Source organism: Ornithorhynchus anatinus, chromosome 2 (genome assembly GCF_004115215.2).
Source record: "Ornithorhynchus anatinus isolate Pmale09 chromosome 2, mOrnAna1.pri.v4, whole genome shotgun sequence".
Lineage (NCBI taxonomy): Eukaryota > Metazoa > Chordata > Mammalia > Monotremata > Ornithorhynchidae > Ornithorhynchus > Ornithorhynchus anatinus.
Window position 1 is genome coordinate 165,991,097 of NC_041729.1, and position 288,358 is coordinate 166,279,454.

Below are 288,358 nucleotides of genomic sequence, written 5' to 3' on the forward strand. Positions count from 1 at the left end.
CTCTCCCCACTCCAGTCCATGTTTCACTCCGCTGCCCGCATCATTTTTCCACAAAAACGTTGAGGGCAGGTCACCCTCCTCCTCAAGAACCTCCGGCGGTTGCCCGTCCACCTCCGCATCAAACAGAAACTCATCACCGTCGGCTTTAAAGCCGTCCATCCGCTGGCCCCCTCCTACCTCACCTCCCTTCTCTCCTCCTCCCTCCCGGCCCGCGCGCTCCGCTCCTCTAACTCCAACTTCCTCACCGGGCCCCGATCTCGTCTATCTCACCGCCAACCCCTTTCCCTCGTCCAGATCCACCAGACCACCACCCATTCATCCATTCAATCGTATTTATTGAGCGCTTACTGTGTGCAGAGCCCTGGACTAAGCGCTTGGAAAGTCCAATACGGCAATAAATAGAGACAATTCCTGCCCACAGTGGGCTCAGATAGAGACCATCCCTACCCGACAATGGGCTCACGGTCTAGAAAGGGGAGACAGACAACAGAACAAAACAAGTAGGCATCGATAGCATTAAAATAGATAAATAGAATCGGAGATATGTACACATCATTAATAAAATAAGTAGAATAATAAATATGTACAAATAGACACCAGTGCTGTGGGGAGGGGAAGGGGGTACAGCGGAGGGAGGGAGTCGGGGCGACGGGGAGGGGAGGAGGGGCGGAGGGAAAGGGAGGGCCGAGGGCGGGAAGGCCTCCCGGAGGAGGTGACCTCTCGGGAGGGCTCGGAAGGGGGGAAGAGAGGGAGTTTGGCGGAGGGGAGGAGGGAGGACGTTCCGGGACGGAGGTGGGACGTGGGCCGGGGGTCGACGGCGGGACGGGCGAGAACGGGGGATGGTGAGGAGGTGAGCGGCAGCAGAGGAGCCGAGCGTGTGGGCTGCGAGGGAGAAGGAGAGAAGGGACGGGAGGTAGGAGGGGGCCGGGGATGGACGCCTTTCAAACCAACGGTGATGAGTTTTTGCTTGAGATTTTAAAAGGTCGACAGGCAACCGACTTCAAGGCATTACTAAGGTCGCTTCTCCAAAAGGCCTCTTTCCCCTGGCTCGTTCTCATTCATTCAACCATATCTACCGAGCGCTTACGGTGTGCAGAGCACTGTACGAAGCGCTTGGGAGCTTGCAACACAACGATAGGCAGACACGTTCCTTTCCCACACCAAGCTACTTCTCCCTTCTGAGCGGTTTATGCACTTGGATCTGTGAACTTTGGACGTTTGATATTCTCCCCACGGCACTGATCGAGTGCCGTGGAGACGTTGCCGATTCACGGCTGCTCTGTCGATCTATTTTCTCCAGAACGTCCTGTCTTCGGCCATAACCCTTAGCCTCGCTGACGGTTTTTCCGTTATCGTCGTTGCGGTCTCTATCCATCTAGCTGCCGGTCTATCTCCGCCACCTTCTCCCCGGACTTTTCCAAGCATCGGTGTCTTCTCCGGAGAATCCGTCCTCCTGCCGATGTGCCCAAAATACGCTCGTCTAAGTCGACTCGTTTGGCCTTCCAAAGAAAAAGACCACTTGGGCCTAATTTGCTCCAAAATCCATTTGTTCGATTCTTCGGGCGGTCTGTGGGATTCGGAAAAGTCTGCTCCAACACCACATTGCAAAAGAATCGATGGCCTTTCTATCCTGTTTCTTTCACTGTCCAGCTTTCGGATCCGGACATCGTCCCTGGAAACACCATGATAATAATGTTGGTATTCGTTAAGCGCTTACTATTGGCAGAGCGCTGGTCTAAGCGCTGGGGTAGATACAGGGTAATCAAGTTGTCCCACGTGAGGCTCACAGTCTTCAACCCCATTTTACAGATGAGGTAACTGAGGCACAGAGAAGTTAAGTGACTCACCCGCAGTCACCCAGCTGACAGGTTGCAGAGCCGGAACTCGAACCCATGACCTCTGACTCCCAAGGCCGGGCTCTTTCCACTGAGCCACGTATCTTTCAATTATTTATCGTAAATTGCTTATTCATATTTATGTCTGTCTCCCCCCCCCCCAAGACTGTAAGGGAATGTATCTGCTAATTCTGTTATACCGTACCCTCCCAACCGCTTAGTAATATGTTAAGCACTTACTATGTGCAAAGCACTGTTCTAAGCCCTGGGGCGGATACAAGGTGATCAGCTTGTCCCCCATGGGGCTCCCAGTCTTCATCCCCATTTTCCAGATGAGGTAACTGAGGCACAGAGAAGTGAAGGGACTTGCCCAAAGTCACACAGCTGACAAGCGGCTGAGCCGGGATTTGAACCCAAGACCTCTGACTCCCAAGCCCGGCCTCTTTCCACTGAGCCGCGCTGCTTCTCTCATGAATGTTGCTTCTTCAGGACTGTGAGCCCCATGCGGGACAGGGACCGTGTCCAACCTGACAGTGCTCGGCGCATAGTAAACACTTAACGAATACCATAATAATAATTATTATCCTTATTACTGAGAAGCAGCGTGGCTCAGTGGCAAGAGCCCGGGCTTGGGAGTCAGAGGTCCTGGGTTCTAATCCCGGCTCCCCCACTTGTCAGCTGGGTGACTTTGGGCAAGTCACTTCACTTCTCTGGGCCTCAGTTACCTCATCTGCAAAATGGGGATGAAGACCGAGCGCCCACGTGGGACAACCTGATCACCTTGTATCCCCCTCCAGCGCTTAGAACAGTGCTCGGCACATAGTAAGCGCTTAACGAATCCCACCATTATTATTACTGTCTGAGTGAGAGAAAGGCAAAATTTACGGAGATCTTTTCGCAGAGATCCCATCGCCGCTGACTCTTGGTTGAAATCAACGCTAGAGGGCAGAAATGTCATGACACTAGAAATATTGTTTTTTATATTTTTATTCTCTGTATCGTTGTCCTTCGGAGCCAAAGAAAACTCCGCGGTCACTGAGGTTATAGCAGAGAAGCCGCTTGGCCTACTTTCTCCCTTTATTCTGCCTGCCTCCCACAGGGGTTGTCTCTAGCAGTTGCCCATTTGTACACTCCAAGCGCCTAGTACAGTGCCCTGCACAGAGTAAGCGGCTTGGGAGTCCGCGGTCGGGGGTTCTAATCCCGACTCTGTCGCTTGTCAGCTGTGTGACTTTGGGCGAGTCACGTCCCTTCTCTGGGCCTCAGTGACCTCATCTGAAAAATGGGGATGAAGACCGGGAGCCCCAGGCGGGACAATCTGATTACCTTTTATCAAACCCAGTGATTAGAACAGTGCTTTGCACATAGTAAGCCGTTGTTATTATTATTATTAATACGATTGAATGAATGAACCCCACAGCACTTATGTTCCTAACTGTCATTTACTTCTTTCTGTTCATGTCTGTGTCCCCTCCTCTAGATTGTCAGCTCCTTGTGGGCAGGGAATGTGACCATTATATTGTTCTATCGTACTCTCCCAAGCACTTAGTCCAGTGTTTTGCACACAGTAAATGCTCAGTAAATATGACTTCTGCTCTACCTCCCTCCCCGCCCCACAGCACCCGTGTATATAATAATAATAATGATAATAATAATGATTATATTTGTTAGCACTTACTATGTGCCAAGCACGATTCTAAGCGCTGGGGGGGGGGGGGGGATACAAGGTCGTCAGGTTGTCCCATGTGGGGCTCACAGTCTTCATCTCCAGTTTGCAGATGAGGGAACTGAGGCCCGGAGAAGTGAAGTGACTCACCCGAAGTCACCCAGCTGATAAGTGGCGGAGCCGAGATTAGAACCCACGACCTCTGACTCCCAAGCCAGGGCTCTTTCCACTAAGCCACGCTGCTTCTCATATATGTACACATTTATTATATTATTGATGAGTATATATCTATAATTTTATTCATTTATACTGATGCTACTGATGCCTTTCTACTTGTTTTGCTGCCTATCTCCCCCCTTTTCTAGACCGTGAGCCTGTCGTGGGGAGGGATTGTCTCCATTTGTTTCGAAATTGTACTTTCCAAGCGCTTAGTACAGTGTTCTTCACACAGTAAGCGCTCGATAAATTCCATTGAATGAATGATTAAATGAATGAATAGTGGTTGGCCTGGGAGTCGGAAGGACCTGTGTTCTAATCCCAGCTCCTCCACATGTCTGCTGTGTGACCCTCAGCAAGTCACTTCACAACTCTCAGTTTCCTCATCTGTAAAAGGAGGATGAAGACTGGGAGCCCCACGTGGGACGTGGACTGTTCCAACCTGATTAGCTCGTATCTACCCCAGCGCTTAGTACAGTGCTTGGAACACAGTAAGTGCTTAACAAATACGGTAAAAAAAAGGCCAGTGCGAGACCCGCGAAACCGGCCACATCGGGTACACAAAAGGTCATTCTCGGTCTCCTTCGCTGGAGCCTCCTCCCCCTCCCATCCTTTAACTGTTGGAGTTCCTCCAGGGTCAGTTCTCGGCCCTCTTCTGTTCTCCATTTACACTCGTTCCCTCGGCGAACTCATCCGCTCTCACGGCTTCGACGACCATCTCTACGCAGATGACACGCAGATCTACATCTCCGCCCCCATCCTCTCCCCCCTCCCTTCGGGCTCGCGTCTCCTCCCGCCTCCGGGACGTCTCCGCCCGGATGTCGGCCCGCCGCCTAAAACTCGACGTGAGCGAGACCGAGCTCCTCATTTTCCCTTCCGAACCCGGTCCTCTCCCAGACTTCTCTATCACCGTCGATGGCACGACCATCCTTCCCGTCTCTCGGGCCCGCGATCTCGGTGTCGTCCTCGACTTGTCTTTCTCGTTCACCCCACGTGTCCTATCCGTTACCGAGACCTGCCGATTTCACCTCTACGATATCGCCAAGATCCGCCCTTTCCTCTCCACCCAAACGGCTACCTTACCGTTACGGGCTCTCGTTATATCCCGGCTAGACTACCGTGTCGGCCTTCTCTCCGACCTCCCTTGCTCCTCTCTCGCCCCGCTCCGGTCTATTCTTCACTCCGCTGCCCGGCTCATCTTCCCGCAGAAACGATCTGGGCATGTCACTCCCCTTCTTAAACAACTCCAGCGGTTGCCCGTCGACCTCCGCTCCCAACAAAAACTCCTCACTCTAGGCTTCGAGGCTCTCCGTCACCTCGCCCCTTCCTACCTCTCCTCCCTTCTCTCTCTCTGCCGCCCACCCCGCACGCTCCGCTCCTCCGCCGCCCGCCTCCTCGCCGTCCCCCGGTCTCGCCCGTCCCGCCGTCGACCCCCGGGTCGCGTCCTCCCGCGGTCCCGGAACGCTCTCCCTCCTCACCTCCGCCAAACTGATTCTCTTTCCCTCTTCAAAACCCTACTTCAAACTCACCTCCTCCGAGAGGCCTTCCCAGACTGAGCTCCTCTTCTCCCTCTACTCCCTCTGCCATCCCCCCTTTACCTCTCCGCAGCTAAACCCTCATTTCCCCCTTTTCCTTCCGCTCCTCCACCTCTCCCTTCCCATCCCCACGGCGCCGTACTCGTCCGCTCGACTGTATATATTTTCGTCACCCTATTTATTTTGTTAATGAATTGTACATCACCTCGATTCTATTTAGTCGCCATCGGTGTTTACGAGATGTTCTTCCCCTCGACTCTGTTTATTGCCATCGTTCTCGTCCGTCCGTCTCCCCCGATTAGACCGTAAGCCCGTCAAACGGCAGGGACCGTCTCTATCTGTTGCCGACTTGTTCATCCCAAGAGCTTAGTACAGTGCTCTGCACATAGTAAGCGCTCAATAAATACTATTGAATGAATGAATGAATGAAAGGTTGTCCCTGGTTGCGTTGGGTTACACGTTTGAGGCTCCGAGCGCCGTTTTCCTCTCTGACTTTCACGTCTGACGGCGTTTTCGCTTATGCGGATTGTCTTTCCTTCCCAAAGGAGATTCCCCTCGTGGGGAAATTCCAACCGAGACTGCCCGAGTGAAGGTGCAGTTCAAATCGGCCCGGGTCCGACTCGGGAATCCCAGGTTTAGGATCCGTGATGTCTCTCTGAGAATTGAATGTGTTTGTTTGGGCCGGAAATGTGTCTAGGAACTCTGTCTTATTGTAATCTCCCAAGGGGTTAGTGACAGAAAATAAATAAATGATGGTATTAAGCGCTTCCTACGTGCCAAGAACTGTTCTGGTACGTTGCTCTGCACACAGTAGGCAGTTAATAAATGTCATTGATCGATTGCCCCCCTTTTCCTCTGCTCTTCCTCCCCTCCCCATCGTCCCGACTCTCTCCCTTTGCTTTACCCCTCCCCCCCGCCCCACAGCACTCGTGTATATATGTGTAAATTTATTATTCTATTTATTTTATTAATGATGAGTATAGATCTATAATTCGATTTATTGATATTGATGCTACTGATGCCTGTTTACTTGTTTGTTTCCCCCTTCTAGACTGTGAGCCCGTTGTGGGCAGGGATGGTCTCTATCTGTTGCCGAATTGTACTTCCCCAGCGCTTAGTACAGTCCTCTGCACACGATAAGCGCTCAATTGCTACGATTGAATGAATGGATGAATAAATGACTGATCGATTGAGGGGTATGAGGATACCAAGATGAGAACAGAGACCGCTCCGTTTTTGTCCCAAGATTCTCCCAGAATTGGAACTGCCGATCCACACGTTGGGAGAGGCAGAGGGATCTGCGGGTCGGTTGGGGGAGGCCGAAGGATCTGGGGTGAGTCTGGGGGAGGCCGAAGGATCTGGGGTGAGTTGGGGGAGGATGAAGGATCTGGGGGGAGTTGGAGGCTGAAGGACTGTGGGTGAGTTGGGGGAGGCTGAAGGATCTGGGGTGAGTTGGGGGAGGATGAAGGACTGTGGGGGAGTTGAGGGAGGCTGAAGGATCTGGGCTGAGTTTGTAGAGGCTGAAGGATTATGGATGAGTTGGGGGAGGCAAAGGATCTGGGGTGAGTTTGTAGAGGCTGAAAGACTGTGGGTGTGTTGGGGGAGGCTGAAGGATCTGCGGTGAGTTGGTAGAGGCTGAAGGACTGTGGGTGGTTGGGGGAGACTGAAGGATTGGGGGTGAGTTGGGGGAAGCTGAAGGATCTAGGGTGAGTTGGTGGAGGCTGAAGGACTGTGGGCCACTTGGGGGAGGCTGAAGATTCCGGGGTGAGTTTGTAGAGGCTGAAGGACTGTGGGTGTATTGGCGGAGACTGAAGGATCTGGGGTGAGTTGGGGGAGGCTGAAAGACTTTGGGTGTGTTGGAGGAGGCTGAAGGATCTGCGGTGAGTTGGTAGAGGCTGAAGGACCGTGGGTTGCTGGGGGAGGCTGAAGGATCGGGGGTGAGTTGGGGGAGGCTAAAAGACTGTGGGTGTGTTGGGGGAGACTGAAGGATCTGGGGTGAGTTGGGGGAGGCTGAAGGATTGGGGGTGAGTTGGGGGAGGCTGAAGGATGTGGGTGAGTTGGGGGAGGCTGAAGGACTATGGGTGAGTTGGGGGAGGCTGAGGAATCTGAGGTGAGTTGGGAGAGGCTGAGGAATTTGGGACAAGCTGGGAGAAGCTGAGGGATCTGGAGTGAGTTGGCGAGCCTGGGGGATTCGGGCTGAGATGGGAGAGGCTGAGGGATCGGGGGAGAAGTGGGGGAGGCTGAAGGATTGTGGGTGAGTTGGTAATAATAATGACGGTATTTGTTAAGCACTTACTAGGCACCAGGCCCTGTTCTAAGCACTAGAGGCTGAGGGAACTGGGGTGAGTCGGGGGAGGCTGCGGGATCCGGAGTAAACCGGGAGAGGAGCAGGGTGTCCGGGGCGAATGGGGAGAGGCGGCGGGATCGGGATCCGACGTCTACGAGGACGAGCGTTTGCCTCATCTGTGAAAAGGGGATTAAGACTGTGAGTCCCACGAGCTTAGGCCAGCGTCCCCCCCCCAGTGCTTAGAAGAGTGCTTGGCGTAATAATGTTAATAATGTTGCCATCTGTTAAGCGCTTACTATGTGCCGAGCACTGTTCTAAGCGCTGGGGGAGACACCGGGGAATCAGGTCGTCCCACGTGGGGCTCTCAGTCTTAATCCTCATTTTACAGATGAGGTCACTGAGGCACCGAGAGGTTGAGTGACTCGCCCAAAGTCACGCAGCTGACAAGCGGCCGAGCCGGCATTCGAACCCATGACCTCTGACTCCAAAGCCCATGCCCTTTCCACTGAGCCACGCTGCTTCTTGGCACATAGTAAGCGCTTAACAAATACCATCATTTATTTATTTACTGGAAAGATCATGAGCCTGGGAGTCAAGGGATGTGGGTCCGGAAGTTACCTGTCGGGTGACCTTGGACAAGTCATTCAACTTCCCTGTACCTCATTTTACTCCTCTGTAAAATGGGGGTGAATTACCTGTTCTCCCACCCCCATGGACTGTGAGCCCCACGTGGTATTTGGTATTTAAGCCCTTACTAAGTGCCAAACCCTGGGGTTGATACAGGTGGGGTTTTTTTTAATGGATTTTGTTAGATGCTTACGATGTGCCAGGCTCTGTACTATAATAATAATAATAATGTTGGTATTTGTTAAGCGCTTACTATGTGCAGAGCACTGTTCTAAGCGCTGGGGTAGACACAGGGGAATCAGGTCGTCCCACGTGGGGCTCACAGTCTTAATCCCCATTTTACAGATGAGGTAACTGAGGCACCGAGAAGTCAAGTGACTTGCCCAAAGTCACACAGCTGACACGTGGCCGAGCCGGGATTCGAACCCACGACCTCCGACTCCAAAGCCCGGGCTCTTTCCACTGAGCCACGCTGCAACAATAATAATAATGTTGGTATTTGTTAAGCGCTTACTATGTGCCGAGCACCGTTCTAAGCGCTGGGGTAGACACAGGGGAATCGGGTCGCCCCACGTGGGGCTCACAGTCTTAATCCCCATTTTACAGACGAGGGAACTGAGGCACAGAGAAGTGAAGTGACTCGCCCACAGTCACACAGCTGACAAGTGGCAGAGCCGGGATTTGAACCCACGACCTCCGACTCCAAAGCCCGGGCTCTTTCCACTGAGCCACGCTGCTTCTCCGGCGCTGTACTAAGCGCTGGGGTAGATACAAGTTATTCGGGTTGGACGCAGTCCCTGTCCGACACAGGGCTCACAGTCTCCATTTTACAGATGAGGTAACTGAAGCCCAGAGAAGTGAAGTTCCAAGTGCTTGGTACAGTGCTCTGCACATAGTAAACGCTCAGTAAACGCTACTGAATCAATGAACTCCGTTGTTGGGCAGGGATTGTCCCTTTCTGTTGCCGAACTGTCCATTCCAAGTGCTTAGTACAGTGCTCTGCACAGAGTGAGCGCTCAATAAATACGATTGAATGACTGAATGAATGAAGTGACTTGCCCAAGGTCACACAGCAGACAAGTGGCGGAGCCGGGATTAGAACCCAGGTCCTTCGGACTTCCAGACCCGGGCTCTGTCCATTAGGCCACGTTAGGCAGGTTGGACACAGTCCCTGTCCCACATGGGGCTCACGGTCTTCGTCCCCATTTTACAGCTGAGGTCACTGAGGCCCAGAGACCTGCCCAAGGTCACACAGCAGAAAAGCAACAGAGCCAGGATTAGAACCCATGACCTCCTGCCTCCCGGACCTCTGCTCCGTCCACTGGGCCACGCTGCTTCTCACCTGATTGTCTCCTTTCCACCCCAGTGCTTGAAACATACTGAGTGTTTAACACATTCATTCAATCGTATTTATTGAGCGCTCACTATGTGCAGAGCACTGGACTAAGCGCTTGGAATGGACAATTCGGCAACAGAGAGAGACGATCCCTGCGCACTGACGGGCTCACGGTCTAATCGATGCCATCATCGTGATTATTATCGGCCGCTCCTTCGGGGTAGGGATGGTGTTTCGATGACATTTGATTCGGCACCTAATAAATGCTAAATACCGAACTAAACTTTGTACCCGCTCGGTAAATATCGTGATTAAGTTGTCTTGTTTCTGTCCGTCCGTCTCCCCCGATTAGACCGTGAGCCCGTCACTGGGCAGGGATCGTCTCTCTCTGTTGCCGAATTGTCCATTCCAAGCGCTTAGTCCAGTGCTCTGCACATAGCGAGCGCTCAATAAATGCGATTGAATGAATGAATAAATAGCATTGATTATTGATGGATGAATCTGTCATCTCCCCGGGTTGCCAGTCTATCATCTGTCACTTCAGCGGCACGAGGTAGGGACCGACTCGAAGCCACGTGGCGCCTTGATTATGGATCGCGCTCGTCCTGTTTCTTCAGCACTGAATCAGGTTCATATGCCCTTTACCACTTTATGACTTATTTATTATATATTTGTTATTTATTATTACGTATTATATACTATATTCCCTCTCAAGGTCTCACCCGGACACTTTCCAGTCCTCTCCCAGCGTGGCTCAGTGGCAAGAGCCCGGGCTTGGGAGTCAGAGGCCGTGGGTTCCAATCCCGCCTCCGCCACTTGTCAGCTGTGGGACTTTGGGCAAGTCACTTCACTTCTCTGGGCCTCAGTTCCCTCAACTGTAAAATGGGGATGAAGACTGGGAGCCCCACGGGGGACGACCTGATTCGCCTGTGTCTACCCCAGCGCTTAGAACGGTGCTCTGCACATAGTAAGCGCTTAACGGATACCAACACTGTTATTCTCTCGGCCCCGGATCCCTCATCTGGAAAATGGGGATGAAGACCGTGAGCCCCACGGGGGACACTCTGATGACCTTGTATCCAGCCCAGCGCTTAGAACAGTGCTTGGCACGTAGTAAGCGCTTAACAAATACGATCATTACTATTACCAGTCTCGGCTCCGGGAGGGAGAGCGAAGCCGAGGCCTGTCCGTTCCAGTCCTAGCTCGGGTAGTGGCTAGCGAGCGGCCGGCCGTCGGCTACAAGTCGAAACTCCCCCGTGCCGGGCAGCGGCGGTCCGGGAGAGAATCCGGGGCGGAGACTCGAGTTGACCCCCCGCGGAAGGAGGCCGTGGTCGACCGCTTCCCGATTTTTCCCAAGAAAACTCCGTGGATCCACTAGCGGAACGATGGCGGATGGAGAGCGGGGCCTTCCGGGAGCGATGTGTCCGTGGCGTCGCTGTGGGTTGGAGACGACTCGACGGCATAAGGTAAGAAATCTATATTATGATATCATTATATTTTACAGTATATACTTTATTCTATTAGTAATTATATAATATAGTATTCGGCTATATTATGTTACGTTATATTATGTAATAATGATAATGATGTTGGTATTTAAGCGCTTACTCTGTGCAGAGCACCGTTCTAAGAGCTGGGGAGGATACAAGGTGATCAGGTCGTCCCACGTGAGGCTCCCGGTCTTCATCCCCATCTTCCGGATGAGGTCACTGAGGCCCAGAGAAGGGAAGCGACTCGCCCACAGTCACCCAGCCGACAAGTGGCAGAGCCGGGATTCGAATCCATGATCTCTGACTCCCCGGCCCGGGCTCTTGCCACGGAGCCACGCTGCTTCTCGTATCATATTATGTATCGTAATATTATTGTGTATTATATAATACTATAATCCTACTTTATTACTACTTTCCCTTTTCCCTCATTTCCATAATTTTAGCATCTGCCTCTCCCTTTTAGGTTGTAACCGAGATGTCTACCGACTCCATCATTTACTCCCCGGTGCTCAGTACAGTGTCCCGCACCCAGTAGACTGTTCTTGAAGGGAGGGGTTCATTCGTTCCTTCGCTCAGTCATGGCACGGTGAAAAGAGCCCGGGTTTGGGAGTCAGAGTTCATGGGTTCGAATCCCGGCTCCACCGCTCGCCAGCTGTGTGACTTTGGGCAAGTCGCTTCACTTCTCTGTGCCTCAGTTCCCTCGTCTGTAAAATGGGGATTCAAACTGTGAGCCCCACGTGGGACAACCTGATCCCCTTGTATCCCCCAGCGCTTAGAACGGTGCTTTGCACATAGTAAGCGCTTAACAGATACCACCATTTATTTTTATTTTTATTTATTGAGCGCTTACTTCGTGCAAAGCCCTGTACTAAGCACTTGGGGGAGTACACCATGACAATAAACAGAGACATTCCCTGCTCACAACGAGCTTAGAGTTGAGATGATCGCGTCTGGTAACTCTGTCGTCCTCTTGCAAGCGCTCAGTACAGTGCTCTGCACGCAGGAGACCGTAAGCCCCTCGAGGGCGGAAATCATGCCCGTTTGCTGTATCGTACTTTCCCAACTTTTAGCACGGTGCTCTGCACACAGTAGACTGTAAGCTCCCTGAAGGCAGGGATCATTCGTATTTATCGAGCACTCACTGCGTGCAGAGAACTGTACTAAGCGCCTGGAAAGTACAATACGGCAACGAAGAGAGACTATCCTGTCCACCGACTCTATCACACTCTCCCAAGCGCTCAGTACAGTGCTCTGCACACAGTAGACTAGAAGCTCCTCGAAGGCAGGGCTCATTCATTCGTTCACTCGTATTTATCGAGCGCTCACTGTGTGCAGAGAACTGTACTAAGCGCCTGGAAAGTAGCGTGGCTCAGTGGAAAGAGCACGGGCTTTGGAGTCAGAGGTCGTGGGTTCGAATTCCGGCTCGGTCACTTGTCAGCTGTGTGACTTTGGGCGAGTCACTTCTCGGTGCCTCAGTGACCTCATCTGTAAAACGGGGATGAGGACCGTGAGCCCCACGTGGGACAACCGGATTCCCCCGTGTCTCCCCCAGCGCTTAGAACAGTGCTCGGCACATAGTAAGCGCTTAACAAATACCAACATTATTATTATTATTAAAGTACAATACAGCAACGAAGACAGACGATCCTGTCTACTGACTCTGTCACACTCTCCCAAGCGCTCAGTACAGTGCTCTGCACACAGTTGACCATCAGCTTCCCGAAGGCAGGGATCGGGTCTACTGACTCTATCACACTCTTCCGAGCGCTCAGCACGGTGCTCTGCACTCAGTAGACTCCTTGAAGGCAGGGATCGGGTCTACTGACTCTATCACACTCTCCCAAGCGCTCAGCACGGTGCTCTGCACACAGTAGACTAGAAGCTCCTGGAAGGCAGGGATCGGGTCTACTGACTCTATCATCCTCTCCCAAGCGCTCAGTACATATCATGGCTTCAATCGGTGGGTGTCCACACCGAGGGACTCTGGTCTATCGGGAAAGCGGGAGGGTGTTCGGGTAAAGGAGCCCGGTCAGGGAGCGGGAAGACCCGATCGTTATTTCTGTGCCATCTGTTAAGCGCTTACTACCTGCCAAGCGCTGTACTAAACGCTGGGGCAGGGAGAAGCAGCGTGGCTCAGTGGAAAGAGCCCGGGCTTGGGAGTCGGAGGTCACGGGTTCGAATCCCAGCTCTGCCACTTGGCAGCTGTGTGACTGTGGGCGAGTCACTTCACTTCTCTGGGCCTCAGTGACCTCATCTGGAAAATGGGGATGAAGACTGGGAGCCTCCCGTGGGACAACCCGATGACCCCGGATCTCCCCCAGCGCTTAGAACAGTGCTTGGCACATAGTAAGAGCTTAACAAATACCAACATTATTATTATTATTATTATTGCAAGCTGACCAGGTTGGATATGGTCCCTGTTCCACATGGGGCTCACCGTCTTAATCCCTATTTTCCAGTTGAGGGAACTGAGGCCCAGACACGTGAAGGGGCGGGGTTCAGTGGAAAGAGCCCGGGCTTGGGAGTCAGAGGTCGTGGGTTCAAATCCCACCTCATCCACTTGTCAACTGCGTGACTGTGGCCAAGTCACTTCACTTCTCTGGGCCTCAGTGACCTCATCGGTAAAATGGGGATTAAAACCGTGAGCCCCACGTGGGACAACCTGATCTCCTTGTATCCCCCCAGCACTTAAAACGGTGCTTTGCACATAGGAAGCGCTTAACAAATACCAACATTATTGTTATTATTATTTGACACGTGAAGCGACACTTGCCCGAGGTCACCGGCAGGCAAGTGGTTCATTCGTTCAGTGGTATTTATTGAGCGGTTGCTGGGTGCAGAACACCGTACTAAGCGCTTGGAAAGTAGAATTCGGTGACAGATAGAGACCATCCCTACCCGACGACGGGCTCACGGTCTAGACGACGGAGCCGGGATTAGAACTCGGGCCCTTCTGACTCCCAGGAATGTGCTCTACCCATTCGGCCACACTGTTTCCCTGTCCCACATGGGACCCTCAACCTGGGTTCTTCATCCAATGTCTTCCGTCCGGTGAGAAGAACAAGATCCGCCTCTCCCTACCTCACAGGGAGTTGGAAGGAAAAAAAAAATAATGTTGGTATTTGTTAAGCGCTTACTATGTGCCGAGCGCTCTTCTAAGCGCTGGGGTAGACATAGGGGAATCAGGTTGTCCCACGTGGGGCTCACGGTCTTCAACCCCATTTTACAGATGAGGTCACTGAGGCCCAGAGAAATGAAGTGACTTGCCCACAGTCACACAGCTGAATTTGTTAAGCACTTACTACGTACTACTAATAATAATCATAATGTTGGTATCTGTTAAGCGCTTACTATGTGCCGAGCACTGTTCTAAGCGCTGGGGGAGATACAGGGTCATCAGGTTGGCCCACGTGAGGCTCACAGTCTTCTAAGCACTGGGATAGGGGACTCCCCCGCTTGCCAACTGTGTGACCATGGGCAAGTCACTTTGCATCTCTGTGCCTTAATGACTTCATCTGCAAAATGGGGATTAATACCGTGAGCCCCACGTGGGACAACCTGATGACCTTGTATCTCCCCCAGCGCTTAGAACAGTGCTTGGCACGTAGTAAGCGCTTAACAAATACCAACATTATTATTACAAGATCATCAGGTTGGACACGATCCCTGTCCCAGAGGGGAATCACAGTCTTAATTCCCATTTGCTCATTGTGGACAGGGAACGTGTCTGTTTACTGTTGGATCGTACTCGGCCGTGCGCTCAGTAGAGTGCTCTGCGCAGGTAAACGCTCAATAAATACGACTGAATGAATTTTACAGATGAGGTCACCGAGGCCCAGAGAAGTGAAATGTCTTGACCGAGGTCACGCAGCAGAGAAGTGGCAGAGCTGGCCGTAAGCTGATGAATGATGATGATGATGATGATGATGATGATGGCATTTGTTAAGCGCTTACAATGTGCAAAGCGCTGTTCTGAGCACTGGGGGGGGATACGAGGTGATCAGGATGTCCCACGAGGGGCTCGCAGTCTTCATCCCCATTTGACGGGTGAGAGAACGGAGGCCCAGAGAAGTGAAGTGACTCGCCCAAGGTCACACAGATGACAAGTGGCAGAGCGGGGATTAGTAATAATAATAATAATAATGTTGGTATTTGTTAAGCGCTTACTAGGTGCAGAGCACCGTTCTAAGCACTGGGGGAGATACAGGGTCATCAGGTTGGCCCACGGGAGGCTCACGGTCTTCAGCCCCATTTTACAGACGAGGTCACTGAGGCCCTGAGAAGTGAAGTGACTCGCCCACAGTCACCCAGCTGACGAGTGGCCGAGCCGGGTTTAGAACCCATGACCTCTGACTCCCGAGCCCGGGCTCTTGCCACTGAGCCCCACTGCTTCTCAGAGCGTTAGAGCCCACGTCCTTTTGACTCCCAGGCCCAGGATCTATCCACTAACAGATTGTCAATTCTACGTGGTTCCGGTGACAGCGTACGGATCCGAAAGCTGGACGGGGAAAAGAACGGGATGGAAAGCGCATCGATTCTTTGGCAATGTGGTGTTGGAGAAGACTTTTGCCAGTACAGTGAGCCGCCCAAAAGGCAAACAAATGGATTTTAGAGCAAATTAAACCCAAATGGTCTTTGGAAGGCCAAATGACCCGACTCAGATGACCCGATTTTGGACAACATCATCGGGAGGACGGATTCTCCGGAAAAAACATCATCCTAGGAAAAGTCCAGGAAAAAGGTGGCAGAGATAGACCGGCGGCTAGATGGACAGAGACCGGAACGACGAGGACGGAAGAACCGTTGGAAAGGTTACGGATTACGGCGGGAGACGGGACGTTTCGGAGAAGATAGATCCATAGAGTCGCTGTGAATCGGAATTAACTCCACGCACTTAATAATAATAATAATAATAATAGTAATAATTACCGTGTGTTAAGCACTGTTCTAGGCTGGGGAACCTACAAATTAATTAGGTTGAACACAGTCCTTGTCCCACATGAGGCTCATGGGAAGCTTATTGTAGGCAGAGAATGATAGGGAGCACGGCCTGGTGGATAGAGCACTGAGCATTTAGGAAAGTAGGAAACAGCAGAGCGGGTAGACACATTCGTTTATTCATTCATTCGATCGTATTTATTGAGCGCTGACTGTGTGCAGGGTACTGTACTAAGCGCTTGGGAAGTGCAATCTGGCAACAGATAGAGACAATCCCTACCCGAAGACGGGCTCACAGTCTAGAAGGGGGGACAACAAGATCAGTTGTCCCTGTTCCCAAGAAGCTCCCAAGAAGACCCTCCAATTCTAAGTATATCGAGAAGCAGCGCGGCTCAGTGGAAAGAGCCCGGGCTTGGGAGTTGGACGTCGTGGGTTCTAATCCCGGCTCCGCCACCTGTCAGCCGGGTGACCTTGGGCCGTTCGCTTCACTTCTCTGGGCCTCAGTTCCCTCATCTGTAAAAAGGGGATGAAGACTGTGAGCCCCACGTGGGACGACCTGATTCCCCTGTGTCTACCCGGGCGCTCAGAACAGGGCTCGGCACCTAGTAAGCGCTTAACAAATACCAACATTATTATTATTATTATTATTAAGTTCTGTGTCTCACAATCTTAATCCCCATTTTCCAGATGAAGTAACAGAGGCCCAGAGAGGTAGTGTGACTTGCCCAAGATCACCCAGTAAACAAGTGGCGGGGTTGGGATTAGAACTCACACCCTCTGACTCACAGGCCTGTGCTCTTTCCACTAGGCTACACTGTATTAGAACCAAGCTGGTTTGTATTCTTTTTTAAATATAGTTTGCTAAGTTTTTACTCTTCCTATGTGCCAGGCACCGTTCTAAGCGCCGGGTTGGATACAAGCAATTCAGATTGAACACTGTGCCTGTCCCATGTGGAGCTCCCAGTCTCAATTCCCATTTTACAGATGAGGGAACTGAGGCACCGAGGAGTGAAGTGATTTGCCCAAGGTCACCCAGCAGACAAGTGGCCGAGCCGGGATTAGAACCCAAGTCCTCTGATTCCCAGGCCCCTGGCTTTACCCACTAGGCTACACTGCATTTACTCTGAGTTGGTTTGTTTCGTATAATAATAATGATAATTGTGGTATTGGTTGAGTGCTTACTCTGTGCCGGGCACTGTACTAAGTGCTGGGTTGGATACAGGCAATTTAGATTGGCCAGAGTGCCTGTCGTTCATTCATTCAATCGCATTTATTGAGCGCTCACTGTGCGCAGAGCACCGGTCTAAGCGCTTGGAAAGTAGAATTCGGCAACAGATAGAGACAATCCTTGCCCAACGACGTGCTCGCGGTCGAAGAGGGGGAGAAAGACAACAAAACAAAAGAAGCAGTGAGGCATCAATATCATCAAAATAGATAAATAGAATCATAGATAGACATGCATCATTAATAAAATTAATAGAGCAATAAATAGCACATACAAAGAGACACAAGTGCTGTGGGGAGGGGAAGGGGGTAGAGCGGAGGGAGGGAGTCGGGGAGATGGGGAGGGGAGGGAGAGCGGAGGGAAAGGGGGGCCGAGTGTGGGCAGGCCTCCCGGAGGAGGTGACCTCTCGGGAGGGCTCGGAAGAGGGGAAGAGAGGGAGTTTGGCGGAGGTGAGGAGGGAGGGCGTTCCGGGACGGTGGGAGGACGTGGCCCGGGGGTCGACGGCGGGACGGGCGAGAATGGGGGACGGCGAGGAGGTGGGCGGCGGAGGAGCGGAGCGTGCGGGGTGGGTGGCAGAAAGAGATAAGGGAGGAGAGGTAGGAGGGGGCGAGGGGATGGACGGCCTCGAAGCCTAGAGTGAGAAGTTTTTGTTTCGTGCCGAGGTCGACGGGCGACCACTGGAGGTTTTTAAGAAGGGGAGTGACAGGCCCACAGCGTTTCTGTGGGAAGATGAGCCGGGCGGCGGAATGAAGGATAGACTGGAGCGGAGAGAGGCGGGAGGATGGGAGATCAGAGAGGAGGCTGATGGAGTCATCCAGCGGGGAGAGGATGAGCGACTGGACTAACGTGGGAGCCATTCGGATGGAGAGGAAAGGGCGGATCTTGGCGATGTCGCGAAGGTGAGAGCGGCAGGCGTCGGTGACGGATCGGATGTCTGGGGGGAAGGAGAGAGCAGAGTCGAGGATGACGCCGAGGTCGGGGGCCTGGGAGACGGGAAGGACGGTGGTGGGAAGTCAGGGAGAGGACACGGTTTGGGAGAGAAGACGAGGAGCTCGATCTTGCACATGTTGAGTTTGAGGTGGCGGGCGGACATGCTCACGGTCTCGATTCCCGTTTCACAGATGAGGCCACTGAGGCACGGAGGAGTGAAGTGCTTTGCCCGAGGTCACAAGGCAGGCAAGTGACAGAGTCGGGATTAGAACCCATGACCCTCTGACTCCCAGGCCTGCGCTCTAGCCACGAGGCCACGCTGCTTATTCTGACTGGAGAGAAAAACCTCATTTCCCGGTTAACTGGATAAGAAAAGAACAGACATTTTAAATGGAACACATTTGAAAAACAGAAAACAGTTAATACACCATGAAGCCAACGCGATCTTTAGCGCTTATCCGACCTTATCAGATATTTCAGGAATTGCTTCCCAGATTAGATTTCACGCTTGGCTGTTCCAGGAGAAGCTCACATTTTCCTTCTCTCTTTGACTCCCAAACCAAACGCTTTACGAAAAATCTCCTATATAAGGAGAACCAGATCGACACAGAGAGTCTTGAATGTGGTGTTCGATGAATTTATTCGTTCACCCGAGAGTATCGTATGCACACATCTACATACTCTGTTGCTTCCCTTTTATTTTATCGTGGTATTTCTTAAGCGCTTCCTATGTGCCAAGCACCGTTCTAAGCGCTGGGGTGAACACAAGTTAATCAGGTTGTCCCCCGTGGGGCTCACGGTCTTCATCCCCATTTTCCAGATGAGGTAACTGAGGCACAGAGAAGTTAAGTGCCTTGCCCTAGGTCACACAGCAGACAAGGGGAGGAGCCGGGATTGGAATCCACGTCTTCTGCCTCCCAGGCCCGGGCTTTTTTCACAAAGCCACGCTGCTTCTCTGTAATAATGATTTATTATTTAGAGTGTCAGCTCCTTGAGGGCAGGGATAATAATGATGGTATTTGTTAAGCGCTTACTATGTGCCAAGCCCTATTCTAAGCACTGGAGGAGATACAAGGTCATCAGGTTGTCCTATGTGGGGCTCACAGTCTCCATCCCCATTTTCCAGATGAGGTCACTGAGGCCCAGAGAAGTGATGTGACTCGCCCAAGGTCACACTGCTGACGCGCGGCGGAGCCGGGATTAGAACCCATGACCTCTGACTCCCAAGCCCGTTAGCAGTGCTCTGAACACGGTAAGCCCGCAAGAAATATTATTCGTTCATTCAGGCGTATTTATCGAGCGCTTACTGTGTGCAGGGCACTATTCAATGTTCCCAGTGTGTATGGAGAAGTGTGGCCTAGTGGAAAGAGCTTGGGCCAGCTCACCTCCTCCTCCTCCTCCTCCTCCTCCTCCTCCAAGAGGCCTTCCCAGACTGAGCCCCCCTTTCCCTCTCCTCCCCCTCCCCTCCCCTCCGCACTATGCTCATTTCTATAAATTATTTATTACCCGATTTATTCTGTGAATGAGGTGTCCATCCCCTTCATTCTATTTATCTTCATAATGTTGCCTTGTTTTTGTTTCGTTCTGTTTTGCTTTGCCGTCCGTCTCCCCCGGTTAGATGGCGAGTCCGTCATTGGGCAGGGATCGTCTCTATCTGTTGCCCAATTGTCCATTCCAAGCGCTTAGTACAGTGCCCCGCCCATAGTAAGCGCTCAATAAATACTATTGAATGAATGAATGACTCAGGGGACCTGGGTTCTAATCTCAGCACTACCAATTGCCTGCTGTACCGTTTGAGCCCATTATTGGGCAGGGACGGTCCCTATCTGTTGCCGAATTGTCCATTCCAAGCGCTTAGTACAGTGCTCCACACATAGTAAGCGCTCAATAAATACTATTGAATGAATGAATTTATTGAATAATAATAATAATGTTGGTATTTGTTAAGCGCTTACTATGTGCCGAGCACTGTTCTAAGCGCTGGGGTAGACATAGGGGAATCAGGTCGTCCCACGTGGGGCTCACAGTCTTAATCCCCATTTTACAGATGAGGGAACTGAGGCACAGAGAAGTTAAGTGACTTGCCCACAGTCACACACATGATCAGGTTGTCCCCCGTGGGGCTCCCAGTCTTCATCCCCATTTTCCAGATGAGGTCCCTGAGGCCCAGAGAAGTGAAGCGACTCGCCCAGAGTCACCCAGCTGACAAGCGGCTGAGCCGGGATTTGAACCCATGACCTCTGACTCCCAAGTCCGGGCTCTTTCCGCTGAGCCACGCTGCTTCTCTAATAGATACAATAATAATGGTCATAATAATAATTGTGGTATTTGTTAAGCGCTTACTATGTGCGAAGCACTGTTCTAAGCGCTGGGGGAGATACTAGGTGATCAGGTTGTCCCACGTGGGGCTCACAGTTTTTTTAATCCCCATTTGACAGATGAGGTAACTGAGGCCCAGAGAAGTGAAGTGACTTGCCCAAGGTCACACAGCTGACTAGCGGCGGAGCCGGGATTAGAACCCATGACCTCTGACTCCCAAGCCCGCGCTCTTTCCACTGAGCCACGTAATAATGATGATGATGATAATAGGACCTTGGAAGAGAAGAATCAAAGTAAAAGACTTTGAGAAGTAGAGAAGCAGTGTGGCTCAGTAGAGAGAGCCCAGGCTTGGGAGTCAGAGGTCGTGGGTTCTAATCCTGGCTCGGCCGCTTCATTTATTCATTCAGTAGTATTTATTGAGGGTTTACTATGTGCAGAGCACTGTACTAAGCGCTTGGAATGGACAATACGGCAACAGATAGGGACAATTCCTGCCCAGTGACGGGCTCACAGTCACTTGTCTGCTGCGTCACCTTGGGCAAGTCACGTTACATCTCTGGGCCTCGGTTCCCTCATTTGTAAAAATGGGGATTAAAAAATGTGAGCCCCACATGGGACAACCTGATGACCCTGTATCTACCCCGGCGCTTAGAACAGTGCTCTGCACATAGTAAGTGCTTAACAAATACCATAATTATCATTATTATTATTATTAAGACGCATTCCCCGCCCTCAAGGAGCTTGTGGGCTAATGGATACTATTCATTCATTCATTCATTCAATCATATTTATTGAGCGCTTACTACGTGCAGACCACTGTACTAAGCGCTTGGAATGCACAATATGGCGACAGATAGAGACAATCCCTGCCCAACAATGGACTCACGGTCTAAACGGGAGAGACGGACAACAAAACGAAACAAAACAAGTAGTCTGGTGCCAGAACAAGTAGTCTAGTGCAAGGCAGAACACTCATTCATTCAACTGTACTTATCGAGCGCTTACTGTGTGCAGAGCACTGTTCTGAGCGCTTGGAAAGTACAACTGGGCAACAGATAGAGACAGTCCCCGCCCAACAACGGGTTCCATCCCGTCGCCCCCTCCTACCTCACCTCCCTACTCTCCTACTCCAACCCAGCCCGCAAACTTTGCTCCTCTAATGCCAACCTTCTCCCCGTCCCTCCATCTCGTCTATCTCACTGCCAACCCCTGGCCCCCGTCCTGCCTCCGGCCCAGAACGCCCTCTTCCCTCATATCCGACGCGCAACCTCTCCCCCTTTCAAAGCCTTATGGAAAGCCCACCTCCTCCAAGAAGCCTTCCCTGACTGCACCCTCCTCTCCTCTTCTCCCGCTCCCTTCCGCGTCTCCCCGGCTGGCTCCCTTTCTTCATCCCCCGTCCCGGCCCCGCACCGCTTCTGTCCAAATCGGTCGTCCATTTATTTATCCTAACGTCTGTCTCTCCCTCTGCGGGCAGGGAAAGTGTCCGTTTATTGCATCGTACGCTCTCAAGCGCTTAGTCCAGTGTTCTGCACACAGTAAATGCTCAGTAAATACCATTGAACGAACGAATGAAAGGAAGCGTTTTAAGGCCGCAGTCAACAAAACCTCAGACAGTGCTGTGTCCAGCTGAACGCAGGGAGTCGGCGGCTGAGAATGGACCAGCGTGGCTTATTGAAATCGAGAAGGGAGAGGCTCTCCGTGCCCAAGTCTTCGCCGGATCCAACGGCTTCTACTCCATCCTGATCCTCCTCGACCCCTCAGCTGCTTTCCCACACTGCGGACCACCGCCTTCTCCCGGAAACATTATCTAACCTCGGCTTCACGGACACTTTCCTCTCTTGGTTCTCCTCTCATCTCTCCGGCCGCTCCTTCTCCGTCTCCCACCCCCCTCGCCGTGGGGGTCCCTCGAGGCCCGGTTCCGGGTCCCCTTCTCTCCTCCATCTCCACCCGCTCCCTCGGAGAACTCGTCCGCTCCCGCGGCTTCGACTCCCACCTCTCCGCGGACGATTCCCGCATCTCCCTCTCCGGGCCTCGTCTCTCTCCTTCTCTGCCATCTTGTATCTCTTCTTGGATGTCCTGTCGACCCCTCAAACTTAACACGTCCAAAACAGAGCTCCTCCTCTTCCCATCCAAACCCTGACCTCCCTCTGACTTTCTCATTAGACCGTAAGCCCGTCAGTGGACGGGGATCGTCTCTATCTGTTGCCGAATTGTACATTCCAAGCGCTCAGTATAGTGCTCTGCACATAGTAAGCGCTCAATAAATACTATCGAATAGGGGAGCAGCGTGGCGCAGTGGAAAGAGCATGGGCTTAGGAGTCAGAGGTCACGGGTTCTAATCCTGGCTCTGTCACCTGTCAGTTGGGTGACTTTGGGCAAGTCACTTAACTTCTCGGTGCCTCAGTGACCTCATCTGTAAAATGGGGATTAAAACTGTGAGCCCCACGTGGGACAACCTGATACCCTTGTATCTCCCCCAGTGCTTAGAACAGTGCTCAGCACATAGTAAGCGCTTAACAATTACCAACATGATTATTATTATTATTATGAATGAATTACTCTACATGGCATTACCACTCTCCCGGTAAGTCCTTAACTAATATCATCATTATTATTATCATATTTGTCCATGTACATAGTATTTGTGTGTGTGTGTAAGTTTCAATCGATCAGTGGTATTCATTGTGGTATTTGTTGCTTGCTCACTGTGTGCCGGACACTGGGGTGAATCCAAGCAAATCGGGTTGGACGCAGTCCCTGTCCCACGAGGGACTCACAGTTTCAATTCCCATTTTCCAGATGAGGAAACCGAGGCCCAGAGGAGTGCGGTGGTCGCCCAAGGTCACCCAGCAGACAAGTGGAGAAGCAGCATGGCTTAGTGGAAGTCAGAAGGTCTTGGGTTCTAATCCCAGCTCCACCACCTGTGTGCTGGGTGGCCTTGGGCAAGTCGCTTCACTTCTCTGGGCCTCAGTTCCCTCATCTGTAAAATATGGGGACCCAAGTGGGACAGGGACCGTGTCCAACCCGATTTGCTTGTAACCACCTCAGCGCCTAGTACAGTGCCTGGCACATGGAAAGCGCTTAACAAATACCATAATTATCGTAATAACAAGTGGCAGAGCCGGGATTAGAATCAGGAACTTCTGGCATCCCAAGCCGGTGCCCTATCCACTACACCACGCTTTTTCCTCATATTCTCATTTATTGAGCACCCGGTTGGGGGACTGTGTTGAGCGCTTGGGAGAACACATCCACGGTAAAAGATCATTTCTCCCCTCGCAGAACTAATAATCTAAACATGTCTGTGTCTGGATGTCAGGTCTTTGAGCCGTATCCTCGGAGGAGGGCTCTTTTCTCCTTTTATTAATGGAGGAAATGAAAACTCCTCTCTTGGTGCTGAATAAAAATGCCAGTCTTGAACAGCAGGAGGGGAGCAAACACTTCACTAAGGAAAGAGCCGAAGAGGGAGGGGTTGGTTGCTGTTCACAGACTCAGCCAAGAAGCTATTCAGGGTCCAGCCAGCCTGATTTATCATCCCTCCCCTTCCCTCCTCCTTCTCATCTTTCCTCTCCCCCTCTTCCTCCTCATCTTTCCCCTACCCCCCCCTTCCTCTTTCATCTCCTCCTCCTCTTCCTCCTCCTCCTCCTCAGTCGACCGATCGATCACATTTGAGTGCTGACTGTGTGCAGAGCACTGTCCTGCTTCTCCTCGTTCAATCGTTCAGCTGTATTTATGGAGCGCTTACCGAGTGCGGAGCGCTGTACTAAGCGCTTGGGAGAGGACAGTGCAGCCATAAAAAACACATTCCCTGCCCACAGTGAGCTGACGGTGTAGAGGTAGGGACAGATATCAACAGAAATAAATAAATTATAAGATATGGACAGGAGCGGTGCGGGGCCCGGAGGGGGGATGGAGAAAGGGAGAGAGTCGGGGGGACGCGGAAGGGAGGGGGAGAAGGGGAGAGGAGGGCGCAGTCCGGGAAGGCTTCTTGGAGGAGGAGGGCCCTCGGTAAGGCTCTGAAGAGGGGGGAGAGGAATCGTCTGGGGGATTTGAGGCAGGAGGGCCTTCCGGGCCGGAGGCGGGACGTGGGTGAGGGGTCGGCGGTGGCATAGACGAGATGGAGGCCCAGGGAGGAGGTTGGCATGAGAGGAGCCGAGTGTGCGGGCTGGGACGGAGAAGGAGAGAAGGAAGGGGAGGGAGGAGGGGGCCAGGGGGCGTGACCTTGGAGGGGTCATTAACCCAAATGCTTAGTCCAGTGCTCTGCACACGGTAAGCGCTCAATAAATACTACTGAATGAATTGAACTTCTCTGGGCCGCAGCAACCTCACCTGTAGAATGAGGATTAGGACCGTGAGCCCCATGAATGTCCAAACTGAAATCATGAAATGTTTGGAATGTCCAAACTGTCCTCCTCCTCAATCAATCGATCGATCAATCATATTTGAGTGCAACAATAAAAAACACATTCCCTGCCCACAATGAGCCGACAGTGTAGAGGTGGGGACAGATATTAACAGAAATAAATAAATTTTGCGGCCCAGAGGAGTTTAATTCATTCGATAGTATCTATTGAGCACTTACTGTGGGCAGAGCACTGTACTAAGCATTTGGGTTAATGGCCCCTCCCAGGTCACGCAGAAGACAAGTGACGGGACCCGGAATTAGAACCCAGGTCTTCTGACGCCTTTCAAGCCGATGGTGACGACTTTTCTGTTTGACGCCGAGGTGGATGGGCAACCCCCGGAGGTTCTTGAAGAGCGGCGAGACGTGGACTGAACGTTTCTGTAGAAAGATGATGCCGGCGGCAGAGTGAAGTCTGGCCTGGAGTGGGGAGAGGCAGGAGGCGGGGAGGTCAGCGAGGAGGCCGTTGCCGTCATCCAGGCGGGAGAGAAGTGACTGTATTAACGTGGTGGGAGTTCGGATGGAGAGGTAGAAACGTTTCCTGCCCCCAAGGAGTTGACGGTCTAAACATTTCTCAATCCATCGATCCTATTTCTTTATTTTTAATAATATTGTTAAGGGCTGACGGTGTCCAGGCACTGCACGGATCGCTGGGTTCGATACGAGCTAGTCGGTTTTGGACATTCCAAACATTTCATGATTTCACTTTGGGACATTCATGGGGCTCACGGTCCTAATCCTCATTTTACAGGTGAGGTTGCTGCGGCCCAGAGAAGTTTAATTCATTCAGTCGTATTTATTGAGCGCTTACTGTGTGCAGAGCACTGGACTAAGGTTAATGACCCCTCCGAGGTCACGCAGAAGACAAGTGGGATTAGAACCCAGGTCTTCTGACTCCCAGGCCTGTGCTCTTACCACTGGGCCGCAAGCATTTACTTGTGTGCTGAGCGCGGTCCAGAAAGTGCAACGTAACAGTGTTGGTAGACACGTTCCCTGCCCACAAAAATTGTTTAAAGTATACATTCAGATGAATGTATACTTCCTGAATACGTACGTACCCGCTGTGAGCGCTTAGAATAGTGCTTGGCACATAGTAAGCGCTTAACAAGTACCGTCGTTATTATTCACCTGATCGGAGACATAGAGACAGTGCCCAGCGCTTAGAACAGTGCTTTGTACGTAGTAAGCGCTTAACAGATGCCATCATTATTATTATTAGAGACACAGGGAGAGAGGGATGAAGGAAGAGGGAAGGAGTTTGAGATTGAAAAAGGCAGAGCGATACCTCATAGTTGAGTCACGTCACTTTCAAATAACTTTTCCAGGCTTCTGTATGTTCAATCCCGACAGATTTTTTTAAAAAAGCACTTGTGTATATTTGTACATATTTATTACTCTTTTTTATTAATGATCTATAATTCTACGTATCTGTTTTGGCGCTACTGATGCCTGTCTCCTTGTTTTGTTTTGTTGTCTCTCTCCCCCTTCTAATTAATAATAATAATAATAATAATAATGTTGGCTCATTGTTTGTTACTACGTGCAGAGCACCGTTTTAATCGCTGGGGAGGATACAAGGTGATCAGGTTGTCCCACGCGGGGCTCCCAGTCTTCATCCCCATTTTCCAGATGAGGTCACTGAGGCCCAGAGAAGTGAAGTGACTCGCCCAAAGTCACCCAGCTGACAAGCGGCGGAGCCGGGATTCGAACCCATGATGTCTGACTCCCCAGCCCGTGCTCTTTCTACTGAGCCACGCTGCTTCTAGACCTGGTTGGGTGGGGATTGTCTCTATCTGTTGCCGAATTGTATTTTCCAAGTGCCTGATACAGTGCTCTGCACACCGTAAGCGCTCAATAAATACCATTGAATGAATGAATGAAAAAAGACAATCAATCCGTGGTATTTGTCGAGCGCTTATTCTGCTCAGAGCATTTTACTAAGCGCTTCGAAGAGTACGGTGCAACGTGACTTAGTGGATAGAGCCCCGGCCTGGCAGCTTGTATTGACTCCAGCGCTTAAGACTCTAATACAGTGCGGGGAAAATACCATAAAAAATTACAATAGAGTTGATTGGCAAGTGGGGAGAGCACTGTACTAAGCGCTGGGGAAAGTGCAATTATTTTTCTTTAAAGCCATCCATCCCCCGGCCCCCTCCTCCCTCCCCTCCCTTCTCCGTCCCGGCCCGCACACTCCGCTCCTCTCATGCCAACCTTCTCCCCGGGCCTCCAGCTCGCCCGTCCCGCCGCCACCTGGAATTCTGTACAGGCCCGGAATCCGGTGGGCGCTCAGTATGCCAGCTGGCCCGTGACCCCCGGCCCGGAATGCCCTCCGTCCTCAAATCCCACAGACAATTCCCCTCCCCTCCCTTCAAGACCTTACTGAGCACCCCCCTCTTCCCAGAGGCCTTCCCTGACTAAGCCCCAAGTCGCCCCCGCCCACCTCCGTCCCCACTCAGCTCTTCCCCACCCCCACCAAGGAGTGGAGCAGCGCGACTCAGTGGAAAGAGCCCGGGCTTGGGAGTCAGAGGTCATGGGTTCGAATTCCGACTCCTCCGCTTGCCAGCTGTGTGACTGTGGGCAAGTCGCTTCACTTCTCTGGGCCTCAGGGACCTCATCTGTAAAATGGGGATGAAGACTGGGAGCCTCACGTGGGACAACCTGATGACCCTGGATCTCCCCCAGCGCTTAGAACAGTGCTCTGCACAGAGTAAGCGCTTAACAAATACCAACATTATTATTATTATCATTCTCTGGGCCTCAGTGACCTCATCTGGAAAACGGGGATGAGGCCGGTGAGCCCCACGTCGGACAGGGATGGTGTGCAACCCCATTTGCTCGAATCCGCCCCAGCGCTTAATAGAGTGCGTGGCACAAAGCAAGCGCTTAACAAATGCCATTATTATTATTATTAGAAAAGCAGCTTGGTTCAGTGGAAAGAGCCGGGGCTGGGGAGTCAGAGGTCTTGGGTTCGGATCCCAGCTCCGCCACTTGTCAGCTGGGTGGCTGTGGGCAAGTCGCTTCACTTCTCTGGGCCTCAGTCACCTCATCTGTCAAATGGGGATGAAGACTGTGAGTCCCATGTGGGACATCCTGATGACCCTGTATCTCCCCCAGCGCTTAGCACAGTGCTCTGCACATAGTAAGTGCTTAACAAATACCAACCTTCTTCTTATTATTAACGATGCAGCATGGTGGAGCGGCCCGGGAGTCAGAAGCTCATGGGTTCTAATCCCGGCTCTGCCACTCGTCTGCTGGGTGGCCTCGGGCAAGTCAGTTCACTTCCCGCCTCAGTTTCCTCATCTGTCAAATGGGGATGAAGACCGTGAGCTCCAGGTGGGATCGCGTCCAACCCGATTTGCCGGGATCCACCCCAGCGCCTGGTTGTCCATTCCAAGCGCCGAGTCCAGTGCTCTGCACACAGTAGGCGCTCGATCAATACGATTGAACGAACGGACGAACGAATGCGCCGCCTGGCACGCAGGGAGCGCTTACCAAATATCACGATGACGACGATTCATTCGTGCATTCAGTCGTATTGATCGAGCGCTTACAGCGTGCAGAGCACTGTGCTCAGCGCTCGGAAAGTACCCCTCTCCCCTCTGGGTCTCCTCCCACTTGGGATTGCCTCAATCCCGGGAGATTCCCTCTCTTTCTTTCTTTCTTTCTTTCTTTCTTTCTTTCTTTCTTTCTTTCTTTCTTTCTTTCTTTCTTTCTTTCTTTCTTTCTTTCTTTCTTTCTCTCTTTCTTTCTCTCTTTCTTTCTCTCTTTCTTTCTCTCTTTCTTTCTCTCTTTCTTTCTCTCTTTCTTTCTCTCTTTCTTTCTCTCTTTCTTTCTCTCTTTCTTTCTCTCTTTCTTTCTCTCTTTCTTTCTCTCTTTCTTTCTCTCTTTTTTCCTATCTTTCTCTCTTTCTCTCTCTCTCTCTCTCTCTCTCTCTCTCTCTCTCTCTCTCTCCTTCTCTCCTTCTTTTCTTTCTTTTCTTTCTTTCTTTCATTCACTGAGCGCTCACTATGTGCAGAGCACTGTACTAAGCGCTTGGAATGGACAAATCGGCCACAGATACAGTCTCTGCCCTTTGACGGGCTCACGGTCTAATCGGGAGAGACATCGTGCCCCTCTTTCCCGATTCCCGCTTCATTCGATCGTATTTATCGATCGCCATCGACGATCCGATCGTCTTTATCGAGCGCCTATTACGTGCCGACCGCTTGGGATGGACGCTTGGGGAGGTGGGGGGAATGGGGGAAGGAGGGAGGGGAGGGAAGGAGAGAGGGCCGGATGGAGGAGGGGGGAGGGGGGTCCTGGCTTGTGCAACCCGAAACTGGAGAGGAGGAGGCGGGAGGAGGAGGCGGCGGCGACGGCAGCTGCTGGGCTCCCGGCGTCCTAAAAATAGCCCGGCCCCGGGGCCGTCCAGCACGCACCGGCCGGACTCTGCGGCCCGCCCGGACCCCCCAGGCCCCGCACCCCGAAACCACGGCCCAGGTAAAGAAAGACGAGAAGGGAACGGGCCCCTGCCCCTGCCCCTGCCCCTGCCCCTGCCCCTGCCCCTGCCCCTGCCCCTGCCCGGGCCGGTCCTGTACTGGCCGCTCCCGGCCGGCTCCGTCTCCCTGCCCCCTCGAATCCAGATCCCCCCAAGATCCCTCCCACCCGCAGGCGTCGAGGCCAGGGGACGGGGGTCCGCCCAGGGGGCGAAGGCCGGGGGGGGGGCGGGGAGGAGGTGCTAGAGGGGCGGGGAGGGGGTCCCAGCTCTTCTCCAGAGATCTCTCCCCACCTCGACCCCGGCGGTCTCCCCTCCAGCTCTTCTCCAGAGATCTCCCCTCCATCTCTATTCCGGAGATCTCCCCCCAGCTCTTCTCCCGAGATCTCGCCCCATCTCTTCTCCGGTGATCTCTCCCCAGCTCTTCTCCAGAGATCTCCCCTCCACCTCTATTCCAGAGATCTCTTCCCATCTCTTCTCCGGTGATCTCTCCCCAGCTCTTCTCCAGCGGTCTCCCCTCCATCTCTATTCCAGAGATCTCTCCCAGGTCTTCTCCAGAGATCTCTCCCCACCTCGTCTCCGGCCATTTCCCCTCCATCTCTATCCAGAGATCTCCCCCCAGCTCTTCTCCAGCGATCTCCCCTCCCCCTCTATTCCAGAGATCTCTCCCCATCTCTTCTCCCGAGATCTCTCCCCAGCTCTTCTCCAGCGATCTCTCCCCATCTCTTCTCCAGCGATATCTCCCCAGCTCTTCTCCAGAGATCTCTCCCCATCTCTTCTCCGGGGATCTCCCCTCCATCTCTATTGTAATAATAATGATGGCATTCATTACGCACTTACTATGTGCGAAGCACTGTTCTAAACGCGGGAGAGGATACGAGGTGATGAGGTTGTCCCCCGGGGGGCTCACAGTCTTCCCGCCCATTTGACAGATGAGGTCACTGAGGCCCAGAGAAGTGAAGTGATTTGCCCAAAGTCACCCAGCAGACAAGGGGCAGAGCCGGGATTCGAACCCATGACCTCTGACTCCCAAGCCCGGCCTCTTTCCACTGAGCCGCTCTGCTTCTATTGTAAAGACCTCTCCCCAGCTCTTCTCCAGAGGTCTCTCCCCATCTCTTCTCCAGAGATCTCTCCCCATCTCTCCTCCGGCGATCTCCTCTCCATCTGTATTCCAGAGATCTCGCCCATCTCTTCTCCAGAGATCTCCACCCCCTTTCTCCAGCGATCTCCCCATCTCTTCGCCAGAGATCTCCCCCATCTCTTCCCCAGGGATCTCCCCCATCCCTTCTCCAGCGATCTCCCCCCACCTCTTCTCCAGAGATCTCCCGCCCCCTCAATCTCTTGTGAGCTCGTGGGCAGGGAATGTTTATTTTTTGGATTGTCCTCCCCCAAGCGCTTAGTACAGTGTTCTGCCCACAGTAAGAGCTTAATGAATACAACTGAATGAAGGAAGGAAGGAAGGAAGGAATCTCTTCTCCAGCGATCTCAGTGTGACTTAGTGGAAAGAGCCCGGGCTTGGGAGTCAGAGGTCGTGGGTTCTAATCCCGGCTCTGCCACAAGTCAGCTGTGTGACTTTGGGCAAGTCACTTTACTTCTCTGGGCCTCAGTTACCTTCTCTGGAAAACGGGGATGTAGACTGTGAGCCCCACGTGGGACAACCTGATCACCTTGTATCTCCCCCAGCGCTTAGAACGGTGCTTGGCACATAGTAAGCGCTTAACAAATACCGTCATCATCATTATTATTATCTCTCCCCATCTCTTCTCCAGAGATCTTCTCCAGAGATCTCTCCCCCCTACCCCCATCTTTTGTGAGCTCACTGTGAGCAGGGAGTGTGACAGTTTATTATTGTATTGGACTCTCCCAAGCGTTTAGTACAGAGCTCTGCACACGGTAAGGACTTAATAAATACGATTGAATGAATGAATCTCTTCTCCAGAGATCTCCCCATCTCTTCTCCAGAGATCCCCCCCCCCCAATCTCTTGTGAGCTCGTTGTAGGCGGGGATTGTCACTGTTTATTTTCGGATTGTACCTTCCCCAGCGCTTAGTACAGTGCTCTGCACCCAGTAAGCGCTTACTTAGTGACAAGAGCCCGGGCGTGGGAGTCAGAGGACGTGGGTTCTAATCCCGGCTCCCTCACTTGTCTGCTGTATGACCTCGGGCAAGCCACTTCACTTCTCTGGGCCTCAGTTCCCTCATCTGTAAAATGAGGATGAATAATAATAATAATAATAATAATAATGTTGGTATTTGTTAAGCGCTTACTATGTGCCGAGCACTGTTCTAAGCGCTGGGGTAAACACAGGGGAATCAGGTTGTCCCACGTGGGGCTCACAGTCTTAATCCCCATTTTACAGATGAGGGAACTGAGGCACAGAGAAGTTAAGTGACTTGCCCAGAGTCACACAGCTGACAAGTGGCAGAGCTGGGATTTGAACTCATGAGCCCTGACTCCAAAGCCCGTGCTCTTTCCACTGCGCCACGCTGCTCCTCCTAGGAAGGAGGCTGTGAAGGCTGTGAGCCCCACGTGGGACAACCTGATGACCTTGAATCTCCACCAGAGCTTAGAACAGTGCTTGGCACATAATGAGCTCTTAACAAATACCATCATTATTATTATTATTATTATCATTGTTATTAATAATATACACAGCTGAATGAATGAATCCCTTCTCCAACGATCTCCCCCATCTCTTCTCCAACAATCTAACCCATCTCTTCTCCAGCGAACTCCCCCAACTCTTCTCCAGCGATCTCCCCCAACTCTTCTCCAGAGATCTCCCCATCTCTTCTTCAGAGATCTCCCCCATCTCTTCTCCAGCAATCTCCCCCAACTCTTCTCCAGAGATCTCCCTCATCTCTTCTTTAGGGATATCCATCTCTTCTCCAGCGATTTCCCCCATCTTTTCTCCAGAGATCTCCCTGACTCTTCTCCAGAGATCGCCCCCATCTCTTCTTCAGGAAATTTTCCCGTCTCTTCTCCAGTGATCTCCCCCATCTCTTCTCCAGGGAATTTTACCATCTCTTCTCCAGAGATCTCCCCATCTCTTCTCCAGAGATCTCCCCCATCTCTTCTCCAGAGATCTTCCCCATCTCTTTTCCAACGAGAGAAGAAGGAGCACAGCGCTAAATCCGGTAACCCCGCAGCACAAAGGAAGGCGGGCCCGACCGCCATCCCCGGGGCTGCATCGAGATTCAAACCGTGACCCCCTCCTTTTCTTTCCCATTCCTCCTTCCCTTTCCAGCTTCAGTTTCTTTTTTCATTCTCCACCTCTCCACTTTATTCTTTTATTTCCTTATTTATTTATAATAATCTCCATCCCCCCACTTTGTCCAGCCAGATTTGCTTGTATCTATCTCAGTGCTTGATACAGTGCCTGGCACATGGTAAGAGCTTAACAAGTGGCTCTGCCACTTATCAGTTGTGTGACTTTGGGCAAGTCGCTCGACTTCTCTGGGCCTCAGTGACCTCATCTGGAAAATGGGGATGATGACTATGAGCCCCACTTGGGACAACCTGTTTACTCTGGATTTATCCCAATGCTTAGAACGATGCTTGGCACATAGTAAACACTTAACAAATACCATCATCATTATTATTAAATACTATACTTATTGTTTTTATTATTCATTCGTTCATTCAATAGTATTCATTGAGCGCTTACTATGTGCAGAGCACTGTACTAAGCGCTTGGAATGGACAATTCGGCAACAGGTAGAGACAATCCCTGCCCATTGATGGGCTTACAGTCTAATTATTAGACTGTAAGCTTGTTGCAGACAGGGAACGTGTCGATTTATTATCGTTGTAGTATTGTACTCTCCTGTGCTCTCTAGAGCACACGCCTGGGAGTCAGAAGGTCACGGGTTCTAATCCCGGCTCTGCCACTTGTCTGCTGGATGACCTTGGGCGAGTCGCTTCACTTCTCTGGGCCTCAGTTTCCTCATCTGGAAAATGGGGATTGAGACTGTGAGCCTCACACGGGATAGGGACTATGACCAGACCGATTTGCTGCTATCCACCCCAGCGCTTAGTACAGTGCCTGGCACGTAGTAAGCGCTTAACACACACCACAATTATTATTATTAGTTCAGTGCCTTGCACACAGTAAGAGCTCAATAAATGAGATTGAACTGAATCGAACCTGCCCTCTCCAGCTTCCCGCTCCAGCTTCCCGCTCCAGCTTCCCTCTCCTGCTTCCCTCTCCAGCTTCCCGCTCCAGCTTCCCATTCCCGCTTCTCTCTCCAGCTTCCCGTTCCTGCTTCCCACGCTTCCCCGGCTTCTACGCACTTTGCAGGAGCCTAAAGCCAGCAGTTCGGGCCCTGGGCCGGACGTGCAAGCTCAAAGCCGGGGCAGGGAGGAGAGCTGGGGGAATGTAAACTCCTCCTTTTCGGGAAGGCCCAGAGCCTGCAAGTTACGAGAGAATCCAAAAGGAATTTCTTATTTCAGACATAGCTTGACCGGATGAAAATCGACAGTATCCGTCTCCCTCTGATAATCCTCGCCTTATTCCTTTAGCGCTGATTTCATGCCCAGCAGCGTGCTGGGGTTGATACGATTTAATGGGGCTCACGATCTAATGGGAGGGAGAAGTGGTATTGAATCACGATTCTACCAAAGAGGAAATTGAGGGGCAGAGAAGTTAATTAATTGTGGTATCTGTTAAGCGCTAACTATGTGTCAGGCACTGTACTAAGCGCTGGGGTGGATATGAGTAAATCGGGTTGGCCCCGGTCCCTGTCCCACGTGGGACCCGCGGTCTCCAAAGCCCTGGCTTTGGAGTCAGGGCTCATGAGTTCGAATCCCAGCTCTGCCACTCGTCAGCTGTGTGACTGTGGGCGAGTCACTTAACTTCTCTGTGCCTCAGTTCCCTCATCTGTAAAATGGGGATGAAGACTGTGAGCCCCACGTGGGACAACCTGATTCCCCTGTGTTTACCCCAGCGCTTAGAACAGTGCTCTGCACATAGTAAGCGCTTAACAAATACCAACATTATCTTAATCCCCATTTTACAGCTGAGAGAACTGAGGCATGGAGGAGTTAAAGTGACTGGCCCAAGGTCACACAGCAGCGAGAGGTGGGGGTAGGATTAGAACCCAGTTCCTCTGACTTCCGGTCCTCTGTTCTTTTCCTACTTCTCAAGATTAAAAACCCCTCATGCCCTTGCTCTTTACCCTTGAAAATCCTGCTCTTTTAAGGTCGTTTTGAAATCCAACATTCTTGAACCTGACAATTTCCTGAAACTACACCCCCCCCCCGCCCCAGCCCCAGACTGTGAGCTCTTTGGGGGCAGGGAATGTCACTGTTTATTAATAATAATAATAATAATAATAATGTTGGTATTTGTTAAGCACTCACTATGTGTCAAGCACTATTCTAGGCACTGGGGTAGATACAAGTTTAGTCCCAGCTCTGCCACTTGTCGGCTGTGTGACTGTGGGCAAGTCACTTCACTTCTCGGTGCCTCAGTTCCCTCATCTGGAAAATGGGGATGAAGACCGTGAGCCCCACGTGGGACAACCTGATTCCCCTATGTCTACCCCAGCGCTTAGAACAGTGCTCGGCACATAGTAAGCGCTTAACAAATACCAACATTATTATTATTAGGTTGGGGTTCACAGTCTTAATCCCCATTTTATAGATGAGGGAACTGAGGCACCGAGAAGGAAGTGACTTGCCCAAGGTCACACAGGCAACAAGTGGCAGAGCTGGGATTAGAACCCACGACCTCTGACTCCCCAACCCTTTCCACTAAGCCACCCTGCTACTGTTGTATTGGATTATCCAAGCGCTTAGTACAGTGCTCTGCACACAGTAAGCACTTAATAAATGTGATTGAGCGAATGAATGCAATATGACAATAAACAGACACATTCTCTGCCCACAATGAGTTTATAATAATAATAAAAAAATAGTAAAGGTATATATTAAGTGCTTATTATGTGCCAAGCACTGTTCTAAGTCCTGGGGAAGATACACAGTCATCAGGTTGTCCCCAGTGGGACTCAGTCTTAATCCCCATTTTACAAGTGAAGTAACTGAGGCACAGAGAAGTTGAGTGGCTTGCCCAAGGTCACCCGGCTGACAAGTGGTGGAGCCGGGATCAGAATCCACAACTTCTGACTCCCAAGCCCGGGATCTTTCCACTGAGCCCCGCTGCTTATAGATCCGAGGGCATAGATTCATTCATTCAATGGTATTTATTGAACGCTTACTGTGTGCAGAGCAGTGTACTAAGCGCTTGGAATGGACAATTCGGCCACAGATAGAGACAATCCCTGCCCAGTGATGGGCTCACAGTCTAGATGACCCAGAAGAGAGAGTGTAGAGGTGAAATGAAGACGTAGTCAGGGACGGCCTCTTGGAGGAGAAGTCATTTCGTTCATTCATTCATTCATTCATTCAATAGTATTTATTGAGCGCTTACTGTGTGCAGAGCACTGTACTAAGCACTTGGGAAGTAGAATTCGGCAACAGGTAGAGACAATCCCTCCCCAACAACGGGCTCACAGTCTAGAAGGGGGGAGACAGACAACAAAACAAAACAAGGAGACAGACATCGATAGCATCAAAATAGATAAATAGAATTATAGTATTATTTCAGTAAGGCTTGGAAGATCCGGAGATTGGCGATCCATTTTATACAGAGCAATGCGGCCTAGTGGAAAGAACACAGATCTGGGAGTCGGAGGACCTGGGCTCTAATCGCTGCTAGCCACCTGTATGATGTGTGACCTCGGGCAAGTCACTTACCTTCTCTGGGCCTCGGTTTCCTCATCTGCCGAAAGGGGATTCAATACCTCTTTCTCCCTCCAACTTGAACGGTGACCCCTCTGTGGGACCTGATTGTCTTGTATCTGCCCCAGCACCTATTAATAATCATAGTAATGATAATGATGGTATTTACGCACTTACTATGTGCCAAGCACTGTTCTAAACGCTGGGGTAGATAACAGAGTGTTTGGCACTTAGAAAGCACGGCACAAGACCATTATCATCATGATTATAATGACGATGATAATGATGAAGCGGGGGGAGAGGGGGAGTGCTGACAAGAAGGGAGGACTTAGGCAAGCGGTTGGTGGCCAGATAGATGAGCTCAACGTACGTTAATGATAATAAGAATAATAAAAATGGTATTTGTTAAGCGCTCAGTCTGTGCCAGGCACTGTACTAAGTGCTGGAGTGGATACAAGCAAATCCGGTTGGACCCAGTCCCTGTCCCACGTGGGGCTCACGGTCTCCATCCCCATTTTACAGAGGAGAGAACTGAGGCACAGAAGTGACCCGACTTGCCCAACGTCACCCAGCAGACAAGGGGCGGAGCCGGGATTAGAACCCATGACCTTCTGCCTCCCAGGCCTGTGCTCTAGCTAGGTTGCTATTAAAGGAGTGAGGTGTGGAGACTGGGTTGGAGTAGGAGAGTAGCGAGGTGAGGTAGGAGGAGGTGAGGGGATTGAGGGCTTTAAAGCCGATGGTGAGGAGTTTTCCGTTGGATGAAGAGATGGGTGGGCAACCGCTTGGAGGTCCTTGAAGAGTGGGAAGACATGGACTGAACGTTTTTGTAATGATAATAATAATAACGTTGGTATTTGTTAAGCGCTTACTATGTGCCGAGCACTGTTCTAAGCGCTGGAGTAGATACAGGGTCATCGGGTTGTCCCACGTGGGGCTCACGGTCTTCATCCCCATTTTCCAGATGAGGTCACTGAGGCCCAGAGAAGTGAAGTGACTTGCCCACAGTCACACAGCTGACAAGCGGCAGGGCTGGGATTCGAACCCGTGACCTCTGACTCCCAAGCCCGGGCTCTTTCCACTGAGCCACGCTTCTTCTCCCTGTAGAAAGATGATCCGGGCAACAGAATGAAAGATGGCTGAAGTGGGGAAAGATGGGAAACAGGGAGAAGCAACATGGCCTAATGCCTGGACAGTGTTCAACCTGTTCACCTTGTATCTACTCCAGCACTTAGTAGCTTAGTAGCTTAGTAGGAGAAGCAGAGTGGCTCAGTGGAAAGAGCCCGGGCTTGGGAGTCCGAGGTCATGGGTTCTAATCCCAGCCCTGCCGCTTGTCAGCTGTCTGACTTTGGGCAAGTCACTTCGCTTCTCTGGGCCTCAGTTCCCTCATCTGGAAAATGGGGATGAAGCCTGTGAGCCCCACGTGGGACAACCCGATCACCTTGTATCCCTCCCTCAGAACGGTGCTCGGCGCTTAACAAGTGCCATCATCATCATCATGAGTACAGTGCCTGGCACATAGTAAAAGTACACATTTATTATTCTATTTATTTTATTAATGATGTGTATATATCTATAATTCTGTTTATCTATTTTGATGGTAGTGATGCCTGTCTACTTGTTTTGTTGTCTGTCTCCCCCTTCTAGACTGTGAGCCCCTCGTTGGGAAGGGATTGTCTCTGTTGCCCAAGTGTATTTTCCAAACGCTTAGTACAGTGGTCCGCACATGGTCAGCGCTCAATAAATACTATTGAATGAATGAATGAATGGTCTGCACACAGTAAGTGCTCAATGAATACAATTGACTGAATAAACGAATGCATGGACAGATACCATAAAGAAAAGCAAAAACCAGGGAGGTCAGCGAGTAGACGGTTGCCGAAGTCAAGGCGGGTTAGGATAAGTGTTTGAAGTAGCGAGGGGGCCGTTTGGGTGGAGAGGAGGATGCAGACTTTATAGATGTTGGTGAAGCTAGAACTGACAGGATCTGTTCACAGACTGGATATGTGGGTTGAATGAAAGGGTCGAGTCCAGGATAATGCCAAGATGATGGATTTGTGAGGCGGAGAGGACGGTATTGCCATCTACAGTCATGGAAAAAAAGTCAGGTGGAGGAAAAAGGTTTGGTTGGCAAAATGATGAGTTCTATTTTGGGCCTGTTAAGTTTGACTGGAAGGCCATCTGCTACAAGTCAAAAATAATAATGATAACAAATAATATTGGTATTTGTAAAGCGTTTACTATGTGCAGAGCACTGTGCTAAGCGCTGGAGGAGATACAGGGTCATCAGGTTGTCCCACGTGAGGCTCGCAGTTAAACCCCATTTTACAGATGAGGTCACTGAGGCCCAGAGAAGTGAAGCGACTTGCCCACAGTCACACAGCTGACATGCGGCAGAGCCGGGATTCGAACCCATGACCTCTGACTCCCAAGCTCGGGCTCGTTCCACTGAGCCGCGCTGCTTCTCTAAACCCACCTGTGCTGGGCGGCGGCGGCACGGGAGGGAGTCAAGGGTGGATACTCAGGTTTCCTGCACGGAAGGAGACGATGTTTAGACTGTGAGCCCGTCACTGGGCAGGGATCGTCTCTATCTGTTGCCCAATTGAACATGTCATGCGCTTAGTACAGTGTTCTGCACATAGTAAGCACTCAGTAAATGCTATTCAATGAATGAATGGTCATCCACTTCTGGATTTTTCCCAAGAAAACTCTGTGGATCCGCTACCAGAAGGATTGCGGATGGAGAGCGGGGCCTTCTGGGAGAGATGCGTCCCCGGTGTCGCTCTGGGTCGGAGACGACTCGACAGCGAAAGACGAGACGAGACAAGTTCGAGGTGTCGGGAGGCATCCGAATAGAGATGTTCCGAAGGCAGGAGGCAAAACGAGACTGCAGAGGAGGACGATCAGGGCTGGAGATGGAAATCTGAGATTCATCCGCTTAGAGATGGAAGTTGAAGTCGGGGGAGCGAACGACTTCTCCGAGGGAGGGGGTGGAGATGAAGAAGAGAAGGGGATCCAGAAATGAGCCTTGAGGGACCCCCCACAGTGAGGGGGTGGGAGGCGGAGGAGGAGCCCCCCGAGGAGACGGAGAAGGAGCGGCCGCAGAGAGAGGAGGAGAAGCAGGAGAGGACGGAGTCAGCGAAGCCGAGGTTGGATAATGTTTCCGGGAGAAGGGGGTGGGCCACAGTGTCAAAGCCAGCAGAGAGGTCGAGGAGGATTGGGATAGAGAAGACCTTTTCTTCCCTCTCCCCACGGCGTGTCGCATAGGACATAGTTGCGCAAATCAACGAATCGAACCATCAGTGACATTTAGGACATAGTTGCACAGATCAATGAATCAACCAATGGTATTTATTGAGTGCTTACTATATGCAGAGCACTGTATTAAGTGCTTGGGAGAGTACAATGCAACAGAATCAGCAGGCACGTTCCCGGCCCGTAACGTGCTAACGGATCGGGGGGGGGGGGGGGTCAGACGTTAGTATGAAATTAAGTAATTTGTAATATATAATTTAAAGATATGCCCATAAATGCTGAGGGGTTGAGGGTGGAGCAAATATCAAGTGTCTGAAGTTCACAGATCCAAATTCGCAGGTGATGCAGAAAGGAGAGGGAACAGAAAGGGCAGATTAGCAGTGATAGATTATTCTACTAAGACCAACTGACCTGCAAATAATAATAAATATGGTGATGGTATTTGTTAAGCACTTACTATGTGCCAGGCACTGTTCTAAGCGCTGGGGTAGATACAAGGTCATCAGGTCGTCCCACGTGGGGCTCACAGTCTTCATCCCCATTTTCCAGATGAGGTCACTGAGACCCGGAGAAGTGAAGTGGCCTAGCCCAAACTCACACAGCTGACAGGTGACAGAGCCGGGATTAGAACCCATGACCCCTGGCTCCCAAGCCTGGGCTCTTTCCGCTAAGCCACGCTGCTTCTCCAGCTGTGGTATTTATTAAGCGCTCTCTACGTGCGAAACGCTGTACTAAGCGCTGGAATTGATAGAAGCACATCAGGTCCCACAGGGGGCTCACATTCTAAGTAGGAGGATGCACAGGTATTGAACCCCCAGTTTTGCCGATGAGGGAATGGAGGTGCAGAGAACTGAAGCGATTTGCCCAAGATCACACAACAGACAAGTGGCGGAGTCAGGATTAGAACCCAGGTCCTCTGACTCCCAGGCCCGGGCTTCTTCCACTAGGCCACACCGCTGCTCCTAATAGGGGCTCGATGAATTCTGCATTGACTGATAATCTATAGTTGGCTTTCCTCCCTATTTGATTGCGATCTCCGTATGGGACGAGACTACGTCCACTGGGACGCAGTGGTCGCTCAGCCAGTCAATCGGCCATATTTATTCATTCGATAGTATGTACTGAGCACTTACTAAGTGCAGAGCACTGTACTGAGCGCTTGGAATTTATTGAGTGCTTACTGTGTGTCAAGCGCTGTACTAAGCGCTTGGGAAAGTACAGTATAACAGAGCTGGGAGACACGTTTCCTGCCCGTAATGAGCTTACAATCTAGAGGGGGAGACGGGCATGAATAGAAATAAATAAATGAGGGATACAGACGTAAATGCTGAGGGGCCGAGGGAGGGGTGAATAAAGGCAGCAAATTCAAGTGCAAGGGTGACGCAGAAGGGAGCGGGAGAGGAGGAAAGGAGGGCTTAGTCAGGGAAGGCTTCCTGGAGGAGACGGGCCTTCAATAAGGTTTGGAAGGTGGGAAGAGTCACTGTCTGTCGGTTCTGAAGAGGGAGGGCGTTCCAGGCCAGAGGCCAGGGGCTGGAACCCATTAAGCACCTAATAAATAGCACGACGATCATTATTGGCGTTATCCTTGTTATTAGTTTCAATCGATTATAGTATCAGTATTTATCGATTGAAGCCTCAAAAAGAGGGTGGAAAGTCTCAGCCAAGAGAACGTTTCAAATAACCCATAGCGGTATGGTTTGCTTGAGCCTAACGGTTGGTGTGAGGTGGAAGCTGCTCAAAAAGGTTGTGATTTGGGGATGGATTGAATAACGTGAACTCGTCGTGGGTAGGGAATTCATTCAGTCGATCGTATTTACTGAGTGCTTAGTGAGTGCGGAGCAGAAGCGGCGTGGCTCAGTGGAAAGAGCTCGGGCTTTGGAGTCAGAGGCCATGAGTTCGAATCTCGGCTCGGCCACTTGTCAGCTGTGTGAGCTGTGTGACTGTGGGCGAGTCACTTCACTTCTCTGTGCCTCAGTGACCTCATCTGTAAAGTGGGGATGAAGACTGTGAGCCCCACGTGGGACAACCTGATTCCCCTGTGTCTACCCCATCGCTTAGAACAGTGCTCGGCACATAGTAAGCGCTTAACAAATCCCAACATTATTACTAAGCGCTTGGAAACTACAATTCGGGAACAGAGAGGGACAATCCCTGCCCACGACGGGCTCAAAGTGTAGAAGGGGAAGACGGGCTTCAAAACAAGTAGGCAGGCATCAGTAGCATCAATAAACATAAATAGAATTAGAGATATATACACATCATTAATAAAATAAATAGAATAATAAATATGTACATAGATGCACAAGTGCTGTGGGGCGGGGAGGAGGGAATCAGACTGTTTATTGTCATATTTATTCTTCACACAGTAAGTGTTCAATAAATATGATTGAATAATAATAGTTATGTACCAAGCACTGTTCTAAGTGCTGGGGTAAATACAAGTTAATCAGGTTGGACACAGTCCTTGTCCTACTTGGGGCTCACAGTCTTACTCCCCATTTTACAGATGAGGTGCCTGAGGCTCAGAGAAATGAAATGACTTGCCCAGGGTCACACAGCAGACACGGGGTAGGGCTGGGATTAGAACCCAGGCCCTTCTGAATCCCGGGCCCGGGTTCTAGCCACTAAACCATACTGTTTCTCAGATTGAATGATTGGAAGGGAGTTTGTTCATTCATTCATTTGGATTCATTAAGTGCTTACAGTGTGCAGAGCACTGTATTAAGCACTTAGGAAAGTATAATACAACAATAAAGAGTGACAGTCCGTGCCCACAGTGAGCTCACAGTCTGGGGGGGGGGGGCAGGGAGACAGACATCAATGCAAATAGACATCAATACAAATCAATAAAATTACAGATATATACTTAAGTGGTGTGGGGCTGGGATGGGAGGAGAGCAAAGGGAGCGAGTCGGGGCGATGCGGAAGGGAGTGGGAGATGAGGAAAAGTGGGGCTTAGTCTGAGAAGGCCTCCGGGAGGAGGTGGGCCTTCAGTAAGGCCTTGAAGGAGAGGAGAGGAATTGTTTGGGGGATTTGAGGGGGGTGGGGGGCCTTCCGGGACGGAGGCGGGCCGGGGGCCGGGGGTCGGCGGCGGGACGGGAGAGATGGAGGCCCGGGGAGGAGGTTGGCATGAGAGGAGCGGAGCGTGCGGGCCGCCGGGGAGGAGGAGAGAAGGGACGGGAGGGAGGACGGGGCCGGGGGGCGGACGGCTTTAAAGCCAAGGGTGAGGAGTTTCTTTGTGATGCGGTGGTGGATGGGCAACCACTGGAGATTTTTGAGGATGGGGAGTGGCATGTTCCGTACGTTTCCGTGGAAAGACGATCTGGGCAGAGGAGTGAAGTATGGACTGGAGTGGGGAGAGGCAGGACGAGGGGAGGTCAGCGAGGAGGCTGATGCCGTCATCCAGGTGGGAGAGGGCGAGCGTTTGGATTCACGGGACAGCAGTTTGGATGGAGAGGAGAGGCGGATTTTAGCCATGTTGGGAAGGTGGGACCGGCAGGATTTAGGGATGGATTGAACGTGCGGGTGGAATGAGAGAGAGGAGTCAAGATTAACGCCCAGGTTACGGGCTGGTGAGAGGAGTTGCCTGAGTGAAGAGGAGAATGGAGGGAGCCTGTGGGTGAGGAGGGGAAAAGGGAGGCAGAGTGGCCTAGTGGAAAGGTCGTGGATTCTAATCCCGGCTCCGCCCCTTGTCAGCTGTGTGACTTGGAACAAGTCATTTCACTTCTCGGTGCCTCAGTGACCTCATCTGGAAAATGGGGACTAAGACCGTGAGCCCCACGCGGGACAACCTGATGACCGTGAATCTACCCCAGTGCTTAGAACAGCGCTCGGCACCTAGTAAGTGCTTAACAAATACCAGCATTGTCATTATTATACAGTCAATTGTATTTATTGTGTGCTTACTGTGTGAAGAGCACTGTGCCAAGTACTTGGGAGAATACAATGGAACGATATAAGACACATTCCTTGCCCACAACAAGTTTACAGACTAGAGGACAGGAGACCCTAGTTCTAATCCCACCCCTGTAACTGGTCCTATGCTGGGTGACCTTGGGCGAGTCACAGCACGGCTTAGTGGCAAGAGCCCGGACTTGGGAGTCGGAGGTCATGGATTCTAATGCCGCCTCCTCCACTTGTTAGCTGTGTGACTTTGGGCAAGTCACTTCACTTCTCTCTGCCTCAGTGACCTCATCTGGAAAATGGGGATGAAGACAGTGAGTCCCACGTGGGACAACCCGATCACCTTGTATCTACCCCAGAGCTTAGAACTTAGGGCTCTGTACCCGATAAGCGATCAATAAATACCATTGATCAATTGCTCAATTGAAGGGAATATGATTTTCGCTCTCTCTCCCTCATAAACTGAGCCCCACGTCTGACAGGGACTGTGTCTGATCAAATGATTTTATATTATCTTAATCTTAATATGATAATTCATTCAATTGTACTTATTGAGCGCTTACTGTGTGCAGAACATTGTACTAAGGGCTTGGAATGTACAGTTTGGCAACAGAGACAATCCCTGCCCAACAATGAGCTCACAGACTAATGGTATTTGTTAAGTGCTTCTTACTATGTGCCAGGCACTGTAATAAGCGCTGGGATGGATACAAGCAAATCGAGTTGGACGCAGTGCCTGTCCCATATGGGGCTCACAGTCTCAATCCCCATTTTCCAGCTGAGTTCACTGAGGCCCAGAGAAGTAAAGTGACTTGCCCAAAGTCACATAGCAGACAAATGGTGAAGCCAGAATTAGAACCCCTGACCTTCTCACTCCCAGGCCTGGGCTCTAGCCCCTATGCCAATCTTGTATCCCCTCAACAGTTCAGTATATTTTTGGTACATAAGACAAGCAGCGTGGCTCAGAGAAACGAGCCCGGGCTTGGGAGTCAGAGGTCATGGGTTCAAATCCCCGCTCTGCCACTTGTCAGCTGTGTGACTGTGGGCGAGTCACTTCACTTTTCTGTGCCTCAGTGACCTCATCTGGAAAATGGGGATTAAGACGGTGAGCCTCACATGGGACAACCTGATGACCCTGTATCTCCCCCAGCGCTTAGAACAGTGCTCTGCACATAGTAAGCGCTTAACAAATACCAAAGTTATTATTATTATCAGAAGGTTATGAGTTCTAATCCTCCTCCACTTGCCTGCTGTGTGACCTTGGGCAAGCCACCTCACTTCTCCGGACCTCAGTTCCCTCGCCCATAAAATGGGGATGAGGAGCGTGAGCCCCATGAGAAGCAGCGTGGCTCAGTAGAGAAGCAGCGTGGCTCAGTGGAAAGAGCCCGGGCTTGGGAGTCAGAGGTCATGGATTCGAATCCCGGCTCTGCCACTTGTCACTTCTCGGCGCCTCAGTTACCTCATCTGTGCAGTGGGGATTAACTCTAAACCTCATGTGGGACAACCTGATGACCCTGTATCTACCCCAGTGCTTAGAACAGTGCTCTGCACATAGTAAGCGCTTAACAAATAGCAACATTATTATTAGGTGGGGTAGAGACTGCATCCAACCTGATTATCTTCTATCTACCTCAGTGTTTAGAACAGTGCTGACCCATCGTAAGCTCTGAAAGAGTACCACTCGCACCTCAGCTGTCGCCCGCATTTGGCACGGCGAAAATCTCTGGAAGATGGCAGGCCAACAGCTCGGTGGCGGGGAGGGGAGAGGAGGGGGCATTCGGGCCTTGACCCCGACCCGTCAATCGAAGGCCAGAGGCCTCGGAAGAGAAATAGACGCCGTATGACTCAGTCACCGGGAGCCGAGCGGAGCCGTGCTGCTCAGCTGAGTTACCAGAAGTTCTATTTATAAGGTTCCCCTTAAATCCGTCGCTGAATTTTATATCCATTAACAGTTCGTCACGAGTCTCCGTCGAGGCCAAAGACAGCTCGCTCTTTTCTATTTGAAGGGGCCGTGGGGAAATGGAGGGATGGGAAAAAACAAGAAGAGGAGGAAAGATCGAGAAGGCAGTCGAGGGGAGGGATGTGGTTTTAGTGAAAATAAATATCTCCTCGCTCCCACCGACGGGGCTGAGCGGAAGGAGCCCGGGCCTGGGAGGCGGAGGACCTGGGTTCTCATCCCGGCTCCGCCGCTTATCAGCTGTGTGACCTTGGGCAAGTCATTCAGTTCTCTGGGCCTCAGCTCATCTGGAAAATGGGGATGAAGACCGTGAGCCCCACGTGGGACAACCCGATGACCTTGAATCGACCCTAGCGCTTAGAACAGTGCTTGGCACACAGTAAGCACTTAACAAATGCCATAAATATAATAATAATTATTATTGTTCTCTGGGCCTCAGTTCCCTCATCTGCAAAATGGAGAGTCAATCCCTGTTTTCCCTCCTTCTTTGATCGTGGCCCCTGGTGGGACCTGATCATTCTGTGTCGACCCCAGCACTTAGTACAGGGCTTGGCACACAGTGAACTCTTCACGAACGCTATTATTGTTATTAAAGCTCCCTCCTAGACTCTCAGCTCACTGTGGGCAGGGACAATATCTACCAGTCTGTTATACTGTACTCTCCCAAACAGTACAGTGCTGTGCACATAGTAAGTGCTCAATAAATACAATTTATTATTAGTATTTTCCCTCACTCATGGCCAGGGATAATAATAATAATGTTGGTATTTGTTATGCGCTTACTATGTGCAGAGCACTGTGCTAAACGCTGGGCTAGACACAGGGGAAACAGGTTGTCCCTCATGGGGCTCACAGTCTTAATCCCCATTTTCCAGATGAGGTAACTGAGGCACAGAGAAGTAAAATGACTTGCCCACAGTCCCACAGCTGACAAGCGGCAGAACCGGGATTCGAACCCATGACCTCCGACTCCGAAGCCCGGGCTCTTTCCACTGAGCCACGCAGCTTGTGGTAAGGGCACCCATAGAAGAGAGGAAAGTGCGGTGGGAGAAGGAGAAAATTCGCATCACCGATGAATTTAGCACGTGGTATTTATATTACAGCCTGCTGAACTAGTTATAATAAAAATAACGATAATTGTGGTATTTGTTAAACATTGTGCTGAGCCTTGAGATAAGGACAAAATAAGCAGAACGGACGCAGTCCGTGTCCCACATCAATCGATCCATGGAATTCACTGAGCACGTACCGTGTGCAGAGCACCGGACTGATTACTTGGGAAAATACAATAAAATGTGTACGTAATCCCTGCTCACAAAGAGCTGATGGTCTAAGAGGGAGAGGGACGCTGAAATAGAGAAGGACGAGGAGAAATAGCAGAGTGTCAGGATATGGAAGTATAGGCGCAGCAGGGAAGATAGACCACGGGCCTGGGAGTCAGAAGGTCATAATAAAAATAATGATGGTATTTGTTGTGCGCTTACTATGTGCCAAGCACAGTTCTAAGCGCTAGGGTCGATTCAAGGTCATCGGGTTGTCCCACGTGGGGCTCACAGGCTTCATCCCCATTTTGCAGATGAGGTAACTGAGACCCAGAGAGGTGAGGTGACTTGCCCAAAGTAGCACAGCTGATAAGTGGTGGAGCCGGGATTGGAACCCACGACCTCTGACTCCCAAACCCGGACTCTTGCCACTAAGTCACACTGCTTCTCTACTAAGCCACGATGGGTTCTAGACCCGGCTCCGCCGCTTGTCTGCTGCTGTGTGACCTTGGGCAAGTCACTTGACCTCTCTGGGCCTCAGTTCTCTCACCTGTAAAATGGGGATGGAGGCTGTGAGCCCCACGTGGGACAGGGACTGTGTCCAAACCGATTTGCTTGTGTCCACCCAGCGCTTAGTACAGTGCTTGGCACATAGTAAGTGCTTAACAAGTATGACTATCATCATTATTATTATTATTATCATTAATGCTGTGGGGCTGGAGGAAGGATCAATGAGCTTAAGGGATCTCAGCCAAGAGCAGAGTTTATGCAGACGGGAGAGTTGAGATGGGAATGATGATGATGTTGATAAGGGTATTTGTCAAGAGAAGCAGCGTGGCTCAGTGGAAAGAGCCTGGGCTTCGGAGTCAGAAGTCATGAGTTCGACTCCCGGCTCTGCCACTCGTCAGCTGTGTGACTGTGGTCAAGTCACTTAACCTCTCTGTGCCTCAGTTCCCTCATCTGTAAAATGGGGATTAAAAGTGTGTGAGCCCCACGTGGGACAACCTGATTACCCTGTATCTCCCCCAGCGCTGGAACAGTGCTGGGCACCTAGTAAGCGCTTAACAAATACCAACATTTATTTTTTAAAATTTAATTCCAACTCCACCATTTAGCTGCTGTGTGACCTTGGGGAAGCCACTTAGCTTCTCTGAGCCTCAGTTACCTCTTCTGGAAAATGGGGATGAAGACCGTGAGCCCCACATGGGACAACCTGATGACCTTGTATCTCCCCCAGCGCTTAGAACAGTGCTTGACACATAGTAATCGCTTAACAAATACCATAATTAGTATTATTATTATTAAGACCTTACTGTGTTCCCAGCACTGTACTAAGTGCTGGAGTGGATACAAGCAAATTGGGTTGAAGTGAGGGCTCAGCCCTGTACAGTTGTTCTTCCTACATCCGTGCTCTGTTCGAAATGGGTTTTTCTGTTGGTTTGTTGATTTTTTTATGAGCGCTTACTGTGTGCCAGGCACTGTTCTAAGCGCTGGAGTAGTTACAAGCTGACATGGCTCAGTGGAAAGAGCCCTTGCTTGGGAGTCAGAGGTTGAAGTTTCTAATCCCGGCTCCGTCACTTGTCAGCTGTGTGACTTTGGGCAAATCACTTCACTTCTCAGGGCCTCAGTGACCTCATCTGGGAAAATGGGGATGAAGACTATGAGCCACACGTGGGACAGCCTGATGACCTTGTATCCGCCCCAGTGCTTAGAACAGTGCTTGGCACATAGTAATCGCTTAACAAATGTCATCATCTGATGGGACACAGTCCCACGTGGGGCTCACGGTCTTCATCCCCATTTACAGATGAGGTGACTGAGGCCCAGAGAAGGGAAGTGAGTTGCCCCAAATCACACAGCAGACTAATGGTGGAGCAAAGACCAGAGCCCAGGTCCTTCTGACTCCCAGGGATGGGCTCTAGCCACTAGGCAACACTACTTTTCTGGTTGACTCACTCCTCCAAGAGGCCTTCCCTGATCAAGTCCTCATTTCCTCTTCGCCCACTCCCTTCTGCGTCATCCTTACATTAGGATTTGCTCCCTTTATTCGTCCTCCCTCAGCCCTACAGCCCTTATAAAAATCCATAATTTATTTATTTCTATTCGTGCCTGTCTCCCCATCTAGACTGTTAGATGATAGGATATTCATTCAATAGTATTTATTGAGCGCTTACTATGTGCAGAGCACTGTACTAAGCGCTTGGGATGAACAAGTCGGCAACAGATAGAGACGGTCCCTGCCGTTTGACGGGCTTACGGTCTAATCGGGGGAGACGGACAGACGAGAACAATGGCAATAAACAGCGTCAAGGGGAAGAACATCTCGTAAAAACCGATGGCGACTAAATAGAATCGAGGCGATGTACAATTCATTAACAAAATAAATAGGGTAACGAAAATACCCTAGCCATTGTATTTATGTGGTAACAGTTTGGATGGAGAGGAACGGGTGGATTTTAGCGAAGTTGGGAAGGTGAGACCCACAGGATTTAGTGATGGATAGGATGTGTGGGTTGAAGGAGAGAGGAGTCAAGGTTATGGTCTGGTGAGACAGGGAGGATGGTGGTGCCGTCTACAGTGATGGGAAAGTCAGAGGGAGGACAGGGTTTGGTGGGGAAGATAAGGAGCTCGGTTTTGGACGTGTTCAATGTGAAGTGATGGGAGGACAACCAAGTAGAGTTGTCTTGAAGGCAGGGGGAGATGGGAGACTGGAGAGGGAGAGAGATTAGGGCTAGAGACGGAGATTTGGGTATCATCCATTCAGAGATGGTAGTTGAAGCCGTGGGAGCGATTGAGCTCTCCAAGGGAGTGGGTGGAGATGGTGAAGAGAAGGAGATCCAGAATTGAGCCTTGAGGGGCCTCCACAGTGAGGGGGTGGAGGCGGAGGAGGAGTCCACGAAGGAGACTGAGAATAAGTGGCCGGAGAGATAAGAGGAGAACCAGGAGAGGACAGAGTCAGTGAGGCTGAGATCGGATAACGTTTCCAGGAGAAGGGGGTGGACAGTTGAGAGGTTGGGGGGGGATCAGGATGGAGTAGAGGCCGTTGGATTTGTCAAGAGGGAGGTCAGTGGTGACCTCTGAGAGGGCCGTTTCTGTGCAGTGAAGGGGCTGGAAGCCAGATCGGAGGGAGTCAAGGAGAAAATTGGAGGAGAGGAAATGGAGACAGTGGGTGTAGACGACTCTCTCAAGGAGCTTGGAAAGGAAGGTTAGGACGGAGATGGAGTCAATAACTGGAAGGAGCCGTGGGGTCAAGGGAGGGAGTTTTTAGGATGGGGGTCCTCGGCATGTGTGAAAGCAGTGGGGAAGAAGCTTTTGGAGAGCAAATGGTTGAAGATGGCTGTTAGGGAGGGAAGAAGGGAAGGGGGCAAGAATCTCGATAAGATGCGAAGGAATGGAGTTTGCTGTGCAGGTGGAGGGGGTGGATTTTGAGAGAAGCAGAAGGAGGCCTACCTCTTGGTCGAGAGTAAAGTCGGGGTATTTGTAAGGTGCCAAGCACTGCTGTAAGCACTGGGGTAGACTCAAGACCAACCCATCAGAAACAGCCCCTGTCCCACATTAAAAGCACTCAATATCCTCGCCCCCTCCTACCTCACTTAGGTCACTTCACTTCTCTGGGCCTCGGTTCCCTCATGTGCAAAATGGGGATTAAGAGTCTGAGCCCCATGTGGGACAGGGACTGTGTCCAACGTGATTAACTTGTATCTATCCCAGTGCTTGGCACATAGTAAGCACTCAGCAAGCATCATCGTTATTATTAGGAGAGCTCCTCTAGGGAAAGATGGGAGAGTTGAAGAGGGGGCCGGAAGGGGGAGGGACTGAGGAGGGGCAGGGGAGATTTTAGGGAGCTCACACCTGATGATAGTGTCAATTTTCTTAATAAAATGGGGGTAGACCACTGAGGGCAAGGGAAGGGGGGGCCGGAGGAGGGAGTTGAATGTCTGGAACAAATGGCGAGGGCGATGGGCATGGGTGTCAATAAGGGTAGAGAAATAGTTTTGCCAGGCAGCAGAGCGGGAAGAGTTAAAGCACAAAAAGATAATAATATTTATAATAATAGTGGTATTTGTCAAGCGCTTACTATTTGCCAAGCCCTGTTCTAAGCGCTGGGATAGATACAAGGGAATCGGATTGTCCCACGTGGGGCTCACAGTCTTCATCCCCATTTTCCAGATGAGCTAACTGAGGCCCAGAGAAGTGAAGTCACTTGCCCAAGGTCAAACAGTAGATAAGTGGCGGAGTTGGGATTAGCACCCACGACCTCTGACTCCCAAGCCCGGGCTCCTTCCGCTAAGCCACACTGAAAGGATAAACTTGAAATGGACAAAGCTGGCCTAATATTTAGATTTCCTCCAGCAGCACTCAAGCCTACTGTGCGCAGAACACAGTACTAAACACTTGGGCGAGTATAATAGACTTAGAAGATACTTTCTCTGGCCTCAAGGAGCTGACAGTCTACTATGTGCAGAGCGTGGTAGTGAGGGCTTGGGTGAGTTCCAACAGTTAGCAGCTCCAATCCCCGCCCTCAAGGACTTCATTCATTCATTCAATAGTATTTATCGAGCGCTTACTATGTGCAGAGCACTGGACTAAGCGCTTGGAATGAACGAGTCGGCAACAGATAGAGACGGTCCCCGCCCTCTGACGGGCTCACGGTCCGATCGGGGGGAGACGGACGGACGAGAACGATGGCGATGAATAGAGTCGAGGGGAAGGACGTCTCGTAAACACCGACGGCGACTGAATAGAATCGAGGCGATGGACATCTCATTAACAAAATAAATAGGGTGACGAAGATATAGACGGTCTAGCGGACGAGTACGGTGCCGAGGGGATGGAAAGGGAGAGGGGGAGGAGCGGAGGGAGATGGGGGGAGAAGAGGGTTAAGCCGCAGAGAGGTGAAGGGGGGGTGGTAGAAGGAGTAGAGGGAGAAGAGGAGTTCAGTCTGGGAAGGCCTCTCGGAGGAGGTGACTTTTAAGTAGGGTTTCGAAGAGGGGAAGAGAATCAGTTTGGCGGAGGGGAGGAGGGAGGGCGTTCCGGGACGGCGGGAGGACGCGGCCCGGGGGTCGACGGCGGGATGGGCGAGACCGAGGGACGGCGAGGAGGCGGGCGGCGGAGGAGCAGAGCGTGCGGGGTGGGCGATGGAAAGAGAGAAGGGAGGAGAGGTAGGAAGGGGTAAGGTGATGTAGAGCCTCGAAGCCTAGAGTGAGGAGTTTTTGTTTGGAGCGGAGGTCGATAGGCAACCACTGGAGGTGTTTAAGAAGGGGAGGGACACGCCCAGATCGTTTCTGCGGGAAGGTGAGCCGGGCAGCGGAGTGAAGAATAGACCGGAGCGGGGCGAGAGAGGAGGAAGGGAGATGGGAGAGAAGGCCGACACGGTAGTCTAGCCGGGATATAACGAGAGCCCGTAACGAGTCTGGGTGGAGAGGAAAGGGCGGATCTTGGCGATATCGTAGAGGTGAGACCGGCAGGTCTCGGTAACGGATAGGACGCGTGGGGTGAACGAGAGAGACGAGTCAAGGATGACACCGAGATCGCGGGCCCGAGAGACGGGAAGGATGGTCGTGCCATCCACGGCGATAGAGAAGTCTGGGAGAGGACCGGGTTCGGGAGGGAAGACGAGGAGCTCGGTCTCGCTCACGTCGAGTTTCAGGCGGCGGGCCGACATCCGGGCGGAGACGTCCCGGAGGCGGGAGGAGACGCGAGCCCGAAGGGAGGGGGAGAGGACGGGGGCGGAGATGGAGATCTGCGTGTCATCTGCGTAGAGATGGTCGTCGAAGCCGTGAGAGCGGATGAGTTCGCCGAGGGAGTGAGTGTAAATGGAGAACGGAAGAGGGCCGAGAACTGACCCTTGAGGAACTCCGACGGTTAAAGGATGGGAGGGGGAGGAGGCTCCAGTGTAGGAGACCGAGAATGACCGGCCAGAGAGGCGAGAGGAGAACCGGGAGAGGACGGAGTCCGTGAAGCCGAGGTGAGATGAGGTATGGAGGAGGAGGGGACGGTCGATGGTGTCAAAGGCAGCAGAGAGGTCAAAGAGGATCAGAATGGAGTGGGAGCCATCGGATTTGACAAGAAGGAGGTCACGGTTGACCTTAGAGAGAGCAGTCTCGGTAGAGTGGAGGGGACGGAAGCCAGATTGGAGGGGGTCCAGGAGAGAATGGCAATCCAACACCAGAGAGAGACTCTAATAATAACAACAATGATAATGTTGGTATTTGTTAAGCACTTACTATGTGCCGAGCACTGTTCTAAGCTCTGGGGGAGATACAGGGTCATCAGTTTGTCCCACGTGAGGCTCACAGTTAATCCCCATTTTACAGATGATGTAACTGAGGCACAGAGAAGTGAAGTGACTTGCCCACGGTCACACAGCTGACAGGTGGTAGAGCCGGGATTCGAACCCATGACCTCTGGCTCCCAAGCCCGGGCTCTTTCCACCAAGCCACGCTGCTTCTCTAAAGTATTTAGAGGGAGAGACGAACAGAATAATAATAATTATGGCATTCGTTAAGCGCTTACTGTGTGCAGAGCACCGTTCTAAGCGCTGGAGAGGATACAGGGTGATCAGGTGGTCCCACGTGGGGCTCACAGTCTTCACCACCATTTTACAGATGAGGTCACCGAGACACAGAGAAGTTAAGTGACTTGCCCAAAGGCATCCAGCTGACTAGCGGCTGAGCTGGGCAGAAGGGCAGGTGGAAACCTGTCTTTAGTTCCGCTCCTCCGATTCTCTCCAATCTGGCTACCGTCCCCTTCGCTCCACAGAAACCGCCCTCTCTAAGGTCACCGACGACCTCCTTCTTGCCAAATCCGAAGGCCTCTACTCCATCCTCACCCTCCTCGACCCCTCGGCTTCCTTCCACGCTGTGTCCCACCCCCTTCTCCCGGAAACATTATCCAACCTCGGCTTCGCTGACCCCGTCCTCTCCCGCTTCTCCTCTTCTCTCTCCGGCCGCTCATTCTCCGTCTCCTCCGCGGGCTCCTCCTCCGCCTCTCACCCCCTCGCTGTGGGGGTCCCTAACTGAAAGGGGAATCTCACATTTCATTCATTCCTTCCTTCATTTTTATTGTCAGAGGTCATGAGTTCGACTCCCTGCTCTGCCACTTGTCAACTGTCTGACTGTGGGCAAGTCACTTCACTTCTCTGTGCCTCAGTGACCTCATCTGTAAAATGGGGATTAACTGTGAGCCGCACGTGGGACAACCTGATGCCCCTGTATCTCCCCCAGCGCTTAGAACAGTGCTCTGCGCATAGTAAGCGCTTAACAAATACCAACATTATTATTATTATTACTGTGCGCAGAGCACTGTCCTAAGCGCTTGGGAGAGGACAGTATAACAATAAACACAGTCCCTGCCCACAACGAGTTTACAGCCTTCAAATGTTGGTTTGGGCTCATTTTGAGGGGAAGGAAGTTGGATGATTGCTTTGAGGCCGGCCCTGGGAGTCAGAAGGTCATGGGTTCTAATCCCAGCTCCGCCACCTGTCTGCTGTGTGACCTTGGGCAAATCACTTCACTTCTCTGTGCCTCAGTTCCCTCATCTATAAAAAGGGGGAATAAGACCGTGAGATATAGACTGTGTCCAACCCGATCATCTCGTATCGATCCTCGTGGGACAACCCGATGACCTTGTATCTACACTGTGCTTGGCACATAGTAAGCGCTTAACAAATACCATAATTATTATGATTATCCCAGCGCTTAGAACAGTGCCTGGCACACAGTAAGCGCTTAACAAATACCCAAAATAGTTATTGTTATCCTCCAACTCTGCTCTCCATCCTCTCTGTTCTCCTTCCCTTCCAGGTGGAGCGTCAAGGAACGATGAGTCTCTCGTTCTGTGGCAACGACAACATTTCTTCCTACAACATCCAAAGAGGAGTCTTGGAAAATGCCTGCTTTGTGGACGCCCTTAACCTCGTTCCTCATGTCTTTCTGCTCTTCATCACTTTTCCGATACTGTTCATCGGTGAGTAACCGAGCGCCCAGAGTTAACGGAAGTAGATAAAGCTCGCTGAGGCATTAGCTTCGCTCCCCGGGATCATTCATTCATTCATTCGCATTTAATGAGCACTTACTATGTGCGGAGCACTGTACTAGGCGCTCAGGAGAGGACAGTACCAACAATAGACACATTCCCTGCCCACAGCGAGCTGACAGGCTGCGGGTGGGGGGATCGAACGTGAAGGGACGGAAACAGCCTAGTGGATGGAGCCCGGGCCTGGGAGTCAGAAGGACCTGGGTTCTAATCCCAGCTCCGCTGCTTGTCTGCTGCGTGACCTTGGGCAAGTCACTTCACTCTTTGTGTCTCAGTTGCCTCATCTGTAAAATGGGGATGAAGACTGTGAGCCCCACGGGCGACAGGGACTGTGTCCAACCTGATTACCTCGTATCTACCCCAGCGATTAAAATAGTACTTGCCACATAGGAAGTGCTTAACAAATTGATTAATTAAAGAGAAAAAGACACCTTCGTCAGGGATTGAAAAATACTGGGCTGATAGCCCAGATTTGGTAATGTGTCGTCATATGTCACTCATTCTTTCATTCGATCATACTTATTGAGCGCTTGGACCTAGAAAAATGATCCGGGCAGCAGGGTAAGCCTATCTGGGTTTTTTCCATTCTTAGTCTAACTCTGGTATTTTTCTGAGTGGAAATAAAATTTTAGAATGCTAAGATTATTCTGTTAAAGTATTTCAGTTTGCTTTCTCATCATGACTGTAATAGATTCTCCCTCGTGGGATTTGTTTTTTGCAAAGGAGTAGGGATGCGAAATGTTGAACATTAAGTGATCTGCGTATGTTATCGAGGGTTTGGGCCACTACCTATTTTCCGGGGCATTATTGTTTGTTATCCCATTGGAAATTTGATACTATCTCTTTGCAAATGATTGTAAAAAGGAGATAAATCTTCCAGTGATTAGAGAAGGCAGAAAGCTTGTGTTCTCGATTCACGTTGGCCACGGGGCGTGGCATTAGGCAAATCACTTTATTGCAGCTGAATTTCCCCTCCAAGAGACAGGCAGATACCCTTCTAGGGATAATCGTCCAGAGACCTGGGGACAAAAATGCACCCGATGTGAATTATCAGAATATTGCAGGCCTCAAAGCCCGATCCACTTGAAAGATCCCTCTTTTTCTCCCCCTTTAAGGTTGTGAGCCTGTTGTTGGGCAGGGATTGTCTCTACCCGTTGCCCAATTGCATATTCCAAGCGCCTAGTACAGTGCTGTGCACACAGTAAGCGCTCAATAAATACGATTAAATGAATGAATGGACTAGAATGGGAAGAGATTGGAGGCTGGGAGGCCAGCAAGGAGGCTGATGAAAAAGTCATTCATTCATTCAATAGTATTTATTGAGCGCTTACTATGTGCAGAGCACTGTACTAAGCGCTTGGGGTGAACAAGTCGGCAACAGATAGAGACGGTCCCTGCCGTTTGATGGGCTTACATTCTAATCGGGGGAGACGGACAGACAAGAACAATGGCACTAAACAGCGTCAAGGGGAAGAACATCTCGTAAAAACCGATGGCAACTAAATAGAATCGAGGCGATGTACAATTCATTAACAAAATAAATAGGGTAACGAAAATATATACAGTTGAGCGGACGGGTACAGTGCTGTGGGGATGGGAAGGGAGAGGTGGAGGAGCAGAGGGAAAAGGGGAAAATGAGGCTTTAGCTGGGGAGAGGTAAAGGGGGGATGGCAGAGGGAGTAGAGGGGGAAGAGGAGCTCAGTCTGGGAAGGCCTCTTGGAGGAGGTGATTTTTAAGTAAGGTTTTGAAGAGGGAAAGAGAATCAGTTTGGCGGAGGTGAGGAGGGAGGGCGTTCCGGGACCGCGGGAGGACGTGACCCAGGGGTCGACGGCGGGATAGGCGAGAACGAGGGACGGCGAGGAGGTGGGCGGCGGAGGAGCGGAGCGTGCGGGGTGGGCGGTAGAAAGAGAGAAGGGAGGAGAGGTAGGAAGGGGCAAGGTGATGGAGAGCCTTGAAGCCTAGAGTGAGGAGTTTTTGTTTGGAGCGGAGGTCGATAGGCAACCACTGGAGTTGTTTAAGAAGGGGAGTGACATGCCCAGATCGTTTCTGCAGGAAGATGAGCCGGGCAGCGGAGTGAAGAATAGACCGGAGCGGGGCGAGAGAGGAGGAAGGGAGGTCAGAGAGAAGGCTGACACAGTAGTCTAGCCGGGATATAACAGTAGTCTAGTCAGTCAGTCAATCATATTTATCGAGGGCTTGCCGTGTGCAGAGCCCTGTGCTAAGTGTTTGGGAGAGTGCAATGTGACAAAAAACAGTCACATTCCCTGCCCACAATGAGCTGACAGTCTGGACTGGGGGAGACAGACATGAATAGAAGTAAATAAATGACAGATATGGACATAAGTGGTGCGGGGTTGGGAGGGGGGTGGCTCAGTGGAAAGAGCCCAGGCTTGGGAGTCAGAGGTCATGGGTGTGAATCCCGGCTCTGCCATTTGTCGTCACCTGGGTGACTGTGGGTAAGTCACTTAACTTCTCTGTGCCTCAGTTCCCTCATCTAGAAAATGGGGATGAAGACTGTGAGCTGCACGTGGGACAACCTGATGACCCTGTATCTCCCCCAGCGCTTAGAACAGTGCTCTGCACATAGTAAGCGCTTAACAGATACCAACATTATTATGAAGGGAGCGAATCGGGATGACGCAGAAGGTGGGGAGAGGAGGAAAGGAGGGCGCAGTCAGGGAAGCCCTCTTGGAGGAGATGGGCCTTCGATGAGGCTTTGAAGAGAGAGAGAGAGTCATCGTCTGTCGGATATGAGGCGAGAGGGCGTTCCAGGCCGGAGGCGGGACGTGGACGAGAGGTCAGCGGCCAGATAGACGCGATGGAGGTACGGAGAGAAGGTTAGCGTTAGCAGAACGAGGCTTGCGGGCTGGGTTGGAGTAGGAGACTAGAATAAGTGACCTGCTCAGAGTGCCACAGCAGGCAGTCGGCAGAAGCGGGGTTAGAACCCAGGTCCTCTGACTCCTCCAGCTGGATCGCCCGGCTCTGAAGTTTGCCCATTCCCGCCAGCTTAGCTCCTGCCTCTTCCGGCCCCCGGCTCCCGTACGATGACGCACTGGTGGGTGGGGAAAACACTGTGCAAGGGGAAGTGAGATGGAATTCGTTCCTTTCGTTGTCTCCTCACTAGATTGCAAGCTCCTTGGGGACAGGGGTCACTGTCTCCTATTATGCAGTACTCCGCACACAGTAAGCGCTCAGTAAATATGATCGAATGAATGAAGTACTGTTCTCTGCACATAACAACAGTCATAATAATAATAGCCGGCATTGGACAAGGATTGTCTCTATCTGTTGCCGAATTGTACATTCCAATAGCTTAGTACAGTGTTCTGCATATAGTAAGCGCTCGGTAAATACTACTGAGTGAATGAATAACAATAATAATGATACACAGTGGCCTGTAAGTTTCTTAAGGGCAGGAATCATGTCTACTCACTCTACTGGACTATCCCAAGTTCTGATGATTCTATTTATATTCACCATGTGTATATATCTATAATTCTATTTATTTATATTGATGCTATTGATGCCTCCTTATTTGCTTTGATGCCCGCTCCCTCCTTCTAGACTGTGAGCCCACTGTGGGCGGGGATTGTCCCTATTGGATGCTGAATTTTACTTTCCAAGCGCTCAGTACAGTGCTCTGGACACAGTAAGCGCTCAATAAATTCGATTAAATAAGTGAAAATGCTCTTCACACTGTAGACTGTCAGCTCCTTGAGGTCAGGGATGGTGTCTGCTAACTCTGTCATAGCCCCCCAAATGCATTGAGCACTCAATAGAGCCAACTGATTATGTTTGAAATGCTTGTGAGGTTTTTACATTCAGTTGAATTCACATCTCTCAGGCAAGAGCATCATGGTCGGGTGTGGAATTCCGCATCTTGGGTCTCTGAAATTTAAGTTTGTAACACTTTGAGGTCATCATTTTTATGATATATTTAAGAGGGGGTCATAAGAAGCGCGTGGCTCAGTGGAAAGAGCACGGGCGTTGGAGTCATGGGTCATGGGTTCGAATCCCGGATCGGCCATTTGTCGGCTGTGTGACTGTGGGTAAGTCACTTCACTTCTCTGTGCCTCAGTTCCCTCATCTGTAAAATGGGGATTAAGACTGAGCCCCACGTGGGACAACCTGATTCCCCTCTGTCTACCCCAGCACTTAGAACAGTGCTCTGCACATAGTAAGCGCTTAACAAAGACCAACATTATTATTATTATTATAAGAAATACCCAGATGGACCTTCACGAACTGTAAAGTACATTCTGCGTATGTTCAAATTAAAAGGTCGAAGAAAGAGATGATATTTCTTAGTTTAATGGGAAGGAAATTCTAAAAGACAGAAAATCCATCTCTGCAATGGAATGCAGATGGTTTTTAAGATGTTTCAATGTATGGCCTTGTTTTTTTTTTAAAGACACGATTAATTGAGGTTTTAATTATAATAATAATATTGATGGCATTTGTTAAGCCCTTACTATGCGCCAAGCACTGTACTAAGCAGTGGGGTAAATACAAAGTCATCAGGTTGTCCCATGTGGAGCTCACGGTCTACATCCTCATTTTACAGATGAGGTAACTGAGGCACAGAGAAGTGAAGTGACTTGCCCCAAGTCACACAAGTAGCAGAGCCGGGATTAGAACTCACGACCTCTGACTCCCAAGCACGTGCTCTTTCCACTAAGCCACGCTGCTTCTGGCTTTATTATGCCGTGTGACCCTGGATGAGTCACTTAACTTCTCTGTGCTTCAGTTTCCTCAGCTATAAAACAGGGATTAAAACTGTGAGCATAATGTGGGACACGGGAGACTTTGTTCTGATGACCTTGTACCCACCCCAGCGCTTACTACAGTATCTGGAACATAATAAATGCTTAACAAATATCACAATTATTATTAATATCATTAAGGAAGCCAAAACCTCAGTGTTAAATACGATTCGATCTTGCATGATCCTAACGTAATTTCCCAGCGGGAATGGATGGGTTCCGTTTCCCACGTCCGAGCCTCATTTCCTTCGGGAAGTTTGAACTCATGAACCAAATGCCTGGGATCATCCTGACTAAAAGTCACCCATCCTGTTTGAAGAGGGATGTATCCTCCCATCACATGTAATGAGTCAGAGTCCTGAGAATTCAGCACAGAGGAGTAGATTCTAGTGCCAGTGGCTTGCTTAGCTCCATTCCTTCATTCAATTATATCTATTAAGCACTTACTGTGTGCAGAGCACTGTATTAAGCACTTGGGAAAGTACGATATGACATTAAAAGGTGACATTTCCTGCCCACAATGAGATCACTGTCTTGACTGGGGGAGACAGACATGGATACAAATAAATAAAATGACAGCTTTGGACATAAGTGGGGTGGGGCTGGGAGCGGGGAAAGAACCGAAGGGAACACGTCATGGCGATGAAGAAGGTTGGGGAGATGAGGAAAAGGGGAGCTTAGTCTGGGAAGGCCTCTTGGAGGAGGTGGGCCTTCAATAAGGCTTTGAAGGGGGGGAGAGGAATCGTCTGTGGGATTTGAGGAGGGAGGGAAGTCCGCGCCGGAGGCGGGACGAGGGCCGGGGGTCGGCGGCGGGACGGGGGAGCTGGAGCCCCAGGGAGGAGGTTGGCATGAGAGGAGCGGAGCGTGTGGGCCGCGGGGGAGAAGGAGAGAAGGGACGGGAGGGAGGAGGGGGCAAGGCGGTGGAGAGCTTTGAAGCCAATGGTGACCAGCTTTTGTTTGATATGGAGGTTGCTAGGCAACCACCGGAGTTTTCTGGGGAAGGGGGTGACGTGTCCTGAACGTTTCTGTAGAAAGATGATAATAATAATAATGTTGGTATTTGTTAAGCGCTTACTATGTGCAGAGCACTGTTCTAAGCACTGGGGTAGATACAGGGTCATCAGGGTCATCAGGTCGATTAGACCGTAAGCCCGTCAAACGGCAGGGACCGTCTCTATCTGTTGCCGACTTGTTCATCCCAAGCGCTTAGTACAGTGCTCTGCACCTAGTAAGCGCTCGATAAATACTATTGAATGAATGAAAGGTTGTCCCACCTGAGGCTCACAGTCACTCCCCATTTGACAGACGAGGGAACTGAGGCCCAGAGAAGTGAAGCGACTTGCCCACGGTCACACAGCTGACCAGCGGCAGAGCCGGGGTTAGAACCTGTGACCTCTGACTCCCAAGCCCGGGCTCTTTCCACCGAGCCACGCTGATGATGCGGGCAGCACAGTGAAGAGTGGACTGGAGGGGGGAGAGACAGGAGGCGGGGAGGTCAGCGAGGAGGCCGATGCCGTCATCAAGGCGGGAAAGGATGAACGATTGTATTAACCCGGCAGCAGTCTGGGTGGAGAGGAAAGTGTGGATTTTAGCCCCGTCGGGAAGGTGGGACCGACGGGATTTGGTGATGGATTGAATATGTGGGTTGAATGAGAGAGAGGAGTCAAGGAGGACGCCAAGTTTATGGACTGGTGAGACAGGAAGGATGGTGGTGCCGTCTACAGTGATGGGAAAGCCAGGGAGAGGACGGGGTTTGGACGGGAAGATAAGGAGCTCGGTTTTGGACGTGTTAAGTTGGAGGTGACTGGAGGACGTCCGAGTAGAGGTGTCTTGAAGGCAGGAGGAAATGCGAGACTGTGGAGAGGGAGACAGATCAGGGAAGGCTCCTGTGCCCTCTAGACCCTAAGATTCTTGTAAACAGGGGAATGTGTCCACCAACTCTTTTGTACTGCCCTCTCCCAAGCGCTTAGTACAGTGCTCTGCACACAGTAAGCGCTCAATAAATAAAATTGAATCAATGAACGCATCAATATCTCTCTATCTATGTATCTCTCTCTCGCTCTCTCTTTGTTTCTCCCTCCTGTCTCATGCTGTCTCTCTGTCTAACCAGGAAGCAGCATTCATTCATTCAATAGTATTTATCGAGCGCTTACTATGTGCAGAGCACTGGACTAAGCGCTTGGAATGGACAAGTCGGTCACATATAGAGACAGTCCCTGCCCTCTGACGGGTTTACGGTCTAATCGGGGGACACAGACGGAGAAGAACAATGGCAATAGCATGGCCTAATAATAATGTTGGTATTTGTTAAGCGCTTACTATGTGCAGAGCACTGTTCTTAGCGCTGGGGGAGATAGAGGATAATCAGGTTGTCCCACGTGAGGCTCACAGTTAATCCCCATTTTCCAGATGAGGTAACTGAGGCACAGAGAAGTGAACCGACTTGCCCACAGTCACCCGGCTGACAAGTGGCAGAGCCGGGATTAGAACCCATGACCTCTGACTCCCAAGCCCGGGATTGACTGTGAGCCTCAAGTGGGACAACCTAATTACCCTGTATCTCCCCCAGCGCTTAGAACAGTGCTCTGCACGTAGTAAACGCTTAACAAATACCAACATTATTATTATTATGATTTTCACTGAGCCACACTGGCCTAGTGGAAAGAGCCCGGGCCTGGGAGTCAGGAAGGTCCTGGGTTCTAATTCCGCCTCCGCCACTAGTCTGCTGTGTGGCCTTGGTGAAGTCTCTTCTCCGGCCCTCAGTGACCTCATTCGCTTCTCCGTGCCTCAGTTTCCTCATCTTTAAAAGGGGGATTAAGACGGTGAGCCCCACGCGAGACAGGGACGGTGTCCAACCCCATTTGCTTTGCTGGCACCCCAGCGCTCAGGACAGAGCCCGGGCCCATAGTAAGCGCCGAACCGACCCCTCAGTCATCAGGATGGTGGTGTCTGTCTGTGTTTCAGGCTGGGGGAGCCAGAGCTCCAAGGTCCAGATTCACCACAACACCTGGCTGCATTTCCCCGGCCACAACCTCCGCTGGATCCTGACCTTTGCCCTCCTCTTCGTGCACGTCTGCGAGATCGCCGAGGGTATCGTGTCGGACACGTGAGTCTTCCCCCCCGACATCCTCCGACCTCCCCCACCCCTCGGTGGAAAGAGCCCGGGCTTTGGAGTCAGAGGTCGTGGGTTCGACTCCCGGCTCCGCCACTTGTCGGCTGGGTGACTGTGGGCGAGTCCCTTCGCTTCTCTGGGCCTCAGTTCCCTCATCTGGAAAATGGGGATGAAGACCGGGAGCCTCACGTGGGACGACCCGATGACCCTGTATCTCCCCCAACGCTTAGAACGGTGCTCTGCACGTAGTAAGCGCTTAACAGATACCGACATCATTATCCCCCCGCGGCCCCGGGTTCCGGCCGCCTCCGGGGTCTCCGGACCCCCCCCCCCCCCCGCCGTTCTGGGGGTCCCAACTGAGCTCCCCTGGGACTGGGCTGGCCTCCGTCCGCTCGGAGAAACCGGTGTGGGGGAAAGGGCTGCCTCGTGAGCAGGGAGCGTCTCTTTTCATGGCTGGTTTGTCCTTTCCCAAGCGCTTCGTCCAGCGCTCTGCACACTGTAAGCGCTCAAAAAATGCGACAGAATGAATGAGCAGGCCCTTCATTCATTCATTCGTATTTACTGAGCGCTTACGGTGTGCGGAGTACTGCAATAATACCAATACTGATAATTGTGGTATTTGTTAAGTGCTTACTATGGGTCAGGCAGCTGGGGAAGCAGCGCGGCTCAGTGGAAAGAGCCCGGGCTTGGGAGTCAGAGGTCATGGGTTCGACTCCCGGCTCCGCCGCTTGTCAGCTGTGGGACTGTGGGCGAGTCGTTTCACTTCTCTGTGCCTCAGTTCCCTCATCTGGAAAATGGGGATTAACTGTGAGCCCCACGTGGGACAACCTGATGGCCTTGTATCTACCCCAGCACTTAGAACGGTGCTCTGCACATAGCAAGCGCTTAACGAATACCAACATTATCATTACTAAGCGCCCAGGGTAAATGGGGATGGACACAGTCCCCGTCCCATGTAGGGCTCACAGTCTCCATCCCCATTTTCCAGATGAAGGAACTGAGGCCCAGAGAAGGGAAGTGACTCGGGTGTCTGTCATAGTGTAGTAGGTAGAGCCCGGGTCTGGGAGTCAGAAGGTCATGGGTTCTAATCCCGGCTCTGTCACTCGTCTGCTGTGTGACCTTGGGCAGATCACTTCAAGCAGCGGAGAAACAGCGTGGCTCAATGGACGGAGCCCGGGCTTGGGAGTCGGGGGTCATGGGTTCGAATCCCAGCTCCACTGCTTGTCAGCTGTGTGACTGTGGGCAAGTCATTTCACTTCTCTTTGCTTCAGTTCCCTCCTCTGTAAAATGGGGATGAAGACTGTGAGCCTCACAAGGGACAACCTGGTGACCCTGTATCTCCCCCAGCGCTTAGAACAGTGCTCTGCACAGAGTAAGCGCTTAACAAATACCAACGTTATTATTATTATTACTTCACTTCTCTGTGCCTCAGTTACCTCAGCTGGAAAATGGGGATGGAGACGGGGAGCCCCACGTGGGACAGGGACCGTGTCCAACCGGATTTGCCTGTATCCACTCCAACGCTGAGTCCAGTGCCCGGCACATAGAAAGCGCTTAACCGTGGCTCAGTGAAAAGAGCCCGGCCTTGGGAGGCAGAGGTCATGGGTTCTAATCCCGGCTCCGTCGCTAGTCGGCTGTGTGACTTTGGGCAAGTCACTTCACTTCTCTGTGCCTCAGTTACCTCATCTGTAAAATGGGGATTTAATATTGTGAACCCCACGTGGGACAACCTGATCACCTTGTACCCCCCCAGCGCTCAGAACAGTGCTTTGCACATAGTAAGCGCTTAACAGGTACCACCATTATTAACAAATACCATAATTCCTATTATTAAGTGACTTGCCCAAGGTCACACAGCAGACAAGGGGTGGAGCCACACCCACAAGTATACACAGACACACACACTCACACCCACACTCCTTTTCCTCTTCCCCCTCTAGACTTTAAGCTCATTAAGGTCAGGGAACGCGTCGGCCAGTTCTTCTACATTATACTCTCCCAAGCGCTGAGTACAGTGCTCTGCACAGGGGAAGCGTTCGATAAATAACCGTAATTGATTGATTGACTGATTCCCCACTTGCTCATTCCCCCCTTCCTTCCATCCATCCATCTCTCAGACTGTACCCTAATCAATCAATAGGGTACAATCAATCAGTACAGTATCGTTTACTGTAGGTCCTAAGTCCCTTCGCAGAGAAGCAGCGTGGCTCAGTGGAAAGAGCACGGGCCCTGGAATCAGGGCTCATGAGTTCGAATCCCAGCTCCGCCACTTGTCGGCTGTGTGACTGTGGGCGAGTCACTTCACTTCTCTGGGCCTCAGTTCCCTCATCTGTAAAATGGGGGTTAAGACCGTGAGCCCCACGTGGGACGACCCGATTCCCCTATGTCTACCCCAGCGCTTAGAACAGTGCTCGGCACATAGTAAGCGCTTAACACATACCAACATTATTAGAGAACGATAGTTAGGAGACACGTGGCCTATTCATTCATTCATTCAATCGTATTTATTGAGCGCTTACTATGTGCAGAGCACTGGACTAACCACTTGGAATGGGCAATTCGGCAACAGAGAGAGACGATCCCTGCCCAGTGACGGGCTCACGGTCGGAAATAAGGGGACGGGAGGTGTCCTAGTGGAAAGAACCCGGGCCTAGGAGTCAGAAGGTCACGAGTTCTAATGCCGGCTCCGCCACTTGTCTGCTGTGTGACCCTGGGCCAGTCACTTCATTTCTCTGATTAGGGGCCAGGATTAGAACCCATGACCTCTGATTTCCAAGCCCAGGGTCTTTCCCCTGAGCCACGCTCAGCTGTGTGACTTTGGGCAGGTCACTTGACTTCTCTGGGCCTCGGTGATCTCATCCGTAAAATGGGGATGAGGACTGTGAGCCCCACATGGGACAACCTGATCACCTTGTATCTCCCCCAGTGCTTAGAACGGTGCTTGGCACATAGTAAGCGCTTAACAAATACCATCATCGTCATTATCATTACTTTAACAATAACAAATATCCATGTCCACTGATTCAGACCGGTCATTTATTTCAGCATCTTTCTCCCTGACCAGACTGTAACCTTCATGAAGGCAGGGATCTACTAACTCTAGTGAGCTCTCCTAAACGCTTAATACAGTGCTTCGGACACAGCAGACTGTAAGCTCCTTAGGTTTAGGATTGTGTCTGCTAGCTCTATTGTGCTCTTACAAGCGCTTATTACATTGCTCTGCACGTAGTAGACTGCAGGACCCGAGTTCTAACCCTGGCTCTGACATTTGTCTACTGTGTGACCTTGGGTAAGACACTTTACTTCTCTGTGCCTCAGTTCCCTCATCTGTAAAAGGGGGATTAAGACCGTGAGCCCCGTGTGGGACGGGGATTGTGTCCAAGCGGATTACCTTGTATCTACTCCGGCGTTTAGTACAGTATCAGGCATGTAGTAAGCGCTTAAGAAATACAAGTGTTATTAATATAAAACTCCTTGAGGGCAGGGATCGTGTCTTCTAATTTTCTTGTAATTTCCCAAGAACTGAGTGCAGGGCTTGTTATCTATTCACACATCTGTTCATTCAATAGTATTTATTGAGCGCTTACCGTGTGCAGAGCGCTGTACTGAGCGCTTGGCAAGTACAATTGGGCAACAGATAGAGACAATCCCTACCTAACAACGGGCTCGCGGTCTAGAAGAGGGGGTTAGTAGGCTCTCAATAAATTCTAGTGACGGATCGATCGATCGATTGACCGAATGATTTCGTTTCTCTCTTTAGACAGATGGGATCTCGGCACCTTCATCTGTTCATGCCGGCGGTGATGGGCTTCGTGGCTACCACCACTTCCATCGTTTATTATCACAACATCGAAACATCAAACTTCCCCAAATTACTGCTGGGTAAGTCAGACGGGCCCCTCTCCCCAACCCCCTCACCAAACTATTAAGGAGCAGCGTGTCCTCGTGGAAAGAGCACTGTCTCAGAGTCCCGGGACCCGGATTCTAATCCCCGCTCTGCCGTGCATAATAATAATGATAATGTCGGTGTTTGGCAAGCGCTTACTATGTGCAGAGCACTGTTCTAAGCGCTGGGGGAGATACAGGGTCATCAGGTTGTCCCACGTGAGACTCAGAGTCTTCATCCCCATGTGACAGATGAGGGAACTGAGGCACAGAGAAGTGAAGTGACCTGCTCACGGTCACCCAGCTGCCAAGTGGCAGGGCTGGGATTCGAACCCATGACCTCTGACTCCCAAGCCTGGGCTCTTTCCACTGAGCCACGCTGTGCATCTGCTGCGTCATCTTGGCCAAGTCACTGCCCCCCTCCAAGCCTCCGTTTCCTCATCTGTGAAAGGGGGATTAAGACCGCGAGCCCCACGGGGGACCGGGACCAACCCAATTTGCTCGTGTCTACACCAGCGCTTAGTACAGTGCCTGGCACGTAATAAGCACTTCAAAAACACTGCAATTATTATTATGGAATTCCTTTTCTAATTGAATTTCACTAAGAGAGAGTTCTTCGGCGGACTTGCCCCTTCACAAATACGTATCATCGTCAGAATGTCTGACGTTCTTGTAATTTCAGGATGGCGTCTAGACGGTGGACTCTAGACTCTAAGCTTATTATGGGCGGGGAATGTGTCTGTTCTATTATTCTAATGGACTCTCCTAAGCGCTTAGGACAGTGCTCTGCACACAAGTAAGCGCTCAATAAATACGATTGATTGAATCTGGACCCAAATCGGCACAATTCCCTGAACCGCTCAGGGCTTCCAATTTGAAGGTGCTAAACAGGCAAGATGGAGGGAGGGAGGAAAAGAGGATGATGATGATAATGATAATAAATGTGGTATTTGTTAAGTGCTTATCATTCATTCATTCATTCAATCCTATTTATTGAGTGCTTACCGTGTGCAGAGCACTGTTCTAAGCGCTTACGGTGGTATTTGTTAAGTGCTTACTATGTGCCAAGCGCTGTTCTAAGCGCTGGGGGAAATACAAGGTGATCAGGTTGTCCCACGTGGGGCTCACAGTCTTCATCCCCATTTTCTGGATGAGGGAACTGAGGCCCAGAGAAGTGAAGTGACTTCCCCCCAGTCACACAGCAGACAAGGGGCGGAGGCGGCATTAGAACCCACGACTTCTGACTCCCAAGCCCGGGCTCTTCCCACTGAGCCGCGCTGCTTCTCATCAAGTGCCAAGCACTGTACTAAGCGAGCTTCGCCGCTTGTCTGCTGTGTGACCTTGGGCAAGTCACTTGACTTCTCTGGCCTCAGTGATCTCATCTGTAAAATGGGGATGAAGACTGTGAACCCCACGTGGGACAATGTGATTACGTTTTAATCTCCCCCAGCGCTTAGAACAGTGCTTGGCACATAGTGAGCGATGAACAAATACCGTCATGATTATTAAGTGGAGGAGCAGGGATTAGAACCCAGGTCCTTCTGACCACTAGGCCCGGGCTCTATCCACTAGACCACGCTGCTTCCCTACCTTGCTTGTATCTTAGCTCTCAGTACTGTGCCTGGAACACAGTAAGCGCTTTGCAAGTATCATTAAAAAAATCTGTTTGAGATGGTTTTCCAGCTAAAAAATAATATTAATAATGATAGGATTTGTTAAGCGCTTACTATGTGCGGAGCACTGTTCTAAGCACTGGGGGAGATACAGGGTCATCAGGTCGTCCCATGTGGGGCTCGCAGTCTTAATCCTTATTTTGCAGTTGAGGTAACTGAGGCCCAGAGAAGCGAAGTGACTTGCTCGAGGACACACAGCAGACAAGTGGCGGAGCCGGGATTAGAACCCACGACCTCTGACTCCCAAGCCGAGCCCTTGCCACTGAGCCACGCTGCTTTTCCCAGAGAGCATCCACTCTAATGACCATGTGCGTGGTTTTCCAGGGGTTCCCATCTGGAAGCAGCATGGTGTAGCGGATAGAGGCCGGGTCTGGGAGTCAGAAGGTCCCGGGTTCTAATCCCGGTTCCGCCACTTGTCAGCCGTGTGGCCTTGGGCAAGTCACTTCATTTCTCCGTGGTTCAGTGGAAAGAGCTCGGGCTTGGGAGTCAGAGGTCATGAGTTCTAAGCCCGGCTCCGCCACCTGTCAGCTGCGTGACTTTGGGCAAGTCACTTCACTTTTCCAAGCCTCAGTGACCTCATCTGGAGAATGGGGATGAAGACAGTGAGCCCCACGTGGGACAACCTGATCAGCTCGAATCCCCCCTGCGCTTAGAGCAGTGCTTTGCACATAGTAAGCGCTTAACAAATGCCGTCCTTTTTTTTCCCTCCATGTTCCATCTGTCAAATGGGGATGGAGACTGTGAGCCCCACGTGGGACAAGGACCGTATCCACCCTGACGATCTTGTATCCGCCCCAGCTCTTCGAACAGTGCTTGGCCCATAGTAGGCCCTTGAGAAATCCCAGGATTCCTCTTATCATCCTGACAGCGCTCTTCCTCTACTGGGTGATGGCCTTCGTCACGAAAACCATCAAGCTGATCAAGTACTGCCAGCTGGGCGTGGGCATGGCCGAGCTGCGCTTCTGCATCACGGGCATGATGGTCGTCCTCAACGGGCTGCTCATGGCCGTGGAGATCAACGTCATCCGAGTCAGAGTGCGTGTCCGGGGCCGGGGGGCCGGGGCGGGCCGGGGGGCGGGTCGGGAGGCCGGGAGACTTTATCCTCCGCTGTGGGTCCGGGAGTCCGTGCCTGCGTGGACGTGCCTGGGAAGCCGTGTCTGCAGGTGAGTGATGGTGATGATGGTGTTTGTTAAGCGCTTACTATGTGCCGAGCACCGTTCTGAGCGCCGGGTTAGATACAAGGTGATCAGGTTGTCCCATGTGGGGCTCCCGGGCGTCATCCGCATTTGACAGATGAGGTCACTGAGGCACAGAGCAGTAAAGTGACTGGCCCAAAGTCACCCGGCTGGCAAGTGGCGGATCCGGGATTTGAACCCGCGACCTCTGACTCCCAAGCCCGGGCTCTTTCCACGGAGCCACGCTGCTTTTCATCATATTAAACATCATAGAGAGCCCTGTTGTCCTTGGCAGACACAGAGTCATTAATGAATCAATCAATCAGTGGTATTTATTGAGCGCTTACTGTGTGCAGAACACTGGACTAAGCGCTTGGGGAACTACAGTCCTACAGAATTAGTAGACACAGTCCCTGTCCATAAGAAGAATAAGAATTATAGTATTTGTTAAGCACTTACTGTGTGCCAGGCACTGTCCTAAGCACTGGGGTGGTTACAAGCATATTGGGTCGGACACAGTCCCTCACCCCCGTGGGGCTCCCAGTCTCAATCCCCGTTTTCCAGATGAGGGAACTGAGGCCCAGAGAAGGGAAGTGACTTGCCTAAGGTCACACAGCTGGGATTAGAACCCGTGACCTTCTGACTCCTAGGCACAGGTTCTACCCACCGGGCCGTGCTGCTCTCTGCTCATCGTCCCCCTGCTCCCGTAGAGGGGCTGGGGGAAAGAACGAGAGAATCAATCAATCAATCAATCAATCAATCAATCAATCGCTCAGTTGGCTCTATCGAGCACTTGCTCTATGTCAGCCCCTGTACTAAGCACTTGGGCAAGTCCATTCAAACGGAATTATTATCCCCCTTCTCCGCCCTCAACGAACCATACCGTCTAGAGGGAGACACAGACATTAATATCAATGAATAGATTACGGATAGAGACATCAAACAATCAATTGATGGTATTTGATTACTTTTATTGCTGTGAACAGAGCATTCATTCATTCAGTCGTATTTCCTGAGCGCTTACTCTGTGCAGAGCACTGTACGAAGCACTTGGGAGAGTAAAATACAGCAGAGTCAGTAAACGTGTTCCCTGCCCGCGGTGAGCTTACGGTCTACGGGGAGAGACAGACATTGACATTGATATTAATGGAAGAAATGCAGATATAGATCTCTGTCGATCAGTGTGGTATTTGATTACTGTGATTAGCGAGTGCAGAGCACTGTTCTAAGCACTTGGAAGAGTACAGTGCAACGGAGTTGGCAGACACATTCCCTGCCCGCAATGAGTCCGGGGGAGACAGACATTAGTTCAAACGAGCAGTCAATCCACCAGTCGTATTTATTGAGCGCTCACTGTGTGCAGAGCACTGAACTAGACCCTTGGGAGAATCCAATACCACAGTTCCGATGTGTATAGATCTATAATTCTATTTATTTATATTGATGCCTGTTTGTTTTGATGTCTGTCTCCCCGCCCTCTAGACCGTAAACCCGGTGTGGGTAGGGATTAACTCTCTTTATTGCCGAATTGTACTTTCCAAGCGCTTAGTACGGTGCTCTGCACACAGTAAGCGCTCAATAAATACAATTAATAAATAAATACGATTGAATGCGTGAATGCCCACAGTGAGCTTCTAGTCTCTATCGTTATCATGATCATTATCATCATCATCGGTGGTCTTTATTGCGTGCTTACTGTGTGCAAAGCACTGGACTAAGCGATCGGGAGAGTCCAATACATCAGAGTTAGTAGACACGTTTCCTGCCCACAGCGAGCTTCCAGGGTAGAGGGAATCTCCCCTCTAGACCGTGAGCTCGTTGTGGGCAGGGATTGTCACTGTTTATTGTTGTACTGTTCTTTCCCAAGTGCTTAGTACAGCGCTCTGCACACAGCAAGCGTTTAATAAATATGATTAAATGAATGGAGGGAGAGAAAATGGGGGATAAAGGAGGAATCACAGCCCTAACATATATCCTGCCTGGCAAATCATGGAGCTCAAGGATGAGGGCCTGGAGCCGGCCGGCGACCTAACCCCATCCTCTAGTCTGTGAGCTTGATGAGGGGTGGGAATAATAATAATAAAAAAGGTATTTGTTAAGCACTTACTATGTGCCAAGCACTGTTCTAAGCGCTGGAGTAGATATAAGGTCATCAGGTTGTCCCACGTGGGGCTCCCAGTCTCAATCCCCATTTTCCAGATGAGGTCACTGAGTCGCAGAGCTGTGAAGCAGCTTGCCCAAGGTCACCCAACAGACAAGCGGCAGAGCCGGGATTAGAACCCACGTCCTCTGACTCCCAAGCCCGGGCTCCTGCCACTAAGGCACGCTGCTTCTCGGGGAGTGCGTCTTGTACGCTCCCAAGCCCCGAATACAGTCCTTTGCGCTCAGTAAATCCGATTAATAATAATAATTTCCCATGCCCTGTCTCTGGCCCGCAGAGGTACGTGTTTTTTATGAATCCCCAGAAAGTGAAGCCCCCCGAAGACCTCCAGGACCTGGGGGTGCGCTTCCTCCAGCCTTTCGTCAACCTGCTCTCCAAGGCCACTTACTGGTGGATGAATCCCCTCATCATGTCCGCCCACAAGAAGCCCATCGACTTGAAGACCATCGGCAAGCTGCCCATCGCCATGAGGGCCGTCACCAACTACGTCTGCCTGAAGGACGCGTATGAGGAGCAGAAGGTAAGAAGCCGTCCCTTCCCCCGGGGGCCGGGGGTGGTCGGGGGCTCCAGGCAGTCAAGTCGTATTTATTGAGCGCTTACTGTGTGCGGAGCGCTGTACCAAGGGCTTGGGAGGGGACCGTAGAACAATAAACGGACACTTTCCCTGCCCACAGCGAGCTTACAGTCTAGAGGGGGAGACAGATGTTGATAGAAATGAAGAGGGGGGCCGGGAGGGGGGATGAAGAAAGGGAGCGAGTCAGGGCGACGTCGGAGGGAGTGGGAGAAGAGGAGAGGAGGGCGCAATCGGGGAAGGCCTCTTGGAGGGGGTGGGCGCTCAATAAGGCTTTGAAGGGAGGGAGAGTTGTGGAATTTGAGGAGGGAGGACGTTCCGGGTCAGGAGACGGGTGAACTGGAGACAGCAGAGGAGCAGAATGCGCGGGCTGGGATGGAGAAGGAGAGAAGGGAGGTGAGGGAGGAGGGGGCCAGGGGATGGACGGCTTTAAAGCCAACGGTGATGAGTTTTTGTTTGAAATGGAGGTAGATGGGCAACCCCTGGCGTTTTTTGATAGGGGTGATATGTCCAGAACGTTTTTGCAGAAAAAATGATGCGGGCAGCAGAGTGAAGTAGGGACTGGAGGGAGGAGAGACAGGAGGCGGGGAGGTCAGCGAGGAGGCTGATGCCGTCATCCAGGCGGATTAGGATGAATGATTGTATTAACCAGGTGGTAGTATGGATGGAGAGGAAAGGGCAGATTTTAGGAATGTCGTGGCGGTGGGACCCAAAGGATTTGGTGAGGGAGTGAATATGTCCGTTGAATGAGAGAGAGGAGTAGAGGATAATACCGAGATTACGGGCTGGCGAGACAGGACGGATGGTGGTGCCGTCTACAGTGATGGGAAAGTCAAGAGGAGGACAGGATTTGGGTGGGCCAGTAAAGAGCTCGGTTTTGGTCACGTTAAGTTTGGGGTGACGGGAGGACAGCCGGGTGGAGACGTCTTGAAGGCAGGAGGAGATGGGAGACTGGAGACGGGGAGAGAGATCCAGGATGGAGGTGGAGATTTGGGAATCAGCCGCATAGAGGTGGAGTCGAAGCCACAGGGGCGAACGAGTTCTCCAAGGGAGCGGGTGGAGATGGAGAAGAGAAGGGGACCCAGAACCGAGCCTCGAGGGACCCCCACGGTGAGGGGGTGGGAGGCGGAGGAGGAGCCCGTGAAAGAGACGGAGAATGAGCGGCCGCAGAGATGAGAGGAGAACCAGGAGAGGACAGAGTCAATGAGGCCAAACACTGGTCTAAGCGCTGGGGTAAGTGCATGTTGATTAAATCGGACACAGTCCGTGTCCCGCATGGGGTCATAATCTAAGTAAAAGAGAGAAAAGGTATTTAATCCCAATTTTACATTTGAGGAAACTGAGACACGGAGAATCAACTGACCAGTGGTATTTACCGTATGCTTATTGTGTGCACTGTTTTAAGCACATGGGAGAGTACAACAGAATTAGCAGACGCGTCCCCTGCTCATAGCGAGCTGATAGTCTAGAGAAATTAAGTGACTTGCCCAAGGTCACACCGCAGGCAATTGGCAGAGCTGAGATTAGAACCCAGATCCTCTGACTTCCAGGCCCAGCCTCTCTCCACTTAGCCACACTGCTTCCCTAGTAGTAATAATAGGAGTCATAATAGTAATAGTATTTATTAAGCTGCATTTCTAAATACCCCAGACCCCTCTTCTAAAGGGGACCAGTAAACAAAACCAGTCGATTGGATTTATTGAACGCTTACTGTTGCAGAGCACTGTATTAAGCACTTATTTCTTATTAAGTGCCGTCGAGTCATTTCCGATTCACAGCCACTCTATGGATCTGTTTTCTCCGGCGCGTCCCATCCTCTGCCGTCATCCGTGACTTCTCTAACGGTTCTTCCGTTATCGTGGTTATGGACTCTCTCCATCTGGCTGCCGATCCGTCTCTTCCACCTTCTCCCTGGACTTTTCCAAGCATCGCTGTCTTCTCCAGAGAATCCGTCCTTCCGATTCTAAATCCAAAATATGCTAATCTCAGTCGAGTTATTTGGCTTTCCAAAGACCACTTTGGTTTAATTTGCTCTAAAATCCTTTTTTTCGTTTGGGGAAGTAATGATAATAAGTATAATACTTGTTCTTGTTCCAAGCGCTCTTCTAAGCACTGCACTAGATACAAGCAAATTGTTTAGGCACAATCCCTGTCCCATGTGGGGCTCACAGTCTCAATCCCCATTTTCCAGATGAAGTCACCGAGACCCAGAGAAGTAAAGTCACCGTCTAGAGGACAGGTTTGCGGTCTAGAGGAGGAACTGACAGGCGAGGGGGGTGAGCTTACAGTCCAGAGGGCGAGCTGACAGTCCAGGCGGTGAGCTGACGGTCCAGAGGGTGACCTTACCGTCCAGTTGGTGAGCTGACAGTCCACGGGGCCAGCTGACAGTCCAGGGGGCGAGCTGACGGTCCGCGGGGTGAGCTGACAGTTGAGAGGGCGAACTGGGTCCGGAGGGAGAGCTGACGGCCCAAAGCAGCGTGGGGGAAGCAGTGTGGCTCAGTGGAAAGAGCCTGGGCTTCGGAGTCAGGGGTCATGAGTTCGACTCCCGGCTCCGCCGCTCGTCAGCCGGGTGACCGTGGGCGGGTCGCTTCACTTCTCCGGGCCTCGGTGACCTCATCTGGAAAATGGGGATTAACCGGGAGCCTCACGAGGGACAACCCGATGACCCCGTATCTCCCCCAGCGCTCAGAACGGTGCTCTGCACGTAGTAAGCGCTTAACGAATACCAACCTTATCGTTAAAGGACGATACAAGCCAGTTGGCAGTGGACCCGCTCCCTGATGGGAGGGTCTTGGCTGCGCCTCCGGGGAAGGGGTCCGTCCGGTTGGATTAGGGCCGCTTCGATCTGTGAGCCCGTCAGTGGGCAGGGATCGTCTCTATCCGTTGCCGAATCGTCCGTTCCGAGCCCTCGATACGGTGCTCCAGCGTGGCTCACTGGAAAGAGCACGGGCTTTGGAGTCAGAGGTCACGGGTTCGAACCCCGGCCCTGCCACTTGCCAGCTGGGTGACTTTGGGCAAGTCACTTCACTTCTCGGTGCCTCAGTTCCCCCATCTGTAAAATGGGGATGAAGACCGGGAGCCCCACGGGGGACGACCTGATTCCCCTGTGTCTACCCCAGCGCTCAGAACGGTGCTCGGCACATAGTAAGCGCTTACCGGATACCGACGTTATTAGTATTGCTCCGCACGTAGTAAGCGCTCGATAAATACTATTGAACGAACGAATCCTTCTTGGGGTTCCTGGGGGGGTGCCCCGGGGGCAAGGTGGTCTCCCCGCGTCGGTGACCCAATGCCGAGGGTCATTCGCCGTTCTTCCCCGGACAGAAGCAAGCGGAGGACCGTCCGCAGCGGCCGATGCCGTCCATCTGGCTGGCCATGTACAAGGCGTTCGGCCGCCCCATCCTCCTCAGCAGCACCTTCCGCTACCTGGCCGACCTGCTGGGCTTCGCGGGGCCGCTCTGCATCTCGGGCATCGTCCAGCAGACCTCCCTCAACGCCTCCGGCACGGCCACCGTCATGCCATCTCGGGTGAGACCCTCCTCCTTCGCCGTCCTTCCCCTCCCCACCTCGCCCTCGGGACCCCCCCCGGACCAACAGGGAGGCAGCGGGGCCCGGGAGCCAGAAGGACCCACCACGGGTCTGATGGGTGACCCTGGGCGAGTCACTTCACTCCTCTGGGCCTCAGTCACCTCATCCGGAAAACAGAGGTGCAGACTGTGAACCCCAAAATGATAATAATAATAAAAATTGTGGTATCTGTTAAGTGCTTACTATATGCCAAGCACTGTTCTAAGCGCCGGGGGAGATACAAGAAAAGGAGGTTGCCCCCCGTGGGGCTCACAGCGGCGTGGCTCGGAGAAGCGGGGCTCGTGAGTTCGAATCCCAGCTCTGCCACTTGTCAGCTGGGTGACTGTGGGCGAGTCACTTAACTTCTCTGTGCCTCAGTTCCCTCATCTGGAAAATGGGGATTAAGACTGTGAGGCCCACGCGGGACAACCCGATTCCCCAGTGTCTACCCCAGCGCTTAGAACGGTGCTCGGCACATAGTAAGCGCTTAACAAATACCAACATTATTATTATTATTATTATTATTAAGCAGCGTGGCTCAGTGGAAAGAGCCCGGGCTTTGGAGTCAGAAGTCATGGGTTCGGATTCCGCCTCTGCCACTTGTCAGCCGCGTGACTGTGGGCGAGTCACTTCACTTCTCTGGGCCTCAGTGACCTCATCTGGAAAATGGGGATGAAGACTGTGAGCCCCACGTGGGACAACCTGATTCCCCTGTGTCTACCCCAGCGCTTAGAACAGTGTTCTGCGCCTAGTAAGCGCTTAACAAATACCAACATTATTATTATTCTCCCCCGATTAGACGGCGAGCCCATCATTGGGCAGGGATCGTCTCTATCTGTTGCCGAATTGTCCATTCCAAGCGCTTAGTACGGTGCTCTGCACTTAGTAAGCGCTCAATAAATACGATTGAATGAATGAACGTGGCATGAGGAAATCTGGGCGTCCGGCTCAATAAACCAAGGGGAGGGGCCACCTAGCAACGCAGCTCTGGGCTGATTGCTTTCCCTTACTGTCGCACAGTGCTCTGCACATAGTAAGCGCTCAATAAATACTATTAATGAGTGAAGAGATCCCATCTCCTCCAAGAGGCTTCTCCAACTATGCTCTCATTTCTCCTTCTCCCTCTCCTTCCTGCGTCACTCTCCCCCTTGAGAAGGAGCCCGGCCTCGTGGCAAGAGCCCGGGCTTGGGAATCAGAGGTCGCGGGTTCGTTCATTCCCTCGGTCGATCGTATTTATGGAGCGCTTACTGTGTGCAGAGCCCTGTACTAAGCACGTGGAAAGTACAATTTGGCAAAAGATAGAGACAATCCCTGCCCAACCACGGGTTCGCAATCTAGAAGAGGGAAGACAGACGACGAAACAGAGCAAGAGGAAAGGCATCAGTAGCGTCAGTGTAAATGACTAGAGCTGTAGATTAACACATCATTAATCAAATTAATAGAATAATCAGTAGATTATTGTGCCCATAGATGCACAATCCCGGCTCCGCCATTTGCCACTTGGGCAAGTTACTTCACTTCTCTGGGCCTCGGTGACCTCGTCTGGAAAATGGGGTTGGAGACCGTGAACCCCATGTGGGACAGGGACTGTGTCCAACCTGATTAACTCGGATCTCCCCCAGCGCTTAGAACAGTGCTTGGTACATAGTAAGCACTTAGCAAATCATTATTATTACGATTACCTGGAGCTGGACCTAATGGACAGATCACGGGTAGACACATTCCCTGCCCACAACCAGCTCACAGTCTAGACCAGGAGACGGACATTAATGAGAACATGGGCTTGGAAGTCAGAGGTCATGGGTTCAAATTCCGGCTCTGCCGCTTGTCAGCTGTGTGACCGTGGGCAACTCACTTGACTTCTCTGTGCCTCGGTTACCTCATCTGTAAAATGGGGATGAAGACTGGGAGCCTCACGTGGGACAACCTGACGACCCTGTATAAAAATAAATAAATAAATGTTGGTATTTGTTAAGCGCTTACTATGTGCAGAGCACTGTTCTAAGCGCTGGGGTAGACACAGGGGAATCAGGTTGTCCCACGTGGGGCTCACGGTCTTCATCCCCATTTTACAGATGAGGGAACTGAGGCACAGAGAAGTTAAGTGACTTGCCCACAGTCACACAGCCGACAAGTGGCAGAGCTGGGATTTGAACTCATGAGCCCTGACTCCAAAGCCCGTGCTCTTTCCACTGCGCCACGCTGCTTCTCTATGTACCCCAGCGCTTAGAACAGTGCTCTGCACATAGTAGGCGCTTAACAAATACCAACATTATTATAAAGAAATAAATTACGGCTATGAATCATGCGCTGTCAGTACAGAGGAGAGGATAGATATGCTCCCTGCCCACAATCAGCTTACCGTCTAGTAGGGAGGACCGACATTAATGCCTGGCACATAGTAAGCGCTTCACAAAATACCATTATTATTATTGAAGAAATGAATTACGGCTCTGAATTGTCTTTTCCCTGCCCATCTTGAGCAATATCTCTAGTTTTTAACACCGTGTGCATTTTGGATTCTTCTGTCGGTCTGGTCTTGGTCTTTGGTTTTGTTATTTTTTTTAACCGATCGCTTGTCTTTTGCTCCAAGGCTTCCGTTTCCCTCACGTCGAAGGAATTCCTGGAAAATCCTTACGTCCTGGCCGTCCTCCTCTTCCTGGCCCTCATCCTCCAGCGGACGTTTCTGCAGGCTTCCTACTACGTCACTATCGAAACCGGAATTAACCTCCGGGGAGCTCTGTTGGTGAGTCGCTTCTCTGATACTAGTAATAGTATTTGTGAAGCGCTCACTACGTGCCAAACACTGTTCTAAGCACTGGGCTAGATAGGAGGTCAAAATATCGGAAACGATCCCTGTCCCATCTGGGTCTCCCAGTCTTAATCCCCATTTTACAGATGAGATAACTGAGGCAGAGAACAGTGAATAATAATAATGTTGGTATTTGTTAAGCCCTTACTCTGTGCCGAGCACTGTTCTAAGCGCCGGGGTAGACACAGGGGAATCGGGTTGTCCCACGTGGGGCTCACAGTCTTAATCCCCATTTTACAGATGAGGGAACTGAGGCACCGAGAGGTTAAGCTCAAAGTCACACAGCTGACAAGTGGCCAAGCCGGGATTCGAACCCATGACCTCTGACTCCAAAGCCCGTGCTCTTTCCACTGAGCCACGCTGTGAAGTGACTTGCTCAAGGTCACACAGCAGACGAGTGAGGGAGCTGGGATTGGAACCCATGACCTTCTGATTCCCAGGCCCAGTCTCTGTCCACTACGTCACGCGGCTTCTCTTATAATTTCGGTATTTGTTAAGCGCTTTCTATGTGCCAGGCACCGTTCTAAGCACTGGGGTAGACACGAGATAACGTGCTCTATCTCAGTGCTTAGTACAGGGCCTGGCACACAGTTAAGCGCTTAACACATACCGTAATCATTATTACTATGAATAATAATAACGGATGCGTTATTATTATCATTACGGTTATTAAGCTCTTACTATGTGCTGAGCTCTGTACTAACCGCTGGGATAGAAGCAATTTTATTTATTTATACTGATGTCTGTTTAGTTGTATTGATGTCCGTCCCCCCCCCCCCCCCCCCGAGACTGTGACCTCGCCGTGGGCAGGGATTGTCACTCTTTATTGCCGTATTGTACGTTCCCAAGCGTCTAGTACAGCGCTCTGCACATCGTAAACGCTCACTAAAGACGACCGAATGAACAGAAGATCATCAGGTTGGATACGGTCCCTGTCCCACAGGGGACTCACGGCCTAAGCGGGTGGGAAGCCAACCTGAATATCTCCTCCCTCCCTCAGCGCTGAACAGAAAACCACTCTACTTTCAATAGTATTTATTGAGCGCTTACTATGTGCGGGGCACTGTACTCAGCGCTTGGAATGTACAGATCGGTAACAGAGACGGTCCCTGCCATTCGACGGGCTTACGGTCTGATCGGGGGAGACGGACAGACGAGAACGATGGCGATAAATAGAATCAAGACTGTACTCTCCAAGCGCTTAGTACAGTGGCCTGCCCACCGTAAGCGCTCAATAGAGACGATTGAATGAATGAATAACGACGATATCATGCCAACTCAAAGGATCATTTCGTGCGTTTCCCGTCTCGCTTCGCAGGCCATGATATACAACAAGATCCTGAGGCTTTCCACTTCGAACCTGTCCATGGGAGAGATGACGCTCGGCCAGATCAATAACCTCGTTGCCATAGAAACGAACCAACTGATGTGGTTCCTCTTCCTCTGCCCCAATCTCTGGGCAATGCCCGTCCAGGTACGGTCTCCTCCGGGCTCCGCCACCCGTCCGCTGGGTGACCTTGGCCGAGTCGCTTCCCTTCCTCTGGGCCTCGGTTTCCTCATCTGGAAAATGGGGATGGAGACCGGGAGCCCCCCCGTGGGACAGGGGCCGCGTCCAACCCGATCGGCTTGGATCCACCCCGGCGTTTAGTACGGGGTCTGGCGCGTAGCAATCGCTTAACGACTACCATCGTCAATTATTATTATTAAGTACACTCAGAGGTAGGCTCGTTATGGGAAGGGAGCGGGTCCGCTAATTCTGTCATCTCATAATCTGTCGAGCGCTTACTACAGAGAAGCAGCGCGGCTCAGTGGAAAGAGCCCGGGCTTTGGAGTCAGAGGTCATGGGTTCGAATCCCGGCTGGGCCGCCTGTCAGCTGGGTGACTGTGGGCAAGTCACTTCACTTCTCTGGGCCTCGGTTCCCTCATCTGGAAAATGGGGATTGAGACTGTGAGCTCCACGTGGGACAACCTGATTCCCCTGTGTCTACCCCAGCGCGTAGAACTGTGCTCTGCACATAGTAAACGCTTCACAAATACCAACATTAGTTAATTCATTGTAAGTGCTCATTAAATACCACTCGTTGATTAAGAGCAGAAGGAAGGATGAGCCTGGTCTTTTGAAGATCCCGCTGGGATGAGCTGGGTGATCTTCTTCTGGCTTCGCCTCATTTCTCCGGAGGTTCGAACCATTTCCTTGGATAATAATAACTGTGGTATTTGTTCAGCGCTCACTATGTGCCTAGCACTGTTTTAAGCGCTGGGGGAGATACAAGGTCATCAGGTTGGGCGCAGTCCCTGTCCCATGTGGGGCTCACAGTCTTCATCCCCATTTTCCAGATGAAGTAACTGAGGCCCAGACAAGGGAAGTGATTTGCCCAACGTCACACAGCAGGCGGTTGGGGGATCTGGGATTAGGGATTTGCCCCTGATGGCAGGGGAGATCCTGGAAATAGTAGTTAATAATAGTAATAATAGTATGTTTCAGAAGCTTACTGTGTTCCATGCACTGTTCTGAGCACTGGGGTAGATACAAGGTCATCAGGTGGGACCCAATCCCTGTCCCCCGTGGGGCCCACAGTCTTCATCCCTATTTTCCAGATGAGGGAACTGAGGCCCAGAGAAGTGAAGTGACTTGCTCAAGGTCACCCAGCAGGCACGTGAAGAAACTGGGATTAGGGATTTGCCTCGATGGCAGGGGAAATCCTGGAAATAATCATTAATAATAGTAGTAAGCAATAAGTAATAAGTGAGAAGCGGCATGGCTGAGTGGAAAGAGCCCGGGCTTGGGAGTCAGAGGTCGTGCATTCTAATCTTGTATGTTAATTACAGATATGAACATAAGTGCTGTGGGGATGGGAGGGGGGAAGGATATTATCATCCTCTCCCAAGCGCTTAGTACAGCGCTCTGCACCGAGGAAATGCTCGATAATACCACGGGATGAATTTCTAGACTGGAATGATGTTGGTATTTGTTAAGCGCTTACTATGTGCCCAGCACTGTTCTAAGCGCTGGGGGAGATAAAGGGTCATCAGGTTGTCCCACGTGAGGCTCACAGTTAATCCCCATTTTACAGATGAGGGTACCGAGGCACAGAGAAGTTAAGTGACTTGCCCACAGTCACACAGCTAATAAGCGGCAGAGCCGGGACTCAAACTCATGACCTCTGACTCCAAAGACCAGGCTCTTTTCCACTGAGCCACGCCTGGTGTGGGCAGGGATCGTCTCTCTATGGCTGAATTGCACTGTCCAAGTGCTCGTGGCTCAGTGGAACGAGCCCGGGCTTAGGAGTCAGAGGTCATGGGTTCGAATCCCGGCTCTGCCGCTTGTCAGCTGTGTGACCCTGGCAAGTCACTTAACTTCTCTGTGCCTCACTTACCTCATCTGTAAAATGGAAATTAATTGTGAGCCTCACGTGGGACAACCTGATGACCCAGTATCTCCCCCAGCGCTTAGAACAGTGCTCTGAACTTAGTAAGCGCTTAACAAATACCGACATTATTGTTATTATTATTAGTACAGCGTTCTGCACCCAGCAAGCGCTCGATAATACCACTGAATGAATTTCTAGAGTGTAATCCCGGTGTGGGCAGGGATCGTCCCTCTTTATTGCCCAATTGCCCTTTCCAAGCGTGTAGTACAGTAAGCGCTCAATAGAGGCGAATGAATGAATGAAAGGAGAAGGGTCCCTCACGTCGACTCATTCGACGGTATTTACCGAGCGCTTACTGGGTGCAGAGCGCCGTACTAAGCGCTCGGGAGAGGACGGTGGGACAATGAACAGACACATTCCCTGCCCCCGGGGAGCTTCCGCTGACCCCCGGTCTCCCTCTCGGCCCCTGTTTCTCCGCAGATCATCATGGGGGTGATTCTGCTCTACAACCTGTTGGGGTCCAGCGCGTTGGTGGGGGCCGCCGTCATCGTCCTCCTCGCTCCCATCCAGTACTTCATCGCCACCAAGCTGGCCGAGGCCCAGAAGAGCACTTTGGTGAGCGACCCAAGCGATCTGGGCCTGTCACTCCCCTTCTTAAACAACTCCAGCGGTTGCCCATCGACCTCCGCTCCCAACAAAAACTCCTCACTCTAGGCTTCGAGGCCCTCCGTCACCTCGCCCCTTCCTACCTCTCCTCCCTTCTCTCTTTCCACCGCCCACCCCGCACGCTCCGCTCCCCCCCCGCCCGCCTCCTCGCCGTCCCCCGGTCTCGCCCGTCCCGTCGTCGACCCCCGCGCCGCGTCCTCCCGCGGTCCCGGAAGGCCTTCCCTCCTCACCTCCGTCAATCTGATTCTCTTCCCCTCTTCAAATCCCTACTTAAAGCTCACCTCCTCCGAGAGGCCTTCCCACACTGAGCTCCCCCCTTCTTCCCTCTGCTCCCTCTAGCCCCCTTCACCTCTCTGCAGCTAAACCCTCTTCTCCTCCCTTTCCCTCTCCTCCTCCCCTTCTCCCCTCCCACCCCCTCAGCGCCGTACTCGTCCGCTCGACGGTATATATCTTTATCACCCCATTTATTTTATTTATTTTGTTTAACGAGATGTACATCACCCTGATTCTATTTAGTTGCCATTGTTTTTATGAGGTATTCTCCCCCTTGACTCAATTTACTGCCGTTGTTCTTGTCTGCCCGGCTCCCCTGATTAAATTTTAAGCCCGGCAAAGGGCAGGGACCGTATCTGTTGCCGACTTGTTCATTCCAAGAGCTTAGTACAGTGCTCTGCACATAGTAAGCACTCAATAAATACTATTGAGTATATGAATGAAGGATGAATCTCCCTCCCGCCCCACCTTTAGCCCACCTTCTGGGGAAATAGTCATCCACCCAGCGCTTAGAACAGTGCTTGGCACATAGTAAGCGCTTAACAAATACCATCGTGATTCATTCATTGCTTCAATCGTATTTCTGGAGCGCCGACTGTGTGCAGAGCGCTGGACAGGGCTTGGGAGGGTACAGTAAGACAGGGAGCAGACATGTCCCCTGCCCACACGGGCTGCCCGCACGCTCCGGTCCTCCGCCGCCCACCTCCTCGCCGTCCCCCGGCCTCGCCCGTCCCGCCGTCGACCCCCGGCCCGCGTCCCCCCGCGGTCCCGGAACGGCCTCCCTCCTCCCCTCCGCCAGACTCCCTCTCTTCCCCTCTTCCGAGCCCTCCTGAGAGGTCACCTCCTCCGGGAGGCCTTCCCGCACTCGGCCTCCCTTCCCCTCCGCTCCTCCTCCCCTCCCCGTCGCCCCTTCTCCCTCCTTCTGCTCTACCTCCCTCCCCACCCCACTTGTGTCTATAGGTACATATTTATTATTCTATTTATTTTATTAATGATGTGCGTCTATCTCTAATTCTATTCACCTATTTTAATGCTATGGATGCCCGTCTACTCGTTTTGTTTCGTTGTCTGCCTCCCCCCTTCTAGACTGTAGGCCCTTTGTGGGGTAGGAATTGTCTCCATCTGCTCCTTAAATAGTTCGGCGAGGGGAGAGGGGCCCATCTGACTGACCCCGCAGTGATTTGGGAAAGTTTGATGGTTCGATGTTGTGATAAACGATGAAAGGGGTGGTAGCCACGAAGCCCGTCACCGCCGGCATGAACAGACGAGAAGCAGCGTGGCTCAGTGGCAAGAGCCCGGGCTTGGGAGTCAGAGGTCGTGGGTTCTAATCCCGGCTCCGCCCCTTGCCAGCTGTGTGACTTTGGGCAACTCACTTAACTTCTCTGGGCCTCAGTTACCTCATCTGGAAAATGGGGATTAAAACCGGGAGCCCCACGTGGGACAACCTGATCACCTTGTATCCCTCAGCGCTTAGAACAGTGCTTTGCACATAGTAAGCGCTTAACAAATACCACCATCATTATTATGAAGCTGCCGAGATCCCATCCGTCTAAAGAGGGGAACGAAATCACTCGGTCGATCAATCGATCGCTACCATTTATTGAGAGCCTACTAATCCCCCCTTCTAGACCGCGAGCCCATCATTGGGTAGGGATTGTCTCTATCATCTGTTGCCCAGTTGTGCTTTCCAAGCGCTCAGTCCAGTGCCCGGCACCCAGAGGGCGCTCAATAAATACCACTGAATGAATGAATGAATGAAAGGAGGGGAGACTGACATTAATCATGTTGGTATTTGGTATCAATGGTTTGGTATCAATGCTTTGGTATCAATGTTGACATTGATAGAGATTAATAATTGGTGGAGATGGACATAAGGGGTGCGGGGCTGGGACGGGGGATGAAGAAAGGGAGCGGGTCCGGGCGACGCGGAAGGGAGGGGGCAGAAGGGGGAAGGAGGGCGCAGTCAGGGAAGGCCTCCTGGAGGAGATGGGCCTTCGATAAGGCTTCGAAGGGGGGGTGCTGTAATAGGAAGGGCTATAATAGAGTTCCCCATCCACAAGGAGATTACAGTCCAGAGGGGGAGACAGACATGAATAGAAATAAATAAACTGTGGATACAGACCTGCGTGCCGTGAGCACACCCCAGCCTCCTTGATATCCTCCCTTTCTTCATCCCCTCTGTCCCTGCCCCTCACCACTTCTGTCCTTATCTGCCATTTCTTTCTTTCTATTCATGTCTCTCTCCCCCTCTAGACTGTCAGCTCAATGTGGGCAGGGAATATGTCAGTTAGAGAAACAGCGTGGCTCAGCGGCAAGAGCCCGGGCTTGGGAGTCAGAGGTCATGGGTTCGACTCCCGGCTCTGCCACTTGGCAGCTGTGGGACCGTGGCTAAGTCACTTCACTTCTCTGGGCCTCAGTTCCCTCATCTGGAAAATGGGGTTGAAGACCGTGAGCCTCACGTGGGACGACCTGATGACCCCGTATCTCCCCCAGCGCTTAGAAAGGTGCTCGGCACATAGCGAGCGCCTAACAAATACCAACATTATTATATTGCTGTATTGTCCTCTCCCAAGCGCTCAGTCCAGTGCCTCTGCTCCCAGTAAGCGCTCAATAAATACAACTGCATGAATGATTGAGTGCAATCCTGATGGCGAACACGTTTCGGGTACTTTGGTGTCCGCGGATGTTTGCAAGCCTCGCTCCTCTCTAGCCAGACCCCCTCGCTGTTCCTCGCTCTCCTCTCTCTCGCCACCGACTCCTCGCAGCGCTCAGTAAGATACCACTGAATAGTAATAACGGTAACTGCGGTATCTGTTGAGTGCTTACCGTGTGCCGGGCACTGTACTCAGCGCTGGGGTGGATACGAGCGAATCGGGTTGGACACAGTCCCTGTCCCACATGGGGGTCACACTCTAATCCCCATTTTATAGATGGGGGAACTGAGGCCCAGAGAAGTGAAGTGACTTGCTCAAGGTCACTCAGCAGACACGTGAGCCCGTTGTTGGGCGGGGATGGTCTCTATCTGTTGCCGAACTGTACATTCCAAGCACTTAGTAATAATAATGTTGGTATTTGTTAAGCGCTTACTATGTGCCGAGCACCGTTCTAAGCGCTGGGGGAGATGCAGGGTCATCAGGTTGTCCCACGTGGGGCTCACGGTCTTCATCCCCATTTTACAGATGAGGGAATTGAGGCACAGAGAAGTAAAGTGACTTGCCCACAGTCACCCAGCTGCCAAGTGGCAGAGCCGAGTTTTGAACCCATGACCTCTGACTCCCAACCCGGCCTCTTCCACTGAGCCACGCTGCTTTCTCATCCCCCCACCCAGCCCCGCTTCGGTCCTTCTCTGTCATTTCATTTCTTTCTCTCGCTGTCGATTTGTATCGATGTCTGTCGCCTCCCCGCTAGACTGAGAGCTCGTCGTGGGCCGGGAATTGTCTTTATCGCCGTTTTGTACTTGCCCAAGCGCTTCGTCCAGTGCCCTGCGCAGAGTAAGCGCTCGATAAATACCGTCGACTGAATGAAGTGAGCTCCTTAAAGGCAGGGATCGGGTCTACGCACTCTTCTTTTGCTTGCAGGATTATTCTACCGAACGGCTGAAGAAAACCAACGAGATATTGAAAGGAATCAAACTTTTAAAACTCTATGCCTGGGAGCACATATTTTGTACGAGCGTGGAGGAGACCAGAATGAAAGAACTCAGCAGCCTCAAGACTTTCGCCCTGTACACGTCTCTGTCCAGTAAGTTCGGGGGCCACGAACCCCGTTCGAGGGTTTATTAACAATGATAATGATAATAATAATAGTATTTGTTAAGGGGAGAGGTAATATCTTAGAGAAGCAGCGTGGCTCAGGGGAAAGAGCCCGGGCTTGGGAGTCAGAGGGCATGGGTTCGAATCCCAGCTCTGCCACTTGGCAGCTGGGTGACTGGGGGCAAGTCACTTCACTTCTCTGGGCCTCAGTTCCCTCATCTGGAAAATGGGGATGAAGACTGGGAGCCCCAAGTGGGACAACCTATCTTGTATCTACCCCAGCGCTTAGAACAGTGCTCTGCACATAGTGAGCGCTTAACAAATACCGACATTATTATTACATGATTATTATGGGGATCTGAAGTAATTCAGATTTTGAACATCACTCTTAAGGTTCTTGCCCCTTATCTGTGTTGAGTAGCTCACAAGAGAAGCAGCGTGGCCTAGTGGCTAGAGCCCGGGCCTGGACGTCAGAAGGACCTGGGTTCTAATCTCCGCTCCGCCACTTGTCTGCTGTGTGACCTCGGGCAAGTCACTTGGTTTCTCTGGGCTTCAGTGACCTCATCTGTAAAAAGGGAATTGAGATTGTGAGCCCCGTGTGGGGACAGTGACTGTGTCCAACCGGATTATTTTGTGTCTACCCCAGCGCTCAGAAGAGTGTCTGGCACGCAGTCAGTGCATAACAGCGTGGCTCAGTGGGAAGAGCCCGGGCTTGGGAGTCAGAGGTCATGGGTTCTAATCCAGGCTCCGCCTCTTGTCAGCTGTGTGACTTTGGGTAAATCACTTCGCTTCTCTGGGCCTCAGTTACCTTATCTGTCAAATGGGGGTGAAGACTGGGAGGCTTATGTGGGACAACCTGCTTACCTAGTATCTCCCCCAGCGCTTAGAACAGTGCTTGGCACATAGTAAGCACTTTTCAAATACCAACATTATTATTATTAATAACAAATACCGTTTTTAAAAAAGAGGCCTTCCCGGGTTAAGCCCTCTTCTTCCCAGCCCCCCTTTCCCTTCTGTGTGCGTTGCCAAGGCACTTGGGTCTGTGACCTTTGTGCCTTTGACAGTCACCCCAATCTCAACCCCACGGCACTTAATAATTACCAAAATAATAATTATTATGGTATTTGTTAAGTGCTTATTATGTGCCAAGCACTGCACTAAGCGCTGGGGTGGATACAGGCAAATCGGGTTGGGCACAGTCTCTGTCCCCCATGGGGCTCACAGTCTCAATCCCCTTTTTGCAGTTGGGGAAACTGAGGCCCAGAAAAGTGAAGTGACTTGCCCAAGGTCACCCAGCAGACAAGTGATGGAGCCGGGATTAGAACCCAGGCCCTTCTAATTCCCAAGCCTGTGCTCTAGCCACTAAGCCACTTACGTACATATCTTTAAATATTAGTTTATAAATGATATATTTCTTGGCTTAGTGGATGGAGCATGGACATGGAAATCCGAAGGATATGGGTTCTAATCCTGACCCTGCCGCCAGTCTGTTGCTGTGTGACCTTGTGCAAGTCACTTCACTTCTCTGTCCCTCAGTCACCTCATATGTAAAATGGGGATTAAGACTGGAAGCCGTTTGTGGATCAGGGATTGTGTCAAACCTGATGAGCTTGTATTTACCCCAGCGCTCAAAACAGTGCTCGGCACATGGGAAGCGCTTAACGAGTACCATCATCATCATCATCATCAGGGTCTGTCTCCCCCTCTAGATTGCGGACTCGTTCCACGTAGGGAACTTGTCTGCTAATTTGTTGTAGTGGACTCTCCCAAGGGCATACACATAGTACGTGTTCAATGAATACCAGCGTGGCTCAGTGGAAAGAGCCCGGGCTTGGGAGTCAGAGGTTGTGGGTTCTAATTCCGCCTCCGCCACTTGTCAGCCATGTGACTTTGGGCAACCCACTTCACTTTTCTGTGCCTCAGTGACCTCATCTGCAAAATGGGGATGAAGACCGTGAGCCCCACGCGGGACAACCTGATGACCCTCTATCTCCGCCAGTGCTTAGAACAGTGCTGGGCACAGAGTAAGCGCTTAACAAATACCATTATTATCATTATTATTGATTGAGTATCGAGTTGCTCATGATGCAAAGCAAAAATAAAAAGCAAACAGGGCCTTTTCTGGAAGGTTTCTCTTATCCCAGAGGGAAAACGATATCCATTTATCATTTGGATGATTCCTTGGTTGGGACGTAATTGATCATTCGGCACGATACGAGGTCTGGACGCCATTTCTTTTTAATGATATTTCTTAAGCGCTACGTTCCAGGTACTGTTCTAAGCACTGGGGGTAGTTGCCAGCTAATCAGGTTGGACCCAATCCCTGACCCACGTGGGGCTCACAGTCTTATTCCCCATTTTGCAGATGAGGGAACTGAGGCCCAGAGAAGTGAAGTGACTTTTCCAAGGTCACCCAGCGGACAAGTGGCGGAGATGGGATTAGAACGCTTTTGACTCCCAGGCCCGGGCTTTAGCCACCAAACAACGCTGCTTCTCATGCCATAAAGATGTCCTACGGGTCGTGGTGTGAAGCGGAGCTGGGCGTCATGATGTGATGCAGATATCGTCCCGATTTGGGGGAAAGAGAGCATCTGATGCCACCCAGACCGAAATGAGGGCGGGAGATAAATAAAAATAAAAAATGATGGTATTTGTCAAGCGCTTACTATGTGCAAAGCACTGTTCTAAGCGCTGGGGGATACAAAGTCTCTTCGGAATCTAGGCGGAGGGAAGCTACGGAGGCGGAAAGCAAAAATAGCCGACTGAAAGGCGGGTGGTGCCATTGGGAAGCGCCGTGGCCTCGTGTAAACAGCCCAGGCCTGGGAGTCAGAGGACCTGGGTTCTAATCCCGGCTCCACCACTTGCTTTGCTGTGTGACCTTAGGCAAGCCGCTTCACTCCTCTGGGCCTCAGTGACCTCATCTTTGAAGTAGGGATTAAGATTGAGCCCCAAGTGGGGCAGGGACTGTGTCCAATCCGATCAATTTACATGATGATGATGGCATTTAAGGGATTACTATGTGCAAAGCATTGTTCTTAGCGCTGCGGAGGATACGAGGTGATCAGATTGTCCCACCTGGGACTCTCAGCCTTCATCCCCCTTTTACAGATGAGGTAACTGAGGCACAGAGAATAGTGATAATAATAATGATGTTAGTATTTGTTAAGCGCTGACTATGTGCAGAGCACTGATCTGAGTGCTGGGGTAGATACAGGGTCATCAGGTTGTCTCACATGGGGCTCCCAGTCTTCATCCCCATTTTCCAGATGAGGTAACTGAGGCCCAGAGAAGTGACGTGACTTGCCCACAGTCACACAGCTGACAAGGGGCAGAGCCGGGTTTCGAACCCATGACCTCTGACTCCCAAGCCCGGCCTCTTTCCACTGAGCCGCGCCCAAGTGTCCTGCTGATAAGCTGTGACCTCTGAGAAACAAGCCGCACTCAGAGGAAGCTGTCGAAGCCGACCCCCAGACACCCATCGAGACGAAATCATTCTTCCAACCAGAACGAGAAAGATCACCACACAGGGGATAGAGCCCGGGGCCTGGGTTCTAATTCTGCCTCCTCCATGAGTCTGCTGTGTGATCTTGGGCAAGTCGCTCTGTGGGTTTTGGTTAGTTCGTCTGTAAAATGGGGATTGTGATTGTGAGCCCCATGTGGGACCGTCAGTCCGACAGCCAGTCGATTGTAATTATTGAGCGCCTACTGTGTGCAGAACACTGTACTAAGCGCTCCGTAGAGTACGATATAACGATAGACACATTCCCCGCTCACAATGGGTTTACAATCTAGGGGGACAAGGACTCCCAGCTCTGCCACTTGTCAACTGTGTGACTGTGGGCAAGTCACTTCACTTCTCTGTGCCTTAGTTACCCCATCTGTAAAATGGGGATGAAGACTTTGAGCCTCACGTGGGACAACCTGATTATGCTGTATCTCCCCCAGAGCTTAGAACAGCGCTCTACACATAGTAAGCGCTTAACAAATACCAACACTATTATTATTATTATTATCGTGGACCGGGAACTGTTCGTCAGTCACACTGGGAAGCTTAGCACACTCCCCGTGTATTTGAGCCATCTCTTGTCTGCATTCCTGGCAGCTGATGATATCTGCGGGAAAGGGAAAACTCTCCTTTTCTTTTTCCAGAAAAGAATTCCAATCTCTATTGCCAGGAAGCCTGGGTCAGGGTTTAGATGCACAGAACTTCATCATCATCATAGTAATAATCGCGGTGTTTGTTAAGCACTTACTGCGTGCCGGGCACTGTACGAAACGCTGGGGTGGATCCAAGCGAATCGGGTCAGGCGCAGTCCCTGTCCCGCGTGGGGCTCGCAGTCCCAATCCCCATTTTACAGACGGGGGAACCGAGGCCCCCGAGGAGGGAAGTGACTTGCCCGAGGTCACCCAGAAGACAAGCGGCGGAGCCGGGATTAGAACTCACGACCTTCCGACTCCCAGGCCCAGAGTCTAGCCGTTACGCCGGCTGCTTCCGTCGTGTCGTTTTTTGCGGTTGGAGGGGGCCCGACTTTGTAAATTCGCTAGTCATTCTTCCGATATGTGGTGTCGGAGAAGGTTCTGGCGCATACCATGGGCCGCCTGAAAAACAAACAGGTGGATTTCGGAGCAAATTAAACCAAAATGGTCTTCGCAAGGCCAAGTGACTCAACTTAGCATATTTCGGACACATCATAGGGAGGACCGATTCTCTGGAGAAGACACTTAGGAAAAGTCCAGGGCAAACGAGGAAGAGGCAGCTCGGCGGCTAGAGGGATAGAGACCACAACAATGATAACGGAAGAACCGTTAGAAAGGCTGCGAATTATGGCAGAGGACGGGGCGTCCTAGAGAAAATAGTTCCACGGGGTCATTACGAATCAGAAATGACTCGAGGGCACTTAATGATCAAAAAAGTTAGTCACGGTCTTTAATAAGTGCTAGGAAATGCCTAGCGGTTGCCTCAGACCTGGGGTCGGGGGAAGATTACTAGACCTGGCAAAGACCCAGTCTCACATAATAATAATAATAATAATGTTGGTATTTGTTGAGCACTTACTATGTGCACTGCTCTAAGCGCTGGGGTAGATACAGGGTCAACAGGTTGTCCCATGTGAGACTCACGGTCTTCATCCCCATTTTACAGATGAGGGAACCGAGGCCCAGAGAAGTGAAGTGACTTGCCCACAGTCACACAGCTGACGAGTGGCGGATCTGGGATTCGAACCCATGACCTCTGACTCCCAAACCCGTGCTCTTTCCACTGAGCCACGCTACACGGGGATCACAGTCTTACGAGGCAGGGAGATCACCTATCTTCTCCCCATTTTACGGAAGAGGAAACTGAAGCAGAGCTCCCACATGTGATCACGTATTTACCAGTCGGTGCTGTTTTGACATCAGTCACCCTTGTAGCCGCCCTCTTTCTCTCCCTTCCCGAAAAATTTGTTTAGTAAGTCCGACGTATTTACTCGTAATAATTATGGCATTTGTTAAGCGCTAATGATGTGCCCGGCACTGTTCTAAGCTCTGGGGTGGCTAGAAGTTAATCAGGTTAGGCCGCATCTCTCACTCCTCAAAGAAGCTCCAATGATTCGTCATCGACCTCCACATCAAACTGACAGTCCTTAGGTTCTAATCAATCAGTCAATAGGTGGTATTTATTGAGCGCTTATTGCGGGCAGAGCACTGGGCTCGCAGAGCACTGGGCTGAGAGTTTGGGAGAGTACAATTGAACAGATTTAGTGCACACATCGTATACACGTGCGGAGCAGCATGGTATAGTCGATAGAGCACAAGCCTGGGAGTCAGACAGGTCCTGGGTTCTAAACCCGGCTCCGCCACTTGTCAGTTGTGTGACTTTGGTCAAATCACTTCACTTCTCTGTGCCTCAGTGACCTCATCTGTAAAATGGGGATTAAGACTGTGAGCCCCACGTGGGACAACCTGATTTCCTCGTATCTCCCCAGCGCTTAGAACAGTGCTTTGCACATAGTAAGTGCTTAACAAATACCATTATTATTATTATTATTATTAATCTATTTGTTGCTTTCCAAGTACTTAGTACAGTGCTCTGCATACAGTAAGCGCTCAATCAATACGATTGAATGAATGAATGAATCCCCATTTTACAGATGAAAGAGAACTAAAGTGACTCACCCAAGGTCACACAGCAGACAAGTGGGACAGCCGAGATTAGAACCCAGGTCCGCTGACTCCCAGTCCAGGGCTCTTTCATTCATTTATTCAATAGTATGTATTGAGCGCTTACTATGTGCAGAGAACTGTACTAAGCGCTTGGAATGTACAACTCCCGACCTGATTCCCAACCTCCTGCCTTCTGGTCCTGATTCTCCTGCCCGACATCCTGACCCCTGACATCCCGACGGATTCCTGTCACCGGTCTTGACCCTCCAGCCTGACGTCCCGACTCCTGACATCCCGGCGGATTCCCGACGTCCGGTCCTGACTCTCCAGTCTGACATCCCGATCCCTGAGATCCCGACAGATTCCTGACTTCTGGTCCTAACTCTCCGGCCTGACGTGCCGACCCCTGACATCTTGACGGATTCGTGTCATCCTGTCCTAATTCTCCGGCCTGAAGTCCCGATTCCCGACATCCTAAGACTAAACCCTGGACTGAGCCCCCCTTTTCCTCAGCTTCCCCTCCCCTCCCCATCGCCCCGACTCCCTCCCTTTGCTCAACCCCCCCACCCGCCCCACAGCACTTGTGTGTCTAGGTAAATATTTATTATTCTATTTATTTTATTAATGATGTGAATATATCTCTAATTCTATTTATTTCTACTGATGCCTGTTTACTTGTTTCGATGTCTGTCTTCCCCCTTCTAGACTGTGAGCCCGTTGTGGGCAGGGTTAGTCTCTTGTTATTGCTGAACTGTACTCTCCAAGCGCCTAGTACAGTGCTCTGCACACAGTAAGTGCTCAATAAATATGATTGAATGAATGAATGAATTGAGTGGATGAATGGATTCTAGTCCTGACCCTGTCACTCACCTGCTGTGGGACCTTGGGGAGGTCACTTCTCTTCTCTGTGCCTCTGTTTCCCTCTCTGTAAAATGGGGATAAGACATCTGTTCTCTTCTGTACTTAGACTGTGAGCCATGTGGGACATGATTATCTTGTATCTACTCCAGCGCTCAGTAATAATAATAATAATAATAATAATAATAACGATGTTGATATTTGTTAAGTGGTTACTAGGTGCAGAGCTCTGTTCTAAGCACTGGGGTAGATACAAGGTAATCAGGTTGTCCCACGTGAGGCTCACAGTCTTCACCCCCATTTTACAGATGAGGTCACTGAGGCACAGAGAAGTGAAGTGACTTGCCCACAGCCACACAGCTGCCAAGTGGCAGAGCGGGATTCGAACCCATGACCTCTGACTCCCAAGCCCGGGCTCTTTCCACTGAGCCACGCTTGACATACAGAAAGTCCTTAACAAATACTATTATAATTACTACTACTACTACTAATAATAATTTAAAATCCCAGTTCTCCTAGTTCCCAGACCAGCTCTTTCCACTAGGCCATGTAGGCACTCACTAAATACCACCGAGGCTGAGGAGGAGGAAGAAGAAAAGGAGGTGGGTGAGGGGAAGGAGGAAGAAGACGGAGAGGAGAAAGAGAAAGGAATGAAAAAATGGGGCAAGGAATGAGAGCCATGTCACCCCCCTCCTCAAAAATCTCCAGTGGTTGCCCGTCAACCTCCGTATCAAACAAAAACTCCTCACTCTTGGCTTCAAAGCCGTCGGTGCCCTCGTCCTCTCCTCCCTCCCGTCCCTTCTCTCCTCCCTCGCAGCCCTCACGCTCCGCTCCTCTCCTGCCCACCTTCTCCTTGGGCCTCCATCTCGCCCGTCTCGCCTCCGACCCCCGGCCCACGTCCCGCCTCCGGCCCGGAATTCCCTCCAGCCTCAAATCCCTCTCCCCCGTTTCAAAGCCTTCCTGAAGGCCCACCTCCTCCAAGAGGTCTTCCCTGACTGCGCCCTTCTTTCCTCTTCTCCCCCTCCCTTCTGCGCCTCCCTGACTCCCTTCCTTCATCCGTCCCCCCCTCAACCCCAAGGTAATTATGTCCATATCCGTCATTTCTTCATTTCTGTCAACACCTGTCTCCCCCTCTAGACTGTCAGCTCCATGTGGGCAGGGAAAGCGCCTGTTTATTGTTCTCCGGTACAGCGCTCCGCACACAGTAAGCGCTCAATAAATACCACTGACTGCCTGCCCCGCGACCACCCCCGGCCCCTACCTTCCTACCTTCCTCTCCTCATACGCGTCCTTCAGGCAGACGTAGTGGGTGACGGCCCTCACTGTTGAAGTACGACCAGAAGACTAACGTACGTTTCGTTTCTTTCCGTAGTTTTTATGAACGCAGCCATCCCGATTGCAGCTGTTCTTGCGGTAAGCGGCGCTTTTTTGGTCGTTTTTTTATGGCATTTAATAACATCGATCATTACTATATTGTTATTATGGTATTCGTTAAGCACTTACTATGGGCCAGGCTCCGTACTAAGCACCGGGAGGGATACAAGCAAACGGCGTTAGACCCAGTCCCTGTCCCACGTGGGGCTCACAGCCTCAATCCCCATTTTCCAGATGAGGCCACTGAGGCACGGAGAAGTGAAGTGACTTGCCCGAGGTGACACCGCAGGCAGGTGGCGGAGCGGACGTTAGAACCCGCAACCCTCTGACTCCCAGGCCCGAGCTCTGCCACTTGTCGGCTGTGTGACTGTGGGCAGGTCACTTGGCTTCTCTGTGCCTCAGTTACCTCATCTGTAAAATGGGGATTGAGACTGTGAGCCCCACGAGGGACATCCTGATTCCCCTGTGTCTACCCCAGCGCTTAGAACAGTGCTCGGCACATAGTAAGCGCTTAACAAATACCAACATATCCACTACATCATGCAAGCGCTTCCTTTGTACCAGCACTGTACTAAACGCTGGGGTAGATAGAAGCTCATCAGGTTAGACGCAGTCTCCGTCGCACACGGGACTCACAGTTTTACGGATGAGGGAACCGAGGCACGGAGAAGTGAAGCGATTTGCCCAAGGTAACACAGCCGACAAGGGGCTGAGCCGGGATTAGAACCCAGATCCTCGTGGCTCCCAGGCCTGGGCTCTAATAATAATAATAATAATGTTGGTATTTGTCAAGCGTTTACTACGTACAGAGCACTGTTCTAAGCGCTGGGGTAGACACAGGGGAATCAGGTTGTCCCACGTGGGGCTCACAGTCTTAATCCCTATTTTACAGATGAGGTAACTGAGGCACTGAGAAGTTAAGTGACTGCCCACAGTCACACAGCTGACAAGCGGCCGAGCCGGGATTCGAACCCATGACCTCTGACTCCAAAGCCCGTGGTCTTTCCACTGAGCCACGCTGCTTCTCTACCCACTAGGCCGTGCCGCTTCTCGTCATCAATCTTAAATGCGCTTGGGCCTTGGGGTTAATGAACTGGAGGGAATGTTTTTGTTACGTTGTATTCCTTTATTAATTCAATCAGATTTATTAAGTGCTTACTGCGTGCAGAGCACTGTCCTAAGCACTTGGGAAAATTCATTCATTCACTCAGTAGTATTTATTGAGCGCTTACTATGTGCAGAGCACTGTACCAAGCGCTTGGAAATACCATATAACAATAAAGAGTGACATTCCCTGCATACGATCAGCTCACAATCTACACGGGGGTTACAGACATCGATATATATAAATGAAATGACAGAGATGGACATAAAGGGTGCGGGGCCGGGAGGGGGGATGAAGAAAGGGAGCGAGTCGGGGGGACGCGGAAGGGAGGGAGAGAAGAGGAAAGGAGGGCGCAGTCAGGGAAGGCCTCTTGGAGGAGGTGGGCCCGCAGTAAGGCTTTGAAGAGGGGAGAGGAATCGTCTGTGGGATTTGAGGAGGGAGGACGTTCCGGGCCGGAGGCCGGACGCGGGCTGGGGGTCAGAGGCGGGACGGGGGAGCCGGAGGCCCAGGGAGAAGTTTAGCGGCGGCAGAGGATCCGAGTGTGAGGGCTGCGAGGGAGAAGCAGAGAAGGGAGGGCAGGTAGGAGGGGGCCTGGGGATGGACGACTTTAAAGCCAACGGTGATGAGTTTTTGTCTGATATGGAGGTGGACGAGCAACCGCTGGAGATTTCTGAGGAGGAGGGTGACGTGTCCTGACCGTTTTTGTAGAAAGATAATCCAGGTAGCACTTGTATTCTCCCAAGCACTTAGTACAGTGCCCTGCACACTGTAGGTTGTGATAATAATAATGATAATTAGGGTATTTAAGTGTTTACTATGTGCCAGGCACTGTACTAATCCTGGGGTAGATACAAGAAAATTGGGTTGGACACAGTCCCTGTCCCACGTGGGCCTCACAGTCTCAATCCCCATTTTACAGAGGAGGGAACTGGGGCCCATAGAAGTGCAGGGACTTGCCCAGGGTCACACAGCAGAGTTGTGGCGGAGCTTGGATTAGAATCCATGTCCTTCCGACTCCCAGGCTCGGCGGTCATTACGTCATGCGGCAACAAGGGGCCGGTGGCGAAATAGTCGTTTTTATTGAGCGGTTCCTGGGCGCAGAGCACTGTACTAAGCGCTTGGGAGAGGACAGTAGAACAACGGACACATTCCCTGCCCACAGGGAGCTGACAGTCTAGGGGCGGGGAGACAGACAGGAATAGGAATCAATAAATGACAGATGTGGACATAAGTGGTGCGGGGTCGGGAGGGAGGGTGAACAAAGAAAGCAAGCCGGGGTGTCCTCCCGCTCCCTCGGAGCACCTTCCCCCTTCAGAGACAGAGAGATAGAGAGAGAGATAAAGAGATAGGGAGAGAAAGAAAGAGGCAGAAAGAGAGAGAGAGAGAGATAAAGAGATAGGGAGAGAAAGAAAGAGAGAGACAGAGAGAGAGAAAGAGATAAAGAGAGAACGAGAAAGAGAGAGACAGAAAGAAAAAGAGAGAGATAAAGAGATAGAGACAGAAAGACAAAGAGACAGAAAGAGACAGCAAGAGAGAGAAAGAGAGACATAATCCTCCCTCTCACCCAGAACACCTTTTCCCCTTAAGGGAAGCAGCGTGGCTCAGTGGAAAGAGCCTGGGCTTGGGAGTCAGAGGTCGTGAGTTCGAATGCCGGCCCCGCCACTTGTCATTCATTCATTCCATAATATTTATTGAGCGCTTACTATGTGCAGAGCACTGTACTAAGCGCTTGGAATGAACAAGTCGGCAACAGATAGAGACGGTCCCTGCCTTTTGACGGGCTTACGGTCTAATCGACGGGCTTACAGTCAGCTGTGTGACTTTGGGCAAGTCACTTCGCTTCTCTGGGCCTCAGTGACCTCATCTGGAAAATAGGGATGAAGACCACAAGCCCCACGTGGGACAACCTGATCACCTTGTATGTCCCCCAGTGCACCATTATTATTATTATTATTACATGACCTTCTGACTCAAAAGCCTGGGCTTCATCCACTAGGCCATGCTGCGTCCCCCTCCAGACTCTAAGCTCGTTCATTCATTCAATCATATTTATTGAGCACGTACCGGGTGCAGAGCACTGTACTAAGCGGTTGGGAGTGGACGATCCGACAATAAGACACATTCCCTGTCCACCACGAGCTTCCAGTCTAGAGGGAAGGAGCTCCTTATGGGCCGGGAACGTGGTCTACCAACTCTGTCGTAATGTCCTCTCCCAAGCGCTTAATCCGACGCTCAATAGATAGGATCGATGGATTGATGGATCGACTGATCGATCGTCCCTCCTCTGGTTGTCCCTCGGCAGACGTTTGTGACGTACGCGTACGTGGAGGGTCCGCTGAAGCCAGCCCAGGCCTTCGCCTCTCTTTCCCTCTTCCACATCCTGGTCACGCCGCTCTTCCTGCTCTCCACCGTCGTCAGGTTTGCCGTCAAAGCCATCATCAGGTAGGGCCCAGCTGGGTTTTAATCATTTATGACGATTATTATTATTATATCTGTGATTTCTTTCTCTATCTCTCATTTTAGAGGAGCAGCATGACCTAGTGAATAGAGCCCGGGCCTGGGTGTCATGGGTTCTAACTGAGGCTCTGTTCTGCGTCTGTTGTGTGGTCTTGGGCAGGTCACGTCGCTTCTCTGGGCCTCAGTGACCTCATCTGGAAAATGGGGATGGAGACTGTGAGCCTCACGTGGGATTTACTTGTGTCCACTCCAGAGCTTAGTTCAGTGCCTGGCATGTAGTGTGGCTCGGTGGAAAGAGCCCGGGCTTGGGAGTCAGAGGTCATAGGTTCGAATCCCGGCTCTGCCACTTGTCGGCTCTGTGACTGTGAGCAAGTCACTTCACTTCTCTGGGCCTCAGTTACCTCATCTGTAAAATGGGGATGAAGACTGTGAGCCTCATGTAGGACCACCTGATTGCCCTGTATACCCCAGCGCTTAGAACAGTGTTCTGCACATAGTAAGCGCTTAACAAATATCAACATTATTATTATGTAGTAAGCATATAACAAATACCACAATTATCATCATTATCATTGATTTATAGTAATGACTTTCTCCCCATCTAATAATTATGGTTTTGTTCAACATTTACTATGTGCCAGGCACTATTCTAAACTCTGGGGTAATAATAACAATAATTATGGTATTTAAGTGCTTACTATGTGCCAAACACTGTTCTAAGCCTGGGGTAGATACAAGATAATCTGCTTGTCCCATGTGGGGCTCACAGTCTTCCTCCTCATTTTACAGGTGAGGTCACTGAGGCACAGAAAAGTTACGTGACTTGCCCACAGTCACACAGCTGATAAGTGGCAGAGCAGGGATTAGAACCCACCACCTCTGACTCCCAAGCCCGGGCTCTTTCCACTGAGCCACACTGCTTCTCTGCTGCAAGATACAAGGTAGATACGAGATAATTGGTTTTCCAAGTGCTTAGTACAGTGCTCTGCACATAGTAAGCGCTCAATAAATATTACTGAATGAATGAATGAAATGACACAGTCCCTGTCCCACACGGAGCTCACGGTCTCAAGTCCCATTTTCCAGATGAGGTCACTGAGGCCCAGAGAAGTAAAATAACCTGCCCTCGGGTCACACAGCCGACAAGCGGCGGAGCCGGGATTAGAACCCATGACCTTCTGACTCCCAGGCCCGGGCTCTTTCCTCTGCACTATGCTGCTTCTCATGAAGGGAAGGGAACGTGTCGACCAATTCTGGAGTATTATCCTCTCCCAAGGGCAGAGCTCTGCACACCAATCAATTGATTGATTGATTGGAAAAGTGCATATAACGGAGTTATTAGAGGCCACCCCTGCCCACCATTAGCTTATAGGCTCAAATGGGAGGCAGACGTTAAAATAAATTACAGAGAGGAGAAGTAGGAGACTGTAAGGATGTGGACATACGTGTTGTGGGGCTGGGTTGAATATCAAAGAACAATAATGATAAATAATAATAATAATGAATGTTGTATTTGTGTGCTTACTAAGTGCCAGGGACTGAACTAAGCGCTGGGTGCGAACACAAGCAAATTAGGTTAGACACAGTCCCTGTCCCACATGGGGCTCACAGTCCTAACCCCCATTTTACAGGTGAGGTAACAGGTGCATAGAATAATAATGATAATGATGATGATGATGATGATGGTATTTGTTAAGCCCTTACTATGTGCCAAGCACTGTTCTAAGCGCTAGGGTATATAGAGGTGATCAGGTTGTCCCACGTAGGGCTCCCAGTTTGAATCCCATTTTCCAAATGAGGTAACTGAGACCCAGAGAATAATAATAATAATGGTATTATTAAGCGCTTACTCTGTGCCAAGCACTGTTCTAAGCACTGGCGTAGATACAAGGTCATCAAGCTGTCCCCTGTGGGGCTCACAGTCTTCATCCCCATTTTACGGATGTGGTCTCTGAGGCACAAAGGAGTGACATGACTCGCCCCAAGTCGTGCAGCTGAGAAGTGGCGGAGCAGAGATTAGAACCCAGGACCTTCTGACTCCCAGGCCTGGGCTCTGCCCACTAGGCTTGGCTGCTTCCCCTCCACGGCCAAACTCGTGGTTGACACAGAGGGAAGGGCAGTTTAGAGACCAAAAGGATCAGGAAGAGATGTGATTTTCATTCACTCAATCGTATTTATTGAGCGCTTACTGTGTGCAGAGCACTGTATTAAACGCTAGGATAGTACAGTACAGCAATAAAGGACAGCGCTCAGTGCTTAAGCTCAGCTGTGTGACTTTGGGCAAGTCACTTCACTTCTCTGTGCCTCAGTTCTCTCATCTGTAAAATGGGGATGAAGACTGTGAGCCCCACGTGGGACAACCTGATGACCCTGTATCTCCCCCAGCGCTTAGAATAGTGCTCTGCACATAGTAAGCGCTTAACAAATGCCAACATTATTATTATTACCATTATGAAGAAAGACAATCCTTTAGGTGACAGAGGGATACAAAAGGAGATTTGCATGGATACTTTCTAACTTCATCTCTCGCTCAATAAATTCTGCAGAGTAAGATGGCCTTGGCCTTTTCCTATCACTAATTCACCTTCAGATTTACGAGTTTGGGGAATTAAAATAACCAAACGAATACAATATTCGAGATGGGCTAGAAAGTCTCCGATATGTCATTTAGCTATGGGTGGGTCAAATATAGAAGTGAAAAGGACTGTCATCATGATAATAATCCTCATGGAATTTGTTAAGCGCTTGCTATGTACCGAGCACTGTTCTAAGCGCTGGGGGCGATCCCAGGTAGGCAGGTTGTCCCACGTGGGCTCACGGTCTTCATCCCCATTTGACAGATGAGGGAGCTGAGGCCCAGAGAAGTGAAGTGACTTGCCCAAAGTGACCCAGCAGGCAAGTGGCGGAGTCGGGATTAGAACTCGGGATCTCTGACTCCCAAACCCGAGCTCTTGCCACTAAGCCACGCTGCTTCACAAAATAAGATGATAATGGTATTTGTTAAGCGCTTATTACGGGCCGGGCACTGTTCTAAGCGCCGGCGGAGATACGAGGTCATCAGGTTGTCCCACGAGGGGCTCACAGTCTAAATCCCCATTTTACAAGTGAGGGAACTGAGGCCCAGAGAAGTGAATTGTCCAAAGTCACACAACTGACAAGGGGCAGAGCCGTGATTAGAACCCACATCCTCCGACTCCCAAGCCCGGGCTCTTCCCACTGAGCCACGCCGCTTCGCTGTTGTGCGGTGGGTCTTTTTCACCCCCGCGGTGTCCGTGCTCTAGGTAGAGGGAAAGAATAACAGCGAAGCCACACCTAGCCAGACGTCAGCAGGCACACATCCATCACGCCTCGGTTTACATGCATCGCGCAGACCTAAGCGGGGCCGCTCGTTCACCCCAATAAATCGTCGTTTGACAAGCCAAACTAAATAACTCGGTGGGGTTGATTGATTTTGGAGAAAGGCATGAAAACCAGCAGCTCCTTAAACCTCTGCTGAAATGAGAGAGGGCTCCATGTTGCCTCAAGTGATGATAAAGATACTCGTAATAATGGCAATAATAACGATAATTGTGGTATTTATTAGGCGCTTAATATGGGCCAGGTGAAAACTCTATGGATATACATGCCAGATTTCTGCAGCCAAAGAGCATATCACTTAGCATAGGGGGTAGAGCCCAGGCCTAGGAGTCAGAAGGTCGTGGGTTCTAATCTCGGCTCCGCCACTTGCCTGCTGTGTGACTTTGGGCCAGTCGCTTCACTTCTCTGGGCCTCAGTGACCTCGTGGCTCATGAGAAGCAGCGCGCCTCAGTGGAAAGAGCCCGGGCTTGGGAGTCAGAGGTCGTGGGTTCTGATCCCAGCTCCGCCCCTTGTCAGCTGTGTGACTTTGGGCAAGTCACTTCACTTCTCTGGGCCTCAGTTACCTCATCTGTAAAATGGGGAATTAAGACTGTGAGCCCCACGTGGGACCGTCTGAACCCCCCCAGCGCTTAGAACAGTGCTTGGCATATAGTAAGCACTTAACGAATGCCATTATTATTATTATTATTAGGATTAAGACTGTGAGCCCTACGTAGACAACCTGGTTACCTTGTATCTCCCCCAGGGATTAGAATAGTGCTCAGCACATAGTAAGCGCTTAACAAATATCGTCATGATTATTATTATTCTCTGTGCCTCAGTTCCCTCACCTGTAAAATGGGGATTGAGACTGTGAGCCCCATGTGAGACAGGGTCTGTACCTGACCTGATAAATTTGCATCTACCCCCGTGCTTAGTACAGTGCCCAGCACAAAGTAAGCGCATAACAAATTGCATTATTATTTAGACGGGACATTCCGGAAACGATGTGTCCTTGGAGTCGTGATGAGTCGGAAACGACTCGAGGGCATTTGACAACAACATGTGCCAGACACTGCACTAAAATTCCAAGCGCTTAGTACAGGGCTCTGCACATAGTAAGCGCTCGATAAATATTATTGAATAAACACTGGGGTGCATACAAGGGAATAGTTGCTCTGCACATAGTAAGCGCTTAACAAATACCAACATTATTAATAGGGTTGGACCCAGTCCCAGCCATATGGGGCTCCCGGTCTTCATCCTCATTTTGCAGATGAGGGAACTGGGGGACAGAGTTGTGAAGTGACTTGTCCAAAGTCACACAGCAGCCAAATGGAGGATCAGGGATTAGTAGCCAGGTCCTTCTGACTCCCAGGCCCGTGTGCTCTCCATTAGGCCACACTGTTTCCCAGTGTGTGATGGAAAACTGTGCACTTGAAGGAGGTGGGGAGGGAGAGGCAAGTGTAAAATGGGAATCAAATACCTCTTCTCCTTCCTACTTAATAATGATGGTATTTGTTAAGCGCTTACTATTTGTTAAGGACCGTTCTAAGCTCTGAGGTAGATACAAGCCAATCAGGTTGGACACAGTCCCCGTCCCACTTGGGGATCACAGTCTTCATCCCCATTTTACGGATGAGGTAACCGAGGCCCGTTTACAAGCCCAAGGCTATACAGCAGACAAGTGGTGGAGCAGGATTAGAACCCAGGTCCTTTAGACTACCAGCCCAGGCTCTGTCCACTAGGACTGTGAGTTCCACGTGGAACAGGGACTGTGTCGCATCTTGCATCTTATATCTGCCCTAGTGCTTAGTACGGTCCCTGGCACATAGTAGGCACTTAACGTTATCATTATTACTATTTATCAACATTTATACTGATGCCTGTTTATTTCTATTGATAAAATATAATAAAAATATAACTCTAGTGGAAAAAGCCCGGGCCTGTGGGTCAGAGGACCTGAGTTCTTATCTCGGCTAAGCCAGGTACCTGCTGGGTGATCTTGGACAAGTCACTTGACTTCTTTGTGTCTCAGTTCCCTCCTTTGCAAAATAGGGAATCAGTTGTATTGTACTCTCCCAAATGCTTAGTACAGTGCTCTGCACACAGTAAGTGCTCAATAAATATAAATGAATGAATGAGTAACTGTCCTCCCTCCTATCAATCAATCAATCAATCAATCAGTGGCATTTACAGAGGTCTTACTATTGAGCACTGTACTAAGCTCTCGGGAGAGGACAGTATAACAACAAACAGTCACATTCCGTCCCCCAACCAGCTTACGGTGAAGGGGGGAAGGCAGATATTAATATAAATAAATAGATAAATGAATAAGCGACAGATATATACAGAGCTGTGCGTATGTGCCGTGGGATTGAGAGGGAGGATGAGTGAAATAACAAGAGCAGCATAGAAGGGATTGCCGAATTGTCCATTCCAAGAGCTTAGAACAGTGTTCTGCACATAGTAAGCACTCAATAAATACTACTGAATGAATAAATGACTGGGACAAGAGGGTTCAGTCAGGGAAGGCTTCTTGGTGGAGATGTGACTTCAATAAGGCTTGGAAGTAGGGAAGAGGAATTATCTGTGGGATTTGAGGAAAGAGGACGTTCCAGGCCACAGGCAGGATGCGGCCAAGAGGTCGGCCGGGAGATAGATGAGACGGAGGCCCATGGAGAAGGTTGGCGTGAGAGGAGCGAAGCGTGTGAGCCGGGCTGCGGTGGGAGAGCGCTTCTGCACATAGTAAGCGCTCAATAAATACTATCGAGTGAATGAACGAGAGCAGCGACGTGAGGTAGCCTGAGGAGAACTGATCGAGTGATTTAAAGTCCGTGGTAAGGAGTTTCTGTTTGATGTGGAGATGGACGGTAAGACACTGGAGGTTCCTGAGGAGCGGGGAGATGTGGACTGAAGGTTTTTTATAGAAAAATGGTCGGGGCAGCAGAGTGAAGTAGGGACTGGAGTGGGGAGAGACAGGAGGCAGGGAGGTCAGCTAGGAGGCTGATAAGGTCATCGAGGCAGGATAGAATAAGTGCTTGGATCAGCATGGCCGCGGTTTGGGTGAAGAGGAAAGGAAGAATTTTAGCAATCGTGAAGGTAGAACCAACAGGATTTGGTGACAGATTGAATATGTGGGTTGAATAAAAATGATAATAATAGTGGTATTTGTAAAGCGGTTACTATGTGCCAGGCTCTGTACTAAGCACTGGGGTAGATACAAGTAAATCGGGAAGGACACGGTCCCTGTTCCACATGGGGCTCACAGTCTCCATCCCCATTTTCCAGATGAGGTCACTGAGGCCCAGAGAAGTGACGTGACTCGCCCACGTTCACACAGCAGACAAGTGGGGGAGCCGGGATTAGAATCCATGACCTCTGACTCCCAGGGCCGGACTCTGGCCATTAGGCCACGCAGCTTCTCTTTAGAGAGAGGAATCCAGGCCAGTTCCAAGGTTATGAGCTTGTGATATAGGGAGGATAATGGTATCGTCTACAGTGATGGGAAAGACGGGGGAAGGCAGGATTTGGGTGGGGAGATAAGGAGTTTAGTTTTGGACGGGTTCAGGTTGAGGGGTCAGCGGGACAGCCAGGTAGACATGTCCCCAAGGCAGGGAGGAAATGCGACTTGCAGAGAAGGAGAGCCGTCAGAGCTGGAGATGGAGATTTGGGAATCATCTGCCTACAGCTCGTTAATTGAGTGACTGAGTTCTCCATTCATTCATTCATTCATTCATTCATTCAATCGTATTTATTGAGCGCTTACTGTGTGCAGAGCTCTGTACTAAGCGTTTGAAAAGGTACAATACAGCAATAAAGAGAAATAATCCCTGCCCACAATGAGCTCACAGTCTAGAAGAAGACAGACATCAATAGAAATAAACAGGCATCAGTATAAATATTGATAAATAGTAATAATGATAATGTTAAGGGCCTACTATGTGCAGAGCACTGTTCTAAGCGCTGGGATAGGTACAGGGTAATCCGGTCGTCCCACATGAGGCTCACGGTTAATCCCCATCTTACAGATGAGGTAACCGAGTCACAAAGAAGTGAAGTGACTCGCCCACAGTCACCCAGCTGACAAGTGGCAGAGCCGGGACTCGAACCCGTGACCTCTGACTCCCAAACCCGGGCTCTTTCCACTGAAATATTAATATAAAGCGTGGGGGAGGAGGAAAGGGAGCAAGTCGGTGACGCAGAAGGGTGTGGGAGATGAGGAAGATGAGAAGACCTCTAGGAGGAGATGGACTTTCAGTAAGGATGTGAAGGTGAGGGGGGAGGGAGTGGGTGGAGATGGAGAAGAGAAGGGGACCCAAAAATGAGCCTTGAGGGACCCCCACAGTGAGGGGGTGGGATGTGGAGGAGGAGCCCCCCGAGGAGACGGAGAAGGAGCCGCCGGAGAGGTAAGAGGAGAGTCAGGAGAGGACGGTGTCCGTGAAGCCGAGGTTAGATAATGTGTCCGGGAGAAGGGGGTGGGCCACAGTGTCCAAGGCAGCCGAGAGGTCGAGGAGGATGAGGATGGAGTAGAGGCCGTTGGGTTTGGCAAGAAGAAAGTGTTCGGTGACCTTAGAGAGGCCTGTTTTTGTGGAGTGAAAGGGGCAGAAGCCGGATTGGAGGGCCTCAAGGAGACAGTTGGAAAAAAGGAATTGGAGACAGGTGGAAACAACTCTCTCAAGGAGTCTGAAGAGAGATAATAGTGATGGTATTTGTTAAGCGCTTCCTATGTGCCAAGCACCGTTCTAAGCGCTGGGGTGGCTACAAGGGTCATCAGATTGTCCCACGTGAAGCTCCTAGTCTTCATCCCCATTTTCCAGATGAGGGAACTGAGGCCCAGAGAAGTGAAGTGACTTGCCCAAAGCCACACAGCTGACAAGTGGCGGAGCGGGATTAGAACCCATGTCCTCTGACTCCCGAGGCCGGGCTCTTTCCGCTAAGCCACGCTGTTTCTGGTAGGAGGGAGATGGGGCGATAACCGGAGGGGGCCGTGGGGTCAAGGGAGAGTTGTTTTAGGATAGGGGAGACGTGGGAATGTCCGATAACAGTGGGGAAGAAACCTTTGGAAAATGAACATTTGATGATGAAGGGAGGGACAGCGTGCTTTAAAAAGGTATGAAAAGTTGGGGCGAGAAGCGATTCAATCGTATTTATTGAGCACTTACTAGGTAATAATAATAATGATAATGTTGGTATTTGTTAAGCGCTTACTATGTGCCGAGCACCGTTCTAAGCGCTGGGGTAGACACAGGGGAATCAGGTTGTCCCACGTGGGGCTCACAGTCTTCATCCCCATTTTACAGAGGAGGTAACTGAGGCACCGAGAAGCGAAGTGACTCGCCCAAAGTCACACGGCTGACAAATGGCCGAGCCGGGATTTGAACCCATGACCTCTGACTCCCAAACCCGGGCTCTTTCCACTGAGCCACGCTGCTTCTCTATGGGCAAAGCACTGTACTGAGCGCTTGGGGAGTACGGCATAAGAACAAACGGGCACATTCCCGCCCACAGCGAGCTCATGGTCTAAAGGGCTTACTGCGGCAAATAGAGGGAGAGGCGAAGAGGGTGGAGGAAGAGGGGAAGATTTTAGGGAGATCACGCCTGATGGTTTCCATTTCGTTGCTAACAATAATAATAATGGTATTTTTAAGCACTTACTATGTGCAAAGCACTGTTCCAAGTGCTGGGGGGATACAACATAATCAGGTTGTCCCTCACAAGGCTCACAGTCTTAATCTCCGTTTTACAGACGAGGTCACTGAGGCTCAGAAAAGTTAAGTGACTTGCCTATAGTCACACATCTGACAAGGGGCGGAGCCCGAATTAGAACCCATGACCTCTGACTCCTAAGCCCGGACTTTTTCCACCGAGCCATGCTGCTTTTCCACAGCTGGGTCATTAGGGGAAAAAGATGGTGGGGACCGGGGGCAACAGGATGCTTGAGGAGGGAGTTAAATATCTGGAACAGCTGGCCGGGACAGTGGGGATAGACAGGCAGCGTGGCCTAGTGGAAAGAGCCTGGGCTTGGGAGTCAGAGGTCGTGGGTTCTAATCCCGGCTCCGCCACTTGTCAGCTGTGTGACTTCGGGCAAGTCACTCCACTTCTCTGTGCCTCAGTTACCTCATCTGTCAAATGGGGATGAAGACTGTGGTCCTCTTGTGGGACAATCTGACTTGCTTGTATCTCCCCCAGTGCTTGGAACAGTGCGTGGCACATAGTAGGCGCTTAACAAATACCGTCATTATTATTATCTCCCCCAGTACTTAGAAAGAGCTTTGGAGTCAGAGGTCATGGGTTCGAACCCCGGCTCTACCACTTGTCAGCTGTGTGACTTTGGGCAAGTCACTTAACTTCTCGGTGCCTCAGTTACCTCATCTGTAAAATGGGGATTAAGACTGTGAGCCCCACGTGGGACAACCTGATTCCCCTGTGTCCACCCCAGCGCTTAGAACAGTGCTCGGCACATAGTAAGCGCTTAACAAATACCAACATTATTATTATTATTATAACAGTGCTTGGCACATAGTAAGCGCTTAACAAATACCATCATTAAGAAGCAGCGTGGCTCAGTGGAAAGAGCACGGGCTTTGGAGTCAGAGATCGTGGGTTCGAATCCCGGCTCTGCCACTTGTCAGCTGTGTGACTTTGGGCAAGTCACTTCACTTCTCTGTGCCTCAGTGACCTCATCTGTAAAATAGGGATTAAGCCTGTGAGCCCCACGTGGGACAACCTGATTCCCTTGTGTCCACCCTAGCGCTTAGAACAGTGCTCGGCACCTAGTAAGCGCTTAACAAATACCAACGTTATCATTACTTAGAACAGTGCTCGGCACATAGTAAGCGCCTAACAAATACCATCATCGTTATTATCATTATGGGAGTGAATTAGGAAAGAGAAGTATTGTTGGCAGGCAGTGGAGAGGGTTGAATTGAAGCAGGTCAGGATGAATTTAGGGTGGACAAGGTCAGAGGGATGTCTGCATTTCCTCCAAGAGGGGTCCACGGCGGAGGAAGCGGACCCTGGAGGTGATCCGGGGTGGGGGTCAGTAGTAGGAGACCCGAGGAGGGGCGGGGGAGTAGGGGAGTTCAGTTCAGTGGAGAGGGTGGTGTCGAAGGGGTCGATCTGGGTGTCAGGAGAAGGTGGTTTGGGTATGGAGACTAAATGGGGGAGGATGCCCGTAGGATATTGGAGGGGGGTCAAAAGCACGGAGGTCTCTGGGGGGGAAAGGATAGATTTGTGGGGGACGGGGTGTATGGGAAAGAGAGCAGGTGAGGAGGTTGTCATCTGACAGAGGAATTTCAGAATTGGTGAGGGGAGCGAGGGTGCAGAGCACTGTATTAACCACTTGGAGAGTACAACGATATCATGTAAAAGAACATTTCCATGCCCACGGTGATCTGAAAATATTAATAACAATTATGGTATTTGTTAAGCACTATGTGCCAACCCCTGTACTAAGCAGCACGGCTCAATGGAAAGAGCATGGGCTTGGGAGCCAGAGGTCATGGGTTCGAATCGTGGCTCGGCCACGTGTCAGCTGTGTGACCGTGGGCAAGTCACTTCACTTCTCTGTGCCTCAATTACCTCATCTGTAAAATGGGGATTAACCGTGAGCCCCATGGAGGACAACCTGATTACCCCGTATTCACCCCAGTGCTTAGAACAGTGCTCTGCACATAGTAAGCGCTTAACAAACGCCAATATTATTATTAAGCGCTGGGGTGGATACAAGCAAATCGAGTTGGACGCAGTGCTGTGCACATAGTAAGCGCTCAATAAATACTATTGAATGAATGAATGAGTGAATGAATTGACACAGTCCCTGTCCCACATGGGGCTCACGGTCTCAATCCCCATTTTACAGATGAGGGAACTGAGACCCAGGGAGAAAAAGTGAGTTGCCCATGGTCACGCAGCAGACAGCAGAGCTGGGATTAGAACCCATGACCTTCCCAGGCCCATCCTCCACCCACTAAGGCATGTCGCTTCTCAGTCTAGAGGCAGAGACAGACAGTAGTATAAATAAATTAGAGATATGGACGTGCGGCTGGGGTCGGGTGCAGAAGGGAGAGGGAGAAAAGGAAATGAGGGCAGAGGTGGGGAAGGCTTCTGGGAGGAGATGGGCCTTCGATAAGGCTTAGAAGGTGGGGAGAGTCATTGTCTGTGGGATTTGAGGAGGGAGGGAATTCCGGGCCCGAGGCGGGACGTAGGTGAGAGGTTGGCGTGAGACAGATGAGATCGAAGTACAGCGAGAGAGGTTGATATTAGAAGAGCGGAGTGTGCGGGCTGGGATGGAGGAGGAGAGAAGGGAGGGGAGGGGGGAGGGGGCAACGGGGTGGACGACTTTAAAACCGATAGTGAGGAGTTTCTGTTTGATGCCGAGGTGGACGGGCAACCCTGGAGGTTCTTGAGGAGTGAGGTAACACGTCCTGAACGTATCTGTAAAAAAATGATCCAGGCAGCAGAGTGAAGTTTGGACTGGAGTGGGGAGAGCCAGGAGGGAGGGAGGTCAGCCAAGAGGCTGAGGCAGTCATCCGGTCAAGCGTTTCTGTGCCGTGTGCAGTTTTAATACTAATAATAATGTTGGTATCTGTTAAGCGCTTACTATGTGCCGAGCACCGTTCTAAGCGCTGGGGTAGACACAGGGGAATCAGGTTGTCCCATGTGGGGCTCACAGTCTTAATCCCCATTTTCCAGATGAGGGAACTGAGGCACAGAGAAGTGAAGCGACTTGCCCACAGTCACACAGCTGACAAGTGGCAGAGCCGGGAGTCGAACTCATGACCTCTGACTCCAAAGCCCGGGCTCTTTCCACTGAGCCACGCTGCTTCTCTAATAATGATGGTATTTGTTAAGCGCTTACTATGTGCTTGGCACTGCGGAGTAGATCTGAGGAATTCAGGTCGTCCCACGAGGGGCTCCCGGTCTTAATCCCCATTTTCCAGATGAGGTCAGTGAGGCACAGAGAAGTGAAGCGGCCTGTCCAAGGTCACCCAGCTGACAAGTGGCGGAGCCGGGATTAGAACCCACGTCCTCTGACTCCCCAGCTCGTGCTCTTTCCACTAAGCCACGCTGCTCCTCAGTTTTCAGTGTACCTTCGAGCTGATGGGCCTAGATTTCCCAAGCAGGCTCAGATCTCGTTAACCGAATAACCGCGGAGTTCCTCTGAGTGATTGGGGTGATAGCTGACCCGACTCTTTCAACTCTGCGTTTCTAAAATTAGACTTCCGATAAGGAAAGTCAGAGGTGTTCAGTGCACGCTGAATTTCTACAGAGCCATTCACTTTCCATGAATAGGAATTGTTTTCTATGGAAGAAAGGTCACTGCCAAATCGAAGGGGCTTCCGTTGCCAAGCTCTTGCCCGAAAATATTTACCCTGGATTAAAAAATGTACACGGTTGCCTTGACAGCTTTCTTTCCTCAAGCGATCGTCGAAGATAATTAGAGAATAATGATGTTGGTATCTGTTAAGCGCTTACTAGGTGCCGAGCACTGTTCTAAGCGCTGGGGTAGATACGGGGTCATCAGTTTGTCCCACGTGAGGCTCACAGTTAATCCCCATTTTACAGATGAGGGAACTGAGGCCCAGAGAAGTTAAGTGACTCGCCCACAGTCACCCAACTGACAAGTGGCAGAGCCGGGATTCGGACCCATGACCTCTGACTCCAAAGCCCGAGCTCTTTCCACTAAACCACGCTGCTTCTCTGCAGGGTAGAGCACAGGCCCGGGAGTTGGAAGGACCCGGGTTCCAATTCTACCTCGCTCACTTGTCTGCTGTGTGATCTCGGTCAACTCGCTTTGCCTCTCTGGGTCTCCATTCCCTCATCTGTAAAACGGGGATTAAGACCGTGAGCCCCATGTGGGACGGGGACTGTGTCCGACCCGATTTGCTAGACCGTGAGCCCGTTGTTGGGTAAGGATTGTCTCTGTTGGTTGCCGAACTGTACTTTCCAAGTGCTTAGTACGGGGCTCTGCACACAGTAAGCGCTCAATAGATACGAATGAATGAATGAATGAATCCACCCCAGCACTTAGTACAGCTCCTGATACACAATGGGAGCCTAACAGACGCCACAATTATTATTATTATTGCCCGTATTTTTCTCCTCTAATAATAACGTAGGGCTTGTCATTTTCCGGATGAGGGGCTGAGGCCCAGAGAGGTGAAGTGACTTGTCCAAAGCCACACAGCAGAGCTGGGATTGGAACCCATGACCTTCTGACTCCCAGGCCCCAGCTCTATCCACTATCCCATGTTGAAATTTTGTGCTGCTTTTTCAATCATTTTCATCTGGATGGTGAATAGTCTATGTAGAGTTCCTAAAAACACCCCAAGGACCTTCTCCAAAGACTTCATTCGCCAAAAACAACTTGGCCTGTTGGAAAAATGACTTCTGATCATCTCTCATGGCAAAGGCATTTCAAAGAACGTGTGCCTGGCCAGTTGATCTCTACGATCATCAATCAAATCAATCACTCCTGATAGTTACGGTAGACGGGACCTATTCTTGGGACGGGCCCCTTCGTTTGTCTTTTCGGAGTTTCAAGTGAAACGACCACCAGAGTTGTTCTCCTCAAAGAAAACGAAGCTTTTTTTAAAGAAAACTGACCCGGCCCCTTTCTCAAAGGCACTCCAAGACTAAGTAGCGCTATTAGTCATGATATTTATTGACCACCCACTGGGGAAAATGTTCTGTACTGAACACTGTTAGATCATTTAGTGCATTCATTTATTCATTCATTCATTCATTCACTCAATCCTATTTATCGAGCGCTTACTGTGTGCAGAGCTCTGTACTAAGCACTTGGAAAGTGCAATTCAGCACACAGTGAATAATCACAATGATGGTATTTGTTAAGCGCTTACTGTGTGCCCCAAGCGCTGTTGTGAGCGCTGAATATAAGCACTGTTCTAAGCGCTGGGGGAGATACAAGGTAATCGGGTTGTCCCACGTGGGGCGGCTCCCGGTCTTAATCTCCGGTTTGCAGATGAGGGAACTGAGGCACAGAGAAGTGAAGCGGCTTGCCCAAGGTCACAGAGCAGACAAGTGGCGGAGCCGGGATTAGAACCCACAACCTCCGACTCCCAAGCCTGTGCTCTTTCCACTGAGCCACACAGTGAACATTCAGTAAATGCTACCGATTGACCGTATTGCTGTATTGTACTCTCCCAAGCTGCACACAGTAAGCGCTCAATAAATGGTATTCTGGTATCCATTAAGCATTGCTATCTTGAGTCTATTTATCGCTATCTTCCTCGTCCGTCTCCCCCGATTAGACCGTAAGTCCGTCGAAGGGCAGGGACCGTCTCTATCTGTTACCGATTTGTCCATTCCGAGTGCTTAGTACAGTGCTCTGCACATAGTAAGCGCTCAATAAATACTATTGAATGAAATACTATTGAATGTGCCAGGCACCGTACTAAGCGCTGGGGAGAGCACAAGGAAATCAGGTTGGACACAGTCCCTGTCCTGCATGGGGCTCAAAGTCTTAGCCCCCCCCCACCTTGTAATAATCATAATAATAATGTTGGTATTTGTTAAGCGCTTACTCTGTGCAGAGCACTGTTCTAAGCGCTGGGGGAGATCCAGGGTCATCAGGTTGTCCCACGTGAGGCTCCCAGTCTTCATCCCCATTTGACAGATGAGGTCACTGAGGCCCAGAGGAGTGAAGTGACTTGCCCACGGTCACACAGCCGACAAGTGGCAAGGTCACCGAGGCACAGAGAAGTGAAGTGACTTGTCCAAGGTCACGCAGAAGAAAGGTGGCGGAGGCAGGATTAGAACCCGCGACCTTCTGACTCCCAGGCCTGTGCTCCAGCCACGAGGCCACGCCGCCTACCGTTGAGACGCGATCGGATGAACGAATGATTGAATGATCGGGAGAACTCATCCTTCTCTGGAATTCATTTACTTTCTAATCGGGCAGACAGAAAAATATTTACAAGTAACAGAATCAGAAATAAGTACTAAAATCAGGGAAGCAGCCTGGGTCTGCCGGAAGGACCCCGGGCCTGGGTGTCGCGGGACCTGGGTTCTGATCCCAGTTCTGCCGCCTGTCTACTGGGTGAACTTGGGCAAGTCATTCAATTTAGCCGTGCCTCCGTTCCCTCATTTGTAAAATGGCGATTAATTCCTACTCCCTCCTACTTAGACTGTGAACCCCACGGGGAACAGGGACTGTGTCCAACGAGATTATACATGAGAAGCGGCGTGGCTCAGTGGAAAGAGGCCGGGCTCGGGAGTCAGAGGTCGTGGGTTCTAATCCCGGCTCCGCCTCTTGTCAGCTGGGTGGCTTTGGGCTAGTCACTTCCCTTTTCTGTGCCTCAACTACCTCATCTGGTAAATGGGGATGAAGCCTGTGAGCCCCACGTGGGGCAACCTGATGACCTTGTATCTCCCCCAGCGCTTAGAACAGTGCTTGGCACATAGTAAGTGCTTAACAAATACCATCATCATCACAAGGGACTGAGTGCAAACCCGTTTGTACCCATCCCAGTGTTTAGTGTGGCTCAGTGGAAGGAGCACGGGCTTGGGAGTCAGAGGTCACGAGTTCGAATCCCGGCCCTGCCACTTGTCAGTTGTGTGACTGTGGGCAAGTCACTTCACTTCTCTGGGCCTCAGTTACCTCATCTGTCAAATGGGGATTAACTGTGAGCCTCACGTGGGACAACCTGATGACCCTGTATCTACCCCAGCGCTTAGAACGGTGCTCTGCACATAGTAAATGCTTAACAAACACCAACATTATTATTATTATTAGTGCAGTGCCTGGCACATAATAAGCACTTAACAGATACCATGATCATTACTATCCACCCCTGTGCTTAGAACAGTGCTCTGCACATAGTAAGCACTTAACAAATACCAACATTATTATTATTATTACTATTATTACTACTCAGTGCTTGGGAGAGCACAGTACGACAGAATTAGCCGATACGTCCCCGTCCGTAAGGAGAGGCTTGCTAAGCCCAAGAAGCCATGGTGAAAGCTGAGGAGGAGACATTGAGAGTATTTAGTATATATTTATTTATTTAGTATATATAGTATTTAGTATATAGTATTTACTGAGCGCTCACTGTGTGCAGGGCTCTGTCCTAAGCGCTTGGGAGAGGACAGTGTAACAGAATCGGTAGACACGTTTTACAGATGGGAGAACTGAGGCACAGAGACGTGACGAGACCTGCCGAAGATCACGAAGCACATAGGTGGCGGAGTGGGATTAGAACCCAGGCCCTCTGGCTCCCGGATCGGGGCTCTCAGGGCTTCCTCTCTCCCCCTCTAGACTGGAAGCTCGTCGTGGGCAGGGAATGTGTCCGTTTATCGTTCTAGCGTCCTCTCCCAAGCGCTTAGGACAGTGCTTCGGCACACCGTGTGCGCTCAATAAATACGATTATTGAAGGAATGAATGAATGAATTAATTAACTGCTATCGTTGACCTCTACTTAACCTCTCATTTTTTTCAGCGTCCAGAAGCTGAACGAGTTTCTGCTCAGCGATGAGATCGGTGACGACCCCTGGAGAAACAGCGAAAGCCCTTTGACGTTCGAGTCGTGTAAGAAGCACCCGACTTCCGTAAGTTCTGTTTTCTGGACTTCCGTTCGGAAAAGGGCAATAAATATTAATTAAGGTATTTGTTAAGCGCTTACTATGTTTCAGGCACTGTACTAAGCGCTGGGTTGGATGAAAGCAGATGGGGTTGGATACGGTCCCTGTCCCCCATCTCTGCCACTTGTCAGCTGGGTGACTGTGGGCAAGTCACTTCACTTCTCTGGACCTCAGTGACCTCATCTGTAAAATGGGGATGAAGACTATGAGCTTCACGTGGGCCCACCTGATGACCCTGTAGCTCCCCCAGCGCTTACAACAGTGCTCTGCACATAGTAAGCGCTTAACAAATACCTACATAAAATACCTACACGTGGGGCTCACGGTCTGCATCCCCATTTGACAGATGAGGTAAATGAAGCCCGGAGAAGTGAAGTGACCTGCCCGAGGTCACGAAGCAGACAGGTGGTGTAGTCGGGATTAGAACCCATGACCTTCCGACTCCCAGGCCCGGGCTCTACCCACTAGGCCATTCTGGTTTAATGTTCCAGAAAGGAGAATAGGATAAAGTTCAGTGGGAAACAGCAGGGCCCAGTGGAAAGAGCCTGGTCCTGGGAGTCAGAGAACCTGGGTTCTAATCCCGGCTCCGTCCGTTGCCTGCTTTAGGTTTGTATTCGTCAAGCGCTTACTATGTGCCGAGCACCGTTCTAAACACTGGAGTGGATAGAAGGTGATCAGGTTGTCCCACGTGGGGCTCACAGTTTTAATCCCCATTTTATAGATGAGGGAACTGAGGCACGGAGAAGTTAAGCCGCTAGCCCAAGGTCACACAGCAGACAAGTGGCAGAGTCGGGATTAGAACCCACGTCCTCTGTCTCCCAAGCCCGGGCTCTTTCCACTAAGCCACGCTGCTTCTCCTCCATGCCCTTATGACCTTAGGCAAGTCACTTCACTTCTCTGTGCCTCAGTTACCGCATCTGTAAAATGGGGATTGAGACTGTGAGCCCCATGTGGGGCAGGGACTGTGTCCAACCTGATTAACTTGCAGCTACCCCACTGCTTAGGACAGTGCTTGGCACATAGTAGGTGCTTAACGAGGACAGTAATTACTCATGCTCATTATTCTCTCTGCCTCAGTTTCCTCACCTGCAAAATGGGGTTTCAATACCTGCTCTCCCTCCACCTCAGACTGTGAGCCCTGTGTGGGCCAGAGGCTGTGTCTGACTCCATTATCTTGTATCTACCTCAGTGCTTAGTACATAGTAAACATAGTACATAGTACATTGGAGAAGCAGCGTGGCTCGGTGGAAAGAGCCCCGGCTTGGGAGTCAGAGGTCATGGGTTCAAATCCCGGCTCCTCCACCTGTCAGCTGTGTGACTTTGGGCAAGTCGCTTCACTTCTCTGGGCCTCAGTTACCTCAACTGTAAAATGGGGATGAAGTCTGTGAGCCCCACGTGGGACAACCTGATCACGGTTGAACAGTGCGTTGCACATAGTAAGTGCTTAACAAATGCCATCATTATTATTATTAAACATTTAAGGGTCATGGAGTGTTCCAGAAAGGAGAAAGGATTACAGTTCGATGAGAAGCAGCGTGGCCCGATTGCATTTAAAAAAAAAAAAACAGAGGAAAAGATAGACTTTAATGTAGATACATAAATTCCAGAAAAGTAGATAAGGACTGTGAGGCTAAATGACTAAAAGCGTGCAAATCCAAGCTCAAGGGAGTTAATAATAATGACAATGTTGGTATTCGTTAAGCGCTTACTATGTGCAGAGCACTGTTCTGAGCGCTGGGGGAGATACGAGGTGATCAGGTTGTCCCACGTGGGGTTCACGGTCTTCATCCCCATTTTCCAGATGAGTCACTGAGGCACCGAGACCTGCCCACAGTCACGCAGCTGAGACGCAGAGAGGAGTGGGAGAAGGGGAAACGGGGGTTCTCGAGGAAATGAAATCTGGGAAGTCTTCTTGGAGGAGATGTGTTTTTAATGAAGCTTTGACAGCGGGGAGAGCGAGAGTCCGTTGGACGTGAAGAGGGAGGGAGATGAAAGCCGGAGACGGGCCACGGGCCGTGGTCTGGTGGCCAGATAGACGGCGCGGAGGAACGGCGAGAAGGTTGGCGTTAGAGGAGCCGAGCGTGAGGGCCGGGTGGTAGCAAGAAATGCGAGAGGTGAGGTAGGAGGGGGCGAGGGGATTGAGTGCTTTGAAGCCGAGTTTCTGTAAGGGCAACCAGTGGAGGTTCTTGAGGAGCGGGGAGACCAGGGACGGAGCGTTTTTGTCGAAAAATGACGCGGGCAGCAGAGCGGAGTGTGGCCGGGGGTTTTGGAGGGACAGGAGGCCGGGAGGGCAGCAAGGAGGCTGCCTCAGTCCTCCAGGCGGGAGAGGACAAGTGCTTGGAGCAGAGAAGTAGCAGTTTGGATCGCAAGAATCAACCCCGGATGACCTCCTCGGTCGACTTCCTTCGCTCCAGTGCACAGGCCGCGCAGAGCGCTGCCGGCCGAAATCCGCAGTCATGGGTTCGAACGCCGGCTCTGCCACTTGGCGGCTGGGTGACGGTGGGCAAGTCACTTCTCTCCTCTTGGCCTCCGTTCCCTCATCTGGAAAATGGGGAGGAAGATTGGGAGCCCCACGTGGGACAACCCGATGACCCTGTATCTGTCCAGCGCTTAGAACAGTGCTCTGCACATAGTAAGCGCTTAAAAAATACCAATATTATCCACATATCGGGTCCACTTCATCCACCTCCATTTCATCCTGGCCTGCTTTAATTCTGCGCCCTTCCTCTGCCAGGGAGTGGGATTTCTCCATCCTAACTGACTCCCTTCCCCATTACCCTCCCCAGTTGTTTCAGTTGGGAAGCAGCGCGGCTCAGTGGAGAGAGGCCGGGCTTGGGAGTCAGAGATCATGGGTTCGAATTCCGGCTCTGCCACTTGTCAGCTGGGTGACCGTGGGCAAGTCACTTCATTTCTCTGGGCCGCAGTGACCTCATCTGTAAAATGGGGATGAAGACGGGGAGCCTCACGGGGGACAACCTGATTACCCTGGATCTACCCCAGTGCTTAAAACAGTGCTCTGCACCTAGTAAGCGCTTAACAAATACCAACATTATCATTATTATTATTATCAGATGCTTACCTCTCTCCTCAAATTCCTCCCAGTCTCCCCCATCTTTTGGCCCAGTGAGCCGGCCCCCGACCTTATTGAGAAAATCGAAATCACCAGGCGTGTTCTCCCTAAACTCTCCCCTGTTCCTCTCCGGTCTCTCCCTCCTCTTGCCTCCTCTTGAGAAGCGGCATGGCTCAGTGGAAAGAGCCCGGGCTCGGGAGTCAGAGGTTGTGGGTTCTAATCCCGGCTCTGCCACTTGTCAGCCGTGGGACTTTGGGCAAGTCGCTTCACTTCTCTGCGCCTCAGTTCCCTCATCTGTCAAATGGGGATGAAGACTGTGAGCCCCACGTGGGACCACCTGATGACCTTGTATCCCCCCCAGCGCTTAGAACAGTGCTTGGCACATTGTAAGCGCTTAACAGATACCCTTATTATCATTATTATTATTATTGCCCCTCTTTCAACTCTCCTATCCTTTCCAGCAGGCTCTGTAGAGGAGATCTACCGCCTCCTCTCAAAATCCACCCCCTCCACCTGCGCGTCCGACCCCGTTCCTTCGACCTCATCAAAACACTCGTCATTGGGCAGGGATGGTCTCTATCGGTTGGCAAATTGTACATTCCAAGCACTTAGTACAGTGCTCTGCCCACAGTAAGCGCTCAGTAGAGAAGCAGCATGGCTCAGTGGAAAGAGCACGGGCTGGGGAGTCCGAGGTCATGGGTTCTAATCCTGGCTCCACCACTTGTCAGCTGGGTGACATTGGGCCAGTCACTTCACTGAGCCTCAGTTACCTCATCTGTAAGATGGGGATGAAGACTGTGAGCCCCACGGGGGACAAGCTGATCACCCTGCATCCCCCAGCTCTTAGAACAGTGCTTTGCACATAGTAAGCGCTTAACGGATGCCATCATCGTCATTATTATTAGAACAGTGATTTGCGCATAGTAAGCGCTTAACAAATACCAACATTATTATTATTAATAAATACGATCGATTGAATGAATGATGAAAACACTCGGCCCCTCTCTTCTTCCCTCCCTGACCGCCTTCTTCAACCCTGCCCTCTCCAGTGGCTCCATCCCCACTGATTTCATTCATTCATTCATTCATTCATTCAATAGTATTTATTGAGCGCTTACTATGTGCAGAGCACTGTACTAAGTGCTTGGAATGTACAAATCTGCAACAGATACAGTCCCTGCCCAATGACGGGCTTACAGTCTAATCGGGGGAGTCAGACAGACAAAACAATAGCAATAAATAGAATCAAGGTGATGTACATCTTATTAACAAAATAAATAGGGTAATAAAAAATATATACAAATGAGCGGATGAGCAGAGTGCTGAGGGGAGGGGAAGGGAGAGGGGGAGGAGCAGAGGGAAAGGGGGGGAAAAGGGGGCTTTGCTGAGGGGAGGTGAAGGGGGTAGAGGGGCAGCAGAGGGAAAGGGGAGGCTGAGTGCGGGAAGGCCTCCCGGAGGAGGTGACCTCTCAGGAGGGCTTGGAAGAGGGGAAGAGAGAGAGTTTGGCGGAGGTGAAGAGGGAGGGCGTTCCGGGACGGCGGGAGGACGTGTTTCGCCCGTCGAAGGGCAGGGACCGTCTCTATCTGTTACCGATTTGTCCATTCCAAGCACTTAGTACAGTGCTCGGCACATAGGAGGCACTCAATAAACGTGGCCCAGGGTCCAGAGAGAAGGAAGGAGAGGTAGGAGGGGGGCAAGGTGATGGAGAGCCCTGTAGCCTAGAGTGAGAAGTTTTTGGTTCGTGCGGAGGTTGATAGGCAAACACGCTCACGTCTCCCCTATCCTAAAAAAATCCAGGCTTGACACCACGGCTCCTCCAGTTATCCCCCCATCTACCTCCTGCCTTTCCTCTCTCGAGTCCTCGAGGGAGTCGTCTACACCCTCTGTGTCCCCTTCCGCTCCTCCGATCATCTCCTGTCCCCCCTCCAACCTGGCTTCCGTCCCCTTCGCTCCACAGGAACGGCCCTCTCGAAGATCACCGGCGATCTCCTTCTTGCCATATCCAACGGCCTCTACTCCGTCCTAATCCTCCTCGTAATATTATTATTACTATTATTACCTCCTCTATCTAACTTCTCCGGGCCTCAGTTCCCTCATCTGTAAAATGGGGATTCATTCAATTCATTCATTCATTCAATCGTATTTATTGAGCGCTTACTATGTGCAGAGCACTGGACTGAGCGCTTCGAATGGACAAATCGGTAACAGATAGAGACGGTCCCTGCCCTCGGACGGGCCTACGGTCTAATCGGGGGAGAATTCACTCGGTAGTATTTATTGAGCACTTACTATTTGCAGAGCACTGTACTAAGCGCTTGGAATATACAATTCGGCAACAGATAGAGACGATCCCTGCCCAATGACGGGCTCGCGGTCTAATCGGGGGAGACAGACGGCGGAGCAAAACAGAATGAAACAGAAACAAGGCAACAAGACGAAATTGTCCGCAATGTAGCAGGGGGCACAAAATTCCACTCTCTACCGGCCAAACTCAAACTGGAGTCCTGTAAAGTCAGTAACACGCCGCCATACATCCTGGCCTTCTAAAATGATAAGCAATATAGAAAATGGAATGAGAAAATATCATCTGTTGTCCGAGTCGAACTGATCACCTTGTATCCTTCCCCCAGCGCTTAGAACAGTGCTCTGCACGTAGTAAGCGCTTAACAAATGCCATCGTTATCATCATCAGCGTGGCTGGGAAAGATGGGGGAGTCAAAGAAGGGACATTATGAGCCCAGTGTGGGAAAATCAATCAAGTATTCAAGTATTCAAGAATCGATCAAGTGTAGAGAAGCAGCGTGGCTCAGTGGAAAGAGCCTGGGCTTGGGAGTCCGAGGTCATGAGTTCCATTTCCGGCTCTGCCACTTGTCAGCTGTGTGACCGTGGGCGAGTCACTTCACTTCTCTCTGCCTCAGTTTCCTCATCTGTAAAATGGGACTAAGACTGTGAGCCTCGTGTGGGACAACCTGATGACCCTGTATCTCCCCCAGCGCTTAGAACAGTGCTCTGCACGTAGTAAGCGCTTAACAGATACCAACGTTATTATTATTATTAAGTATTCACTGAACACTTACTGTGATCCGAACACTATACTGAGCGCTTGGGAGAGTACAATTCATTCATTCACTCGTATTTATTGAGTACTTGCTGTGTGCAGAGCGCTGTACTAAGCGCTTGGAAGGTACAATTCGGCAACAGAGACAGTCCCTACCCAACCACGGGCTCACATCTAGAAATGGAAGTTAATAAATTGCAGGAAGGAGAAGGAACAGAGTATAATCAGTTATTCGGTGGTATTTACTGAGTGCTTATTTTGTGCAGAGCGCTGTACTAGGTGCCTGGGGGAGTAGAGGAAGCAGCGTGGCTCAGTGGACAGAGCCTGGGCTTCGGAGTCAGAGGTCATGGGTTCGACTCCCGGCTCTGCCCCTTGTCAGCTGTGTGACTGTGGGCGAGTCACTTCACTTCTCTGGGCCTCAGTGACCTCATCTGTCAAGTGGGGATTAACTGGGAGCCTCACGTGGGACAACCTGATTGCCCTGTATCTCCCCCAGCGCTTAGAGCAGTGCTCGGCACATAGTAAGCGCTTAACAGATGCCAACATTATTATTCCCGGAGGAGCTCCTGGACAGGATCCCTGCCCTCGAGGAGTTCACGGGGACTTTTTTCTCAGCGGATAACTCTTCTGTCTACCACAGAACTTAATACGGGGCTATGGCCCTTGAGAGCAAGCACTTAATAAATACCATAACTGTGATTATCAGAGAAAATTAAGTGGTTCCCTCGGTGTTTATAAATATTCAGAGTTATTATAAGGAGCAGGATTAACTGGGATTCTGCTGATAAGTGCATTTTCTACGCAGCACTGTGAGTCGATGAGAAAAGCCAGATTACTTTCATGTTTTAAATACAGAAAAATAATGTTTGGCTTTGCTTGCAGACTAGTGCTTTCTGCCTAATTGGATAGTGAGATAGAGAGAGGAGACCGAGAGGCTGCAGTTGTTTCATTTATTTTACTTTCATACAGGGTTTCTCCGTGGGAAAGACGGGACCGTATTTTTTTTTTTTAAATGGTATTTGTTAAGCGCTTACGACGGGCCAGGCGCTGTACTAAGCGTTGGGGTGGATCCAAGATAACCGAATTGGACCCGATCCCTGTCCCACATGGGGCTCACAGTCTTCATCCCCGTTTTCCAGATGAGGGAACTGAGGCCCAGAGAAGTGAAGTGACTTGCCCGAGGTCACACAGCGGACAGGTCCTCTGAATCTCAGGCCCGTACTTCATCCACTAGGCCATCCCGCTTCCCCTAATACTTCTACTAAGGCCTTGGGGGGGATGGTACAGAAGAGGATTTGACAAAGTAGGTGCTCAATAAATCCTACGGGTGGGAAGGAGGAGGAAACTGAGGCTCAGAGGGGTTAAGTATCCCACCCACGGTCACACAGCAAAAGAGTGACAGAGGTGGGACTAGAACTCAGGTTTCCTGATGCTTAGCCCTTAACCGCTAGACCACACTGCCTCCCTCTTTCAAATCGAGAAGCAGCGTGGCTCAGTGGAAAGAGCCCGGGCTTGGGAGTCAGAGGTCGTGGGTTCGAATGCCGTCTCCGCCACTTCTCAGCTGTGTGACTTTGGGCAAGTCACTTCACTTCTCTGGGCCTCAGCTACCTTATCTGTAAATGAGGATTAAGACTGTGAGCCTGATGACCTTGCATCTCCCCCAGCACTTAGAACAGTGCTTTGCGCATAGTAACGGCTTAACAAATACCATAATTATTATTACCATTATTATTAAATCACCTCCCTCAGACCACCCCCCACCCGGCACTATGCCCATATCCACGGTGTAATAATAATTATAGTATTTGCTAAGCGCTTACTATGTGTCAGGCACTGTACTAAGAGCTGATCCAAGCTAATCAGGCTGGACACAGTCCCTGGCCCACATGGGGCTCACAGGCTTCATTCCCATTCTCCAGATGAGGTAACTGAGGCACAGAGAAGTGAAACGACTTGCCCAAGGTCATACAGCAGACGGGCGGCGGAGCCGAGATTAGAACCCACATCCTCCGACTCCCAAGCCCGGGCTCTTGCCACTAGGCCATGCTCCTTCTCGTATTTATTCCCGGCTCCACCACTTATCAACTGTGTGATTTTAAGCAAGTCACTTCACTTCCCTGGGCCTCAGTGACCTCATCTCTAAAATGGGGATGAAGACTGTGAGCCCAACGTGGGACCACCTGATGACCTTGTATCTCCCCCAGTGCTTAGAACAGCGCTTGGCACAGAGTAAGCGCTTTTAACAAATATCATCATCATTATTATTATGTATAAAGAAATTAATGTATAAATAGTGTATATATTTACAACCACGTCCATCTCTCCCTCTCCAGACTGTAAGTTCCTTGTGGGCAAGGAATGTGTCTGCCAACTCTGTTGTACTCTTAGTCCAACAGGCGCTCAATAATAATAATAATAATAATAATAATGCTGGTATCTGTTAATCGCTTACTATGTGCAGAGCACTGTTCTAAGCGCTGGGGTAGATACAGGATCATCAGGTTGTCCCCCATGGGGCTCACAGTCTCCATCCCCATTTTACAGATGAGGGAACTGAGACCCAGAGAAGTGAAGTGACTTGCCCAAAGTCACACAGCTGATAAGTGGCAGAGCTGGGATTCGAACCCACGACCTCTGACTCCTAAGCCATTGGCGAGCGATTCTTTAAACTGATTGGCTCTCTGCTGCGCCTCTTCTGTCTGAATCTGGCCACTGTCAGCTATTTGGCTTCTGGAATATAGATATTATAACTCTTGGGGTTTGATTTCTCTCCATCACCCGGCGATTTGCAGGGTTTGGGAAAACTTTGCTTCCCCACTTTAATTTTCCTGTGGTGGTTAAAAAAAAAAATCAAAACAAAACAAAACACTGTCATGGAAAAAGGGAGCGATCAGAGTTCTGGATCTGAGGCCGATCAAACTCTATTTTTATACTCGGTGGATTTTTATCGAATTCATAATTAAGCTCCCCTAGGTAAGAAATAGAGGTTTTAGATGCTGAATTTTCCCGGACGTCGAAAATCAGAACGATAAAACATCCGGCAAATTCGTCACAGTGAAACTTCCCCAGATGGAACTTCCTCAAGCCGGTCAAAGGGACTGTTGGCTTTTTAAAACTATTTTTAGCTCAGATGAAACTGAATCGAATCGTAATCGGCCCCAAGTGTCACAGTGTTCCTGGCTGTGTTTTTCTTTCCCTTCGGGGATAGCGGATCCCGTAGGGCTGAAGAAATGTTCTGTTCTTTTATTTCAAATATCCCTCCAGCCTACAAGTGACCTTTAACCCGGCAAACATCTAAATGTAGTTCTTTTTTGTTCTCCAGAGAGAGAAGTGCCATTTAAATATTGCATATCTGTCGTCTCGTTAGAGTGGAAGCTCTCTGTGGACGGAGAGTGCGTCTTGTGATAATAATGTTGGTATTCGTTAAGCGCTTACTAGGTGCAGGGCACTGTTCTAAGCGCTGGGGGGGTACAAGGTCATCAGGTTGTCCCACGTGAAGCTCACAGTCTTAATCCCCATTTTACAGAGGAGGGAACTGAGGCCCAGAGAAGTGAAGTGACTTGCCCACAGTCACATAGCTGACAAGTGGCAGAGCGGGGATTCGAACCCATCGCCTCTGACTCCCAGGTCCGTGCTCTTCCCAGTGAGCCGCACTGCTTCTCTTGTAGTTCTGCGGTACTTTCCAAGCGCTTAGTAAAGTTCACAGCACTCCTGGGGCGCTCAGGAAAAATAATAATAATGGTGGTATTTGTTCAGCGCTTACCGTGTGCCGAGCACTGTTCTGAGCACTGGGGAGGTTATCAGGTTGTCCCAGGTGGGGCTCACAGTCTCCATCCCCATTTTACAAGTGAGGTAATTCCCTGCCCACCACGAGCTCACGTTCCGGTTCTTATCCCGGCTCCGCCACTTGTCGGCTGTGTGACTTTGGACAAGTCGCTTCACTTCTCTGGGCCTCAGTGACCTCATCTGCGAAATGGGGATGAAGACTGGGAGCCCCGCGTGGGACCCCATGATGACCTTGTATCTCCCCCAGCGCTTAGAACAGGGCTCGGCACATGGTAAGCGCTCAACAAATACCAGCATTATCATTACGAGTATTAGAGAGTAAAGGATCGTGCACACAGTAAGCGCTCAATAAATACGATCGATGGATTTATCCTCCCCATTTTCCCGATGAGGAGACTGAGACCCAGAGGAGTCAGGCGACTTAGCCAGCGTGGCTCAGTGGAAAGAGCCCGGACTGGGGATTCAGAGGTCATGGGTTCAAATCCCGGTGCTGCCGCTTGTCAGCCGTGTGACCTTGGGCAAGTCACTTCGCTTCTCTGGGCCTCAGTGACCTCATCTGTCAAAGGGGGATGAAGCCTGTGAGCCCCACGTGGGACAACCTGATCACCTTGTATCCTCCCCAGCGCTTAGAACAGTGCTCTGCACCCAGTAAGCGCTTAACAAATGCCATCGTTATTATTATTAACCGAGGCCACGCAGCAGGCAGATAATGATAATGTTGGTATTTGTTAAGCGCTTACTATGTGCCGAGCACTGTTCTAAGCGCTGGGGGAGATAATAATGTTGGTATTTGTTAAGCGCTTACTATGTGCCGAGCACTGTTCTAAGCGCTGGGGTAGACATAGGGGAATCAGGTCGTCCCACGTGGGGCTCACAGTCTTAATCCCCATTTTACAGATGAGGGAACTGAGGCACAGAGAAGTTAAGTGACTCGCCCACAGTCACACAGCCGACAAGTGGCAGAGCTGGGATTCGAACTCATGAACCCTGACTCCAAAGCCCGGGCTCTTTCCACTGAGCCACGCTGATCAGGTTGTCCCACGTGAGGCTCACAGTTAATCCCCATTTTACAGATGCTGAGGCACGGAGAAGTGAAGCGACTTGCCCATAGTCACACAGCTGACAAGTGGCAGAGCTGGGATTCGAACCCATGACCTCTGATGACTGAGCTGGGATTAGAACCCAGGTCTCCTGCCTCCCAGCCCTGTGCTCTTCTCTCTTGGCTAAACTGCTTGATTTAGGACACAAAGATATAGTAGACGTCTCCTATGACAAGTCTTCCCCGATTCCCTCCCGATACCCCGAATCACATCAGACCATCGCCTACTCCTGCGACCCAATGGAAAGAGCCCGGGCCTGGAAGTCAAAGGACCTGGGTTCTATTCCTGACCCTGCCACCTAACTGCTGTGTGACCTTGGGCCAGTCACTTCACTTCTCTGGGCCTCCTTCTCCTCAACTACATGATAATAATTATGGTACTTGCTAAGCGCTTACTATGTGCCAAGCACTATTCTAAGCGCTGGAGTAGATACGAGTTAATCGGGTTGGATCCAGTCCCTGTCCCACGTGGGGCTCACAGTCTTCATCCCCATTTTAGACGCGGGAACTGAGGCCCAGCGAATAATAATAATAACTACGGTATTTGTTAAGCGCTTACTATGTGCCGAGCACCGTTCTAAGCACCGGGGTGGATACAGGGTCATCAGATTGTCCCACGTGGGGCTCACTTTGGTTTTTTTTAAATCGCCATTTTCTCAGATGAGGTAACTGAGGCCCAGAGAAGCGAGGTGACGTGCCCAGAGCCACACAGCAGATACATGGCGGAACGAGGACTAGAACCCAGGTCCCACCGACTCCCAGGCCTGGGTTCTAGCCACTGAGCCGTACCGATTCAGTGAAGCAGCGCGGCTCAGTGGCAAAAGTCCAGGCTTGGGATTCAGTGGTCGTGGGTTCTGATCCCTGCTCCGTCACTTATCGGCTGGGTGACTTTGGGCAAGTCACTCCACTTCTCTGTGCTTCAGTGACTCAGCTGTAAAGTGGAGATTAAGACCGTGAGCCCCACGTGGGACACCCTGATGACCCTGTATCTCCCCCAGCGCTTAGAACGGTGCTTGGCACAGAGTAAGCGCTGAACAAATACCAACATTATCGTTATTATTCTTCAATCCTCATTCTCCCTCCCGCTTAGACTGCGATCCCCATGTGGGACGGTGCCCGACCTGATTATCTTCGAACGGTGCTCGGCCCGCAGTGAATGCTTAACGAACACACCCGCTTGTCAGCTGTGTGACCGTGGGCAAGTCACTGCACTTCTCTGGGCCTCAGTTCCCTCATCTGGAGAATGGGGATCCACTGGGAGCCTCACGCGGGACGACCCGATGACCTTCTATCTCCCCCAGCGCTTAGAACGGTGCTCGGCACCTAGTAAGCGCTTAACAGATACCAGCGTTATTACTGTTATTATAATGAAAGTATCGACCATAACCTCCACTTGATTCCTTGGGGCGCGCAGCAACCGAAAACGATAAACAGGAAGCAGCCCGGGAGATACCATCTGGACGCCTACGAACAGCCGTCGAGACGCCTTCGACCGGCCGAGACCGAAGATGTGGCCATCAAGGTCAGTACCGGCTTTGAAGCGATCGCTCCGGATGGTCCGATTTAGAACGCAGCACCCCCGAAGCTCACCGAGCCCGTGGCCACCAAGGGGATTCTCCGTAACCTCAGCCTTTCCGGGCTCACCGCGCCCTGTGGCCCAATGGTTAGGGCCCGGGCCGGGGCGTCGGGAGGACCTGCGTTCTAATCCCGACTCTGTCACACGGGGTGACCTTGGCCAAGTCGCTTCACTTCTCCGGACCTCGGTTTACCCCGTCTGAGAAACTCCCCAGTAGAGAAGCGGCCTGGCTCGGTGGAAAACACCCGGGGTTGGGAGTCAGAGGTCGGGGGTTCTAATCCCGGCTCCGCCGCTTGTCCGCTGTGGGACCCGGGGCAAGTCGCTTCACTTCTCTGGGCCTCAGTTACCTTATCCGGAAAATGGGGATTAAGATTGTCAGCCCCACCTGGGACAACCTGATGACCTCGTATCTCCCCTACTGCTTAGAACAGTGCTTGGCACATAATAAGCACTTAACAGATACCATCATCATTATTGTTATTTGGAGATGAAGACGGTGAGCCCTATATGGGACGTGGACTGTGTCCAACCCACTTAGCTAGTCTCTACCCCAGCGCTTAATACAGTACCTGGCACTTTGCGCTCAATAATAATAATAATAATGATAATAATGATGATAATAATGTTGGTATTTGTTAAGCGCTTACTCTGTGCCGAGCACCGTTCTAAGCGCCCGGGGTAGATACAGGGTAATCAGGTCGTCCCACGTGAGGCTCACAGTTAATCCCCATTTTACAGATGAGATGACTGAGGCCCAGAGAAGTGAAGTGACTTGCCCACAGTCCCACAGCTGACAAGTGGCAGAGCGGGGATTCGAACCCATGACCTCTGGCTCCCAAGCCCGCTCCTGAGCCACGCTGCTATATGATAATAATAATAATTATTATTAATAACACTAAACAGACGCATTCCCTGCCCACAGTGAGCTTTCATTCAGTAGTATTTATTGAGCGCTCACTATGTGCAGAGCACTGTCCTAAGCGCTTGGAATGAACAAGTCGGCAACAGATAGAGACGGTCCCTGCCGTTTGACGGGCTTACGGTCTAATCGAATAATGTTGGTCTTTATTAACCGCTTACTATGTGCAGAGCACTGTTCTAAGCGCTGGGGTAGATACAGGGTCATCAGTTTGTCCCAGGTGGACTCACAGTCTTCATCCCCATTTTCCAGATGAGGTAACTGAGGCACAGAGGAGTGAAATGACTTGCCCAAAGTCACAAAGCTGACAGGTGGCAGGGCCGGGATTAGAACCCACGACCTCTAACTCCTAAGCCACGAGCTTACAGTCTAGCTCATTCTCTGATCACCTTCCAGCCAAATTATTATCATCATCGTGATCACCATCGTCGTCACCGTCGCTATGATTATTATCATCGTCCTCATCGGCATATCTGGTAAATAGCAGAGTGACGACCCACGCTGGTATAGAAGAGATGTAGAAAAACGCTACCGTGGGCAAGAGCTGGAAGCATTTGAATTCAACTGGCTCTAACCACCCTCCCCCAAACTTTCGCTTAACGTTCTGACCTAAACGATTGGCCGAAATAGCTTCTTCCCTTCACCCCAGTTACTAGTTTGGAGACCTCTTCCCTCACCTTTTACGTGCTTCTGGCGGGAAGAATGCCAACGGAACCGCTGTGGGTGGAAAGGAGAAAATTTATAACGCCCGACATAAGCGTCTTATGACATAAAAAAAAAACAAAGTTGAGTTTTAAAAGCTTTTAGGAAATATCTCCTTGTCATTTGGACCTCGGATCGACTCCCCCTTAGTGCGGGGGGAGGTGGAGGGAGCGTTTATGTCCTCCTGTTGCCTCAGAGCTGCTGTCTCCGGCCTGGTTTTCAATCCCACAGATTGGAAGACGGAAAAGGGTCGTGGATCAGCACCGATTTTTCTGAAAAGACTAGTTGGAACCGCAGTTCTGGGAGCCAGTTCTCAGAGGTTTATTCCCACCCTCAGCCCCACAGCATTTATGTCCCTGTCTGTCATTTATTTATTTCTGTTCTTCTCTTTCTACCCCCCGGCTCTGGACTGTAAGTTCCTTCTGAGCAGGGAAAGTGTCAGTCAGGCAGAGAGGCAATTGTATTTATTGAGCGCTTCCTGGGTGCAGAGAACTGGACTAAGCGCTTGACAGTAGAACAAAAAAGGGACACGTTCCCTGCCCGCAATAAATTTGCAGTCTTGAGGCTGTAGACTTCGACTAGAGCTGCTTCATAGCATCTTTATTTCATTGTGGGCAGCGAATATGTCCGTTCATTGTTGTATTAGACGCTCCCAAGCGCTTAGAACAGGGCTCCGCACCCAGTAAGCGCTCAATAAATACGATCGAATGAATGAATTCACTATTTGATTTGCGACTCGTTAGAATTCTGCTTCGCCCCGACTTGCTCCCTTTACTCATCGCCCCTCCCGGCCCCATCCCACGTAGGTCCAGATCTCTCATTTTATTTATTTTTATTAATATCTATTTCCTGCCACCCCCCTCTAGACTGTAAGCTCATTGTAGGCAGGGAATGTCACTGGTTATTGTTGTATTGTCCTCTCCCAAGTGCTTAGAACAGTGCTCTACCCACAGTAAGCGCTCAGTAAATGTGATCGAACGAATGAAAACAAGACTACTTTTACTCAGTCTATTTTAGCCAGAACCTTCTGACTTCCATCTTTCATTCAATCATTCCTTTATTCCTTCCATAATTATTGTCTCTAATCTTCCTTCCAGGTGACAAATGGATTCTTCTCCTGGGGAAGCGGGCTGGCCACGTTATCCAATATCGATATTCGAATTCCAACGGGTAAGCGGTCTTCGGTCAGCCGCATCTAATTATTTGTTAGTATTTGTAAATAGAAACGTATTAGTTTCAATTTAAAATATAGCAAAAGCTAATTAAGAGGCATTCTTGAAAGGGTGTGTCCTTCCAGAAACTGAGAAGTGGTGTGGCTTAGTGGAAAGAGCCCGGGCTTGGGAGTCAGAGGTCGTGGGTTCTAATCCTGGCTCTGCCACTTGTCAGCTATGTGACCTTGGGCAAGTCATTTCACTTCTCTGTGCCTCAGTGACCTCACCTGGAAAATGGGGGTTAAGACTGTGAGCCCCACGTGGGACAACTTGATAACACTATATCCCCCACAGTGCTTAGAACAGTGCTTGGCACATAGTAAGCGCTTGACAAATATCATTATCATTATCATTACTATTATTAAATGTAAAATGATGGCCAATGTAAAGAAATAAAAGCATATTATGTAATCTACCACTCACAAACACTCTGTGTGGCTTTGGACAATCCTGTTCCTCAGTTTTCCCATCTGAATAATAAGGCTAAGTACAGGTCAGCGAATATGTGACCTCACACATGCTTAGTACAGTGCTTGGCACCTAGTAAGTGCTTAACAAATACCATAATTATTATTTGAGTGTTCTGCACACAGTAAGCGCTCAATAAATACCACTGATGGATGATTCTCTCCCCGGTGAGGGAGGAGAATGAGCTCTGAAAGGCTCTCAGTGGGGATACTTATATAGACATCCTGTAATGCCCAATCAGTCAATCGATCAGTGGTATTTATTGAGCACTTACTATATGCAGAACACTGTACTAAGTGCCCAGTGCAAGGATGGAGAATGCCACATGGAAAGTGCCTACTTTCCATAGTAATAATAATAATAGCATTTGTTAAGCGCTTACTATGTGCCAAGCACTGTTCTAAGCACTGGGGGGGGGGAATACAAGGTGATCAGCTTGTCCCACGTGGGGCTCACAGTCTTAATCCCCATTTTACAGATGAGGGAACTGAGGCCCAGAGAAGTTAAGTGACTTGCCCAAAGTCACACAGCCGACAAGTGATGGAGCCGGGATTAGAACCCATGACCTCTGACTCCCAAGCCCGGGTTCTTTGCCACTAAGCCGCGCTAATTCTCTATAGGGCCCACATCTTAATTCCCATTTTCCAAATGAGGTAACTAATGCACAGAGAGGTGAAGTGATTTCCCCAAGGGGACGCAGCAGACAGGTGGCAAAGCCGGGATTAGAACCCACGGTCAGACAGGTGAGGAAACTGAGGCCCGGAGAGGTGAAGTGAGTCGCCCGGGGTTACACTGCAGGCCAGGGGCAGAATTGAAAGTCGAATCCAGGTCTCCGGCAGCATTCCGAAAAGGGGTCGAGGTTCTCCGGGAGCCTCGGGTCACGTCCGGTTACCGTCGTCTGCTTCGTCGTTACAGGTCAGTTGACGATGATCGTGGGTCAAGTTGGCTGCGGGAAATCGTCCCTCCTCCTGGCTATCCTCGGGGAGATGCAGGCCCTGGAGGGCAAAGTTCACTGGAGCAAGTAGGTTGATTGATGGGTTGGTGGGTCGACGTCTGGCTTCATACGTTGGCTGGTTGGTTGCCTTCTTGGCTGGTTGGTTGACTGGTTGCCTTCTTGGTTGGTTGCCTTCTTGGTGGGTTGGTTGGTTGGTTACCTTCTTGGTGGGTTGGTTGGCTGGTTGCCTTCTTGGTTGGTTGGTTGCCTTCTTGGTTGATTGGTTGGTTGGTTGCCTTCTTGGTTGGTTGGTTGGTTGTCTTCTTGGTTGGTTGCCTTCTTGGTGGGTTGGTTGGTTGCCTTCTTGGCTGGTTAGTTGTCTTCTTGGATGGTTGGTTGGTTGCCTTCTTGGTGGGTTGGTTGGTTGGTTGCCTTATTGGTTGGTTGGTTGGTTGCCTTCTTGGTTGTTTGGTTGGTTGCCTTCTTGGTTGGTTGGTTGCCTTCTTGGTGGGTTGGTTGCCTTCTTGGTTGGTTGGCCATCTTTATGGTGGTTGGTTGGTTGTCTTCTTGGTTGGTTGGTTGGTTGCCTTCTTGGTTGGTTGGTTGCCTTCTTGGTTGGTTGGTTGGTTGGTTGCCTTCTTGGTTGAACCCATGACCTCCTGACTTCCGGGACCGGGCTCTATCCTCCAGTGGTTAGCAACCCAGTTCAAGCCCATGATAGAATAGATAGGTCCAGTGATTCTTAAGGTGAATAACAGTAATAATGATAATAATGCTAATTGTGGCATTGCTATGTGCTAGGCACTGTACTGAGCGCTGGGGTGGATACAAGCCAAGTGGGTCAGTCACAGTCCCTGCCCCATATAGGGCTCACAGTCTTCATCCCCATTTTATAGATGAGGCCACTGAGGCACAGAAAAGTGAAGTGACTTGCCCAAAGTCACACAGCCAACAAGTGGTGGAGCTGGGATTACAACCTTCTGACTCCCAGACCCGTGCTCTATCCGCTAGGCCGTGCTAGTTCTCTGAAATTCCTGGTATTGTTAATAATAATAATAGTGGTAATCGTTAAGTGCTTACTATGTGCCAAGCACTGTTCTAAGCGCTGGGGGAGGTACCAGGTCATCAGGTTGTCCCACGGGGGGCTCACGGTCTTCATCCCCGTTTTCCAGATGAAGAAACTGAGGCCCAAAGTCACACAGCTGACAATGATAATGTCGGTATTTGTTAAGCGCTTACTACGTGCCGAGCACTGTTCTAAGCACTGGGGGAGATACAGGGTCATCAGGTTGTCCCACGGGAGGGTCACAGTTAATCCCCATTTTACAGATGAGGTCACTGAGGCCCAGAGAAGTCAACCGACTGGCCCACAGTCCCACAGCTGATAAGTGGCAGAGCCGGGAGTAGAACCCGTGACCTCTGACGCCGAAGCCCAGGCTCTTTCCACTGAGCCACGCTGCTTTCCGGACAGGTGCTCCTTAGTGGAAAGAGCCCGCGCTTGGGAGTCAGAGACCTGGGTTCCAATCCCAATTCCGCCACTTGTCTGCTTGGGCAAGGCCTTGGGCAAGTCACTTCACTGCTCTGGGCCTCAGTTCCCTCATCTGGGAAATGGGGAGGAAGACTGTGAGCCCCACGGGGGACAACCTGATCACCTTGTCTCTACCCCAGCGCCTAGAACAGTGCTTGGCACACAGTAAGCACTTAACAAATACCATCATCATTATTAGTAAAATGGCGGAGCCGGCATTAGAACCCACGACCTCTGACTCCCAAGCCCGGCCTCTTTCCACAGAGCCGTACGATATTCAAAATCTTTACAAGAACAAGGACCCAGATAGGAGAAGTGAGTTTGGAAGATCTGAGAGAGCAGAATTCTTCATGCCAAGTGGCTAATATTAAAAAAGTCTTGCTTCAGTAGCCAGTAATAGGCACTGTGAGAAGCAGCCCAGCCCAGGGGATAGAACGTGATCCCGGGAGCCAGAGGATCTGGGTTCTAATCCCGGCTCCTCCACCTCTGCTCTGTGACCTTGGACGAGTCACTTCCCTTCTCTGGACCTCAGTTCCCTCCTCTGGAAAATGGGGATTAAATCCAGCCCCCCGTCCCACGTGGGGTTCACGGTCTCAGTCCCCATTTTCCAGAGGAGGAAACTGAGGCCCAGAGAAGGGAGGTGACTTGTCCGAGGTCACGCGCCGGAGGAGCCGGGATCAGAACCCACGACCTTCGGACTCCCGGGCCCCGGCTCCGTCCACTACGCGACTATGGGAGGTTGGAGAACCACCCCGCGGGGTGTTAAGACATTGTTCCCAACACTAGGATCGGGCTGTGACTCAGGAAGTGAGGCGGCCCAGACCGAGCTGAGACTGACGTCAAAACTCTATCCGTTGCCGACTTGTTCATTCCAAGCGCTTAGTACAGTGCTCTGCACATAGTAAGCGCTCAATAAATACTATTGAATGAATGAATGAATGAAAAGTCTGCCTTAAAAGCTCGACGTTCTCCCCGACATTTCTTCGTCTTCTCCCTTCTCCCTTTAGACTTGTTTTCGAATCCACCCCGAGCCAGGCAAAAAAATCTGCCATTGTTTTATTGTGTCTAACTTGTGTTATTGTTTTATTGTGTTTAACTTGCGCCTTAGTTAAATATCATGTGTTTTCACTTAAATATCATCCCGCCTTCTTCCCAAACCATCTGCCTTGAGCAACGATTCCGTTACTGCGTAAACTTGCGTGGAACCTCCGCCCGTCTGCGTTTCAGCTATTCTTCGAAACGTGATTAAATCAAAAAACGCCTCCGTCCGCTCCATCCGCTAGAGTATTAATAATAATGTGGGTATTTGTTAAGCGCTTACTCTGTGCAGAGCACTGTGCTAAGCGCTGGGGGAGACACGAGGTCATCAGGTTGTCCCACGTGAGGCTCACAGTCTTCATCCCCATTTTCTAGTTGAGGGAACTGAGGCCCAGAGAAGTGAAGTGACTCGCCTGCAGTCACACAGCTGCCAAGTGGCGGAGCCGGGATTCGAACCCATGACCTCTGACTCCCAAGCCCGGGCTCTTGCCACTGAGCCAAGCTGCTTCCCATATTAATAGACACCTGCTCCTTTTCAGGGACCGAAGGAAAAAGGTCCAGATCCAGCGATTAAATAATAATAATTATGATGGTATTTGTTAAGCGCTTACTATGTGCCAAGCACTGTTCTAAGCACTGGGGGAGATACAGGGTCATCAGGTTGTGCCACGTGGGGCTCCCGCTCTTCATCCCCATTTTACAGATGAGGGAACGGAGGCCCAGAGAAGTGAAGCGACTTGCCCAAGGTCACCCAGCAGGCAAGGGGCGGAGGCGGGATTCGAACCCACGGCCTCTGACTCCCAGGGCCGGGCTCTGGCCACTGAGCCACGAGAACCCAGGCCCACGGAATGAAAACCCGCTCAGCACCGACGCGGATCGGTTGCTATTTTAGGCACTTAATTTTTTATTCTGTTTTTAAGAAGCGCTGCTTCCTCTTGACAGAAAACTTTTCTCATTCATGAAATTGTTTGGAGAGAATTTCACCCACCGTGTTGAACTCGGCCCGGGTTTAGTGGGTAGAGCCCGGGCCTGGGAGTCAGAAGGTTACGAGTTCGAATTCCTGCTCCGCCACTTGTCTGCAGGGTGACCTTGGGCCGTTCACTTCACTTCTCTGAGCCTCAGTTCCCTCATCTGGAAAATGGGGATGGAGACTGTGAGCCCCAAGTGGGACAGGGACTGTGACCAATGCTGTTTGCTTGTATCCAACCCAGCGCTTAGTACAGTGCCCGGCACATAGCAAGCGCTTAACAAATGCCACAGTAACTGTTCTTAACTCAGAAAAACTGTTTTAACTCGATCCTCCCAAGCAGTATTTAAAATGTCTCTAAATCTGGATTTTTTTTTTTCCCCCCGGAGGCTCCTTCTAGGCAGATTCCCATCCCTTTAAATAGATGTCCCGCGTTGTGGGCGGGGAATGTGACCGTTATTGTATCTTTCATTCAGTTGTATTTATTGAGCGCTTACTGTGTGCAGAGCACTGTACTAAGCACTTGGAAAGTACAGTTCAGCAATCCACAGAGACAATCCCGGCCCACAACAGGCTCACAGTCTAGAGTCATACACTCCCGATCGGTTAGGACAGTGCTTTGCACACAGTAAGCGCTCAATAAATACGATTGAATGAATAAATGAGCGTCGAGCACAAGACGGATTTACTTTGTAATAATAACGGCGGTACTTGTTAAGTGCTTACTCTGTGCCAAGCACTGTTCTAAGCACTGGGGCAGAGACAAGGTCATCAGGTTGTCCCACGTGGGGCTCACAGAACTGGGTTCTAATCCCGGTTCCGGCCCTTGTCCGCTGGGTGACCTCGGGCAAGTCACTTTGCTTCTCTGTGCTTCAGTTCCCTCATCTGTCAAATGGGGATGGAGACTGTGAGCCCCGCGTGGGGCGGGGACTGGGTCTGACCCGATTAGCTTGTATCCACCCCAGCGCTTAGTACAGTCACTGACACAAAACATAAAAAATGACGGTATTTGTTCATTCATTCAACTGTTATTTATTGAGCGCTTACTATGTGCAGAGCACTGTACTAAGTGCTTGGAATGGACAATTCAACAACAGATCGAGACAAGCGCTTACTCCCCCGTTTAGACTGTGAGCCCGTTATTGGGCAGGGATGGTTTCTGTCTGTTGCCCAATTGTCCATTCCAAGCGCTTAGTACAGTGCTCTGCACTTAGTAAGCGCTCAATAAATGCTATTGAATGAATGAAATGAATACCGAGCACTGTTCTAAACTCTGAGGTAATCTCACAGTCTTAATCCCCATTTTCCAGATGAGGTCACTGAGGCCCAGAGAAGCGAAGCGGCTTGCCCAAGGTCACACAGCCGACAGGCGGCGGAGGCGGGATTAGAACCCACATCCTCTGACTCCCGAGCCCGGGCTCTTGCCATTGAGCCATGCCGCTTCTCTAGAGCAAAAGCAGCTCTTTCAATCTGGGTCATCTTGCGTCGTTTCCTTTATTCATTCAGTCGTATTTATTGAGCGCTTACTGTGTGCAGAGCACTGTACTAAGCGCTTGGGAGAGGACATTTTTAGCGGCGACTGTGAAAATGGTGGGAGAGATGGTGGATTTTCCGGGGATGATTGTTCTGCCTTTAATTTTCCAGCAGGAATAGATACTCTGTGGCGTACGCAGCTCAGAAGCCTTGGCTGTTGAACGCGACCGTAGAAGAAAATATTATTTTTGGAAGCATCTTCAACAAACAGAGGTGATTATCGGTTCCCGGGCAAGCCTGGTCATTGCCGTCACAATCGGAATTAATCGTAATGGTGATGATGATGGTGATGGTATTTGTTAAGCGCTTACTATGTGCCAAGCGCTCTTCTAGGCCCTGGGGGAGATGCAAGTGTCGTCAGGTTGTCCCACGTGGGGCTCACGGTCTTCATCCCCATTTTCCAGATGAGGGAACTGAGGCGCAGAGAAGTGAAGTGACTTGCCCAAAGTCACAAAGTTAGGATTAGAACCCACGACCTCTGACTCCCAGGCCCGGGCTCTATCCACTAAGCCACGTTGCTTCTAATGGCATTTGTTAAGCGCTTACTGTGTGCCCAGCACTGTCCTAAGCGCTGGGGGAGATACAAGAATAATGATAATAAAAATAATGTTGGTATTTGTTAAGCGCTTACTATGTGTCAAGCACTGTTCTAAGTGCTGGGGCAGATAGGTTGTCCCACTTGGGGCTCAGAGTCTTCATCCCCATTTGACAGATGAGGGAACTGAGGCCCAGAAAAGTGAAGTGACTTGCCCCAAATCACGCAGCAGACAAGTGGCAGAGGCGGGATTAGAACCCCCGCCCTCTGACTCCCAAACCCAGGCTCTTGCCGCTAAGCCACGCTGCTTCTCGAGTACCACGTGGAGCTCCAGGCCTAAAGATTAATAATGACTAATGACTAATACTAATATTAGTAGTAGGAGTTTTGAAGCGCTTACCACGTGTTAAGCACTGTAATAATAATAATAATAATAATGTTGGCATTTGTTAAGCGCTTAACTATATGCCCTGCACTGTTCTAAGCGCTGGGGGAGATACGGGGTCATCAGGTTGGCCCACGTGGGGCTCGCGGTCTTGGTCCCCATTTTACAGGTGAGGGAACCGAGGCCCAGAGAAGTGAAGTGACTTGCCCGAAGTCACACAGCTGACAAGTGGCAGAGCCGGGATTCTAAGCGTTGGGGTAGATACAAAATAATCAAGTCCCACATGGGACTCTGAGCCCAATATCAGTAGAAGTATTTGCTAAATAAATAATAGTAGTATTTGTGAAGCGCTTCGATGTGCCAGACACTGTACTAAGCTCTGGGGTAGATGCAAGCAGATCGGCCCGGACACCGTCCCTGTCCCACGTGGGGCTCGCCGTCTCAATCCCCGTTTTCCGGAGGAGGAAACTGAGGCCCAGAGAAGTGAAGTGACTTGCCCCAGGTCACACAGCAGACAAGGGGCAGAGGCGGGATTAGAACCCAAGTCCTCTGGCTCCCAGGCCCCGGCTCTTGCCACTTGGGCAAGTCACTTTACTTCTCTGGGCCTCAGTTCCCTCATCTGTTAAAAAGAGGGGGATTAAGAGGGTGAGTCCCACGTGGGACAGGGGCTGTGTCCAACCTCATCAGTTTGGATCCACCTCAGCGTTTAGTACAGTGCCTGGCACGTGGTAAGTGCTTAACAAATACATCACTGTTATTATTATTTCTAGGCCACGCTAAGCACTTCTGTGTGTCGAGCATTGGGGTAGATACAAGATAAATCAAGTTACACGTGGGGCTCCAGGTGTTATTATCACGAGAATAGTAATAAGAATGATAATGTTGGTATTTGGGAAGACACCGGGGAATCGGGTCGTCCCACGTGGGGCTCCCAGTCTCAATCCCCATTTTCCAGATGAGGTCACCGAGGCCCAGAGCAGTGAAGTGACTCGCCCACAGTCACACAGCCGACGAGTGGCCGAGCCGGGATTCGAACCCGTGACCTCTGACTCCCAAGCCTGGGCTCGTTCCACTGAGCCGCGCCGCTTCTACCAGAATGATATCTATTTTTCTACAAGAACACTAATAATAGTGGTAATTGTGAAGCGCTTACTACGTGTCAACCACTGGAGACGGTAGAGTCGAGACTGTAAGCTCCTTGTGGGCGGGGAATGCGTCTCTTTATCGTTCTATTGTCCTCACGCAAGCGCTTAGTACAGTGCTCTGCACACGGTAAGCGCTCAATATATTCGATTGACTGGCTCTAATAAGTGTTGGGGAATATATAGAATTTAATAGGGCCCACATGGGGCTCCCAATTTAATTTATTCATTCAGTCAGTCATATTTATTGAGCGCTTACTGTGTGCAAAGCACTGTATTAAGCGTTTGGGAGAAGACAATATAGCAACAGGCACTTTCCTGCTTACGACAAGCTCACAGTCTAGAGGGGGAGACAGACACTAATATAAATAAATGAATAAATAGACTAAATGAGTAAACAAACAGATAAATAATAAATTACAGATATATGCCGATACATGTGCATACATGTTAATGGTATTTGATAAGCACAACATTTGGAAAGGGTTCACAGCCCAGTGAGTAGAGCAGAGTGGATGGAGAGCCCCGGCCTGGGAGTCAGAGGGTCTTGGGTTCTAATTCTAGCTCCGCCACTTGTCTGCTGGGTGACCTTGGGCAAGTCACGTCACTTCTCTGGGCCTCAGTGACCTCATCTGGAAAATGGGGATTGAGACCGGGAGCCCCATGGGGGACAGGGACTTTGTCCAACTCGATTTGCTTGGATCCACCCCAGCGCTTAGTGTAGTGCCTGGCACATAGTAAGCGCTTAACAAATGCCATAATTAATTATTAATTCAGATGGGAGAGAGGGCTTAATAATAGTAAGAATAGTAATGTTGGTATTTGTTAAGCGCTCACTATGTGCCGAGCACTGCTCTAAGCGCTGGGGGAGCTACGGGGTCATCAGATTGTCCCACGTGGGGCTCGCGGTCTTCATCCCCATTTTACAGATGAGGAAACTGAGGCACAGAGAAGTAAAGCGACTCGCCCACAGTTACACAGCTGGCAAGTGGCAGAGCCGGGATTCGAACCCCTGACCTCCGACTCCCAAGCCCGGGCTCTTTCCACTGAGCCACGCCGCTTCCCATAGGGAAGGTCTCCTGGAGGAGACATGGAGGATTTCGAAGGTGGGAAGAGTGGCGGAATGTCAGATATCAATCAGTCAATCAGTGCTATTGAATAACATGGATATCGTTGGTATTTGTTGAGCGCTCACTATGTGCCAGGCACTGTTCTAAGCGCTGGGGGAGATACAGGGTCTTCAGATTGTCCCACGTGGGGCTCACAGTCTGAATCCCCTTTTTACAGATGAGGGAACCGAGGCACAGGGTAGGTGAGCGACTTGCCGAAGGCCACGCAGCCGACAGGTGGAGGGGCCGGGATTAGAACCCATGACCTTCTGACTCCCAGGCCCGGGCTCTCTATCCACTCTGCGCTACTCACTTGGCTGTGAACCCTTTCTACATGTTGTGCTCAGCGAATACCACAATTATTATTATTCTTATGAATGAATATGTATGCATATAGGTCTGGATCTATCTGTAATTAATTATTTATTGACTCCCAAGCCTGGGCTCTTTCCACTAAGCCACGCTACTTATTGAGCGCTTACTGCGTGCAGAGCACCGTACTAAGCATTTGGGAGGGTCCGATAAAGCAGAGCTGGCAGGCAGATTCCCGGTCCAAATGAGCTCGTAGCCGGGAGAATTGAAGGGGAAGCGGCGCGGCTCAGTGGAAAGAGCCCGGGCTTGGGACTCAGAGGTCGTGGGTTCTAATCCTGACTCCGCCACCTGTCAGCTGTGTGACTTTGGGCAAGTCACTTCACTTCTCTGGGCCTCGGTTCCCTCAACCGTCCAATGGGGATGCGGACCGTGGGCCCCACGGGGGACATCCTGATCACCTTGTATCCGCCCCAGCGCTTAGAGCGGTGCTCGGCACATAGTAAGCGCTTAACGAATACCAAAAAATAAAAGGAGGGGGAGGAGGGCGTTCCAGGCCAGAGGAAGAGCGAACATGGGGGAGACGTTGGCAGCGAGATAGACGAGATCAAGGTACAGGAAGTGGGTTGATATTAGCGGAGCGAAGTGTGAGGGCTGGGTTCGAGTAGGAGAGCAGGGAGGGGAGGTAGTAATAATTATATCATTACCAATCACCAATTATTATTATTACTATCATTATTAATTATGGTACTTATTAAATGCTTACATGTGCCAGGCACTGTACTAAGCACTGCGGTAGAAGAGAAGCAGCGTGGCTGAGTGGAAAGAGGCCGGGCTTGGGAATCAGAGGTTTGGGGTTCCACTCCCACCGCCGCCACGTGTCAGCCGGGTGATTTTGGGCCAGTCGCTTCGCTTCTCTGGGCCTCAGTGACCTCATCTGGAAAATGGGGATGAGGACCGGGAGCCCCACGTGGGACAGCCTGATGACCTTGCGTAGATCCCAGCGCTCAGAACAGTGCTTGGCTCATAGTAAGCGCTTAACAAATACCAGCATCCTTATACGAGGTAATCGGGTTGGATACGGTTCCTGTCATCCATTCGTATTTATTGAGCGTTTACTGGGGGCAGAGCGCTGTACTGAGCACTTGGAAAGTACAATATAGCAATAAAGAAAGGCAATCCCTGCCCCCAGTGGGCTCACAGTCTAGAGGGGGAGAGACAGACAGCAAAACAAGCAGACAGGCACCAATATAAATAGATAGAATTACAGATAAATACATATCCCATATGATGCCCACGGTCTTCATCCCTATTTTCCAGGTGAGGCAACTGAGGCACAGAGAAATGAAGTTTACTTGTTTTGATGGGTCTATATCTATAATTCTGTTGATAGATATACTTGTACGGATGCCTTTTTACTTGTTTTGATGTCTGTCTCCCCCGCCTCTAGTCTGTGAGCCCGGGGTGGGCAGGGATTGTCTCTCTTTATTGCCGAATAGACCTTTCCAATACTACTAATAATAATGTTGGTATCTGTTCAGCGCTTACTATGTGCAAAGCACCGTTCTAAGCGCTGGGGGAGATACAGGGTCATCGGGTCGTCCCACGTGAGGCTCAGTCTTCATCCCCATTTTCCAGATGAGGTCACTGAGGCACATGGAAGCGAAGTGACTCGCCCACAGTCACACAGCTGACAAGGGGCAGAGCCGTGATTTGAACCCATGACCTCTGACTCCCAAGCCCGGGCTCTTTCCACTGAGCCACGCTGCTTCTCTAAGCGCTCAGTACAGTCCTCTGCACACAGTCACCACCCAATATATACGATTGAGTGAACAAATGAATGAAGTGAGTTGCCCAAGGTCCTACAGCAGACAAGTGGCGGATCCGGGGGTTAGAACCCGGGTCCTTCTGACTTGTAGAGTAGCAGAATGTCCTAGTGGCAAGACCACGGGCTTGGGAGTCAGAAGTCGTGGGTTCTAATCCCAACTCCGTCACTTGTCTGCTGTGCGACTTTGGGCAAGTCACTTCACTTCTCTGGGCCTCAGTTCCCTCATCTGTAAAATGGGGATGAAGACCGTGAGCCCCACGGGGGACAACCTGATGACCCCGTGTCTCCCCCAGCGCTTAGAACGGTGCTCGCCACCTAGTAAGTGCTTAACAAATACCAACCTTATGATTATTATTATTCCTTCATCTGGAAAACGGGGATGAAGATTGGGAGCCCCACGTGGGACAACCCGATTAAACTGTATCTCTCCCAGCGCTTACAACAGTGCTAGGCCCATAGTAGGCGCTTAACAAATACCAACAAATAACATTCTTATTATTACTCCCTCATCTGGTAAATGGGGATGAAGACCGCGAGCCCCACATGGGACAACCTGATGACCCTGTATCTCCCCCAGCACTTAGAACGGTGCTTGGCACATAGTAAGCGCTTAACAAATACCAACGTTATTATTATTATTATTATTATTATTAGGGCTGATTGAGCACCCTAAAACCAAAGGGAAGGAGTTTCCTCCTGACGCCAGCTCCCCTTTCTCCCTCCAGATACAAAGCTGTAACAGATGCCTGCTCTCTGCAGCCAGATATTGATTTGCTGCCGTTCGGCGACCAGACGGAAATTGGAGAAAGGGTGAGTCAAATATTCTCTGGATCTGATAGCCGGCATCTGAACGATGTCCACTTTTTTATGGTTTTTGTCAGGCGCTTACCAAGTGCCAGGTCCTGTACTAAGCGCTGGGGTAGGTACAAGGTAATGAGGTTGGACACGGTCCCTGTCCCACTTGGGGCTCCCAGTCCCAATCTTCATTTTTCAGATGCGGTCACTGAGGCACGGAGGAATGAAGAGATTTACCCGGGATCACACCGTAGACACGCGGAGCCGGGATTAGAACCCAGGTCCTTTGGACTCCCAGGCCCGTGCCCTAGAAGCAGTCATTCATTCAGTCGTATTTATTGAGCGCTTACTGTGTGCAGAGCACTGGACTAAGCGCTTGGAAAGGACAATTCGGCAACAGATAGAGACCGTCCCTGCCCGACGACGGGCTCACGGTCTAGACGGGGGGAGACAGACAACAAAACCAAACAAGTAGACAGGCAGCGTGGCGTGGTGGGTAGAGCCCGGATCTGGGAGTTAGAAGGTCATGGGTTCTAATCCTGGCTCCGCCACTTGGCTGCTGTGTTACCTTGGGCCAGTCGCTTGACTTCTCTGGGCTTCAGTTCCCTCAGCTGTGAAATGGGAATTACGACCGTGAGCCCCACCCGGGACAACCTGATGACCTTTTATCCCCCCCCCCCCCAGCCCTTAGAACAGTGCTTGGCACAGAGTAAGCGCTTCACAGATACTTTCATTATTATTATTATTATTCTCTGCTTCAGTTGCCTCAGCTGTAAAATGGGGATTGAGGCTGTGAGCCCCACGTGGGACGGGGACTGGGTCCAAACCCATTTGCTTGTATCCTCCCCAGCGCTCAGTACAGTGCCTGGCACATAATAATAATAATAATGTTGGTATCTGTTAAGCGCTTACTATGTGCAGAGCACTGTTCTAAGCGCTGGGGTATACAGGGTAATCAGGTTGTCCCACGTGAGGCTCACAGTCTTAATCCCCATTTTCCAGATGAGGTAAATGAGGCACAGAGAAGTTAGGTGACTCGCCCACAGTCCCACAGCTGACAAGTGGCAGAGCCGGGATTCGAACCCATGACCTCTGACTCCCAAGCCCGGGCTCTTGCCACTGAGCCGCGCTGCTTCTCGTAGTAAGCACTTAATAAATACCACCATCATTATTGTTGTTATTATTAGACCACACTGCTTCTCTGCTCCTTGAGTCAATTGCAGTGAGCTGCACCAAGAGAGAGAGAAAACAAGAGAAAACATGAGGGGAGAGAGGAGGAGGAGGGAGAAGCAGCGTGGCCTAGGGGAAAGAAAGCGGGCCTGGGAGGCAAAAGACCTGGGTTCTAATCCCGGTTCCGCCCCTTGTCTGCTGGGTGCCTTTGGGCAAGTCACTTCACTTCCCTGGGCCTCAGTTTCCTCCTCTGTAATAACGATACTCATTATGGTACAACAGGGATTAAGACTTTGAGCCCCTTGTGGGACAGGGACCGTGTCCAACCTGACGAGCTTGTATCTCCCCCAGCGCTTAGTACAGTGCCCGGCACATAGTAAGCGCTTAACAAATACTATTAAAAAAAAAAGGTACGATCGACTCTCCATGTACACATCAGGGCTGAGGGCGGCTGTATTTTGTTAATGAAACGTACACCTCCTTGATTCTATTCGGTCGCCATCGGTTCTTACGAGACGTCCTTCCCCTCGACTCTATCCGTCGCCGTCGTTCTCGTCCGTCCGTCTCCCCCGATCGGACCGCGAGCCCGTCGGACGGCGGGGACCGTCTCTATCCGTCGCCGACTCGTTGGTTCCAAGCGCTTAGTCCGGTGCTCTGCACATAGTGAGCGCTCGATAAATACTATTGAATGAATGAATGAATGATTGCTGAGAATTGGGAGTGTTGGGATCAGACCCTGACTGGAAAAGACGGACATGAACCAAAAAAAAAAATAACCGAGGACAAATATTTGTGAAAATAAAAATCCTTCCCTCGACTCTAGTTTTCCATGTTTACCCACGTTATTTACAGACAAATTCCGGGCAAACTCCTCAGCCTAAAAGATAATAGCCCAAAGGATGAGCACTGCTATTTACTAGAGAATAATCAAACTTATTCTTAATGATCAGTAACGACCGGTTTGATGGAGAGATCGAGTTTTGGCCATTTTCCATAATATGCTGGTTTGTGTCTTCTTGCCAACATTTTAATCCTCGGAGGGTTTTAATTTCTAAAAATGGCAAAGAGCTGATTTCTGACAAAAAAAAAATGGCTCTGGCTATTAATGGGAGCTTGTCCTGCTCACGTCATTTCGTCTACCCAAAAGTTGGATATTTACGAGCCGTTATATTTCGTAGGGGATTAATTTAAGTGGAGGCCAAAGACAAAGAATCTGTGTCGCCCGAGCGCTGTATCAGAACACCAACGTCGTCTTTTTGGTAAGGATGCGTCTTTTCCTTTAATTTCTGTCTTTAAATCCTCCTTGAAGAAGAGATGCGAACGGAATAACTCTGTCTGGGAGGTGAACTCTCTGAAGACGCACGTTCCTGGATATCTCCTCCAAGAAGCAGCGTGGCCCAGTGGATGGCGCTCAGGCCTGGAAGGCAGAGGACCTGGGTTCTAATCCCGGTCCTGACGGGTGCGTGACCTCGGACGAGTCACTTTGCTTCTCCGTGCCTCAGTTCCCTCGTCCGTAAAATGGGGATGAAGACTGTGAGCCCCGCGGGGCACGGGGACGACGGAGACTGTGAGCCCCGCGGGGCACGGGGACTGTGTCCAACCTGCTTATCTCGTATTTACCCCGGCGCTTAGTACAGTGGCTGGCCCACAGTAAGCGCTTAGCAAGTACCATTAAAAAAAGAGGCCTTCCCTGACAAAGCCTTCGTTTCCTCCTCTCCCTCTCCTGATTTCGAATCCCCGGATTTGCACCGTCGATTCACCCGTCCCTCACCCCCTCGGGACTTACGTCCATGTCCCCCCTTTCCTCTCCGTCCAAACTGCCCCAAGCCCTTCTCCTCTCCCGCCTCGATGACCGTATCGGCCTCCTCGCCGACCTCTCTGCCTCCTGTCCTTCCCCACTCCAGTCCACACTTCACTCCGCTGCCCGGATCGTTTTTCTACAGAAACGTTCAGTCCCCCCTCTTCAAGAACCTCACCCACCAGCCATCCACCTCCGCATCAGACAAAAACTGGTCACCGTCGGGTTTAAAGCCGTCCATCGTCCCTCCCCTCCCTTCTCCCCTCCTCCATCCCAGCCCGCACGCTCCGCTCCTTTAACGCCGGCTTCCTCACCGGGCCGTGATCTCGTCTATCTCGCCCCGACCCCTCTCCCGCGTCCTCCCCCTGGCCTGGACCGCCCACCCTGGTCCATATAATAATAATGTCGGTGTTTGTTAAGCGCCTGCTATGCGCAGGGCACTGTTCTAAACGCCGGGGGAGATGATACAGGGTCATCAGGTCGTCCCGCGTGGGGCTCGCAGTCTTCATCCCCGTTTGACAGATGAGGGAACTGAGGCCCAGTGAAGCGACTTGCCCACGGTCACACAGCTAAGTGGGGGAGCGGAGATTCGAACCCGTGACCTCTGACTCCCGAGCCCGAGCCCTTTCCACTGATCCATATCCACCAGTGCACCGCCCTCTCCACCGTCAAAGCCTTTTTTGAGTCACACCTCCTCCAAGAGGCCTTCCCCCAATGAAGCCCTCTTTTCCCCCAATCCCGCTCCCTTCTGTATCTTCTCCGCATTTGGTTCTGTGACCTTTGGGTTCTTGCTCTTCTCCCCACCCTCAGCCCCACAGCGCCTATTTTACATCCATAAATGGTACCCCTTAGACCGTGAGCCCGTCGTAGGGCAGGGACGGTCTCTATCGGTTGCCGAATTGTCCATTCCAAGCGCTTAGTCCAGTGCCCTGCACACAGTAAGCGCTCAGTAAATACGACTGAATGAATGAAGGAATTACTAAGCGCTTGGGAGAGTACAATATAACAGACACATTCCCTGCCCACAAAGAGCTTTCGCCATTTCTAAAATTAAAGATGTTGGTATTTGTTGAGCGCTTAATATGTGCCGAGCACTGTTCTAAGCGCTGGGGGAGATACGGGGTCATTCGGTTGTCCCACGTGAGGCTCACAGTCTTCATCCCCACTTGACAGATGAGAGAACTGAGGCACAGAGAAGTGAAGTGACTTGCCCACAGTCACGCAGCCGACGAGCGTACATCCCCTCGATTCTATCTATCGCTATCGTTCTCGTCCGTCCGTCTCCCCCGATTAGACTGTGAGTCCGTCACTGGGCAGGGACTGTCTCTATCTGTTGCCAAATTGTACATTCCAAGCGCTTAACGAATACCAACATTTTTTCATTATTTGGGGAAGCGGCGCGGCTCAGTGGAAAGAGCCCGGGCTTGGGAGTCAGAGGTCATGGGTTCGACTCCCGGCTCTGCCCCTTGTCAGCTGGGTGACCGTGGACGAGTCACTTCACTTCTCTGGGCCTCAGTTCCCTCATCTGGAAAATGGGGATTAACTGTGAGCCTCACGTGGGACGACCTGATTCCCCTGTATGTACCCCAGTGCTTAGAACGGTGCTCGGCACCTAGTAAGCGCTTAACAAATACCAACATTATTATTATTATTATTATTATTATTGCTAACCTCTGTTCTCTCCCTTGTTTCGGCTTCTCGTGGCTATCAGGACGACCCCTTCTCTGCCTTGGACATCCACCTGAGCGATCACTTGATGCAGGAAGGAATCTTGAAGTTTCTCCAGGATGACAAGAGGACGTTGGTGCTCGTGACCCACAAGCTTCAGTATCTAACGCACGCGGATTGGGTGAGAGCGAACAATAATAATAATAATAATAATAATGTTGGTATCTGTTAAGCGCTTACTATGTGCAGAGCACTGTTCTAAGCGCTGGGGGAGATACAGGCCAATCAGGGTGTCCCACGTGAGGCTCACAGTTTTCATCCCCATTTGACAGATGAGGGAACTGAGGCACAGAGAAGTCAAGTGACTTGCCCACGGTCACACAGCGGACAGGTAGCAGATCCGGGATTCTTTTTTTTTTTTTTTGTATTTATTCAGCGCTTACTATGTGCAGAGCGCCGTTCTAAGCACTGGGGTATACAGGGTAATCAGGTTGTCCCAGGTGAGGCTCAAAGTCCTCATCCCCATTTTCCAGATGAGGGAACTGAGGCCCAGAGAAGTGAAGTGACTTGCCCACAGTCACACAGTGGGCAGAGCCGGGATTCGAAACCATGACCTCTGACTCCCAAGCCCGGGCTCTTTCCACTGAGCCGCGCCGCTTCTGATAATAGTATTCGTAATAAATGTGGCATTTGTTAAGCGCTTACTATGTGCCAGGCACTGAACCGAAAGCTGGGATGGATCCGAGCGAATGAAGTTGGACACGGTCCCTTGTCCCCCGTGGGGCTCCCGGTCTCCATCCCCATTTTAGAGACGAGGTCACTGAGGTCCCGAGAAGTGAAGTGACTTGCCCAAGGTCACGCAGCAGGCAAGTGGCGGAGCCGGGAGTAGAACCGGTGACGGGGACGCCTCTCACGGATCACCCGGCTTCTCCCCAGCCTCCCCGCAGCCCCGGCCTAGTGGATCGAGCCGGGACCTGGGAGTCGGAAGGACCTGAGTTCTGATGCCGACTCCGCCACTTGTGGGCTGCGTGACCCTGGGATGATCACTTCATTTCTCTTCGCTTCACGAAGAAGCAGTGTGGCTCGGTGGAAAGAGCCCGGCCTTGAGAGTCAGAGGTTGTGAGTTCTAATCCCGGCTCCGCCGCTTGTCAGCTGGGTGACTTTCGGCAAGTGACTTCACTTCCCCGAGCCTCAGTTCCCTCATCTGTAAAATGGGAATGAAGACTGTGAGCCCCACGTGGGACGACCCGATGACCCTGTATCTCCCCCAGCCCTTAGAACAGTGCTCTGCACGTAGTAAGCGCTTAACAAATACCACAGTCATTAGCGTGGCTCAGTGGATAGATCCCGGGCCTGGGAGTCAGAAGGACGTGGGTTCTAATCCCACCTCCGCCCCTTGTCTGCTGTGGACCTTGGGCAAGCCACTTTGCTTCTCTGGGCCTCGGTTATCTCCCCTACAAAATGGCGGTGAAGACCGTGAGCCCCACGTGGGGCAACCTGATGACCTTGTATCTCCCCCAGCACTTAGAACGGTGCTTGGCACACATAGTAAGCGCCTAACGAATACCATCATCATTATTATTATCATTCTCTGGGCCTCAGTCCCCTCATCTGTCAAACGGGGGATGAAGACCGTGAGTCCCACGTGGGACGGGGACTGTGTCCGACCCGATCGGCCGGGATCTCCCCCAGAGCTGAGAACGGTGCCTGACACACAAAGAGGCCGGGCTTGGGAGTCGGAGGTCATGGGTTCGATTCCCGGCTCTGCCACTTGTCAGCTGGGTGACTGGGGGGCGAGTCACTTCACCTCTCCGTGCCTCAGTTACCTCATCTGGAAAATGGGGATGAACTGTGAGCCTCACGTGGGACGACCCGATTCCCCTGTATCTCCCCCAGCGCTTAGAACGGTGCTCTGCACGTAGTAAGCGCTTAACAGATACCAACATTATTAGATTAGACTGATTAGACCGTGAGCCCGTCAGAGGGCAGGGACCGTCTCTATCGGTCACCGATTTGTCCATTCCAAGCGCTTAGTACAGTGCTCTGCACATGGTGAGCGCTCAATAATTACTGTTGATTGAACACAGGCGCTTAAGGAACGCCATCATTATTACGGTGGTTATTCTCTGACCCCCGTTGGCTCCTGTCCCCGCTCTCTGCAGATCATCGCCATGAAGGACGGAAGCGTGCTGAGGGAAGGGACCTTGAAGGACATTCAGAACAAGGACGTGGAACTGTACGAACACTGGAAGACCCTCATGAATCGCCAAGACCAGGAATTAGAAAAGGTACGAGGAGCGGCGGAATCAAGTGGAGCGAGCCCGGGCCTGGGCTCTGCCACTCGACAGCTGTGTGACCGTGGGCAAGTCACTTCGCTTCTCTGGGCCTCAGTGACCTCTTCGGTAAAATGGGGATGAAGACCGTGAGCCCCACGTGGGGCAACCCGATTCCCCCGCGTCCACCCCAGCGCTTAGAACGGTGCTCGGCACATAGGAAGCGCTTAACAAATACCAACATCATTAGTCTGCTGTGTGACCTCGGGCCAGTCGCTGCGCTCCTCTGGGCCTCCGGGGCCTCATCTGGAAAATGGGGATCGAGACGGCGAGCTCCACGTGGGACAGGGACCGGGTCCGACCCAGTCGGCCTGTAACCATCCCAACGCTTAGTATAGTGCGTGGTACAGAGTAAGCGCTTAGCAAGAACCATAATTGCCCTATTTATTTTGTCATTACCCTATTCATTTTGTTAATGAAATGTCCGTCGCCTCGATTCTATTCGGTCGCCATCGGTTCTTACGAGACGTCCTTCCCCTCGACTCTATCCGTCGCCGTCGTTCCCGTCCGTCCGTCTCCCCCGATCGGACCGTGAGCCCGTCGGAGGGCGGGGACCGTCTCTATCCGTTGCCGACTCGTTCGTTCCGAGCGCTCAGTCCAGTGCTCTGCACATAGTAAGCGCTCGATAAATACTATTGAATGAATTACTATTATTTTTATGAAGATTTCTGTTGGTTCGCTCCTCCTAGAGGCACCATGCGGGCCTCTAGACTGTGAGTTTGCTTTGTTTAGGGAAGGTGTCTATCAACTCTGGAGTATTGTACTCTCTCAAGAGTTTAATTCAGTGCTCTGCACCTAGTAAGTCCTTGATAAATATCTGTTCAGTCGCATTTATTAATAATAACAATGTTGGTATTTGTTAAGCGCTATGCGCAGAGCACCGTTCTAAGCGCTGGGGGAGATACGGGGCAATCAGGTCGTCCCACGTGAGACTCACAGTCTTAATCCCCATTTGACAGATGAGGTCACTGAGGCCCAGAGAAGTGAAGTGACTTGCCCACGGTCACACAGCTAAGAGGCGGGGGGGGGGATTTGAACCCATGACCTCGGACTCCCAAGCCTGGCCTCTTGCCACTGAGCAATGGTTATAAATGGTGTGGGGCAGGGAGGGGGGGGCGGAGCAAAGGGAGCCAGTCAGGGAGACGCGGAAGGGAGGGGGAGATGAGGAAAAGGGGGGCTTAGTCTGGGAAGAAAGAGCCCAGGCTTGGGAGTCAGAGGTCATGGGTTCAAATCCCGGCTCTGCCACTTGTCAGCTGTGTGACCGTGGGCGAGTCACTTCACTTCTCTGGGCCTCAGTTCCCTCATCTGCAAAATGGGGATGAAGACTGTGTCCCTCATGTGGGACAACCTGATGACCCTGAATCTCCCCCAGCGCTTAGAACAGTGCTCTGCACAGAGTAAGCGCTTAACAGATACCAACATTATTATTATTATTTTTGGAGGAGATGGGCCTTCGGTAAGGCTTTGGGGACAGAGAGTCATCGTCTGTGGGATTTGAGGAGGGAAGGTTCTCCGGGCCAGAGGCGGGACGTGGGCCGGGGGTCGGCGGCGGGACGGGAAAGAAGGAGGCCCGGGGAGAAGGTGAACGGCGGCAGAGGAGCGGAGCGTGCGGGCTGCGAGGGAGAAGGAGAGAAGGGAGGGGAGGTAGGAGGAGGCCAGAGGATGGACGGCTTCGATAACAATAATAATAATGATTATGATATTTGTTAAGCGCTTCCTATATGCAGAGCACTGTTGGAAGCTCCGGGGTAAATATAGGGTAATCAGGTTGTCCCAAGTGGGGATCACATTTTTAATCCCCATTTTACAGATCAGGTCGCTGAGGCACAGTATAAATACCGCTCTTAACAGACTAAGTTCTTAAACGTGGCCGACATTTTCCTGAGCACTGGGGGAGATAGAAGATAATCAGAGTCTTCTCCCTCATTTTACAGTGAAGTTAGGTGACTTTTTTAATAGTATTTTTTAAGCGCTTACAATGTGCCAGGCCCTGTAGTAAGTGCTGGAGCTAATCGGGTTGGCCACGGTCCCCGTCCCACGTGGGGCTCGCGGTCTTCATCCCCATTTCCCAGATGAGGGAACTGAGGCACGGAGCGGTGAAGCGACCGGCCCAGCTCAGCAGACGAGCGGCGGAGCCGGGATGCGAACCCAGGTCCTTCTGGGCCCCCGGCCCGGGCTCTAGCCTCTGGGCCACCCTGCTTCCTAAGAAGAATGATGGTTCTTTGTTAAGCGCTCACTATGTGCCAAGCACCGTCCTGCGGGCCGAGGCGTCACAGCGGACAAGTGAAAAATTGAGGAAAGAGAAGGTCGAGTGTCTCCGTCGGGTTCGTGGCGTGGGAATAGAAAAGGTCACTAAAGGAAGACGAGCCTAGGCACGTTTGCGGGGATTTAGATGACAGAGACAGACGAGAGGGACGCAAGCGGCGGGTCGATTTGATTTCCTCTGAAAGAAATATCTGGAGGGAGAAGGAAATTCGTTGGCTGGACATTTCAGTGAGACCGTGAAGCAGGCCGAGAATAAAGATCATTTATATCCTATCTGGAAAAGGAATGGCCGCTAGGGATAGCGAACTTATTCGACTGAATAAAAATAACGGTGATGGTATTCGTTAAGCGCTTACTACGGGCCAGTCACTGTACTAAGCGCTGGGGTAGATACGAGATAAAAATAATTATAGTACTTTCTAAGCGCTTAGTATGTGACAAGCACCGTTCTAAGCTCCGCGGTGGGGATACGAGCTAATCGGGTCATCCCACGTGGGGCTCACGATTTTAATCCCCATTTTACAGATGAGGTAACTGAGGCCCGGAGAAGTGAAGTGACCTGCCCGAAGTCCCACAGCTGGCAAGTGGAGGAGCCAAGATTAGAACCCATGACCTCTGATTCCCGAACCCGGGCTCTTTCCACTGAGCCATGCTCCTTCCCGATCAGGTTGGACGCAGTCTCTGTCCCGCACGGGCTCACAGTTCTCATCCTCATTTTACAGAGGAGGAAACTGAGGCACAGAGAAGTGAAGTGACTTTTTGGTGGTATTTTTTAAGCGCTTATAATGCGCCAGGCACAGTAATAAGTGCTGGAGTAGATACAAGCTAATCGGGTTGGATGCAGCCCCTGTCCCACTTGTCTCAAATCCCCATTTTACAGAGGAGGGAACCGAGGCCCCGAGAAGTGAAATAATAATAATAATAATAATAATGTTGGTATTCGTTAAGCGCTTACTATCTACAGAGCACCGTTCTAAGCGCTGGGGGAGATACAGGGTCATCAGGTCGTCCCACGTGAGGCTCCCGGTCTTCATCCCCATTTTCCAGATGAGGGAACTGAGGCCCAGAGAAGTCAAGTGACTCGCCCACAGTCACACAGCTGACAAGGGGCAGATGGCATTTGTTAAGCGCTTACTATGTGCCAAGCACTGTTCTAAGCACTGGGGGGATACAAGGTGATCAGGTTGTCCCACGTGGGGCTCACCGCCTTCGTCCCCGTTTTCCGGATGAGGGAACTGAGGCACAGAGAAGTGAAGCGACTGGCCCAAAGTCACACCGCTGACAAGCGGCAGAGCTGGGATTAGAACCCATGACCTCTGACTCCCAAGCCCGGGCTCTTGCCACCGAGCCACGCCGCTTCTTACCCCAGGTCACCCAGCAGACAAGGGGAGAAGTCGGGATTAGCACCCATGGCCTTCTGATTGCCAGGCCCGGGCTCTATCCATTACACCAGGGCGGCGTTCAAGTCCGCAGGGTGACATGGGGCAGATTCGGCCTGCAGGTGGGGGATTAGAGGGTGGGTGGGCTAAAGGAAGAAGTGCTCTGCACACAGTAAGCGCTCAATAAATACCATGGAAGGAAGGGAGGGAGGGAGGGAGGGAGGGAGGGAGGGAGGAAGGAAGGAAGGAAGGAAGGAAGGAAGGAAGGAAGGAAGGAAGGAAGGAAGGAAGGAAGGAAGGAAGGAAGGAAGGAAGGAAGGAAGGAACGTGGCTCAGTGGAAAGAGCCCGGGCTTGGGAGCCAGAGGTCATGGGTTTGAATCCTGCCTCAGTGACCTCATCTGTAAAATGGGGATGAAGACTGTGAGCCCCACGTGGGACATCCTGATTCCCCTGTGTCTCCCCCAGCGCTTAGAACAGTGCTCGGCACATAGTAAGCGCTTAACAGATACCAACATTATTATTATTATTATGTGAAAGGCCTTGATCTCCTCAGAAAGACCAGAATGCTACAGATGTTTGAGAAACGGCCGGTCATAGTGGGTAGAGCCCGGGCCTGGGAGTCAGAGGTCATGGGTTCGAATCCCAGCTCCACCACTTGTCAGCTGTGTGACCTGGGGGCAAGTCACTTAACTTCTCTGTGCCTCAGTTCCCTCACCTGTAAAATGGGGATTAACTGTGAGCCTCACGTGGGATAAGCTGATGACCCTGTATCTCCCCCAGCGCTTGGAACAGTGCTCTGCACAGAGTAAGCGCTTAACAAATACCAACATTATTATTATAGAGAAGCAGCGTGGCTCAGTGGAAAGAGCCCGGGCTTTGGAGTCGGAGGTCATGGGTTCGAATCCCGGCTCTGCCACTCGTCAGCTGGGTGACTGTGGGCAAGTCACTTCACTTCTCTGTGCCTCAGTGACCTCATCTGTAAAATGGGGATGAAGACTGGGAGCCCCACCTGCGACGACCTGATTCCCCTGTGTCTACCCCGGTGCTTAGAACAGTGCTCTGCACATAGTAAGCGCTTAACAAATACCAATTTTGAGAAGCAGCGTGGCTCAGTGGAAAGAGCACGGGCTTTGGAGTCAGAGATCATGGGTTCGAATCCCTGCTCGGCCATTTGTCAGCTGTGAGACTTTGGGCAAGTCACTTCACTTCTCGGTGCCTCAGTGACCTCATCTGTAAAATGGGAATGAAGACTGTGAGCCCCACGTGGGACAACCTGATTCCCCTGTGTCTACCCCAGTGCTTAGAACAGTGTTCAGCACATAGTAAGCGCTTAACAGATACCAACATCATTATTATTATTATTCTGACTTCACTTCTCTCGGCCTCAGTGACCTCATCTGTAAAAATGGGGATTAAAAAAAAATGTGAGCCCCAGGTGGGACAACCTGATGACCCTGTATCTACCCCAGCGCTTAGAACAGTGCTCGGCACATAGTAAGCGCTTAACAAATACCATGATTATATTTACCTTCTTTTTCTCTAATGGCATTTAAGTGGTTATTATGTGCCAGGCATTCTTCTAAGCACTGGGGTAGATACGAGTTAATCAGGTTGGACACAGTCCCTGGCCCACGTGGGGCTCACAGTCTTCATCCCCATTTTACAGAGGAGGGAACTGAGGCCCAGAGATGTGAAACGACTTGCCCAGGGTCGCACAGCAGCACATAAGTGGCGGAGCCGGGATGAGATCGTGACTGATGAGCAGTATCCTATGTGCTCGGCTAGATACCGGATAATCGGATCGGTCCCCGTCCCTGTCCCACTTGGGGCTTACCATCCGAGAAGTAGGGAGGGTCGCTGTCTTATTCCTATTTTACAGATGAGGAAACTGAGGCCCAGAGCGTAGTGAGGAGCAGCGTGGCCTAATGGGTAGAGCCTGGGCCTGGGAGTCAGAAGGTCACGGGTTCTAATCCCCGCTCGACCACTTGGGTGAACGAGATCTATTCACTGAGCCGTGCCGCTCGTCTACTCCCCGGGCCATTTTGCGTTTCGAGTGCCGATGTCGTTTCCCGAATTCACTCGTTCGAGAGTATTTATCGAGCGCTTACTGTGTGCAGAGCGCTGGACTAAGCGCTTGGAATGGACAATCCGGCAACGGATAGAGACCGTCCCCGCCCATCGACGGGACTCACAGTCTAACGGATGATAACCCTTCGTCTGTCCCAGGACATGGAAGCGGATCAAACGACTCTAGAACGGAAAACTCTCCGGAGGGCCATGTACTCGAGAGAAGCCAAGGCCCAGATGGAGGATGAAGATGAAGGTAATGCCGATTAAAACGCTGATAATTATCACGCTGACGGTTAAGCGCTTGCAGTGTGCTAAGAACTGTACTAAGCGCTGGGGTACATACAAGGTGATCGGGTTGGACACAGTCCCGGCTCCCCGTGGGGGAGGGGGGGCGTCAGTCTCCATCCCCATTTTACAGATGGGGGAACTGAGGCCCAGAGGAGTGAAGCGACTCACCCGAGGTCACACGGGAGACGAGTGGCGGGGGTCGGGATTAGAACCCAGGTCCTCTGACTCCCAGGGCCCTGCTCTTTCCACTAGGCCATGCTGCTTCTCATATCTTCTCTTCCCATAACGAGCTTCCCAGTCTAGAGGGGGCAACAGACGTCGATATGAATAAATCCTACGGAATGTATAATTTAATGATATATGCATATGAGAAGCAGCGTGGCTCAGCGAAAAGAGCCCGGGCTTGGGAGTCAGCGGTAATGAGTTCTAATCTCGCTCCGCCGCTTGTCAGCCGTGTGACTCTGGGCAAGTCACTTCACGTCCCTGGGCCTCAGTTCCCTCATCTGGCAAACGGGGATGAAGACCGTGAGCCCCACATGGGACAACCTGATAACCTTCTATCTCCCCCCAGTGCTTAGAACAGTGCTGGGCACATAGTAAGCGCTTAACAAATGCCATCATGATTAGTATTATCATTACCGTGGCTCAGTGGCAAGAGCCCGGGCTTGGGAGTCAGAGGTCATGGGTTCGAATCCCGGCTCTGCCACTTGTCAGCTGGGTGACCGTGGGCCAGTCACTTCGCTTCTCTGGGCCTCAGTGACCTCATCTGGAAAATGGGGATGAAGACTGGGAGCCCCACATGGGACAACCTGATCACCCTGTATCTACCCCAGCGCTTAGAACAGTAAGTAAGCGCTTAACAAATACCAACATTATCGTTACTTAGCGCTGAGGAAGCTGCAAGTTAATCGGATCGGACACGGCCGCTCATGGGGCTCACCGTCTAGAGGACAGGAGGTGAAGCCCCATTTCGCAGATGAGGAAACTGAGGCACAGAGAAGTGAAGTGTCTTGCCCAAGGTCACCCAGAGCCAGGAATAGAATCCAGGGCCCCTGACTCCCGGACCTGTGCTTTTTCCACTGCATAGTAATATTAGTAGTAATAATAATAATATAATACTTATGGTATCTGTTAAGTGCTTATTATGTTCCAGGCACTGTACTAAGCGCTGGGGTGATACAAGCAAATCGGGTCAGACGGAGTCCCCGTCCCACGTGGAGTTCACACTGTCAACCTCCATTTTCCAGATGAGGGAACTGAGGCCTAGAGAAGTGAAGCGATTTGCCCGAGGTCACAGAGGAGACAAGTGGCGTGGGTCAGGATTAGAATCCATGACCCTCTGGCTCCCAGGCCCGGGCTCTACCCCCTACGCAATATTGCTGTCATTAACTGTCCTTAACGATCGTCCGCCATCGTTGATAATACTAATGATAGTATTTGTTGAGGGCTTACTACGTGTCCAGCACTGTTCTAAGCGCTGGGTCATCAGGTTGGACCCCGTCCCCGCCCCACAGGGGGCTCACCCCGTTATTCCCCATTTCGTAGAAGAGGGAACCGAGGCCCTCGAGAAACGACCGGCCCAAGGCCACACGGCAGCCAAGTGGCGGAGCCGGGATTAGAACCCGTGACCTCCTGATTCCCAGGCCCTATTTATTTGCTCTTGTTTTAATGAGACGTTCGTCCCCTCGACTCTATCCGTCGCCATCGTCCTCGTCCGTCCGTCTCCCCCGATGGGACCGCGAGCCCGTCGGGGGGCGGGGACCGTCTCCGTCTGTTACCCATTTGTCCGTTCCGAGCGCTCAGTCCAGCGCTCTGCACATAGGAAGAGCTCGATAGGTACTATCGAATGAATAACCGGTTGACCACGCCGGCTTCCCCAATTTGTCCGGTGGGATGCAGAGGAGGAAGAGGAAGAGGACGAAGACGACGACATGTCCACGGTCATGAGGCTGAGGACGAAGATGCCCTGGAAGGCCTGCTGGCGCTATCTCACTTCCGGCGGCTTCTTCCTGCTCTTCCTGATGATCTTCTCCAAGCTCCTGAAACACTCCGTCATCGTGGCCATCGACTTCTGGCTCGCCACCTGGACCTCCGCATCCAACGGAGACGCTTCGAAAAACTCCACGGGCGGCCCCAGGGACCATCAGGTTCGGAGGAGAGGGGTCGGAGGGTGTGCCGGACGCCCGTCGGATGGAGGCCGCTCCATTCGTCCGAGCGAATTACCCTGGGCAGAGCGCTGTGCTAAGCGCTTGGAGAGAGAGCGGCGATCCCTACCCGACGACGGGCTCACCGCCTCCGGGACCGTCTAGATTGTCGGCCGGGAACGCGTCCGTCGATTGCTCTGTCGGACTCTCCCAACTGCTTAGTGCAGTGCTCTGCGGTGATAATGATAAGAACTGCGGTATTTGTTAAGCGCTCACTATGCGCCAGGCGCTGTACTGAGCGCTCGGGTGGGTACGAGCGAATCGGGTCGGACGTAGTCCCCGTCCCGCACGGGGTTCCCAGTCTTCATCCCCGTGTTGCAGATGAGGGAACTGAGGCCCAGAGAATAGCGATAATAATAATGACGCTGGTATTTGTTCAACGCTTACTAGGTGCCGGGCACTGTCCTAAGCGCTGGGGTGGATACAAGTAAATTAGGTTGGACACAGTCCCTGTCCCACGTGGGGCTCGCGGTCTCAATCCCCATTTTACAGATGAGGGAACTGAGGCCCAGAGAATAATAGTAGTAATCATAATAATAATGCTGGTATTTGTTAAACGCTTTCTAGGCGCCGGGCACTGTCCTAAGCGCTGGGGGGGATACAAGTAAATTAGGATGGACACAGTCCCTGTCCCACGTGGGGCTCGCGGTCTCAATCCCCATTTTCCAGATGAGGTCACTGAGGTCCAGAGAAGTGAAGTGACTTGCCAAGGTCACGCAGCAGACTAGTGGCGGAGCCGGGACTTGAACCCAGGTCCTCTGACTCCCAGAACCGAGCTCCATCCTCTAGGCCACACGGCTTCGTGCACTGGAGGCGCTCGGTAAATACAATTGAAAGAATACTAGGCGCTTGGCTGAACCTAGGACAGCAGGTTATATGGAGAATCGGGGCATCAAAAATGGACTTCGGTTTCACTCTTTTTCAAAAATTTATTTTTATTTAAAATGATATTTGCTAAGCACTGACTGCGTGTCAAACACTGTTCTAAGCGCTGGGGTAGGTGAAGCAGCACGGCCTAGTGGCTAGAGCCCGGGCCCGGGAGTCAGAAGGTCATGGGTTCCGATCCCGGCTACGCCACTCGTCTTCTGTGTGACCTCGGGCAAGCCGCTTCACCTCTCTGGGCCTCAGTTCCCTCGTCTGTAAAATGGGGATTTAAGCCGGTGAGCCCCACGTGGGACAGGGACTGTGTCCAACTCGATTTGCTTGGATCCACCCCAGCCTTTTAGTACAATGCCCGGCACGTGGTAAGCACTTAACAGATATTTGTTGCCGAAGTGTCCATTCCGAGCGCTCAGTACAGTGCTCTGCACGTAGTAAGCGCTCCGTAAATACCATCGAATGAATGGAATAGCATCGAGAAGAGAAGCAGCGTGGCTCAGTGGAACAAGCCCGGGCTTGGGAGTCGGAGTTTATGGGTTCGAATCCCGGCTCTGCCACTTGTCATCTGTGTGATTCTGGGCAAGTCACTTCACTTCTCTGGGCCTCAGTGACCTCATCTGGAAAAGGGGGATTAAGACTGTGAGTCCACGTGGGACAACCTGATCACTCTGTATCTACCCCAGCGCTGAGAACAGTGCTCTGCACGTAGTAAGCGCTTAACGAACACCCACATTATTATTATTATCGTTATCATTATTAGTCTGCGTGTGTGCGTTTCCGTGTGTATTTTGGCGCGTGTGCATCTGTGAACATCTCTGGGAGCTTCAGCCGGAAGAAAGGTCCTCGATTTGTGTCCCTCAGACGTACTACGTGGCCGGATTCAGCCTCCTGTGCGGCGTGGGCATCTTCCTCTGCCTGGTCACGTCGCTCACCGTTGAGTGGATGGGGCTCACGGCCGCCAAAAACCTGCACCACGATCTCCTCAACAAGATCATCCTCGGGCCCATCCGGTAGGAAACCAACGCCGTGTCCCCCGACTGGCGCCCTGGGCTAGGGGTGTCCGGAGAGGGCGTCACCCTCGGAGCGGTGCCCCGCAGCGAGCCGGGCCCTCTGAGGAGGTGGTCCCCTGAGGGAGAAGAACCCGGAGCCAACGGTGTCCTCTCGTTCCCGCAGTTGACCCTATTTATTGAGCCCTTACGGTGTGCGGCGTCGTACTGAGCGTTTGGAAAGTACGATACGGCAAATCAAGAGCCACGATCCGTGCCCACAACAGGCTCACAGTTTAGAGGGACCGAGTGAGAGACTTAGCGGTGCCCTGAGCTAGCCGGGCCCTGAGAGCAGGGCCCTCCCAGACGTGTCCTGACCTAACCCCTGAGGGAGATGGACCTTCCGAGAGGGCCCTGAGCGAGTCCCCGACTTCCCAGTGGTGCCCTGAGCGAGCCGTGCCCTCCGCTTGATGCCCTGGCAGAGCATCGCCCTCCGCTTGATGCCCCGAAAGAGCTGCGCTCTCCGTTGGGTGCCCTGAGGGAGTGACTCCCTCCGACTGATGCCCTGAGAGAAGGAGGGCCCCATCCCGGAGCCGGGATTGGCTTCACATCCCATCCCGGAGCCGGGACTGGCTTCGCATTCATTCATTCAATAGTATCGATTGAGCGCTTACCAGGTGCAGAGCACTGTACTGAGCGCTTGGAATGGACAAATCGGCAACAGAGACAGTCCCTGCCCTCTGACGGGCTCACGGTCTAATCGGGGGAGAGGGACGGACAAGAAGAATGGAAATAAATAGAATCGAGGGGAAGAACATCTCATTAAAACAACAGCAGATAAATAGAATCGGGGCGATGTACATCTCGTTAACAAAATAAATAGGGTGACGAAGATACAGACGGTCGAGCGGACGAGTACGGTGCCGAGGGGAGGGGAAGGGAGAGGGGGAGGACTGGAGGGAGAGGGGGGAGAAGAGGGTTTAGCTGCGGAGAGGCGAAGAGAGGGTAGAGGGAGCAGAGGGCAAAGGGGAGCTCCGTGTGGGAAGGCCTCTCGGAGGAGGTGAGCTTTAAGTAGGGTTTCCAAGAGGGGAAGAGAATGAGTCTGGCGGAGGTGAGGAGGGAGGGCGTCCCGGGACCGCGCGAGGACGCGGGCCGGGGGTCGACGGCGGGACGGGCGAGGACGGGGGAGGGCGAGGAGGCGGGCGGCGGAGGAGCGGGGCGGGCGGCCTGGGCGGTGGAGAGAGAGAAGGGAGGAGAGGTAGGAAGGGGCCGGGGGACGGACGGCCTTGAAGCCTCCCGGAGCCAGGATCGGCTTCACGTCCCATCCCGGAGCCAGGATTGGCGCATCTGGAGCAGCTCGGTCCTCTCTGGGGAATTGGCCACTTCCTTTAGGGACCCGCTGGACGGGTGTCTGAGGTGGGGAGAGGGCACCGGCCCTGGGAAGGAAGCGGGGTCGGGGAGAAATCGGGGGGCCCGGAGTCCTCCCACCGGGGATCCCCATGATTCTGAGGCTCGCTTCCTCCCCAGGTTCTTCGACACTACCCCCCTGGGACTCATTCTCAATCGATTTTCTGCCGACACGAATATCATCGACCAGGTGAGTGTGAGTCGTTCAGGCCTCGTCACGACGGCTGATAATTCCAGTAATCACGGCATCTGTTAAAGGCTTATTATTTCATTATTAGAGAAGCGGCGTGGCTCAGTGGAAAGAGCCCGGGCTTAGGAGTCAGGGGTCATGGGTTCTAATCCCGGCTCCACCGCCTGTCGGCTGTGTGACTTTGGGCAAGTCACTTCTCGGTGCCTCAGTTCTCTCATCTGGAAAATGGGGATGAAGACTGTGAGCCCCACGTGGGACGACCCGATGGCCCTGTGTCTACCCCAGCGCTTAGAAGGGTGCTCTGCACATAGTAAGCGCTTAACAAATACCAACTTTATTATTATTGTATGTCAAGGCACTGTACTGAACTCTGAGGTAGATTCGAGCTGATCAGGAAGGACGCAGCCCCTGTCTCAGTGAGGTGCAGAGAAGCAAAGTGACTCAACCAAGGTCATGTAGCAGAAGAGTGGCGGAGCCAGGATCAGAACCCAAGTCCCGTGGCTCAGTGAAAAGAGCATGGGTTTGGGAGTCAGAGGTCATGGGTTCGAATCCCGGCTCTGACACTTGTCATCTGTGTGACCGTGGGCGAGTCACTTCACTTGTCTGGGCCTCGGTTACCTCATCTGGAAAATGGGGATTAACTGTGAGCCTCACGTGGGACGACCTGATGAACCCGGTATCTACCCCAGCGCTTAGAACAGTGCTCTGCACATAGTAAGCGCTTAACAGATACCAACATTATTAAGTCCTTCTAACTCCCAGGCCCGGGATCTAGCCACCAGGCCATGCTGCTTTGCCTCCGAACATGGGGAGAGCTGTCTGACGAGGTGGGAGGGAGGCGGAGAGGAATTTCCAGGCCGGAGCGAAAGAGCGAGAGGGGGGAGGAAGACCGTGGAAGAGGGACGAGCGGGGGGGCCGGCTAGGAGGTTGGCTCGGGAGGAGGGAGGACAGCGGCCTAATGATAATAATAATGATGATTATGTTATTCGTTAAACACTATGTGCAGAACACTGTTCTAAGCAGTGGGGTACATGCAGGGTCATCAGGTCGTCCCACGTGGGGCTCACGTTTTTTAATCCCCATTTCTACAGATGAGGTAACTGAGGCCCAGAAAAGTGAAAGGACTTGCCTAAGGTCACACAACAGACAGGGGGTGGAGCCAGGATTAGAACCCGCGACCTCTGACTCCCGAGCCCGGCTTCTTTCCACTGAGCCACGCCGGCCTAGGGACGGAGGCGGGAGGAGAAGAGAACGGAGGCGTGCGACGGGGCCCGATCGGGGAGAGCCCGGAAGCCCAGCTGGGCTCGGACGAGGAGAGAGGCTTGGGGAGACGCAGGGGGAGAGGAGACGTGGAGGACGGGAGGTGCTTCTGGGAGAGCAGTCCAGCGTCAGCGGTGTCGAGTCTATTCATTCATTCCTTCATTCGGTGGTACTTACTGAGCGCTTACTATGTGCAGAGCACTGGACTAAGCGCTTGGAATGGACAATTGGGCAAAAGATGGAGATAATCCCTGCCCGAGATTATCAGAGAGAGCAGAGGGAGCGGAGAGGGAGCAGAGGGAGCAGAGGGAAAAGGGGAAGCTCAGCGTGGGAAGGCCTCTCGGAGGAGGTGAGTCTAGATGAGAGGGGGGAGAGGCTGGAGGCCGGGAGGCCTCCGAGGAGGCCGAAGCGTCAGTCGAGCTGAAGTGAGACCGGAGCGGATCCCGAAAGAGGAAGGGGCAGATAATAACTCGTGATGATGGCATTTGTTAAGCGCCTACTCTGTGCCGAGCACCGTTCTGAGCACTGGGGGAGATACAGAGTCATCGGGCTGTCCCACGTGGGGCTCACAGTCCCACATGGGGCTCACAGGCTTCACCCTCCTTTTCCAGATGAGGTCACTGAGGCCCAGAGAAGTGAAGTGACTTGCCCAGGGTCACACAGCAGACAAGTGGCGGAGCCGGGATTAGAAAGCTCCCGGAGACATCCGGGAGAAGCAGTATGGCGTAGTGGATAGAGCGCAGGCTGGGAGTCAGAAGATCCCGGCTCCACCTCCCATCTGCTGAGTGACCTTGGGCAGGTCACTTCGCTTCTCTGGGCCTCAGTGACCTCACCTGTAACCCAGAGATGGAGGCCGGGAGCCCCTCATGGGACGGGGATCGTGTCCAACTTGATTAGCTCGGCTCCACCCCAGCGCTTAGTACAGTGCCCGGCACAGAGTAAGTGCTTGACGACTACTATCGGGATTATTGGAGAAGCAGCATGGCTCAGTGACTCCCGGGCTTGGGAGTCAGAGGTCATGGGTTCGAATCCCGGCTCCGCCACCCGTCAGCTGTGTGACTGTGGGCGAGTCACTTCGCTTCTCTGGGCCTCAGTGACCTCCTCTGTAAAAATGGGGATGAAGACTGTGAGCCTGACGGGGGCCAACCTGATGACCCCGTATCTCCCCCGGCGCTTAGAACAGTGCTCTGCACAGAGTAAGCGCTTAACAGATACCAACTTCATTGTTATTTTTATCGGCGTGGAGAGGACCAGGCGGGGTTCTGCCGTGAGCGGCAAAGGGTAGCCAGGAGTCAAGGGCCACGCCGAGGTTGGGAGCTTCCGGATCCCAGAGGATGGATGGCTTGGGCTGAGGCGGGAAAGTTGGGAGAGGAGCGGGGTTGAGGGGAAAGACGGAGCGTCGTCCCGTTGGCGGCGGCTCCGGCTTTTAAGGCAGCATTTTTCCGTTCCGTTCGGCTTAGCACATCCCCCCAACCCTGGAATCCCTGACCCGCTCTACCTTGCTCTGCCTGTCCGCCATCGGAATGATCTCCTACGCCACGCCCGTGTTCCTGGTCGCACTGGTCCCCCTGGGAATCGCCTTTTATTTCATCCAGAAATACTTCCGCGTGGCTTCCAAGTAAGTCCTTGAATGGAAATCTCCGCTCCCTCCCCTGCCCCTTCCCAGGGACTATGCAGCGTGTCTGAAAATAATAATCGTCCTAGCAGTAATGCTGGTATCTGTTGAGCGCTTACTATGTGCCGAGCGCTGTTCTAGAGGTGGGATATGTGTCTCCCTCCAAATCGTAAGCTCGTTGTGGGAAGGGAACGTGTCCATTGATTGTTAGACACGGCGGGACTTACTGGCAAGAGCCCGGGCTTGGGGGTCAGAGGTCGTGGGTTCTCATCCCGGCTCCGCCACTTGTCGGCTGTGTGACCTTGGACGAGTCACTTCACTTCTCTGAGCCTCAGTGTTCTCATCTGGAAAATGGGGATGAAAATCGTGCGCCCCACGTGGGACAATCTGATGACCTTGGATCGCCCCCAGCGCTTAGAACAGTGCTCGGTACACAGTAAGCGCTTAACAAATGCCATCATCATTATTATTATATTATACTCTCCCAAGCGCTCAGTACAGTGGTCTGCACATAGTAAGGCACTCAGTAAATATGATTGAATGAGTGCATGAATGTGTGGGTATGAGCTTAAGTTACAAGAGGAACAGGGTCGCCAAAGACAGATGTTGCTGGCTTCCCCTTCCTGAAGACACCATTTTTTAGCCTTGGAATCAAGTGCCTTGTGCCACTTTTCCGCGGCGCGACCTCGGACAAGTCACTTCACTTCCCCGGGCCTCAGTTCCCTCATCTGGAAAATGGGGATCGAGACTGGGAGCCCCACATGGGACAGGGACTGTGTGCAACCCGATTTGCTTGGATCCACCCCGGCGCGTAGTACAGTGCCCGGCACATAGTAAGCGCTTAACAAATACCATAAACCTTCACTTGGGTCCCCCTTCAGAGTGAATGACTGCATCGATGTCTTTTAGTCGATCGATCAATCAGTATCGTATCTGTAGGAGGGTCCGTCTCCCCCTCTAATAATAATAATAACGTTGGTATTTGTTAAGCGCTTACTATGTGCAGAGCACTGTTCTAAGCGCCGGGGGAGATACGGGGGAATCGGGTCGTCCCACGGGAGGCTCACAGTTAATCCCCATTTTCCAGATGAGGTGACTGAGGCCCAGAGAAGTGAAGTGACTCGCCCACAGTCACCCAGCTGACAAGGGGCAGAGCCGGGATTCGAACCCATGACCTCTGACTCCCAAGCCCGGGCTCTTGCCACCGAGCTACGCTGCTTCTCCTAGACTTGAAGCTTGTTGTGGGCAGGAATCATGTCTACCGACTCTGTTGCATTATGTGTAATTATAGTTCTCTGCACACGGTAATCAATTAATTACAGTCTTCTAGACGGTAAGCCCGTTGTGGGCAGGGATTGTCTCTCTTTATTGCCGAATTGTACTTTCCAAGCGCTTAGGACAGTGCTCTGCACACAGTAAGCGCTCAATAAATACGATTGAATGAATTCTATGTATTGAGCCCTTACTATGTTCAGAGCACCGGTCTAAGCTCTTGGGAGGCGGGCACATTCCCCGCCCACAACCGGCCTACAGTCTACCCGGGAGTAAGTGCTCAGTAGATAGCATTTTTTTAGGAGCTTGCTAAGCGCTTACTATGTGCTGGGGACTGTACTAAACACCAGGGTAATCAGGTGGGACACGGTCCCTGTCTCACATCGGGTTCACAGTCTTGATCCCCGTTTTCCAGATGAGGTAACTGAGGCACGGAGAAGTGAAGCGGCTTGTCCAGGGTCACACAGCAGATAAGTGGCGGAGCCGGGATTAGAACCCAGGTCCTTCTGACCCTCAGGCCCGGGCTCTATCGTTCACTAGTATTTACTGAGGGCTTACTATGTGCAGAGCATTCATTCATTCATTCAATAGTATTTATTGAGCGCTCACTAGGTGCAGAGCCCTGGACTAAGCGCTTGGAATGGACAATTCGGCAACAGATAGAGACCGTCCCTGCCCGATGACGGGCTCACGGTCTAATCGAGTAGTCCGTGGAGCTTCTCGGTCGATCGATCGAACATTCACTGATGGATTATTTGTGGAGCCCTTGTTGGGCGCAGGGCTCTGTACTAAGTCCTTCGAAGAATACGGTCATGTTCATAAATTTAGGGAATTAGGGAACTACGTTGAGTTAGGGAAGCAGCGTGGCTCGGTGGAAAGAGCTCCGGAGTCAGAGGTCGCGAGTTCGACTCCCGGCTCCGCCGCTTGTCAGCTGTGGGACCGCGGGCGAGTCGCTTCACTTCTCTGGGCCTCAGTGACCTCGTCTGGAAAATGGGGATTAACCGGGAGCCTCACGTGGGACGACCCGATGACCCCGTACCTCCCCCAGCGCTTAGAACAGAGCTCTGCACGTAGTAAGCGCTTAACAGATACCAACGTTATTATAACTTGTCCCGTTGCCCCAACCCTCTCCCTTTACCTCCTCCCCACCCCACAGCACTTATATATATTGACAGATTTATAATTATATTTATTTTTATTAATGATGTGTATATATCTAAAATTCTATTTCTTTATAACGATGCTACTGATGCCTGTTGCCTTGTTTCGCTGTCTGTCTCTCCCCTGCTAGACTGTGAGCCCGTTGTGGGCAGGGATTGTCTCTCTTTATTGCTGAACTGTAACAATAATAATAATAATAATAATGGTATTTGTTAAGCGCTTACTATGTGCCAGGAACTGTACTTCCCAAGCGCTTAGTCCAGGGCTCTGCACCCAGTAAGCGCTCAGTAAATACGATTGAATTCACTCATTCATTCATTCAGTAGTATTTATTGAGCGCTTACTAGGTGCAGAGCCCTGGACTAAGCCCTTGGAATGGACAAATTGAATGAATGAGTGCATACAATCTAGTAGGGGAGGTGACGTGAAAAATAAATCTCACGTAGAGGACGTAATAATCGATAGAGCGCTTACCGTGTGCGGAGCCCTGTGCTAAACCCTTGGGAGAGTACAATGCAGCAGAGTTGGTAGGCACATTCCCCGCCCGTGGGGAGCTTACAGTCTAGGAGACGGTGAGTGTTTTAGACGGCACTTGAGTCAGGCGCGTCGGTGACTGGGAAAGGAAGGAAAATGGGGGCGGGGCAGATGAGAAGTTAGTCAAGAAAGGCTTCCTGGAGGAGGTGTGATATTTTAGGAGGAGGCTTTGATGATGGGGAGAGCACTGGGAAGGGAGATCCAGGCAGGAAGGAGCCTCTGATGAAGCGGTCGGCGTCGGGAGAGACCCAAGAACGAGGTAAAGTGGGGGGGGGCGGGGTGGGAGGATGAGGGGTCGGAGTGAACTAGTGGCCAGAGTTCAGGTCTGGGAGTCAAAGGACGTGGGTTCTAATCCCGCCTCCGCCACTCGTTCATTCATTCATTCACTCAATCGTATTTGTTGAGCGCTTCATGTTGGTATCTGTTAAGCGCTCACTATGTGCCGAGCACCGTTCTAAGCGCCGGGGTAGACACAGGGGAATCGGGTCGTCCCACGTGGGGCTCACGGTCTTCATCCCCATTTTACAGACGAGGGAACTGAGGCACCGAGAAGTGAAGTGACTCGCCCACAGTCACACAGCCGACAAGTGGCAGAGCTGGGATTCGAACTCATGAGCCCTGACTCCCAAGCCCGTGCTCTTTCCACTGAGCCACGCTGCGTGCAGAGCACGTGCCATCGTTCCCGTCCGTCCGTCTCCCCCGATCAGACCGTGAGCCCGTCAGACGGCAGGGACCGTCCCTATCCGTTGCCGACTTGTTCATTCCAAGCGCTTAGTCCAGTGCTCTGCACATAGTAAGCGCTCGATCGATGCTATTGAATACTAAGAGCTCGGAATGGACAGTTCGGCGACAGATAGAGACGATCCCTGCCCGTTGTCTGCTGTGTGACCTCGGATGAGTCACTTAATGATAATAATAATGATGGGTGGTATTTGGTAAGCGCTTGCGATGTGCAAAGCACGGTTCTAAGCACCGCGGGGGATACGAGGTGATCAGGTTGTCCCACGTGGGACTCACAGTTTTCACCCCCATTTTACAGATGAGGTCACCGAGGCACAGAGAAGTGACTGGCCCACAGTCCCACAGCTGGCAAGCGGCAGAGCCGGGATTCGAACCCATGACCTCGGACCCCCAAGCCCGGCCTCTTTCCACTGAGCCACGCTGCTTCACTTCACTGGGCCTCAGTTCCCTCATGGTGTAAAAGGGGAGCGCGAGCCTCACGGGGGACAGGGGCCGGGGCCAACGTCATTTGCTTGGATCCAGCCCAGCGCTTAGGCCAGTGCCTGGCGCATAGTAAGCGCTTCACAGATACCATCATTCTTCTTCTTAGTCAAGAAAGGCTTCCGGGAGGAGGTGATAGTTTAGGAAGGCTTTGATGGGGAGAGCTGGAAGGAGGGAGATCCAGGCAAGGGAGGCTGTGAGGACGAGGCCAGAGGCGAGAGAGGGAGAGAGACGAGGACGAGGCCCAGTGAGGAGTGTGAGCCGGGGGCGGGTGGGAGAGGAGTGCGCGTCGGGGGGGGGGGGGGGGGGAAGCCCCGCCCTCTGCCCTCTGTGACGGCGACCTCTGCCCATTCCAGGGATCTCCAGGAGCTGGACGACAGCACCCAGCTCCCTCTGCTCTGCCACTTCTCGGAAACCGCCGAAGGGCTGACCACCATCAGAGCATTCAGGTGGGTAAACGCGTCTCCCGACCCTTAACGATAATGACGATGATCGCTGAGATGTTTGTTAAGCGCTTACTACGTGCCAGGCACCGTCCTAAGCGCCGGGGTGGATACGGGGTCATCAGGTGGTCCCCCGTGGGGCTCGCGGTCTTCACCAGATGAGGCAACTGAGGCCCAGAGAAGCGGTGACTTGCCCAGAGTCACCCAGCTGACAGGCGGCGGAGGCGGGATTAGAACCCACGACCTCGGACTCCCGAGCCTGGGCTCTAAATGCGTCTCCCCACTATAATGATAATGATGATAATGATCACTGTGATGTCTGTGAAGCGCTTACTGTGTGCCAGGCACCGCACTAAGCGGTAGGGTGGATATTAGAGAAGCGGCGTGGCTCGGTGGAAAGAGCCCGGGCTTGGGAGTCGGAGGTCATGGGTTCGAATTCCGACTCTGCCCCTGTCAGCTGTGTGACTGTGGGCGAGTCACTTCTCTGGGCCTCAGTTCCCTCATCAGGAAAATGGGGATGAAGACTGGGAGCCTCACGTGGGCCAACCTCATTCCCCTGTATCTCCCCCAGCGCTTAGAACAGGGCTCTGCACGTAGTAAGCGCTTAACAAATACCAACATTATTATTATTATATGAGCAAATTGGGTGGGGGACGATCCCTGTCCCACATGGGGCTCACACTCTTATCATTCATTCATTCAGTGGCATTTATTGAGCGCTTACTCTGTGCAGAGCACTGTACTAAGCGGTTGGAAGCGTGGCTCAGTGGAAAGAGCCTGGGCTCTGGAGTCAGAGGTCATGGGTTCGACTCCCATCTCTGCCACCTGTCAGCTGTGGGACTGTGGGGGTCACTTCAGTTCTCTGGGCCTCAGTGACCTCATCTGTAAAATGGGGATGAACTGTGAGCCTCACGTGGGCCAACCTGATGACCCTGTATCTCCCCCAGCGCTTAGAACAGTGCTCTGTACGTAGTAAGCGCTTAACAGATACCAACGTTATTATTGCAAGTCAGCAACGAAGAGAGACCTGCCCGCACCAGGCTCACAGTCTAGAACGTAATTCATGAGCGTAATTCAGTCTACAATCTTGCCTGTCTACTTGTTTCGTTTTGCCATCTGTCTCCCCCCTTCTCGACTGTGAGCCCGTCAAAGGGCAGGGATGGTCTCTATCCGTCGCCCAATTGTACTTTCCAAGCGCTTAGTACAGTGCTCTGCACATAGTAAGCACTCAATAAATACCACCGAATCAACGAATAGAAGGGGGGAGACATCAAAGCGTGTAAACAGGCATCAGTATAAATACATTAAAAGAATATATTTCCATTTGACAGATGAGGTCACTGAGGCCCAGAGAAGTGAAGTGACTTGCCCAAGGTCACCCAGCAGACAAGGGGGGGAGTTGGGATTAGAACCCGTGACCTTCTGACTCCCAGGTCCTCACTCTAGCCACTTTGCCATGCCATAAACCTCCACCCTCTCTGCAGCCCTTGTTCATTCCAAGCGCTTAGTACAGTGCTCTGCACATAGTAAGCGCTCAATAAATACTATTGAATGAATGAACGAACCCTTCAAGAGAAGCAGCGCGGCTCAGTGGAAAGAGCACGGGCTTGGGAGTCAGAGGTTGTGGGTTCTAATTCCGGCTCCGGGATTAGGAACCGTGTCCAACCAGATTCGCTTGCCTCCACCCCAGGGCTTAGTACACTCCCTGGCGCGTAGTAAGCGCTTAACAGATACCATCATTATTATCATCATTCGGGGGGGGGGGCGGAGCTGATTGCGGGAGGTCGAGGCTCCGATAAATTTTCCATCCGTCCGTTCCTCCCCTCCAAACCCCCGGGGTCTCTAGAGCCGGGGGGCGGGGGGGGGGGGGGCTCGGTTGGAAATCTAACATCTCCCCGTCCGACGGTCCACTTCAAAGACGGTAGGCCCGACGGTGGGCCGGGACGGTCTCTATCTGTTGCCGAATTGTCCATTCCAAGCGCTCGGTCCAGTGCTCTGCGCATAGTAAGCGCTCAATAAATACCATCGAGTGAATGCATGAATTCCCCCGAGATCTTTTCGCCGCAGAGAAAGAGCCGTGAAATGGGACTGGGATGGCGATGACCTTTTCTGCCGGTCGTCAGACAGAGTAAAGGTCTGGGAATGTTCAGAAAGATGAGCTGGAAGGGGAGGGAGAGCGGCAGATTGATCGTGTCAGAGTTTCCATTAGGAAAACGCCTGATTTCTCGCCAGAAAGAAACACGCAGCAGGAACGTCTGCCGCGTCTCCACCCCTCCCGGCCCCACTGTTCCTCCATTAATTCAAACAGTCCTATCTAGTGAGCGCCGACTGTGCGCAGAGCACTGTTCTAAGCGCTTGGAACGCACGGTTCGGCAACGGATGGAGACCGTCGTCGCCCAGCGACGGGCTCGCGGTCTAGAAGGGGGAGACGGACGGCGAAACAAAACAAGAGATCCTGAGGAAGAAGTGAGGAACACGGGTTCTGGCCGGAATCGATCGATTGAAGCCCTAATTTATTTTTTATAGCTGTCGTTTATTGATTCGTATCGATGGCCAACCTATCGATGTCCACGCGATTGAGTCGTACGGATGTCCGTAGAGCTGTGATTTATTCCTTCGTATCGATACGTAAGCCCCGTTAGACCGTAAACCCGTCAACGGGCAGGGATCGTCTCTCTCTGTGGCCGAATTGTCCGTTCCAAGCGCTCAGTACAGTGCCCTGCGCATAGTAAGCGCTCAATATGTATCTGTAATTTATTTATTTCCGTTGATGTCTGTCGCCCCCTCTCTGGACCGTACGTTCGTTGTGGGGAGGAAAGAGGTCAGTTTATTGTCGGATTCTAAACAAGCGCTTAATAAATAAAATAAATTGTGGTATTTGTTAAGCGCTTACTATGTGCAAAGCGCTGTTCTAAGCGCTGGGGGATACAAGGTGATCAGGTTGTCCCACGTGGGGCTCACCGTTTTTTAATCCCCATTTGACAGATGAGGTCACCGAGGCACAGAGAAGTTGAGTGACTTGCCCGAGGTCAGGCAGCTGACTAGCGGCGGAGCCGGGATTAGAACCCGTGACCTCTGACTCCCAAGCCCGCGCTCTTTCCACTGAGCCACGCCGCTTCTCTAGCCACGCTGCTTAACGCAGTGTTCTGTACCTAGTAGGCGCTCAATAAATCCGATTGGGTGAATGGGAGGAGGGTCTTTGATGGGACCCTGCTCTCTGAAGAGGCTGGCACTTTGCTAGCTTCAGTGATAATAGTAATAATAATAATAATTATTCCACAATTTGTTCAGCGCTTACTCTGTGCCAGACACTGTACTATTTATTTGCTATCGTTCATCCCCTCGAGTCTATCCGTCGCCATCGTCCTCGTCCGTCCGTCTCCCCCGATCGGACCGTGAGCCCGTCGGAGGGCGGGGACCGTCTCCATCTGTTACCGATCTGTCCGTTCCGAGCGCTTAGTACGGTGCTCTGCACATAGTAAGCGCTCAATAAATACTATTGAATGAATGAATACTAAGCAGTGGGGTGGACAAGAGCCAGTCGGGTCGGACTCGGTTCCTGTCTCACGGGGGGCTCGCAGTCTTCATCCCCATTTAATAATAATTATGGTATTTGACAGATGAGTTGGCTGAGGCCCAGAGAATGATAATAACTGTGGCATTTTTTAAGCGTTTTTAAGCGTTTTCAGAGAAGCAGCGTGGCTCAGTGGAAAGAGTACGGGTCTGGGAGTCAGAGGTCGTGGGTTCTAATCCCGGCTCCGCCGCTTGTCAGCTGTGTGACCTTGGGCGAGTCACTTCACTTCTCTGGGCCTCAGTGACCTCATCTGTCAAATGGGGATGAAGACTGTGAGCCTCACGTGGGACAACCTGATTGCCCTGTATCTGCCTAGATAGATACAGTGCTCTGCGTATAGTAAGCGCTTTACAAATACTAACATTATTATTATTATTATTATTATTACATGCCTGGCACTGTACGAAGCGCAGGGGGATTTACCAGCAAATCGAGTTGGACACAGTTCCCGTCCCTCCTGGAGCTCACAGTCTCAATCCCCATTTTACAGATGAGGAAACTGAGGCCCAGAGAAGTGAAGTGACTTAATAATAATAATGATGGCATCCGTTAAGCGCTTACTACGTGCAAAGCACTGTTCTAAGCTCTGGGGGAATACAAGGTGATCCGGTTGTCCCACGTGGGGCTCACAGTCTTAATCCCCGTTTTACAGATGAGGGAACCGAGGCCCAGAGAAGTGAAGTGAGTCGCCCAAAGTCACACAGCTGACAAGCGGCGGAGCCGGGATTAGAACCCATGACCTCTGACCCCCAGGTCTGGGCTCTACCCGCTGAGCCACGCTGCTTCTCCGAATGAAGGGACTTACCCAAGGCCTCGCAGCAGGCCACTGAATCTGTTTGTTGTTGTATTGTACTCCCCTAAGTGCCTAGTACAGTGCTCTGCACCCAGTAAGCGCTGGATAAATACGATGGAATGAAATGTGGCGGAGCTGGGATTGGAACCCATGACCCTCTGACTCCCAGCCGCGGGCTCTACCCGCTAACCCGTGCTGCTTCAAGCTTCTTGCTGCAGCTCCCGGGTGTGGGATGAGAAGCAGTGTGACCTCATGGATCGGGGCTGGGCCTGGGCGTCTGAGGACTTGGGTTCTAATCCCGCTCTACCACTCGCCTCCTTTGTGACTTTGGGAAAATCGCTTCACTTCCTCAGTTCCCTCATCCGGAAAATGGGGACTGAGACCGTGAGCCCCACATGGGACAGGGAACGTATCCAACCCGAGTTGCTCTGTCTCCGCCTCGGCGCTTAGCACGGTGCCTGGCGCGTAGTAAGCGCTTAACGGATATCATGATTGTGGTCGTTCTCTGGGCCTCAGTGATCTCATCTGTAAATGGGGATTAAGACTGTGAGCCCCTTATGGGACGGAGACTGTGTCCAACCTGATTAACTTGTATCTACCCCAGCGCTCAGAGCAGGGCTTAGAACGGTGCCTAGCACATAGTAGATCCCTCTAGACAGTAAGATCGCTGTGGGCAGGGAATGGGTCTGTTTATTGTTCGTACAGCACCTGGGACAAAGTAAGCGCTTAACGAATACCGTCGTTATTATTATTATTATTGTCACTGTGCTGTCTCAATCGCTTAGCACAGTGCTCTGCACATAGTAAGCGCTCAGTAAGTACGATTGAATGAATCACTTAACGAATACCATAAAAAAATGAACTTACAGTCTAGAGAGGAGCTTATAGGATAACATCAAATTTGTCCCAGTACATAATAAGCCCTTCATAAATGACATCATTCATTCATTCAATAGTATTTATTGAGCGCTTACTCTGTTCAGAGCACTGTACTAAGCGCTTGGAATGGATAATTATCAACTGGGGTACCGTCGGCCATTTTTGGAGCATTCAGTCAATCGATCAAAGGCATTTATTTTTTTTTAATGGTATTTGTGAAGCGCTTACTATGTGCCGGCCTCTGTTCTAAGCGCTGTGGTAGATGCAAATTAATCCGGGTTCGACCCATCCCTGTCCCACATGGAGCTCACAATCCCCATTTTAAAGATGAGGGAACCGAGGACCAGACAAGGGAAGTGATTTGACCAAGGTCACGCGGCAGACGTGCTGGATCCTGGATTTAGAAGCCAGGTCCTTCTGGCTCCCAGGCCCGTGCCGTCTCCGCTATGCCACAGTGCTAAGCACTGTGTGCGGAGCACTGTGCTAAGCACGTGGGAAAGTACATTACGGTACAACACAACGACAAAAGAACCACGGTGGATTGAGAAATGAAAGGGAGCGATTTCTTTCTAGCGTCCTCCTGGGACGGTCAAGATAATTCCCAGCTGTCAGACTGGACAAGACTCATTACTTTAATGTGACTTTTCCGTCCACTCCGAACTATTTAGTGGGATTTTATTCCGTCCACCTCCCGTTGTTGGTTCGACTACGGAAAAGACCGGAGAGATGAAGACAAACTGTTTTTATAATGCGGAGTGATTTAGAACTGCCTCTATTGATTTTCAGAGAGAGAGTGAGTCACAGTTAGGGTTCTGTTGAATGAATAATAATAATGTTGGTATCTGTTAAGCGCTTACTATGCGCAGAGCACTGTTCTAAGCGTTGGGGGAGATACAAGGTGATCAGGTTGTCCCGCGTGGGGCTCACAGTCTTTATCCCTTTTTTACAGATGAGGTCACTGAGGCACAGAGAAGGGAAATGACTTGCCCAAAGTCACATAGCTGACAAGTGGCAGAGCAGAGATTAGAACCCAGGACCTCTGCCTCCCAAGCCCGGGCTCTTTCCACTAAGCCACATTGCTTCTCAACGTGGAGAATAGAGAAGATGTTTACTGCCACTTTCTTATAAAATAATAATACTAATAATGGTATTTCATTCATTCATTCAATTCATTCATTCACACCTAATCCCCGATTAGACCGTAAACCCGTCAGACGGCAGGGACCGTCTCTATCTGTTGCCGACTTGTTCATCCCAAGCGCTTAGTACAGTGCTCTGCACATAGTAAGCGCTCAATAAATACTATTGAATGAATGAATGAACATTTATTGAGCGCTTACTGGGTGCAGATCACTGTTCTAGGCGCTTGGAATGTACAATTCGGCAACAGATGGTGACAACCCCTGCCCAACGACGGGCTCGCAATACTTAAGGGGGAGAGAGACAGCAGAACTAAACAAGTAGACAAGCATCAGAACCATCAAAAGAGATAAAAAGAATCATAGATATATACACATCGCTTATTTCTTAAGTGCTTACCATGTGCCAGGCCCTGTACTAAGCATTGGGGTGGATCCAAGCAAATCGGGTTGGACACAGTCCCTGGCCCACTTGGGGCTCACAGTCTCAATCCCCATTTTACAGAAACTGAGGCCCAGAGGAGTGAAATGACTTACCCGAAGTCACAGAGCAGACAAGTGTCAGAGCCGGGATTAGAACCCATAACCTTCTGCCTCCGAGGCCCGGGCTCGATCCGCTGCGCCGTGCCGCTTATATAAGTAGGGGTTATCATGGCCAGGGAATGTGTCTAATTATTGTTCTCATATACTCTCCCAAACGCTCGGCCACAGTGCCAAGCACAGCGTGGCTCAGTGGAAAGAGCCTGGGCTTTGGAGTCAGAGGTCACGGGTTCGAATCCCGGCTCTGCCCCTTGTCCGCTGTGTGACGGTGGGCGAGTCACTTCACTTCTCTGTGCCTCAGTTACCTCGTCTGTAAAATGGGGATTAACTGTGAGCCTCAAGTGGGACGACCTGATTACCCTCTATCTCCCCCAGCGCTTAGAACAGTGCTCTGCACATAGTAAGCGCTTAACAAATACCAACGTTATTATTAGTAGTAAGCGCTGGGGAGAGCGTGGCTCAGCGGACAGAGCCCGAGCTTGGGAGTCAGAGGTCATGGGCTCGAATCCCGGCTCCGCCACTTGTCAGCTGTGTGACTGTGGGCGAGTCACTTCACTTCTCTGGGCCTAAATTCCCTCATCTCTAAAATGGGGATTAACTCTGAGCCTCACGTGGGACAACTTGATTACCCTGTATCTACCTCAGCGCTTAGAACAGTGCTCTGCACATAGTGATCGCTTAACAAATACCAGCGTTATTATTACGAGAGAACAATAAACAGACACATTCCCTGCCCACAATGAGCTGACAGTCTAGAGGTCAGTGGGACAGCAGATAGAAGCGGGATAAGAACCCGGGACTCTTCACTGCCAGAGCAACGCTCTCTCTGCGGGTCGGATGTCAGGAGATCAAAGAAATGGCAAAAAGGAAATCCCAGACATCAAACAGCGATGGCCTGCCCGTGATTTCTATTAATAACGATACTGGTGATGGTATTTGTTAAAAGCACTGTACTAAACGCTGACTAAATGTACTAAATGCAAGGTGATCAGGTTGGACACAGTCCCTGTCCTCCGAGGGGCCCACGATCCAAGGGGCTGGGCGAAGAACAAGTATGAAATCCCCATTTTACAGATGAAGAAACTGGAGGCCCAGAGAAGTGACCTGCCCCAGGTCACACAGCTGGTCAATGGCAGAGCCGGGATTAGAATCCAGATCCTCTGACTCCCAGGATCGGCCTCTTTCCACTAGTTCACGCTGCTTCCCTTCATTGCCTCTTTTGATAAGGAGAAAAATAATCCCCTCTAGACTGTGAGCTCGTTGTGGGCGGGGAATGGTGTCTATTTAGTGGTGTATTGGCCTCTCCCCAGCGCTTAGGACAGTGCTCTGCACCCAGTAAGCGCTCAATAAATCGGATCGAATGAATGAATCTTCAATTCCTCCTCACCTGAAAGACACCGACGCAGCTATGGTACAGGAATCACCCCGACTCCCTCCCTCTGCTCTACCCCCGCCTCCGCCCCACAGCGCTTGTGTATATATGTCCCTATTTATCATTATATTTATTTTATTAATGATGTGTATATATCTATAATGCTATTCATCTATAGCGATGCTACTGATGCTTCTCTACTTGTTTTGTTGTCTGTCTCCCCCCATCTAGACTGGGAGCCCGTCGCTGGGCAGGGATTGTCTCGATCTATTGCCGAACTGTGCTTTCCAAGCGCTTAGTCCAGTGCTCTGCACCCAGTGAGCGCTCCGTAAATACGATTAAATGAAGGAACGAATGAATCCACCCCACAACTTTGCACTCTGCCCCTCCTCCCGACCCCGGGAGGTAAACTGAGGTGGACTGGTTTGAGATCGTTCTTCCGCAGAGGGGTTAAAAGCCTCGTATTTATTTATTTTGTCTCCTTCAGGCACGAAACGCGGTTTAAGCAGCACATGCTGGAGCTGACGGACACTAACAACATCGCCTATTTGTTTCTGTCGGCTGCTAACCGCTGGCTGGAAGTCCGGACGGTAGGTTGACTCCGGGATTTCCCAGCAGACGGGATCGCCATTTAATAATAATTAAGAAGAAGAATCATAATTGGGGTATTTGTTAAGCGCTTTCTGTATGCCAGGCCCTCTACTAAGCGCTGGGGTGGACACAAGGAAATCGGGTTGGACACGATCCCTGTCCCCCGGGGGGCTCACGCTCTCGATCCCCATTTTCCAGATGAGGTCACTGAGGCCCAGAGAAGTGATGGGATGGAAGGCAGGTTATCCGGTTGGACACGGTCCCCGTCCCCCGGGGGGCTCGCGCTCTTCATCCCCATTTTCCAGATGAGGCCACCGAGGCCCGCGGAAGTGAAGTCCCCATTGTACAGATGAGGGAACTGAGGCGCAGAGAAGTGAAGCGACTCGCCCACGGTCCCACAGCAGACGAGTGGCAGAGCAGGATTAGAACCCAAGGCCTTCTGACTCCAAAGCACGCGCTCTATCCGTTACGCCATGCTGCTTCTCAAGATTATTTGATGGGGAAGGCAAGAGAAAGGAGGAGGGACGCGCAGAGACAGAGAAGCAGTGTGGCCTGAAAGTAAGCAGTGAGGTTTAGTGGCTAGAGCCCGGGCCTGGACCTCAGGAGGACCTGGGTTCTAATCCCGTCCCTGCCACTTGTCGGCTGTGTGACTTTGGGCAAATAGCTTCACGTCTCTGGGCCTCAGTTACCTCGTCCGTAGAATGGGGATTAAGAGCGTGAGCCCACGTGGGACAGGGACTGGGTCCACCCCGATGAACCTGCATCTACCGCAGCGCTTAGAACGGTGCTCAACACGGAGTAAGCGCTTAACAAGTACCGTAATTACAGATTAAAACCCAGGTCCTTCTGACTCCCAGGTCTGTGCTCTATCCACTAAACCACACTGCTTACTGAGTGCCGAGCACTGTACTGAGCACTTGGGAGAGTACAGTACAACAGAATTAGCAGATAGCGTCCCTGCTCATAACAAGTCCTGAAGGGAAGACGGACTTTAATAATGATAATAATAATGTTGGTATTTGTTAAGCCCTTCCTATGTGCAGAGCACTGTTCTAAGCGCTGGGGGAGATACAGGGTCATCGGGTCGTCCCATGTGAGGCTCCCAGTCTTCATCCCCATTTTCCAGATGAGGGCACTGAGGCCCGGAGAAGTGAAGTGACTCGCCCACAGTCACACAGCTGCCAAGGGACAGAGCGGGGATTCGAACCCCTGACCTCTGACTCCCAAGCCCGGGCTCTTTTCCACTTCCCATCGATTTTCTTTTAATGGTATTTGTTAAGCGCTTACTCTGTGTCAGAAATTGTTCTGAGCGCTGGGGGGGGGGTAGATGTAATGCCAACCTTCTCTCCGTGCCTCCGTCTCATCTATCTCACCTCCGACCCCTCACCCGCGTCCCGCCTCCGGCCCGGAAGGCCCTCCCTCCTCGAATCCCACAGGCGATTCCTCTCCCCTCCTTCAAAGCCTTCCTGAAGGCCCACCTCCTCCAAGAAGCCTTCCCTGACTGCACCCTCCTTTCCTCTTCTTCCTCTCCCTTCTGCGTCGCCCGCACTCGCTCCCCCTCTTCATCCCCCTCCCGGCCCCGCACCGCTTAGGTCCCTATCTGTCATTTCTTTATTTTGATCCATGTCCGCCGCCCCCTCTGTTCTCACTGTGGGCCCGGAATGTGTCAGATATATTGCCATATCTTCCTCTCCCAAGCGCTTAGAAGGATCTTCGTAAAGAGATCTGTAAAATCTGCACATTGAGTAAAATCTGGCAGAGAGTTCCCTCCCCGGTGTCTTTGGTCGATGGGCCTATGAGATAGTAACAAAGGTAAGAGAAACCAGAGTCAAAGCTCCTGCCCTTTTGCGGGGAAAGTGTCAACCAACTTTGTTAGATTGTTCTCTCTCAAGCATTTAGTACAGTGCTCAATAAACTCATTCTCTTCTGTCACGGCGTTTGGTACGTGCTTAGGATGTGCCAGGCGCCTGTCTAAGCACTGGGGTAATTACAAAGTCGTCAGGTTGCAGTCCCTGCCCCGTATGGAGCTCACAGTCTTCGTCCCCGTTTTTCAGATGATAATAGTAATAATTTGGTATTTGTTAATAATAATAATGATGTTGGTATCTGTTAAGCGCTTACTATGTGCAGACCACCGTTCTAAGCGCTGGGGGAGATACGGGGTGATCAGGTCGTCCCACGTGAGGCTCACAGTTAATCCCCATTTTCCAGTTGAGGTCACTGAGGCACAGAGAAGTGAAGTGACTCGCCCACGGTCACACAGCTGACAAGTGGCAGCTCTGCACATAGTAAGCGCTTAACGAATGCCAACATTATTGTTATTATGTTTGCTCTGTAACCCTTCTCATTATCAGCTCAGAGGACCAGTGCAAACCCCCAGCGTTAGCGAAAACCATTTCTTCCGTCCTCTTGGCCGGCGGGAAAGAAGACGTTTGGCACCGCCCGTGGCCAACAAGGGCGGTCGAGCAAAAATTAGAAAGGGGATGGAGCTTCCGACCCAGTGGCCGAGTCAGGGTTTGACTGTCACTCAACCTGGTGATTCCCGGATGGGAAATGGGAAGGCTCGGAGGAAAATCATAAACACTCAGATGGCTCACATAAAGGGCGGTTGGCTACTGCCCTTCGTCCGTCTAAATAACCAAGAGCAGTTTGTTCTCGTTGGTTTTCCGCAGATTAGAATCCTGTCTAGATTCCCCTTCCCCAAAAAGCACCTTGAAAGATAACGACGACGGTATTTAAGCGCTTACTGGGTGCCGGGCCCTGTGCTAAGCGCTGGGGTGGATACCAGTAAACCGAGTTGGACATTGTCCGTGTGGGGCGCACAGTCTCAGTGAAACTAGGTGCTTAGTACAGTGCTCTGCGCACTGTAAGCGCTCAATAAATACGACCGAATGAATGAACGAAGGCGGTCTAAGACGAAGACTGCTGTTTTTATTCCTAATTTTTTGATGTGCATTTTCACAAAAGCCAGAGGCTGCGGACACCTCCCCAGTTAGTTCCATCTCCCAGAGATGTATCCCTGAATTATCTATTTATATGCGGGGCTCAGTGGCGAGAGCCCGGGCTTGGGAGTCAGAGGTGGTGGGTTCTAATCCCGCCTCCGCCCCTTGTCAGCTGCTGTGTGACTTTGGGCCAGTCACTTCACTCCCCTGGGCCTCAGTGACCTCATCTGCCAAATGGGGATGAACACTGTGAGCCCCACGTGGGACAACCTCATCTCCTTGCGTCCCCCCAGCGCTTAGAACAGTGTTGCACGCATAGTAAGCGCTTGACAAATACCATCGTTATTATTGTATTCATTCATTCGATAGTATCTATTGAGCGCTTACTATGTGCAAAGCACTGTACTGAGCGCTTGGAATGGACAAATCAGCAACAGATAGAGACAGTCCCTGCCCTTTGACGGGCTCACGGTCTAATCGGGGGAGACGGACGGACAAAAACAATAGCGATAAATAGAATCAAGGGGATGTACATCTCATAAAACCAGAGCAATAAATAGAATCAATAGAATCATATTATATGTGTCTGATGTTGCTATATTGCCCTCTCCCAATCATTGAGTACAGTGCTTTGCACCCAGTAAGTGCTCAATAAATACAATTGAATGAACGAAACAATGAATAAATTGGCACGCTTTATAGTAATACTAATGATGGTATTTGTTAAGCGCTTACTATGTGCAGAGCACTGTACTGAGCGCTTGGAATGTACAAATTGGCAACAGATCGAGACAGTCCCTGCCCTCTGATGGGCTTACGGTCTAATCAGGGGAGACGGACGGACAAAAACAATAGCAATAAATAGAATCAAGGGGATGTACATCTCATTAAAACAAGAGCAATAAATAGAATCAATAGAATCATATTATATAATAATGTTGGTATTTGTTAAACGCTTACTGTGTGCAGAGCACTGTTCTAAGCGCTGGGGGAGATACAGGATGATCAGGTTGTCCCACGTGGGGCTCACGGTTTTAATCCCCATTTGACAGATGAGGGAACTGAGGCACAGAGAAGTGAAGTGACTCGCCCACAGTCACACAGCTGACAAGTGGCAGAGCAGGGATTCGAACCCATGACCTCTGACCCCAAATCCCGTGCTCTTTCCACTGAGCCACGCTGCTTCTCTGTGTCTGTGTCTGCTTATATGCGTCTGATGTTGCTATACTGTCCTCTCCCAATCACTGAGTACAGTGCTTTGCACATAGTAAGTGCTCAATAAATACAATTGAATGAATGAAAGAATGAATAAATTGGCCCGCTTTATAGTAATACTAATGATGGTATTTGTGAAGCGCTTACTTTGTGCGAGGCCCAGTACTAAGCGCTGGACTCTTTCCACCCTCAACCCCACAGCACTTATATCCATATCCCTAATTTATTTATTTATATGAATGTCTGTCTACCCCTCTAGGCTGTAATCTCCTTGTAGGCAGGAGCTGTGTGTAGCACGACTGTTGTACTGTGCTCTCCCGAGTGTTTAGTACAGTGGTCTGCACACGATAATCACTCACTAAATACAATGGACTGAGTGATTGATCGATTATGTCAATGTCCATCTCCCCCTCTAAACCAAAAGCTCCTTGTGGGCACTGACTGTATCTCCCAGATCTGATGTATAGTAATAATAATAACGATGGAATTTGTTACTGGGTGCCAAGCACTGTTCTAAGCACTGGGGGAGATTCGAGGTAATCAGGTCGGCCCACGTGGCGGGGGGGGGGGGGGGTCACAGTCTTCATCCCCATTTTACAGATGAGGGAACTGAGGCCCAGAGAAGTTAAGTGGCTTGTCCAACGTCACATAGCAAGCAATAATAATGATGATGTTGGTATTTGTTAAGCACTTACTATGTGCCAAGTAGTGTTCTAAGTGCTGGGACAAGCAGCGGAGCCAGGATTAGAACCCATGTCCTCTGACTCCCAAACCTGGGCTCTCTCCACTAATCCATGCTACTTCTCTAGTACTCTCCCAGGTGCGTAATACAGAGCTCCGAACATGGTAACACTCAATAAATACCGCTGCTTGATTGATTGATTGAGACTAAGAAACTCCCAGCCATCTTCAGCAGTTCCCTAGAAATCTTCTTTTTCCCCAAAACATAAATGCAATTACTTACTTTAATTGCCCTTTTTATAAATATTTTCATGTCTGACTCTCCCATTTTAGTGTGACTTCCTGTTGGAGAGGGATCAGTTCTACCACTCTATTTTACTTTCCCAAGCGTTTAGTACAACGTGGGTGCTCAAGAAAGCCTTCTATGGCTACCTGCCAGCAATTTCGATCGAGTCCAGGAGTCTAAATCAAGTGTGTAGTCTTCCCTTTCTCGAACTCCTGAACTGTGGTGTTTGGGAACTGCGGTCTTTGTTAAGCGCTCACTATGTGCCAGGCACTGGGGTGGATCCAAGCAAATCGGGATGGACACAATCCCTGTCCCACAGGGGGCTCACGGTCTCCATCCCCATGTTGCAGATGAGGTCACTGAGGCCCAGAGAAGTGAGGTGACTTGCCCAAGGTCTCACAGCAGACAGGCGGCAGAGGCGGGATTAGAATCCGTGACCTTCCGACTACCAGGCCCGTGTTCTATCCACTGCGACGTATTTCTTCACCGTTCTTCTGTCTGCAGTATTTCGTCTGTGCTTCGGTCACTCCATCAATTAATCAATTGATGGTACGCACTGAGCGCTTACTGTGTGCAGAGCACTGTACTAAACATTTCGGAGTACAACAAAGGTGGTGACACAGTCTCTGCCATCAAAGAGCTCACAATCTAGTCGGGAAGATGGGTACTAAAATTAATTACTGAAGGGAAAGCAACAAAGCATAAGGATATATGTATAGGTATAGCATAAGGATATATGTGTATATATATATATACACATATCCTTATGACATACATATATATATATATATATGTGTGTGTATATATATATACACATATCCTTATGCTATACCTATACATATATATACATGTATATATCTATACATATATCCTTATACATATACCTATATGTAGCTATAAATATGTAGTGAAGCAGTGTGACTCAGTGGAAAGAGCCCAGGCTTGGGAGTTAGAGGTCATGGGTTCTAATCCCGACTCCTCCACTTATCAGCTGTGTGGCTGTGGGCGAGTCACTTCACTGGGCCTCAGCTACCTCATCTATAAAATGGGGATTAACTGTGAGCCTCACGTGGGACAACCTGATGACCCTGTATCTCCCCCAGCGCTTAGAACGGTGCTCTGCACATAGTAAGTGTTTAACAAATTCCAACCTTATTATTATTATTATTATTCCCTCATCTGTAAAATGGGGATGGAGACTGTGAGCCCCATGTGGGATAACGTGATCACCTTGTATCCACCTCAGTGCCTGGCACAGAGTAAGCGCTTAACAGATATCACAATTTTTATCATTATTATTACTATTATTACCTGAGAGTCAGAAGGACCTGGTTTCTAACCCCGGCTCCGCCACTTGTCTGCTGTGTGACCTTGGGCAAGTCACTTCGGTGCTTGGCCCATAGTAAGCGTTTAACAAATACCATAATTCGTATTATTATTACTAAGTTTCACATACCGTTCTAAGCACTGGGGTAGACACAAGCTGATCACGTTGAAGACGATCCCTGCCCCACATGGGGCTCCCCCTCTTAGTCCCCCATTTTCCAGATGAGGGAACTGAGGCCCAGAGAAATGAAGCGACTGGGATCACACAGCAGATAAACGGCGGAGCCGGGATTAGAACCCAGGTCCTTCTGACTCCCAGGCCCGGGCTCTAGCCACCAGGTCACGCTACTTCGTAAGCGAGCGGCGGGGTGAGGAAGAACAGAAGCAGAGGCCTGGCTTCTGGGAGCGTGTCCAGCTATTCCCGTGACCTCTCCCCTCCCGCCCCCCGGCATCTTTTGGCATAAACGCTAAAACGGAGATGGCCACGACCCCGCCGAACCGCGGCGGAGACGTCTCCCGGATCCCGGGATGAAAGCAGCCGCCGGAACAAGGATGCACGATCCCACGTCGGCCCCAAGACCCTGTGCCCTCGGACCGGCCCGGGATCGGCTGTCGAGTAGCTGCGTCCCGGGAGACGGGCCAAGGGCTGGATTTTGCCGGGAAAAATTTAGAGGCCGGGGAACATGAGCCTTTCGCGGCGCGTTGACATTTATAAACTGTAGATAAAGAAAGCCGGGCTGCTGAGAATCTGTTCTGGTTAGCCGAGGTCAAATCGCACGGCGGTTTAGCCTGAGAAAGGAGGGCTGAGAAAAAATGATAACGATAATAATGATAAAAGGGGTACTTGTTAACGGCTGAAATAATAATAATTGTGATATTCGTTCAGCGCTAACTCTGTGTGTAGGTAGGGAACGTGTCTGTTTATCGTTGTACTCTCCCAAACGCTTAGTACAGTGCTCTGCACACAGTAAGCGCTCAATCAATACGATTGAATGAATGAATGAATGTGCCAGGCACTGTACTGGGCGCTGGGGTAGATACAAGCCAATTGAGTTGGACACCGTCCCTGTCCCACGTGGGGCTCAAAGTCTTCATCCCCATTTTACAGATGAGGGAAATGAGGCCCAGATAAGTGAAGTGACTTTCCCGAGGTCACACACAGCAGACAAGTGGAGGAGCCTGGACTAGAACCCAGGTCCTTCTGACTCCCACGCCCGGGCTCTAGCCGCTAGGCCATGCCGCTTCTCCATTCAACACCAGACCATCGCTCTCTCCACCTTCAAAACTTTATTAAGGTCACGTCTCCTCCCAGAGGCCTTCCCAGATTAAGCCTTCTTTTCCCAGATTCCCTCTCCGTTCTGTGTCGTCTATGCCCTTGGATCTCTGCCCTTGAATCACTTGATGTTCAGTCTCCTCTCAATCCCCCAGCAATTATGTCCATATCCATAATTTTTTTTTTTATATTAATATGTGTCTCGCCCCTTGACTGTAAGCTCCTTGTAGGCGCGGGGAATGCGTCTACCAAGTCTGAGAAGCAGCGGGGCGCAGTGGAAAGAGCACGGGCTTTGGAGTCAGGGCTCATGAGTTCGAATCCCAGCTCTGCCACTTATCGGCTGTGTGACTGCGGGCGAGTCACTTCACTTCTCTGTGCCTCGGTTCCCTCATCTGTAAAATGGGGATTAATTGTGAGCCTCACGTGGGACGACCCGATGACCCCGTATCTCCCCCAGCGCTTAGAACAGTGCTCGGCACAGAGTAAGCGCTTAACACATACCAACATCATTACTAAAGACTAGGGTAGACACAAGCTCATCAGATTGGAGGCAGTCCCCCGTCCCACCTAGAGCTCACGGTCTTAACCTCCACTTCCTAGATGAGGTAACTGAGGCCCAAAGAAGTGAAGAGACTTTCCCAAGGTCACACACAGCAGACAAGAGGCGGAGCCGAGGTTAGAACCCAGGTCCTTCTGACTTCCTGCTCTCTCCACTAGGCCACTATCCTACTACTACTACTAATAACGATGCTGGTATTTGTTAAGCGCTTACTGTGTCCCGAGCACTGTTCTAAGCACTGGGGAAGACACAAGAGAATCCAGTGGTCCCACGTGGGGTTCACAGTCTTCATCCCCATTTTACAGATGAGGTCCCTGAGGCCCAAAGAAGTGAAGTGACTTGTCCAAAGTCACACGGCTGCCAAAGTGGCTCAGTGGCAAGAGCCCGGGCTTGGGAGTCAGAGGTCATGGGTTCGAATCCCGACTCTGCCCCTTGTCAGCTGTGTGACTGTGGGCGAGTCACTTCACTTCTCTGGGCCTCAGTTCCCTCATCTGTAAAATGGCGGTGAAGACTGCGAGCCTCACGTGGGACAACCTCTTTCCCCTGTATCTCCCCCAGCTCTTAGAACGGTGCTCCGCACGTAGTAAGCGCTTAACAAATGCCAACATTATTAAAGTGGCGGAGCCGGGATTGGAAACCGTGACCTCCGACTCCCAAGCCCGGGCTCTTTCCACTGAGCCACGCTGCTTCTCTACTACTGGACTGATCATTTTTTCTTTTGATTTTTAGGATTATCTCGGAGCGTGCATCGTCCTCACCGCGGCTGTGGCCTCTATCGCCTCCATTCCTGGGGGTCCTAAGTCTGGACTGGTGGGCTTAGGTCTCCTCTACGCACTGACGGTATGTTGGTAGCCGGGAGACCTACCCGTTGCCGAATTGTTCTATCATCTGTTGCTGAATTGTACTTGCCCATCGCTTAGTACGGTGCTCTGCACACCGTCAGTGCTCAGTAAATACACTTGAATCAATGAGTGAAGACCCCCCAAGTTTGGGTTGTTAGGGTGGGTTAGTAAGGCTTTGGAGTCAGAGGTCATGCGTTCGACTCCCGGCTCGGCCACTTGTCAGCTGTGTGACTGCGGGCAAGTCACTTCACTTCTCTGGGCCTCAGTGACCTCATCTGGAAAATGGGGTTTACCTGGGAGCCTCACGTGGGCCAACCTGATGACCCCGTATCTCCCCCAGCGCTCAGAACGGTGCTCTGCACATAGTAAGCGCTTAACAAATACCAACATTATCCCCGGGTATTTACAATGTAAGCTAAGTCTGACACAGAGTATTCATTCATTCAATCGTAGTTCTTCATTCAATCGTATGGACTGGGCGCTTACCGTGTGCAGAGCACTGTACTAAGCGCTTGGGACCTCCCAGCCTCCTGTCTCTCCCCACTCTAGTCCATAGTTCACTCTGTCGCCCGGATCGTTTTTCTACCGAGGCGTTCTGGGCGTGTCACCCCCCTCCTCAAAACTCTCCAGTGGTTGCCTTTCAACCTTGGCATCAAACGAAAACTCGTCGCCGTTGGCCTTGAAGCCGTCGGTGCCCTCCCTCCCTCCCCTCCCTTCTGTCCTCCTCCCCCGCAGCCCGCACGCTCCGCTCCTCTCATGCCGACCTTCTCATCTGAGCTCTATTCACTGCGCCACGCTGCTGGATTAGTTCCACTCATTCGTTCGGTCGTAGGTGTATATATGTACCTGTTTATCATTCTATTTATTTTATTACTGACGTGCATATATCTATAATTCTATTTATTTAGATAGATGCTCTGGATGCCGGTCTCCTTGTTTTGTTTTAGTTGTCTGTCTCCCCCATGCCAGACTGTGAGGCCTTCGCTGGGTAGGGATTGTCTCTATCTGTTGCCCAATTGGACTCTCCAAGGGCTTAGCACAGTATTAATATTCATATTCAATCGTATTTATTAAGCACTTACTGGGTGCAGAGCACTGTACTAAGCGCTTGGAAAGTCCAATTGGGCAACAGGTAGGGACAGTCCCTTTCCAACAGTGGGCTTACAGTCTAGAAAGGGGGAGGCAGATGACAAACAAGTAGACAGGCATTAATAGGATCAAAATAAATGGAATTATAGCTGTACTCTGCACGCAGTAAGTGCTTGATAAATACAGTTAAATGAATGAATTTCATTCAGTCGTATTTATTGAGAGCTTACGGTGTGCAGAACACTGTACTAAGCGCCTGGAAGAGGACATTACAACAGTAAACAGACACGTTCCCTGCTCAGTTTGGTAGGGCAAGGAGCCTGAAGCTCCGGGTAAAAAAAGACTCACTCGTAGGCCGTGGATAGGAGCCAAATCCAAGCAAATTCAGGACAACTTGGATTCACTTCAGGGCTTTGTGAGTCAATAATAAAAAAAACCCAACCAAACAGGGCTTCGTGAACCAATGATTAAAAAAAAAACCCAAAAAACCAACCAAACCCAAGACCTCCAGGTTCAGCGTGGTCCCAAAAATATCGGGAAAAGTCCAGCCGGGAGGCCAGCAGGCTTCTGGCAAAATCCCTCCAACCTCCCGGTCGCCCTGGCACGGAAGGCCCTCCGTTCCCGAGAGGCAGCCGCCCCGCCGCTTTAAGCGATTAATCGATCCTTCTAAGACCGTGAGCCCTAAGCGCACGCTTCCAGAAGTCTTTCAGAGACCCGGGAAATGGTCTCAGGGTCAGAGATTATGGGAAACGGCCCCCAGAACGGATCTGGCTCCGGTCGACAGTCTCTCCCGTCTCGGGCAATCAACGGAATTCTTCGTTCTCCCCGGCCCCGGCGGTTGCTGACGAGAAAGAGCCATTTACGCCTGGCATCGTGGCTCGTCTTCGTGGTCTTCCAAATGGGGCCTGCACATTTCCCTCAGGCCGCGGCGGGGCTGACGCAAGCCCGTCTATTTTTACGAGGACAATCCCCCCCGGGTTCGGAGGTCAGCGGGACTCGATCGCCCCACTGGTCTGCGAGTCCGAGCGACAGGGGTTGCTCAAAATCCCCGCAATTGCTCTCCCCCACCTTCAAAGCCTCGCTGAAGGCCCACCTCCTCCTAGAAGCCTTCCCTGACTGCGCCCTCCTTTCCTCTTCTCCCCCTCCCTCCTGCGTCACCTTAACTCGCTCCCTTTCTTCATCCCCTCTCCCAGCCCCGCACCATTTGTGTCTCTATCCGTAATTTATTTCTATTAACGACTGTCTCCCACTCCGGACCATCAGCTCATCGTAGGCAGGGAACTGGTCTACCGATTCTGTCGCACCGTATTCGCCCAAACGCTTAGTACAGTGGCCTGCACCCAGTAAGCACTCAATAAATATAATAATGTCGGTATTTGTTAAGCGCTTACTATGTGCAGAGCACTGTTCTAAGCGCTGGGGGAGATACAGGGTCATCAGGTTGTCCCACGTGAGGCTCACAGTTAACCCCCATTTTACAGATGAGGTCACTGAGGGCCAGAGAAGCGAAGTGACTTGCCCACGGTCACCCAGCTGACAAGCGGCAGAGGCGGGATTCGAACCCATGACCTCTGACTCCCAAGCCCGGGCTCCTTCCACTGAGCCCTGCTGCTTCTCTGAAATGTCAGTCTCCCCCTCTAGACCATGAACTCGTGATGGGCAGGGAATGTGCCTGCTGTTGTACTGTATTCTCCCAAGCGTTTAGCACAGGGCTTTGCACACAGAAAGCGCTCGATAAATCCGACTGAATGAATAAATACAATTGATTGACCGATGAATTGATCGACGGATAAAATAACAGCCCTCCCCACTGAAGAGAAGCAGCGTGGCCTAGTGGAAAGAGCCCGGATCTGGAAGTCAGAGGACCTGAGTTCTAATTCGGGCTTTGTCTGTTGTGTGACCTTGGGCAGGTCACTTCACTTCTCTGGGCCTCTGTTACCTCATCTCAAAGCGGGGATTAAGACCGTGAGCCCCACGTGGGACAGGGACTGTGTCCAACCTGACTAGGTTGGATCTATCCCAGTGCTTAGTACAGTGCTTGGCACAGAGAGGATTTTTTTTTTATGGTATTTGTGAAGCGTTTACTAAATCTTTCACCTCCGGCTCCTTTCCGCTGGGACGTCAGCCGTGTTCTCCCACTCACTTCCCGGTGAAAGGTCGGATGTGATCCCCAAATTCTCCAGGACTTTGACTTTAAAAGTCAATTTGGGGCCAGTTTCTGGCACCAAGTCCAGATGCAGTGTGGCCTGGTGGAAAGAGCCCCAGTCTGGGAGTCAGAGGAGCTGGGTTCTAATCCTGCCTCTGCCACTTGTCAGCTGTGTGACCTTAGGCAAGTCACTTCATCTCTAGGGGCTTCGGTTTCCTCATCTGAAAATAGGAATAAGATTCCTGCTCTCCCTCCCATTTAGACTGTGAGGTCCGTGTGGGACAAGGACCGTATCCAACCCGATTAACTTCTGTCCACCCCAGTGCTTAGGACAGCGCTTGACGCGCAGCGAGCGCTTAATAAGTACATTAAAAAACCGTCCAATCGCTCCATCTCAGTTTCATTCTATCGTATTTATTGAGTGCTTACTGTGTGCAGAGCACTGCGCTGAGTGCTTACGACCTTAGAGAAACAGCGTGGCTTAGTGGAAAGAGCATGGGCTGGGAGTCAGAAGTCATGGGTTCTAATCCCAACCCCGCCACTTGTCAGCTGGGTGACCTTGGGCGAGTCACTTCACTTCTCTGGGCCTCAGTTACCGCATCTGGAAAATGGGGATGAAGACTGTCAGCCCCGCGTGGGACCACGTAATTACCTTGTATCTATCCCAGCACTTAGAACAGCGCTTGACACATTTTAAGCACTTAATATCAACATTATTATTATTATTCCAACCATTAAATCAATCAATCAAGGGGATTTATTAAGTATTTACTGTGTGCAGAACACTGTACGAAGCCCTTGAGAAAATGCAATGCGACAGAGTTGGCAGGACACAATCCCCGTCCTCAAAGGGTTTCCAGTTGACAAGGAGAGACCTACATTAAAATAGATTAGGGGTCCGGAAATGGAAGAGTTCAAGAATATTAATAGGAATGGTATTTGTTAACCTCTAATTAGTGGAAAGATGCCAGGCCTGGGAATCAGAGGACCTGGATTCTACTCCTGGCTCTGCCGATTGCCTGCTGTGTGGCCTTGGGCGAGTCACTTCACGTCCCTGGGCTTCGGTTTCCTCATCTATAAAATGGGTATAAGCTAGCAGCTCCCTGCGCTTAGACTGTGAGGCCCGTGTGGGACAATGACTGTGTCCAACCTGATTAAATTGTGTCTACCCCAGTGCTTAGAATAATGCTTGACACATGGGAAGAGCTTAATAAATACCATTAAAAACTGTGTCCACTCATCCATTAAGTCAATCAAGCAATCAGTCAATCAGTCAAGGGGATTTATTAAGTAGTCACTGCGTGCAGAGCATTGTACGAAGCACTTGGAAAATGCAGTACGTCGGAGTTGGCAGGACGCAATCCAGGCCGTCAGGGATTTTCTAATCTACAGGGAGAGATCTACATTAAAATAGATTATTTGTTAAGTGCTTACTATGTGCAGAGCACCGTTCTAAGCACTGGGGGAGATACAGGGTCATCAGGTTGTCCCACGTGAGGGTCACAGTCTTAATCCCCATTTTACAGATGAGGCCCAGAGAAGTGAAGTGACTCGCCCACAGTCACGCGGCTGACAAGTGGCAGAGGCGGGATTCGAACTCGTGACCTCTGACTCCAAAGCCCGGGCTCTTCCCACTGAGCCACGCTGCTTCTCTATGAGATTTGAATATCTCATGATGATGATTCAAATGAGATTTAAATATCAGTTCTTCCGCCAGCTAAGACTCTGAACCCCACGCACCACCAGGTTGTGTCCTACCTAATTCACTGGTACCTACCCCGGGGTTTAGAAAGCAGTTTGGCACATCTTAGGTGCTTATAATAATATTGGTATTTGTTAAGCGCTTACTATGTGCCGAGCACTGTTCTAAGCGCTGGGGGAGATTCAGGGTAATCGGGTTGTCCCACGTGAGGCTCACAGTTAATCCTCGTTTTACAGATGAGGTCACTGAGGCCCAGAGAAGCGAAGTGACTTGCCCACAGTCACCCAGCTGACAAGCGGCAGAGCCGGGATTCAAACTCATGACCTCTGACTCCCAAGCCCGTGCTCTCTCCACTGAGCCACGGTGCTTAACCGATACCTTACAGAAGTCTCTCTGATAGACCACGCTGCTTCTCTACGGGACTGGACTAGCCACCTCGACAGGGGATGGGAGGGGGGAATGGGAAGCCGTTGATATTTGGGGAATTCTTCAATGATCTGGAATTGATTTCAACTCTCTTCTTTTCTTCCAAGAGTTGCAAGTCATTTATGTTCCCCAGTTAGGGGCCAAAACATAGCCATCCCTCCAGAATGGTTATTTATTAAGCACTTCCTGAGGCCAAAGCAATGTGGCCTAGTGGCTAGAGCCCAGGCCTAGTCGGAAGGACCCGGGTTCTAGTACCGGCTCCGCCTGTTGTCTGCCGTCTGATCTTGGGCAAGTCCTTTTGCTTCTCTGGACCTCAGTTCCTTCATCTGGAAAATGGGGATGGAGACTGTGAGCCCCTTGTGGGACAGGGACTGGCTCCAAAATGATTAGCTTTTTTTTAGTGGTTTTTGTTAAGCGCTTATTATCTGCCGGGCACTGTTCTAAGAGCTGGAATAATAATGATGGTATTTGTTAAGCGGTTACTATGTGCAGAGCACTGTTCTAAGCGCCGGGGTAGGTACAGGGTCCTCAGGGTAGATACAGGGTCATCAGGTTGTCCCACCTGAGGCTCACAGTCTTCATCCCCATTCTACAGATGAGGTAACTGAGGCACCGAGAAGACAAGTGACTCGCCTACAGTCACACAGCTGACAAGTGTGACGATTAGACTGTAAGCCCGTCAAACGGCAGGGACTATCTGTTGCCGACTCGTTCGTTCCAAGCGCTTAGTACAGTGCTCTGCACCTAGTAAGCGCTCAATAAATGCTATTGAATGACTGAATGAATGAAAGTGGCAGAGCCGGGATTCGAACCCCTGACCTCTGACTCCCAAGCCCGGGCTCTTTCCACTGAGCCACGCTGCTTCCCTAGTGATCTGCACACAGTAAGCGCTCAATAAATACGATTGAATGAATACGAATTGAATGAAAGGGTACAGAGCCGAATGCAGAGAGGATGCGAAAGAGAGAGGGAGCTGGGGAAGAAGGGGCTTAGTCAGGACGCCTCTTGGAAGAAATGTGACCTCTGTAAGGCTTTTAAGATGGGGAGAGTCATTGTCTGCGGGATTTGAGGCGGGAGGATTTTGCGGGCCAGAGGCAGGACGTGGGCCGGGGGTCGGTGGCGAGACAGGAGAGATGGAGGCCCGGTGAGGAAATTGGGAGACTAAAATAGAGTTAGGATTCAAAGTCCTTGCCCTAGAAGACCTTTAGTCAGTCAATCGTATTTACTGAGCGCTTACTGTGTGCAGAGCACCCGTACGAAGCACTTGGGAGAGGGCGATACAACAACAACCAGACACATTCCCTGTCCACAGGGAGCTTACGAGAAGCAGCGTGGCTCAATGAGAAGCAGCGTGGCTCAGTGGAAAGAGCGTGGGCTTTGGAGTCAGAGGTCATGGGTTCGAATCCCAGCTCGGCCGCTTGTCAACTTGTCAGCTGGGTGACTTTGGGCAAGTCACTTAACTTCTCGGTGCCTCAGTTACCTCATCTGTAAAATGGGGATTAAGACTGTGAGCCCCACGGGGGACAACCTGATTCCCCCGTGTCTACCCCAGCGCTTAGAACAGTGCTCGGCACATAGTGAGCGCTTAACAAATACCAACATTATTATTATTATTATTACGGTCTAAAGAGGCAGGCAGACATTAGTACAGATCAACAGATAACAGTCAATCGTATTTATTGAGCGCTTACTGTGTGCGGAGCACCGTACGAAGCACTTGGGAGAGGACGATACAACAATAACCAGACACATTCCCTGCCCACAGGGAGTTTACGGTCTAAAGAGGCAGGCAGACATTAATACGAATAAACAGATAACAGATATGGACTTAAGTTCAGGGGTTTTGTGGGGGCCGTGAATAAAGGGAGCAAATCAGGACGACACAGAAGGGAGTGGGAGAGGAGGAAAAGTGGGGCTTAGTCGGGAAGGCCTCTTGGAGGAGGTGGGCCTTGGATAAGGCTTTGAAGTCATCGACAGCCGGAGAAGAGGTGGGAGGGCGTTCCAGGCCAGAGGCAGGACGCGGGTGAGGGGTCGGCGGCGAGATGGAGGAGATCGAGGCCCAGTTAGCAGCAGCGGGATGAAGTGTGAGGGCTGGGTTGTAGTAGGAGAGGAGCGAGGTGAGGTAGGAGGGGGCGAGGGGATGGACGGCTTTAAAGCCGACGGTGAGGACTCTCCGTGTGAGGCCGAGGTTTTACAATCTGGTAGGGGAGACGGACACTACAATAAATTGAAGTTTCAGGGAGGTAACTGAGTTGGGACATCTGGACAAACCGATCAGAGGAAGAGGGAGCCAGGCAATGAGTATCCGAGGGTTTAGGGATGCAGAGGGGTCATAATGGCAGGAACAGAGAGGGTCAAGGGGGAGGAGATGAAAGATGAAGCAGGGAAGACCTCCTCCAAGAGATCTGATCTTGGAAAGGCTCTGTGATGTGAAGGGGGTGGTGAGAGCGTGGCAGGATCGAGCTAAAGGTCAACAGCGAGAGACCGTGAGCTCCTTGTGGTCAGGGAATGTGTCTGTTATATTGTTATGTGGTCCTCTAACGAGCGCTTAGTACAGGGCTCCGCACACCGTCAGTGCTCAATAAACACGGTTGGTCGATTGACTGAAAAGAGACAAGAACCAGTCACAGGGAATAATAGTAATAATAGTTGTGCTCAATGAATACGGTCGGTTGATTGACTGAAAAGAGACAAGAACCAGTCACAGGGAAAAATAGTAATAGTAATTGTGCTCAATAAATATGGTTGGTTGATTTATTTCCCTGAAAAGAGAGAAGAAGGAGTCACAGTGAATAATAATAATGATAATTGTGCTCAATAAATATGGTTGGTTGATTTATTTCCCTGAAAAGAGACAGTGAATGATAATAATAATAATTGTGCTCAATAAATATGGTTGGTTGATTTATTTCCCTGAAAAGAGACAAGAACGAGTCACAGTGAATAATAATAATAATAATTGTGCTCAATAAATATGGTTGGTTGATTGACTGAAAAGAGGCAAGAACCAGTCACAGTGAATAATAATAATAATAATGATTGTGCTCAATAAATATGGTTAGTCGATTGACTGAAGAGAGTCAAGAAACAGTCACAGTGAAGAATAATAATAATAATAATTGTGCTCAGTAAATACAGTTGGTTGATTGACTGAAAAGAGACAAGAACCAGTTACAGGGAATAATAGTAATAATAATTGTGCTCAATAAATATGGTTGGTTGATTGACTGAAAAGAGACAAGAATGAGTCATAGTGAATAATAATAATAATTATTGTGCTCAATAAGTACGGTTAGTTGATTGACTGAAAAGAGACAAGGATCAGTGAAAGTGAATAATAATAATGATAATTGTGCTCAATAAATGCGATTGGTTGCTTGTCTGAAAAGAGACAAGAACCAATCACAGTGAATAATAATAATATTTATGGTGTTTTGTTAAGCGCCTACTATGTGCTGGGCGGTGTTCTAAGGTCTAGGTTAGGTACAGGTTAATATGGTTGGACACAATCCCCGTCCCAAGTAGGACTCACAGTCTTAATCCCCAGTTTACAGGTGAGGGAACTGAGTCACAGAAAGGCTAAGTGACTTGCCCAACATCTCACAGATAGGTGACGGAGCCAGAATTGGAACCCATCTCCTTCTGACTCCCAAGCTCTATTCACTTGGCTTAACTGGAAGAGAAATGATTAAGTGCCTTAAAGCCAGTCCTATCTGAGAAGCAGTCCTACAGAGAAGCAGTGTGGCTCAGTGGAAAGAGCTTGGGAGTCAGAGGTCATGGGTTCGAATCCCGGCACTGCCACTTGTCAGCTGTGTGACTGTGGGCAAGTCACTTCACTTCTCTGGGCCTCAGTTATCCCATCTCTAAAATGGGGATTAACTGTGAGCCTCACGTGGGACAACCTGATGACCCTGTATCCCTCCCAGCGCTTAGAACAGTGCTCTGCACATACTAAGCGCTTAACAAATACCAACATTATTATTATTATTATCTACATTGTCCGGATATTGTTGTATTGTCCTCTCCCATGCGCTCAGTACAGTGCTCTGCACACAGTCAGCACTCAATAAATACGAGTGAATAAATGAAAGAATGAAGATTCGTTCAATGTTCAATAGTATTTATTGAGCGCTCACTAGGTGCAGAGCACTGTACTAAGCGCTTGGAATGAGCAAGTCGGCAACAGATAGAGACGGTCCCTGCCCTTTGACGGGCTTACGGTCTCATCGGGGGAGACGGACGGACGAGAACGATGGCGATAACTGTTGCCATCGAAGATCTCCCTCCTCCTCGATCGATCGATCCTAGTGGCAAGGCTCGGTTTGGAAACGGTTATTTTTAGCCGGGCGATTTACCTCCCCGCCGACCTTCAAAGCCTCACTGAAGGCCCACCTCCTCCAAGAAGTCTTCCCTGACTGCGTCCCTCCTTTCCTCTTCTCCCCCTCCCTCCTGCATCACCCCGACTCGCTCCCTTTATTCATCCCCCCCACCCGGCCCCGCGCCGCTTACCTCCACATCTGTCATTTATTTTCATTCATATAAATGTCTGTTTCCCGCTCTAGACCTTATGCTTGTTCATTCATTCATTCACCCTAATCCCCGCTCTGCTCCTTGTCCGTTGTGTGACTCTGGGCGAGTCACTTCACTTCTCGGGGCCTCAGTGACCTCATCTGTCAAATGGGGATGAAGACTGCGAGCCCCCCACGGGACACCCTGATGACCTTGTATCTCCCCCAGTGCTTAGAACAGTGCTTCACACGTAGTAAACGCTTAACAAAAGCCGACATTGTTATTTTTCATTCATTCATTCATTCGGTCATATTTATTGAGTGCTTACTGGGTGCAGAGCACTGTACTAAGCACTTGGAAAGTACAGTTCGGCAACAGATAGAGACAATCCCTACCCGACGACGGGCTCACGGTCTAGAAGCGGGGAGAATTACTGCGGGCAGGGAGTGTGTCTGTTATATTGTTCTCTTGTATTCTCCCAAGTGCTTAGTACAGTGCTCTGCACTCAGTAAGCGCTCAGTGAATACGATTGGCTGGCTGACATCTCGTACAGACATCGAGCGCTAAAAACGGTGTGGCTCAGTGGAAAGAGCCTGCCTTGGGAGTCAGAGGTCGCGGGTTCTAATCCCAGTTCCGTCACCCCTCGGTGGTGTGACTTTGGGCAAGTCACTTCTCTGTGCCTCAGTTAGCTCACCTGTAAAATGGGGACTGAGACTGTGAGCCCCACGTGGGACAACCTGATGACCTTGTATCTACCGCAGGGCTTAGAATAGTGCTGGGCACATAGTAAGCACTTAAATGCCATTATTGAGAAGCCGCGTGGCTTAGTGGAAAGAGCCGGGCTTCGGAGTCAGAGGTCACGGGTTCGAATCTCGCCTCAGCTACTTGTCAGCTGTGTGACTGTGGGCGAGTCACTTCACTTCTCTGGGCCTCAGTTCCCTCATCTGGAAAATGGGAATGAAGACTGTGAGCCCCACGTGGGACGACCTGATTAACCTGTATCCACCCCAGTGCTTAGAACAGTGCTGTGCACATAGTAAGTGCTTAACAAATACCAACATTATTACCAATATTATTATTAGTAGTAGTAGTAGTAGTAATAAAAGCAGCCAATTGTTTTGAAAACCTGTTGTGTTTTTTTGCCCCCCGGAACAGATCACCAACTACCTGAACTGGGTTGTGAGAAATTTGGCCGATCTGGAGGTCCAGATGGGAGCGGTGAAGAAAGTGAACAGTTTCTTGAATATGGAGTCGGAAAACTACGAAGGAACCATGGGTATCACGGCTTATGTCATTTCGCGATTCGGGGGATCGTTTCTCCGGAAGAGGTTTGATCCTCTAGATCACCTAGGTCACGCTGGCGAATGGAAAGAGAATGCAGACGACGAGCGGCGTAATTTGGACATTTTGGTTAAATTGTCTAAGTGGCATGATCTAGAGAAGCAGCGTTGCCGAGTGGCAAGAGCCCGGCCTGGGTGTCAGAGGACCTGGGTTCTAATCCCGGCTTCTGCCGATTGCTTGTTGTGCCACTTCGGGCAAGTCACTTCGCTTCTCTGGGCCTCAGTTCCCTCATCTGTAAAATGGGGATAATGTTGGTATTTGTTAATGTGCCGAGCACCGTTCTAAGCGCTGGGGGAGATACAGGGTCATCGGGTTGTCCCACGTGGGGCTCACGGTCTTCATCCCCATTTTCCAGATGAGGTCACTGAGGCCCAGAGAAGTGAAGTGACTTGCCCACGGTCACACAGCTGACAATGGTAGAGCCGGGATTCGAACCCAAGATTTCTGACTCCCAAGCCCGGCTTCTTTCCCCTAAGCCACGCTGCTTCTATCTACCCCATCGCTTAGTACGGTGCCTGGCACATAGTAAGTGCTTAATAATAATGTTGGTACTTGTTAAGCACTTACTAGGTGCAGAGCACCGTTCTAAGCCCTGGGGGAGACACGGGGTCATCAGGTCGTCCCCCGTGAGGCTCACCGTCTTCATCCCCATTTTCCAGATGAGGTCACTGAGGCCCAGAGAAGTGAAGTGACTTGCCCGCAGTCACCCAGCTGCCAAGTGGCAGAGCCGGGATTCGAACCCATGACCTCTGACTCCCAAGCCCGGGCTCTTTCCCCTGAGCCACGCTGCTTCTCCAAATGCCATAATTATTATTACAATATTGTAATATTGTACAATATTGTACAATATGTAATATTGTAATTATTATTACAATACCAGAGTGTTAATAAAGGGGAATTAACTCTGAGACCGACACTTTCAGCTTCCTTAAGAAGCAGAGTGGCCTTGTGTATAAAGCATAGGCCTGGGAGTCAAGTGCTAAGGTACAGTGCTCTGCACACGTAAGCGCTCAGTAAGTACGATTGAATGAATGAGTCAGAAGGACTAATCCCAGCTCCGCCACTTGTCTACCGAGTGACCTTGGGCAAGTCGCGTGACGTAGTGGAAAGAGCCCGGGTTTGGGAGTCAGAGGTCGTGAGTTCTAATCCCGGATCCACCGCTTATCAGCTGTTCATTCATTCAATAGTATTTATTGAGCACTTACTACGTGCAGAGCACTGGACTAAGCGCTTGGAACGGACAGATCGGGAACAGATAGAGACGGTCCCTGCCCTTTGACGGGCTTACGGTCTAATCTAAGCTGTGTGACTTTGGGCCAGTCACTTCTCCGGGCCTCAGTTCCCTCATCTGTAAAACGGGGATTAACTGTGAGTCTCACATGGGACAACCTGATTACCCTGGGTCTACCCCAGGGCTTGGAACAGTGCTCTGCACATAGTAAGCGCTTAACAAATGCCAACATTATAAATAGAATTGTAGATATATACATCATTAATAAAATAAATAGAATAATAAATATGTACAGATAGGCACAAGTGCTGTGGGGAGGGGAAGGGGGTAGAGCGGAGGGAGGGAGTCGGGGCGACGGGGAGGGGAGGAGGAGCGGAGGGAAAGGGAGGGCCGAGGGCGGGAAGGCCTCCCGGAGGAGGCGACCTCTCGGGAGGGCTCGGAAGAGGGGAAGAGAGCGAGTTCGGCGGAGGGGAGGAGGGAGGCCGTTCCGGGACGGAGGGAGGACGCGACCCGGGGGTCGACGGCGGGACGGGCGAGACCGGGGGACGGCGAGGAGGCGGGCGGCGGAGGAGCGGAGCGGGCGGCCTGGGCCGGAGAAGGAGAGAAGGGAGGTGAGGTAGGAGGGGGCCGGGGGATGGACGGCTTGGAAGCTCTGGGAAACTCTTCCAGATCCCTCTGAAGTTCCGGAACACTGGCCGCAGGAGGGTGAGATCAAGATTCACGATCTGTGCGTCCGATACGAAAATAACCTGAAGCCTGTCCTCAAACACGTCAAGGCCTACATCAAACCCGGGCAAAAGGTAAGTGGCCTTCCACCGTCATTCCACCGGGAAGCAGCGTGGCTCGGGGGAGAGAGGCCGCGCTTGGCAGTCCGAGGTCGTGGGTCCTAATCCCGGCTCTGCACTTGTCAGCTGGGTGACTTGGGCAAGTCATTTAACTACTCTGTGCCTCAGTTACCTCGTCCCCTTCTAGACCGTGAGCCCGTTGTTGGGTAGGGATTGTCTCCATCTGTTGCAGCAGTGTTCTTTCCAAGCGCTTAGTACGGTGCTCTGCACACGATAAGTGCTTAATAAATAGCAACATGGGTCAGTGGAAAGATCCCGGGCTTGGGAGTCAGAGGTCATGGGTTCGAATCCCGGCTCTGCCCCTTGTCAGCTGGGTGACTGTGGGCGAGTCACTTAGCTTCTCTGGGCCTCAGTTCCCTCATCTGTAAAATGGGGATGAAGCCGGTGAGCCTCACGTGGGACGACCCGATGACCCCGTATCTCCCCCAGCGCTTAGGACAGCGCTCTGCACGTAGTAAGCGCTTAACAAATACCAACGTTATTATTATTATTATGAATAAAATGGAGATGAGGACAGTGAGCCCCACGTGGCCCCACCTGAGGGCCTTATATCTCCCCCGGCGCTTAGACCAGTGCTCGGCACATAGTAAGCGCTTAACAAATACCAACATCATCATTATTGACCCTCAAAGGGCACGGTCTCGGCCCATTACGAGCTTGCGGTCTGGAGGGAGTGGGAGCCACGGGATCGTTCAATCAGTGGGATTTCTGGAACGCTTACCGCGCAGAGCACTGTGCTGAGCCTTGAGGCAGCGATGCTTGCGTTTTACTCTCCCCGTCCTCCTCTGATCGGTCTTGGATTTTTCCACAAACGATGCGTAGGAAGATTAGGGAGCTTAGAAGAGGGCTTGGCACATAGTAAGCGCTTAACAAATACCATCCTTATTGGGGGGCGAGGGTGAGAGGATGGTTGTCAGTCAGTCTTTCAGTCAGTCACATTTAATGAGCACTTACTGTGTGCAGAGCACTGGACTAAGCGATTGGGAGAGGACAATAGAACAATAAACCGACACATTCCCTGCCCACAGGGAGCTTGATATTAATAATAATAACGATATTTGTGAAGTGCTTACGATGTGCCAAGCACTCTTCTGAGCTCTGGCGTAGATACGATTTAATCAGGTTGTCCAACATGGGGCTCACGGTCTTCATCCCCGTTTTGCAGATGAGGGAACTGATGAATAGGGAAGTGAAGCAGCGTGGCTCAGTGGAAAGGGCCCGGGCTTTGGAGTCAGAGGTCATGGGTTCGAATCCCGGGTCGGCCACTTGTCAGCTGGGTGACTCTGGGCAAGTCACTTCACTTCTCGGTGCCTCAGTGACCTCATCTGGAAAATGGGGATGAAGACTGGGAGCCCCACCTGGGACAACCTTTCATTCATTCATTCAATAGTATTTATTGAGCGCTTACTATGTGCAGAGCACTGTACTAAGCGCTCGGGATGAACAAGTCGGCAACAGAGACGGTCCCCGCCGTTTGACGGGCTCACGGTCTCATCGGGGGAGACGGACGGACGAGAACGATGGCACTAAACAGCGTCGAGGGGAAGAACGTCTCGTAAAAACCGATGGCGACTAAATAGAATCGAGGCGATGTACAATTCATTAACAAAATAAATAGGGTGACGAAAATATAGACGGTCGAGCGGACGAGTACGGTGCCGTGGGGATGGGAAGGGAGAGGTGGAGGAGCGGAGGGAAAAGGGGAAAATGAGGCTTTAGCTGCGGAGAGGTGAAGGGGGGACGGCAGAGGGAGTAGAGGGGGAAGAGGAGCTCGGTCTGGGAAGGCCTCTTGGAGGAGGTGATTTTTAAGTAAGGTTTTGAAGAGGGAAAGAGAATCAGTTTGGCGGAGGTGAGGAGGGAGGGCGTTCCGGGACCCGCGGGAGGACGCGACCCGGGGTCGACGGCGGGACGGGCGAGACCGAGGGACGGCGAGGAGGCGGGCGGCGGAGGAGCGGAGCGTGCGGGGTGGGCGGTAGAAAGAGAGAAGGGAGGAGAGGTAGGAAGGGGCGAGGTGATGGAGAGCCTCGAAGCCTAGAGTGAGGAGTTTTTGTTTGGAGCGGAGGTCGATGGGCAACCCCTGGAGTTGTTTAAGAAGGGGAGGGACAGGCCCAGATCGTTTCTGCGGGAAGATGAGCCGGGCGGCGGAGTGAAGAATAGACCGGAGCGGGGCGAGAGAGGAGGAAGGGAGGTCAGAGAGAAGGCTGACACGGTAGTCTAGCCGGGATATAACGAGAGCCCGTAATAGTAAGGTAGCCGTCTGGGTGGAGAGGAGAGGGCGGATCTCGGCGATATCGTAGAGGTGAAACCGGCAGGTCTCGGTAACGGATAGGACGCGTGGGGTGAACGAGAGGGACGAGGCAAGGATGACGCCGAGATCGCGGGCCTGCGGGACGGGAAGGATGGTCGTGCCATCCACGGTGATGGAGAAGTCTGGGAGCGGACCGGGTTCGGGAGGGAAGATGAGGAGCTCGGTCTCGCTCACGTCGAGTTTCAGGCGGCGGGCCGACATCCGGGCGGAGACGTCCCGGAGGCGGGAGGAGACGCGAGCCCGAAGGGAGGGGGAGAGGATGGGGTCGGAGATGGAGATCCGCGTGTCATCCGCGTAGAGATGGTCGTCAAAGCCGTGAGAGCGGATGAGTTCGCCGAGGGAGCGAGTGTAAATGGAGAACGGAAGAGGGCCGAGAACTGACCCTCGAGGAACTCCAACAGTTAAAGGATGGGAGGGGGAGGAGGCTCCAGCGAAGGAGACCGAGAATGACCGGCCGGAGAGGTGAGAGGAGAACCGGGAGAGGACGGAGTCCGTGAAGCCGAGGTGAGATGAGGTATGGAGGAGGAGGGGACGGTCGACAGTGTCAAAGGCAGCAGAGAGGTCGAGGAGGATCAGAATGGAGTAGGAGCCGTCGGATCTGGCAAGAAGGAGGTCACGGGTGACCTTAGAGAGAGCGGTCTCGGTAGAGCGGAGGGGACGGAAGCCAGATCGGAGGGGGTCTAGGAGAGAATGGGAGTTAAGGAATTCTAGGCATCGACTGTAGACGACTCGTTCTAGGATTTTGGAAAGGAAGGGTAGTAGGGAGATAGAACGATAACTGGAGGGGGAAGTGGGGTCGAGAGCGGTTTGAAGGCAGAGGGGATGTTTGAAGGCAGAGGGGAAGGAGCCCTTGGAGATTGAGTGGTTAAAAACAGAAGTTAAGGAAGGGAGGAGGGTTCCCCCGTGATTCCCCCGTGTCTCCCCCAGCGCTTAGAACGGTGCTCGGCACATAGTAAGCGCTTAACAGATACCGACCTCATTATGAAGTGACCTCCCCAAGTTCACACAGCTGACAAGCGGCAGAGCCGGGATTAGAACCCGTGACCTTCTGACTCCCAATCCCGGGCTCTTGATTCGAGAAGCAGAGAAGCAGTTGGGCGAAGTGCGTAGAGCCCGGGCCTGGGAGTCAGAAGGTCATGGGTTCTAATTCCGGCTTGGCCACGTGTCTGTTGTGTGACCCTGGGCAAGTCATTTCACTTGGAAATGACTGAGTCATCTGGAAAGAGCCTGGGCTTCGGAGTGAGAGGTCATGGGTTCGACTCCCGGCTCTGCCACTTGTCAGCTGTGTGTCTGTGGGCGAGTCACTTCACTTCTCTGGGCCTCAGTTACCTCATCTGGAAAATGGGGATGAAGACGGTGAGCCTCACGGGGGACGACCCGATGACCCCGTATCTCCCCCAGCGCTTAGAACGGTGCTCGCCACATAGTAAGCGCTTAACAAATACCAACATTATTATTATTTCACTTCTCTGGGCCTCAGTGCCCTCATCTGCAAAATGGGGATTGAGACAGTGAGCCCCACGTGGGACAGGGACTGTGTCCAACCCGATCTGCTTCTATCCACCCCAGCGCTTAGTACAGTGCCTGGTACATAGTAAGCGCTTAACAAATACCACCACTATTATTATTACTGTTATTATTCACCGTGACTGGTTCTTGTCTCTTTTCAGTCAGTCATTCAACCAACCGTATTTCCTGAGCTCTGTGTGCAGGGAGAGGGACTTAATAATAATGTCGGTATTTGTTAAGCGCTTACTATGTGCAGAGCACTGTTCCAAGCGCTGGGGTAGATACAGGGTAATCAAGTTGTCCCACGTGAGGCTCACAGTTAATCCCCATTTTACAGGTGAGGGAACTGAGGCACAGGGAAGTGAAGTGACTTGCCCACGGTCACACAGCTGACAAGTGGCAGAGCTGGGATTCGAACCCATGACCCGTGATTCCCAAGCCCGGGCTCTTTCCACTGAGCCACGCTGCTTCAACCTGATGACCTTGTATCTACCCCAGCGCTTAGAACGGCGCTCTGCACATAGTAAGCGCTTAACAAATACCAACATTATTATTATTATTATTATTAAAACCGTAAGCTCTCTGCGGTTGGGAGACGTCCCTGCCAGTTCCGCTGGGCTTTTCTGTGCGTTGATAGAGTGCTCTGCCCAGAGGAGGTGCTCAGTAAATACCAGGGAACAAACATCCCGTATGAATGGACGATGACTGGATAATAATAATTATGGTATTTGTGAAGCGCTTACTATGTGCTGAGCACTGTTCTAAGCGCCGGGTAATGATCTGGTGACACTGCAATCCTGGCGTTCTTTTTCTTATGATGCTTAGTCTGAGTTTGTAGTCGATCCATCAGTGGTATTTATTGAGCACTTACTGTGTGCAGACCACTATCCTAAGCGCTTGGGAGAGTCCAATTTAGTACAGTGCTCTGCACATAGTAAGCGCTCAATAAATACTATTGAATGAATGAATGAATACAGCACGGTTAGCAGACACGATTCCTGATCACAGGGAGCTCAGAGTCTAGAGGGGGATCAATCAGTGAATCAGTGGTGTTGATTGAGCGCTTACTGTGTGTGGAGAGCACTGTACTAAGCGCTTGGGGGAGTCCAAGACAAGAGAATTCATTTATTCATTCATTCAGTCGGATGTATTGAGCGCTTACTGGGTGCAGAGCACCGTGCTAAGAGCTTGGGAAGTACGGTATAACGATTAAATGGGAAGCAGCGTGGCTCAGTGGGAAGAGCCCGGGCTCGGGAGTCAGAGGTCATGGGTTCTAATCCCGACTCCGCCACCTGTCAGCTGGGTGACTTTGGGCAAGTCACTTCACTTCTCCGGGCCTCAGTTCCCTCAGCTGCAAAATGGGGATGAAAACCGTGAGCCCCACGTGGGACAACCCGATGACCTTGTATGCCCCCCAGCACTTAGAATGGTGCTTGGCACATAGTAAGCGCTTAACAAATACCATCATTATTATCATTATTATTATGAATAGACAATCCCTGCCCACAGTGAGCTCACAGTTTAGAGCGGGGCAGACAGACGTCACCCATTTCCCACGAGGACGCTGCCCTGCTTGGTCCCTGGGTCCTGAGTTCGGGAGGGGCAGCGCTTGGTCCTCCCGGCGGCCAAGGCTTCGCGCTGTCTTTCAGGTTGGGATCTGCGGACGCACCGGCAGCGGGAAGTCATCCCTGTCTCTGGCTTTCTTCCGGATGGTCGACATATTCGACGGTAAGTCTGAGGAGGCCTCGGCCAGCGGATTTCTCCTTCTTTCCCTCCAGAAGCAGTCAACGGAAGCAGCGTGGCGTCATAGTAATAATGACGGTATTTGTTAAGCGCTTACCCTGTGCCAAGCGCTGTTCTAAACTCTGGGGGAGATACAAGGTCATCACGCTTGCCCCCGAGGGGCTCACGGTCTTCATCCCCATTTTACAGGTGAGGTAACTGAGGCACAGAGAAGTGAAGTGACTTGCCCAAAGCTGATAAGTGGTGGAACCGAGATTAGAACCCAAGACCTCTGACCCCCAAGCTTTTTCTGCCAAGCCACGCTGCTTCTCTAATCCCAGCTCTGCCACTTGTTTTTTTTAATCAAAGTTGAAATGAAATATCTGTAAGCACACAGGCAGTTTGACTTCCCGGTTTGGCAAAACCAATGAATTCATCAATCGGTGGTATTTAATGAGCACTTACTGTGTGCAGAGTAATAATTATAATAATGATATTTGTTAATAACAATAATAACAATTTGGTATCTGTTAAGTGCTTACTATGTGCCGAGCACCGTTCTAAGCGCTGGGTAGATACAAGGTAATCAGGTTGCCCCACCTGGGGCTTACAGTTCTAATCCCCATTTTCCAGATGAGGTCACCGAGGCCCAGAGAAGTGAAGTGACTTGCCCACAGTCACACAGCTGACAAGCGGCAGAGCCGGAATTAGAACCCGTGACCTCTGACTCCCAAGCCCGGGCCCTTTCCACTGAGCCACGCTGTTAAGTGCTCACTGTGTGCCCAGCACTGTCCTAAGCGTCGGAGTAGATACAAGATCGATTGTCCCACGTGGGGCTCACAGGTTCAATCCCCGTTTTACAGATGAGGGAACTGAGGCACGGAGAAGTGAAGCGGCTTGCCCAAAGCTGACAGGTGGCGGAGGCAGGATTAGAACCCACGACCCGTGACTCCCAGGCCCGGGCTCTTGCCACTGAACCACGCTGCTTCGATCTCGGCTCTGTTCTCTTTGGGCAGGTGGTTTTCACCCCACCCTCAGCCCCACGGCACTTATGTCTGAAAGAATGTAATTTATTCGTTTCTACTAACGTCTGCCTCCCCCTCTAGACCGTAAGCACCTGTGGGCAGGGAATGTGTCTACCCACCTGTTGTATTTATGAAACAGCGTGGCTTATTGGAAAGAGCCCGGGCCTGGGAGTCAGAGGTCGTGGGTTCTAATCCCGCCTCGGCCACTTATTCATTCATTCAATAGTATTTATTGAGCGCTTACTATGTGCAGAGCACTGTACTAATCAACTGTGTGACTCTGGGCAAGTCACTTACTTTCTCTGGGCCTCAGTGACCTCATCTGGAAAATGGGGATGAAGACCGGGAGCCCCACGTGGGACGACCTGATGACCTTGTGTCTACCCCAGCGCTTAGAACAGTGCACAACACGTGGTCGTGGGTTCAAATCCTGGTTCTGCCACTTGTCAGCTGTGTCACTATGGGCAAGTCACTTAATTTCTCTGGGCCTCAGTGACCTCGTCTGTAAAATGGGGATGAAGACTGTGAGCCTCACGTGGGACGACCTGATGACCCTATCTCTACCCCAGCACTTAGAACTGTGCTCTGCACATAGTAAGCGCTTAACAAATACCAACGTTATTATTATTAGTAATAAGCGCTTAAGAAATACCATAATTATGATGATGATGATGATGATTCCTGCTTACTTGTTTTGGTGTCTGTCTCCCCCCACTGTAGACTGTGAGCCCCTTGTGGGCAAGAATTGTCCCTCCTTATTGCCATATTGTACTTTCCAAGCGCTTAGTACAGGGCTCTGCACACAGTAAGCGCTCAATAAATACGCTTGGATGAATGAATGTTCTCTCCCAAGCGTTTAATACAGTGCTCTGCACACAGTAAGCGCCCAATACTGCCAATGATTGAGTGAGCATTTATAAGGAAGTAGACGGAGAGCTGAGTTTGTTACCTCTAGACCGTGAGCTCGCTCTGGGCAGGGGAAGCAGCGTGGCTCAGTGAGATGAGCCCGGGCTTGGGAGTCAGAGGTCACGGATTCGAATCCCAGCTCCGCCACTTGTCAGCTGTGTGACTGTGGGCAAGTCACTTCACTTCTCTGGGCCTCAGTTCCCTCGTCTGGAAAATGGGGATTAAGACCGTAAGCCTCACATGGGACAACCTGATTACTCTGGATCTCCCCCAGCGCTTAGAACAGTGCTCTGCACATAATAAGCGCTTAACAAATAAACAAATACCAACTGGCCTGGGTATAAGAAGTTCTGCTGTGTGGCCTTGGGCAAGTCACTTCACTTCTCTGGGCCTCAGTTCCCTCCTCTGGGATTGAGACTGTGAGCCCTATGTGAGACAGGGACTGTGTCCAACCCCATTTGCTCCTATCCACCCCAGCTCTTAGTACGGGGCTCGGCACGTAGTAAGCGTTTAACAAATACCATGATAATAATAATTATTATTACTCCCTTTCCTCTGCTCTGGGGCAGCTGAAATGGTCGTCCAGTGACCGGCACTCACCTCTCTGCTTTTGACTTCCAGAAATTTTAACTCGTGAAACCTAACGTCTGCAAGACAGATTTTTAAACTTCCTGCCTTGGAGGGATGGTTGATGACCGTATAAATCTACCCTAATTTATACCATATACCGTAATTTATCTACCACAATTCTATTTATTGCTATCGTTCTCGTCCGTCCGTCTCCCCCGATTAGACCGTAAGCCTGTCGAAGGGCAGGGACTGTCCCTATCTGTTACCGATTTGTACATTCCAAGCGCTTAGTACAGAGCTCTGCACATAGTAAGCGTTCAGTAAATTCTACTGAATGAATGAATAATGAAGAAGGCTTTTATATTTCAGTCGATCAGTTCATTAAGACCATCGGCCGAGCGCTGTAGCGAGTGTTTGGGAGAGTGCGAGAGTGAAAGCAATCCTGGCCCTCAAGGACAGAGGCTACCGGAGGAGAGGAGGTTGAGGGAGAAAAAAGAGGGCATCCGACTGTTTTTATTTTTGTTTTCTTGATCTTCCTGAAATTTAGCCACTCTGGGCTTCACTGAAAAAAAAAAATTATGGTAGTTGTTAAGCGCTTACTATGTGCCAGGCACTGTACTAAGCAAGGGGGTGGAAACAAGCAATCGGGCTGGACACAGTCCCTGTCCCACGTGGGGCTCACAGTCTCCGTCCCCATTTTACAGATGAGGAAATGGAGGCACAGGGAAGTGTGGTGATTTGCCCAAGGTCGCACAGCAAACTGGCAGAGCTGCAATTAGAACCCATGACCTTCTGACTCCCAGGCCCGGGCTCGAGCCCGCTAGGTCAGGCCACCGCTCAGAGCTAGAAGTCTCCCCCCTCTATTGTTGGTATTTGTTAAGCGCTTACTATGTGCAGAGCACTGTTCTAAGCGCTGGGGGAGATTCAGGGTATTCAGTTGTCCCACACGAGGCTCACAGTTAATCCCCATTTTACAGATGAGGTCACTGAGGCACAGAGAAGTGAAGTGACTCGCCCACGGTCACACGGCTGCCAAGTGGCAGAGCCGGGATTCGAACCCATGACCTCTGACTCCCAAGCCCGGGCTCTAGCCACTGAGCCACGCTCGCTGCGGACAGGGAATGTGTCTGTTTATTATTCTATTGTATTCTCCTGAGTGCTTAGTACAGTGCTTTACACATAGTAAGCGCTCAATAAAAGTGATTAAATGAATGAGTAAATGAACAAGAAGTGCATTTTCCTTTGAGCTTGCCATGATGTAGACTCACTCAAACAGTCAGCCGGACGCCAGGCCTTTTTACCTCCTGGACTGGGACCCCAAACTAAAATTGAACCCCCAAAATTGTCTAAATCGTCTTTTTGAAAAGCAGCCTGGCATGGCTAGAACCCACGCTTGGGAGTCAGAAGGTCATGGGTTCAGGCATTCAGTCGTATTTATTGAGCGTTTACTGCGTTCTCATCTAACATGGGTTCTAATCCCGGCTCCGCCACCTGTCTGCTGTGTGACCTTGGACACATCACTTCTCTGAGCCTCGGTTCCCTCTATCTGTTGCCGAACTGTCCATTCCAAGCGCTCAGTACAGTGCTCTGCACATAGTAAGCGCTCAATAAATACTATTGACTGAATGAATGAAGTGGGGCTTGAGACTGTGAGCCCCAAGTGGGACAGGGACGGTGCCCAACCCAATTTGCTTGGATCCACCCCAGCGCTTAGCACTGTGCCTGACACATACTAAGCGCTTAACGAATACCGTCGTAATAATGATTACTATTATTATTGTGATTTAAAAATTGGGGATTGTAACCGCTAACATTATTATTATGGTATTTGTTAAGTGCTTACTATGTGCCAAGCAATGAATGCCAAGCGAAAGCCCTTTTAGACTTAGAGATCTGTTCACTCGGTTATTCGGGGTGGTAAAGAGGGGGGCGGGAGCCATCCTCTTTCCTTTTGGGAAGGAGTTAATAATGATAATAATAATAATAATGATGATGATGGTATTTGTAAAACGCTTCTTTGTGCCAAGCACTGTTCTAAGAGCTGGAGTAGATAAAAGGTCATCAGGATGTCCCACCGGGGACTCACCGTCTTCATCCCCATTGTACAGATAAGGGAACTGAGGCCCAGAGAAGTGAAGTGACCGGCCCAAGGTCACACAGCAGACAAGTGACGGAACCGGGATTAGAACCCACGTCCTCTGACTCCCAAACCCTGAGCCATGTTGCTTCTCTAACTTGATCGCTGAGCAGTGTGTGTGTGGGTTGCGGGGAGGGGTGAATGGAGTGTGGTGGGTGTACACAGTGTGTGATGTGTTCGTTCATTCAATAGTATTGATTGAGCGCTTACTATGTGCAGAGCACTGGACCGAGCGCTTGGAACGGACAGATCGGTAACAGATAGAGACGGTCCCCGCCCTCCGACGGGCTCACGGTCTAATCGGGGGAGACGGACGGACGAGAACGATGGCGATAGATACAGTCGAGGGGATGAACGTCTCATTAAAACAATAGCAGATAAATAGAGTCGAGGCGAGGTACATCTCATTGACAAAATAAATAGGGTGACCAAGATCTAGACGGTCGAGCGGACGAGTACCGTGCAGAGGGGATGGGAAGGGAGAGGGGAGGAGCGGAGGGAAAGGGGGGAGAAGAGGGTTTAGCTGCGGAGAGGCGAAGGGGGGGTAGAAGGAGTAGAAGGAAAAGGGGAAGTCAGTGTGGGAAGGCCTCTCGGAGGAGGTGAGCTCTCAGGAGGGTTTTGAAGAGGGGAAGAGAATGAGTTTGGCGGAGGGGAGGAGGGAGGGCGTCCCGGGACGGCGGGAGGACGCGGGCCGGGGGTCGACGGCGGGACGGGCGAGGACGGGGGACGGCGAGGAGGCGGGAGGCGGAGGAGCGGAGCGTGCGGCCTGGGCCGGAGAAAGAGAGAAGGGAGGAGAGGTAGGAGGGGGCCGGGGGACGGACGGCCTCGAAGCCTAGAGTGGGAAGTTTCTGTTTTGTGCAGAGGTTGATAGGCAACCAAGTGTGTGTCGGGGGGGTGCTGTGCGGGGACGTGTGTGCGATCTGCGTGCCGTCCCTCTGGCGCAGGGAGGATCGTGATCGACGGGATCGACATCTCGAAGCTCCCCCTGCACACGCTGCGATCCAGGCTGTCCATCATCCTGCAGGACCCCATACTCTTCAGCGGCTCCATTAGGCAAGTGTTGACCGTCCTCACCGGGGCCTCCGCTCCCGGACCCTCCTCGCCCAGAGCCTTCGCTCTGAGCGTGGCTCAGTGGCAAGAGGCCGGGCCCGGGAGTCAGAGGTCATGGGTTCTGATCCCGGCTCCGCCACTTGTCAGCTGTGGGACTTTGGACGAGTCACTTCACTCCTCTGGGCCTCGGTTCCTTCATCTGGAAAATGGGGGTGAAGACTGGGAGCCCCACGGGGGACAACCAGATTACCTTGCTTCCCCCTGCCCCCAGCGCTTAGAACGCTGCTTGGCACGTAGTAAGCGCTTAACAAATTCACTCGATCGTATTTATCATATTTACTGAGCGCTTACTGTGTGCAGAGCACTGTAATAATAGTAATAATGTTGGTATCTGTTAAGCGCTTACTGTGTGCAGAGCACTGTTCTAAGCGCTGGGGGAGACACGGGGGAATCAGGTCGTCCCCCGTGGGGCTCACGGTCTTCATCCCCATTTTACAGATGAGGGAACTGAGGCAAAGAGAAGTGAAGTGACTCGCCCACAGTCACACAGCTGACAAGCGGCAGAGCCGGGATTTGAACCCACGACCTCTGACTCCAAAGCCCGTGCTCTTTCCACTGAGCCATGCTGCTTCTCCACTAAGCGCTTGGAATGTACAATTGGGCAACAGATGGAGACGATCCTTGCCCAACAACAGGCTCACAGTCTAAAATATCTAATATCATCATTATTATTATTATTCACTCCTGGATCCTCCTCTCCCACGGCCTCCACTCCCAGGGCCTCCATCCCAGGTCTCTTCTCCCACAGTCTTCACTCCTGGGCCATCCCCTCCTGGGGCTTCCATTCCTGGCACTTCCTCTCCCAGAGCCTCCGCTCCTGGGACCTCCACTCCCGGGGCCTCCACTCCCGGGTCCTCTACTCCTGGGGCCTCCTCTTCCAGAGCCTTCTCCCTCGGGGCCTCCATTCCCAGGGCATTCACTCCCAGGGCATCTATTCCTGAAGGCTCCGCTCCTGGGATCTCCTCTCCCGGGACCTCCACTCCCGGGGCCTCTACTCCCAGGGCCTTCAGTCCCAGGGTCTCTACTCTTGTCCCACACCTTCTAGTCTTCGGACCTCCTCTTCTAGGGCCTCCACTCTCGGTGCCTCCTCTCCCAGATCCTTCACTGCCAGGGCCTCCACTTCTGGGACCTCCACTCTCGGGACCTCCATTCCAGGAGACCTCCACTCCTCGGGCCTCTGCTCCCAAGGCCTTCACTCCCAGGGATCTATTCCCGGGACCTCCCCTCCCGGGGCCTCTGCTTTCGAGCCTCCTCTCCCAGAGCCTCCTCTCCCGTGGCCTCCACTCCCTGGACCTCCCATCAGTCAGTCAGTCAATCGTATTTACTGTGCGCAAACCACTGTACTAAGTACTTGGAAGAGTGCAGTGTAACAAACACATTCCCTGCCCACAACGAGCTTACGGTCTCCTGCTCTCAAGGCCTCCACGGGCCTCCACTCTCAAGGTCTAATAATGTTGGTAATAACGTTGGTATCTGTTAAGCGCTTACTATGTGCCGAGCACCGTTCTAAGCGCTGGGGTAGACACGGGGGAATCGGGTCGTCCCACGTGGGGCTCACGGTCTTAATCCCCATTTTACAGATGAGGCAACGGAGGCACCGAGAAGTGAGGTGACTTGCCCACAGTCACACAGCCGACAAGTGGCAGGGCCGGGATTCGAACCCATGACCTCTGACTCCAAAGCCCGGGCTCTTTCCAGTGAGCCACGCTGCTTCCCAAGGTCTCCACTCCTGAGAGAGAGAGAGAGAGAGCAAGAGAGAAAGAGTTAGAGAGAGACAGAGAGAGCAGGAAGAGAAGGTGGAACTCCCAGCCCTTCGCTACCGTCTGAGTGGACTAACGTGGCCCCGGGGAAGAAATACACACGCACATACACGTTCAGCTGCCCCCCAGTCCCGTGTGGTCCGGGGCATTCGGAGGCCGAGGAGCGGAGAGGTGTCACCCCCCAACCCCCAGCACGTTCCCACCCTCACACGGCCGCTTCTCCCCTCGACGACGGATGAAGCTGCGCCGAGTTCCGGGCCGGGCTATTATCTTGGACCGGAATCGTTCACCGGGAAGAACCCTCCCCAAGCTTTCGATCACCACTGATCCGCACCGGGGAACAAATTTGCTTCACCTAACAGAACCGCGGGGAAACGCTGCCTGGCGGAAAGAACCCGGGCCTGGAAGTCCGAGAACCCGGGTTCTAATCCCGGCTCAGGCTCTCGTTTGAGGCGTGACCTCGGGCAAGTCGCTTCGCTTCTCTGTGTCTCGGTTTCCTCGCCTGGAAAATGGGGATTCGGCCCCTGCTTGTCCTCCTCCTTAGGTGGGGAGCCCTAGGTGGGACGGGGATTGTGTCTGATCCCGTTGTCTTCTATCCCTCCCAGGGCTTAATATGGTGCTTGGCACATAGTGGAAAGAGCCTGGGCTTCGGGGTCAGAGGTCATGGGTTCGAATCCCGGCCCTGCCACTTGTCAGCTGTGTGACTGTGGGCAAGTCACTTCACTTCTCTGGGCCTCAGTTCCCTCATCTGTAAAACGGGGATTAACTGCGAGCCTTAAGTGGGACAACCTGATTACTGTCTATCTACCCCAGCGCTTAGAACAGTGCTCTGCACATAGTAAGCGCTTAACAAATACCAACGTTATTATTAGTAAGGGCTTAACAAACACCACAATTATTATTATTGAGAAGCAGCGTGGCTCAGTGGAGAGAGCCCGGGCTTTGGAGTCAGAGGTCATGGGTTCGAATGCCGGCTCGGCCACTCGTCAGCTGTGTGACTTTGGGCAAGTCGCTTCACTTCTCGGTGCCTCAGTTACCTCATCTGTAAAATGGGGATTAAGACTGTGAGCCCCACGTTGGACGACCCGATTCCCCTGTGTCTACCTCAGCGCTTAGAACAGTGCTCGGCACATAGTAAGCGCTTAACAAATACCAACATTATTATTATTATATAAGATTAGCAGATCAGAGAGAATTCCAAACAGGACTCCTAATAGTTCTTACTCCTCACCATTGGCTTTAAAGCCCTCAATCAGCTCACCCCTTCCTACCACCTCTTCTCTCTGGTTTCCTACTATTCATTCATTCTTTCAATTCAATCATATTTATTGAGCGCTTACTAGGTGCGGAGCACTGTACTAAGCCCTTGGAGACTCCAATACAACAACAGACACATTCTCTGCCCAAAACGAGCTCACGGTCTAGAGGGGGAGACAGACGTTAACCTCCTTATTCATTCATTCATTCAATCAATAGCATTTATTGAGCGCTTACTATGTGCAGAGCACTGGACTAAGCGCTGGGAATGGACAAATCGGTAACAGATAGAGACGGTCCCTGCCCTCCGACGGGCTCACGGTCTAATCGGGGGAGACGGACGGACGAGAACGATAGCGATAGATAGAATCGAGGGGATGAACGTCTCATTAAAACAATAGCAGATAAATAGAATCGAGGTGATGTACATCGCGTTAACAAAATAACTAGGATAATGAAAATGTATACAGTTGAGCGGATTAGCACAGTGCTGAGGGGAGGGGAAGGGAGAGGGGGAGGAGCAGAGGGAAAGGGAGGAAAAGGGGGCTTAGCGGAGGGGAGGTGAAGGGGGGGAATAAATAAATCATCATCATCTTGATTACCATCGACGTGATCGTCAGTATGTACTGAGCACCTTAACATCTACAAAGTATTGTTCTGAGCACTTGGGAGAGTGTACCGTAAACCAAAGATATGGTCCTCTGGGATTTAACAATCTAATGGGATCAGGGATCGTATTTATTGAGCGCTTACTGTATGCGGAACACCGTGTTAAGCGCTTGGGAGAGTGCAATACGACAATAAACAGTGCAAATCCCCGCCCACAACGAGCTCACACAGCCCAGCCCCCTGCCAGCCTTCTCATTCTACCTCGATCTCGCCCATCTCGCCGCCGACCCCTGGCCCCCGTCCTGCCTCTGGCCTGGATCGCCCTCCCTCCTCATATCCGGCCGCTCTCCCCCTCTTGGAAGCCTTATTGAAGGCCCACCTCCTCCTAGAGGCCTTCCCTGACTGCACCCTGCTCTCCTCTTCTCCCACTCCCTTCTGCGTCCCCCCGACTCGCTCCCTTTCTTCATTCCGCCCCCCCCCCAGCCACTTACTGTCATTTAATTTATTTCATGTCTGTCACCTCCTCTGGACTGTAAGCCCGTTGTGGGTAATAATGTTGGTATTTGTTAAGCGCTTACTGCGTGCAGAGAGAACACTGTTCTAAGCGCTGGGGTAGATGCAGGGGAATGAGATGGTCCCACGCGAGGCTCACAGCCGTTGTATTGCACTCTCCCAAGCGCTTAGTACAGCGTTCTGCACCCAGAAAACACTCGATAAATGCGATTGCCTGACCAACTGATTTACAGATGTGGAAGCTGAGGCCCAAATAGTTGCAGTGACTCGTCCAAGGTCACGCAGCAGGCTAGTGACAGAGCGGGAACAAAAACCCAGATCTCACGATTCCCTTTTCCGTGCTCTGGGCACCGAACCCCTCCGGGCAGTGAGGTTGCTGTCTCTGACGTCTGACATCACGCCTAACTCTTTCGATCTTTCTCCCCTACAGGTTTAATTTGGACCCGGAATGTAAATGTACTGATGACAGGCTTTGGGAAGCTCTGGAAATCGCTCAGCTTAAGAACATGGTCAAATCACTCCCGGGAGGTTTGGGTATGACTTTTAATTACTGATTTTTTGCATCTAAGATAGAGTTTTTTGGTTGTTTTTTCAATGGGATCTGATGAATGCTTACGATGAGTCAGGCACTGTACTAAACATCAGGGTAGATACAAGTTAGTCAGGTTGGATGCAGTCCGGGTCCCAAATGGGGCTCACGGTCTTAATCCACATTTTACTGATGAGGGAACTGGGGCACAGAGAAGTGAAGCATTTTGCCCAAGGTCACTCACAGCAGAGAAGTGGCGGATCCGGGATTAGAACCCATGTCTTTCTGACTCCCAGGCCTGTGCTCCATCCACTTGGCCACGCTCTTCTCAACGTTATGAACGTAGGTAGCCTGACATATCACCAATTACCACCTGCAACAAGAAGATATGTGACTTTTGAAACCAATGGAGTTACCCTTGCTAACTGCTGACTTCCATTCATTCCTTCACTTAATCATACTTATTGAGCACTTATTGTGTGCAGAGCACTGTACTAAGTGCTTGAAGAGCACCACATAAGAATAAGCAGACACATTCCCTGCGCCCAGTGAGTTTACGGTCTAGGGGATCATTGCGCCAACTGGGCGGGTGACTATTTGGTGGCTGCCTTAAATTGCTGGTTTCGTTCACTCATTCAATAGTATTTATTTTGCGCTTACTATGTGCAGAGCATCGTACTAAGCGCTTGGAATGTACAGTGCGGCAACAGATAGAGTCCATCCCTGCCCAGTGACGGGCTCACAGTCTAAACGGGGGAGATAGACAGCAAAGCGAAACAGAACACAACGAAACAACATCATCAAGATAAATAGAATCATGGAGTTCTACACTTCATTAACAAAATAAATAGGGTAATGAGTAATATATACAGATATGCACAGTGCTGAGGGGAGGGGAAGGGGGAGGAGAGGTTTCAATGGCCAGGGTCACATAGGTGTCGGTGACATCCTACGCACAACCTAGGATCTCCATCGGCAACTCGGAGGTGAGGGCTGGCACTGAATTCTGCTACCTCGGCAGCACGGTTTCCTAAAATTCACAGACAGAGGTAGGAATTTGCGAGATCGGTTTGTACGTCCTTTGAGATGCTAACCCGATGGAGTGTGTGACCAGTGAGGGAAAGATATATCCCCTTCCTTTGCAGAATCAAGAAATCAACAAAAAAGATATTTGGGGTTAGTCGTATGTTAATGTGTTAAATCATCTTGGCACTGATAGTAGAATTATACATCTTCCCCTTAATTAAACTCATTTACCCTCATACACATAGAGCTTTCCCACACTATAAATTCCTCATCTTCCATAGACAGTCACTCAGTAAAGTGTCTATCAGTGGACACTCAATCAATAATAATAATAATTAATAATAATAATGTTGGTATTTGTTAAGCACTTACTATGTGCAGAGCACTGTTCTAAGCGCTGAGGTAGATACAGGGTCATCAGGTTGTCCCACGTGAGACTCACGGTCTTCATCCCCATTTTGCAGGTGAGGTCACTGAGGCACGGAGAAGTGAAGTGACTTGCCCACAGTCACTCACCTGACAGGTGGCAGAGCCGGGATTCGAACCCATGACCTCTGACTCCCAAGCCCGGGCTCTTTCCATTGAGCCACGCTGCTTTCCTAACTAATAATAATAATAATAATACTAATAATTAGTATTATGGTACTTGTTAAATGCTTACTTCTGTGCCAAGCACTGTTCTAAGTGCTGGGGTAGATATCAGGTAATCAAGTTGTCCCATGTGGGGCTCACAGTCTTAATCCCCATTTTACAGATGAGGTCACTGAGGCGCAGAGAACAACGATAATAATAATGATGGTATTTGTTAAGCGCTTACTATGTGCCAAGCACTGCTCTAAGCACTGGGGTAGGTATAAGTTAATCAAGTTGGACAAAGCCCCTGTCCCACATGGGGCTCACAGTCTTCATCCCCATTTTACAGATGAGGCAAGTGAGGCCCCGAGTAGTTAAGAGACTTGGCTCAAGTCACACAGTAGACGTGTGGTGACGCGAGGATTAGAACCCATGACCCTCCGACTCCCAGGCCCATGCTTTGTCCGCTAAAGCCACACTGCTTCTCTAGCTTTGATTGACTGATGAGTAGCAGTGTGGCCTCGTGGAAAGAGCCCGGGTTTGGGAGTCAGAGGATGTGGGTTCTAATCCCAGCTCCTCCACTTGTCTGCTGTGTGACCTCGGGAGAGGCAACTTCACCTCTCTTTGCCTCACTTCCTTCATCTGTAAAATGGGGATGAAAACTGTGAGCCCCATGTGGGACGGGGACTGTGTCCAACCTGTGCATATTTGTACATATTACATATTTATTATTCTATTTCATTAATGATTGTGAATATCTATAGATCTATTCATCTATTTTGACGCTATCGATGCCCGTCTACTTGTTTTGTTGGCCGTCTCCCCACTTCTAGACTGTGAGCCCGTCGTTGGGTAGGGATTGTTTCTACTTGTTGCCGAATTCTACTTTCCAAGCGCTTAGTACAGTGCTCTGCACACAGTAAGTGCTCAATAAATACGATTGAATGAATGAATGAATGAACCCAATTAGCTTGCAATAATAATAATTACGGCACTTGTTAAGCACTTACTGTTTGCCAAACACTGTCCTAAACACTGGGGTAGATACATGTTAATCAGGTTGGATACAGTCCCTGTCCCATATGGGGCTCCCTCTCTTAATCAGGGGAAGCAGCGTGGCTCAGTGGAAAGAGCCCGGGCTTGTGAGTCCGAAGTCATGGGTTCGAATCCCGGCTCTGCCACTTGTCAGCTGTGTGACTGTGGGCGAGTCACTTCGCTTCTCTGTGCCTCAGTTACCTCATCTGTAAAATGGGGATTAACTGTGAGCCTCACGTGGGACGACCTGATGACCCTGCATCTCCCCCAGTGCTTAGAACGGTGCTCGGCATAGAGCAAGCACTTAACAAAGACCATCGTTATTATTATTACTATATTATTAATCCCCATTTTCAAGCTGATTCCCCTGCGTTTACCCCAGCGCTTAGAACAGTGCTCTGCACATAGTAAGCACTTAACAAATACCAACATTATTAACATTATTAATTGAGGGAACTGAGGCCCAGAGAAGCCAAGTGACTTGCCCAAGGTCTCCCACAGCAGAAAAGTGGCGGTGCCGGGATTAGAACCCAAGTCCTTCTGACTCCCAGGCCCGGGCTCTAACCACCGGGCCAAGCTGCTTCTCACCGTTCTGAACGTAATCTAGGTAGCCCGAAAATACGTAGCACAAATTACCACTCCCCCTCGGCCAGAAGAAACACGAGTGTTGCAATCAACGGAGTCTCCACGTCCACCCTGATTAGCTTGGATCTCTCCCAGCGCTTCGTACAGTGCCCGGCACACAGAAAGGGCTTAACCAATACCATAAAGAGGAAAGAAAAAGCCCTCGAGCCCGGGCAGGGGGTCGATTTCCGACGTTGCCTCTCGCCGCAGATGCGATGGTCACAGAAGGCGGGGAGAATTTCAGCGTGGGGCAGAGGCAGCTGTTCTGCTTGGCTCGAGCCTTCGTCCGCAAGAGCAGCATCCTCATCATGGACGAAGCCACCGCCTCCATCGACATGGCCACGGTGAGTCAACCCTCCCGGCCCCGGGGCCGGGATCATCCGGCCGGTCGGCGGGGTCTCCCCGGTTGGGCAGGAGGTGGCTGGAGATGTCTGAGGGTCTCTGCAAGTGCTGTTTCGCCGCCGACTCCTGGCCCGCAACGCCCTCCCTCCTCAAAGCCACCTTCCCCACCTTCGAAGCCCTTCCGCTTGCAAGAGACCAAGGCCCCGTGCTTCGTGTCGCGTAATAATAATAATAATAATAATAGTGGTATTCATTAAGCACTTAATATCCTCCCCACCTTCTTCCACCATCTGGCGTTCGTCCTCACAGAGGAAGCCGGAGCGGGCGGCTGAAGGGGTTCGGGGGCGATTGCCGGGCGGGGGGGGGGTCCCTGGATGGGAAACCAACGAGGTAGGAGGGGCAGGGAGCTCTGCCAGGGCGGCCGGGAGGCCCAAGGGAGGCCTCGGCGGGGATCGTCCATTCATCCGTTCATGCAGTCGTATTTATTGGGCGCTCACTGGGCGCAGAGCACCGTGCTGAGCGGTTGGGAATGTACAGTGCGGTAATAAAGAGAGACTATCCCGGCCCACGGTGAGCTCACAGCCCAGAGATGGGGAGGCAGATAGCAATACAAGTAAACAGACGTCGATATAAATAAATCAAATGAGGGATCTAGACGAAAGTGTCGTGGGGCAGGGAGAGGGGGAAGAGCAAAGGGAGCGAGTCAGGGTGAGGTGGAAGGGAGGGGGAGATGAGGAAAAGCGGGGTTTAGTCTGGGAAGGCCTCTGGGAGGAGGTGGGCCTTCAGTAAGGCTTTGAAGCCGGGGAGAGTCATTGGTGGATTGGAGGCGGGAGGGCGGTCTGGGCCGGAGGCAGGACACGGGCCAGGGGTCGACGGCCCGACGGGTGAGATGGAGGCCCAGGGGGAAGGTCAGCGGCCGCAGAAGAGCGGAGTGTGCGGATTGGGATGGAGAAGGAGAAAAGGGAGGGGAGGGAAGGGGACGAGGGGATGGAGGACTGTAAAGCCAATGGCGAGGAAGTTTTTGTTTGATAAGGCCGTCCTTGGACAGGTAGCCAGCGAGGCAGGGCATCCGAGCGGACAGCCTGAGGGGAGGCCTCGGGGGAGATTGTCGGGCAGATAGCCAGCAAGCAGGTGCCACCGGGCGCGACAGCAGAACGGGGGTGCTGAGGAGAGACTTTCGGGGGGGGGGGGGGACGGTCAGGGCCGTCCTCGGACACGAAGCCCAGGGGTTGTGGGGCTCTCCACCGGAGCGCACGGCCGAGGGGAGGCCTCGGAGGGGATTGTCGAGGCCGACCTCGGGCAAGAAGCCAGGGAGACGGGGGGTCAGGGGGCCACAACACCAGAGCGGGAGGCTGAGGAGAGGCTCCTGGCCTCCTTCTGCCCTAGCCAGAAGCCGTTCCGGAGTGATGGGGCTCGGCCGAGTTGGGGGTCCCTGCTGTGGAGCAAGTGGAGAGTGGGCTGTGCTGTCTCCCCTTCCCCTGACACGGGGAAACGTTCTTGGTTCGGGTTTTGGGTGGAGTCCAGGGGTCCTCCATGTGACCCCCATCATGGGAGGCTGCGGGACCAGGGCCCCGTGTGTGGTGTCCTGTAATAATAATGATAATGATCACGGCATTTATTAAGTGCTTACTACGTGCCAAGCTCTGGGGGGATACAAGGTAATCAGCTTGTCCCACATGGGGCTCACAGTCTTAATCCCCATTTTCCAGATAATAATAATGTTGGTTTTTATTAAGCACTTACTATGTGCAGAGCACTTTTCTAAGCACTGGGGTAGATACAGGGTCATCAGGTTGTCCCACGTGAGGCTTACAGTCTTCATCCCCCTTTGACAGATGAGGTAACTGAGGCACTGAGAAGTGAAGTGACGAGGTAATTGAGGCCCAGAGAAGCGAAGCGACTTGCCCAAAGTCACACAGCTGACGAGCGGCGGAGCCGGGAGTAGAACCCATGACCTCTGACTCCCAAGCCCGGGCTCTTTTCCGCCGAGCCACGCTGCTCGGTGGCAAGAGCCCGGGCTTGGGAATCAGAGGTCGTGGGTTCTAATCCCGGCTCCGCCGCATGTCAGCTGTGTGAATTTGGGCAAGAAATTTCACTTCTCCGTGTCCCGGTTACCTCATCCGTAAAACGGGGATGAAGACCGGGAGCCCCATGTGGGACAACCTGATGACCTTGTATCTACCCCAGTGCTTAGAACAGTGCTTGGCCACATAGTTACGCTTAACAAATACCGTCGTCATTCTTCTTCTATGAAGGAGGAGCCAGTCCCAGGCTCGGGGTAGAACGTGAGCAGGGGGTCGATGACGGGGGAATAATTCACGGCTCCCTATTCATTCAATCGTATTTATTGAGCGCTTACTGTGTGCAGAGCACTGTACTAAGCGCTTGGAAAGTACAATTCTAGACCGTGAGCCCGTCGTTGGGTAGGGATTGTCTCTATCTGTTGCCGAATTGAACCTGCCCAGCGCTTAGTACAGTGCTCTGCACACAGTAAGCGTTCAATAAATACGATCGAATGAATGAGGGAATGAAGTCCGCATAGCTGGGGCGGCGCCGACCAGCAGCGACGGTGAAGATCATCTCCGCGTCACTGGAGCAGTGAAGACCACCTGCGCTGGAGCAGTGCCAGCTTACCTCATGTCACTGGAGCAGTGGAGATCAGCCCTAGCTCACTAGGAGTGGTGTGGACCAACTCCGTGTCGCTGGATAATAATAACGATGGCATTTGTTCATTCATTCATTCAATAGTATTTATTGAGCGCTTACTATGTGCAGAGCACTGTACTAAGCGCTCGGGATGAACAAGTCGGCAACAGATAGAGACGGTCCCTGCCGTTTGACGGGCTTACGGTCTAATCGGGGGAGACGGACGGACGAGAACGATGGCACTAAACAGCGTCGAGGGGAAGAACATCTCGTAAAAACCGATGGCGACTAAATAGAATCGAGGCGATGTACAATTCATTAACAAAATAAATAGGGTAACGAAAATATATACAGTTGAGCGGACGAGTACGGTGCTGTGGGGATGGGAAGGGAGAGGTGGAGGAGCAGAGGGAAAAGGGGAAAATGAGGCTTTAGCTGCGGAGAGGTAAAGGGGGGATGGCGGAGGGAGTGGAGGGGGAAGAGGAGCGCTTTGTTTTTGTTTGTTAAGCGCTTACTATGTGCCGAGCACTGTTCTAAGCGCTGGGGTGGATACAAGGTCATCAGTTTGTCCCACCTAGGGCTCACAGTCTACATCCCCATTTTCCAGATGAGGTCACGGAGGCCTAGAGAGGTGAAGTGACTTGCCCAAAGTCACACAGCCGACAAACGGCAGGGCTGGGATTCGAACTCATGACCTCTGACTCCCCAGCCCGGGCTCTTGCCGGAGAGCAATTGCAGGAGGAAAGGTGGGTGATACCTCTTTTTGTCTTTCAGGAGAACATTCTGCAGAAGGTGGTCATGACCGCGTTCGCAGACCGCACGGTGGTGACCATCGCGGTGAGTCCGGACCCCGAGATGGCCCGTCCCCTAATTCCTCGTCCCGCCTCCTCTCCCACCGCCGTTCGGGGTTATTTGTTGAGCTCTCACTGGGTGCCGGGCACTGGTCTGAGCGCCGGGGTAGATCCAAGGTAATCAGGTTGGACCCGGTCCCTGCCCGACGTGGGGCTCACAGTCTTCATCCCCATTTTGCAGATGAGGTGACTGAGGCGCAGAGAAGTGAAGCGACCTGCCCAGGGTCACACGGCCGACACGCGGCAGAGCCGGGTTTAGAACCCGTGTCCTCTGACTCCCGGGCCCGGGCTCTTTCTACTAGGCCTCGCTGCTCCGTCAGGCTCCCTGGAGCCCAGGCTTGGGAGTCAGAGATCATGGGTTCGAATCCAGGCCCCGCCACTCGTCAGCTGTGTGACTGTGGGCAAGTCACTTCACTTCTCGGTGCCTCAGTTCCCTCATCTGTAAAATGGAGATGAAGACTGTGAGCCTCACGTGGGACAACCTGATTACCCTCTATCTACCCCAGCACTTAGCACAGTGCTCTGCACATAGTAAGCGCTTAACAAATACCAACATTACTATGATTATTATCCCCCTACCTCAAGGTAGGACAAGTGGCTTCCAGGTCTCCCTCCGTGGCCAGGGATGGGAGGGCCCAGGTGGCCCACGTCAGACTGTCAGTCAGTCGTATTTACTGAGCGCTGACCGTGTGCAGAGCACTGGACGGAGCGCTTGGGAGAGGACAGTAGAAAAATAAACAAGACATTTTCCCTGCCGGCAACGAGCTTCCGGTCCAGTGGACTCGGGGATAATAATGACAGTGATCGCGGTTATCGCTCGGGCACTGAGAATAATGAGAACGAGAATCGTGGCTTTCGTTGTGCGCTGACTGTGTGCCGAGCACTGTACTAAGCGCTGGGGTAGAAAATCACATCAGACCCAGTCTAAGTGGGAGGGAGAGTCTAATGACAACAATAATGATAATGCTAAAGAATTACGGTATTTGTTATTATCATTAATATTGATAATGGTATTTGTTAAGCGATTACTGTGTGCCAAACACTGTTCTTAGCACTGGGGTAGATACAGGGTAATCAGGTTGTCCTACGTGGGGCTCACAGTTTTAATCCCCATCTTACAGATGAGTTAACTGAGGCAGAGAGAATAATAATGTTGGTATTCGTTAAGCGCTTACTCTGTGCAGAGCACCGTGCTAAGCGCTGGGGGAGATACGGGGTCATCAGGTTGGCCCACGTGAGGCTCTCAGTTAATCCCCATTTTACAGATGAGGAAACTGAGGCCCAGAGAAGTGAAGTGACTCGCCCACAGTCACACAGCTGACACGTGGCAAAGCGGGCATTCGAACCCACGACCTCTGACTCCCAAGCCCGGGCCCTTTCCACTAAGCCAGGCTGCTTCTCATAATAATAATGGTATTCGTTAAGCGCTTACAGTGTGCCAAGCACTGTACTAAGCGCTGGGGTAGGTACAAGATCTTCAGATCGGATCCAGTCTAAGCGGGAAGGAGATCATCACCATCGTCATAATTATAAAAAAGAATTATGGTATTGGTCAGGTGCTGGCTCTGGGCAAAACACTGTACTAGAGAAGCAGCGTGGCTTAGTGGAAAGAGCCTGGTCTTGGGAGTCGGAGGTCGTGGGTTCTAATCCCGGCTCCACCCCTTATCAGCTGTGGGACTTTGGGCAAGCCACTTCACTTCTCTGGGCCTCAGTTACTTCATCTGCAAAATGGGGATTGAGACTGTGAGCCCCACGTGGGACAACCTGATTACCCTGGCGTAGGACAGGGCATAGGACAGTGTTTGGCACACAGTAAGCGCTTAACCAATACCACCATCGTCATTATTATTATCATTACTGAGCGTCGGGGTAGGTGCTAGATAATCAGGTTGGACACAGTCCCTCCGTCCCACGTGGGGCTCACAGCCTAAGTAAGATGAGCTATTTACCCCCAATTTTACATGTAATAATAATAATAATAATAATGTTGGTATTTGTTAAGCGCTTACTATGTGCCGAGCACTGTTCTAAGCGCTGGGGTAGACATAGGGGAATCAGGTTGTACCACGTGGGGCTCACAGTCTTAATCCCCATTTTACAGATGAGGGAACTGAGGCACCGAGAAGTTAAGTGACTTGCCCACAGTCACACAGCCGACAAGTGGCAGAGCTGGGATTCGAACTCATGAGCCCTGACTCCAAAGCCCGTGCTCTTTCCACTGAGCCACGCTAGACTCCCCATCCCCATCAGGATCTCGTCTCATCTGTCAAATGGGATGAAGACCGTGAGCCTCACGTGGGACAACCTGATGACCCCGTATCTCCGCCAGCGCTTAGAACAGTGCCTTGCACAGAGTAAGCGCTTAACAAATACCAACATTATTATCAGGGAAGCACTCCATGAGAGGAAGAGGGAATGGGCCGCCATCAGAGCCAAGATGGAGGTGGACAGGCCCGCGTGTGGGTCTTCCCTCACGCCCCCCTTCCCCGTCCCTTTCTGCTTCCTTCTCCGGTCACCGGGCCGGGGGTCGCGGGGAGAAGCAGCGCGGCTCACTGTGGCAAGAGCCCGGGCTTGGGAGCCAGAGGTGGTGGGTTCTAATCCCGGCTCCGCCACTTGCCAGCTGTGTGACTTTGGGCAAGTCACTTCTCTGTGCCCCAGTTCCCTCAACTGGAAAATGGGGATTAAAACTGGGAGCCCCACATGGGACAACCTGATCACCTTGTATCATCCCAGCGCCCGGAACAGTGCTCGGCACATAGTAAGCGCTTAACAAATACCACCATCGTTATCGGGTCCCTCCGACCTGCGTCCGGACCCTCCGGACGGCGGCCCGGTTTCTCTCTCTCTCCGTCTCTGTGTCCGTCTTTCCTCGCTGACCCATCTTTCCTCTCTTCTCCCCTCTCCGCCCTTCTCTCCCCTCTGTCTTTCCAGCACCGGGTGTCTTCTATTCTGGACGCGGGCCTTGTCTTAGTCTTTTCCGAGGGTATTCTCGTGGAGTGCGACGCCGTGGCCAAACTATTGGCCCACAAGAACGGGCTCTTTTCCACTTTGGTGATGACTCACAAGTAGCCCACCGCCTCCGTCTGTCCCGACGCCAGAACCTCCCGGTCTCCGGTAGTTACCGCGAGCGCCGTCCGTGAGCCCGTGGAAGAGTTAACACCGCTAACGGCTTCCGTGACCCGCCGTAAGCCTGACCCCGCTAACATCTGAGCTCGTGGCGTGCGGGGGGATGGGTCCGGTTATTCTTCTACTGGACTCTCCCAAGCGCTTAGTACGGCGCTCTGCACAAAATAGGCGCTCGGGAAATACGACCGAATCAACGGCCCGGTGAAGTCGGATCCCGCCAGGGTCTCCCGTGGCCTGGTACGAGCGAGACGTCGCTGCCGACTCCCGGGGCCTGGTAGAAGTCGAATAACATTAATAGTAATAATGACGGTATTGGTTAAGCGCTTATAATGATGATGTTGGTATTTGTTAAGCGCTCACTGTGTGCCGAGCACTGTTCTAAGCGCTGGGGTAGATACAAGGGTAATCAGGTTGTCCCACTTAGGGCTCACAGTCTTCACCCCCCATTTTACAGATGAGGTAACTGAGGCCCAGAGAAGTGAAGTGACTTGCCCGAGGTCACGCAGCTGACAAGTGGCGGAGCCGGGATTCGAACCCATGACCTCGGACTCCCAAGCCCGGGCTCTTTCCACTAAGCCACGCTGCTTACTATGTGCCAAGCGCCGTTCTAAGCGCTGGGATGGTTACAAGTTAATCAGGTTGGACCCGATCCCTGTCCCACGTCGGGCTCACACTCTTCATCCCCATTTTGAAGCAGCGCGGCTCAGTGGAAAGAGCCCGGGCTCGGGAGTCAGAGGTGATGGGTTCGTATCCCAGCTCCACCACTTGTCAGCTGTGTGACTGTGGACAAATCGCTTCACTTCTCTGGGCCTCAGGGACCCCGTCTGGAAAATGGGGGTGAAGACCGTGAGCCCCACGTGGGACAACCCGATGACCCTGTATCTCCCCCAGCGCTTAGAACAGTGCTCTGCACACAGTAAGCGCTTAACAAATACCAACGTTATAAATGCCGACACCATTATTTTCCGAGCGAGAGAACCGAGGCCCAGAGACGTGACCTGCCTCAGGTCACCCAGCGGGTGGGGGGGGGGGCAGGATTAGAACCCAGTACCTTCTGCCTCCCAGGACCGTGCCACGGTGCTTCTCTAAGCATAAGGCCACCAACACTTCCCGTGGCCTGGTATAATCGTAACAAAACTAACAGCTTGCGTGGCGGTGGGTAAGTGTGACGGTGATGTTAACACCTCCTGTGACTCCATGTGAGTGTGATAACATCTAATACCCTTCCTGGCCTGGTAGGAATGTCTTACCATCTGTGCCTTCCCTGGCCCAGCGTCGGCATGATAATAATAATATTCATTCAGTCATATTTCTCGAGCGCTCACTATGTGCAGAGCACTGTACGAAGCATTTGGAAAGTACAAGTAAGCAACAGAGACAGTCCCTACCCAAGAACGGGCTCACAGTCTAGAAAGGGGAAGACAGACGGCAAAACCAAACAAGTAGACAGGCATCAATAGCGATAATAATAATAATCGTGATATTTGGGGAGCAGGTACCGTGTGCCAGGCACTGTACTAAGCACTGGGGTCAATAGAATCCAAACAGGTCAGACACAGTCCCTGTCCCACATAATAACGTTGGTATTTGTTAAGCGCTTACTATGTGCCGAGCACTGTTCGAAGCGCTGAGGGAGATCCAGGGTCATCTGGTTGTCCCATGTGAGGCTCACCGTCTTCATCCCCATTTTACAGACGAGGTAAATGAGGCCCAGAGAAGTGAAGCGACTGGCCCGGGGTCACCCAGCTGACAAGTGGCAGAGCCGGGATTCGAACCCATGACTTCTGGCTCCCCAGCCCGGGCTCTTTCCACTGAGCCACGCTGCTTCTCTGCTGCTTCACATGGGCTCACCGTCTTAATGATGATTGTGATATTTGTTATGCGCTTAATGTGTGCCGGGCACTTTACTAAAGGGCTGGGGTGGATACAAGCAAACGGAGCTGGATACAGCCCCTGTCCCCGTTGGGGCTCCCAGTCTCAATCCCCATTTTCCAGATGAGGTCACTGAGGCACAGAGAAGTGAAATGACTTGCCCAAGATCACACAGCAGACAAGGGCAGAGCAGGAGGCCGCTAGGAATGACCTCTGGGGCTTGGAATAAGAATGTCACCACTAAAACCTTCCATGGCCTGATATAAGCGGCGTGGCTCTTTGGAAAGAGCCCGGGCTTGGGAGTCAGAGGTCATGGGTTCGAATTCCGGCTCTGCCACTTGTCAGCTGTGGGACTGCGGGCAAGTCACTTCACTGGGCCTCAGTGACCTCATCTGGAAAATGGGGAATAGCTGTGACCCTCACGTGGGACAACCTGATGACCCTGGATCTACGCCAGCGCTTAGAACAGTGCTCTGCACATAGTAAGCGCTTAACAAATACCAACATTATTATTATTATTAAGCCTGATGCTGCTAACTTCTTTTGCGGTCTGGTGGAAGATCTCTCTCCCTCTGTGCAGTCTCACGTTTCCTGCTGCCTTCAAGACATCTCTACTTGACTGTCCTCCCGTCACCTCAAGCTTAACATGTCCCTAAAATAAGAGGAGAGCTCTTTATCTTCCCACCCAAACCCTGCCCTCCCCCTGACTTTCCCATCACTGTAGACGGCACCACCATCCTTCCCGTCCCCCAATCGCCTGCCTTTGAAGCTATCCTTGACTCCCCTCTCTCATTCACCCCCCATATTCGATCCATCACTAAATCCTCTCAGTTCCGCCTTCACCACATGGATAAAATCCGCCCTTTCCTCTCCATCCAAACTGCTATCGTGTTGATAAATGATAATAATAATAATAATGTTGGTATTTGTTAAGCGCTTACTCTGTGCGGAGCACAGTTCTAAGCGCTGGGGGAGATACAGGGTCATCAGATCGTCCCACGTGAGGCTCGCAGTTAATCCCCGTTTTCCAGATGAGGTCACTGAGGCACAGAGAAGTGAAGTGACTTGCCCACAGTCACACAGTTGACCAGTGGCAGAATCCGGATTCGAACCCATGACCTCGGACTCCCAAGCTCGGGCTCTTTCCACTGAGCCGCGCTGCTTCTCTAAATCACTTTAACTATCCCTCCTTGATGACTGTATCAGCCTCCTCGCTGACCTCCCGCCCCCCGTCTCTCCCCACTCCGGTCCGTACTTCACTCCGCTGCCCTGATCATTTTTCGACAAAGACGTTCAAGACACATCACCCCCGCTCCTCAAGAACCTCCAGGGGTTGCCCGTCCACCTCCGCATCAAACAGAAACTCCTCACTCTTGGCTTCGAAGCCCCCGGGGCCCCGGCCCCGTCCTCCCTCCGGTCCCTTCCGTCCTCCTCCCTCGCACGCCCCGCTCCTCTCCCGCCGACCTCCTCCCCGGGCCTCCGTCTGGCCCTTCTCGCCCCCCGGCCCCCGTCCCGCCTCCGGCCCGGAATTCCCACCCGCCTCCGATCCCCCGGACGATTCCTCTCTCCCCCTTCGAAGCCTTACTGAAGGCCCACCTCCTCCAGAGGCCTTCCCTGACTAAGACCCCCTTTTCCTCCTCTCCCACTCCCTTCTGCGTCACCCTGACTCGTTTCCTTTTTTCTCCCCTCCAGCTCCCAGCCCCACACCACTCATGTATATATCCGTCATTTATTTATTTATGATATAATGTCCGCCGCCCCCTCTCTAGACTTTACAGTCATTATGAGCAGGGAATGCGTCTGTTTATTGTTATATTGTACTCTCCCGGGCGCCTAGTACAGTATGCGTTCAATAGATACCACTGAATGAATGAATGACATGGGCCAGGTACCTAATAATAATAATGATGGTATTTGTTAAGTGCTTGCCATGTGCCGGGCACTGTTCTAAGCACTGGGGTAGATACAAGAAGGGAAGCGGCGTGGCTCAGTGGGATGAGCACGGGCTTGGGAGTCGGAGGTCACGGGTTCGAATCCCAGCTCTGCCACTCGTCAGCTGGGTGACTGTGGGCGAGTCACTTCACTTCTCTGGGCCTCAGTTCCCTCATCTGGAAAATGGGGGTGAAGACCGTGAGCCTCACGTGGGACGACCCGATGGACCCCGTGTCCCCCCCAGCGCTTAGAACGGTGCTCGGCACCTAGTAAGCGCTTAACAGATACCGACATTATCATTATTATTACAAGATGATCAGATTGGACACAGTCCCTGTCCCACATAGGGCTCACGTCCTGCCCAAAACAAGCTCAGGCTTTAGGCGCACCTGGTCATTGTGATGAGAAGAGGAAGTATCTCCGAATACGATACTTCCAGTCTGAGTTGCTCAGGTATGTGTTTAGAGCCCCTACTTGGGTCAGAACGCTGTACTAAACACTCGGGAGAGCTCAATGACATTAGAAAATCAATCCCTACCCTCAAGGGGCTTTCGGTCCAGCAAGAGGCTTGCTGCCAATCAATCATGAGTATTTATTAAGAGCCTACTGGTACAGGACACTGGACTGAACACTACAACAGTTTGTCTGTCTGTCACCCCCGATTAGACTGGAAGCCCGTCATTGGGCAGGGATCGTCTCTATCTGTTGCCGAATTGTCCATTCCAAGCGCTTAGTCCAGTGCTCTGCACCTAGTAAGTGCTCCATAAATACTATTGAATGAATGAATGAATAGTAGACATAATCCCTGCCCTCGAAGAGTTTGCAGTCTATCTCTAGACTTTAAGCTTGTTGTGGGCAGGGGATCTGTCTGCCTGCTGCTGTATTGTCCTCTCCCAAGCGCTTAGTACGGTGCTCTACACGGAGTAAGTGCTCAATAAAGACGATGGAATGAATGAGCGTGCAGGCCGGTGTGCTGAGAACTTGGGAGAGGACAATAATAATAATGAAAATGGTATTTGTTAAGCGCTTACTATATGCCAAGCACTGTTCTAAGCGCTGGGGGAGATACAAGGTCATCGGGTTGTCCCACGTGGGGCTCACAGTCTTAATACCCATTTTCCGGATGAGGGAACTGAGGCCCAGAGAAGTGAAGCGGCTTGCCCCAAGTCACACAGCTGACAAGGGGCAGAGCGGGGATTAGAACCCACCACCCCTGACTGCCAAGTCCGGGCTCTTGCCACTAAGCCACGCTGCTTCCTCCCTCAAGGGCCTTCCCCCTTAGACTGTATGCTCAATGTGGGCAGGGAATGTTGTCTATTATAGTGTCGCGTTGTACTCTCCCAAGTTCTTAGTACAGTGCTCTGCACACAGTAAGCGCTCAGTAAATACAGTACAAACTGATACTGATTGATTGATTGAGTTTGTGGTCCAGCGGAAGGAAGTGACCATTCATTCAGTATTTATTTATTTATTTATTGAGCACTTAACTGTGTACTGTGCTCAATAAATTTATTTATTTATTAAGTATTTATGGAGCACTTACTATGTGCAGAGCACTGTACTGAGCACTTGGAATGGACAATGCAGCAACAGAGACAATCCCTGCCCAATGATGGGTGCACAGTCTAATCGGGGGAGACAGATGGACAAAAACAAGACAACTTAATCATGATAAATAGAATCAAGGGGATGGACACCTCATTAACAAAATAAATAGGATCATAAATAATATATCCGAATGAGCAGAGAGCTGGGGGCGGGAGGGAGGAGGGAGGAGCAGAGGGAAAGGGGGGAAAGGGGGCTTAGCTGAGGAGAGGTGAAGGGGGAGCAGAGAGGCAGCAGAGGGAAAAAAAAGGGGAAGCTCAGTGTGGGAAGGCTTCTCGGAGGAGGTGAGTTTTAAGTAGGGTTTCGAAGAGGGGAAGAGAATGAGTTTGGCGGAGGGGAGGAGGGTTGGCCTTCCGGGACCGTGGGAGGACGCGGGCCGGGGGTCGACGGTGGGATGGGCGAGACCGAGGGCCGGCGAGGAGGCGGGCGGCGGAGGAGCGGAGCGTGCGGGGTGGCCGGTGGAAAGAGACAAGGGAGGAGAGGTAGGAGGGGGCCAGGGGATGGAGAGCCTCAAAGTCTAGAGTGAGAAGTTTTTGTTTCGTGCGGAGGTCGATGGGCAACCACTGGAGGTTTTTAAGAAGGGGAGTGACAGGCCCAGAGCGTTTCTGCGGGAAGATGAGCCGGGCGGCGGAATGAAGAACAGACTGGAGCGGGGAGAGACGGGAGGAAGGGAGATCAGAGAGAAGGCTGACACACTAATCCAGCCGGGATATTGTGAGAGCCTGGACCGGTAAGATAGCCGTTTGGATGAAATGACTAATGAAATGACGTCTCCGTCTGTCTGACGCAGCATCGGGTGCACACGATTCTGACGGCGGACCTGGTCATTGTGATGAGAAGAGGGAATATCCTCGAATACGATACCCCTGAGAGCCTCTTGGCTCAGGAGGACGGGGTATTCGCTTCGTTCGTGCGAGCGGATATGTGACGAGACGGCTCCTCGGGAAAGGCATCCTTCCCCCCCCCCAATGCCAATTCCTTCTTGCTTCCCGGGGAACCGTTTTTGGAAAAGCTCCCTTCGTCTTTAACAGATCATCTAGCGTGGAGGAAAAAAACCAACAACGACCTTTAAATCCCACCTCCGCTCCTGAACTTCTTCTCTGCCTTCTGTCGCCTAGATTGTCCCTTTTCTTCCTGTTCTCGCGGTGTGTCTCAGAGAGAGAAATTGCTAGAGCTCGAGGATTGAGGGGGTGGCGTGGGGAAAGAAATAATCGTAATTAGGATGGTTTTTGTTGGGCACCTAGTACGTGCCAAGCACAGAGACAGGTACGAGGCCTTCGGGTCGGACCCAGTTCCTGTCCTACGTGGGGCTCGCAGCCTTAACTCCCATTTTACAGATGAGGACGTGGCCAGGGAAGAATAGCGGAGCGGGAGGGGTTGGTGTCTGGGTGGAATCTGAATGATGGCGGTTGGTTCTTCAATTTGGAGATCTCCCCCGGGAGAAGCCCGCCTCTGGAGGGTCAGGGCTCTTTCCTGTCGGCCCGTGTGACGGGTGCGATTCTAACCCATCAGGGTCACCCTTGAAACATTCCCGCCACCCTTGAAACAGTCCCTCGGGTCAGAAAGGTGAACCCGCCCTCCAGTTCTTTGCCCCCATTCTCTGCCCTTCCTCTTGCTGAACCTGCAAAAAGGCAGCCATTCCTAGATCTTAACGATTAATAACAATGATGGTATTTGTTAAGCGCTTACTATGTGCCAAGCACTGTTGGAAGTGCTGTGGTAGATTTGAGATCATCAGGTGGTCCCCCGTGGGGCTCACAGTCTTCATCCCCATTTTACAGATGAGGTCACTGAGGCCCCGAGAAGTAAAGTGGCTCGCCCGAGGTCACTCAGCAGACAAGTGACAGGGCTGAGATTGGAACCCAGGTCCTCTGACTCCCAAGCCTGGGCTCTTTCCACTAAGCCAAGCTGCTTCTCTTCTCCAAGGTACGTTGGAAAAGAGACATTTCTCCCTGGGTACGGGCAAGGTAACTTGAATCTGTACAATAATAACAATAATAATAATAATAACCATAAAAATGGTGGTATTTGTTAAACATTTACTATATGCCAGGCACTGTACTAAGCGCTGGGGTGGACACGAGCCAGTCGGGTTGGACGCAGTCCCTGTCCTGCGAGGGGCTCACAATCTCAATCCCCGTTTTCCAGATGAGGAAACTGAGGCCCAGGGAAGTAAAGTGATTTGCCCGAGGTCACACAACAGCCGAGTGGCAGAGCCGGCATTAGAACCCATGGCCTTCTGTAGAGTTGTGCGTTACGTCCAAAGAAGACACTGGTGGTGGTGAAATTCACCTGTGTACGTGTGTGTGTGTGGTCGACAGGAACAGTCCACGACCCACAGTCATTCACTCATTCATGCCGTCGTATTTATTGAGCGCTTCCTGTGTGCAAAGCACTGTACTAAGCGCTTGAGCACCATACTAATTCCCGGCCACAGTGGACACAAAAAGGTCTTTTGAATGTTGGCGGTCCTTGTTCTTTTGAACGTTGGCAGTGCCTGGCACCGTCTTCTCTTTAAATAAAAAAAAAAAAGACGGTATTTAGTAAGCGCTTCCTATGTGCAAAAGCACCGTTCTAAGCGCTGGGGTTGATACAAGGTAATCCGGTTGTCCCACGTGGGGCTCACAGTCTTCATCCCCATTGTACAGATGAGGGAACTGAGGCCCAGAGAAGTTGCGACTTGCCCAAAGTCACACAGCTGAGAAGTGGCGAAGCCAGGATTAGAACCCACGACCTCCGATTCCTAAACCCAGTCTCTTTCCACTAAGCCACGCTGCTTGTCTCGGTGACAAATTGAGGTTTTTTTTAAATGGTATTTGTTAAGCGCTTACTCCGTGTCATGCACTGTTCTGAGCACTGGGGTAGATGCAAGATCAGGCTGGACACAGTCCCTGTCCCACGTAGGATTCCTGCTCTGATTCAGAGGGAGGGGGATTTAATCCCCATTTTGCAGGTGAGAAAACTGAGGCTCAGAGAAGTGAAGTGACTCTCCCAAGGCCACACAGCAGGCAAACGGCAGCGCCGGGCTGAGAACCCGGGTCTTCTGTCTCCCAGGCCTGGGCTCTTGCCGCACTGCTTCCGAGGGATTTTCTAACTGTGGAGGTCTTTCATTTTCTAATAATGATGGCATTTGTTAAGCGCTTACTATGTGCCAAGCACTGTTCTAAGCAATGGGGGAGATACAAGTTAATTAGGTTGGACGCAGTCCCCGTCCCACGTGGGGCTCAAAGTCTTCGTCCCCGTTTTACAAATGAGGTAACTAAGATCAGAGAGGTGAAGTGACTTGTCCAAGGTCACCCGGCGGACATGTGGCGGACCCGGGATTAGAACCCAGGTCCTTGTGATTCCCAGGCCCTGGCTCTACCTACTAAGCCGCACTGCTTCTTTCATTTGTTCATATTTTCATTTCATTTCTTGCCTTGCCTCACGGCAAGGACGCGGGCTTTGGAGTCAGAGGTCGTGGGTTCTAATCCCGACCCCGCCACTTGTCCGCTGTGTGTCCTTGCCCAAGTCACTTTACTTCTCTGAGCCTCAGTTACCTCAACTGTAAAATGGGAATTGAGAGCGTGAGCCTCATGTGGGACAGGGCCGGTGTCCGAGCTGATTTACCTTGTATCAACCCAGCGCTCAGAACGGTGCTTGGCACACAGTAAGGGCTTACCAAAAACGATAATTATTAGGAATTATTATTATTTGTCATCTTAAAGAGGAAGGCCCTCCGGTAGATGCCGAATCCTTGGCCCAGTCTGGGCTTTCAGCCCCAGAGATTGGGAGATTCTCTGTCAGATCCTACTGTCCGATCAGAGTTCTCTCTCTCCGCGTCCAAACCTGGGCTCAGAGTTCTCTCACTCCAGCTCGGAAAAAAGGTACGAGCGACGAGTCAGAGAGATTTCTACACTTTTGGCCAGGAGTCTGGGCTGGAATTCATTGCTCAGAAATGCCTGAAAATCGTGGCGCGGTAGGAAGCGTTCTGATCGACCAATCCCTTAAATCCTGTGGGTGAGCTAATTGGCCATCAGCCTTCCATAGGCAGAAAGAAGTTCACTGGATCTGGGAGACGGCGCTGAGAAATTCATCCAGCTGTTAACTCAGACTCGTAGGTATTTATTTGCAAAAAAAAAAATAAAATCTGGCAGCTCCTAGAATTGGGTTTTCACCCACAGTACTAATTCGTTCCATTCATTCATTCAATCGTATCTATTGAGCGCTTACTATGTGCAGAGCACTGGACTAAGCGCTTGGAATGGACAAATCGGTTACAGATAGAGACGGTCCCTGCCCTTGGACGGGCTTACGGTCTAATGGGGGGAGACGGACAGACAGGAACGACAGCAATAAATAGAATCAAGTTCCATCGTATTTGTTGAGCGCTTACTGGGTGCAGAGCACTGTACTAAGCGGTTGGAAAGTACAATTCGGCAACAGAGACAATCCCTACCCAACAACGGGCTCAGTACAAATTATATCAGTGCTTGGCACGTAGTAAGTGCTTAACAAATACCACTCGTTATTATTATTATTATTATTGTTATCCCCTAAGGAAGGAGCACAGGGAAGCTTTTAATTTTTTTAATAGTATTTGCTCAGCACTTACTATATGCCACACGCTGTACTAAACTCGGAGGTACATACGAGATAATCACATTGGACACGGTCCCTGTCCCACGTGGAGCTCATAGTCTTCATTTTACAGATGAGGCGACTGAGGCCCGGAGAAGTGAAAAGACTTGCCTAAGGTCACACGGCAGACAAGGAGCGGAGCTGGGATTAGAACACAGGTCCTCTGACTCCCAGACCTGGGCTCTATCTACTAGACTGCTTCGCTAGTTACGCTCGTTTGAATTTCGGAATAATAGTGATGGTATTTATTATTATTATTATTATTATTAAGTGCCTTTGAGTCGTTTCCCATTCCAAGCGACTCCATGGTATTTATTAAGCGCTTAAAATGTGCCCATCTTAAAAACAAGCTTGAACACAGTCACTTGTGAAGAAGTCACTTCACTTCTCTGTGCCTCAGTTCCCTCATCTGTAAAATGGGGATGAAGACTGTGAGCCCCACGTGGGACAACCTGATTCCCCCATGTCTACCCCAGCGCTTAGAACAGTGCTTGGCACGTAGTAAGCGCTTAACAAATACCAACACAGTCCCTGTCCCCCCGGAACTCACAGCCTGAGAGGGAGGGCGAAGAGGAATCCCAGCCCCATTTTACAGGGGAGGAAACTGAGGTTCAGAGAGGTTAGCTAACTTACCCGAGGTCACACAGCAGGCAAGCGGCAGAGCCGGGATTAAAACCCGGATCTCCTGCTTCGTAGCTCTACCCCCTAAACCCAAACTTCCAAAATACTTGATTGCCAGTGTTCTTTCAGCTGCTAACCCCACCCAATATTTACCCCTTTCTATCCTCTTATTTGACTAGTTGACCGCTTATGGACCCGATGCCGTTAAAGTTCTAAAATCGATCCTGGTTTTGCCTGGTAACGCATCAATATTTTATACAAAATAATCTCCTCCTATGCAAAAAGGAGTGGAGAGTGAAGACTTCTATTTTTTTAATGTTTATTAAGGAATAGAGCCATGAGAGTTAAAATCAAATCCATTCCTTGATACGTTGCAGACGTTTATCAGCGACGAGTATGTCCGGGATCGTGGAAAGAAAGCTATCTATCTGGGCTTAACAAAGTGAACTCCCTTTGCGCTTAAAGAACTTTGCTTTCTCTGCTGCTACTAAAATATCCTAAATTTTTATAACCCTAAAAAGTATGTTATTCTGTTAAAAAAAGTAATCACTTTCCATATAGAGGTATTCAAAATTAGCCGTCTTTGATACAATCCAGATGTCTCCTTACTTTTCACACAATAAATTATTCTTTTTGCTGGTTTAAGGTTGTGTCTATCCTTTTATTGTGAGGGGGGGATTGGTTTGGCCGAATAGCGTATTGTTTGGTTAGAACAACGCCGTGGCCAACGAGAAGTTTTGCGAGCTGACTGAAGCCAAAATATCACCTTGTTCCTCCGAAAGGTAAAGTCCCATCCCCGTTCCCCTTTCCCAAAACTTTGCCCTGGGGTTGGAATGAGTTGGAATAAATGAGGAAAGAAGTGGAATCGTTTGGATGAAGTTGCCTTCACATTCGCGTCGGCCTCGGAGATGACATCCATTAAGGTTGGAGCTCATCAGACAATAGAGCGGGCCTTGGGTTATCCACCGATCTATCGATGGTACTTATTGAACGCTTAGAGTGTGAAGAGCACTGTCCTAAGCCCTTGGGAGAGTACAATAGAACGGACACATTCTCCGCTTGAGGAGAACAATGAGGTGGAGGAGGAGGAAAGGGGATTGCTTTAAAGCCAGTAGTGAAAATTTTCAGTTTGATGCGGAGGTGGATGGGCAACTACTGGAGGTTCTTGAGGAACGGGGAGATGCGGACCGAACGTTTTTGTAGAAAAACGATCCAGGCAGCGACGTGAAGTCTGGACCGGAGAGGGGAGAGGCAGGAGGCAGGGAGGTCAGCAAGGAGGCTGATGCGGTTGTCAAGGCGGGAGAGGATGAGGGCTTGGATTAATATAGTAGCAGTTGGGATGGAGAGGAAAGGGTGGATTTTAGCCATGTTGCCGAGGTCATTCCTTCATTCAATCGTATTTATTGAGCACTTACGGTGTGACGAGCACTGCACGGCGCTTAGAACAGTGCCCGGCACATAGTGAGCGCTTAACAAATACCATCATTGTCATTATTATTGTTATTAAGCTCTTGGAAAGTGCAGTTCAGCAGCAAATAGACACAATCGCTGCCCACAACGGATTCACGGTCTAGAAGGGAGGAGACGGGCATCGAAACAAGTAAACAGGCAGCAGCGGAATCGTTATAAATAAATAGAAAGGTCGAACAGACGGGATTTGGTGATACGGTGTAGGTGGGTGGAATGAGAGAAATGAGTCGAGAATAATAATAACAATAATAATAATAATGATGGTATTCGTTAAGCGCTCGCTTTGTGCCAAGCACTGTTGTAAACACTGGGGCGGATACAAGGTGATCAGGTTGTCCCCCGTGGAGCTCACAGTCTTTAATCCCCATTTTACAGATGAGGAAACTGAGGCCCAGAGAGGTTAAGCCACTTGCCCAAGGTCACACGGCTGACAGGTGGCGGAGTCGGGATAGCACCGAGGTTATGGACTTGTGAGACAGAGGATAGTGGTGCTGTCTACGGTGATGGAAGATTCTTGGGGATGACAGGGCTTGGGCAGGAAGATGAAGAGTTCTGTTTTAGGCGTGTTTGGGGTGATAATAATAATAATAACGGTACTTGTTAAGCGCTATGTGCCAAACCCTGTTCTAAGCGCTGGGATAGATACATGGTTATCAGGTTGACCCACGTGGGGCTCACAGTCTTCATCCCCATTTTACAGATGAGGTGACTGAGGCCCCGAGAAGTGAAGTGACTTGCCCAAGATCACACAGCTGACAAGTGGCAGAGCCGGGATTAGAAGTCCTCACCTCAGACTCCCAAGCCCGGGCTCTTAGAAGCAGTGTGGCTAGAGAAGCAGCGTGGCTCAGTGGAAAGAGTCTGGGCTAGGGAGTCAGAGGTCATGGGTTCGAACTTCTCTGGAACTCAGTTCCCTCATCTGTACAAAGGGGATGAAGACTGTGAGCCCCACGTGGGATAACCTCATCACCTTGTCTCCCCCAGCGCTTAGATCGGTGCTTTGCACATAGTAAGCGCTTAACAAATGCCATCATCACTATAGAGAAGCAGCGTGGCTCAGTGGCAAGAGCCCGGGCTTGGCAGTCAGAGGTCACGGGTTCTAATCCCGGCTCCACCATTTGCCAGCTGTGTGACTTTGGGCAAATCGCTTAACTTCTCTGTGCCTCAGTTCCCTCATCTGTCAAATGGGGATTAAAACTGTGAGCCCCACGTGGGACAACCTGATCATCTTGTATCCCCCTGCGCTTAGAACAGCGCTCTGCACATAGTAAGCACTTAACAAATACCACAATTTATTTATAATTGTTATTACTCTAGCACTTCCCCTCTCGGGGTGGCACCTGGAGAGTTTCCAGTCCTCTACCAGTCTCGGCTACGGGAGGGAGAGTGAAGCCGAGGCCCGTCCGTTCCATTCCCAGCTTGCCCGGTGGCTAGCGAGCGGAGGGCCGTCGGCTACGAGCCAAAACTCCCCCGTGCCGGGCAGCGGCGACCCGGGCCAGAGTCCAGGGACGAGACTCGAGTTTACCGAGCGGAAGGCGACGACGGTCAACCACTTCCCGATTTTTCCCAAGAAAACTCCGTAGATCCACTACCGGAACGATTGCCGACGGAGAGCGGGGCCTTCGGGGAGAGATGGCTTCGCTGTGGGTCGGAGACCACCCGACGGCATAAGACAAGAAAAGACTCCAGCACCTAGAACGGTGTCTGGCACATAGTAAGCGCTTGACAAATACCTAAAACATAAAAAAAATTGCCTTTCACAGGGCAGAAATGACCTGGGTCTCCTCCCTTGATTACACACTCATTAAACCTTCTGACTGGAAACAGCCCCTCGCTTTACCAGAATACACTGGATAAAGCCGAGGCGTCTGCCAATGAGAAGAAGCGGCGCGGCTCAGTGGAAAGAGCCAGGGCTTGAGAGTCAGAGGTCATGGGTTCGAATCCCGGCTCCGCCACTTGTCAGCTGTGTGACTGTGGGCGAGTCACTTCACTTCTCTGGGCCTCGATTCCCTCATCTGTAAAATGGAGATTAAGACGGTGAGCCTCATTCATTCATTCATTCATTCATTCATTCATTAGTATTTATTGAGCGCTTACTATGTGCAGAGCACTGTACTAAGCGCTTGGAATGGACAAATCAGTAAGAGATAGAGACAATCCCTGCCCTATGACGGGCTTACGGTCTAATCATGTGGGACAACCTGATGACCCTGTATCTACCCCAGCGCTTAGAACAGTGCTCGGCACATAGTAAGTGCTTAACAAATGCCAACATTACTATTGTATCCCCTCCGGTGCTTAGAACAGTGCTCTGCACATAGTAAATGCTTAACAAATACCAATATTATTATTATTAAGGGCTGAAATTCCATTTCCCCTTGAAAAACTAGTGCAGAAGACCATCTCTTCTTCTTCATTGACATGGCTGAACGGTGTTATTCCTCCTCCTCATCCTCTTAATAATAATTGTGGTATTTGTTAAGTATTTACAGTGTTCCAGCACTGTATTAAGCGTTGGGGTGGATACAGGCAAATCGAGTCAGACACAGTCCCTGTTCCACATGGGGCTCACAGGCTTAATCCCCATTTTACAGATGAGGATAACTTCCCTCCCCATCGCCCGACTCACTCCCTTTGCTCTTCCCCCACCCCTCCTCCCCGCCCCATAGCACTTATGTATATAGATATATATTTATAATTATAATTCTATTTATTTTTTACTAATGATGTGCATTTATCTATAATTCTATTTACTTATAATGATGCTACTGATGCCCGTTTGCTTGTTTTGCTGTCTCTCTCCCCGCTTTTAGACTGTGAGCCCGTTGTTGGCCAGGATGGTCTCTCTTTGTTGCTGAATTATAATAATAATAATGTTGGTATTTGTTAAGCGCTTACTATGTGCCGAGCACTGTTCTAAGCGCTGGGGGAGATACAGGGTCATCAGGTTGGCCCACGTGAGGCTCACAGGCTTAATCCCCATTTTCCAGATGAGGGAACTGAGGCACCGGGAAGTGAAGTGACTTGCCCGCAGTCACCCAGCTGACAAGCGGCGGAGCCGGGATTCAAACCCATGACCTCTGACTCCCAAGCCCGGCCTCTTGCCACTGAGCCACGCTGCTTCTCTATTTGTACATTTGTGCTTGTACTTGTGCTTCTCTAATTAGTACAGAAGAGCTTAGTACAGTGCTCTGCACACAGTAAGTGCTCAATAAACACGATGGAATGAATGAATGATAAGTGAGATACAGAGAAGTGGTATAACAGCGTGGCTTAGTGGAAAGAGCCCGGCCTTGGGAGTCAGAGGTCATGGGTTCTAATTCCGGCTCCACCACTTGTCTGCTGTGTGACCTTGAGCAAGTCACTTCACTTCTCTGTGCCTCAGTTACCTCATCTGTAAAAATGGGGATTAAAAAATGTGAGCCCAACCTGGGACAATCTGATTATCCTGTATCAACCCTAGCGCTTTAGAACAGTGCTCAGCACATACTAAGTGCTTAACAATACCATAATTATTATTTATTGGGCACTTAATTTGGGCAGGGTATTATTATTATTAATATGGTATCTGTTAAGAGCTTATTACATGCAAAGCCCTGTTCTAAGCGCTGGAGTAGATACAAGGTGATCAGGTTGGACACAGTCCCTGTCCTACGTGGGACTCACAGTCTCAATCCCCATTTTCCAGATGAGGGAACTGAGGCACAGAGAAGTGAAGTGACATGTCCAAGGTCACACAGCAGACAAGTGGAGGAGCCAGCATTAGAACTTGGGTCTTTCTGACTCCCGGCCGGGGCTCTATCCGCTAATCCGTGCCGTTTCTCCACTGTAAGCTCGATATGGACAGGAAACGTGACCGCTAATTCTGTTGTACTCTCCCAAGCGCTTAGCACAGTGCTCCGCACCTAGTAAGCATTCAACAAATGTCACTGATGGGTTGATTGATAGTCGTAGAGTGTAATCTCCTGGTGGGCAGGGATCATGCCTATCAACTCTGTTGTGCTTTCTCCAAGACTCAGCACAGGGCTCTGCACATAGTAAGACCTTAATAAATAATAATAATGATAATGAGGGTATTTGTTAAGCACTTCCTATGGGCCAGTCACTGTACTAAGCGCCGGGGCGGATACAAGCAAATCGGGTTGGACGGAGTCCCCGTCCCACGTGGGGCTCACGGTTTTCATCCCCATTTTACAGATGAGGTAACTGAGGCACAGAGAAGTCGAGTGCCTTGCCCAGGTCACCCAACGGACAAAAATCACTGATCGCCTCTAGTAGTGGTAGTCGTAATAATAATAATTGTGGTATTTGTTAAGCAGTTGCTATGTGCCAAGCTCTGTACTAAACGCTGGGGTGGATACCAGCAAATCGGATCAGACACAGTCGTAATAGCAGTAGATAGCGCCTAGAACAGTGCTTGGCACATAGTAGGCGCTTAACAAACACCATTATTATTTTATTAGTAGTAGTAGAAGAGTAGAACTCAGAGAAGTAGCCCGGCCTAGTGGCAAAAGCACGAGCTTGGGCGTCAGAAGGTCATGGGTTCCAATCCCGGATCTGCCACTGCTCTGCTGTGTGAACTTGGGCAAGTCACTTCATCATCATCATCATGTTGGTATTTGTTAAGCGCTTACTACGTGCAGAGCACTGTTCTAAGCGCTGGGGTAGATACAGGGTAATCGGGTTGTCCCACGTGAGGCTCCCGGTTAATCCCCATTTTACAGATGAGGTAACTGAGGCACAGAGAAATTAAGTGACTCGCCCACAGTCCCACAGCTGACAAGTGGCAGAGCCGGGATTCGAACCCATGACCTCTGACTCCCCAAGCCCGGGCTCTTTCCACTGAGCCACGCTGCTTCTCTGCACTTCTCTGGGCCTCAGTTTCCTCATCTGGAAAACGGAGATAAACACTGTGAGCCCCAGAGGGGACAACCTGATTACCTGGTATCTACCCCAGCACTTAGAACAGTGTTTGATACGTAGTGAGAACTTACTAAATACCATAATTATTATTAGTATGTGAGGCTCTGTCCAGCCCAGTTTCCCTTTATCCACCCCAGTGTTTAGCACAGTACCTGGGAAACACAGTAAGTACTTAAAAATACCACAATTATTATTAATAGCAGTAACAAGAGAAGCAGCGGGGCATAGTGGATAAAGCCCGAGCTTGAGAGGCAGAAGGTCATGGATTCTAATTCCCGATCCGCCACTCGTCTGCTGGGTGACCTTGGGCAAGCCGCTTAAGCAGTGTGGCTCAGTGGAAAGAGCCCGGGCTTGGGAGTCAGAGTTCACGGGTTCGAATCCCAGCTCGGCCACTTGTCAGCTGTGTGACTGTGGGCGAGTCGCTTCACTTCTCTGGGCCTCAGCTCCCTCATCTGTACAATGGGGATGAAGACCGTGAGGCCCACGTGGGACAACCTGATTCCCCTGTGTCTACCCCGGCGCTTAGAACAGTGCTCTGCACATAGTAAGCGCTTAACAAATACCAACTTCTCTGGGCCTCAGTTTCCTCATCTGTAAAATGGGGATTGAGACCGTCAGCCCCAAGTGGAACAGGGACTGTGTCCAACCCCATTTGCTTAGAACGGTGCCTGGCACATAGTAAGCACTTAACAGATACCGTAAGTGTTGTTATTATTATTATCACTAATAGTAGCCCTGAACTAAGCACGTGGGATGTTCGATGGAAGTACAGAACTTACTCCCTGCCTTCGAGAGGCTAAAATACCAGTAAGGGAAATGGACATAAAAATATTCACCGGCAGTGGGATTAAATTTAATAAAAGTCAAAGTCTACTTAAAAATCTATTTATACCCAAGGGTTGAAGATGGACCCATGTGCATAACTGCCTATGTAAATGGGGCAAAGAAGGGGTGAGAAGGCTAGGGGTGCTGATAATTATAACTGTGGTATTTAAGAGCTTACTATGTGCTAAGCACTGGGGGAGACGCAGTCCCTGTCCCATGTGGGGCTCACAGTCTTCAGCGTGGCTCAGTGGGAAGAGCCCGGGCTTGGGAGGCAGAGGTCATGGGTTCGAGTCCGGGCTCTGCCACTTGGCAGCTGGGTGACTGTGGGCAAGTCACTTCACTTCTCTGTGCCTCAGTGTGACCTCATCTGGAAAATGGAGATTAACTGGGAGCCTCATGTGGGACAACCTGATGACCCTGCATCTACCCCAGCGCTTGGAACAGTGCTCTGCACATGGTAAACGCTTAACGAATACCAACATTATCATTATTATTATGATTCATCCCCATTTTCCCCAGAAAACGGGCCACCGAGGCCCAGAGAAGTGAACTGACTGACCCAGGGTCACCCAGCAGACCTGCGGCGGACCCGGAATTAGAACCCATGACCCTCCGACGCCCAAGCCCAGGCCACGCCGCTTCTCTAGCTCGATCGTTATTTGGGGACGGCTCGGTAGAGACGTGTTAGGGGCCGGACAAGCGAGATGGTCTCATCTTGAACTCTCTAGACTTTCCAGATGTTTTCCATTTTCCCTTCGTGGGCGGAGAGAGATGGAGTCACATTCTGTCAAACGATCGCTCATTGCGTACTCTGAAGAGTGTTGAGTGCTAGGATGAATTGGTCGCATATGGGGCCTTTTCTTCTCCCACCCCAGTTTTCCCTCCTTCTTTCCAAACTCCAGCTCCTCCCCCTGACCTCCCCTCACCACCTCCCATCTCCGTTCTTTCTCCCAGTCACGGAGAAAAAGGATTAAGTGCACCCGAAAATTTCCAGACCGAAAGCCGTAAGTTTTCTCTTAATGGTATTCGTTGAGCCCTTCATGCATTCATTCATTCAAACGTATTTATTGAGCCCTCACTGTGTGCAGAGCGCTGTACTAAGTGCTTGGAAGCTTACTACGTGTTAAACACTCCTCTAAGCGCTGGGGTAGATACCAGTGAATTTGGTGGGACACAGTCCCTGTCCTGCATGGGGCTCACAGTCTAAGTAGAGTTAGAGAAGCGGCAGCGTGGCTCGGTGGAAAGAGCCCGGGCCTTGGAGCCGGAGGTCATGGGTTCGAATCCCAGATCCGCCACTTGTCAGCTGTGTGACCGTGGGCAAGTCACTTCACTTCTCTGGGCCTCAGTTCCCTCATCTGTAAAATGGGGATGAAGACTGTGAGCCCCACGTGGGACGACCTGATTCCCTTGTGACTACCCCAGCGCTTAGAACAGTGCTCTGCACGTAGTAAGCGCTTAACAAATACCAACATTATTAAGTAGGCGGGAGTGAAATGACTTGTTCAAGGTCGCCCAGCCAGCATTTGGCTGATCCGGGATTAGAACCCAGGTTCTCTGATTTCCGGGCCGGTGCTCTTTCCACTAGGCCGGGCGGCTTCTCAATAATGGAAAGAGGCCGGGCTTGGGTGTCAGAGGACGTGGGTCCTAATCCCGGCTCAGCCACTTGTCAGCTGTGTGACCTTGGGTGAGTCACTTCTCTGGGCCTCAGTTCCCTCACTTGTAAAGTGGGGATTAAGACTGTGAGCTCCACGGGGGACAACCTGATCACCCTGTATCTCCTTCAGTGCTTAGAACAGTGCTCGGCACATAGTAAGAGCTTAACAAATACCATCATTATTATTCATTCATTCATTCAATAGTATTTATTGAGCGCTTACTGTGTGCAAAGCACTGTACTAAGCACTTGGAATGTACAAATCGGTAACAGACAGAGACGGTCCCCGCCCTCTGACGGGCTCACGGTCTAATCGGGGGAGACGGACGGACGAGAACGACAGCGATAAATAGAATCGAGGGGAAGAACATCTCATTAAAACAATAGCAGATAAATAGAATCAAGGTGATGTACATCTCATTAACAAAATAAATAGGGTGATGAAGATCTAGACGGTCGAGCGGATGAGTACAGCTCTGAGGGGGTGGGACGGGAGGGGGTAAAGCCGTCCATCCCCTGACCCCCTCCTACCTCACCTCCCTTCTCTCCTTCTCCCTCCGTCCCGGCCCGCACACTCCGCTCCTCTGCCGCCGCTCACCTTCTCACTGGGCCTCCATCTCTCCCGTCTCACCGCCGACCCCTGGACCGTGTCCTACCTCGGCCCGGAACACCCTCCCTCCTCAAATCCACCAAACAATCACACTTCCCCCCTCCAAAGCCCTACTGAAGGCTCGCCTCCTCCGGGCGGCCTTCCCAGACTAAGCCCCCCCTTTTCCTCTGCTCCCCATCCTCTCCCCATCACCCCGACCCTCTCCCTTTGCTCTTCCCCCTTCCCCGCCCCACAGCACTTGTCTCCACATATCTAAACTTCTATTTATTTATACTAATGCTTGTTTACCTGTTTTGCTATATATATATATATAATTCTATTTATTTATACTGATGCTATTGATTCCCATTTACTTGTTTTGCTATCTGTCTCCCCTCCTCTAGACTGTGAGCCCACTGTGGACAGGGATTGTGTCTCTTTATTGCTCAACTGCTTGGGAGTCAGAGGTCATGAGCTCGAATCCCGGCTCTGCCACTTGTCAGCTGTGTGACTGTGGGCAAGTCACTTCACTTCTCTGTGCCTCAGTGACCTCATCTGTAAAATGGGGATTAAAACTGTGAGCCCCACCTGCGACAACCTGATGACTCTGTATCTCCCCCGGCGCTTAGAACGGTGCTCGGCACATAGTAAGCGCTTAACAAATACCAACATTATTATTATTACTTTCCAAGTGCTTAATACAGTGTTCTGCCCAAAGTAAGGGCACAATAAATGCGATTGAATGAGTTGAATGAACAAGGCTCAGGGCTGATCCTCGACACCCTTGCACTGTGTAAGGGGCTTCGGGGGGAAATGAGATGGATGAGCTGTGGGCCAGGGGAGGGACAGAGGTGACCTCATGGCTTAGATTCGCCTCTGGGATCAGCTCGTGGGCTTCCGCGGAGTGGAGGGCCGGAAGGAATCGGGAATTGGGAATCGGGAGTGGAAGCGAGGAGTGCTGGAGCAGCGTGGCTCAGTGGCAAGAGCCCGGGCTTAGGAGTCAGAGGTCATGGGTTCTATCCCGGCTCCGCCATCTGCCAGCTGTGTGACTTTACACACGTCACTTCACTTCTCTGGGCCTCAGTTCCCCCATCTGTTAAATGGGGATGAAGACTGTGAGCCCCACGTGGGACAACCTGATGACCTTGTATCTCCCCCAGTGCTTAGAACGGTGCTTGGCACATGGTAAATGCTTAACGAATACCACTATTATTATCGTTATTACCATGACCTTCTGACTCCCAGGCCCGTGCTGTATCCACTACACCATTCTGCTTAGTACAGTGCCTGGGTCATAGTAAGTGCTTAACAAAGGCCACTAAAAAAACCAAAAAAACATTGTTGTATCGTAGTCTTCCAAGTGCTTAATAGAGTGCGCGACATTAAGTGCTCAATAAATGCCATTGGTTGATGAATTGAATTGAAATAAATATGATTGAATGACTGAATGAAATACGGTATTTACTCAACTCTTACACTGAGCAAAGTCCTGAGGCCAATACAGAGAAATCAGATCAGCTACAGTCTCGGTCCCATCTAGGGCTCATAATCTCGAAAGGTACGGGAAGCTTAGCCCCATTTTACAGTTGAGGAAATCGATGTGCCGAATTGTACGTTCCAAGCGCTTAGTACAGTGCTCTGCCCATAGTAAGCGCTCAATAAATACAGTTGAATGAATGAATGTGCAGAAAAGATACATTAATCATTTGTTTTAATGGAGCCTTTCTCACTTTACTAAGCACCGGAGAGAGTTCAATAGCATTAGTAAGCATCGTCCCTGCCCTCAAGGGTCTTACGCTCAATCGAAGGTATTTATTGAGCACTTACTGGTGCACAGCACTGTGCTAAGCCCTTGGAGAATACTATAAAACAATATAACGGAGCTGGTAGACACATTCCCTCTTCACAACAAGATCAAATTCTAGAGAAGCAGCATGGCCCAATCGTTGGATCCCGGGCCTGGGAGTCAGAAGGACGTGAGTTCTAATCCCAGCTCCTCCGCTTGTGTGCTGTGTGACTGTGGGCAAGTCGCTTCACTTCTCTGGACCCCAGTTCCCTCATCTGGAAAATGGGGATTAACACTGTGTGCCCTATGTGGGACAGGGACTCTGTCCAACCTAATTACCTTGAATCTGCCCTAGCGCTTACTAAAGTGCCTGGCCCATAGTAAGCGCTTAACAAATACCATAAAGAGGAGTTGGAGACAGACATAAATGTAAATAAATAAATGATGGTTATGGACGTAAGCGATGTGAGGCTGGGAGGGGGGATGAAGAAAGGGAGCGAGTCGGGGGACGTGGAAGGGAGGGAGAGAAGAGGAAAGGAGGGCGCAGTCAGGGAAGGCTTCTCGGAGGAGGTGGGCCTTCAATAAGGCTTCGAAGCGGAGGGAGAGTCATCGTCTGTTGGAGATGAGCAGGGAGGGCGTTCCAGGCCAGAGGCAGGATGTGGGTAAGAGGTTGGCATCGAGATAGATGAAATCGAGGTAGAGTGAGAAGGTTGGCATTAGAGGAGCGAAATACGAGGGCTGGGTTGGAGTAGAAAACCAGTGAGATGAGGAAAAGGGTGACAAGGGGATTGTCACTTGCGGAACGAACTTTTAAGCGAACGATCTGAGCAGCAGAGTGAAGTGTGATCTGAAGATGGGAGAGAGCCGATGCAGAGAGAGCTGCCAGGAGGAGACACCATGACTAATCTTACGTCACAGAGATAGTCAAAAAAGGATTTAGGGGAAGCGGACCCACAGAGATTAAAAAAAAAAAATGTTGGTATTTGTGAAGCGCTTACTATGTACAGAGCACTGTTCTAAGCGCTGGGGTACAGGGTAATCAGGTTGTCCCACGTGAGGCTCACAGTTAATCCCCATTTTACAGATGAGGTAATTTAGGCATATTGAAGTGAAGTGACTTGCCCAGAGTCACACAGCTGACAGGTGGCAGAGCCGGGATTCGAACCCATGACCTCTGACTCCCAAGCCCGGTCTCTTTCCACTGAACCACACTGCTTCTAAGATTAATAGTAATAATAATAATAATGTTGGTATTTGTTAAGCACTTACTATGTGCAGAGCACTGTTCTAAGTGCTGGGGTACAGCGTAATCAGGTTGAGGCTCACAGTTAATCCTCATTTTACAGATGAGGTAACTGAGGCACAGAGAAGTGAAGTGACTTGCCCACAGTCACACAGCTGACAGGTGGCAGAGCCGGGATTCGAACCCATGACCTCTGACTCCCCAGCCCGGGCTCTTTCCACTGAACCACGCTGCTTCGAAGATTAAGCAAGATGGCCCTGTTTTCGCAATGTCTGTTATAGATGGACAGCCCCAATTGTTTGAGCCCTTACGCATCCACATATTAGTTGTTCCATTTTCTTTTTCCTCCTCGATTTTGCGTCTGTCTCCCCTGTCGATTTTGTTGTTGTTTGATTTTGTTGTTGTCTTACGCCATCGAGTCGGGTCCGACCCATAGCGACGCCACAGACGCATCTCTCCCAGAAGGCCCCGCTCTCCACCTGCCATCGTTCTGGTAGCGGATCCGGAGAGTTTTCTTGGGAAAAATCTGGAAGTGGTTTACCGCCTTCCGCGCGGTAAACTCAAGTCTCCTCCCTGGACTCTGTCCCGGGCCGCTGCTGCCCGGCACGGGGGAGTTTTGACTTGTAGCCGATGGCCTGCCGCTCGCTAGAGAAGCAGCGTGGCTCAGTGGAAAGGGCACGGGCTTTGGGGTCAGAGATCATGAGTTCGAATCCCGGATCTGCCACCTGTCAGCTGTGTGACTGTGGGCAAGTCACTTCACTTCTCTGGGCCTCAGTGACCTCATCTGGAAAATGGGGATGAAGACTGTGAGCCCCACGTGGGACGACCTGATTCCCCTATGTCCACCCCAGCGCTTAGAACAGTGCTCTGAGCATAGTAAGCGCTTAACAAATACCAACATTATTATTATCAGCCACTGGCCAAGCTAGGAATGGAACGGACAGGCCTCGGCTTCGCTCTCCCTCCCGTAGCCGTAACTGGTCGAGGACTTAAAACTCTCCAGGTGCCACCCTGAGAGGTCCCGTCTCCCCTGCTAGATTGTAAACTCGTTGCGGGCAGGGATTGCACCCACTCACTCTCTGCTACTCCTCCAGGGTTGAATAATAATAATGTGAATAAAAATAATGAGCCAACCGCTTATTATGTGCCAAACACTGGGGTAGATACAAAGCTATCAGGTTGTCTCACGACGGGGCACAGTATCAATCCCCATTTTACAGATGAGGTAACTGAGGCACAGAGAAGTTCATTCATTCATTCTGTCAATCGTTTGTATTTATTGAGCGCTTACTGTGTGCAGAGCACTGGACTGAGCGCTTGGAAAGTACAATTTGGCAACAGATAGAAATAATCCCGACCCAACAATGGTCTACAAGGGGGGAGACAGACAACAAAACAAAACAGGTAGACAGGCATCGATAGTATCAAAATAAATAAATAGGGTTATAGATATACACATCATTAATAGAATAATGAAAATGTACGTAGATACACAAGTGTTGTGGGGCGGGGAGGGGGGTAGAGCAGAGGGAGGGAGTCGGGGCGACGGGGAGGGGAGGAGGAGCGGAGGGAAAGGGGGGCTGAGTGTGGGAAGGCCTCCCGGAGGAGGTGAGCTCTCAGGAGGGCTTTGAAGCGGGGAAGAGAGGGAGTTTGGCGGAGGTGAGGAGGGAGGCCGTCCCGGGACGGCGGGAGGACGTGGGCCGGGGGTCGACGGCGGGATGGGTGAGAACGGGGGACGGCGAGGAGGCGGGCGGTGGACGAGCGGAGCGTGCGGGGTGGCCGGTGGAAAGAGAGAAGGGAGGAGAGGTAGGAAGGGGCCAGGGGATGGTTGGCTTTAAAGCCGACGCTGAGGAGTTTTTGCTTCATACAAAGGTGGACGGGCAATCACTGGAGATTTCTGAGGAAGGAGGGTGACATGCCCAGAGCGTTTCTGTAGAAAGATATTCCAGGCAGCCGAGTGAAGTATGAACTGAAGTGGGGAGAGACAGGAGGTTGGGCGTTAAGTGACTTGTCCGAGGTTACACTAGGCCAAGTGGCGGAGGCCGGATTGGAACCCACGATCTCTGACTCCCAGGCCTGTGCTCTTGCCACTAGGGCATGCTACTAGCGTGGCTCAGTGGAAAGGGCCCGGGCTGGGGAGTCAGAGGTCATGGGTTCCAATCCTAGCTCTGCCACTTGTCAGCTGCGTGACTGTGGGCAAGTCACTTCACTTCTCGGTGCCTCAATTAGCTCATCTGTAAAATGGGGATGAAGACCTTGAGCCTCACGTGGGACAACCCGATGACCCTGTATGTACCCCAGCGCTTAGAACAGTGCTCTGCACATAGTAAGCGCTTAACAAATACCAACATTATTATTACTAGTGAAAGTGCTCTCCACACAGTGAGCATTCTAAGCTCCTAAGGTTTGGTCAAATAAGCAGACAGGTCCACCCCGAGCGCTTAGTACAGAGCTGGGTACATAGTAAGTGCTCATTGAATACTGATGTTGATGATGATAATAATGTTGGTATCTGTTAAGCGCTTACTATGTGCAGAGCACTGTCCTAAGCTCCGGGGTAGATACAGGGTAATCCGGTTGTCCCACGTGAGGCTCACGGTTAAGCCCCATTTTCCAGATGAGGTCACTGAGGCACAGAGAAGTGAAGTGACTCGCCCACAGTCACACAGCTGACAAGGGGCAGAGCCGGGAGTCGAACCCATGACCTCTGACTCCGAAGCCCGGGCTCTTTCCACTGAGCCACGCTATATGACTGAACGGAATGAATGATGATGATGGAGTTTTCATCTCCAGAAGTTGAGAGGACAGATTTTTCAGCAAAAAGAGGAGCCTGTCTCCTTCGATCTCCCCATTTCCCTTCTCCCCTGCGTGGCTCAGTGGAAAGAGCACGGGCTTTGGAGTCAGAGGTCATGGGTTCGAATCCCGGATCGGCCACTTGTCAGCTGGGTGAATTTGGGCAAGTCACTTAACTTCTCGGTGCCTCAGTTACCTCATCTGTAAAATGGGGATTAAGACTGTGAGCCCCAAGTGGGACAACCTGATTCCCCTCTGTCCACCCCAGCGCTTAGAACAGTGCTCGGCACATAGTAAGCGCTTAACAAATACCAACATTATTATCCCCATTTCCTGTCTCTCCTGGTCTCTCCACCTCCTTTCTCCTCAGCCTTCCCAATTCCTGTCTCCCCAGTCTCCCCAGTCTTCCCATTTCCTTTCTCCCCTGATCTCCCCATCCTGTGTCTCCCCTGATCTCCCCATCCCTCGCCTCTCCCGGCTTCCCCACTTCCTGTCTTCCCTGGTCTCCCGTCCCTTGTCTCCTCTGACTCCCAATCCCCTTTCTTCCCTGATCTCCCCATCTTCCATCTCCCCGGTCTCCACATTTCCTGTCTCCCCTGGTCTCCCCACCTCCCGTCTCCTCGGTCTTCCCATTTCCTGTCTCCCCTGGCTTCCCCATTTCCTGTCTTCCCTGGTCTCCCCATCTCACGCCTCCCCCATTCTCCCCTGGAATCCCCATCCCCTCCCCCCCCCCCCCGTCCTCCTTGGATCCTCCTTCCAAGCCGGACTATTCCTCCTGGTCTGGACCCAGGAAACTGCAGGCATCTTGTGATCCGCGTGTAAATCCCCGTAGGCCTGAACCCCACCAGCAGTTTCCATAGAGTTGCAGAGGGAATACTGTTTGTTTCTATATTTATTCCAGCGCAAAAAATCCCATGAGGATTTTGGAATCACTAGCCGAACACAAATCTAAAATACTTCATTCCGACACGTCTTAGTCCAAGGGAGTCACCCAACAAAGACTTCTGTCGCCCGCAGGAGATTTCTTCCGACAGGAAAATCCAGATCGTACCAAGCGCAAGAAAAAAATGATCCGCACAGGTACAAGGGAAGTCGGAGATTCGCTTTTCAGCAGCAGATCCTTCCCGCCCCGTCCTCCCGGCCATGCTGTTCCTCTCTTTGGCCGGTGGATTTGAGAGATGGTTATTGGCTTCTCCTGCTCCCGCGGTTCTGGACTATCTCAGAGAGCTCTTTCCAAACACTACGTAAATCATAATCCCTGCAAAATATCGCAACACGTAGACACTGCTTTAAAGAGTGGGGGCGCCTCACATGTTGCTACTAGAAATTTTTCTCGCAAAAAAGCATTGGAATTACTACGCGCCAGGCACTGTACTGAACGCTGGGTTGGACACAGTCCCTGTCCCCCGTGGGGCTCACATTCTCAATCCCCATTTGACAGATGAGAGAACTGAGGCCCAGAGTAGTGAAGTGACTTGCTCAAGGTCACACAGCTGACAAGTAGCAGAGCCGGGATTAATAACGTTGGTATTTGTTAAGCGCTTACTATGTGCCGAGCACTGTTCTAAGTGCTGGGGTAGACACAGGGGAAACAGGTTGTCCCAAGTGGGGCTCACAGTCTTAATCCCCATTTTACAGATGAGGTCACTGAGGCACCGAGAAGTTAAGTGACTTGCCCAAAGTCACACAGCTGACAAGTGGCTGAGCCAGGATTAGAACTCATGACCTTCTGACTCCCAGCCCCGGGATCTTTCCGCTAGACCGTGCTGCTGGTCTGCTGTGTGATCTTGGGAAGTCATTTCACGTCTCTGGGCCTCAGTTCCCTCATCTGTCCAGTGGGGATGGAGACTGTGAGGCCCACGGGGGACAGGGACTGTGTCCATCCCGATTCGCTTGGATGCAATCTCACCGTTTACCCCAGTGCCTGGCACATAGTGAGTGTTTAATACCATAATTATTCGACTCTGCCATAAATTCACTTATTGATGTCCATTCTCAGCACTTGCGAATAACCGAATAGTCGAGGAACGAGCCAATTTCTTTCATCTGAGTTCGCTGCTTGTGTTCACTTCTGGATTTGTCTCCAGTGGAGTGTAAGATGCTTGTGGGAGCCCATCACTAACAATGCATTATAATTAATAAGTGCTCTATAAATGGCATTTTTATCAAGCAAAGGTATTTATTAAGCCCTTACCGTGTGCGGAGCACTGTACGAAGCACCCGGGAGAATACAACAGAGTTTATGGACTCCTTCTCGGCCCTCAAGGAGCTTACAGTCTGCAGAGAGAGACAGGCATCAGTATAGATTACGGATATGTAATAATAATAATAATGTTGGTATTTGTTAAGCGCTTACTATGTGCAGAGCACTGTTCTAAGCGCTGGGGGAGATCCAGGGTCATCAGGTTGTCCCATGTGAGGCTCACAGTTAATCCCCATGTTACAGCTGAGGGAACTGAGGCACAGAGAAGCGAAGTGACTTGCCCACAGTCACACAGCTGATAAGTGGCAGAGCAGGGATACCTAAGCACCGGGGTGGATTCGAGCAAATCAGGTTGGACACAGTCCCTGGCCCACATAGGGTTTATGGTCTTAATCTCCATTTTACAGATGAGGCCACTGAGGCTCAGAGAAGTTAAGAGACTTGCCCAAGGTCACACAGCAGACAGGTGGCGGGCCTGAGATTAGAACCCAGGTCCTTGTGACTCCCGGGCCCATGCTCTAGCCACTCGGCTGTGTATTACTACTACTAATAAAAATAATTATGGTATTTGTTAAGCGCTTACTGTGTGCCAGGCACTGAACTAAGCGATGGGATGCATACCAACCAATCGGGTTGGACGCAGTCCCTGTCCCATGTGGGGCTCACGGCCTCCGTCCCCATTTTCCAGCTGAGGGAACTGAGGCCCGGAGACATGGAGTGACTTCCCCAAGGTCCCCCGGCAGATAAGTAGCAGAGAAGCAGCGTGGCTCAGTGGAAAGAGGCCGGGCCTGGGAGTCCGAGGTCATGGATTCTAATCCTGGCTCTGCCGCTTGTCAGCTGTGTGACTTGGGGCCAGTCACCTCACTTCTCTGTGCCTCAGTTGCCTCATCTGTAAAATGGGAATCAAGACTGTGAGCCCCAGGTGGGACGACTTAATAATAATAATAATGTTGGTATTTGTTAAGCGCTTACTATGTGCCGAGCACGGTTCTAAGCCCTGGGGTAGACACAGGGGAATCAGGTTGTCCCACGTGGGGCTCACAGTCTTAATCCCCATTTTACAGATGAGGTAACTGAGGCACCGAGAAGTTAAGTGACTTGCCCAAAGTCACACAGCTGACCCAGCGCTTAAAATGGTGCTTGGCACATAGCACTTAACAAATACCATTATCATTATTATTAAGTGGTGGAGGCGGGATTAGAACCCATGACCTTCTAACTCCATCCACTACGTCATGCTGCTTCCCATGATTCTACTGACTGAGTAGTTCTCCCTTCAGAGTAGATCCCTCCTTGACCGGAGAGACTCTCAAGGCTATGACGACCTGCCTTGCATTATACTCCTCTCCCACCGACCTCCAGCTCGCGCCCCTCATCTCCTCTCAAACCAAATTACTCACCCTGCCTCATTTCCGTCTCGCTCGCTGCCAGGTTCTTACATCGAGAAGCAGCGTGGCTCAGTGGAAAGAGCCCAGGCTTGGGTGTCAGAGGTCGTGGGTTCTAATCCCGGCTCCGCCACTTGTGCTCTGTGAGCTGGGACAGGCCACTTAATGTCTCTGGGCCTCAGTTACCTCATCTGTAGAATGGGGATTAAGACTATGAGCCCCACGTAGGACAACCTGATTGCCTTCTATCTCCCCCAGGGCTTAGAACAGTGCTTGGCACATAGTAAGCGCTTAACAAATACCATCTTTATTATTATATAATAATATATTATACATTATTATATATGATTATATAATCATATATTACTAACGTGCTGTATATTATATAAGAATATAATAATTATATGCTTCTTTCTGCTAGGACTCTCGCTGCCTCCGCAGCCATCAGACCACTGCTCTCCCCACGCTCAAGGCACTGCCGAAAGCATATCTCCTCCAAGAAGCCTTCCCTGATTTATCTCTCCCCTCTCCCCCCTAACACTCCACTTTACTACTAGATCAGCACTTCTGAGACACCTGAACTGTGGTAATTTGTTAAGCGCTTACTATGTGCCAGGCACTGTACTAAGCGCTGGGGCGGGGATGTCAAGCAAATCAGGTGGGACACGGTCCCTGCCCCTCGTGGGGCTGCGCATTTTCCAGACGAGGTAACCGAAGCCCAGAAAAGGGAAGTGAATTGCCCGAGGCCGCACAGCGGACAAGTGGAGGAGCCGGGATTAGAACCCGTGACCTTCTGAATCCCGAGCCCGGGCTCTAGCCACTGGGCCACGCTGCACCGGGAGAAATCGGATAGCCAATCAATCAAGCAAGCGGGCGGATCCCACAGTAGAGAAGCAGCATGGCTCAGTGGAAACAGCACGGGCTTGGGAGTCAGAGGTCATGGGTTCGAATCCTGGCTCTGCCCCTTGTCAGCTGGGTGACTGTGGGCAAGTCACTTCACTTCTCTGGGCCTCGGTTAACTCATCTGGAAAATTGTGAGCCCCACGTGGGACAGCCTGATTCCCCTGTGTCCACCCCAGCGCTTAGAGCAGTGCTCTGCACATAGTAAGCGCTTAACAGATACCAACATTATTATTATTATAAGGTAACAATTTGGATGGAGAGAAAGAGGGGGATTCTAGAGACCCATCGGTGGTATTTACTGAGCACGTATTCCGTGCAGAGCGGTGTACTAAAAACTCGGAAGAGTCCAATACAGCAGAACCAGCAGGCTCATTCCGTGCCCCTAACAAGTTTATAGTCTAGAGGGGGAGACAGACATTAGTATGAATGAATAATTTATAATATAGAATTGAAAGATACGTCCATAAGGGCTGTGGGATTGGGGGGTGAAGGGGGTGACTATCAAACTCCCACAGGTCCCAAATCTGTACAGAGTAAGCTCCGCACATAGTAAGCGCTTCACAAATACCAACATTATTAAATCCAAGGGCGTAGAGGATGCAGAAGGGAGAGGGAGCCGGGAAAAAGAGATCTTCGTCGGGGAAGGCCTCTTGGAGGAGGTGTGACCTCAATAAGGATTCGAAGGTGGAGAGGGTGGTGGTGTGGCGGATACGGAGGGGGATGGAGATCCAGGCCACGGGGAGGGCGCGGGAAAGGGGTCGGGGGTGAGATAGACGAGATCGGGGCCCGGCGAGGAAGTTGGCACTGGAGGAACGGAGCGTGCGGGCCGGGCTGGAGGAGGAGAGAAGGGAGGTGAGGTAGGAGGAGGCCAGGGGATGCTGAGGAGAGGTGGATGGGCAACCGACGGATTTTCTTGAGGCGTGGGGAGACGTGAATTGAACGTTTTTGTCGAAAAACGACGCGGGCAGCGGGGTGAAGTAGGGACTGGAGAGGGGAGAGACGGCAGGCGGAGAGGTCAGCGAGGAGGCTGGTACGGGAATCGAGGCAGGATAGAATAAGTTCCCGGATCGGCATAGTAGCAGTTTGGATGGAGAGAAGGAGGTCGTCAGGTCGTCCCACGTGAGGCTCACAGTCTTCATCCCCATTTCATAGATGAGGGAACTGAGGCACAGAGAAGTGAAGTGACTTGCCTACAGTCACACAGCTGACAAGGGGCAGAGCCGGGATTCCAACCCATGATCTCTAACTCGCAAGCCCGGGCTCTTTCCACTGAGCCACGCTGTTTCTCTAAACAGTTAGTACAGTGTTCTGCACACAGTAAGCGCTCAATAAGTACGATTAAATGAATGAAGGAATAAATAATCCGTTGTGGGCAAGGAATGTGTCTGCTGCTGCATGGTCCTCTCCCAAGTGCTTAGGACAGCGCTTTGATCACATTAAGCGCTCAATAAATACGATTGAATGAATGAGTGACTCAGTGACTACTGGTAGATAATAGCAACAATAATTAACTGCGGTATTTGTTAAGCGCTAACTATGTGCCAGGCACTGAACTAAACGCTGGGCTGGATCCAAGCAATTCAGGTTGGACGGACCCGATCCATGTCCCGTACGGGGATCACAGGCATTCTCCTTTATTTACAGATGAGGTAACCGAGGCACAGAGAAGTGAAGTGACTTCATTCATTCATTCAACCGTATTTATTGAGCGCTCACGGTGTGCGAAGCACTGCAGCGTGGCTGGAGAGACAGAGGTCGTGAGTTCTAATCCCGACTCCGCCACTTGTCTGTTGTGTGACCTCGGGCAAGTCACTTAACTTCTCTGGGCCTCAGTTACCTCATCTGTATAAATGAGGATTGAAAAATGTGAGCCCCAAGTGGGACAACCTGATTACCCTGTATCTACCCCCAGCGCTTACAACGGTGCTCTGCACATAGTAAGCGCTTAACAAATACCATAATAATAATTATTATTACTACTGCTTGGGAGAGAAAAAAAGGGAACGATAGATTCCCTGCTTTTAATGAACTTGCAGTCTAGGCGGGGACAGACGTTAACAGAAATAAATAAATGACAGATGTGGACAGAAGTGTCGTACAGTCATTCATTCATTCAATAGCATTTATTGAGCGCTTACTATGTGCAGAGCACTGTACTAAGTGCTTGGTATGTACAATTCGGCAACAGATAGAGACGGTCCCTGCCCTTTGACAGGCTTATGGGGCTCACAGTCTCAATCTCTATTTTACTGAGGGGGTAACTGAAGCTCGGACAAGGAAAGTTACTGGCCCAAGGTCACACAGCTGCCCAGTGGCAGAGGCGGAATTAGAACCCAGCTCCTCTGCCTCCCAGGCCCGTACTCTTTCCACTAGGCCAAGCTACTTCTTAAAAATCAAGCCCACGGTATTTTTCTCCCAACAGATCCCACACCATCAGGATGAGATCTTGAGGTTTGAGGATGATGTGTTTTTTATGGTATTTGTTAAGCGTCTACTATGTGCCAGGCGCCGTACTAAGCGCTGGGGTGGATCCAAGCTAATCAGGTCCCTGTCCCACGCAGGGCTTGCGGTCTTCATTCCCATTTTCCAGATGAGGGAACTGAAGCCCAGTCATTCGTTCATTCAATTGTATTTATTGAGCACTTACTGTGTGCCAAGCACTGTACTAAGCACTTAATAATAATAATAATAATATTGGTATTTGTTGAGCGCTTACTATGTGCAGAGCACTGTTCTAAGTGCTGGGGGAGATACAGGGTCATCAGGTTGTCTCATGTGGGGCTCACAGTCTTCATCCCCGTTTTACAGATGAGGTCACTGAGGCCCAGAGAAGTGAAGTGATTTGCCCACAGTCACACAGCTGCCAAGTGGCAGATCCGGGATTCGAACTCAGGACCTCTGACTCCCAAGCCCGGGTTCTTTCCACTGAGCCACGCTGCTTCTCTAAACAGTCAGATCCTCAAGGGCGGGGATCCCATCTACCAACCGTTGGATTGATTTCCTAAGCGTTTAGTCCGATGCCATATAATAATAATGATGGTATTTGTTAAGTGCTCACTATGTGCCAAGCACTGTTCTAAGCGCTGGGGTAAATACAAGGTCATCAGGTTGTGCCCCATGAGGGGTTCACAGTCTCAATCCCCATTTTCCAGACGAGGTCACTGAGGCCCAGAGAAGTGAAGTAACTTGCCCACAGTCACACAGCTGCCAAGTGGCAGAGCCGGGATTCGAACCCATGACCTCTGACTCCCAAGCCCGGCCTCTTTCCGCCGAGCCACGCTGCTTCTGGAAAGCGCAATTAAGGTAACAGATAGAGACATACCCGACCCAACAACGGGTTCACAGTCTAGAAGGGGGAGACGGACAACAAAACAAAACGAGTAGATGGGTATCAAAAGGGAATTATAGATCTATAGGCATCATTAATAAAATAAATAGAATAATAAATATGCTGCGGGGCGGGGAGGGGGGTAGAGCAGAAGGAGGGAGTCGGGGAGACGGGGAGGGGAGGAGGAGCGGAGGGAAAGGGAGGGCTGAGAGGAGGTGACCTCTCAGGAGGGCTTTGAAGGGGGGGAAGAGAGTGAGTTTGGCGGAGGTGAGGAGGGAGGGCGTTCCGGGCCAGAGCGGCCTGGAGAAATGAGGTAATAAGAATAAGAATAATAATAATGTTGGTATCTGTTAAGCGCTTACTATGTGCCGAGCACTGTTCTAAGCGCTGGGGTAGACATAGGGGAATCGGGTCGTCCCACGTGGGGCTCACGGTCTTAATCCCCATTTTACAGATGAGGGAACTGAGGCACAGAGAAGTGAAGTGACTTGCCCACAGGTGACTTGCCCAAGGTCATTCAGCAGGCAAGCGAACCCAGGCCTCTGACTCCCAAGCCCGGGCTTTTTCCACTAGGCCACGACCAAGCCCGAGGAGGGAGAGCGGTGCCCCCGGGCTCCCACCCGACAGGGTAAAGTTGGCGCTCGCATTTGCCCATGGCACCAAAAAGCCAATTTGTAACATGTTGTTCTGGTCCTAGCTGACGTCGGGTTTCGATTAAGCTGACTCCAAAGCGGCGCGTTCCGGAGTGGTTGACGCGAGGACACTCTAATAGCCCTGGATCCCCACCCAAGAGACCCCATCCCCATTTCTCGGGGCTGCGGGAGCGAGATTCCCCGTCGCCGCTTGGAGTTCCTCCAGCTCTCAGAGTCGAATGCCATTCCGAGCGGCTCTGGAGCTTGAAACGAAACAGCAAAAATCAAAGCTTCCATCGCTTGCCGGAAGATATCGGCCAAAGTCCTTTTTTCCAACTAATGATAATAATAATAATAATGTTGGTATTTGTGAAGCGCTTACTATGTGCCGAGCACGGTTCTAAGCGCCGGGGGAGATCCGGGGTCATCGGGTTGTCCCACGTGGGGCTCCCGGTCTTCATCCCCATTTTCCAGATGAGGTGACTGAGGCCCAGAGAAGTGAAGCGACTCGCCCACAGTCACACAGCTGACAAGCGGCCGAGCTGGAATTCAAACCCATGACCTCTGACTCCCAAACCCGGGCTCTTTCTACTGAGCCACTCTGCTTCTTAGACGCTTACTAGGTGTCAGGCACTGTACTAAACCCTGGGGTGGAAACAAGATAATCAGGTTGGTCACAGTCCCTGTCCCCCCATCTTCATCCCCATTTTACAGATGAGGTCACTGAGGCCCAGAGAAGTGATGTGATTTGCCCAAAGGTCACTCAACAGACGTGGCAGAGCCGGGATTAGAACCCATGACCTCTGACTCTCAGGCCCGGGCTCTAGCCACTAGGCCATGCTGCTTCTCCACTGTACTAAGTGCTTAGGTTTTGCGTCCACATTGTGTAGATGAGGGAACTGAGGTCCAGAGAAGGTAAGCGACTTGCCCAGGATCCCACGGCAGACTAGAGGCGGTGGTGGCATTAGAACCCAGCTCCTCTAACTCCCAGGCCCGGGCTCTTTCCAGTGGATAGAGAACCCGGGCCTGGCAGTCAGAAGGCCATGGGTTCTAATCCCGGCTCTGCCACTTATCTGCTGTGTGACCTCGGGCGAGTCACTTCACGTCTCTGGGCTTCAGTTCCCTCACCTGCAAAATGGGGATTGAGATCGTGAGCCCCACCTGGGACAGGGGCTGGGTCCATCCCCGTTTGCTTGTATTCACCCCAGCGCTTAGTACAGTGCCTGGCACAAAGGGAGCACTTAACAAAAAGCATAATTGTGTGATTTGGGGCAAGTCACTTGACTTCTCGGCGCCTCAGTGACCTCATCTGTAAAATGGGGATTAACTGTGAGCCTCATGTGGGACAACCTGATTCCCCTGTGTCTACCCCAGGGCTTAGAACAGTGCTCGGCACATAGTAAGCGCTTAACAGATACCGACATTATCATCATTATTATTATTAGAGCACAGATCTGGGAATCAGAGGGCCTGGGCTCTAACCCCGGCTCCCCTCCTGGCCTACTGCATGTCCTTGGGCAAGTCACTTCTCAGCATGGCTCAGTGGAAAGAGCCCGGGCTTGGGAGTCAGAGGACCTGGGTTCCAATCCTGGCTCCGCCACTTGGCAGCTGTGTGACTGTGGGCGAGTCACTTGACTTCTCTGGGCCTCAGTTCCCTCATCTGTAAAATGGGGATTAACTGTGAGCCTCGCTTGGGCCCACCTGATGAGCCTGTATCTCCCCCAGCACTTAGAACAGTGCTCTGCACATAGTAGGTGCTTAACAAATACCAACATTATCATTATTATCACCCGGGTGACTTTGGGCACGTCACGTCACTTCTCTGCGCCTCAGTTCCCTCATCTGGAAAATGGGGATTAAGACCGGGAGCCCCACGGGGGACAACCTGATGACCTTGTAGCTTCTCCCGAGCTTAGAAGAGTGCTTGGCACGTAGTAGGTGCTTATTATTACTATTATTACTATCATTATTATTACTCTCCCTCTCTTCAAAGCCTTATTGCAGGCCCGCCTCCTCCAAGATGCCTTCCCAGACCAAACCCTCTTTTCCGCTTCTCCCGCTCCCTTCTGCCTCGGCCTCACTTGCTCCCTTTGCTCTCCCCCGACCCAGCCCCGCACCACTTATACGTAGATCTATCTCCATGGTTTATTTATTCGTATTAATGTCCGTCTCCCCTCGCAGGCTATAAACTCGTTAATTGATTTATTTATATTCACGTCCGTCTCCCCTCGCAGGCTAGAAGCTCGTTATGGGCAGGGAATGTGTCCGTTTATCGTCGTATCGTCCTCTCCCGAACGCTCTGCGCACGGTGAGCGCTCAATAAATACGATGGACTGATCGATTTTCAGTGTCTCAGACGCTTCATCTACAAAAAGGAGGTTCAGATGATAGCGTACTCGCCCAAGTGCTTTGCACACAGCGAAGCGCTCAGTGAATACGCTTGAATGAATCCCCGTTTTCCCTCCTACTTGGTGAGCCCCAGATGGGGTCCGATTATCTTGTAGCTACCCCAGCGCTCGGGACAGCACTCAGCACGTAGAAGGAGCTTAAGAGATGTGTATTATGATCATTATTGTTATTATTGTTGCTAATAATAATAGTATCATCATGGGAGCGTCACGGAAAAGGAACGAAGCACCACAGAACTCCATAAGGGCACAACTCTCGTACCAGTGTGGCCTAGTTGGTATTTGTTAAGCACTTACTAGGTGCAGAGCACTGTTCTAAACGCTGGGGTAGACACACGGGGGAATCAGGTCGTCCCCCGTGGGGCTCACAGTCTTAATCCCCATTTTCCAGATGAGGTCACTGAGGCCCAGAGAAGCGAAGTGACTCGCCCACAGTCACCCAGCTGACGAGTGGCGGAGCGGGGATTCGAACCCATGACCCCTGACTCCAAAGCCCGGGCTCTTTTCACTGAGCCGCGCTGCTTCTCTATGGGAAGAGGCCCGGCTTGAGAGTCAGAGGATGTGGGTTCTAATCCCGGCTCCGCCACTTATCAGCTGGGTGACCTCGGATAAGTCACTTCACTTCTCTGTGCCTCAGTGACCTCATCTGGAAAATGGGGATGAAGCCCGTCAGCCCCACCTGGGACGACCCGCTGACCTCGTATCTCCCCCAGCGCTTAGAACAGTGCTTGGCACAGAGAAGCGCTTAACAAATACCATCATTATCGTTATTATTATCATCATTATTAACTCCTTCCCAAAAGGAAAGAAGATGGCTACCGCCCCCTCTTCACCACCCCGAATAACCGAGTGAACGGATCTGCAAGTCTAAAAGGGCTTTCACTTGGCATTCACTGTCGAAGCCGGGTGGCCTAGTGGAAAGAGCACCGCCCCAGAAGTTAGAGGACTTGAGTTCGAATCCCACGCTGTGTGACCTTGGGCCAGTCTCTTAACTTCTCTGGGCCTCAGTTTCCCCAGCTTATAAAATGGGGATTCAATTCCTATCCTCCCGTCAGACTGTGAGCCCCATGTGGGGCGGAGGCTGTGTCCAACCTGACTGTCCCTTCTAGACTAGACGCTCATCGTGGGCAAGGAAAGTATCTGTTATAATGTTATTCATTCATTCAATGGTTTTTATTGAGCGCTTACTATGTGCAGAGCACTGGACTAAGCGCTTGGAATGGACAATTCGGCAACGGATAGAGACCGTCCCTGCCCACTGTCGGGCTCACGGTCTAATCGGGGGAGACGGACGGACAAAAACAAGATAACTTAATCGCGATGAATAGAATCGAGGGGATGGACACCTCATTAACAAAATAAATCGGATAATAAAAATATATACAAATGAGCACAGTGCTGAGCGGAGGGGAAGGGAGATGGGGAGGAACAGAGGGAACGTTATGTTGTCCTCTCCCAAGCACTTAGTACAGAGCTCCTGCACACAGTAAGCGCTTAATAATAATATGATATATTATATAATATATTAAATATATTAATACTATAATTATATAATAATAATAATAATGGCATTTGTTAAGCACTTACTATGTGCCAAGCACTGTCCTAAGCGCTGGGGAGGATCCAAGGTGATCAGGTTGTCCCACGTGGGGCTCACAGTCTTCATCTCCATTTTACAGATGAGGTAACTGAGGCACAGAGAAGTGAAGTGACTTGCCCAAAGTCACACAGCTGACAAGTGGTGCAGCTGGGATTCGAACCCATGACCTCTGACTCCCTAGCCCGGCCTCTTTCCATTGAGCCACCATCCGATACAGATGACAAGTGGTGGACCGTGATTTGAATCCATGACCGATAAAGGGAAGCAGCACGGCATAGCGGATAGAGCACGGCCTGGGGCACTCACGGGCTGAATGACCTTGGGCAAGTCCCTTAACTTTTCTGTGCCTCAGTTCCCTCATCTGTAAAATGGGAATTGAGACTTTGAGCCCACATGGGACAACCTGATTACCTTGTATTTACCTCAAAGCTTAGAACAGTGCTTGGCACATAGTAAGCGCTTAACAAATGCCATAATAATAATAATAATAACAGATATGTGGCAGAGCTGAGATTAGAACCTACATCCTTCAGACTCCGAGGCCCCCATTCTATTAAAAAATAAAATGGTGCTTTTTTTTGGGCTCTCCAGGAATCAGCATGGTTAATTGAAAATTCTCCGCAACGACTTCTGATCGGAAATCTCAGGAAAGAGCAACGGTTGAAGCAATTATGAGTTTATTTGTGAAATGTTTTCCCTAGGCCAAGCACTGTGCTACCCACTATTACTTATAATCAGATAATAATAATAATAATAATAATAATAATGTTGGTATTTGTCAAGAGCTTACTATGTGCAGAGCACTGTTCTAAGCGCTGGGGTAGATACAGGGTAATCAGGTTGTCCCACGTGAGGCTCACAGTCTTCAGCCCCATTTGACAGATGAGGTCACTGAGGCCCAGAGAAGTGAAGTGACTTGCCCACAGTCACACAGCTGACAAGGGGCAGAGCCGGGATTCGAACCCATAGACCGCTGACTCCCAAGCCCGGGCTCTTTCCACTGAGCCACGCTGCAGTATCCTTTGGAAGGGCTTAGTACAGTGCTTTGCACACAGTGAGCGCTCAATAAATGCGACTGAATGAACGTGAACCCTAACGCGCATTCTAGTGACAACAAAAATGACCAAAAGAGAAGGGAGATCATTTGCGGAAGGAGAACTGACCGAGGAGCCCAGCACGGCCCAGCGGATCGAGCTCGGGCCCGGGATTCAGAAGGACCTGGGTTCTAATCCCGGCTCTGCCAACTGTCTGCTGGGTGACCTTGGGCAAATTGTTTAACTTCTCTGTGCCTCAGTTACCTCATCTGTAAGATGAGGATAAGAGTGTGAGCCCAGGGGGACAGGGACCGTGTCCAACCTGATGACCTTGTATCCACCTCGGGGTTTAGAACAGTGCCTGGCACATAGTAAGCGCTTAAAAGATACCACCATTCTTATTATTATTGTTATTCTCTGGGCCTCAGTGGCCTCATCAGGAAAATGGGGATGGAGACTGTGAGCCCCATGTGGGAGAAGGACGGCGTCCAAGCTGATTTGCTGATATCCACCCCAGTGCCTGGCACATAGTAAGCGCTCAACAGATACAACCATTATCGTTATTAAGTAGGAGAGAGAACAGGATTAGAATCCCCATTTTACAGATGGGGAAACTGAAGCACAGAGAAGTGAAGTGACTTGTCCAAGGTCACGCAGCAGGCTAGTAATAATGATAATAATATTGGTGTTTGTAAAGCGCTTACTATGTGCAGAGCACTGTTCTAAGCGCTGGGGGAGATACAGGGGAATGAGGTTGTCCCACGTGAGGCTCACAGTCTTCATCCCCATTTTACAGATGAGGGAACTGAGGCACAGAGAAGTGAAGTGACTCGCCCATAGTCCCACAGCTGACAAGGGGCAGAGCGGGGATTCGAACCCATGACCTCTGACTCCCAAGCCCGGCCTCTTTCCACTGAGCCACGAGCCCATTTTTGGGTAGGGATTGTCTCTATTTGTTGCCGAATTGTAGCTTCCGATCGCTTAGGACGGTGCTCAGCACACAGTAAGCGCTCAATAAATCCGCTTGGATGAATGAATGAATGATGAGTGCTTACTCCAGCCCTTCTCTCTGTCTTAGTTACAGTAAGAACAATAACAGTTATGGTATTTGTTAAGCGCTTACTCTGTGCCAGGCACTGTACTAAGCGCTGGGGTGGAGTCAAGCAAATCGGTTGGGGCACAGTCCCTGTCCCCAGTGGGGTTCATTCATTCATTCCGCATTTATTGAGCGCTTACTGTGTGCAGAACACTGTACTAAGCGCTTGGAACGAGGCGTCCGTCCCCTCGATTCTGTTTATCGGGATCAAGTTGTCTTGTTCTTTGTCTGTCTCCCCCGATTAGACCGTGAGCCCGTCAGTGGGCAGGGATCGTCTCTATCTGTTGCCGAATTGTCCACGCCAAGCGCTTGGTACAGTGCTCTGCACATACTAAGCGCTCAATAAATACTATTGAATGAATGAATGAAAGTACAATTCAGCAATAAAGAGAGCAACCCTGCCCACAGCGGACTCACAGTCCAGAAGAGGGGAGACAGGCAGCAAAACAAGTAAACGGGCAACAATATAAACAAATAGAATTATAGATATCTGCACATCAAAACAAGTGAATAGGCAGCAATATCAATAAATAGAATTATCGATATCTACACATCAAAACAAGTAAGCGGGCATCAAAATAAATAAATTGAATTATAGCCATCTACACGTATACACAAGTGCTGGGGGGGCGAGGGCGGGAGGATGAGCGAAGGGAGCGAGGTGATGTGGAAGGGAGGGGGAGCTGGGGTTTATAGTCTTGATCCCCATTTTCCAGATGAGGGAACTGAGGCCCAGAGAAGTGAAGTGACTTGCCTAAGGTCACAGAGCGGGCAAGCGGCGGAGCCGGGATTTGAACCCATGACCTTCTGATTCCCGGGCCCGGGCTCTAAGCCACGTGGGGATTAAGACGGTGAGCCCCATGTGGGCCAAGGGACGTTGCCCACTCTGTCTGCTAGGCCCCTCCAGAAATGAATCTCGCCACCCGTGTCGCCTCATTCGAACTCAGAGCACCAGCGAGACTAAGTAGCCGACCTAAAGGAGAGAGACGGGGAATTGGACCAATCGAGCGACAGCCAGGCCAGGCCCCGAAGGGGTTAAACTGATCCCTCGTGGAGAAACGCGGCCCATTCATTTGGCTTCGTTAAACGACTAAATTTAGATCATTTGGTATCAAATGAACACTCTGTTTACGCTCCGTATACTTCAGATACCGAGTCGTGGAAAATGCATCCAATTTCCAAGAATTAAAGTTTCCATTAAGCTCAGAAAACGGAGAAAGTGCCAGAATGACAAGCTCTGACCTATGGGGGAGAAAAAAAAAACCACAATACAGAGCACATTTCCCTACTCTGGTTCCTATCCAAGTTCTGTATAAATATACTTGGGTCCGTCCTCGGGCCCGCACGCCGGGATTTCTCTTTCGCACCATCCCGACGTGCCCGAGGAGCGCGATATTTCGGAAAAGGCTGGGACTCTTCGAACCTCAGATGGCTACAGCCACTGGCTGCCGCTAAATTTCCCTATTTGGCCTGAAATCCTGTCTCCTTAGGGAGAGAGGCTTGTTCCTTTCCTTGCATCTGAAACGCTCTCCCTTTGGAGGAGTAAAATGGCTCCCTGACGTTCGAATAAAGACACCTTCCTCCTCTTTCCACCCCCAGGGATTTGTCCTTTTGGGTCCCGGGGGACTATAACGCTAATAATGATAATAATGGTGACATTGGTGAAGCGCTTACTATGTGCCAGGCACTGTAATAATAATAATGGTGTTTGTTAAGCGCTTACTGGGTGCCGAGCACTGTTCTAAGCGCCGGGGGAGATACAAGGTCATCGGGTTGTCCCGCGTGGAACTCACAGTCTTCGTCCCCATTTTCCAGATGAGGGAACTGAGGCCCAGAGAAGCGAAGTGGCTCGTCCAAGGTCACACAGCAGACAAGCGGCAGAGCCGGGATTAGAACCCACCACCTCTGACTCGCAAGCCCGGCCTCTTTCCACTGAGCCACGTGAGCGCTGGCGTGGACGCAAGCCAATCGGGTTGGACCCAGTCCCACGTGGGGTTCACCGTTTCCAGCCCCATTTTCCAGATGAGGAAACTGAGGCCCGGAGAAGTGAAGCGACTCGACCAGGGTCACACAGCGGACAAGCGGCGGGGCCGGGATTGGAACTCAGGTCCTTGTGAGTCCCAGGGCCGGGCTCTAGGCACTGGGCCCTGCCGAAACACGGGGAACATGTTTCGAAGGCAGGATTGGAAGCTTCCCCAGAGGGGAGGGATTGTCCTTTCCTAACTCTGTTGTACTTTCCAAGTCGGATCAGGACCTGCGTCCTCGTCCCGGCTCCGCCACTTAATAATACTAATGTTGGTATTTGTTAAGCGCTTACTAGGTGCAGAGCACCGTTCTAAGCGCCGGGGGAGATCCGGGGTCATCGGGTCGTCCCACGTGAGGCTCGCGGTCTTCATCCCCATTTGACAGATGAGGGAACTGAGGCCCAGAGAAGTGAAGTGACTCGCCCCCGGTCACCCAGCTGAAAAGTGGCAGAGGCAGGAATTCGAACCCCTGACCTCCGACTCCCAAGCCCGGGCTCTTTCCACCGAGCCACGCCGCTTCGCACCTGTCCTCTGTGTGACCTTGGGCAAGTCGCTTCACTTCTCAGTTCCTTACTAACCTCCTCTGTCAAACGGAGACAAAGACCGTGAGCCCCCCGTTGGGACGGGGACTGGGTCCGACCCCATTTGCTTTTATCCACCCCAGCGCTTAATACAGTGCCCGGCACATAATAATAATAATAATAATGTTGGTATTTGTTAAGCGCTTACTATGTGCAGAGCACTGTTCTAAGCACTGGGGGAGACACAGGGGAATCGGGTCGTCCCACGTGAGGCTCACAGTTAATCCCCATTTTCCAGATGAGGTAACTGAGGCACAGAGAAGTGAAGCGACTCGCCCACAGTCAGCTGACAAGGGGCAGAGGCAGGATACGAACCCATGACCTCTGACTCCCAAGGCCGGGCTCTTTCCACTGAGCCACGCTGCTTCTCTAGGAAACGCTTGACAAACGCCACAGTTTTTATTATGATCATTGTTATTATCATGAGGATTTCCTGCGGAGAAAACTACCCAGACTAATAATAATAATTAATAGTAATTAAGGTACTGGTTACTCTGTGCTAAGCACTGTTCTAAGCACTGGGGTGGATGAAAGTTAACCCGATTGGACGCGGTGTCCCACACGGGGCTCACACTTTTAATCCTCACGGTAACAGCTCCTACGCACATTCACAGCCCAAGACGCCCACAGAAGCCCTGGGAGACTTTGGGTGGCTGTAATAGACGTTGTGGCTACCCGTGTGAGCCCTCGACTCTCAGCCTATTTTTTGTATTTGTTTATTACGAATAATAAAAACAATAATGGCATTTATTAGGTCCTGATTTTCTCCTCCTATCTGTTGAGCGCTACTCTGCGCCAGGCACCGTTCTGAGCACGGAGGTCGCAACAAGGTCATCGGGTTGGACACCGTCCCTGTCCCCCGAGGGGCTCACAGTCTTCACCCCCATTTTACAGATGAGGTCACTGAGGCACGGAACGGGATTAGAACCCAGGCCCTTCTGACTTTCAGGGCCGCGCTCCATCCGCTAGGCTATGCCGCTTCTCTAATCGATACCACTGCTACTATTCATTCAGTGGTATCTACTGAGCGCTTACCGTGTGTCGCCCAAGACCCCCACAGAAGCCTGGGAGACTTTGGGTGGCTGTAATAGACGTTGTGGCTACCCGTGTGAGCCCTCGACTCTCAGCCTATTTTTTGTATTTGTTTATTACTACTAATAAAAACAATAATGGCATTTATTAAGTCCTGATTTTTTTTACTGTATCTGTTGAGCGTTACTCTGAGCCAGGCACCTTTCTGAGCACTGAGGTCGCAACAAGGTCATCGGGTTGGACACCGTCCCTGTCCCCCGAGGGGCTCACAGTCTTCACCCCCACTTCACAGATGAGGTCACTGAGGCACGGAGCGGCATTAGAACCCAGGCCCTTCTGACTTTCAGGGCCGCGCTCCATCCGCTAGGCTATGCCGCTTCTCTAATCGATACCACTGCTACTATTCATTCAGTGGTATCTACTGAGCGCTTACTGTGCGCCGAACACCGTACCGAGCGCTCGGAAAGCACAAGTGGGCAACGGAGAGAGACCATCCCTGCCCAACGACGGGCTCACGGTCTAGAAGGGGGAGACAGACAACGAAACAAATCAAGTAGACGGGCATCGATAGCGTCGATAGAAATGAATAGAATTATAGATCTATATATGTTATTAATAAAATAAATAGAATAATAAATATGTATCTAGAGACACAAGCGCTGTGGGGAGGGGAGGAGGAGCGGAGGGAAAGGGGGGGCCGAGTGCGGGAAGGCCTCCCGGAGGAGGTGACCTCTCGGGAGGGCTCGGAAGGGGGGAAGAGAGGGAGTCTGGCGGAGGGGAGGAGGGAGGCCGTTCCGGGACGGCGGGAGGACGCGGGCCGGGGGTCGACGGCGGGACGGGCAGGAACGGGGGACCGTGAGGAGGTGAGAGGCAGAGGAGCAGAGTGTTACGGCCATTATAACTGGTATTTCTACTACAGCCTACTCTTCGTTCTTTCTTTCACTCAGTTGCACTTGTTGAGCGCTTGCCGTGTCCAAATCACTGCACTAAGCGCCTGGGAGAGCACAATATAACAATAACAATAATAATGTTGGTATTTGTTAAGCGCTTACTAGGTGCAGAGCACGTTCTAAGCACTGGGGTAGACACAGGTTGCCCCACATGAGGGTCACCGTCTTCATCCCCATTTGACAGATGAGGTCACCGAGGCCCAGAGAAGCGACGTGACTCGCCCACAGTCACGCAGCTGCCAAGTGGCCGGGCCGGGATTCGAACCCATGACCTCCGACTCCCAAGCCCGGGCTCTTTCCACCGAGCCACGCAAACAGATAATAATGTTGGTATTTGTTAAGCGCTGGCTACGTGCCGAGCACTGTTCTAAGCGCTAGGGGAGATACAGGGGAATCAGGTTGTCCCACGTGAGGCTCCCAGTTAATCCCCATTTTACAGATGAGGGAACTGAGGCCCAGAGAAGTCAAGTGACTCGCCCACAGTCACCCAGCTGCCAAGTGGCCGGGCCGGGATTCGAACCCATGACCTCTGACTCCCAAGCCCGGGCTCTTTCCACCGAGCCACGCAAACAGATGCGTTCCCTGCCCACGGTTAGCTGACGGTCTAGAGGGGGAGACAGCATTAATATGAATAAATAGATCATCAAATAACAGATCTGTCCATAAAGCAGTGGGGGGCCGGGAGGGGGGATGAGCAAAGGGAGGGAGTCGGGGCGACGGAGAAGGGAGGGGGAGAAGAGGAAAGGAAGGTGGAGTCAGGGAAGGCTCAGAGAGGCAGCGTGGCTCAGTGGAAAGAGGCCGGGTTTAGGAGTCAGAGGTCATGGGTTCGAATCCCGGCTCCGCCGCTTGTCAGCTGTGGGACTTGGGGCAAGTCACTTCACTTCTCTGGGCCTCAGTGACCTCATCTGGAAAATGGGGATTGAGACCGTGAGCCCCGCATGGGACCTGATGACCCCGTATCTCCCCCAGCGCTTAGAACAGTGCTCGCCACATAGTGAGCGCTTAACAGATACCAACGTTATTATTCTTGGAGGAGGTGGGCCTGCAGTAAGGCTTTGAAAGTGGGGAGAGGAATCGTCTGGGGGATTTGAGGAGGGAGGGGGTGTCGGGCCGGGGGCGGGCGTCAAGATAATGACGTTGGTATTTGTTAAGCGCTTACTGTGTGCAAAGCACTGAGCTAAGCGCTGGGAGGGGGGGAATACAAGGTGATCAGATTGTCCCTCATGGAGCTCACCGTCTTCATCCCCATTTTACAGATGAGGGAACTGAGGCCCAGAGAAGTAAAGTGACTCGCCCAAAGTCACACAGCTGACAAGCGGCGGAGCCGGGATTACGGGCGAGCCGGAGGCCCGGGGAGGAGGTTGGCGGGAGAGGAGCGGAGCGGGCGAGGGAGGAGGAGAGAAGGGACCGGAGGGAGGCCGGGGGCCGGGGGGCTTTAGAGCCAAGGGTGACCGGTTTGGGTTTGACGCAGAGGTGGACGGGCAACCCCTGGAGGTTCTTGAGGAGTGAGGTGAGGCGTCCTGAACGTATCTGGAGAAAAACGATCCGGGCAGCAGAGCCAAGTGTGGACCGGAGCGGGGAAGAGACTGGAGGCGGGGAGGCCCGAAAGGAGGCCGAGGCCGTCATCCACGCGGGAGAGGAGAAGGGCTTGGATTAACGTGGGAGCCTTTCGGTGGATTTTAGCCACGTTGTGGAGGCCCAACGGACTAACTCTACTACTGCTAATAATAGTGTTGGTATTTGTTAAGCGCTTACTATGTGCCGAGCGCTGTTCTAAGCGCTGGGGTAGACATAGGGGAATCAGGTCGTCCCCCGTGGGGCTCACAGTCTTAATCCCCATTTTACGGATGAGGTCACTGAGGCCCAGAGAAGTGAAGTGACTCGCCCACAGTCACACGGCTGACAAGTGGCCGAGCCGGGATTCGAACTCATGACCTCTGACTCCAAAGCCCCTGCTCTTTCCACTGAGCCACGCTGCTTCTCTAGTACTGGTACTGATGATCATGGCATCTGTCAGGCGCTCACTACATGCCGCGCACTGCTCTAAGCGCTGGGGTAGATACAGATTTATCAGGTCAGAAGCAGTCCCTGTCCCACGTGGGGCTCACAGTCTCAATCCCCATTATACAGATGAGGGAACTGAGGCACAGAGAAGAACAATAATAATAACGGCGGTAGTCTTTAAGCACTTACTACGTGCCAAGCACTGTTCTAAGCGCTGGGGTAGATACTAGACGGTGAGCCCGTTGTTGGGTAGGGATTGTCTCCGTTGCCGTTAGACGGCGAGCCCGTCGTCGGGCAGGGACGGTCTCTATCTGTTGCCGAATTGTCCATTCCAAGCGCGGAGTCCGGCGCTCTGTACATAGTAAGCGTTCAATAAATACGATTGAATGAATGAATGGTACTTTTCAAGGGCTTAGTACAGTGCCCTGCACACAGTAAGCGCTCAGTAAATACGATGGAATGAGGGAAAGAATGAATGCAAAGCCATCGGGTTGTCCCACGTGGGGCTCCCAGTCTTCATCCCCATTTTCCAGGTGAGGTCACTGAGGCTGCTGTTCCTGAGGCTATTAGTGTTACCACAGCTGCTTCTGGTGCTATTATTACAAATATTATTAGTAATAATTCCAGTAATAATACTACTACACGACTACAGCTCCTAGAGAAGCAATGTTAATGTTAATGTTGGTATTTGTTAAGCGCTTACTATGTGCAGAGCACTGTTCTAAGCGCTGGGGGTGATACAGGGTCATCGGGTCGTCCCACGTGAGGCTCCCAGTTAATCGCCATTTTACAGATGAGGTCACTGAGGCCCAGGGAAGTGAAGTGACTCGCCCAAGGTCACCCAGCTGACAAGTGGCAGAGCCGGGAGTCGAACTCATGACCTCTGACTCCGAAGCCCAGGCTCTTTCCACTGAGCCGCGCTGCTTCTCCGTGGAAGGAACCCGGGCTGGGGAGTCAGAGGTCGTGGGTTCCAATCCCGGTTCCGCCGCTTGTCAGCTGTGTGACTTTGGGCAAGTCGCTTCACTTCTCTGGGCCTCGGTTCCCTCAACTGGAAAATGGGGATGAAGGGCCGTGAGCCCCACGGGGGACAACCTGATGACCTTGTATCTTCCCCAGTGCTTAGAACAGGGCTTGGCAAATAGTAAACACTTAACAAATGCCATCATTATTATTATTATTATTATTATTACGAGTAATATTGCTGTTATTACTACGGCTTCCACTTCTTGGGCGAGAGCGGGGCCTTGAGGGAGAGCCGAAGCCTGAGGCAAGAGGCCCACGGGGAGGATTTGATGAGGTTATGAATAATAATAACAATAATGGTATTCGTTAAGTGTTTACTATGTGCCAAGCACTGTTCTAAGCACTGGGTAATCGGATTGTCCCACTCGGGGCTCACACTTCTAACCCCACTTTCCAGATGAGGCAACCGAGGCCCGGAGAGGTTAAGCGACTTGCCCAAGATCACACAGCAGACAGCTCGGCTCAGTGGAAAGAACCCGGGCTTGGGAGTCAGGGGTCATGGGTTCTAATCCCGGCTCCGCCGCTTGTCAGCTGTGTGACCTCGGGCAAGTCATTCACTTCTCTGGGCCTCGGTTCCCTCCTCTGTAAAATGGGGATGAAGACTGTGAGCCCCATGAGGGACAACCTGATCAGCTGGCTTCCCCCCCCCCCCCAGCGCTTAGAACAGCGCTTGGCACATAATAAGCGCTCGACAAATGCCATCATCATTGTTATTTTTAAGTGGAGCAGCCAGTATTAGAACCCACGTCCTCGGACTCCCAAGCCCGGCTCTTGCCGCTAAGCCAAGCCGCTGCGTAATAATAACGACGGTGTTCGTTCAGCGCTTACTATGTGCCAGGCACTGTTCTAAGCGCTGGGGGAGATACGAGGTTATCAGGTGGTCCCAGGTGGGGCTCAAGGTCTTAATCCCCATTTTACAGAGGGGGGTCACCGAGGCCCAGAGAAGCGAAACGACTCATCGCCCAGCTGACAAGTGGCGGAGCCGGGATTAGAACTCACGACCTCTGACTCCCAAGCCCGGGCTCCTTCAAGACTCCGAAGCTCCCAAATCCAGTCACCAGGAATCAGGATGGTGGTTTCGTTCAGCGCCTACTATGCGCCGAGCTCTGTACTGAGGTGCCAGACTAGATAGAGGAAGATTATATTCATTCATTCATTCAATGGTATTTCTTGAGCGCCTACTATGTGCAGAGCACTGGACTAAGCGCTTGGAATGGACAATTCGGCAACAGATAGAGACATATCGTATGGAACGCCGCCTCCAACCTCCATGGGGCTCACAGTCAAAGCGGGGGGAAGGACGGGCATCGAAACCCCATTTTACAGAGGGAGCCCGAGGCACAGGGAAGCTAAGTGACTTATCCAAGGTCACACGACAGGCAAGTGCATCAAACATCATGTACAGATCTCTAATTTATTCGTCCGTACTGACGTCTGTCTCCCCGCTCGGACTGTTAGCTTGTGGGCAGGGGATGTGTCTACCGCTGTCCTCTCCCAAGCGCTTAATACAGCGCTCTGCCCACAGTAAGCGCTCAATAAATGCCTGTGAATGAATGGCGCGATGGAGCCGGGATTAGAACCCAGATCCTCTGACTCCCGGGGCTGTGTTCTTTCCGCGACGCCATGCCGCTCCTCTGACATTTCAGTCAAGCATTCGGTAGAATTTATCGAGTGCCCACATTGTGCGGAGCACTGTGAACGAAGTCCTTGGAAGGATACAGGAGAAGACGAGATCCCTACCCACAAGGAGCTTGATAGTCCACGTGTTTAACGATGGCATTTGTTCAGCGCTAACTATGTGCCAAGCACTGTTCTAAGCGCTGAGGGGATGCAGGATGATCAGGTTGTCCCACGTGAGGCTCACGGTCTTCATCCCCATTTTCCAGATGAGGTCACCGAGGCCCAGAGAAGTCGAGTGACTTGTCCGAAGTCATACAGCCGACAAGCGGCAGAGTCGGGATTAATAATAATAACGGTGGTATTTGTTAAGCGCTTACTATGTGCCGAGCACTGTTCTAAGCGCTGGGGGAGACACAGGGGAATCGGGTTGTCCCCCGTGGGGCTCCCGGTCTTCCTCCCCATTTTCCAGATGAGGGAACTGAGGCCCAGAGAAGTGAAGTGACTCGCCCAAAGTCACACAGTCGGCAAGCGGCGGAGCTGGGATTCGAACTCATGACCTCTGCCTCCCAAGCCCGGGCTCTTTCCACTGAGCGGCGCTGCTGCTCTTAGAGCCAGGCCTGGGAGTCAAAAGGACCTGAGTTCGAATCCCGGCTCCGCCACTTGTCTGCTGTGTGACCTTGGGCGAGTCGCTTCACTTCTCTGGGGCTCAGTTTCCTCCTCTGTAAAATGGGGAGGGAAGACCGCGAGCCCCACGTGGGACAAGCTGATGACCTTGTATCTCCCCCCAGCGCTTAGAACAGTGCTTGGCACATAGTAAGCGCTGAACAGGTACCATGATTACTATTATTAAGTGCTTACTCTGCTCTACGCACTGGGATAGATCGTATCAGAGGTCACCTAATCTTTGACCGGGGTCAGTCAATCAATCAATCCTATTTATTCAATAGTATTTCTTGAGCGCTTGCTATGTGCAGAGCACTGGACTAAGCGCTTGGAATGGACAGATCGGCAACAGATAGAGACAGATATTTACTCATTCAATCATATTTATTGAGCTTTTACCGGGTGCAGAGCACTGTACTGAGCGCTTGGGAGAACACAGCAAAGTAGGGTTCGGCGGACACACTCCCCGCCCACAACAGGGGACGGGCCTGGGACTCAGAAGGACCTGAGTTCTAAACCCCGGTCTGCCACTTGTCTGTTGTGTGACCTTGAAAAAGTCATTTCACTTCTCCGCGCGTCAAGTTGCCTCGTCTGTAAAATGGGGATGAAGACTGTGAGCCCCAAGTGGGAGCGGGACCTGATTACTTTGTATCTAACCCAGTGCTCAGAACAGTGTCTGGAACATAGAAAAAAAATAAATAAATGCTGGTATTTGTTAATAATAATAATAACGTTGGTATTTGTTAAGCGCTTACTATGTGCAGAGCACCGTTCTAAGCGCTGGGGGAGATACAGGGTCATCAGGTGGTCCCACGTGAGGCTCGCGGTCTTCATCCCCATTTTCCAGATGAGGGAACTGAGGCCCAGAGAAGTGAAGTGACTTGCACAGTCATCCGGCTGACAAGGGGCAGAGCCGGGATTCGAACCCATGACCTCTGCCTCCCAAGCCCGGGCTCTTTCCACTGAGCCCCGCTGCTTCTCTAGTAAGCGCCTAACACATACCATAAAAAAAACAAAAACAAAAATCCCCACGGAGAGATTTCAGCCGTGGGAGTGGGAGTGGCCCAAAAGCAAGTCTCTTCCAAATTTTTCACAGGCAAAGGAGGGGAGCCTCCTCTATCTATCAATCAGTCAATCAATCAATCAATCAAACAATCAAAGGTATTTATTGAGCACTGACTATGTGCAGAGCACTGTACTGAGCACTTGTACAATATAACAGAATTGGCAGGCACGTTCTCTCCTCCCCCGATTAGACCGTAAGCCCGTCAAAGGGCAGGGATTGTCTCTATCCGTTGCCCATTTGTCCATTCCGAGCGCTTAGTACAGTGGTCTGCGCATAGTAAGCGCTCAATAAATACTATTGAATGAATGAATGAATGAATGAATGAATAATGACCTCACAGTCTAGGTGTCAGGGGCTGTACTAAGTGCTGGAGTAGGGGAAAGAAAAATCAGTCCGTCGATTGTTATTTATTGAGCGCTTACTGTGTGCAGAGCACTGTGCTAAGCGCTTGGGAGAGGACGATACAACACTAAAGAGGCATTTTCCCTGCCCACAACGAGCGTACCCTCCGATTCTGTTATCTTGTACTCTCCCGAGTGCTTAGTACTGGGCTCGGCCGGGGCTGATCGAATAGGACGCCTCAAAGGCCCATTAGAGTCTAATCTACAGCGTGGCTCAGTGGAAAGAGCCCGTGCTTGGAAGTCCGAGGTCATGGGTTCGAATCCTGGCTCTGCCCCTTCTCAGCTGTGTGACCGTGAGCAAGTTCACTTCACTTCTCTGGGCCTCAGTTCCCTCGTCTGTCAAAGGGGGATTAACTGGGAGCCTCACGTGGGACGACCTGATGACCCTGGATCTCCCCCAGCGCTTAGAACAGGGCTCGGCACATAGTAAGCGCTTAACGGATACCAACAGTAATCACTCAATGGCATCTATTGAGCAGTGATTATTATTATTAATAATCACAATGACTGTGGTATTAACCATTGACCATTTGCCAAGCGCCGCACTGACCGCTGAGGCAGATCCAAGCAAATGGGGTTGGACACAGTCCCCGTCCCCCGTGGGGCTCACAGTCTCCCGCCCCATTTTACAGACGAGGAAACGGAGGCGCCCGGAAGCGAAGTGACTTGGCCAAGGTCACACAGCTGTCAAAGAGTGGCAGGGCCGGAATTAGAACCCACGACCTTCTGACTCCCAGGCCCCGGCTCTGGCTCAGTGGAAAGAGCCCGGGCTTGGGAGTCAGAGGTCATGGGTTCGATTCCTGCCTCTGCCACTTGTCAGCTGGGTGACGGTGGGCGAGTCACTTCACTTCTCTGGGCCTCAGTTCCCTCATCTGGAAAATGGGGATTAAGACTGGGAGCCCCACGTGGGACGACCTGATGACCCTGTATCTCCCCCAGCGCTTAGAACAGTGCTCTGCACATAGTAAGCCCTTAACAGATACCAACATTATTATTATTATTATTCTGTACAGAGCACTGTAGTCTGCATATGGGAGCATCCAGGACAGTAGAGTTGATATTGATAACGATCCCCTGTCCACAGGGAAGCAGCGTGGCCTAGGGGAAAGAGCCCAGGCCTGAGAGACAGAGGACCTGGGTTCTAATCCCGGCTCTGCCCGTTGCTTGCTGTGTGACCTTCTCCGTGCCTCAGTTTCCTCAACCGTAAAATGGGAATTCAATACCTGATCCTACTTAGACTGCGATCGCCTTGTGGGACAGGAACTACGTACGGCCTGATTAGAGAAGCAGCGTGGCTCAGTGGAAAGAGCCCGGGCTTGGGAGTCAGAGGTCGTGGGTTCTAATCCCTGCCACTTGTCAGCTGTGTGACTTTGGGTAAGTCACTCCTCTTCTCTGGGCCTCAGTTCCCTCATCTGTAAAATGGGGATGAAGACCGTGAGCCCCACGGGGGACAACCTGATGACCTTGTATCTACTCCAGAGCTTAGGACAGTGTCTGGCTCATAGTAAACGCTTATCAAATACCATCATTATGATGATGATGATTATTACCAAGTGAGAGAGGCAGGATTAGAACCCAGGTCCTTCTGACTCCCAGGCCCGGAGTCTAGCCACTAGACCGTGCTGTTTTTCAGTTTGCCTTCCGGCCAAATAGAGAAATAGAAATTAAAAAAGCAAATCCTCTGAGTGTTACTGCAGCATGGCATAGTGTCTTGAGCACTGGCTTGGGAGTCAGAAGGTCATGGGTTCTAATTCTGACTCTGCCACTTGTCTTCTGTGTGGTCTTGGGCAAGCCACTTCACTTCTCTATGCCTCAGTGACCTCACTTGGAAAATGGGGATGAAGACTGTGATCTCCACGTGGGACAACCTGATTACTTTGTATCCATCCCAGCGCTTAGCACAGTGTCTGGCACATAGTAAGTGCTTAACAAATACTTTAATTATTAATCATTATTATTATCCACCCCAGCACTTAGCACAGTGCCTGACATATAGTAAGCACCTAACAAATACTATAATTGGTCACTATTATTATTATTATTCACCCCAGTGCTTAGTCAGTGCCTGGAACACAGGAAGGGCTTAAAAACCACAGAAGTAATAATAATTATCATTGTTATTATTATTATTTAGACACACATCTTCCCTTCCTTCCATCTACCTCCCTTCCCTGATCCCAACCTCTGCCACTTGTCTGCTGTGTGACCTTGGGCAAGTCACTTTACTCCTCTGCACCTCAGTTCCCTCATCCGTAAAATGGGGGTGAAGACTGTAAGCGCCGTGTGGGACAGGAATTGTGTCTAACCCATTATCGTATATCAACCACAGTGCTCAGAACAGTGCCTGGTACATAGCAATAATAATAATAATAATAACAATAAGGATGATGGTATTTGTTAAGCCCTTACAATGTGCCAAGCACTTTTCTAAGCGCTGGGGAAGATACAAAGTAATGAGGTTGTCCCCCGTGGGGCTCACAGTCTTCATCCCCATTTTACAGATGAGGGAACTGAGGCACAGAGAAGTGAAATAACTTGCCCAGAGTCCCACGGCTGACAAGCGGCAGGGTCGGGATTAGAACCCACGACCCCTGACTCCCAAGCCCGGCCTCTTAAGCGCTTAACAAATACCATCATCATCATCATAGAGAAGCAGCGGGGCTCAGTGGAAAGAGCCCGGGCTTCGGAATCAGAGGTCATGGGTTCGACTCCCGGCTCTGCCCCTTGTCAGCTGTGTGACTGTGGGCGAGTCACTTCACTTCTCTGGGCCTCAGTGACCTCATCTGTAAAATGGGGATTAACCGGGAGCCTCACTTGGGACAACCTGATTACCCTGTATCTACCCCAGCGCTTAGAACAGTGCTCTGCGTATAGTAAGCGCTTAACAAATACCAACATTATTATCATCATCACCGTTCCCTTCCCCGGGCCCTCTTCCCCTCCCTCCCCCTTTCTGGGAGCCATCTCTGTGGCAGTTAACCCAAAGGAGGATGGTTCGAACCCAAGTCCAGGGACGAGAAGGTTATTTTGGCACTCAGTGCAGTTGCTGTCACATAGTAATAATGATAATGTTGGTATTTGTTCAGCGCTTATTCTGTGCAGGGCACTGTTCTAAGCACTGGGGGAGATACATAGTAATCAGGTTGTCCCCTGTGAGGCTCACAGTCTTCATCCCCAGTTTACAGATGGGGGAACTGAGGCCCAGAGATGTGAAGTGACTTGCCCACTTAACAAATACCATAATTGTTCATTATTATCATTATTATTCACCCCAGCGCTTAGTACAGTGCCTGGAATACAGGAAGGGCTTAAAAACCACAGAAGTAATAACAATTATCATTGCCTCAGTTCCCTCATCTGTAAAATGGGGATTAAGACCGTGAGCCCCACGTGGGACAACCTGATTCCCCTGTGTCTACCCCAGCGCTTAGAACAGTGCTCGGCACATAGTAAGCGCTTAACAGATACCAACATCATTATTATTATTATTATTATTATTATTTAGACACACATCTTCCCTTCCTTCCGTCTACCTCCCTTCCCTGATCCCACTCACACGCCTGAGAAGTGGCAGAGGCGGGATTCGAACCCATGACTTCTGCCTCCCAAACCCGGTCTCTTTCCACTGAGCCAAGCTGCTTCTCTTCTAATAAGCGCCTACCTAATGCCACAGTTACTGGTGTCCAGGGTGAGCGAAAGAGGATTCCCAAAGCTGGGAATGTCGCTTCCAGGGTCCTTTCGCCCCCCTTTCAGGACCCCCCAACCCCCAAAAGCCCCCTCCCCTGCCCCCCTCCCCTAGGGTGGTTGAGATGCTCTCGGGGCACCGTTAAGTGGGGAGGGGAGGGGAATTGGCCCAGCCCCTTCCCCAGGGACAGAGGGATGGAGGGGGGGAGCTGGGGAAGAGGGGGGACGGCCCCGCCCCCCCCCCCCCCAGTGTCCGGGAATACCAGGAATACCGGGAATATCGCATCTTCCAGCCATCGTCCGACCAGGCGGAGCGCAGCCTGCAGCGGGGGGCCCGGGGCCATTCGCAGCTCGGACTTGGGGGGGTCGGGGGGTCTCGGGGCCTAGTCCAAATTCAGGGACTAGGAATTTGGGGGGCCCGAGTGGCTGAGGAGTTTGGGGGCTGGGGGCTTTGGAGCTCGGATCCCGGGGGGCTCGGGGATTTTGGGGGGCCGAGAAGCTCAGGAGTTGGGAATTCGGGGGTCGGTAGCTCAGGGGCTCAGATTTTGGGGGTCGGGGAGCTTAGGGACTCGGATCTAGGGGGCCTCGGGGACTTGGACTTTGGGGGTCCGGGAGGCTGAGGAGTTTGTGGGCCGGGGGCTCAGGAGCTCGGATCTCGGGGGGCTCAGGGATTGGGAATTTGGGGGTCCAGGTCGGGGGACTCAGAAGCTCGGACTTTGGGTGGTCGGGGGGCTCAGGGACTCGGATTTGGGGGGCTCGGGGATGGACAGGCGAGTGAGCTGACCCCTGGGGGCACCCGCCGGCCGGACGAGGGGAGTGTGTGCGTGACAGGGGGTGATTTGGGGGGTGAGGGGCGCCCCTTTGCTGCTCCGGCTCCTCTCATCCTGCTCCAGCTGCTCCAGTAAGTTTTCCTGGGGGGAGGGAATGGGGTTGGGGTTTTTTTGGGGGAGGGGGGGCGAAGGGGGTGCCTGTGTCAGAGGGACCGAGAGACAGAGGGACAGAAAGAGACAGAGAGAAGAAAATAAGGGACAGAGAGAAAGAGACCCAGAGAGACAGAGGGAGACGAAGGGACAGAAAGAGATACAGAGAGAAAGAGACAGAGCGAGACAGAGGGACAGAGAGGGACAGAGGGACAGAAAGAGAGAGAGGAGGCAGATAGAGAGAGTGAGAAACAGAGGGACGCAGAGACAGAAGGGCCGAAAGAGACAGAGAGAGAGATGGGGCAGAGAGAAAAGGAGAGAGACAGAGAGAGACAGGGGCAGAGAGACAGAGGGACAAAAAGAGACAGAGAGAGAGAAAGAGAGAGAGACCGGGGCAGAGAGGAAAAGAGAGAGCCAGACGGACAGAAAGTTATAGAGAGAGAGAAAGAGGGACAGAGAGAGACAGAGGGACAGACAGAGATAAAGAGAGACAGAGGGACAGAAAGGAAGCGGGACAAAGAGACAGAGACAGAAGGACAGAGAGAGAGAGAAAGAAAGAGACAGAGGGACAGAGAGAGAGAGACACAGAAGACACACAGAGGGACAGAAAGTGAAAGAGGGACAGAGAGAAATACGGCGAGAGACTGAGGGACGGAGAGAAAGAGATAGAGAGAGGGAAGGGGGTAGGCGGTATTCTTCCTGACCTTCCCCCAAATCCCTCGAAATTGGAATCCATCTATGGTATTTATCGAGCATTTACCGTGTGCTGAGCCCTGTAGTAAGCGCTTGGGAGAGGACAATACAACTAGGGTCGGTGAGGCGTGGAATTGAGATTGGGAAGCCAAGTGACACTTGCTTGATCTGGAGGCTGTCCGGGCCCGGGCCGCCCCTTTCCCGGCTGCAGGAGAGGGGACAAGCCCCCCTGAGACCCCTTATCGCCCCCCAACACACCGACTCCTCACCCCCTCCCCCGGATCCCCTTCCCACTGAGGGGGGGGGGCAAAAGGGGAGGTCTCTAAGGGTTTTCCTCGAGGCTCTGGAGCCACTTGCTCGAGCCGGTTGGGTGGCTGCCGAGCTTTTGAGGGGCTTCCCCACCCCCTCCTATACCTCCATTGCCTTCTCCATTCTCCCCTCCACCCCCAGGGAGAATTTTTCTAGGAGACCACACCCCTCCTAAGCCCCCAAGCCCCCTTTGGAGACCCCTGGGTGGGAGGAAAGGTTCAGGACATGGAGATGCACTCCTCCATCTCCTTTTCCTTTTCCTCCTTTTCCCCTTCTTCCTCTTTCTCCCTCTTCTCCTCCTCCATCTTCCTCCTTTTCCTCTTCTTCCTCCTTCCATCCTCTTTTCTCCCCCTTCTCCTCCATCCTCCTCCTTTTCCTCTTCTTCCCCCTCCATCCTCTTCTTTCTCCCCTGTCTTCTCCATCGTCTTTCTCCTCCTCCACTCTCCATCCTCTTTTTTCTTTTCTTCCTTTCCATCTTCCTCTTTCTCCCTCTTCTCCTCCTCCGTCATCCTCCTTTTCCGCATCTTCCTCCCTCCATCCTCTTTCTCCCTCTTCTCCTCCTCCTTCTCTATCGTCCTCCTGCTCCTCCTCTTTTTCCTCTTCTTCTTTCCTCCATCCTCTTTTTTCTCCCCCTTGTCCCCCATCGTCCTCCTCCTCCTCCACTCCCCATCCGCCTTTTCCTTTTACTCCTCCCCATCTTTCTCTTTCTCCTTCTTCTCCATCCTCCTCCTTTTCCTCGTCTTCCTCCCTCCATCCTCTTCTTTCTCCCCCTTCTCCTCCATCGTCTTTCTCCTCCTCCACTCTCCATCTTCCTCCTTTTCCTCTTCCTCCAACGTCCTACGACTCCTCCTCCACCCTTCACTCTTCATCCTCCTCTTGCCCTGCTTTCTCCTCCTCCATCTTCTTCCTGCTTCTCCTCTTCTGCTCTCCATCCAACTCCTTCTCTTCTTCCTCCTTCCATCATCTTCGTGCTCCTCCCCCCTCTATCCTCTTCACTTCCCTCCATTATACACCTGTTCATTCTCCCTTTCCACTTTCTCCATCCTCCCCATCCTTCCCCGTCCTCCTCCGTCCTCCATCTTTCTCCATCCTCTTCCTCCGCTTCCATCCTCCTCATCCACTTTCTCCACCCTCCCTAACCCTCCCCATCCTCCTCCATCTTCCTTCTCCTTTTCTATTCTCCTCCATCCTTCTCCATCCTCCTCCTCCTCTTCCATCCTCTTCCATTTTTCTCCATCCTCCTATTCCACCCTCCTCCTCTTCCATCCTCCTCCTCCTCTTACACTTTCTCCATCCTCCCCATCCTCCTCCACCCTTCCCCATCCTCCTCCTCCACCTTCTCCATCCGCCTCCACTACTCTCTCCATCCTCCTCCTCCATTTTCTTCATCCTCCCCCCCGTTCCTCCATTCTTCTCCCCTCCTCCACCTTGTCCATCCTCCCCTTCCTCCCCCTCCTCCTCCACCCCTCTGGTCTCCCATCCTCTTCCTCCTTCTCCTCCGCTTCCAACAGGGACCCTCGCCCCGGGTCCCTAGCTCCCGTCCATCCAGGCCGCATCCGGGCCCGGCGGCGGTGAGGGGCCGGCGGCGGCCACCGCGAGGAGAAGATGCTGGCCAGAAAGAGCATCATCCCGGAGGAGTACGTGCTGGCCCGCATCGCCGCCGAGAACCTGCGCAAGCCCCGCGTCCGGGACCGCCTCCCCAAGGCCCGCTTCATCGCCAAGAGCGGGGCCTGCAACCTGGCCCACAAGAACATCCGGGAGCAAGGCCGCTTCCTGCAGGACATCTTCACCACCCTGGTGGACCTCAAGTGGCGTCATACCCTGGTCATCTTCACCATGAGCTTCCTCTGCAGCTGGCTACTCTTTGCCATCATGTGGTGGCTCGTGGCCTTCGCCCACGGCGACATCCACGCCTACATGGAGAAGCCCGTGGTCTCCAACGCCTGCGTCACCAGCGTCAGGTGAGGGGGCCGGGACGCCCGGGGGCGGGGATCGAACCCCCATTGGCCCGCTCGCCTGCTGGCTGACCTGAGGCCGGTCGCTTCACCTCTCTGGGCCTCTCCAGAAGGGGGAGAAAATACCCGTCTGTTTGTATATTCACTCAGTCGTAATTATTGAGCAGCATTATTGGGAAGCAGCACGGCGTATTCATTCATCCGATAGTATCTATTGAGCGCTTACTAGGTGCAGAGCACTGGACTAAGCGCTTGGAATGAACAAGTCGGCAACAGATAGAGACAGTAATGGATAGAGCCCGGGCCCGGCAGTCAGAAGGTCAAGAGCTCTAATCCCGACTCCGCCACTTGTCTGCTGTGTGACCTTAGTCGCTTCACTTCTCTGGGCCTCAGTGACCTCATCTGGAAAATGGGGGGTTGAGACTGGGAGCCCCATTTGGGATAGGGACTGTGTCCAAAGGGGTTTGCTTGTACCCACCCACTTCCCACATCCATATTATATTTGATATCTGCCTCCCCCCATTAGATTGAAAGCTACCTGAGAGCGGGGATCAATTCTACCGACTCAACCGTACTTTTCCCGAGAACTTAGTACAGTGCTCTGCACGTAGGAAGCGTGCAATAAATACCACTGAATGATTGGGAGTAAAATCTGTAAAATCTTCTTCAGTAAAGGACAGCTGTACACTTGAAGCAGCGTGGCGCAGTGGAAAGAGCACGGGCTTTGGAGTCAGGGCTCATGAGTTCGAATCCCAGCTCTGCCACTTGTCGGCTGTGTGACCGTGGGCGAGTCACTTCACTTCTCTGGGCCTCAGTTCCCTCATCTGTAAAATGGGGATTAAGACCGGGAGCCCCACGTGGGACGACCTGATTCCCCTGTGTTTACCCCAGCTCTTAGAACAGTGCTCGGCACATAGTAAGCGCTTAACAAATACCAACATTCCAAAAATGCAGTCCGGAGACGCCCGCAGTGAGAGTTATTGACTACGTGATCACGGAAATCACCAAGCTGATTGCAGGGTCATCATTCTTGGGGAGTCTATCACAGCGGGGGACCCAGTTGGTAGTGCTCTGCACAAAGTAAACACTCAACAAAGTCCACTGATCGATTGATACCGATCTCCTCGCCATTAAGCGTACAAACTCAAAGAACCTTTACCTGGTACCCCTGGAAAATGGAGTTTGAGACTGTGAGCCCCATCTAGGATAGGGACTGTGTCCAAAGTGGTTTGCTTGTATCCACCCCAGCGCATAGTACAGTGCCCTGTACAGAGTAAGTGCTTAATAATGGTAATAATGGTGGTTGTTAAGCGCTTACTCTGTGCAGAGCACTGTTCTAAGCGCTGGGGGAGATACAGGGTCATCGGGTTGTCCCACGTGAGGCTCCCAGTTAATCCCCATTTTACAGATGAGGGAACTGAGGCACAGAGGAGTGAAGTGACTTGCCCACAGTCACACAGCTGACAAGGGGCAGAGTCAGGATTCGAACCCATGACCTCTGACTCCCGAGCCCGGGCTCTTTCCACTGAGCCACGCTGCTTCTCTGTGAGCCTCATGTGAGCCTCATGTGCTCTGTGAGCCTCATGTGGGACAACCTGATTAATAATAATAAAATGTCGGTATCTGTTAAGCGCTTACTATGTGCAGAGCACTGTTCTAAGCGCTGGGGGAGATACAGAGTAATCAGGTTGTCCCACGTGGGGCTCACAGTTCATCCCCATTTTACAGATGAGGTAACTGAGGCACAGAGAAGTGAAGTGACTCGCCCACAGTCACACAGGTGACAAGTGGCAGAGCCGGGAGTCGAACCCGTGACCTCTGACTCCGAAGCCCAGGCTCTTTCCACTGAGCCACGCTGCTTCCCTGTATCTACCCCAGCGCTAACAGTGCTTTGCACATAGTAAGCGCTTAACGAATACCGACATTATTATTGAGCACTTAGGATGTGCAGAGCACTATATTAAGCACTTGGGAGAGGACAATACAACAATAAGCAGACACTTTCCCTGCCCATAATGAGCTTACATAATAAATAATGATAATGGCATTTGTTAAGCGCTTACTGTGTGCAAGAGAAGTGAAATGACTTGCCCAAGGTCACACAGCAGACACGTGATGAAGTCAGAATTAGAACCCGTGCCCTTCTGACTCCCAGGTCAGTGCTCTATACACGATAATAATAACAATAGGGACTCAGTGGAAAG

The 288,358-nt window shown here is 51.3% G+C and overlaps 2 protein-coding genes across 7 annotated transcripts in view; both read left to right on the plus strand.

Moving 5' to 3' along the window:
- Positions 1-29,201: 29,201 nt before the first annotated feature.
- On the plus strand, positions 29,202-233,197 carry ABCC9 (ATP binding cassette subfamily C member 9). 6 transcript variants are annotated; one of them, XM_029058303.2, is made up of 39 exons: positions 29,202-29,282; positions 54,198-54,360; positions 62,157-62,298; positions 66,065-66,186; positions 68,731-68,897; positions 71,476-71,718; positions 75,094-75,297; positions 77,930-78,082; positions 79,467-79,622; positions 82,000-82,134; positions 86,037-86,199; positions 94,585-94,625; positions 97,994-98,133; positions 114,954-115,062; positions 127,523-127,630; positions 130,403-130,475; positions 131,900-132,005; positions 137,096-137,197; positions 143,018-143,102; positions 145,436-145,516; positions 147,767-147,904; positions 149,886-150,011; positions 155,928-156,024; positions 157,959-158,206; positions 160,004-160,152; positions 161,656-161,725; positions 164,446-164,603; positions 169,145-169,237; positions 178,016-178,118; positions 187,131-187,241; positions 198,271-198,391; positions 200,357-200,487; positions 205,999-206,077; positions 211,654-211,762; positions 216,389-216,492; positions 219,956-220,089; positions 223,508-223,570; positions 226,516-226,698; positions 232,910-232,992. In XM_029058303.2, the coding sequence occupies exons 2-38, from the start codon at positions 54,216-54,218 to the stop codon at positions 226,651-226,653; spliced, it is 4,647 nt and encodes a 1,548-aa protein (XP_028914136.1). In that variant the 5' UTR covers positions 29,202-29,282; positions 54,198-54,215; the 3' UTR covers positions 226,654-226,698; positions 232,910-232,992. The 6 variants fall into 6 exon arrangements, with proteins under 6 accessions (XP_028914136.1, XP_028914137.1, XP_028914139.1 ...); XM_029058304.1 differs by lacking the exon at positions 226,516-226,698 and having other exon boundaries at positions 137,099-137,197; positions 232,910-233,197; XM_029058302.2 differs by lacking the exon at positions 226,516-226,698 and having other exon boundaries at positions 29,203-29,282; positions 232,910-233,197.
- Positions 233,198-283,068: 49,871 nt separating this feature from the next.
- The window catches only part of KCNJ8 (potassium inwardly rectifying channel subfamily J member 8), a 19,141-nt gene continuing 13,851 nt past the window's right edge, over positions 283,069-288,358 (plus strand). Inside the window, exons 1-2 of the mRNA XM_029057884.2 lie at positions 283,069-283,178; positions 285,711-286,160. Coding sequence (XP_028913717.1) covers positions 285,805-286,160 — 356 coding nt within the window. The 5' untranslated portion in view covers positions 283,069-283,178; positions 285,711-285,804. The remainder of the gene's footprint in view (positions 283,179-285,710; positions 286,161-288,358) is intronic.

What these genes read in the sequence shown, in the direction of transcription:
- ABCC9 (XM_029058303.2), top strand. Translation starts at nt 54,216, where the DNA reads ATGAGTCTCTCGTTCTGTGGCAACGACAACATTTCTTCCTACAACATC. An exon ending in CCACCGTCATGCCATCTCGG is followed by an intron (nt 75,298 to 77,929) that starts GTGAGACCCTCC and finishes TTTTGCTCCAAG; the next exon opens with GCTTCCGTTTCCCTCACGTC. An exon ending in CCTGTACACGTCTCTGTCCA is followed by an intron (nt 86,200 to 94,584) that starts GTAAGTTCGGGG and finishes TTCTTTCCGTAG; the next exon opens with TTTTTATGAACGCAGCCATC.